This window comes from Drosophila kikkawai, chromosome 2L (genome assembly GCF_030179895.1).
Source record: "Drosophila kikkawai strain 14028-0561.14 chromosome 2L, DkikHiC1v2, whole genome shotgun sequence".
NCBI classification, from domain to species: domain Eukaryota; kingdom Metazoa; phylum Arthropoda; class Insecta; order Diptera; family Drosophilidae; genus Drosophila; species Drosophila kikkawai.
The window spans coordinates 17,726,967-17,944,319 of NC_091728.1; the positions used below are offsets into that span (position 1 = coordinate 17,726,967).

At 39.1% G+C, this 217,353-nt stretch overlaps 12 protein-coding genes and 1 long non-coding RNA gene across 17 annotated transcripts; 2 read left to right on the forward strand and 11 right to left on the reverse strand.

The window, feature by feature from the left end:
• Positions 1–1,069: 1,069 nt before the first annotated feature.
• On the forward strand, positions 1,070–77,112 carry beat-IIIc (beaten path IIIc). 2 transcript variants are annotated; one of them, XM_041775923.2, is made up of 7 exons: positions 1,070–1,729; positions 11,981–12,098; positions 67,274–67,485; positions 70,922–71,057; positions 73,491–73,756; positions 74,329–74,464; positions 74,531–77,112. In XM_041775923.2, the coding sequence occupies exons 2-7, from the start codon at positions 12,044–12,046 to the stop codon at positions 74,797–74,799; spliced, it is 1,074 nt and encodes a 357-aa protein (XP_041631857.1). In that variant the 5' UTR covers positions 1,070–1,729; positions 11,981–12,043; the 3' UTR covers positions 74,800–77,112. The 2 variants fall into 2 exon arrangements, with proteins under 2 accessions (XP_041631857.1, XP_017025946.1); XM_017170457.3 differs by having other exon boundaries at positions 74,329–77,112.
• A 4,171-nt stretch (positions 77,113–81,283) lies between these two features.
• Grl36a (Gustatory receptor-like 36a) lies at positions 81,284–82,798 on the reverse strand. The gene is made up of 3 exons (XM_017169879.2): positions 82,121–82,798; positions 81,656–82,054; positions 81,284–81,588 (listed from the first exon to the last, which is right to left on the reverse strand). The coding sequence occupies exons 1-3, from the start codon at positions 82,796–82,798 to the stop codon at positions 81,415–81,417; spliced, it is 1,251 nt and encodes a 416-aa protein (XP_017025368.1). The 3' UTR covers positions 81,284–81,414.
• Positions 82,799–83,267: 469 nt separating this feature from the next.
• On the reverse strand, positions 83,268–83,924 carry LOC108076848 (gustatory receptor-like 36a). Its single transcript, XM_017169877.1, has 2 exons — positions 83,526–83,924; positions 83,268–83,444 (listed from the first exon to the last, which is right to left on the reverse strand). Exons 1-2 carry the CDS (start codon positions 83,922–83,924, stop codon positions 83,268–83,270), a joined length of 576 nt encoding a protein of 191 aa, XP_017025366.1.
• A 1,656-nt stretch (positions 83,925–85,580) lies between these two features.
• Positions 85,581–86,243, reverse strand: LOC108076847 (gustatory receptor-like 36a). Its single transcript, XM_017169876.1, has 2 exons — positions 85,845–86,243; positions 85,581–85,763 (listed from the first exon to the last, which is right to left on the reverse strand). Exons 1-2 carry the CDS (start codon positions 86,241–86,243, stop codon positions 85,581–85,583), a joined length of 582 nt encoding a protein of 193 aa, XP_017025365.1.
• Positions 86,244–87,355: 1,112 nt separating this feature from the next.
• LOC108076996 (putative gustatory receptor 36a) lies at positions 87,356–88,756 on the reverse strand. Its single transcript, XM_017170066.1, has 3 exons — positions 88,489–88,756; positions 87,577–88,331; positions 87,356–87,508 (listed from the first exon to the last, which is right to left on the reverse strand). Exons 1-3 carry the CDS (start codon positions 88,754–88,756, stop codon positions 87,356–87,358), a joined length of 1,176 nt encoding a protein of 391 aa, XP_017025555.1.
• Positions 88,757–88,946: 190 nt separating this feature from the next.
• Positions 88,947–90,278, reverse strand: LOC108076846 (putative gustatory receptor 36c). Its single transcript, XM_017169875.1, has 3 exons — positions 90,020–90,278; positions 89,160–89,914; positions 88,947–89,099 (listed from the first exon to the last, which is right to left on the reverse strand). The coding sequence occupies exons 1-3, from the start codon at positions 90,276–90,278 to the stop codon at positions 88,947–88,949; spliced, it is 1,167 nt and encodes a 388-aa protein (XP_017025364.1).
• A 397-nt stretch (positions 90,279–90,675) lies between these two features.
• On the reverse strand, positions 90,676–91,960 carry LOC108076845 (putative gustatory receptor 36c). Its single transcript, XM_017169874.1, has 3 exons — positions 91,693–91,960; positions 90,885–91,639; positions 90,676–90,828 (listed from the first exon to the last, which is right to left on the reverse strand). The coding sequence occupies exons 1-3, from the start codon at positions 91,958–91,960 to the stop codon at positions 90,676–90,678; spliced, it is 1,176 nt and encodes a 391-aa protein (XP_017025363.1).
• Positions 91,961–93,684: 1,724 nt separating this feature from the next.
• LOC108076988 (uncharacterized) lies at positions 93,685–94,348 on the reverse strand. Its single transcript, XR_011445588.1, has 2 exons — positions 94,197–94,348; positions 93,685–94,136 (listed from the first exon to the last, which is right to left on the reverse strand). It is a non-coding gene; the product is annotated as an uncharacterized lncRNA (long non-coding RNA).
• Positions 94,349–95,378: 1,030 nt separating this feature from the next.
• Positions 95,379–96,040, reverse strand: LOC108076946 (uncharacterized). The gene has a single exon (XM_017169994.3). The coding sequence runs from the start codon at positions 95,914–95,916 to the stop codon at positions 95,539–95,541; it is 378 nt and encodes a 125-aa protein (XP_017025483.1). The 5' UTR covers positions 95,917–96,040; the 3' UTR covers positions 95,379–95,538.
• Positions 96,041–96,909: 869 nt separating this feature from the next.
• beat-IIIa (beaten path IIIa) lies at positions 96,910–129,550 on the reverse strand. Its single transcript, XM_017169959.3, has 6 exons — positions 129,340–129,550; positions 109,392–109,600; positions 106,279–106,414; positions 97,373–97,635; positions 97,169–97,292; positions 96,910–97,097 (listed from the first exon to the last, which is right to left on the reverse strand). The coding sequence occupies exons 1-6, from the start codon at positions 129,548–129,550 to the stop codon at positions 96,997–96,999; spliced, it is 1,044 nt and encodes a 347-aa protein (XP_017025448.1). The 3' UTR covers positions 96,910–96,996.
• Positions 127,521–128,953, reverse strand: LOC108076914 (G2/mitotic-specific cyclin-B-like). Its single transcript, XM_017169958.3, has one exon. The coding sequence runs from the start codon at positions 128,795–128,797 to the stop codon at positions 127,643–127,645; it is 1,155 nt and encodes a 384-aa protein (XP_017025447.1). The 5' UTR covers positions 128,798–128,953; the 3' UTR covers positions 127,521–127,642.
• An 8,969-nt stretch (positions 129,551–138,519) lies between the features above and the next one.
• LOC108076844 (paramyosin) lies at positions 138,520–141,119 on the forward strand. Of its 4 annotated transcripts, XM_070288577.1 has the most exons (4): positions 138,526–138,822; positions 138,878–140,450; positions 140,504–140,594; positions 140,655–141,119. In XM_070288577.1, exons 2-4 carry the CDS (start codon positions 139,005–139,007, stop codon positions 141,056–141,058), a joined length of 1,941 nt encoding a protein of 646 aa, XP_070144678.1. In that variant the 5' UTR covers positions 138,526–138,822; positions 138,878–139,004; the 3' UTR covers positions 141,059–141,119. The 4 variants fall into 4 exon arrangements, 3 of the variants coding, with proteins under 3 accessions (XP_070144683.1, XP_070144678.1, XP_041632049.1); XR_011445655.1 differs by lacking the exon at positions 140,655–141,119 and having other exon boundaries at positions 138,523–140,300; positions 140,366–140,450; XM_041776115.2 differs by having other exon boundaries at positions 138,526–140,450.
• Positions 141,120–175,392: 34,273 nt separating this feature from the next.
• On the reverse strand, positions 175,393–176,229 carry LOC108076843 (uncharacterized). The gene has a single exon (XM_017169872.1). The coding sequence runs from the start codon at positions 176,227–176,229 to the stop codon at positions 175,393–175,395; it is 837 nt and encodes a 278-aa protein (XP_017025361.1).
• Positions 176,230–217,353: the final 41,124 nt, after the last annotated feature.

Consider the following 217,353-nt stretch of genomic DNA (forward strand, 5'->3'; position numbering starts at 1 on the left):
TTGAATTATTAGTTGTAATTTTAAAATATATTAAATTTTCAAATACAGTATTAGTAGAAGCTAGCACTTATCAGTGTAAATATGGGAGTTTTACAACGGAAAGGATGAGAGCTATAAATAACAAATAAGGTATCTATCTCATTATTTTTTGGGAAACAACTAGTACTATCTTTTGTATCGATATGTCAGGTAACTACCTGTAGGTGACTACCTGACGGTGAGCTAAAATTCACGGCACCTTCTTATCAGTCAGAGGTCATAAAACCGCAGGACATTTTCTACGAATTTTTGACATGTTTAAACATTATTCGACAAGTTTAAAAATAAATTTAGAAAGAAAATTTAAGTGATAAATGCATTGTTCTTATTTTAAATTTGCAAATATTTATTGCATTAATATTGATAAATTGATAAAGATTATTCTTCAAAGTAACATATAACAAAGTAAGGTATTAAATATCAATAAATTCTTGTTTTACAATTTCAAAAATCTACTGAAAAAAACGTATACAGGCTTTTGAAGTTTTACAGATGTTTTCCCTGCAATTGGTATACATTTCCCCTATTTTCCCTGACCTACACCAATCCTACTCTTACTCAGTTTTCCCGCCAACCGCCAATCCGCTTGAGTCTCTTAAAACTGCAGCCATTTTGCCATCATATTAGCAATCCATCATTCGTCAGGATTTTTTGTTTTTGTCCAAGGTATCCGTATCCTGTTTAGCATTATTCGAGGCAAAAAAAAAGGAAATAAAATAAAACTGAAGTTGCAGGGAAACGCTTCGAACCTACCATGCAACTCGAACCGTTTCTCCTCTTTGAACCGATAGTACAAGTGAGTATAAGAGTTCATGTGAGTTTCCAACGAATTCAGCCAGATGGCGCCTGCTGTTCATGCTCGTGGGTGGACTTCGTGCTACTTCGTTTGCCCTTCGTTTACCCGTCGTTTATGCGTTCGTTTATTTCTATGCTGCTAAATCGGGTTTCGGCTCTTCGGCAGTTCAGTTTCGTGCTTGGGGAAACGCATGAAATTTTAGTAATTTTCAGTCAAACTCGAGATGTTCAAGGGGCAAGAAGGCCGATTCCTCGCCTTATTCGATAGTATCGGTAGCGCCAAAATCAAAAGCCACCCCAGTTCGTTTATTTCAGTTTATTTCGGGAAATCGTGCGGATCGGACGTCTGGAGCTCTGCTGGGCAACCAAGTGACTAGTGAATGGCCAGTACCAGTGACCAAAAGGTGACTAGTGAACATTGAAAAGGTTTTTACGTGAAAACTGGAGTTTTGAATCAACATCCCGAATGCTACATCCCTATATTTGTGAATTTTAAAGGATCATAGGTCACGGAAGCTAGGATTAACGGTACTTCTGACAGAGTGTGTGTGTGTGTGTGCGTTGCTGGGCGCGAGTGTGTGTGCATTGTGACCGGTCAACATAAATTAAATAAAAATCTAAATAAATAAATAAAGTGCATTGGTGCGACATACAAACATGGCATTTTTCGAAACACTTTCGTAATGCTTCAACTAATCTTAAACGAAAGATGATCGAAAACAGCTGATAAACAGCCCTCGAGAATACTAAAACAAAACAAACAGTGCTCTAGTGTTTTCTTAACAATTAATTAGCCTCTGAATCGCTCATTTATCCAGGAGCCTAAGTAAACATCGTTAATAAGAGCGGATCTTAATAGGGGACCTTAGACCCCGAAAAAGTCACAGTATCCAAAGTAAGTGTAAGCAAGCCCTGATTAATTAAACAATAAAAGCACTTTGTACAGTGAAATTTATGCTGTGACAATTAAAATTAAATAAATTTATTTAAAATAAGATTTCGGAAACATTTTTAAAATAAATAGAGAATGCTTTCTTATATGTAAATATTAATATATGGGTTAACTGAAGATCACTGGGAATAAAATAAATAAAAATAAACAAAATTCTATCTAAATTAATATATAATTTGTAAACCTTTATATTACAAAATAGATGGTCAAAAATTATGACAATATAAAAACACATTTCAAATCTCTTGATACCTTTAAAGAATTTAAGCACAGTGATAATTTTTCCTGCCAAATTGACCACCATTATTAGGGTGCACTGTTCCAAGAATTTCAGACTGGGCAAATATTTATGGCTGAAATATTTATGCACAAAGTACGAAAAAAAGTGCGCTAAAAAACGCCTGGATAAATAAACAAATATTTGTACTAAGATAAACACGAATACCTACAATAAGGCAAGCCGCCACGCCCCCACATGCTGCAGCCCACCTCGGGGAGCTATCCTTTTTTCGCCCCTTTTTTTTGGGGTCAGCAAATGGATCTGATTCTTTTTTCCCCATTTTCCTTTGTTTGCGTTTTGTTTTTTTGTTTTGGCCAAAAGAGAGAGAGATAGACAGCGTGAGATTTTCCACACATTTTTTTGCGGTGTGTTGCATTTGGCATATTTGTTTATACGGTGGCAAGTTTTTGCTTTTCGGTTTAAAGTCGCAAAGGGTGAGCGAAAATGGGTTTAAAATTTGCCAAATCCTTGGCGGGAATATATCAAAGGACTGGCAACGGACTTGAATAAATTTACAGCTGTCCAAATGGTTTAATCTCAGCGAGTTCAGCTGTGATTGGAAAATAGTTTGAGTCGATCGGGTTCGAATTTACATTTCCCTGTAGATAAGAAAGTTTTGACAACAGAAAGGTTTTGTTTGAAGTTTTAGTAAAATATTTCAAACTATGATTTTAGAATTTGTATAGCAGAGTAAACACAAATAATTTAATCATCTTTGTGGTAATTGTATATTATTTTAAATATTTTTATATGATGGTCAAGCAAAAAGATCAATATGAACAATGTTCTTGAAATATTTCAGTTCTAAAATGTATAATCAAATGTATTTTGTTGTGTTCAAATATTTTACTAAAATCCTTTTTATTTTGGAAAAAAAAGATGGTGAATTTAAATATTTATTTAAATACTGAAAACTATACTATAATATAAAGTGAGAGTCACCTCTTTACATATTTAATTTATATTTTTATTTTAGTACATCCTTGTCACCCATAAACTCCTGCATATACTCGTAATCTGGATTTGTTTTCCTAAAAAATTAAACAGAAAAATAGAGCTTAATCCTCTGACGTTGATCGCTCTTGAGGGAGGATTCTCCTCCTCTCCTCCCACTTAAAGCTACCTTGTAACACAGAATCTGACCTTTTTGTCAGCAAAACAACTCCAAAAATTTGTTAAACATCGAATAGAGAAGAGCCACCAAAATGGAAATGCATATACACATCCAAAAACTGAGTCCAATTGTCAACGATTTAAGGGACTACGATGTGCGTGCCCTATTAGCTCTCCAATAAAAATTAACTCAGGTTAAAGACGGGCGAAAAATCCCAGCAAAGACATAAATCTTCGAACAGGCCGCAAAGTCAAATGAAAATAGCACAAACAGAAATATTTTCATTAAGAGTGTGGAAAAGATTCAGCAGGGGAAAAAGGGAGCGCGCAGGGAGCATCAACATACATCAATCTGTCAGTGGGGCCTGTCAGCTGTTTTAAGCACCCGCAAAGTGCTGCTTACCCAAAAAAAAAACAGAAAAAAATAATAATAACAGCGAGAAGTAGGAGACTCCGCACAGACGTTCAATAAAGATTGAGCCAGCAACCCGAAGAAGATAAAGCAGAGCAGTGAAAAACCCAAATGTAAATGTGAAATTTTTCAGAATGCATTTTTCGTGAGCCCCCATAAAAAAATGTTTTACTTTTCCTCTCGCTTGTTGTTTGGTTATTGGGTAAACTTTTTATGTTCGAACAAGGTAGGCAAGAAGGGTATATAGGATTTGTGTTTTCTACGCGGATCTGCAGGTTTTACTATTTGAATATAAATATTACAAACAATTATTCTTATATAAAGTTTAGGAAACAATTAACTTCAGAGAACATCTTTATTATTATAAATATATTTTTAAAATTCAAAATAAGTCAGCACCAAGTATCTCCTAGTCGCATCTTTCAATCATTACCATCTGTCTGGTTTTGGTTAGCTTGTTTTTTATGCTTTTTTGCTTAGCCACGCGCAAAACGTGCGCCAATCAATTCCAAACAGAACTCAAGGAGATAAAAAAAAGCGTAGACGAAAACCCTTAACCGTGTGAACATTTTTTCACTCCCACGGCAAACAAATTAAAGCACAACAGCAACAAAAAATGAAGACGAGTCGTGTTAAAATTAGAGACAAAAGCAATTTGTCTTTGTGCAATACTTATACTTTGGAAACACTCGAAAATGTATCTTGCAGATACATTTACATCTGCGACGGAACGAGAGCCGATGGTCTATTAAGCGAACGTGTTGATTGATTTTTATTTTCGGGCATTACACAGAAATCGACACAGGGCTCGAAAATTGTGTGTTCCCATTCCCACTCCAAGTTGCATTCGTTGCGGTTTCTGTTAATGAAAATTCCCCGTCGCTTTCCCTTCCGAAAACGAAAAAATCGGAATGAGCGGCTGCTAAATCATTCAGCACTCGAGAGCTTGCGTCTCTAGTTGATTCTATTAATTAGGAAACCGAACTCAAAAGTGGATTTGTCTGCTCTGGAAATCGATTACTTATTAAGGAGTCTGGGTCTTGAATTTTATGAGCCGCGTTTGAATTCTATGAAAATCGGTTTTTGGGCACATTTTATATACTTTTTCCTACATGATTTTATTGAGTTGCTTACTTCGTTAGATAATTTTTAAATACTAAGCAGTAAAGCCCCTAAACTGTTTAGTTACCTATTCAATCACTAGACTTTAGTGCGTACAACCCCTTAGTACTTGAACCATTTTCCATCCCCTGGCTACACACTTTTTGTCAACACCTCAGCAAATAGATTTCAGTGTCGGACTGGCACTTAGACTGCTGCTTTGGCTGTTGGCTTCCAATGGCACTTTCCAGACCGAAAATTGATTGATTTTATTTGCACAAAATGAAAAAAAAAAGAAAACGAAAACTTCCGTCAACTCTTGCTCGCTCCCTTCCCCGGAAAATACATTTTCGACGCGTTTGTGGTTCGAAAAAAAGGGGGAAAACGGAAAACCGGGCGAGGTATCTGTAACTGACATTTTGTGGCCAACTCATTTGCACGGTTTTTGGGAAACTTTGGGGGTTTCCCGTTCTGTTTTCAATGAGCCAACCTGGCTAGAGTTATGGAAAATACGCATCAAGTTTGGGATGGGAATCCAGAATATTTGTCTGGGTTAATAAAGAAATTCCTCATTCATTTATGGGTTGAAAATTGCTTTACATTTCCTCTAGCCCACTTTTCTTGTGGTTTCTCGCCTGCATTATCGATGAGAGGGCTTTTCATTTGCAGGAAAATTCACCTCAAAGCACTCGGCATAGCTGTGACTCCATTTTCATTTCCAGGCTGCAGCTGCGAGAAGCAAAAATTGTCATGAATAAATGATGGCCAAGAGATGATGATGATGACTACGGCGACGATGACGATGTTTCGGGCCAAAAAATGAAGACAGGCGAAAATATATTTACACACAGCAAAATCGTATTCTTCTTGGCTCCGTTTTCATTTTCCTGCAAATTTATGGCATATTCCCAATTCAGATGGCCTGGACCAAGTTAAATAAAACCATTGTTTCCTGCTCCAGGGGAATTTGTTAAGAAATATTTTCTGCATCTCCTTAGTTGTTTTTTTTGTCGACAATTAATTTGAGCCCTACACTCTCCCTGGGAAATGCGTATAGAATTTATTATAAATATAAGACTCAGAAATTCAATGAAAAATTGATGCATAAAGTGGCCTGGCCGAAATTGATTGAAATTGACGTAAAGTAAATATTTATATTTCTTTTATTACAGTTTTTGGGGGCAACTAGAGAGAGAGAGAAATAACAAAAAATATTTTATAAATTAAATTGCCAAGTCTAACGAAAAACTATTAACACTTTAATTGACTGTGAATACAAATTTAATATATAATCAATAAATATTTGATGTGTAAACAATATATAAAACAAAGTGATTCATTTCATGCAGAGAAACCTGGAATTTATTTTATGTGCGGGAATCCAGGGTCAACTATAAAAAGTGGTAATATTCTCCTCTTAATACCCAATATTTATGCATAAATGAAATCAAACACCGAACGTCAGCAAATTTATATCAAACAAATGGCGAATGTTTGTATTTATATACGTTGAATTTACAAACGGAAAAATATTTATGGATCGCTGAAAAAAACCCATGGCAGTCGTCGATTGATTGACAGTCAAATTAGCGGCAAACAAATGGCGAGAAGCCAAGGCAAATAATTTTAAAATATCTACGCTATATATAAATACAGATATGCGGACGACACATATACGATGCCTTACAAATTGGCTAGATATATATATTGCATATCAATCAAATAAATAATGGCATTGTGTAGGGCAAATTACGGCAAATGGGCAATCATCCACTGGATGCAAATCAATATGTGCAGCAGACAATCATTCAACCAGCTCGCTCGTCAGTCAATCAAACGCTGCACATTACTGGGACAAGGGGAGGGAAAGTGAGGCATTTTCCAACAGCCTCAAGTGGCCGCCGCTACGGGCATAAACAAGTCAGTGGAAACACACTTTTCGCCGCTTTTACTCTTTTCTGTTCAGAATTGGCGCCGGCGTCGCTGCAACCTAATTTCCCATCTATCGAATACTTTTCGGAACGATACTAACTGAACCGGCGCTACGGCAAATATGGCAATCATATGCTCTTGCCATCGAATTCGATGTTTACACGAGGGAGGGCGGACACCGGGGTGGGCCCGAAAGGAGGCGCACACGCATCATCACTCATACGTCACGTTGTCTGACTTGTGTATCAATTTGGGCGCACTGCGAGTGGGGGGTTTTGGGTTGGGGTGCCTAATAAAAAATACAAATGAAAACTCATTGCTGATCGATTCGAACGAATTAGAAATGCTCTGTTGAGGGAGAGGGTTTTTGGAAATTTGGTAGCAATGGAAAATTGGGTCTTTTTAGAAGAGTTTTAAGTAAATTAAGCTATTATCTAGCACTTCAAGGTAGAAATATTAAGTGTTCAAACAAAACTAAATATTAACAATTCATTAAAATACAGCTTTCTGTATTTGCTTAATTTTTAAATGACATAAAAAACCTTTAAACCTGAAATATTTTATTTTGAAACACATCCGTATTGGGTCATAGGAAGAATGTAATGTGCTGACATTTTCGTGGGGCTTCCTTTTATTCATTTACTATTTAACAATTAACACTGTGACCTAAATTGTATCTTTGTTTGAAATGTAATTACATTTTCCTATTTGTTTGGTTATCCAAGCGGATGAATATATCAAAAGTATTGTAAACTCCAAAGGTGAAAAATAGGTTTTATTTGTTTAAATTGCCAAGACTTCCTGTGTTTATATAAATTTAGTTGTGGTTAAAAAATAAATGAGACTTTAAAACACTGATAAGAAATTTATTGACAAAGATTACTTAAATGCTAGATTGTAATCCTTATTTACAAGCATTTATTTTACTATTAAAAACTTAAAGACAAATATTTTAACTTTAATATTCTTTAGCATCTTGTAATATTTGATTCAAAGAACCCTTTCAAATCAAAGGGTATCCTACAAAGATCGCTCTTTTTGGTGGGGCATCTGAAAGTACGTGCCTCATGCCTCATGTTTCATTCCTCATGCGCCATGCCTCGTGGCTCAATTCAATTGCAGACCAATTGACGTTTGCATAAATATTCCGTCTCAGTTTGCCTTTTTTATGGCCGCTTCTCGGCCAGAGTTTGCACAGTTTATAAATTTTGAAAGTTTGCCCCAGCGACTCCCCCTTTTATGCGATATATATACAATACAATATAAAGCCAGACCCTCTGGCCTGCTGCCTGTTGATTTTTTATGGCACTCGATGCGTGTTGCTCTTTAGCACAAAATAAACAAATTAAAGCGCCCAAACTGCTTCGTTTTGTTGTTTATAAATTTCGAATCACTTTGCTGCTGTTTGGTTGGTATTGTTTTTGTTGTTCCCAGTTTATTGGCCGAGCGGAGATTTCTCAAATGCGGACCCGAAGGGGGATTCTCCTCGGGCATTGTTTATGAAGTTTTGAAATCGATTTGGCAACGCGGCAAGTGGCCCTCCCACACGAACGCAATAAATTCTAAAAAAAACACATTCCTCTTTATTTTGTCTTGCAATGGAATTCCCAAATCTATCTCATCTATTTATATATATCTTTTGTTATTTATTGCAAGGGACTTATTAATTAATTCCCATCATCGTAATTTTTCTGGCGGCCTACGAATTTTTATTTGGGCAATTTGATCTGCCTTCAATCAAGTCAAGTAGTTCAGTGGTTCAGTGGGTGAATCGAATTAAGTGGTGGCTGTTATGGGTTAATTTTCATATTTATTTGATGCTGGGCTCCCGGGATGTGGCTTAATAAATGGAAAGTGATTTGTGGTCATTTCTATGAGTGTAATATGGGTGGGAATTTTATTTAAATGCAGAAGCTAGTTTATTTGCTAATTAGGCAATTACAAATTGGTTTTGATATACAAAATTCGTACTTATTTATTTGGGGTTTACCACATTGTTATTTGTTATTTTTTAATCGTGCAATAAATATTAATGAATTTAAAAGGCAAAGAAAATTAGAATAGAAATTAAAAAATAAATTTTTGTTGTCAATATTAAATTCCTTTGATAATATACGTATTTTTTGACTGTTCTTTACATTTTAAACTATAAACTTTCCCCCCTTAATAACCTTGTAAAGGCTCTTGATTTTTTAACCTTAATTGCTTAAATTACTAAATTTAATATCTGAATATCTTCGCATTTTTACGTTTGGTAATTTGAACATTTTTGCGACCTCAGTTATTCAAAACCCCCACACACTCATCAGCTTGGCCAAAAACCAAAATTCAATTACCTCAATACGCTTCGGGCCATGAAAATGTAACCTGAGCTGAGGAAGCTCGGGAAATGGTAGGATGGAGGAGAATGGAGGGAAACTGTGGGCTGTCGAGGGGGGGGCGAAAGAACAAAACATTTTTTGGCATATGCTAGACTTTCATTTGAAATGAGAAAAGGCAGCGTGGAGGGAAAGTCAATCACTCAAAAAGGAGCTGTAATTGATAACTTTTCAATTTTCCATAGCCGAGGGGTAAAGAAGGAACAAGACGGAGTACGAGGGAGACCTTGGCAACATTTCATTTTCTATCGAATTTTCACACATTTCAGCTGGTGAGGGGAGGGAGGGTCATAGAGGAAACAAAAACCCACTGAACCACAATGGAAAAAGTAAAAGTTTTTCGAATATCATTCTCTTATTAGTACTCCACACTTGTGGGGCTTTTCGCTTTGTTTTCCACTGACATTTGACCATAATGACCATTTGTCCAAAAATGGAAGGTACATATTCGGATTTGATATTCCCTTTGTGCGAAAATTTCAATTAAATCCCAATTTTGAAATTGTAAATTCTAATTACTGAAGTGTGCGGCGGGATTTTTTAAAATAAGGACGAAAAAGCGAAGATCCCCTGGGCTCTACTATCTACTCGTTCATTTGATTACACTTTTCCGCCAGTTAACGACAGAATTATGCAAATGAAGCTGCCGAAAAAAAGCACGCGAGTGGCTGTGAGGTAAGATAGCTTTCAGTTTTAGATAGGAGATTTTTTTGAATGCACTGAGAGGAAAGAAAAGGTAAAATATTAGTGAAAATGCAACAGGAAACAAGTTAAATAATTATATATTTTCTCTAGACTGTTGTGTTTTATTTAATTTAAAATAACAAATAATAAAAAATACATTGTTAAATAATACAAACATATTTAGGCAATACAAAATAATGAAATATTCAAAAAACACACACCCAGTACCGAACTTGCTACCAATATTTGAGTTTGAGGAGAAAACCCGGGAACCTGAACCACCGGAGGAAACCCAACAACCGGCTGGGGAGTCCTCGTCTCAGTCACTTGTGACTGTATCGCATTTGCTTTGAAATTAGTTTGCCAACAAGGAAAAAATAAAAGGAGGAGAAACGAAAGGCGAGGGGAAAATGAGACGTGTGTGACGAAGTTAGGGCCCCGTTTTGTGCACCTGTCGCAAGGGGGGGGGGGAGGGGAAACTCAATAAAGGCAAGTGGAATGCGGGAAGTGGGTGTGTTGCCCATGGCAGTCGGCACTGAGTCCCGAGTCCGGAGTCCGTAGTCCTTGTTGACTTGTTTACGGTGCCAGCGAACAGATACAAAGCGAACGAACAGCTACAAGGACCCCAGATACACGGATGTGCAAGTCACATTATAGTCGGGATAGTCGCAATCGCAGTTTGAGTTTAGTTTAGCCTCAGTTTAGCTTCGTTTCGTTGAATTGCCCAAGTTTACATCTGCCTTTGAGCGCAGATTGCATGCGAACAGTTTCTGACAGTCATTCGAGGCACTAATTTATTTGATTCTCTTCCATCCGCACCATAAATGTCTTTTGCATTTGTCAATCAAAATGTTTTGAGTGACCTAAATGTGGAAAATAAATACATATAGCTTTATGTCGGCGAAGCCGGTTGGTAATTGCACGTCACAATTTCTAATTTGAAGTCATTGTTGGATGTGGAATTTTTTAATTTTAATAACATGAATTTAATAAAGAATATTTTTTGAATGAAAATTTCTATCAGAATTGCAATTTGAAAGGATTGTCACCAGCATGGATCAGCAAATCTTAATTGGAAATTATTTAAATAATTTAGAAACTAAAGTGTTTAAATAGAATATGTATTTTATGAGTTGAAAGACTTAATTTTAAAATTTATAGTAATTTGGGGGTGGGTTATTATAAATTATACATACTTTTTTAAGAAAAAAATACAAACGGTTAACTTCAAATCCATGTTATACAATCTCCCCCAAAAGAAGAAACATTTTTTTAATCAAAACTCGAAAGATATCTTCTCTTGCTTTCACTTTTACCCAGAATTTTACGGATGACATCATTCGTCGCAAAAAGGCAAGGAATTTCCATTCATTATCAGTTTTGAGTCCCGTCTTATCCCTCACTCAATCAGGCGCATTCATTCATCATCTGCTGCCTCATCTCCAGCCAATTGATCAATCCACCGGCCCCTTGCCCCTCGGAGGCCCTCAATTATCTATCAATTAGAGACACCGAAGGAGAGGGCTAGATGCGGACACAGAGCCCAACCTTTCCATTTAGAACGGAAATTATTCATGACTTCTATGGAAAACCGAAAAACAAAGAGGCCAGGGGACACATTGAACCAAACAACAGCAATACTACAACAAAAAATTCAATCCGAGAAGAAAGCAGAGAAGATAAATGACCAACAATTAGTCACACCTACGATGACAATCATTGAACGATTTTCGAATTGATGGGGGAAATGGGGGCGAGGTGGCTTGCCCAGGCTTCCCAATCGAATTCAAATCCTCTTTTTGGACAATGGGCCACAGTAATGAAAATTTAGCAGGCCCAAAACACAAAACCGGGCTTAATTGCCTGGAGGGCGGGGCACGAAGGGGGTTTTTCCCCAAAAAGTGCATGTGTAGTTTTGATTAGCGTCAGGTGCCGTGTCAAACAGCAATTTGTGGCTCCCCCCTTTTCGGGAAATGACATTTGAATGATGACAGCAAGCCGGGGACTGGTGACGGACTGGCTGACTGGCGACCGGGTAACAGGTTACCGGTAACAGGTAACAGATCACAGGTGACAGCTGGCGCTCTTCCGTTATTGTTTTCAGGGTCTCATTTTCAGGGTTGGGCCCCCACGCCCTCTCTTCCCGAAAATATCTCTATTATGGTCGGCCAAACAAGCAAACAATTTGCTGCCGTCTGTCCTGTCGCCTAGCGAGTGACTCACCCGGCGTGTCTAATATAATAAATAATTATTTAAATATTTATTTTTATGCTCACACCATTCTTCCATTGCAGATACCCGAAGGGGAGCAGGAGCAAAACGTTGAAATAAAACCGAAACAGAAACCAGCAATCAACATGTTTGGCCATCTCAATTTGCTGGCCGCTCTGTTTTTCATCGGCACACTGAAAGGTGAGTTAAATCAGCTTAAATTGAATGGGGGTTTTCCAGTGCACTATAAGAAAAACTTGGGAAATATGTATCGGAGATGAATAATAAATTTATTGAAAATTTTAACTAAACTTGAACATAATATTAGAACCTATTAAGAGTCCTTGTCTTATAAGTTTCCTTTTTATATTCTTTAGTATCAATTTTATCTTTATTTTTTCCTGCCTGTATTCATATTCACAAAAGCTCTCCATATCCATGACCAAATGTTAGCCAATTATGCAGACTTCATTTGTCAACGTTTTGGCGCGTATTCAAATATGAAATTTCACACTCTGACTGACATTTCCCCTGCCATGTTGGGTTTTGGGGGGCTGTCTGTGACCGCAGCCTGGCGCCGGCTCCATGGCGTGCCTCATAAATTAATTTACACTTGAAACTGGGCAAGCCGAGCAATAACAACAGCAAAAATAAAAGTGTTTTGTTGCCACAACGAAACACAGCAACAGCAACAAGAAGCCGAGGAAATCAACAGTGGCGAAATTGAATGCCCCATGCCACCCACGATGGGTTAACATTGCGAAATTGCAGCTGAGAATTGCCACCGGGAATTGGGTGTCTTGAACAGAGACTTGGCAATTGGCCACAGTGGCAAAGATCGGACTGAAAGGAGGTATTAGGGATATCCCTAAAAATCTTTTACAAAATTAGCTTTCTGATAACCTAAGCATTTCATTGATTGGGGATTTTTAATTTAACAAACAATAACAGGGTAACAATCCCCTCTTAAAGTCTTTATATTTAAAATTTCTGTAATCCCCTTTAACAATCCACTAAAAGCACACATATTACCAGCAACAAACTTCTCTTTTTGTGACATTTTTGCTGCATTTTAACCATTGTGCGTGCATCGCAGCATCCCCAAAGGAAATAAACTTCTTCAACTTCCTGACCGCTGTGGTGGGTAAGTTTCTGGCCCCGTCGGAACCCCCACCCGGAAGCCGCTATATGTACAAACCCTCTTGCCACGCCACTGTGGTCATTATCAGCTCGAGTGGGCAACGGGAGCCACGCGTCTGTTTAATTGAAATCGACGCTCGCTGCGCTAACTTTCTTCGCGCTTGAATTTGTTTATTAACAATTCCCTAAAAAAGCGATAAAGATGGTGGGTCAGGACGGGACGCGGGCAACGATGCTGCCGGAGTGCCCAGCAAATTGCTCTGCGACGGCACTTTGTCGTCTGTCGTAATAATTCCGTTGCAATTGAAATAAATTAAATTGCATGCGGAGCCATTGTCAGCGACGTTGCCTGCTTTCCCCCGTTATTTGTGTCTGCTTTTGTCAACTGGAATTGTCAGTGCGCCACCCAACCACCCAAAAGAGCCCGAATACCCCACATACCCTATCTGTACATCCACAGATATGTGTGTCCGCCACCCAACGCCCAGGCCCCGGTCACGAATGCAGATGCATAAACCGCAGCAGCGGCCCAAACCAAAAACCCCGGCAAAGTCATCACATCTCTCGTGATGTGCACATGTCACTGCGGCATTTGTTTAATTAACAAAAACGCTCCTGCCCTCCTGCCCTCCTGCCGTCCTGGTCCTCTTTCTCCATGGATTGCGGGTGCTAAGTGGTGACCCCCAACTTTCCACCCAGCTCGCCCTTCCGCCCAGCTCGTGAGCCAAAAAAGCCTTGCGGTTGTCAGTCATCGTTTGTCTTTGTAATTTGCGCCCTGATGAGTTATACTTTCGAGTGCGTATTTGTCTGTCTGTCCCACTGCCCTAACTGATTAATGCGATGTATGGGGCTCTGCGGATGATGGGGACTTTGCAGATGGAATTTCCAGAGTTTTGGGTTCGGGAAAACGCAAGTGAATGCAAGATTTTTGTGTCATTAAAGGGAACAGGGAATTGCAAGCTTACTTGTATACCAAAGAAGTAAAAAACTAATAGAAAATTTAAACCTACAAATAAACTTTCATAAAACCATAAGCTTAACTGCCAAAGAAGGACTCTCTATGTTTATTTACCCTCCACAAAACTCTAGAACTTTTTAAGCCAACTTAAAGTTCAATAGTTGTTAAACCAGCCATCAAAACGACACCTACGGTTTGTTTTAATTCCCTGTCTTATTGACACTAAATGCTTGAAAACAATTTGCTCAGCCACAAATCAGCTAGGCATAAAGGTCGCCGCAAACAAAAGTTTCGCAATAAAATGTTGAACGAAACTTAAACCAAACCGACAACCGCAACACGAAAACCATTTGAACTCTCTGAGAAAGAAAATAAAATACGAAAAGTGCTGAAAATGAAAAGCTGTTGTTGGTGACATTTTCCAGGAACGAGAGGAGCGCAGTATGGAGGAAACATGGGGAAACATTAATCATTTAATTTGATAAGCCATAAACGAAGTCGCCGATAATCTGTGTACGTGCGCTGAAAACGGGGAAAATAGTCGTACTCTTTTTGTGGGGGGATTAAGCTGTGACTTGGAGTTGGACTTGGACTTTGAATTGGATTGGGAACTCAACACTGTTGGGGTTAGTTCTGGCAGTGACGCGTTGCATGCAATTTCAATTGATTATGCCACGGTCGAGGGGGCAGCTAAAAAGATGAGAGACAGCCAAGGGCAGCGTGAAAAACTACTTTGGCTTTCACTTCACTCGCAGACAATCGGGGGTTGGCCAAACTTGTCGCATGAAAATGCAATTCAATTGATTTATGTGCTCGATGCAATTACTTGAGAGGAAGCTGAACGAGTTCTGGCTGCGTGCCGGGTGCCAATAAAAATCCAAGTTGCCCCTGCAACTGACAGCCGCATAAATTGCCGCCCCATTCCGACCAAAAACCAGCACCCTTCGCCAGCCAAACAGAAAAGGCACCCCACATCGCCAGTTCCGATTCCAAGAACAATTCCTCGCTAGACACCTTGTCACTAGGTGCGAAAGTGCTCGCTGCCCCGCCCACACCGAAAATAATCAATGGGCGTAACGGCAGCAGGCCAATTAAATTTATTGCCAACTCTTTTGTGCCTGCAAAATTGTTTTTAATTGTCCTTGGCAATTAAAAACACGCCCAGCAGTCTCTGCCTTGGCTTCAGTCGTGTCGTGTGCCTAGACAATACACAAATTTAAGGCAGATAATTTCCGTGGGGTGAAATTTGTGGTTTCTTGGCTTGTGTGTGTGTGTGTTGTGGAGAGTGGGGGGGTAGGCAAGGTTAGCCTTGGCAAATTCAACAGCAAATATTCTGGTTAAGGTTAAGATGTTTTCAGCTTAATCCTGGGATTTAGTCAAGATTTCTTACTTTACAAACTGCAGCCATCAAAACTTTGAATCGAATGAAATTCTACTTAATCTTGTACAGTTTCAATTAATAATTACTTCCTTTTAGATTAGAGCCATGTCAGAGGTGCGGTAGTAAAAAATTCTATAATCTTCTGACACAATTCATCAACTTCAAAAGACTTGTTCGACATAATTATAGCATTTTTATTGGGCAACAGATCAAAAAGCCATAAACCAGGGAAAATAAACTATTTTGAAAATCAATAAAACTGAAATGGAAATTATACAGATCTTTGGACATACATATTTATGTGAAAATAGTCCAAGCTACGGATGATATTTTTCTGGTTTTCCAGACTATCTTCTAATTAAAAAAAAAATTTAATAATACTGAAGATAGCTAAGAAGAAAATATAAACTCATAAAAATGCCTTATCAGTTCGTTTTAGCTCTTCGCTGCCCGTTTTGCGATTTGGCTTTTTGCAAATGAATGATTTTTATGAGCCCGGCTGAAAAGGATGAAGGATACCTGGAGCTGCTTCAGCTTCATCAGCCTGCAGCCGAAACCAATGAAAACTTCTTTATCCCCTTATTTTCCATTATTCCGCTGGCTTCGGGTTTTTTTTTTTGTATTTTTTGTTCATCTCTGTGTCCCGTCCAAGGACCTGTGCTTAAAGGATGCAAAGTAACTTCTGGTCGGGACCAGTGTTGCCACATCTTGAGGCATTTTTTGAGCCACTTGCAGCCAGTTGAGCTTCCTCCTTTTCCCCCTTTTTTTTCGTCATTTTTTTTTCGCCTGAATTTTCTTCTCTTTGCATAGGAAAATCCACAAAATCGACATAATGCAATTTCATCTTGGTTGTGTTTTTTTTTTCCTATTACGCTACTCTGCTGCTGGTCTTTTTTTATTATCTTTATTAGAGTGCACTTTTTTTAGTGGTTGTAGCGAACTTGGTTTTTTAAAAATCAGTGGAAAAGTTTAATAGATTCTGAAGTCTACGTATTTTAAATATACCTTGCTAAATACATAAAATTGTTGCCTAAATTGAATCACTTTGTTAAAGAACATTTTCCGACAGTATTTTCTATCACAATCTGAGCTCGTATTTTGTGTGTGCGACTGATTTCGATTTCGGCTTGTGCGGCGCATCTACAAATCTCCGAATCGAAATCATAAATCAAACTTTGTTCTATATTTTTTTTCAGTCGCTATCTCCCTGACTTCCTCTCTCTGCCGCTTATCACAGAACCCCCCCATCCCACTCGTATTTCCCTTGCACATTTTATTCAAATGCTACGTGTTGCATTTTTTCAACCTGCCCATCGCTCATAACTTTTCCCCCTTCATGTGTTTGGGCTTCTGTTTCTGTTCTGGTCTAGAAAAAGCAAACAGCAGTAGACGAGTTATGCAAAAAAATAACCAAGAACCAAAAGCAAATTCGCATTTTGTAAAATTTATTTTTTCTATTTAAATTCCTGGTTAGACCTGAAGGCATTTAGGAGGTAACTAAGAAGAAGTGGGTGTTAATAAGTGTAAATATTTAGTAAACTAATATTTTACCTTATAATTATGGCTAAAATTTTTGTTTTACTAGCTTTAAAATACGTTTTAATATTTTTGTTCGAAGTATAAGTCACTTTAAAATGTTGAAAAACTATTTACAATATCAAATAGTGTCTTTAGTACCTCAGTTTCCTTTCGTAAGGTATGCCACCATCGACTACTAATTTTCCTTTTGTACGTTTACTTTTCATATTTATTTCCCTAGCCTGTGATTATTATTTCATTTGGCTTCTGCTTGTGGCCCTAAGCTGATTTCGCTGCCTTTTCATAATTCTTGGCAACTTTGTTTGTTTGAATTGTATGCAGTTGGTGGTGGGTGGGTACATTTGGCCTCACATGTGGGGCACATTGCCACGTTGCAAGCGGAGCGTGAAACGCGGCAAATTGATTAGCATTTAAATTGCTTGCGAAATGTGTGGCACAAACAGCGACAGCAACAACAAGAGCAGCAAAAATTAAGCCATAAAGCCGAAAGCGGACCATGAACGGTGTGTCCCTGTCTCCTTTGCCCAGCTTCCACCTCTTTGGCCATTGGTTCATCTGTCGCCTGGCCGGCTCCATCTGTTTTTCATCCCCAACCCCTTATGGAAAATTACACTAAGGAAAATTGTATTAAAATAAATATAAAATACAATTTGCAAGTTCTATTTCTTTTCTCAAAAGGGTATAAATGTAGCCAGTAATCTTGGAAATTGGAAATTATGAACACATAATTATCAATTTTTCTCTCGGTGCACCTCCTCCCACAATCCTGCCTTTTCCCATTTGGATTCCCATGGCTGCAATGAATTGCAAATAACGCATTGACCGCACTGCACCTTTGCCGCCACCTTTTGCGGACAATTCTGGGTGAACCTCAATCCCATTCCAGGTGCATATATATGTGCGATATCTGTCCAACTTCACCCCCTTCGATCCTTGTCCCTGCGCTTTGCGTTGCATGTTGCTGGCACAACAGCAACATAAATGGCAGCAGCAGCAGCAACATTCGTTGCGTTTACCGCCAAAAACAGAAACCTAAAAAAAAGGAAAAACAGCAAATGCCAAAGGAAACCTGAAAAGCGAAAAAAAAGAGTTCACAACACGAGCATAAAATTTTTCATGAATTTGTAATTTATGTGCTAAAATGTTATCGTTGTTATCGCTGCCTTTGTCTGTGTGCGCTGCCGTTGTTAAAAGTGGCTGGCCAGCGAATTGTTGTGCACTTACGGCTGCCGTCGATGGATTGAGTGGGTGGTGGCAGGGTTGAGGGGGTGGCCACTGGCCAGGATGCAGGGCTGCTGGGGTGCCAGGGGGTGGCGTACATTTTGAGTGCTTGTTAAGCGGTTAAAAGTGCGCCAATAGAACAAAAAGGTAATAAAATTTAGCACACGATTTATCAGAGCTTGTTTTATTACAAAATATTTACAATTATAAAGATGCAAGAGATAAAATAAAAAATAGCAAACTAAATGAAATTGTGGTTTACATGTCATAGAAAATACAATGTTGCTTTTGGCTTTTTAACAAAATGTAAAACAATTTAAAAAAACTTTTTCAAGAGATTCCTATGATAGTATATATGTATTTATTTTATAAATACTAAAAGCTATTTTTTGTAAAGCATATCTCCAATATATCAATATCTTCATTGATTTTTAAAGAACTGAACCTCAACTCTGTATTTTCTTTACCTTTTATCTCTCTGCCTGAACTTTATTGCAGTCTTTTAATAATTTACCAGCCTGATTTATCAATATTTTATTATTTTTCAATTGAATAATTAAATGTTTGCATATACATATCTCTGCTTTATTGTTTTCACAATCATTCCGAACTTTTCCTTTCATCTCTTGGGGGTCTTTTCCTTCCTCAAACTTCCATTTAAAAAATATCATAATATCGATGACAACGGCAGCGTAGTGGCAACAACAATTAACCTTCTTCGCCAGCTGCATGGCGTTCTTAATGTGAAAATAACAACAAAAATAACAATGCAAGCAGCTACAACAACAAACAACTCAATTTGCCACTGTGCAAGTCGCATTTTCTGCTGTTATTTTTGACAATGTGGTGTTGTTGTTGCGGTTGCTGCTGTTTTTGTTATTGCCTCATATGTTCAGCCATCGTTAAATCGTTGGCATTCTCACCCCCTTCCACCCACATCCAATCCCTTGTGTATTCCACCCTGCGCCTCTGGAGAAAAAAGGATGATGACGTGGCATTGATGAGTCGCCAGTTGTCGTCGTTGTCCAGCCGCAAACATTCAATTGAATCAGCCAACAACAAGCAACTGAAACAACAACGAAAACGCTCTAAAAGGCGCTTCACATATGTATAATGCGGGCTGCAGGAGGGGTAGAGGTATGGGTGGTGGTATCTCCTCGAAAGGTCGCGAGACCTTTGCCTCAATGTTTTTATTCTCGTCTGACCGAGCGCTAAGTAAGCCCCTGGGTATTAAACTTGATAATGAAATTGAAAAATATATATAGAAGAAGGAAAAATCATTCGGGCTTAAAAAGGGTAAATATAGAGTTGTACAGGCAGATTTAATTCACTATATAAGATTTTATTCAATGCAAAATTTCTAGATTTAAAATGAAACAATTTAAATGAATTGCCTTCAAATTTCAAATATATTTTCTAAGCGATTCACTCGATTATTTCACTAGATTATTTTCTAGCTTGCAATATAAATAAAATAGTAGCAATATTTTAATTTATTTCGTTTGCTTTCATTTCAAAGTGCCAACCAGAAAGATATTTAAATACAATATATGTATGCTGCTATATTTTTCCATTGAATGCATTAGGCATATGCAATATTTATGAAGTCATTTTTGCATAACCAAAGCCCCCAGTGTATTTATGGCTTTTACATGCATACATGCGAGCTGTATTTATTAAATTTTTTTCCAGTTTACGAATTTAAAATGTCCAGAAAGCAGGGTTTTAGCTCACAAATGGCTTAGGGTATTATTATTTAGATGAGAGTGCATTGGGTTATTTATTTATATTCTAAAAGATAGTTAGCCATTGAGCCCTTATTTTAGAAGAATTTTGTAAAACAACGATATTAAATTCACTAGAAATTCTATATTTTTATAACTAGGCTTCAATCCCTGCTTTAATTTAATTCAAACATAAATTTAAAATATTGTTTAGCTCAGTGTATACCCTTCCAATTTGTATTTTATAGTGTAGAACACAGCTCATAGCTCTTGGGTTAATTTTTAGCTGGCAGATCCACATGGAACACAGATCCATATACAACATATCCATATCCATTAAGCTGCCGCCGTCAGCGATTCATGTTCGCGCTCATGTCCAGACGTCGTTCCTCTGTTCTCCGTTCTCTGTTCTCCTTCGCCATCCACATTCTCCACGGTTCTCCACTATTCCCTGCAAAGTTCTCCTTCCCTTTTCCTGAGATCCAGTGTAAGAAATTATAACGCAGAATTATTTTTAAATAATCAAAAAATATTCTTTTCTTAAAGGATTCTATATACTCCTTTCCATTTTTATATTTACATTATTTATAGGTATATTTATTTTTATCTTAAGAAAGTACATTTATTTGTTTCAAGTGTATAAGACCCCCACTTTTCAGCTGCGCTGTCATCGGCTTTGTTTTTTTGGTTTCGCTTAATGCAGCGCGCGACATGCAAAGCGGTCAATCCACTGGGCCCCTTGCTCTTTGGCCTCTGTCCCCACCCTTCCTTTTCCCACTCCCCCTCAGCCCCACAGCCCCTCCCCCCGAACTGACCTTATCTCGCGTACGCTGGACGACATAATAAAACTCGCGCTCTGCATCGGTTTCTCAGCATTTATTCCGTTGCTTTGTTTTTCTCCACTCTCGTTTCGGGTTGAGCATCGTAAAACATTTTTATAATGCGTTCACGTTGTTTGCCCAAAGATCGTTTAGAGGTTTTTCCTGAGCATTCAAGGGACTTTGCTATTCCGGGGAGGAGTCTGTCCTACATTGTAGTTAAAATACAAACAGTGCGTTTCGGCTTGGCAATATATATTTTTTTTAAATTAAAAAAAGGCTTAGAAAAACTATCATTGTTGAGTCAGAAATCCTGGACAATCTCAGAAGAGAGACAAATTCTAGAAAAGATTATAAAATTTTAATATATGAATAAAAAATTGATTGAAATTATATATTATTTAAAAAATATATTTTCTTAAGAATTATTATTTCAGTTATAAAAACTCATGAACAAAGAATTGTTATTGAAAGAAAATAAAATATAAAAATAAATGCAACAAGGCAGTTAAAAATTCCTATGCAGGTTCTTTAAAGTTCCCGTTTGTGTTACCGGTTTTACTGTAATGTCACGACCTATATACCACTGCATATATCTTTTTCATTTGCATTGCGGAGGTGGCTCAATTTTGTCTTCGGGCCATCAAATATTGAGCGCGTTTTAAGTGACACTTTACATCAGCAATGCCACTCGCAGTGTGTCCCTGTCCCCGTCTCTTTCCCCACTCTGTATTGGCCTCTCTTTTTGTCTCCCACAGCCCGATGCTATCTCTGTGCCCGGGTTTAGGTATAGTGTAGTTTGCGTGAGGATCGTAAAATGTATTTTTTATGGTTGAAGGCTTTTTAGGAATTGTTCCTCGCCGCTCTCGGTTGCACCATTGATGATGAAAAACTTGTGACTCCGTTTATCGATTGACTAAATTTTATGGCTTTTCTTTTGCATAATGTTTATGCTGGTGCTTTTTCGTTTTTCCCTTTCTGGATCGTTTGATCTTTCCCTAATTGGAATTCTTTGGGAATTTTTGTTCCGGTTTCGACATCGCGTTTGAAGAGCAACGGAAGCCATGGCTTCCAACGCTTTTCTTGTTTCTCCTCTGGCCATTGTGGGTGGTGCAGGTGGTTGCGGTGGGTTGGCCCGTCGGGTGGGTTGTATATTCATAGTGGTTTGTTAAACTTCCTTCAAGTGCTGCTGCTGGCGCCTGTCAACTTGCATCGATAAAAATCTGCAGCTTCCTGCAATTTCCGCTTTTGACAATATGCAGCCCGCATACAAAGTTTTTTACCCTTCCTCAGGCTTGATTTACCTCCCGTCCGGCAGTTATCCTTACTTTTACTCACTTTTCCCAGCTGCCAGGTAAATTTGTATTTAGATAAGTGTCACTTATCTAGCCCATTCAGCTGAGAATTCCCATTCTTTGCCGGTTTTTCTCCTTACGGAGACACTTGAACTGCCGACTGCCGGCTGCCGTGCACGCAATTAATTCTCTTAATTGAAATTGCAACCGCCTCCTGCCCACCTAATTGGTAGTTACAGTGGGCGTGGCACAAAGGGGCGAGCGGCGAGAGGTCAGGGGGCATATCACTTGCATCGGAAAGTGGCGCCCCAGATGAATGCAACCAGCCAGCCAACCAGCCAACCAGCAGCTGCAGAGGAGAAGATCGAGTTGCGAAAGATGAGAATCCCCCAGTGAATGAATGAATGAACGGCTGAATGGTTGAGTCTCTGAATGCACTGTGGAAATATATAAAAAATAGAACTTAACTTATCGCAAATTAAAGTTCCATCTCTCTCATGCTGGAATTTCTACTCACCTCTTTTACGTTTCTTCTAAGGAATGTCGTATTCCAATTAAACATAAACTGCTATCTATAAAGATTAGATAGCCGCATTCCAAGAAGCTGTGCATAAAATTAAACCCTCTCTCTGTGGATGCCATAAAAATATGGTAAAATATTATGGTTGTTTTATGAGCTGCTCAGATTTAAATAAATCCAAAGATATTTTATTATTGGGAAATTTAGAACAATTTAAAGATCTCGCTTATGGGATGGGGTTCAGAGATTTTATGAAATATAGTCTTGCATTTTTGTGCCACATTTTCTGCTTTTCAACCCACTGTTCAAGTTGGACAAATGAATGAATACATGGATTCCTTGGCAATTTTAAGGAGGGCGCAAGGCAAGTGTGAGAAGTGAGATGTGCGGGCGCAAGCGACAAATGCAGTAACTGGAAAATTGCGCGACAATTAAAGATTTTGCGCGACAGAGACCAGGCTGGAGCCGGAGGGGCTATGAAGGGTGAAAAATGGGTGCAAAAAAAAGGAAGGAAAAGCAAGCAAAAGCAAGGCGGAGGCGTCGTCATCACTCGTTGTCGTCGTCACTGGCCCAAATGTAAGTCAAGTGAGGCGTAAAGTGCATGCGGGATAGGGGTGAAAGTGTATAAAGGAATCCATTGCACCGTAAGTCTCCTCAGCCCCAGTCTTGGTCTCCTCCACCCACCTGCCTCCCATCCAATTTTTACCCTTTTCCATCCGTTTTTCACTCTTTCCCCTGGTTATTGTCAACTTGTTGCCGGCAAAGAAAAAAAGTGAAGATCTTTCGCTGAAGCGAATGTGACAACTTGGCTGACAAAATGCTAACAAGATGATGTGGCGCAAACTTTTTTTTTGTTAGCCCCGTCTGCCCGGTTTTTCCGCACTTTTTCTCGCGCAACAAGCTGTGCCAACAAATGACCAAATGTCTGCCAAGTGTCGCCACCAAAAGCGGCGGCAGGCAACGCCGGCGACCACCCAAAGTGCCAGAGTTCTTCATGTAGGCTGAGTTTAATTCTAAACAACAATATGTCTTCCTTTTTTTACCCGTGCTCCTTGTTTTGCCTTCAATTATTTTACAACTCCTGAGAAACGTTTTAATTGCTTTTTTGCATGAACATAAATAAATATGAGTAACTTCTGCCTGGTTTAGTATTGCGGCTACCTTTGAAATGAATAAATTATGAAAAATTTTGAAACTCAGGTGGGTTTTATTTCTGCTGGGATAAAGTAGTTTCCTTTTTAATACAAATAACTTTTAAATTATAAAATTTGGACGTTTTCTATAAATGTACTTTATTTTTTATAGGTTTACTATAAATTAAGATAAATTTCTTCAATAATTAACTTCCTCGGGAAAAGATTAAACTCCCTGCTAAAGGGTATTTCAGGCCTCGACTTCTGCTCCAGCCGTCAGCACTCGTTTACATTAAAATACTTTTCCTGTGTACGATTTATGAGCTACGCAGCAGCAACAGCAGCAGTGGAGAACAGCGGAAAAAATGGGCAAACAAATTCTTCGCGGCGGCCACGCGTCGTATGCGCAATTTTCCCCCAATGCGAGGCCGTAAATCATGACGGCCAATGCTTGACATCTATGAGAAAGTCTCTCTGTGTGCTATCAATGTTAGTGTGTGTGTGGGTGCCAACGCCCTCTTCTGTGGGCGTGGCAGATGGGAGTGAGTGTTCGTGTGCGTTTGCGTTAATCTTAACTGCGACTGCAGTCGCCGCTCGTCTTCAGTTTTTCTGCCTTTGACAGCGTCGGCCGGCATTTAGTTTTAATTTATGGCACATTTGCTCACTTTATGTTCATTTTCATTTCCCTTCCCCCAGGCTGAAGGCAACACCCACCCATCTAGGCCTCATTTAGGCTCCCCCTTTCACCTCGTGCGGGTTACGCCCCCAATTTGATTGCTTTAGGAAAGTGCAAAAATTATAAGACAATGGGGAGAAAATGTGCGTGGAAAGCCTTTGAAGATGGTTCTCTGGGTGTTAATCTATTCTATAAGAGATAGATTCTTCAAAGATTTTTTTTTTGCAAATTAAAAATAATATAGCTCATTCCACTAAAGGCTAAAGAAAAGATCGGTCATAATTTAATGTCTGTTAATTGGTCAACAATTTGGTTTTTCAAGATTATCTCCTTTGCAATTATTTCGATTCTGTAAAGCCATCAAGTTATCACCCGTAGCAGAATCTTATTCAAGGAGCCTCCTCCACTTTGTGGCTGCCATTTAATCCATTGACCATCTGAAACTCAAAGCTACGCGGATAACAACCATGAAGCATGGGTATTAATTTGGACTATTCAATGTGCCACTTAATACCAAAGACGTGTCAATTTCACGGCTGACAGAATCGCCCGAGATGATGATGCGCTGCTGCTACTCCACATCGTTGACATCCTCCGCCAGCCAAAGATGGCTAGGGCGGGGGCTGATGGATGGCGACACAGGGGCAGTTCGCCACTGGGGATTAATTACAGCCATCAAAAGTTATTAGAGACAATTATCGCAATGTTGGCAACGTGACTACGATTTGAGGCCACTTCAAGTTGGCTGAGTTGAGTGAATAACTGCACGGCAAATGTTCTCGGTACAGTAGGTTATGAAAACATATGAACTCTGGTTATACATATATAGTGGAAAAATGAACTAAGAGATGATATCTTATTTGAAAATATTATATAAATCTGCCACAAATGTCTGACTTGCCAATTACCCCAAAGTATTAGGAATTAAACACTTGACTTTGTTTCCTTGGTGTTGCAATAAATTTCAGCTAATCTAAGGACGTTGTACTAAAGCAGCTGCAACATTGGCAAATACATCAGTGGCAGACGTCTAACCCCCCGGCATTAACAATGGGCACCGCAGCAACAGTTGCAACACCAGAGGCATTAGCACACTAGCAACAAGCTCATCAACATCTCCATCAGCAGCAGCAATTAAATTGCTCAGTCAAGAGCAGAGCGAACATTTCCACTGCTTCCTCATTGGGGGCTATTTTCACCCCATTTACCCCACTATTTTAGCCTTTCTGAACCCCTTTCTCCGGCCTGTTTCTCTCGATTTTCCTGCTCATGTCCGCTCCATATTAGTCAAACGCGGCTGGTCTCCTGTGGGGAAAGCCACAGCCTTTGGACTTTAACTACCTCCCCCTGAAGCCAACATGGTCATTGCACAAAATCTCCTATTTTCCCTTTTTTCCCTATTTCCCCCATCACTTTCCTCCCCCCAAAACAAATGATTTGTCAGCTGGCATTGGTGAAATCTTTCAAAATTTGTCGCTGGCTGGTGTAATTAACAGTTTACCGAAAAATTGAACTTGCCCTGCCGCAGACGAGGAAAATATCCATTAACAATGGCTGCTGCTCCCCCGAATTTCCCTACCATTTTCCCGCTTTTCCAGCCAGGCGAAGTGCTAAAACAATTAGAAACAGCCGCGCTCCGTCGCTTGTCATTAACGCAGAATGCGACAAAAATGATCAGCACCGAAAAAACACATACACAACGTGCGAAGGAGGCAAGTGTGCAATTTTAAGTGCACAGAGAAAAATATAAGAATTATTATAATAAGAAAAATATAATTATGATAAATAATATTAGAACATAAGCAAGGGATTGGTAAGCAGAAAATGTAGACAAGGTCTTGTAACCAAGAGACCTTTTACATTATTTTAAGCATTTTAAAAGAATTCATTAATAATAATTTGTATGTAGTAAAAACACAGAAATTTAAAAACAAATTTATATTTAATTTCTATGTTTATTTGACCAACATTTTCTCTCCCTGCTGGAATATTAAAAAACACTTTTTGTGAAGTTTGTCGCCGGCGTAAATATGAAAACTTTTGTTGATTGAAGCAATTAGCAATTGGCCTCGCTCTTGGCCCGACCAAATGTTTGTCTAATTACACTCGGCACACACTTTACACAGCTTTCAGCAGGCTGCCATTTGTCTTCATTTTGTGGCAGCAGCAACTCGCTTTATTTGCCTTTGTCACGGCGGCAACATGCAGCATGCAACGTGCAGCATGCAGCATGCGCAGCAGCAGCGCAACATTGACAGACTCCGTCAGCGAGGAGTATTTTTTCTGGCTGAAATTAATGTGGCAAAAGTTTTTGCTAACGCATGGCAACTGCAGCGTATACATTCTCCTCTCTGCTAGACTTTTGACATTTCTTTATTTTTTCCCGTTTGGTTCGGGGCGCCTGCGGTTTTCACTGCCATAAAATTATACTTTATAGCATATTCCGGCTGCTGCTCCCGGCACTGCTATAAATAAGTTAATGGCCGCCTGGCCGCAGTGCCAAATGTTTAATTATATTTAGGGCGTGGTCCAGACCCTGCTGCCTAAATAATTGTCAAAAGCAAACAAGACTGTCAGAGACTGGGGCGGGGGGACTTCCCCGGTGAGCCTGACAAATTGATTGATGATCTGCTATAAAATGTCTCGTTTGTTGTAAATGTAACGCAACATAAATTCGCAAAAAGGGAAAAATTATGGCACAGCGAGCCGGAGAAAGAGTGAAAAGTAGAACAAAGCCTCGGGCGCAGAACCCATAAAAAAGAGTGAGCCCAACAAGGAGAATTCTGCAATGTCTGAGTCCGGATCGAAGGGGGGAGCGAGTGCAGAAGTTATAATTAAAAACATATGTGCCATGACCCAAGGCAGTCGCGGGTGAAAAAAGGAGAAATGGAACCGAGAAAATTGTGGGGGCAGACAAAAACACAGTTGGGAAAACGGGGGGACTGTGAAGTTGACTTACCCCGAACGGGTTAATTAGACGCCCGTGGTGAATGGCAACTGAAATGAGACCAGTCAAGGTCAACTAAATGCTGAAAATATGCAAGTAAATAAAAAAAATAAAGGGGGTTGAAATACCAAAAAATTATATAGAAAATAAAATATTCCTTAAATGATAAGCGAAACCTCATCTTTAAGTTTTACGACGCCATCTCAACTATCGAAATATGTTATCTTGTACTCCAAACTTTGGCAACTCCAACAATCTCAGCTTTATGGCGGCCATTTCTCCCCCAAACTGGCAACTCTTTAAGCCAAACTATTCGAGTCTCGGAAAACATTCTCTGCGATCCCCAATAGCATCATTTCTCTTCAATCACCCGGAGGAAGTTGTGCCATTTCTTTCGACTAACAAGAACTCACACCCTTCCGTTAGCAGGCAGGACTGTACTTTTACCTGTACCAAAAAGTCGCTGAATCGTCACAAAATCACTTTTACGATTTTGGTTTATATGCACACAGACACACACACACACATATATATAAATAAGAATGTATGGCAATAAAGAGAGAAAAATAATATGGGGAAACTAGCCCAATACAACTGAGAAATCTCGGCCCCAAACCGACTGAGATTCCCCAGCTTCTTTTGCCGGCATTGCAAACTTTCGCCAGCCACTGTTCGGGGCTCAATAAAATTGCACGACGAAGGAGCTGGCAAACAAAGTAATTTTTATAGCAGCCAGCGTCTTCCAGCACACATGAAGGTGAGCCTTACATATATGGCAAATACTTTACCCATATTCTTTGCTGCTTTTCCCACCCACCCAGGGGGTTTTCCAGCTCCCATGATTTCCTTTCTTTTTTTTTTTGACTCCCTTTTTTTTTGCCTTTCCGCAACGTCACAAAGTTGCCGCAATCTGTTGAGGCTGCTCTGGAATCCGAAACGCGAAAAAGGTGGAGTTGTCTGGTAGTTCAATTCGTTAGCTCAGGGGTGGCCCCCGCAAAAAAAAAGTGCGACGGGTATGTTGGATATTCATAGCCGACTGCGAACAATTTTCGCCTTGCGTTTCACAAACTTTTTTCGGCGGGTTATATAGTGAAAGTCAGCATGACTCTTCTCCCTGCTCTCGTACGTATTTACATCTATACAAAAAAAAAAAAAAATTATATATTGCCTTACACACATGTGCATCAGTGTTCTTGGAGCTCCCCTAATTCGAAGCTGCAACTTATTGAAAACGAATGGCGTGTGAAAAATTTCGGGTGGAGTTGGTGTCTTTTTTTCGGTTGTGAGTTGCCATTAAATTGGAGCAAGTCATAACGAAAACATATATCAAAATAAATGAATAATATGTGCAAAAATGAATACAGGACATGTGTCAGTCGATGGAGGATAAATGGAAAAGTATTTCAAGGGTAACCGAAAGGCAGAGAACATATTTGTTATGCTTGGTATTTAAAACGAATAATAAGTATTGAATATTTTGAAACATAATCTACATTATCTTATGCAAATATCTGATAAACTAAAATACTCTTTTAAATAACTCAATTGGTTAAATTTTGTGGTGAAAAACTAACCGGAATAATATACAACTTTTCACATATTCCACTTATCCCTTTTTGATACTTCCCACTAGATAGGATAATTACTTTCTTCCTCAACTGGTTTTCATTTCCATTTCCACCCACACACACACACAATGGCGAATTATCCCCTGGCTAACCACATGAGACAAAAATCCACTCAACCAGGCGGAGCAGGCTGCAATGTACAGCCGAGCAAAGGGTAAAGCCTGCGAGCAGGAGGTAGGGATAGTGAACTTTTCCAAACAGGATGACACAAATTAGGTCTCAAAATTAGTCAGCTTTACGAAAGGGAGAGAGTTTTTCAACAGCAACAGGATGGCAGCAGGATAAGCCCAAAAAACGAGAGGGATATAGTGGGAGTGTGCGAGATAGTAGCAGCTTTTCCGGAAATCTTTTAGTTGGAAAATATTTAGGCACAAAATGCCAGCAAACTGTTGCTCGGGCACAGAACTTGGCACAGCCGGAATCCGTTTCCGGATTTTCGCCTAGTAAACACACTTTTTCCTCTAACCGTTTTTCTCTATTTTTCCAAGCAAACTGTTGCACTTTTCTTTTTTTGTTGTTGATGCACATTTTTTAGTGTAAATATTATTGGCAACAAACGCTGAAAATGGCAGAGCGCGGAAATGGAAAATGGGAAAGGGGGGCGTGGCAGGCTGACAATGGGCGGCTCAAGTGGGTGTCTGGGCTTAACAGCTCAGGGAGGGACGGTGTAGGAAAAGTCGGAAAAGCCGGGGGAGTGGCTCGGAGAGTGCTGAAGTAGCTGCTGTTGCTGTTTGTGCCTCACTTTAAATGCACTTGAAAGTGTTTGCTGATGGCACTCCACACTCGCACACGCTGCCTGGCCAGAAGCCGCACACTTGGGGGGGGGAAAGTATATAATGTATATGTATAACACTTGAGTTTAGTTTTGGCCGCCTTCAGGTTGAAGTTTTTTAAGTAATTTATTTTTTTCCTATAGATTAGTAAAATAATTTTTGGTTTCTGTGTTCAATCTTGAAGATGCACAGCCAAAGAATCTATATAACAAATATTGTTTATATTATATTTATACAGTTATAAAAAAGAAGCGTAAAATATAATATTATATTTATAAATATAATATAATTTCCCTATAATTATAATATTTTTACCAAACTTGGTGGCTATTCCTTGTGTTAAACTTAAGATGATGTAAAGTATATCTTCCTTTTGCTGTTATTTATTTTTATTTTTTTGTACTTACTTTTGCCTTGTTGCCTTTATTTTCCAGTGGATGCTGCTTTCTCGTTTGTTGTTGTTATGTTGGGGAGTGTAGTTGTTGCTCTTGCATTTTCCCTGCTTCTTATTCTGCTTTTCTGCATTGCATTTTAAGTGCATTTCGGCCATGTCCGCATCCGTGTCCCTGTGTGGGTTCACCTTTTGCTGAGCCATTTTTAAGTGACTTGCCGTCGACATTTCCCTGAAAGCTGCACTTGGAAAAACTTGAAATATTTCAAATAAATAAACAAAAAAATTTAACATTTAAAAATATGTATTATTCAAGAAGATTTTGTTAAGAATTTAATTTTCTAAGACATTGATTGTTTGATCATTTTATTAAAACATTTTTTCTTAGTGCACACCCCCTTTTCTGCCATACTTTCACCCACTTATAACTTATTTTTTCAGCATGTTGCATACTTTTGCGAGTTGCCGTTCTCTTTTGCCTTTCTTGTTCTCGCGTTTGCCGACCATAAATCATCTTGTTGAGTGCCACACTGTGGCAAAAGGCTTAAAGTGTTAAATCAGCACAAAACGCCGGCTGCAAGGGGTTAAGGGGGTGTGAGCAAAGAAAAAATGTGCCAAGCATACGGCGGCAAATTCAAATCACATTATTGTATATTTCATGCTTTTGTTGTGGGGGAAATGCAAAATAAAGCGCGATGCTGAGCAGGGTCAAATTTAAGGACATGCCAGGGAAATTCATTTAGCTTAAAACTTAATTTAAGTTTAAGAAATAAGAATCCATATTTGCCTAAAGTTTCGTTTTACAGGTGCTATGGAACTGTAATTATGTGTAATCAATGCCTTGTTCGTATTCGTAAAATATTAAGTTTCACTGTCATTTACAATTCTCCAACCCATATGCCACATTCCTCTGATAATTACTGCTCATACCTGTTACTCGTTATCTGAACGAGAACAATAAGCCAATAATCATTATGCCGACCCCCAGGCCTGTATTTCAATCCCAATCCCTTTAGCCATAATGAGTTCAATTCTCCTTGCAGGAGGTCGGGTTCTTGAAGGCAATCCCGGCTCTTTCGCTCCGATTTAATCCTCTAGCAGCCAGAATCAAACCGCACAACTTCCGAGACCGCAGTAACCAAATGGCCCAAACCGAGAGGGGCTATCTAAGCCAAGGCACACGCAGGCCCAGCAAGGGGTCCTGGACCTTTGGCCTGGGTCCTGGCCATAGCCCTGATCCTGCGTTGAGTTGCAAATTTTAATCCCAGAGTGAAGCTTAAACAAATTTTGTGCCTCAACCAACATATGTGGGCATAATTGAAGTCGGAATAGGATGCCTGTACACTGTTGGAAAATTTTATAGTTGATAAACTAATTTATTTAAATTTATAAAAATTAAAATAATAATGTTTCCTTACTCTCAGATTTACTCAGATTTAAAACAGAGTTTTAAAATATTTTTTGATAGTGCAATATCCCACCCATTTCTCTCACAGTTCTATTGTATTTGCATTAGTGTAGTAAATGCAAAGTGTTATAAGCTTTATTATGGTTGCCATAGCAGCTGCCTGTCCCCAATTTCCTTCCGTCTCTTCTGCATTCACACCCCCCAAATATATATCGCACATATAGAAAGAAAGGTCGGTCCCAAGCACGAGCCCGAGCTTACTTTTGGGAGTTTTGTGTAACGATGTGCCCAAATCCCACACACGCAGAGGCGAACTATAATCCGAATTCCATCTGCCAGGATGATGGGAGGGTTGGGGGTTCGGAGTGCAAGTGAAACAAAGAAATTGGATAAACCTATACAAGGTTTAACGATCAGCAAATGCTCTAACAATAAGTAATAAAATATACAAACTATTGAACGTTATTACAATTAACTAAAAGCTCTTTCAATCATAAAAAACCTTACATAATTATAAAACAAATTAAAGAGACTTCAACCATTTAAGGTAAAGATATCCTATGACATCTTAAGCTAACTAAAATCCCCTCATTCTAAGCACCAATTCAATCTCATTTTAGCTTATGCCCTTGTTGTCTGAGGGTAGTGAAAAACGTTTTGGTAAAACCCAAAAATGGATTGATAATGTCCCGCAAATGATTAACTTGTCTGAAAGTTTTTTGTCAGCGCCTTGGGGGGTCGTCCTCAGTAGCATAATGTGAGCAAGGGGCTGGGTTTATTGGGCTCCGGGCTTCGCTCACATATGTAAGCCCCCGTATGCTAATAGTTTTCCGAGCTTCCAACAGATTTGTCAAGCTGTCTTGTGCTTCTGTTCCCTCTCTCCCGCTCCCTCCATTATTTAAATCAATCTTCGGAATATAGAGGGGGGATAACTGATTGTGGGTTTCTCATCAAATTAGAGGCAAATGGCATCGTTGATTGGCCTCCGCAACTGACAGCTCATAATGAGATTGAATTTTTCTCTCCCCCCGTAATTGATAAAGGGTTGTGCTGGATGCGGACCCCTCTCTGGGCCCTGGGTTAGGCAACTGTGTCAATGTCAAATGCCGGCCATAACTCTTTGGCCAGCCCTCGCAGCACATAAATATTGTATCACATGGCGTCATAAAAGAAATAATGATAAATAACCAAATCAGCAGCAGCCGAAACAGAAGTGTCTCGGAATGACTTCATTGCAGTGGATGCGACGCAAGATATTCATAAACAAGGAGACAAGTCCCCGAGTCGGATATATATCTTATCCCCCCGATCCGAGCTCCGTCCGCCTTTGCACTCCTCTTATCCGCAACGAGGCGGTAATAAATCTCTTGGCAAAAGGCGAAAAGGCAAATCGTACAGATTATTAGGCCTTTCTGTCTCTCTTTCTCCATTGCGTCAGGAAAACATCTGGCAGCTTTTCGAGGATTTTATGGATTTTCGGGAAGGGGACAGGGTATAGAGATTCCAATAGAAATACTTATGTTTATGCGATGAGCCAAGTTCTGACGCTGGATTAGACATTTGCATAAGTATTGAAAACATTTTGAATAGCTAAATCATCAAGTGGAAGAAAACAAAGTTATTAAAGGGAAAGGTGATGCTGGTAACACCTGGTTATTGCTTAAACTTTTGAAATACATTTAAAATGTATGACTTACGCTGATTTGGCTATTGTTTTACTGACCAAACATCCTTGAAATTAAATTCAAATCGTAATGGGAATAAAATTACATTTATTTTCCAACAAAAATTATAAAATCTTCTTAAAATATCCCAAAAATCCTTTTACTTTTTCGCAATGCACAATGACACCAACTTTGGGCGCCTAAATAGCTAATTGCTGGCCATCTGTCAGCTAACCGCCAACGGCAATCAAAAAGTTAAGAGCCCGAAGAGCGACAATTCGACCGCAAACTAATTTATTAATCCCCTTCCACTTCACCTAACGGCAAAAAACTAAAAGTTTTAAAGCTTTTGGCCTCGTCCTTTTGTGGGCCATGCCAACCGCTTTTGGACATGGCTAAAATATGCAAAACTAACATAAATCTCAATTTGGAGATTTATGAAAAAATACACACACACACACACTTTCTCTAGTGCAAACCAGTGACCAGCAGCAAATAAAAAAGAAAAAAGAGTTGCCCGCAAAGTAATAAAAAATTTGTAATTCCAATTCAGCACAAAAAATAGAGATAGAGAGTGCACGAAAAACGACGGAAAATAGTTGCACCACAGCAAATATCACCAAAAAAAATACCACAAACAGCGTAGCAATATAACAAAAACCTTAGAAAAAATAAAGGGAAAGCCAACGAAAAAAACTGTGAGCTTTGGGAAAAAATAGTGCGATGTTGAAATGGCCAAAACTGAAATTCTATATGTGGAATCAACAAAATATAAAAATTTTAACAAATATTTGTACAATAACTTCTTATAAGTCTATAATTAAAATAATTAATTAAGGAAGGAAATTAAAACCTTTAGTGTGTATTAAAAACAACTCTTAAAATCTCTCTGATAATTATTTTATATAATTATTACTTGCTTTTACAAAAGAAAATATATAATTGACGAATTCTTCATTTTTATTATTTCTTCTCAGACCATTTCTAGGCAACAGAATCGGGTTCAATTTTCTGCCTTTTCTTTCCTTTTTATTGTCATTTATTGTTGGGCAGGAAATTGTATACTAATTAGGGAGGAGAAAGTCGTTGCTAACCAAATTCTATAAATATAATTCAGTTGCTTATTGATGTACTTATTGCCTTTAAGGGCTACCCAAGAACAAATGTTTAAATCCTTATAAAAATACTCTTAACTAAACTAAAATCTATAACAGAAAACAAGTCGAGAATCAAAGGAATTAAAATTAAATTAAATTCTGCGTAGAACAGATTCACACACAAAAGCCACTGTCAAGATAAATTACTTACCGTAAGTTCTCCCACAAAACTTGGCGAAGGACAAATTGAAAAAAAAATGGCAGAATTTCGCGAATAAAAAAATTCTCTGGGGACAAAACTAGTGGGGAAAAGAGGGGGCAAAAATGGCGGACATGACAAAAAAGGGTTTTGCCTTTGCCCTAATATTTTATTTGGCACCCCAACCCCACCCCCCATGCCACCCAGGATTCCTCCAACAGTCGTGTGCGTGTGTAAAATCTGTCGCTGCTTCGGCTTCAATTATTTTTTACACAATTCCGCTGTCTCTTTTGGCGTTGAACTCGCTTTTTTTTAGTTGTGTGCGGGTCTGCTAGTGTGGGTGCACAGGGAGAAATATTTAATGTTAGAAATATAAATAAATAATTTTATAAAATTATTTTAATGTACATATATGGGGTTTTTTGTCCCCGAAATCTTTCTGGAAAACGTTTTTCTTACCTAGACTCTTGTAGATTTATGTTATTTTTCCAGTTACGGCATTATCCTTTTTAATTTAAAATTTTCTTATCATTTTTATCAGTGCCCTGCTTAGGCTTTGCACACTTTTCCGCGTTGTCGCCATCGTCGTTGTTGTTTCTGCTCCTTGCATATTTTCTTTTTCGGCGCTGCTCATAAATTTGGGGCTGTCCGTCGGCGGTAAAGAATCACTGCTGGTGCTGCCTCTGTCGGCGTCTCTGCTGCCGGCTGCTGTTATTCTAATTTTATGGAAATTCCTACACTTTTTCTTGCCTTTGCCAGCGCCTTTTCTTTTTCTTTTCTTTTCTTTTCTTTTCGGAGCACAGATTTGTGTTTGAGAAAAATCTGTTTGTCATACGCTTCGTTGCGCCTCATTTTGCCGTGGAGATGGAGAAAAGGCGAGAGAAGCCGAAAAAATTTATTTGCCGGCCTCCCAAAAAAAAAAAGGAAAATAGAACAAAAAAAGAAACTCCATTCAGAGGCTGGACAGTGGGTGCCATAAGTATGCTGTGTCTTATGGCAGCCAACTGCAAGGGAAAAAACTTTTCACAACGCATAAATTTGCCTGCGTTAGTTTCCCTTTTATTATTTTGCGCCACATTATTCTCCCGGAGCGGGCAGCATATGCTCCCAAACTACTACATATATATGTATGTGGCACCACCCCCTCGGAACCCCCTCGTTACGGTTCCAAAAATTTGATTTTAAAGCAGGCGCAAAGTGAATTTTAATGATTAAGTCCTCTGGGCGGACACATCAAGAGTAAAACTTGGAAGCACTTTTTTTTCGATTTCAAGCTTAATTTAATCGATGAAAAATAGTGGGTAAAATATTAAATATTAAAGGGTCTATCCTTAGATGTATTACTTTATTATAAAATATATACAAAATAGGTCAAATACCATTACATAAATTTATTTTCTATAATCCCCCAATAAATAGACGTGTCCTAATTCCAAACCTTTCTATTTTTAGAGCAATCCCCATAATTTATTCAAGCATTTTCCATTTCACTCAAGCCAGCGAGTCCCACAGAAATATCAATTTAATTTTGTTACACCTTCGTATTAAAAAAGAACAACAATCAGGCTCATTTGATTTTCCATTATTAATTAATTCATAGAAACGCCAACAAATTAATTAAGAATCAGGCGAGCAGAAAGGCGAGAAGGAGAATGGCGTTGTAATTTCATAAATTTGATTGTCACGCCAGCGAATTAGTGTCAGGCCTATTCGAACTAATGAGGGGCTATTAAAAGAAATACTATATAAAATTAGGCATGTAACTTGCTCTCTGAGTGAGAGGGAAATCTTCCATTTTCGCACTTTCCCCATGGAACAAATGGGTCGCCTAATATTTGTTGTCATTTGTCTATTTATGATAATTAAGGTTTGACATTTTTACGTTATTAATTCATTTGACACAAAGTCAAGCCCCGCCCACGCCTTTCTAATTTTGTCAACGTTCAACGGATGTCGTCGACCACAAAAAGTTAATAGGCAAGGGCCCAGAAGTGACCCCAAAAAGAAAAAGAAGCGTTGGAAAAACAACAAATAAAATCAAACGAAACGGGAAGGTGAGAAAAGTGCTGTTCCCCTCAGACATTTTCCCGATTTTCCCCATGTCTCCGAGGCATTAACCGTTGATCGGTGAGAGCATTTAAAAACTGCAGCAGAGGCGTCCGACCGGCTTTGCTCATAAAACTGGCACTAAAAACAAGGGGGGCGCTAAGTGGCGGGGCAGGGGCTCGGGAAGTGGGTGTAGAACAGCTCTGATTCATGCACTTACACTCACTCTCTCTCCCTTACATTTCCCAGGGAAAATCCCTCAATGACAGCTATGACTTTAATTAAGAGCAAAATGAATTTGTATGAGAGACAGGAAAAATTCGGAAAATTTAACAGGGAAAAACTAAAAGTGTAAGGATTTTATCTGGAAAAAATTCTAAAAAATATACCACCATTTATTTCTTAATTAATAATGGCCAAAAACTTGGTAATTTTAAAATTAAACCCAATATTTTCAAACTTACTTTCACTTCGGGAAACTCTTCCTGAAAACCCCTGCTAAAAGATTGATCGCTCTGCAAATGCCAAATGTATTGAACCCCCTACCGAAAACACTTCAACTCAATTTTCAACACTTTTTCTCCGATTTTTTCCGAGCAACCACCGTGCTCTTTTCCCGCCATGCATTTTCCCCCCGCTCCCACGAAGCGAAATCGGAGTTTATTTTTATAGATTTGAGGGCAGACAACAAAAAATCAATTGTCTTACACACTTGTGCATCGCAGCCAGCACCGAGCACCCCATCCTTTATTTTCTTACCCCGAGGGCGTAGCAAACACATGACATGTGTCAAAAGCAGACAGAGCGGGGAAATGTAAAATAAAATATATGTACGCACTGGAAAAAAGTGTCATAAGGATGGAAGGCGAAAACCCACTGCTCGGAAAACTCGGATGCTGACAAATAAAACTGTCAGTTTTAATAACAAGCCGACGGCAGCAACCAGGGAAACCCGAAAGATAGAGAGTGCACTGCCACTCCACTTGGCTGCACTTCTTATGGCGACTAAGCCATCCCGAACTCAACTTGGGGCGACCCCAACTGACTCCTCAAATCTGACAGATTACAGCTGCGATAGAGATAGAGTGTATTCCGTACGTCTAAGTATTTCTATTTGTGTTTCGTTTTCAATTGGAAATTATTATTCAAAACGAAAGCTAATGCTGATAAAAGTTCTTCGTTCTTACTTCAACTGGGCCATAAATATATCAAAGTGTTGCATACATTTTCATGAATATTTTGAAGACAGAAATAGAGAGAGCTTAGGGAATAAGACAAGGTATAACTCTTGTCATTTTGGTAGTCCCTGGTAATTGGGCTTAAGGTAAAATGTATCTCCATGTATGGAGACTCTTCTGTGCAGATTTAAATTATTAAAATAACCTACTTTATAACTATGAGTTGAAATTAGAAAAAAAAACCAACTAATTTCTGATTATTTTTTTTCACAATTCGCTTTAGCTACGTTCTCTTCTACACAATATAAAGAAAGTACTCCCCAACTTTCCCTTAAACTTTAAATGTAATTTCTAACTTTGGATTTAGCTGCAACTTTAATCAACATTTCTCTTATTCTTTCCCCATTCTTTGTCTTTCAGGTAAGTCGCTGAGAACTTTTCCGACCGGCAAGCAACCACCCAACTTTTCCGCCCGTCTGCCATCTTCCGAAATAAGGTAAACAAGGAAAACACTCAACTTCTTTGTGCCCTGCGAACAACTGTGTCGTTGTCGTTGGCGTGAAAAAATCCATTAGAAGTGGAACTATGTCAATCGATGGCAGAAAGAGAGAACATTGAGTGGCGAAGAGGAAGAAAGCTTCGGGCGAAACATAAACTGTAAGACTGTAGACGGAAAACAGTAAACATTTTGAAAATTTTAACTAGAAAATTGGGTTTAAATTGTTTGAGTTTGATTTTATTAAAATAAGCGAGGTTTTAACAATATAAAAATACTAACTAAAGCCAAAAACAAATCTATTGATGGAAACCAAATATAATATTAGCAATTATCGTCTAATTTCTTATGCTGCTCTTAGCGGAACCATAAAAGACTTTTGCAGACTTTACCACCAAGAAATGATTGATTGGGCCAGCTAAGTGTCCACCCATGGGAGACCTCACTGTCCCCAGACATACAACATATATGCTAAGCTGACAGCACATATGTATGCTGGCCTGTGGTAGCCATGAATTATTTACATACCAGGCCACCCAAATGCATTTCTAATGTCGCAGACGGCTGCAAAACAGAAAGTGCAAATGAGATTTTGCTTTCACAGCGGAGCCAAATGAATTTGCTGCCGGTCATCGGACATCAACGAATATATAACGTGTTTAACAGTTGGTCAAGCGAAGTCAAGCTGTCTCAGACCTATTGATTTTGGTTGCGGAATCGCCTTTGCCTCGATTCCATATGCGGTCTAAGTTGGGACTTAAGTGGCTCTCGTGGCTTTAGTGAAAATGTGGAAACTGTGGAAATACAGAATGAAATTAATTTCAATTGAACTTAATTGGCGGACAAGCGAAGGTTTTTCCATTAAGAAACTAAAGGCTGTTTCACAACTAATCTAATCTTGATATAACTCGAGATTCCCTGACGTTTTCAAATGTTTACTGCATGCTTTCCAACAGAACTTTAAAATTCTGTTCTCTTTTAAATTGTTAAATTACACAACAGAATGTAAGCACCCCTGTGATTTTTATCCTCTTACTGGGAGACGCTTTTCCTTCTCGAAACATATCTGCCGAATACCTTTCCCTTTTTTATTCGCAAAAACAAAAGTGAATTACATTTTCTCGCTTTTGCATACAACTTTCCCTGCCGAGTCCCATTCCATTCGTATTTTCTCGTGGAATTTCCACAGTCAAAGTCTCACAATCAGTTGGCAAACAATTGAATGCCTCATCAGGAGGCGAAGGACTTCGATTGATATTATGGGACAGCTATTCAGGAGGAGGATCCATATCCATCCTCCTGCTTCCTTCCCCGCAGACAGCTGTTATTATCAAATAACCACGCAGCATATCAAATAACAAGAGACAAACTTTGTCAACACGAGCGCAGAAAAATGCTGAGCCAGAGGAGGAGGCTACATATGTATAAATGGGGTGGAGGGGTTTTAACCCGACTGCAAAAAGACTTGGGTAATGTTTGCTAGAGAGAGCGAGAGGGGAATGTTTGCACATTTGTTGGCATTTGCTAGATATTTGTGTATCCCCTGGATACATTTTCCCCCGAGGCAGGCAAAGTGGAGTGCAATTTGATATTATTGCCAACTGGCAAATACACTCAAACTATTCAAGTTGTATCTGGATCTATGTACGTGTGTGTCTCTGCATCTGGCGCCTGAGGTTTGCACATTTGTTTGCCTTGTTCCTGCCCTGAAATATGATTAAATATTTCGTAATGATACTGCGAAATACCCACTCATATACATAGTCGTCGACATTGTATATATCCATGAAAGGCGAAAGGAGCGGGGTGAGCTAATTGAAACTGTCAAGTTTGCTCTGCTTGTGGCTCAAGTCACTTCCAGGTGCCTCAAAACTTCTTCTCCACGGCATATGTCACGTCATGTGTGTGTGCGAGTATGGCGCAAATAAATATTTGCTCGAAAGGGTTTGAGGTTGGTTCATTAGGAAAATGTGGGAGTTTTCCCAAACGTTGCTCGGCAATTCGAGAGCAATGCTATAGATAAATGGTTAAGCAAAAGTTTGACATTTTCGGAGAATTCGGTTGAACGGTTGTAGGTAGAAATATTTTACCGTAATCATCAAAAAGTTTTCGCAACTTTTACGTTAAACTCCGGAAACGGTTTTGGTCTTCAGAGAGAATTTAAAATTTAAATTTCAACACCAATCTTGTTACAAAAATCCAAATACAATAATACAAATTCGCAGGCATAAAACAAATAGAGTAATAGTTTACCTTTTCACATTCCCCGAATTGAAGAAATCTAGCACAATAAGACGACAAATTCCATCCCATTCCCAGCATCCTACATTTTAATCAAAGATCTCGAGTGTCGGCAACCTCAGCGAAAACACACAGGAGGAACTAGATACCAATCAGAATTGGACCTATCCCAACACTTGGCACCCCCCTCAAGGTCACACACAAGGACTTCAACCAACTTAAAAAGGTTAGAGATGTGGCGGCTGTGGGATTGGGGTTCATATCCAATTTCGGGGCTACATTTTCGGTTGAAATGCTTAAATTGTTTTTCGTATAAATTTCAAATTAACAAGCCCTCGACTCCGGGAAGTTAACTGATTTATTTCGGATTTGTGACAACAACCGGAGCTCGTCAGGACATATGAAACCCTTTTTCAGCCCGTCCCTTTCTTCCTTGGCCTCTTTATGAGCCCTTGGCTTCGGATTGGCTCTGATTTTATTTCGGCGACCTTTTTTGTGGGTGCCCTGCGCCTCATAGGATCAAAGGATTACGCAAAGTTTGGTGATGCGTAAAATGAGTTTGATGTTGATATAAACATGTTGATGATGTTTTAATGTAAATAAACCTGAGCAGGGCCCTGATCCATTCTGAGCCATCGATTCCGTGTAATGATGTGTAATCTGTGGAGAGTCCGGTTGACCCGGTTTAAACAATGCAAATATTGAGAAGAAATGGCAAATCGATAGGATACTAAAAGGTAGACGTACTTAAGGGTTATTTTTAGTAAAATAAATATCGAGATGTATTTATAAAATGTCTGCCAAGCCACACATTAAGTTGTTCACAATATATAAAATTAATAATACATTAAAAAGCAAAGATATTTATTTATAGACTTCTTAAAACACACAAAATAAACATTTTCCTTAGCTCTTTATTAGTGCACAAAAAGTCTTCTGGTCAACAAAAATTCCTGTGAACCTTCGGCACTTGGAAACATTTTCTTAAAAGTCGACCCCACAGAACTTGACACGAAAGATGAACTTTGACCGCTCTTATTGAAACTGGCACAGGGCGAGTTTATTAAATGTGAACTGTCTTCGCAGGATGATGATGGAGCTAGTGGGAAATTGATGCGTGACCACAGCACGTATCCGGGGCTATAAATTCCCCGGCAAGTGTTTTAAAAAATGTTTATAATTTTTGATGCTCGACTAGCGAAGGGTCGAAGGTTGCCTTCGTCTTCGCCTTTGCTTCGAAATGTATCTATTTTCGGTTCAGCCGCACGTCTGCACCTTTGAGCCTTGGAAACTCTCGGCACGCGTCGAGATGAAGTTCCCAAAACTGTGCTGTCAGCTAGGATATTTTATAGCCAAGTCGAGAGTATACAAAATATATTAATCTTGTGAACTATGACACATTTTTTTACATTTTTAAATATTTATTTTTTGTTATTAACTGAAATTCTCTTATAATTCAAATGATATTTGTGATGGATATCTTATCCATTTTTATGTACTTTATTGCTTGGTTCAGTTCATATTCCTAATCTGTATTGAACAACACTAGCGATGAAGAATCCTGGCAGGGGAATGGTCATGAGGAGGGTTCAATGTCCCCGAGGTATCGTCTCAATGACAGCTACAACTGAGACCTGCGAGAATCCTCGGGTCTCCTTCATCTACATCCTTTTCGTTTTGCCTTTTGCCAAGTTGGACGTGCGTAGTTTTCCATATGACTGCTCTGGGAATTTTGTGACGTGTGCGCCTGCTAATATATATAATATATATCCTTAAATGCACACACAATATTCCCTTTGCCTTTTGGTAATGCGCTTATTATGATGATGCCACATAAAATAACAATTTAGTTGGGCATTACACAATTTGAGTGCATGGCATATGTCGGCCAGAAGTCATCTGTTCCTTCTATGGACGTCCTGCATCGAACCTGTTCCTGCGTCCTGCTCATTAATCCCTAATGAATTAATCAGCACGTGGCCTAGGGTCCCTCTGCCTGTTCGACTGTCTTGCCCTGCCCAGCAGGATATGCATGAAAATGGACAGGAGTACCTAGTTTATTGATACTCGTTCGCTTCTACCTGGCCGAACTCTCCAGGTGTCTGTTCGGGGTCTAGAGAAAACAAACAGCTGCCCGATGTTTGACTCCGGATTGAGCAATTATACATGCAGATATCTCTAATATTGGCCTACCTCTGCCTGTGTTTGTTCAGTTCGGTTTGTTTTGCTTCTCGGGGATAACGGGTTGGGTTTAATTAGGTATATTTATGAAACTCCGCCCAGGACTGCTAATTAAATTTCTCGTCCGCTTGGGCTGCTGTTTGACGAAGCAAGTAGCAAATACTCCCAATCAGAGACGCACAAATTTAATGCAAAGGAACTATATTTATTAGAATTATTTTCTGTGACTATTTGAGGAAATATAGTATACATTGAATAATTAAGTATCTTCGAATTTATTTGAGTTTTTTCTTATTACAAATCCAATTATAGAATACATATGGTAGATCTAACTTAAAACCTTACCGAGAAAATAAATAATAACTTTCAAAGGAAATGTCAACTCATCTCTCAGTTTTAGTTGTATTCTCCAAATATAGACGTTAACCTTTCGGATAAAGTTATTTGCTCTTAATTTCCCAACATTTTCCATTGAAAATATCATCCGATTGCCAACCCTCCCACATCTGCTGATGCGGCACAAGAACAAAAGGCAGGCATCGAATTCGAATTGAAAACATCTGTTCCAAGGGCATTAAAGGCTCTGTCGAGGGGTCAGGGGTCACAGGTCAGGGGTGGGGCCGAGGGTGGGTGAAATGACCATAACCGAAACATATTTGAAGTCCGACTAAATAAAGCAAACACGTGACCCTGATGAAGAAGATGACACTGGTCGGAAAAAGAGGAAATTGGTGATATGAAAATGCGGAGGCAGATCGAATTCCCCTCGGCCCCTAGGATTCTCTTAATTGCTGGCTGACCTTCCGACCAGATTTGGACCTGTGCCCTTTTTTTTTTTGGCTTTTGTGTTTCAATTATAAATTCCTCATGGTCAATACGCTTTAATTGCTCTCTTTATTTGGGCGCCCCGTCACTCCCCTTTGAATGACCCTTCATCCACTTTGAATGATGTCCAGCCGAGCGTGAAATACATTAGCGTTTGGACCTTGTTAGCCCACACACACACACACGCACAGGCCACCGCCCACACCCTCCTGCAAATCCACACACAAGCCAGACGCACGCAAACTCATTTAAGGCCCAAAATGGGAATCCCCCAAAGAGCTTTTCTGGCCCAAAGGATGTCAACTGAACGGAGCGCCAGGGTGGCAACGAAAAACATGGAAATACCCTTCCGAAAAAAATAAATCGACATAGGATTAAAAGAAGTGACTTATGTACATATAGATAGAAACATAATTTGTATATATACCATATATTAGCAATTTAATCCTTAGATAATTAGCAAATCCTTTCTAAGTAGTGCTCGAAATAAATACAATTAAAACAACTTGAAGTTTAAATGTGAAATGCCAACTATTTATCTTTAAACTTTACTCAGTGTTTAATTAAACCTTTCTTAAACAATATTTAGTCCTTTTAAATAAATTCAGTTAGGGTATTTCCGCTTAGTAACTAAGCCCTTTAGTAAACTACATGTTTCTCAGTTGTCTCATGCAACGGACATTTCTATTTACCGCCACTATTTGCCATCCCCATGGCGAACCCCCTGCAAATGAAGTTGAAAGTCCTGTTTGTCCATATATTTCTGCTGTCTGTTGTCTACAATTCCCAGTTCCCATTTCGAGCTTCGGACTTTGGCTATTAAATCGAAAAACGATTACAAACTATAATGCAGTGTTTGTTTTCGATCGCCCACAACTCGTAGCAACCCCCCGTTGTCCAGCGCCCTTTTCCATTTTGGAATTTAGCGTAAATGTCAATTCTATTCCATTTCCACCCCACTTTCGCTCGTCCCTTCTGCGGTCATTTCATTGTTTCATTTTCACACGCAACAATAATTCCAATCTCTAGGATTGCTTCCCCTACTTCACTTGCTTCCCGTCACCTCCTTTCCCCGCTTCGATTTCCTCTGGGACTTTCATTTTGGGCCATAAAATTGCATCAAATTTTATGTGCAATTTCGATTTTTATTTGCTTTTGATTGTGATTTGATCAATATGTTCCACTTGTTTTCCCTGGCCTCCCTTGTTTCATTTGTTCCTGTTAATTGAAATGTCCATTGAACTGGTTTGCGCCGGTCATGTAACTCCCCCATGAATCGCCATTGTGGGTCAGCACCCGAAAACCAATTAATAATAAATTATGAAATTCAATGGAAGAAACTTAGAAAGCAACAGCTAGAGTTTATGGACCAGGAAATGCCCTGTACGAAATTGGAAATATGACAGACCTTAATCATAGTTAAGAGGGGATCTAAATGGGGCTTAATCCTAATGGAGAGTTTCTTAATACTTATTAACTGGTGAAACTAAAGTAAAAGGAATACAATATACAATTCAAGATATAACTTTATTATAATATTTTTGAGATGTTGAGAATATCTCACTGTTCATCATATTTGAGGCACCCAAAGATATTATGAATTATTTCAATAACTCGATTCATTTGAAGAGCTTCGGCTGATTCATGATTAGATTTTGTTCTGAGAACTAACCACCATCGACTAGGGAACCGCATCTGGAGGTGGAGCGAAGCTTTGGGTTAATTTGAAAAAGAATTTCTCAACTATTTTCCTCAATTTCTGTATGTCTCGCGTTCGACGCCCCTTTAATTTATCTCTTGACGTTCCTTTTTCTTCGTATTCTTGGCAATTTTTTCTCCTTTTCAACTTTATTAAGATAGAAATCAATTTGGTGTCTCGGGCTGACTGTTCCGCATATTTGCACGGTCTCAAGTCTGTCAAGATGCCCCGGATTCTCCTCCTCTGGTGAGTCTTCTAATTCAGGAAATTGCCACAAAACACGCCACAAGGCGAAGGCGCAAAAAGTGTCAACTAGTTGACCTCATCTCTGAAGGCAGCTGCATCCCCAAACCGGCGAACTAGCAAGCTGGAAACGAAAAAAAAAAGCAAGCAAAAGAGAAGAAACTGTTGCAGACATCAAAATGACGTGACTGGAGGGGTGGCCTTAGGGGCTTGGGAATGGGAGGTGGCTTAGGAGCGGTGCAAATGAAGTTGCCAAAGCTGCTCCTGGGTATCCCATCCCATCCCATTCCATTCTATTCCATCCGCTTCTGATTCCGAGTCTGTCCTGGGATTGTCCCTTACCATGGGGCAATTACAATGCGACGGAGAGTCCGTGTTCGGGTCATCAAGAGGTTACCCATTTTTTCTTGTTTTTTTCGGTTACGGTTTTTGGGACCTCTGTGCAGTCGCCAGATAAACAAGTTGGCAGTCCTGCGAGTGGCGTGTGGCCAGCCCCCTCTCTTTCCGAGATGCCTCCTTACGCCTCTGACCTGTCATTTCGGAGCTTTACGCTCATTTTCGCTTTTTCCAGCGATTTTACTTTTCCGTCGTTGCGCTAGTTGCCTGTTTAGGGGGTTTATTTGGTACCCTAGATCTGGGATTTGTGATTGATGGGAATCTTGAGATGTTAGAAAGTTCCTAAGAAACTATTTGATTGACTGATTGAAAGTAATAAATATTAAATTAAGACATTGATCATAAAAAAGGGTAGCTTATTACTTAAATAGAAAATTACAAAAATGGTTAAAGAACATATAGTAGACATAAAGAGTACAAAAATGAAACAAATCTTGAAAATATTTTATATAAGGGTATAAAAATCTTCGATCCTTGAATCCTGTAGCGCTTTCCAGTTACCTTTTTTGGAGCTTTGGCTCACGGCAAAAGCCCCAAATGGCTGAGGATGATAGGCAAGTACGTGCAGCTGTATTTGGCTGAGTGTATTTGTGTCTTTAGCTGCTTTGTGTCTGTGTGTAGTACGTTTTGTATCTGTGTTTATCCGTTCCGCTGGAGTGTGTGTGTGTGTGTGTGTGTATGCGTATTCTGTCTTGCGGTTCGACAAGCGTAAGACATTTTCAATTACAGTTGCCCGCATGACCGCTAACCAGCCCTCTTCAGCTGCCCTCCATTTTGCCGGCACCCTTTTCCACTAGTTTTTCCGACATTTCCCAAATCAAGTTGCGTGACAGTGTGTATGTGCACGAGTATCTTGTGGATGCCTGTCAGGCCACGAAATGCGTCAATTAGACGAAATTGCAATGTTGGAAAGTGCAAGAGCTGCAACGCCTTTTCCTAGTCTTCTTTATTTTGTTCGTTTTTCTTTTCTTTTCTTTAGCACAAAAAAGTATTCACATAAACTCTCGTTGTTCCTTGTTGTTTATGTTGGTTTGCAGGCTGGGAAAAACTTTTATGAGTGTTAATTTGTGTTGTCAACAAAGTTAACATGCGACGAAATGTCGGACTGTCTCCCTGTCTCTATGTCTTTGTTTGCCAGTGCCTTCCTTTCTGCTTCGACAATGGCAAGTTATAGAGCCGACTGCCATCAGGGGTTAAGGCAGCCAAGGAAAGGAATAATGCCAGAAGGAGGTGGAAAGTAAGGGCCAGTCAGGAAGATTTTTCTGACTAAGTACAAGGAATTTCTTGGATTTTCCTTCCCTGGCATTTCATAAAGGATTAAATTGTTATTTCTCAAGCTCCTTTTTACGAAGAACGTGTAGTTATGTCACAGGAATAGCAAACTGATTTTCAGAATTTGTATAGTTTAGCACAGCCCAATGAATATAAACAAAAATAAACTTACTCGTTCTTATATTAAATTAATATTTAAAATAAGTTTCTGCATCTTCTCAAAACATTTGATTGATTAAAATCGTATTTAAAGACGAGAATGAGTACCTATCTTAATGGACTCTTTACACTTTTGAACTTGAAGAGATCGATAGAGAGCGATGAGCACTTGAGACCCTGAGAGATATCTGCGGCACTCTCCATATCTTCCTTAGCCACATTATCCCTGGGTCAAGTATCAACACCAGTAATGCTGGAATGCAATTAAGAGGCAACTTTATGCGTCACTAATCTCCCGTAGAAGCCAGCTGTCAGGGCTGTACGAGAAGGGGGTGCTCCAGGGACGGGGGCTTTTCTGGGGTTTTGAGGAAGCGCGTGAATGGGGCAAGTGACCGCGAGACCCCACAGAGAAGCCTGTCAATCAAGGAACCACAGTTGCAGTCTCCGTTGCGGTTTCAAGCACTTGACTCTGACCCAAGTTGAAAAACACTTTAAGCCATAAATCAATTAAAATTGATTTCACAAAACACAAACAAAAAAAGAGATAGAAAAGCGCAGCAAGTTGGTTGGTCCCTCAATATTCTCCAACTGACAAAAGACAGCGCAAAAAGTATATATATTTCTCCCCTTAATGAATGAAGTAGCTGGCAATGATCCGAGCTGAAGTTTTTGCTACTTAGAGAACGCAAAGCAGAGTGTGTGTGCTCGTGTGTATCTGCGTGAGCAGAGTATCTGTGAGTGTGCGGTATCTTATCTGCAGCAGACAGCGAGGCAGTGAAACGAAGCATGAACGGCGGAGCAACGTTGAAGGAGGCTAAATCAGTGGCAGAGTCAGGGTAGCAGTTGCATTGTTAGTGCGCTAAGAAAAATCCCAAACTAAAGATATTTCTTGAATATTCTTTGGGACCGAAATACCGTTTACCATATATGAGCTGACTAAATTAATTTAATGAATAATTTAAACATATTCATTAGAATTTTTGATTGAAATACCCTCTAATCTCGTCTTATGTATATCGCCTTGTCCCAGACCCCGGTCGCATTTAAATATTGACAGCAATTGGCCAATTGCCTCGTCTCTGCAGCGCTCTGCCAAGTGTCCATAATTTTGTTTGGCACTTTTGGCTCATAAATAAAATTGTTTTTTCTTATTTTGTTGTTCCAGCATCTGTGTGGCATGGTATTTCCCATAAATAGAGAGCTGCACATTGCAGTGGATATCTCGATTTGGATTTGGACACATACGGACTCCTCTGCCATCGCTCGACTCCTTGGGTTCCTTTATTTCCTTTCGCCTCCTCCTCTGGCCATTTCCATAAATATTTCATTTAGCGCTATACTCGTCGCTGCTGCACGATTTTCCTGCTTTTCTTCTTGATTTTTCTGGCTTATCGGTAGCTGGGCATCTTCCAAGCCCAGACATTGCATCCTTCCCTATGGAAACGGCCACTCCCCTTCGGAATCCTCCGTGGATTCCGCTACGCTCTGGATTTTTCCTCCAATTGTTGGAGCTTGTTGCTCGTTCGCAACTTGTCATATATTGGCGAAAAAGAGGCGAGATGTTGTTGGGGAATTCCTTTGTGTCACTTTCATAGAGCATCAGACTGTGAGATAATTCTGAACTCACTGAATTTTCAATGTGCATTGGCATTTTGGGGGGAATTCCATTGTGATATTCAACAGATTATTCTATACAAAACGTGTATGCCAATTGAAGGGCATAATTTGATACAAATTTAATAATAATAACTCAGTTTTGTGACATACCTTCATTAGAAATTCCTATGAATATTTTTCTATTGTGTTGTGTTGTTAATATTTGTTTAAAATATAGTAAACAAAGTTCTATTAAAAGTCCTTAAAAAATATCAAAATAGAAATGGGAATGTTTATAGTAAGATTTATTTATTTAAATATAAGCACATTGTTTTTAAGCAATTTTCTAAGTATTTCTAGAGCACAACAGCATTTTTAAACGCAAATTAAAAAAATTCTTGATAAGAAAACATTTCTGCACCTCATTTACTCACTGGGAACATGTAAATTACTGCCTCTCCATTACTTATCTCAATTATATATTAGGTAAATAGTTGTAGGCATTACATAACAAATATTTACCTTATACATTGCTCCAATTTAATATGATGCCGCTGCTTAGCATTTCAATTTGTCGTATCTAGCCGCAAGTCGCATTGTTTCTTGACTTGAGCGACCTAATCAATTGACAATCGACCATCGACAATGGTCGGGTTAATTAGCGGACGCCACGCCCCCCGCCCTGGGAGTACGGTTAAGTCAATTGCCAAGAAGCAATTGCTTTCTATCGAGATGCAGACAGAGAGAAGTACCTGCTAATTGAAAATTATTTATAATCACTGGGCTGGGATTAGAGCTGCTCTCTATTCTAGCGAGTGGATAAGTGGAGAGGCCCATTTCTGGGACTGCAATCTGGGGATCTAACACTGAATCCCAGCTCCTCAGTGACTTAATGCCATTGGATCTGCCAGGGCAATTGTTGTCGAGTTCGGTTAAGTTGAGAGGTGCTGGCGGAGGACATGACAGGATAATGGTCGCATTTAGCATACATTAAAACACTAATTTCCATGAAACGTAGCAAAAACGAAGCTCCAGTGCCCGGTATCCTCCTGCTGCACAGGCGGTGCCTTTTAATAGAGCCACACTAATTACATGCCGTTAGAGTGAATGCCCATCCAAGTGCCGGGGGATGCCTTCATACCCTCACAGCTTTGGAGGCCCCAAGGCTCCCCTCGGCTCTCTGTGTGTGTGTGCGTGGGAGAGATTCCCCATCTTAATGGCGGAGTTTGGGGGTGCAACAGCAGCAGCCAAAGTCAAATTTTGTAATTAAGGCAACGGAATTTATGAAACGTAACATTTTGCATTTCGGCCAGAGCACACTCAGGAATACACAAACGAACAGATGAGCTGGGGTAGGTTATGGATCGCCAGTTCATAAACATTGTTTGCCGATGAGATGCCAGGCAAACAATTAAATGAGCATTAACATACGCTATGTTTCATTATAAAATCTAATTTAATTAACTTTTATAATTCTGATTTCAAAGCATTAAAATAAAATATTTCCGAATTAGTAGATTTCCCTCCAGCTTAAACAAGTTCCTTTTCTAGTTGTTGTTTTTTCTCTTAATTGCCTTATTTATTTTTAAATTTTCTTGTTTTTTTTCTCTTACCGTAATACCCATTTGTTAATTTTTTTGCTCTCTAGTCAACTTTTCTTTTGTGGCAGTTAATTTTGGGCAAGAGAGTCCAAAGGAAATGTGCAAAATTTTATTTTTGCTCGTCAGTTAGCATTTTTTCCACAACGTAGATACACACATGTAGGAGGGAGGAGAAGGAAAACTCTTCAAGTTTTATGGCCACATAAGCGGCATTCCAGTCGAGTCAGCAGGTTCAGGATATATATATATATCCGTGATGGTGGTCAGTGGAACAGCGAGTTAGGGGCCAAATCGAGGATAAGGGAAGCCGGCAATATATAAAATTTATTAGCAGAAATTATGATTATTTCGTTTGCTCTTTGCTGCGTGTACTTTTAATATCCACTTCGGTCTCCATCCAGACTTTTCCTCCGGCCTTTCCTTCTCCTGCATTTTAATGGCGTCTTCGTTTCCTGCTTCTTCTTCGTCTGCTGTCAGCTGCATCAATTTTTCAGCTTGGCAGGAACCAGAAGGAGACGGCTGCAGGAGAGCTCGTTAAGCTCGCCTTTAATTTTTACTCGAGACCATAATTTCTGCTCAGCATTTTTTTGTTTTATGTGTGTGTGTGTGTGCCTCACAATTTGCGTGCGTTTAATTGTGGCCAAAACCCCTCAGGCTCCCTGGCCCCCTCCCAAATCCCCACTCCCGTTCGCACTCACCGTCCATGGATGGTCATTAAGCTTGGCCAAATTGTTTGCGGCTAGGCGGTACAGTTCTGGCATCTAATTGATTTGGCTTCAAAATGCTTTGGCGTGCATTTTACTCTCTGCTTTTTTGCATCCCGAAATAAACTAAATAAAGAGCAACCATGGCAGTCTGCAAAAGGATTAAGTATCGTTCGAAATGTCAATACTCTCGGGGGGCCAATGGAAATTTTTCGCCACGAAAGCTGGTAATGATTTTGCAATTTTATAGCTGAGGGGAAATATTTTAAACACATCTAATTTTTGCCTGTATTAAAATTTTAAATATGATATTATGGCTTCAGTGATTTGTTTAAGAGATATTTATACAAAGGAAAGTCATAATGAAATGTTTAAAATATATATTTGTATTTTTATTTACAATTCCTAATTTTTTGTAATTAATTCAGAGCCTAAAAATATGTTACAAAAATAATATTCACAATGCAAAGTCCGATATGCCCTCGGTGAAGGCCGCAGAAAATCAACCCAAACCACCCCTAATTTTCCACCACCACCTAAATACCCATCCGTAGATCCTATAAAAAAAGACAAATGACCCATTAAGCGCAAAACTTGTGCACTTTCATTGCAAAGGGATGGGATGGGAGCAGCGAAATGAAGATGGAGGCAAGAAATGCAAAAATGGCTGGAAAAATTATTGCCCCGCAGCCAAAGACAACAAACTCTTGATTTTTATACCTGCAGCAGCCGCAGCACAAGTGCCGCGAATGGGAAGGATACAGAGGGGGATTTGGGGTAAAAGGATAGAGCAGGCTGGCTCATAAAACGCCAAGATATGCCAGGAAAAAGGCTCCACGCAGCGTTCGTCTATTTTTCACTTGGTCGGTTTTCTGGGAAAAAATAGAAGAAATGAAAAGGATGACTGAGGCGGGCGGTGGAAATCGGGGGAGCTAGTAGCTTTGCCTAGGGGCTGGGGCAGCGGGGCGGCCTGGCGAGGGGTTTGTTTTAGGATTTGTTGTGCTTATGAAAGCATTAAACTTTCCTCATTTAAGGGCTCCGCACTTGAGTTGCCTTTTTTACTGCAATTTTGCTCTTCATCTGCCCCTCAGTTTCTTAGCCCGCTCTCCAGCTGGTTTCCCCAGTGACTCCCGGTTTTCCCGCACCCCTTTATCCCTTTGGCGGTGTCGCTGCCGTCTGATTATGTCGCACAGCTCGCAGCGGTACTTGTTTTGCTTTCTTCTCCGCCACCCATTGTCAGTTAAAAGCAAGCGGGGTGTATAGGGTTAATTAAAATAATAAAAACTAAAGCAATATTAATATAATAATTTAGAATGTTATAAAAGAAATAAGCAATTTAATATTTTATGCTGACTCCAGGTCTTTTTTGATAAAAAAGATAATAATAAGCCACATTCTAATAGTTTTATCTCAGGTTCTAGCCAAAAAAAAGCATTATAAGCACTTATTTTACCTTTAATAATTATTTATTTTCATTGCTCTTTACAAAAGAGTACTTACTTATATGTTGCTTAGAAGTTCTTAAAAGAATTTCACTTTTTCTAGGGTATCCCGCAGTTCATTTGCCAAGAATTTTGTCAGAAGAGAATTACTTTTCTTAACCCGATAAGCGTCTGGCGACAATAAGGCAGTCAGATCCTTGTCTATCCTTTCGTTTGTTTTTACGAGTGTATGTGAGAGTGTGGGTGGGTGAAAAAATATTATGCAATTTCAACATTTTACACACTTGAACATTTTCATGCCGCCCTGCAGCGTTTTGAGCTTCCAGTTCGCTCTTCTTTTACCATCCACTTCACTCTCCTCAGACACTTGATGAGCTCCACACACACACTAGGACATTGAGTGAATTGTTGTAAAAAAGGACGAGTATTTGAGGCACTGTTTTAGGATATCAAGTGGGCGTGGCAGTCGCTGTCTTTGCGAGGAAGCACTGAGACATTCCTGAGGGATTGGCAGTGTCTCTCTCCCGCCATGTCTTTTGTTTACTTTGCTGTAATGTAAGAGCAAGCAAATGTGTCATACACCCCCCCAAGACAGACTGTTGAACTTTGACTCGTCGCGAGCTGTCAGCTTTCATTTGAATCCCCGGCTGCAAGTTCTCCCGGTAAACCGCTTAGACTTTGCCATTGCCAACAGGATCAGGGAAAAAGGAGCACTAACTAAGGGGGAAAGCTTCCTTTGAAGAAGTCACTAAATAAGGAGTTACAAGAAATAGTGGCAACGGTAAAGTAAGCTGCAGGAACTGCCAGGAAAAAGAACCAACCAGTTAAGATGGAAACCCCTGGCCAAAGCGCAGTCGACTTAAACGCATTTCAATGTTTACCCCGTTGGCACAGTGACTACAGAAAGTTTACCTTAGTAATAATTCACACAAAAAATAAGAACAATGAGACAACAACGAGTATTTTTATAGTTACAACATATTTAGCTCGAGGCGAGACGTACGTATTTACTTCTGTGCGAAAGCTTCGCCAACAATAATAATCATAAAGTAAAGAAGCGAGATAGGAGCAAAACAAAGGAGTAAAAGTATATAAAACAAGGCTGAAAGCATGGCACTGGGAAATAAAATTTGAGAAAGGTAACTTGCTTATTTTCGACACTTTAAAAACATTCATGTATCCTTTTCTGAGTGTAGCCAAGTTCTTAGCGCCCACGAAGGCTCAGGGAGGTGAAAAGGTTGAAGGAAAGCCAGGAAAGGAAAAAAAGTGGGAGGTGAAATGCGCAAATTATATTTCGTTGTAAAGCAAACACAAGGACTGAGAGGGGGTGGAAAGGGCACAGGGGAGGGGCTGGGCTGCATGCGTGTGCTGCTATTACAAATAAACAAACAAAAAATGGAGAAAAAATGTTGGAATATAAATAAAATATCGTAATGTGGGACAGGCACCATGGGAGAGCAGCGTAAATTATGCATTAAAAACCCGCAAAACCCAAATGGATAATTGAAATGGCTTACATTCTGACAGAGGGTGGTAAGAATACCAAATAAATAATAAATATTTCAGGTGCTCTAAATGATGATGATGGGTAAAAATAAAATAGTACAATAAGACAAATGAAAATTGGCTAGAAAAATATTGAATGATTTACTGCAACTATATTTATTTTAAATTTAAAAAATCTGGCATTATCAAGTAAAAATAATATAACAATGAAAATGTTTCTAGTTACATATTAAGGTTTTTAATATCTAATTAATAAATATTAAAATAAAAGTGTAATAATAAAGAAAAACATGTACTCTGCACACATTTACTCTACATCAAAACATCCTTTAGCCATATAATTAAAATGCCATATATTTTAGAATTCTAAACAATGCGTGTTCGCCTTTGGCTAACAATTAAAAACATAAATATTTCAATGGTTAATTAAATGACTGAATATTAAAAATACTTTGCAAAGTAAACAAAGCAAACATTTATTTTTACCGCGAGAATTTTTCGAAATTTAATGCACCAAAAATAGCAACGTTAAACGAATATTTGGGTGAGACAAACATACATAAATTACATTGTGTAATTTTCCTCCACCTACGTTATTTGCATTCGACATTTGTTGCGTTTTTCGGGCTTTTTCATTTTCCACGCGATTTTTCCACGGTGAGCCGCCCACAAAAGTAGGCAACGATTTCTGTTCTGCGTGCGACCACAACCGAGGGCCTGTGGGTTAGGGGGTGTGGCATATCAGCGCGACTCATGCTGTGCACAAAATGCCATAAATGCTCACAAAACACACCCACACACAGGCGCACCCGCACACGCACAGACACAGGCAAGAAAATTCAGTGGGCTTACATGACGTATGAGTGACTTTTATGTTTTAATTGTGGCCCCAAAATGGCGGGCGGATGTTGAATGCCACACAGCTGCGACAGCCGGAAGCCTTGAGACACTCTCTAATTGGCAGTGAAAAGGTTGCACCCCTCACCCCCTACCACCCGGCCCAACCATTCGTTATCCTTCTCCTGATGCTCATTAAAAATCTCCATAATTTATGTGTCTTTTTGCAGTAATATTAGATTAAATTGAATCCCCAACACCGAAACGGCTGGCGATTAACGATAAATGATAAATGCGGGTTGGGAATCACAAATTTGCATGTAATTTTACGACAATATTATTTCATAATTAAAATGTTATCGCATGTGGGAGAATCATAATTGCAAAAACTATGAGAAATAAAAACTTCACTGGGCTGCCAGAGTGGGGACAACAACGAAGGGGAGATTTAAAAGTTGGGACACTGAGAAATGATGGAAGCTTGAATACATTTCGTTTTTGACCCGCAGCAGAGAGCTTTCGGGCCATAGGCCAAAGGGCTTCCGGCCATGTCCAAAGCACACACACACACACACACACACACACACACAAACACACTCAACGCCCACAGAAGCAGACAGTGAAATTAATTAAATAAGAAAAAAGGTAAACCGAGAAGTTAAATATAAAACAGGAAATGACAAAAAACCCAGAACAGAACACCAGCGACATGGGGAGGAGAGAGCAGTAAAGCGAAACTTGAAATTAAATAAAGCCCACAGCCAAGGCGGAAAAGGAGAGGGGGCGTGGCAGAGACAGGGACAGGTGGCGCACGAAAAAAACAGAAAATGGGGTCCAAGACAAAAGGCAAAGCGAATGCAATATAAAACCAAGACAAGCTTAAAACAAAGACCCCACGAGCCATAAAAAACCAAAATGAATTTATTGATACCCCTTAAAATTAAGGCTACAAATCTTGAGCATTCTTCTTTCCAAAAATATTGATTACTATTTGTTCAAGTGAATGAATAATAATGAAATCTCATTCAAATATTTAATTTATGTTTCATTAAAGTCGTTCGCCATTTTAATTGATTTTCCCAGTATACATTTTACCATATCAATGGACTCTAACCAAACATTGCCCATTAAAAGCGTTCATCCACAGATAAGGGAAAAAAATATAGTATATTCAAGGGAAGTCCAGGAAAAAGAGGGGGGATGAGCCCCGAAGACATATAATTTCCAATGCACACGGCAAATGTTCAGCCAAAACACCTCAAAGGAGCAATGTCATTCACTTAGGGGTCCCGGTGCTCTTCTTACTCCACCCGATATATATATCACCTTACCTACATATAACCCCCACTGCACTTGCTTGATGACAGGAATCAGGGGAGTGCAGATGAAAGCCAAGTAAAGGTGGAGGCGTCTACATGATTAAGGTTTCACAATTTATCTAATACAATTAGTCAAAAGGTGAGCAAGTGTCATTTCAAGGGGACACGGAGGAGGTCAGGAGTGCCGTGTTGGGTTGCGGTAATCGTAGACTCTTAGCCTAATGTCCGACACTGTCTCCGCCCTTTGGGGGATTTCTTTTCCACGACTTTTCAACTTTTGATGCAAATTGGGGTGGCACTACATTGGAAATGGGCGGGTGCCTTGGGTGTGACCTTTGTGTTTTATGGCAGAGTGGGTGTGTGTCCATCACAGTGGGTGTTCGTTCTTCTCCGCTCACAATTTACGCAAAACTTCAATTAACTGGGAAAACATTTCAATTGAACCATTTTGAACACTTCACCTGGTGGAAAGCATAGCAAAAAAAGGAGTGCCACTACCGGAAACATTTTCAAATGTTGAAGAGCCTTTCTTTTATTTAGTTTTTTTTATTTGAAGAGAACTTTAAACAGAGAGAGAGAGGTGGTTGAAGTGTTTTGAATAGTAATATTTTCATATGAAAACGATAACTATTTTGTTATAAAAAATGAATAAATATTTATTTAGGTAAAACAAATAATTACTAAATAAATATTTGGAGAAAATAATAATAATTGCAGGAAGTTCATGTCCTATTAAATGATAATTTTAAAGACTTTGGCCTATCGAATTATTATTTATTTGTTTAAGATCCAGCAGGAAATTGAAGCCCTATCAAAGCTATGACTTTTCTACCGGCTCCATTGAAGGTTTCGGCACAGATGTTCAACAGGCAAAAAGCTCTCTTTTCCCTTTAGTTTTCCCGGCTTTCCGTCACTTTCCCAGATTCTCTTTTAGCCCCCCCTTTGAGCCATTTAAACATGGCCCAGTGCAATCTGTTGTCAACATTTTTTCCCACTTTTCTCGATTTCTGGTTTCCTCTATTTTTGCCAGCTTTTGTTTGTTGGCCATATCACAAAACCGCAAAAAGGCAGAAAACTTTTTGGCCAACTGTTGTTTATGGGGTGGGGCGTGGCACGGGGGAAAGACGGGGGTTGGCAACTGTTGGCAACAAACTTCAACAACTCAATGCACTCAATCAATGCACACAAACACAAACAGAAAACAGTCGCCGCCTTTTGTGGCACAAACACTCGAATCAAAAGCACACACAGATACTCGCACAGATACTCACCCAGATACGCATGCACACATAAAGCACTCATCAGCTGGAAAAAATACAAATTTATAGTGCGGCAGATAAAGTGGGAAAAAAAAAAAAAACCACAAGAGAAGCTAAGCCCGAAATGGAAAAATCAACAAACGATTTTTCAAACTGCGACAAAGCAATCAGAATACAATCAGAAAGTAAGCGAGAGAGTGGAATATACATCTGTATGCATAAACTTTTATGCCTTGTAAACAGATTGATTTCAAAAATGATAATGGGCCCCAAAAGCCGACAAAAGCCGAGAGCCAAAATAAAAAAAAAAAAAACCACAGGCGGAGGAGCGAGAATCGAGGGGAGACGGGGGCCAAGGAGGTTGGGCAGCATTCCAGCATTCACAGACCATTTGGCGGCTTAAGGTTCGCTGTCGGGTTATCGCTTAATCGCATCGGTTGCCAGCCACCCAGCTTCGTGCACTGCGGAAAATTAGTTAAGATATAAATATAAATATAAAAAGAATACAATAAAAGTTGGGAGAACATAATTGCTTAGAAGAAATAAATTGTTTGTCAAATCTTGAAGAATATATCTATTCAATTGTTACTTTTCAAACTTTATTTTATTTGAAAATATCTCTCAAGAAATTAAAAATTTCTTGAATTTTTAATATTAAACACATTTCGTTCACTGTATCGATGGTTTGTTGTTGCTTCGACTCCTGCTACTGTTGCCTTTGTTCTCTGTTTTGGTTTCGGTTTCGGCTTCTTGTCTTTGGCCCTTCCACAAATCCTCCTCCTTGGGAACCCCCTTCCCTAACATTTCGGTATATGTGTCTGTGCGTCTCTCCTTACAATCATTTTTCAATAAACAAACAATTTCATGGGCGGCTTGTCTTTTGGCAAATCGGATCTAAGCCTCAATAAGCAGCCAGCGACAAGACGCACTTCCTCAAGGATGGTCTCCCCCCTTCCCGTTCTGCCCGCTCCTGATGGCTATCGAGGGGCCTTGGGGGTTACCGCAAAATGCCCTCCGCTTACACTGAGCAACAGGAATCTTAATCGCATCAACTTGAATCAACAATTCTGATTGGTTTGCGTTTAATGGAATTCCAATGGGTTTTAAGGGAGCAAACAAGTTTATATCGAGAATGAAACGAAAGCAAGGCAAATTGAATTAAAAGGATGCAAGTCGCATAATGAAATTAAAATTAATAGTATAAAAATTAGTGAGTCCAAGTAAAGTATACATTAGTTTGAAATAAATAATACTTTAGTGAGATTTATTCTTAATTTTATGCTCTAATGCTTATCGATTGCCAACTGCCAGATTAGTTACTCCCAATGGATTAATAATTGTTTTTCGTCTGTCCTCTTCCCCATTTAATTGTATTCCAAACTGAAATTGGGTACAAGTTTTTGTATAAACCCAAAAGAGATAAGAAAAAGGGAAGTGACAGAGAGAAACAAACTTACAGGCAAATATCCAGATAAATTTCAAGTCAAACAAATGGCTTAAACCAGATCCGGAGAGTAATTACCGCAAGAAGCCAGGACGAAAAGGGAGATAAAGCTCCCATGTGTCTGTGAGTCCTCCCCCTTCTCCTTCCTGTGTCGCTGTGTCAGTGAGAGTGGGAAAGTGGAATGAAAAATTCAACAATTTCCCTGGTTCCGGACTGCTGCCGGTTGGCTCCCTCACTCCTCGCTCTCTCTCCTGTATCTGCAACGAATTGCTAAATTTTAACTGAAACATTTATTCTACAAAGCACTAAATTATTCCTGCCCTTATAGAAAAAATTGGATGAGCTCAGTGTCTCCACGGCGCCTTTGTTGTGTTTGTATTCATGTGGCAAATCGTCGACATTATCGTCGGCATCGTCATCAGCATCAACATTGTCATCATTATCATCATCGTTAGCATCAACAGCTGCAGTTCGTGCCAAAAGTCATAAGAAAAATAAAAAAAGAACAAGGGGAAATCAGTAACACTTTTGTATTTTGCTTTTCTTTAAAGAGATAAAAATCTTGTATCCATATTTGAACCTTAATATTCATTATAATTCATTAAAATATTATTTAATTATTAAGACTTTAACTTAAAAATTAATTTTTTGTCAATAGGTTTAAATGTTCCTCTGTAATTTGTATTCAATTGACTTCGCAGCCGAATTATAATGCCATAGCGGGGAATCGATTTTTATTTGCTTGCAGTCGTGGCCATTGCGTACTCTTTGATTAAGGAAATAATGGTGGGAAATGGCAAAGGAAGACAGCATCATTTGCTTTCCGGTGGGGAAATTGGGGCTGGGCATTGGCTACGCACTCATTTCATCTGCTCCTTTGCATCTCTCCTGCTGCTCCTCTTTTTTTGTGTGCCAACGTAAGCGCTTTTAATTTTCAGCTTGCATGCACAAAAGTATGCAATATGTTTTTGCTGGCCCCTCTGCAGCCGCCTCACTGCTCCTGCTCCTCCACTGCACTTATGCATGCATGACATGGACGCTGGGGCGAAAGGGGGCTACAAGTGGGATGCCGGGCTAGAGCCCGACAATAGCTTACATAAATTTTAAGCTCCATTAGCAAAATGTTTCAGCTTTAGCCCAGAGGCGACGTGTGCAACCCACTTCCCTCTCCGCCTGCTCGTTGCCCTTGTTGCCGGCCCTTTTATTCCAACTAAAGTTCAAGTGCAGCAAAAGTTTTTGGGGTGTTGTATTATGTGAATTGCATATTACATGACACAGTCGCTGCAATTTTTGTTCAACAATTTCAAGTGAAAACTTTGGGCTTACCTCAAGGCTCAGAGCTCATTTGTATATAAATTAAAAGAAGTAAGCGGAAAAATACAGAAACTATTTCGAGTTAGGTAGAAAACGGGAGAAAATAGTACAAATTTAACAGAAATACATTTGCATATATATGAATGCTGCTTTTATTCAGGCAGTATATCTACCAGCTTTTTAAACTAAATAAAACATTCTATTCTTTCTTAAATTTTAAATTCTTTTAGAAAAACCAACTGAAACCCACATTTTATAGACCCCATAGTAAACCTTAATAGAAATAAAAATAATTAAGGGTAAAATACCCCATTCCCATTTGTTTATCCCTTTGGTCCTTGCAAAAAATCCTACTAATTGCAAATAAATTAACTTGGCCGGCTAATGGTCAAGCCCAGGCTAAGGCTCCCTTCACCCAGAGAAAACCACCAAAATACACAATTAAATTGGCCAAGGGATAGGCCAGCTGATGGCGGCATAAAAATCAATTCCAGCCAACCAAAGCGGCCAAATGAGTTGCGGAAACTATAACTTACCAAGGCCAACACAGAAGCACATCGTAAACTTGAGGGATACAAGCCACCCCCCTTTGAGCTGCACAATGAATACAAATTGCTCGGTAAATAAACAAACATCTCAATAAGGAGCAAATTACTGACGCCAGTCAGCGAAAATAACACAAGAGCAGCGCCAAAGGAACACGAAAAAAAGGAAAACAGTAAAGCAAACAAACTCTGCCAACAGAGGAAAGGCGGATAGAACTAAAATTCGGATGGGGTGGCCGGCTAGGAAAAGCACCAAAATAAACACAGTCAAAGGAAGGAAAAGCCAGCGCTCACACACATGTGTAAAAATATAATCGCACAGAGGAAGCGACAGCCAAGACGGAAGACAGAGAGTGAAGGATAAATGTGCAGTGCATGACAATAGCAACAATTTGCCTTCCTAGAGGATGATGTCACTGAAAGAAATCGAGCGAAGAAAATAAACTTTAGACTTAGAATAACATGTTTTTAAATACAATAAGCAATAATGGTGTAAAGCTTCGTTTAGGAATTTAAATTTAATTGAACTATGGCTGCTATTTTCTCATTTCATTTTTTTTTATCAGTGTATAAGCTAATGAATATAATGGCTTTACTCAAACGACGGGCCAGCCAGTTTCAGTTCTGTGTAGTGGTTGTTATCCCTGTTGATTCTGTTGCCTCTTCTCATTCAGTTGTTGTTGGCATTGATGTGTGGGAAAATTGCTTAGCAACAATAGTCCTTTGCGTGCGTCTGTTTGTGTGTGTGTAGAGCAAATAATGAGCGTAAATCATGGTTTATCGATAAATATGGACAAAGGCAAGGATATATATGGTGGCTCATGTGTTGGGAAAGGTTTATTGAAATTCATGGAGGAGGATGTGCATAAAAATGATGATGGAAAACTAAGATATCCAAATCGAAAGAGCTTCGGTTAAGGATATAAGGAAAAATAGGATAGGGGCTTCGGAATGGTGATAAAAAATATAGTTACTTTATATAGAATAATATTTAACGCCTTGCGGTAAATAGAGAAAAATATAATACGTGATAAGATTTAGATTATTTACTTCCTTCATAAACTTTATTAAACTTTTATATAGATTTTTGTATGAAAGCAAACACATTTAAATTTAGAAAGTGTAAATAAAAGGAATTAGCTAAGCTCCTCCCAAAACTAATTATGGCTCCCATTCCTTCCCCCTCAATCACAAACAGAAGCCAGGAAAAATGCACACACAAATTTTAAAAGGGGGCTCCCCCCAATCATGGCACGCCCCTTTTCTTTTATTTCCCGGCCCTAATCAAGTCCAGGCCGTGTTCTTATCTTATTGTCTCAGCAATTTAATATTTATGCTGCCGAGGGGTTGGGCGATGGCCTGTAGTTACAGTCATGGTCCAGCTTAACCTCCATTTGAACCGAGACCCTACGGAATCCCAATCCCGGTTCCGGGTCCAGTTCCCTGCCCTCGCCCTCGTCCTCGCCCATCCTAATCATCATTTTGCCTTGTTTTCTTTTCATTTTCCATACAATTTTTCCCTCTGCTTCTCTGCAGCCCCCGCCCCATTTTTTGATGTTGCCCCGGGGAGGGCTGAAGTAATTGTTGCGCTGCCTGCCACGCCCCCGGGGCAGTCGCCGCCGCTCGGCCCCCAGACGCATTAAAGTCAAGCCAAGCGAGAATCGCGAATATTTTCTCATCCCAGTGGATCCTGAAAAAGATAGCATGCCGTAGTGAGAAAGAGACGGGGAGGGTGGCAGGGAATCTAAGCCGGTCAGAAAATATTTTTACAGAAAAAATTGTTGGTTGCTATTCAGCTGAGCTTAACCCTTTCCGTTTATAGTTTGGCTTAGATCAAATTTTTACGTAGCTGGCTTCGAGGTACAGCTAAAGTTCAATTAAAAATATCTCTTAGTTTATAAATTAAATATTTTGTTTAAGGGAAAAGGCATACAATCAAATACTATATTTCTGTGAAACTTTTCTCCAATTTACCTTTATTTATTTATATTTATGTATTTTCTGTTGGTAGCAAATCTCATCCAATATATTCGAAAGATTAAATAAAATTTCATCTCAACTAATAAGAAAAATCGCATAAAAAATGACTTAGCAACTGTGAAGCCTTTACTGTGGTTCTTTCAACGTCCATAGAATGCATAGCCTGCAACGGGTTTTTATTAAATTCCAAAATCGAATTGCAGTCTTCACATCCCGCATCCTTATGAACTTTTACAGAGCCATTATATGCAAATGATGAGAGCGGAGAAAGCAAATATTGCTACCTCGGGCACTGGCCATAGAGGCCAAGTATAAGCTAAGGCAGGACCATGGACACGCACAGCCATTGTTTGTCTTTTGGCAGGATGAGAATGGGGATGCGAATGGTCCGGACTCCGGAGTCTGCAGTCCTGGCTCATGTGCAGACATTTACATAGGCAAACAGCTCTGGCTTCTTCCTCCTTTCATCTGCTGCCTGCGAGATCCTGGCCTGCTATCCTGGCATCCTTGGTGTCCTGGCACGAACTACTAATAAACCAAAGACGACCAACAACAACAGCACTGGCGCTGGCAGCGGATATTAAGCTTGAACCGACCCCGAGGGCTAACAAAAAATGCGAAAAAAAAGAGGATCCTCTGGGCATGGCAGAAATGGCCAGCCTCCTGGGGGAGCCAGTCTGGCAAAATAGAGGAACACTGCAAGGAAGCGGCCAACTCCCTAACGAGTCTAACTTTTTGCCAAAGATTAAAGATGTCCGGCAATAGTGTAGCGATGTACCATAGTGACCTGCCCCAAGCATTCACATTCCTCCATCGCCCATCCAACCCCTAACCATGAAAGGACTCCCCCAAAACCGATGACAGTTTTAACAACCGCTCCCCCAACCGCTGCAGCAACAGATGAGCTAGGACATTTTCGAAAAAATCCCCCCAGGCGGAATGGAAGCGAATCGAATGTGATTTGTCGCCTATTAACATGCACAGTGGGTTAGATAGGCACAAACCATTTCCTGCGGCCAACAAGCGGCTAACAATAGAAGCTAAGACATATTTTCAGAAAGGAAATTAAAGAATAAATGGTTCATTTCCTTTTAAATATAAATTATTAATTACAGCCATCACTTAAAATGAAAACCCCTTTTAGACTAAGCTCTTTCTACAGAGACATTTAATCATCATCATCAAGTAAATGTTTATATTAAAAGTCAACTACAGCCTTGGTCTATCCCGAAGCCACTGCCTGAAATCATATGCCACTGAAAGTTTCAACTTGTTAGCAATTATGCACGTGTGCCATTTCAGGAACCAAGGGGATGAGATCCGCATAAATTTTCATGTCATATGTGCTAAAGTTTCTTTTACTTTCTCCTACGCTCATTCTATTCGCAATTTTCCCTTTACGGCATCCTCTTTCGACTTACTTCGTCGGCGAATATTTCTCGGTATTTTTGTGTCCTTTGCAAATTTAATCACTTAACCCCAATGAAGTATGAAAGAAAACTTTTGTCGCCCACAGAAAAAGTTGACAGAAGAAAAGCAGTAGCGAAAGGAAGAAGGAAATTCACTTTTCTGAGAACAAATGCATGCAGAGAAATTTATGTTGAATGATTAGTAATCATTAATTAATGTATTTAAAGAAAATCGATATGGTTTTTGTAGACATCATCTGCCCTTATTTATGGATATTCAAACTGATAAAACAATTTTTAACAATTAATTCACTTTTGTTTCTCGCTGTGTTGTCGAAGGGGAAATTGATTTTTCACTTGGCAAAGGTCGCAGCCTGAGCATATTAATTCCACTCAAACCCGAACTCCAAGAACTCCGGCAACAAACGAAGATACAAGAACAGCTATTGTGTGTCCTGTTGGCATCCTGCACGAGCCGAGTGTATGTATTAGTGTGCTGGTGAGTGTGTCAAGGAGCCCAAATGACAAAGTTACTGAAATTACCCAAAAGAGAAACTTTCGTTGAAACTGCTGCTGCCTCTATTGATGCTTCAGCTGTAGTGATGCTGTTCCAGGTGTCACAGTGATCTCTCGAAATGTTCCAAAATGATATTTAAACAGCCCAGGATATGCCATAAAAATTAGCACTGCATTTACAGTTTTTAATGATTTCCTAGAAGGTGATACGAAGGTGTATTTTAATCCTGTTTTCTCTTCTCTGATGCTTTCTATTCCTGTTTTATCATTGACCAACATATAAGTACATTGCAATGAGATCACTGTACCTTTTTTTTTTTTGCTATGCTGCTGCTTCTGCGTCACAGTTCCATTTGCAGTTCGACTCTTAAGCAGAATTAATGAGCGCAGCAGACGGAGAATGGGAGCATGTAACCTAAATTCGCTTGAAAACCAAATAAAATGAAAGTTTTTCTGTTTGTTTTCCGTTCTCCTGTATTTGTTTTACCTTTTCTTGTGCGCATTTTTCTTTGTTTTGGATGCCGGCCAGCGGGTTGGCCAAGGGAGTATATGCCGCACACATAGAGCAAGGACATGATTCTTGTGGGTAGAGTCCTTACCGAAAACTTCACCCATGCAGTCTCATTAATGTTCCTCTGCTTGACTCTGCTGCCGCCACCTCGTTCCCATCCTAGGGCACTGTCATTTGACGCAACTTTTCCTGCAAATTGTGGCAAGGTCCTTGCTGCAAGTGGCTCCTTAAAGTACTGCTCACATTCTCACCTGCATGTGTTTATATGTGGTAAGATGGTTTTGGGGGAAAATGCATTTCCATGGCTACAACTGCACGAGCTTTTACATATCTTCAAACATTATACTGTTCAAAGATAGGTCTGAATATCAGGCCAAGTTTATTGGCAATATTGATTTACCGCTTGTCAGCTTTCTTGTTGGAGTAAGCTTAGGGAATTTTGATTGTAAGCTAGTGTAATTCCCAATGAATCCTAAAGCGCAACTTGAGACTGAGGCAAGAATTTGTTGCATGTTCAAAATTAATTCTCCTGCTCTCTGACTAAAAATCTAAATAAATATAATTGCAAATATATATTGAATGTCAATTAGTTGCAGTGAAGAAATCTTTCGCATGGCAAAATCATCAACATACAACTTAAATCTCAAATTTGCCAAGCATCCATGTCAATGCCATAGTAATCTGTAAATGAGTCAGTCTAAGCAAAGCATTACCATAATTAAGTAATCAAGTTAGCAGCATAATGACTCCACACATCCGCCTAAACTAACAAACTTATCGATTGATCACTTGACCTTTAAATTTCCTTTTCATCCTGTTTTGTAATTCTCCCTCCGGCTCACTAACTCAATCAATTCAATTGGCTATTCCATCAGTTAATTGCGAATCAGTGAAAAACTTATTGCTAAAACATCTCTCATTGCCGAAAGTGTTCTGTCTTCGAGCAAACATGACAGTGCACTCGACTGAAGTCAGCTCAACTGGAGCGACAACAATTACAAGTCATATCGATGGATAAGGGCATAGGACACACATGATAAGGGATTCTGGCTTTCCTCCTTGCCTATGTACACAATAGTATCCTTTCACATTTTATTACACTTGTAATGTGCAACGATTGTTGGGAAAAGGCGATGGAGGACAGGCAAGCGAGCAGTCATCCTTGGAGTGACAGCCACTGGCGATGTAATAATGTGGGACACGCCAAAAAAGTGGGTGGGCGTACGTGTATATATAAATTCCCCACACACTGCGTGTGTGTCCTTGTATCATTGTCAATATTGACAATAAACAAGTTTGCCATAAAATGTTACAAGACTAGCAACGAGCCTGGCCAAGTGAGCAAAGTCAGGCTGAAAAGACCCCTCGCCCCAACTCATAGTGGGGGCTCTCAATCATGTAGCCAAAGCAAAACATCATTTCCTGTCAACGCATTGACTTATTAATCTATATAATTTAATATAAAACACACATCCACAACGAAATACAGCACTCTGGCAAATTAAACGCAAAAGAGTTGATGGCCAAATGTTTTTTATAAATTATACCGAATATACATTTAGCATTAAAGGGTTTTTGGGCCAGATCCATCGCTCATTTTGTTCGTGGGTTGACACAGGCTCTAGTGAAAATAAACTTTGGTAATTAATTAAAAATTTCCAGCTACATAAATCAATCAGCCGCCGTCGAGCTCAACCCGCCGCCAATTAAGGTTTTAAAGCACCTGCAAAAAATAAAAATAATATCAACATGCAAAATTGAGTATCAAGATTATCCAGCCCTGCGGGGTGTATACCATAATTGGGATATCAAATATTTGGCTAATAAAGAATTTGTTATTAAATAAAAATAAAAAGAATTTTAAATGAGAAATTACATGATGGAAGTTCATATTAAACTTTTATGGATTACATAAGTTCACTTTTACAGAATTAGTTTTAGTTCTAGAAAGTCACACCGGATTAAAATGATATTATTATATTTATAAATCCAGAATATAAGCTTAATTTCTTCGTGTGCAAACCTATAATATTACAGGAATACAAAATTCCCCAGCTGTTTGACCGATATGCCATTTACACCATAATAAAGTAATTAGTTGTTTAAATACCACTTTAATGCGTTTACTCTTGAATTTCATTGCAGATTTCAACGTTGATGGCCTGAAATTGACCGAGATTCGCATTCCGCAATACGTGGTTAAGGGCTCCGCGACGCAGCTGGAGTGCCTGTACGATCTGGATGGCGAGGCCCTCTACTCGGTGAAATGGTACAAGGATGGCAACGAGTTCTACCGCTATGTGCCCAGGGATATGCCGCCCGCGCAGACCTTCCTGCTGCCAGGTGTTAACGTTGATGTGAGTGCCCGTGCCTTATGTCCTTATGTCCTTACACATTCCTATCTTCGCCCGCAAGCAAAAGTTTGTTGCTGCTGTTGGTGTCGCACTAAAACTAAGCATTAAAAACAACGTTGCATACTTTGCGGTGCCTGCCGAAATAACAATGCAGTATGCCAGTTCCCTTTGTGCTCATACACTGAGGGATAATACTACTAAATTACACATATTTAGGGGTTTCTCAATTTATATATTATTAATTGAGCTTAAAAAAACCTTAGAGTTTGATTTTACTTATAGAAAAAAATTATTCAAACTGCTTTTGTCTTTAAATAATATTTTCTAGATTTTAAAACTAAATTTTTCCGACTGTTTACTTTTTTTCCGCATTTCTTCTTTTACGGTCTGCGTGTGTGTTAGGAAAAAAGGGAGAATTGTTTATCGTAGCCCCAAATGAGGTTGGGGAAAGGTGATTTTGACGGCAGTAAGGGAATGGCCGTGGCAAGGATAGGTGAGTTCTTGTCTCTCTAGACAATGCACTACCTTTTGAGCAGAGACTGCGAGACACAAACTAAAGGACAAAAGAACTTCTAGACTTAGCTGTGCGCCCTCGTACTTGGAAGTTTTGATGGCAAGGCAAGAGACTTGGGTCTGACCTCTTCAGGGGTCTGGGAAAAAATATGAAAAGATGGTTTCAGTTGATTAAAAATAAAGGAAGACTAAGTTTAGCAGAATATAATACAACCCAATTAATACTTGGAGTTTTATACATTTTATATTATAAGTAAAATGAAAAATAAATACTATAACTTTAGGTAAACTTTTAAGGCCCGCAGATGGTTTAAATTACTAAAAAGGAAACTTTCCTATACCTTAAAGAGTTTCCATAACCAAAACTTTACCTTACCTGAGAACTTTTCATTTCATTGCATTGCACTTCACACTAAAAGGACAATAAAAATTCAAAAATACAATTCCTTGCACCCTACAAAGTTTGAAGTTTATAAATACTTGGTCTTAAGCAAATCTAAAGACTTTTGTGCTAAATTTTCTTTTATTTTTTATGAACTTCGCAAGCCTTAAGCCAAATGAGAGTTTTAAGAGTAGATACAGATGGCATGTCAAACATATGCTCAGAAAGATAAAACATTCGCAGATCGAACTGTTTAATCGACCGCAAAACGAGAATGAGTATGGAGCACTTCGACTGGCGTTGCTCCATTATTTTAGCCACTAAAACTTTGGCACGTAACAATGCACTAGACGTTAACCTACCAAAGCCCCCGCAGCCCGGAAAATCGCAAAAGGGATGGCGTTAGATGGTTGTTTTTGGGTCTGGGGGGTTAGGAATGGGGCATGGGAAAAGCGAGTTTTAGATAAGCACGTGAGCAGACAATCGCAGTCGGTTGATGGTTACATTCGACATGCCATGCTCGCTTTTCCGTCCTCATTTCCCCCCCTTAGTTTTCCCCCTAATCTGCTACCGAAAAAGTGAAATCTGCTTTCCAGCTCCGACTCAGTCCATCCCTGTCGCTCGTTAAGTGCAATAAATATTTCAAGTTGCGCTTTTGCGTTTGCCGGCGGCTGTGGGCGTGGCCAGAAAGAGTGTCCATAAGGGCCGTAACGAATTCCACACCCTGCACCCTGCTATCCACGATCCACGCTCCACATTACCGCTAAACGATTTCCGTTTCGGTTGCAGTGGGCTCAAAATATGTCCAGACTACTTGAAATTATAAAATACGGATTAGAATTAGAAGATCTAAAAAGAGAAATATTTTAGAAACCGGATTGAACTTTGGTATTAATTATATATATTTTAACAAGAAATGTAATATAATGTTATCAAAGTACTTATAATTTTACTATTAAGATATATAAAGAAGAATAATATTCCAGTAATTTCTCCAAATTGAATCCCTGACTCAACGTGTCGCAACCACTGTGCGCTGCTCCTTTAGCTGCTTCGCGGCAAACTTTTTGATGTGGGGAGGAGTACGATGGGAGTTACAGAAGATGCCAGTTAGCGATAACCAATTGATGCGGATGTCCGTGTGTGTGTGCTGGCTCCATTGGCTGGATATTGTTTTAGCATAATCGATTTGAGTGACTGAGGAGGGGATGCATACGGCTAGGCGAGGGTTCTGTTGCTGCTTCGGCTTGTTTTATTGCTGTTGGGGAATAGTTGGTCTAGGCAACTTGGACTTAGACGTGCGGTCTACCTGGGCTCACCGTGTGTTTGTGTGGTAAACTATAAATTAGGTTAAAACAACAGCAACGGGCAGGAATGCGCAATAAAAGATAACAAAGTGCACTTTTCTGCTTGGCCAGATAACTAAGTGCGGGGAGCTTTGAGGGGTTAAACAACAAGCCGGCGATCTCCTTAACCCCGCGCCGAATCCCCACACCCCCACTTAGACCCGGATTTAATGGCTTAAAGTTCAAGTGAAATATTTGCCTAACCCTTTTTTTGGTCAGCAGACATCCCAGCGTTGACCCTTCGAGTTTTTATTTTTTGTTGAACATCTCGGACATTTAAAAGGCATTTACGAAAAAACAAAAAAAATTACAAAAAACATGAAAAACACGAAAAGTGAGTAAAGGAAGGCGGCAGCATGAAAAACAAGCGAAGCAGCGGCAGTTTTCAAAAGCAATTACGTTACATTAACGTCCAAAGTGGCTGCAGGACCCAGGGCCCCACGGCTCCTGCGAATCCCCCCTTTCGCCGGCACTGGTTGATGGTATTGAAACTGCCAATGACAACGTCAGGGAGTTAAGCAGCAGAGGGGATGCTGAGGGGGCCCTGCAACTTTTCCCCCACTTTTCGTTACATTAATTTTAACCATCTTCCATCTTCTGCGTCGCCATCATTCAACAATTTCACTTTGCACAGGGTCGCTTTCTGGTTTAATACCCTAATTAGGGGAATTATTCCTTGTAGTAAACGTATTTTAGCAAGGTTTACAAATGCTGGAAATTGGTTTAAGTTTTTTTTTTTTATAGATTAAGATACTTAAAAGTTTATTATAATAAATAAATTGCTTAAAAATAGACTACATGGTATACTTAAAGTACCATAACTAAAAAAATTCTTGAAATTTTAATGGATAAAAATTACCTATAGTAATTTAATTTTGAAAATCTTTTTAGTTAATATCAACTTATCTAAAAAATATTTAATTGAATTGAATTATTATATGATTTTCTTCCTAAAGGCCAATGTTTTCTGTGTTAAATTAAATAAATATTATGTTCATAAACTAGTTTATAAAATCTAAGATCATTAATTATCTTAACTTTTAAAAGATTTGTATTTTAAATGTTCAAAAATCAATTTTTTATATCTTATATCCTTATATTTTTTAGGACATTAATTTCTTCGATCCGTGAAATAATTTTCCATACCGATTTTCCCCCAATGCTGACCGTTCCCTTCTGTTCTCATTTTTAATTGCAGTTGCACAACTCGAGCGACGCGATTGTTACTCTGCGCAACGTCAATCTGCTGTCGACGGGCCGCTTCCGGTGCGAGGTTTCTGGCGAGGCGCCCTCCTTCCAGACGGTCACTGAACATGGCGACATGGTTGTTGTGTGTAAGTACCATATATATTTCCAACCAGCACAGACCTCCAGTTTGTATGTGTACGCAGCCAACTGAAAGTCGTGGCGAAAACTTATAACTCTAATTAGAAATTGTGGCCATTTGGCGCTGACTGCTGGTGGCCCAGATGCTGCGGCAGAGGGGAGGTACATAGTTACTCCCTTTGGCTGGGCAACTGATGCTGACTTTGACTTTTATTCTTGAAACTTGTCACGGGCGATGGGGTTAACCCTAAAGTGGGCAGCACCGTTGAACTTAAATCTGAAAATGTATATAATTTATATAAAACTTGATACAGTATCAGAGTTGCTGTAAATTATTCTTTGTGTGCATAAACTTATGTATTTAAAAATAATAAAGGGAAAATTTCACTAAACAAATTAGATTACTGGCACTTAACGTCTTAAAACATCTTTAATAATTTGTCCATATAAGGAAACATACATTCTGAAGAAAAGTTTTTTCCCTCTAAGCAATTCTTAGCTAAATTTAAATCGTCTTTAATAATTTCATTATCTAAAATTGTCAACTGAAATAGAAGTACAAAAGAAAATGCTAACGTTTCGTTTTAAGCAAAGAAACTAATCAGGTAAACACACAAACTCCGTTAATCTCCGCCGCCTGATTTCCCTGCTCTGGCATTGATTTAACTATGGCCTTGGCTGGCGTTAGCTTACTTTTGCCTGACACTGTTAGGTGGTAGCTTCACCTGAATTCAAACAGCCTGAACCAATCAGCTTTATTGAATCGGAACTGTGTTTACTTAGTCAAAAAGCATTTGCACTGCATTTGACAGGCTTCATTTGATTCTATGCTCCTAATGCCAAACAAGCTTAGTGAACTTGCCAAGATTTCCCCGAACTTGAGCCCCTGGCAAAACTTGCCCGGCTTAACAGTTTAACTCAATTTTGGAACTTGGCTGTCCCGGGTTCCGTCGCTGGACTCTTGTTCCGTCCAAATTTCCTGCAGGGCAATGCCAAAAATTTTCAAGACGCCGCCGCAAAACTGAAAACGCACACAAATCAACAACTAAAAGATTGGGCAGCAGCTTTAAAGTGTGGGTAAATATCCCCACAGCCTTCCACTGCGCCGAAATAATTGAAAACAATTATATATAATTTATAATTAATTTATTTATAACTTAATATTTTTGGAATGAAATATTGTAATCAAAATTTAATATTTTAATATTTATTTGTAAAAAGTTCCTTGCTATTTCCTTTTTTTTTTTGTAAGAACTGTATACATAGATATCCCAATTCTGCTAAAAACAGTGTACCTTCTCCTCACTCCTCTTGCCAACCTTACCAAACAAATACACGTGCTGTGTGGAGCGCTTTGAACTGGCGTTGACATTTCGTTTGTTCAATTATAAAACTTTAGAGTGGGCGTGCCAACACTCCCCCTTTACCACCACTCTCCTCCCTACCACAGCCTCTGCTGATTCCCATTTTTGTTTTTTTTTTTTTTTTTTTGTCATTGTTTAGCTGTGGACTGTGTCTTTGTTCTAACCGGGGGCTTTTGTTGTGCTTTTGTTTTCTGGCTCTCAGTTGTTATGCTGCCGCTCATACTGCTCATACTGCGGTCCCGACTGTTTCTGTTTGGCTTTCAATCAAAGTTTTTAAAAGCTTCGGCAACAGAACGAGCCGGGCATATGGCACAGCTCATCCGGCGCCACCCTCGACCATCAGTTTCCACTTTTTTGGGGGCCCCTTTGGCAAACAGCAAGGACAAAAGCACCAACAAGTCGAAACCGTTTCCGTTTCCGCTCACAGAGTCCATATAGATCTAGATAGAAAGTCCTAGGTAGCTTTCGTAATGGTCCAGATTAGATGGTCTAAGGCTAGTGCCTAAATAAGATAACATTTTCTTTAAACGAACTTATTGACACTCAGTTTTCTCAATGTTCAGGTTGTTTCCATAATGACATTTAAACTCATTTTTCAAAATCTCAAGTACACTCCCATATATTTTTTATGACTTTTCCAATGGAAATTGGTATATGTAAAATAAAAAAAAAAATAAAGCCCTTGGTAAGAGTGTTGACACTTCAGCTAGACAGCCTTTAGTGTCCCTTAATTTTATTGCATTTTCTTTTATTTTTTTTTTTGCCGTTTGCCACTCACCCATTGCCCGTCAGTGCATCAGCGGCTGGAACTTTTATTGAATTTCCGGCTGCGCTTCGCTGACTTGGCGTTGTTGTCCCTTTGGAGCATTGCTGCCTGGTTCGGTACCCTTGTTGCTCCTGCGGTGGCTTGGGTTTATTACGAAATTCAGTTAGCCCCCGGCTACCAGAGGAGTCGCCGCCAAATGTCTGCGGCCGTAAATGAAATTTCCCATTTCCCTTTTCCCGTTTTCCCGATTCTCGATTCTGTTGGCAACCTCATAACTGATGATTTTGGTATTCTTTGTATGCGATTTGCAGCTTTGCCGGACCAAGGACCCCCGAAAATCAGTGGTGGTCGTCCGCGTTACCAGATTGGGGATTATGTGCGTATCAATTGCACTGCCGGACGCTCGAAGCCTGCCGTGGAGTTGAGTTGGAAGGTGAACGAGGAGCCCGTAGATCCGCAGACCCTGCGCAAGTATGACACCATTGTATCGGGACGGGACGGTCTGGAGACCTCTGTCCTGGGACTCCAGTTTCGGGTGGAGCAGAGGCACTTTCGCAACGGCGACATGAAACTGAAGGTAAGTCCTGTCCTGATTAAAACACACTGTCGAACTTTGGCTCAAATCGCACACTAAAGAAAATAAAACCAAAATTGTAATATTTTTTAATAACTTATTTACAAAATAATTATTACTTTATTCTATTTTAAATTATTTATAATTTCTATTAATATTATTATTATTTTGTACTTTAATATTGTGGGAAAAAATGTACTTGAGCTTTATTTAAAGTTTAATTTTAAGACAAATGCTGTATTTAATTTAAGAAATCCTTTTACTTATGTTGTTTTACTGAGAGAAATATTTCATGGACTTTGTTTAAAGTATTATCTTTTAAAATATCTTGTATTTCATTGTATATATTTCTCCCACATGAGTAGATTTTTGATTTACTCTTCTACGACAAAGGAATCATTTTCGTTTTCATTATTTAGTATTATATAGGGACTTGAATACATTTATGCTTTTTACCTTTTGTTCGATACAACACCCCCCACTTAACCGGTTTTTCGAGTCAAAAAAGTTCGACTGTGTGCCAATGCCATAGCCTTTTTGCTAGCTAACCCCCGAATCTGTTGGATCTATTGTAGTGCATCGCCTCGTTGTCGACGTTATACTGGCGGAGCAACGAGGAGTCCGTGGAGGGCGACCGCCCGCAGAAGGCGCCGGTGCTCGAGTCGAGGGAAACGGTCTATGCCAGCAACTCACGCGCCGATCCCGTCCAAGGTACGTCCTATCGGGAAATTTTTGTGACCAAAATCTTATCGTTTTTGTTCGTCCATCCCAATGCAGCCAGCTCCGCGGCCCCGCCATTTGCGGTTCCGGCGCCGCTTGTCCTGCCCCTGGTTCTGCTGGCGGTGGCGGTGGCAACCCTGGCGAGCAGAACGGATATACACGAGCTATCGATAGATGGGAGGGCAGGGTCGAGTGAGTTGCTGGCCGGCCGGCAGGAAGAGAAGGAGGAGGAGAAGGAGGAAATCGGGATGGAGGAGAAGAGCTGCCCAATAGCTCACGGAAAATCCGCGACGCAGCAGGGAAAAATCACAATGGCTGCGCGGTAGCTGCATTAAGCCGCACGTGGCACTTTCCCTCCACAGTACACACTTTTCACCGATTTTTCCGTCTTCGCTTTGCATACAAAAACACATCAAAACCAACACACTGGAAATCAAAAACAGGAAACAACAAAATTAAAAAAAAAAAACAAGTTATGCAAAACAAAACAAACGCCGCAAATTTATTTATGCCGTTAACAAAAGCTTTCATGAATTTAATTTGTAAAGAAAAAAAGTGAGATCAGTAGAAAACAAAATGTTTAGATTATAAATTACAATTATATGAAACTTAACTGTATTCGTACGCGATGGAAAAGCGTGAAAATGTTTTAGCTCACTGCGAATCGAAAGAAAGATCTGTAAATAGTTAATATTTAATATATATATATTTATGTAACTGTATTGTATGTTATTAACTTTTAAGCTAACTGTCACACATGCGAAAACAGAGTGAATATCACAAAATGGTTGGGGAACTGATTTAAAATCCCTCAACAAATGTCGTTCAAGGCAAATAACGAGTTTAACAAAAGATAAACATAAATACAAATTAATAAATAGGAGAAAATATGTAAGAGTATGTTAGCTTTGCGAAGTTAAACAAAGAAATTCAAGCAAACACTCTGGTTGAATTGTGCGAGAGATGTACAGTCCGTAACGAAAGTGTAACTAGTGTAGGATTTAATTATTCGTGTATGTGTCTCAATTTAAGCCGAAATTATTGTTGAATCTATGGTAAAATCAGATATATATATAGTTGTAGTTATAGTTTCGTTACTTACTGTACAACCGTGTCACAAGTTTACCCAAAAAACCTACAAAAAAGTCGTTTTCCATGGTTGATTTCGAAGCAACTTTCGTTTTCTCGCATTAAATAATGTAAGATTGTAATAATTTAAACTAGAATAATGCTTGGAAACCACACGAAAAACAAACCAAAAATGCACTTAATTTTAAATTAAAAGAAAAACAAAACGAGGAGGAGAAAATAACTAATCAAAGCTAGAAATTAAAACTCGGTGACTGTTGGAAAAGTCTTAAAACTAACAAAAACATATCGTACATTTATATGAATTGCCAAAGTCTTAATGGGTATTAACTAAAGCGAGTGAGTGCGTGTCTCTGTGTGTGTTTGATTCTCCCAAATAAACTAATAACATTCCGTGTTCAACTTCGCCATCATCCAGAGAAAACGTAAACAGTTTAGTTAGCCAAATGTTAGAAACAATAGCAAAAGGTCAAAAGAGCAATTCGGTGTTAATGACAAACAAATTTTAACAATAGAAAAATGATTGTGATGAAGCCTTAATAACAAAGCAGAAATCAGTTCTGAAATTGACCGAATTGAAACGAAATCAAACGGAATGAAATTAATTTTATTGTGTAAATAGAAGGAAGCTTTGTCCATGCATTCTGTACTGTTTTCCCCATAATGATGTCCATAAATTCTGTGTGTAAATAATATTATGAGCTAACTAAATTAGTGTTAAGATTGTCAGCAGCAGAACAACAAAATCACTGAAATGAAAATAAAAACAATACAAAAAGTATGCAAAAAACGAGAGCCAATTTTAATAATAAGCGAAAAAAACAGAGCATAAAATATAAATTATACATTTAAATATCGACGAGCGGACATTCAAATGCTAATTGAGTGCAATCGAGTGCGAGTGAGCGAGTGAATGGGTGCGAGTGAATGCGAATTTTAGCAATGATCTATACATAAACACACACATACATATAAATCTGCATTGTTGTCAACTGTAACGGTTTTTTAAGTCTTATTTAATATCGATGCCATTAACTGCAATTAACATGAAAATTACTAAGAACGTAAAACCTAAAGATAATGCAACAGAACTAAAACAAAAACGAGAACTATGAATTGCATAAAAGTTAATTCGAAAAACAAAACATAAATGTGTGGTAATTGTAAGTGTAAATTATTTGTGTATTTAAATAACAACTTTTAGGTGTATAAAAAGCCAAGAGAAAAGCAAAAAGCGAAATAAAACCAAGAATGCATTCGAATCTATACGATAAACTCTATGTGAACCCGTAAACAATTCAAACCTTACAAGCTGCGTCGTAGGCGAATAAGAATAATTTACAACTCAACTAAAATCAAATGCCATAAAGTAACTTCAACTGAATTTAACTGCCAGCCAGTGGGTCAGACGAAGGGGAGAACTCTCTGTAAATATCTTTAAGCGTCATTCTATGTGCGATCCTCATTCGCAGCCGATCTGAAACCGGACAAAGAATTGTGAAGTAAACGAGTGGAAATTCATTAATAAAACATATTTGTTTCAAAATCCATTCTAGAATCTGACTATTTTAATTCCTGGGTGTATGTTTGTTATCATTTCTCTTAAATTATCTGTATTTTCTACCCGAAGAAAATTAAATTCGTGTTCCTCCCCCCTTTCAAGCCAACTTCAATTATATTGCAAAGCCAGGACAAGTTAACCTCTCCAGCTGCAAGAAGATACTTTTCCGGTGTATTCCTCTTTTATATTTGCTAGATGCAACGCAAAGAAAATTGGGTAATTTTAAGAAAATATTTCAAATACGTGAAAATGTTCTCGGCGAACGTGACAACAACCTTCGGCGACAAATAAAAAAATAATCGAGACAGAGACGGGGGCAGCACCCGAAACGTTTAGCAGTAAAAAAGAAGCAGTTACCCAAAAATAGGAAAGACCAAAAAGGAGAAGGATAGCAATGCAGGAAGTTCTATGCGTACATGAAATTTATATAAAAGGGTGTGAAAATTCATAGAGAATAGACCTGAAATAGACAGGAAAAACCAAAAACGGAAGAGAGATAATTTAAAGAATTAAGGTTACATAATTTCTTTAGGTTTGGAAACAATTTTAAGCTACAGAAATTACTGTCTATTTCTAATTAAATAAAACATACTCAATTCAACAATCAATTTTCGAACGAATGAAATCCGTAGCAATTACTGAATTTTAGCCTTCAGGCTATGAATATGTAGCAACATTTCTTACCCAATACCAACTAAGACAGGAGAGCCATCCCCACAAAGCCAGAAAATAAATAGAAAATATCTGTGGACTTATCCCTAAGTCGCACCTTAGCTTCTGTGCGAAATAGGACCTGGCTGGACCTCGCTAATAAGCTGCCAGCGAAATAAGAACATTTGATAAATACCGAGGACAAAGCCAAACAAATTATAACAAGGATATGAGGATGCCAGGAGATGACTCCGCAGATTTATTAGCTGGCCGACAAATGGCCACAAATGAGCAGACGGAAGGCAGTTCCCACCTGCTATCTGGGACATCAAATGTCACATAAATCAGATTTGTCATCTAATGAAAACAACGGCCAGATTTCCTGGGGATTTTTGGTTGTCGTTTCTTTCGGGACAAGAGCTAATAGAGGAGCTAATTCGCCGTTTTGGTTGCCATAATTCCAGCTCCACTTAATCTGTAGTTCGGGATGTCATCGCCCGGCATCCGCATCTTTATCTGTATCCGAGAGATACTCTCGGCATATTAAGCTCAATTGTCTGGGGCTTAAAAGTTTCATGTTTGATTTCGCACAGATAAGACGGCATCAATTTGCGGCACAGGTAAACTTTTGGATTGCCCCCCGCCATCCATTCCCCCGGCCAATGTCACGTTAAGCTGCTCATCCAAATTAAGGGGGCCTGGTCTGAAAGTTACTGAAGTGGGCAGGGAAAGCTGTTAAAAACTGATGGCGATATGCCCGAAAGTTTAATTGAGCTCGTTCAATCGGAAGGAATATGCATTTTGGTCTGGGAACTTGAGAGACATTTTGTTTCGGCCAGGTAATCACTTGATTGGGAGGAGGGAGTGCTGTGCTTTAAGATTTAGCAGATTTAGAATACAGAAGATTACATCGATTTGGATTAGTATAATCCAGAGCATTTATAAAGAAGCCTGTTCTAAACTAATTGAAATAAAAAGGAAATTTCAAGACGACACCTTAAATTATCAGCAATCTTTTCCATAGCTGTCCACTTGGTTTATCCATTACCCAAGTCCATCCGAGACAGACAGACGGGATGATTGCACCTTAAATCGATTTTCCTACGACAAGCAGAAAGCGGGAAAAGAGGGAAAGCTCTGGGAGAAGGTTCTCGTATGTACCAGGATTTCCATCCACACAATGTCATGTTGCCGGCTGTCATTCTTTGTTGCCACTCGTTGTTGCCGCCGTTGTCGTCGTTGTATTGTTATGTTGTTATCATTTGCAGCATTTGAAATGATTTGCAATAAAAGTGTCTGCCACTGTCCATTGGCCACGCCCCATTGGCAGATTACGTGCCACTTCAGCTCCTGTCCATCCTACCCGCTGCTGTTGTTGGGATTGCTTATCCTGCCCTTGTTGGGCGAGTTGGCATTGTCCTTGCCGCTGTCACGTAATTGCCTTTTGTTTACTCTGGTTTCTTCTCCCAGCACTGCTCCTCACGCTTTTTTTCACGCATTTTTCAGGTGCGCAGCCTAGGAAAGAGGGGATCCAAAATGGGCGAGGACTACGTATTGTGCTCACTATATAAACTGAATAAATAACAATGTAAAAAGTTTTTATACTTTCTTTTTTTATTTCAAAGAAAAATATTACTTAATAATTTTAACTAAAAACAAGACGATTTATTTATCCACAGCTAAAGGTCCAAGTCCAACAGTGTTTCTTAAAGACTTGAGAACACTGAGCGCCATAGAAATCCGCTCCTGGCGGAACGGAAAATGTCAGAGACTTAGCACAAACAAACATAGACGGTCGACAGTACGATGTCTACAATCATATTTCTTGCATTGCAATAAAAATGCGTGGCAACGAAACAAAATTACTCATAAAAATAAATAAAAAATTGCCGCCTTCCTTGGGGTTTGGGCCTGCAATTTCTGGCACATCATTCGGCATTGCCAGGACCGTAAATTATATGTATTCTGGATGCCATTCCTAGACTTTTGGCTATGCAGGCAGCAGCAGGACATACAATAGATGGTGTCGGCTCGTTCCATTAAAAGGCATTTTGTCCGGGAAAATGGAAATGATTTCATGTCATTGCAGTTACGTGTTTGTGAGAATATCGTCGCAACTGTAGGGTTTATTTTTTGGCTTACTAAAGACACATATATTAAAGATATAGAATTGTAATATAACGACTTTAACGATGGTTTTTATTAAATAAACGAACTTTATACTTCATACTCTTTACTTTAATCTCATAAACTCAATTTTAAAGTACTTTTTATAGCACATTTCAGGCCATTTTAAAGACTCCAATACCTGATATCAAATTCTAGCAAGGACCCAAAAGTAGGCAACACATAAAATCAGTTGCGTGGTGAATCCTTTCCCCAATTTACATTTTATCGAGCTGCCAGTTGTTCGGCTCATTATGTTGGCCATTTTTATTGGCTTCCAAAGATTTGCAACTCGGACCCAACTCTCGGATGCGGCCGTTGAAACAGGGACCCAAGCACGCATCCTCATCTCGAGCAGATTTCATCAGAAAATACATTTCGTTACCTGGAATTTTTTATGTTCCTCTGCGGGGGGAAGGCCATGTGTTGTGGCAATTTTCATATATCTAAACAAAGGAAAGTTTTCCTTTCCCCGCTTATCTGGCCACAAAATGCCATCTTAAGCCGGAGCCAACTCACCGATATTTGATTTTTTTTACGACTCCCACCCACTGAAGCACTTGCACTCAATCCTTTTCCAGCGATTTACTTTCGCTTAAAATAACAATTTCAAATTGGTTTTACTGCCCCGAGGTCGGGATTCTCTCCTCCAGCTCCCTCGCCTTGTGTTTATGTCGCCTCGCATTTTGATCGCTTTGCATAAGCGCCTTTCAGCAATTTGCTTTGCCTCTGACCATTTGCTATATGCGGCTTAAAGTGCCAGGCCTTCACCCGAGTCAAGTGCATTAGATTTGTCGGAAAAGCTGCACTCGAGGGGGGGTGAAAAATGGCGGAAGGGTGCTTCGTTCCGAAAACAAACTTTTCCACAGCAGACAATAATTGAAAATGCTCTTAGTGTGTGTGCATGTGGGGCCAACTTTGTCTGCCGGCATTAAATTTATGTTAATTGAAATTTATGTGAGCTGACCAAACCAGCTCAAGCTCAAACAAGCAACATTTTTGAGAAAATGACCAATGGAAAATAGTGGCAAACTTTTCCTGACACTCGCATCGAGTCTAAAATGGCCAAAAAATGATAATAATTAATTTAGTTTGCTATTTTCTCCCCTTTCCCATTACACAATTGGATTATTATTTAAATCGAAATACAAATCAAAATCAAATTAAATTCGGTCTGTTTCGGCCAATGGCAATTTGTGTGCAAATAAAGTTGGCTGTTCTTACAAAGTGAGTGTGCAATTTAAATGTTCGCAATTCAATATATAAAGTTATATATTTTTTGGGACAAAGAGATTGCAAATTTATTAAAAATTAAACTGAATATGTAACATAATTGGGGCTGACTAAATTTATTCTGAAGAACGAAGGAAAGAAGTTTGGTGTCATGGGTTCACCGTTTTTCTTAATGTTTCTTAAAGTTTTTCCAGATCATATATTTTTAATACGAGCATTCCGGCTTAGAACTAATAGAAACTTAAAAATTTTTGATGTTTATTCCATTGGCTACTGCATATTGAACACAATTTAGGGCATTCAGGAAGGTACAAAAGAAGAATTCCAGCACGAAAGGGCAGCCACATACGTGCTGCATGCTCATTATTTGATTCCTGATCGGTTGAGCTCTTAATTGTATATCAAAGCAGGTTTGCTGCATTTATATAAAAATTTTAACATTAAATTTAAAAAATAAATAAATCAAATTTACTAACCTTGACTTCCAAGTCCTTCCCTTTCCGGACTTCTGGACATCCCGAATAGCGCAAATCGATAAACAATAGCTGCAGGCTCAAGAATCTCTCCAGCTTGGCCAAGCGATCGTTGCACAAACCGATGAGAAGAATCCTCAGCAAGGGCGTCAGACTACCGCCCAGCTGTTCCCGGAGAAAGTCTTGCCACTTTTCGACCGCATTCATACTGTCAATAAAGAGGACGCAGTAGATGACGATTGACCAGTGGGCCACCAGGACCACGATGTTGGAAAAGAGCATGGTGGCCACTGGAAGCCACAGCACCATAATGTTCTGATGCCCGTTGCTGACCCTTGAGTAAAGGCAAAACAAGTGTTGGAGCTGCTGACGTTCCTGCCAAGTCGGTGTTCCCTTCTGGTGGTAGCCCTGCGGGGTTTTTAGTTTTATTCAAAGTAACATATTATTAATTTTACTAATTAATGTAGAGCTCACCTTCGAAAAGCGATTGAATGTTGCCATCCAGGATAAAAGTAACAACTGGTATGCGATATACGCGTTGTAGAACAGAGCTAGCAGTATCGTATGAAGCGCCAAGACAAACATCTTTCCGTAAAGATACTCGGCGATCTGCAGAACAGTCAGATCAAACTGCACCACAAATATGATTAGCAGGACAGGTCCATCTATTGGAAGGGGTCCAAACGTCTCCTCAATTAAGGACATCACGCAGATAACCTCATTGACTGAAAGCACAAGGGACCTGTTCCAGGACAGGCTACGCAGCCAGTAATACAAACGGCCGATATTCCAAAAAGCAATCTGGAAAATTACGGCCTCCACCAGGTCCTCAAAAAGGCGTTTTGGATGGTTCAAATCACCCGACGATATGAAAAGCAATGGAAAACACGCTATAGTGAGATATACCAAGCCAAAATTGTCGACGCACATTGCCGATATCTTCAGGACCAGAGCAATCCTCTTGATCCACATATTGCGGGGACGAATAATCATCTTTCCGGTAAGTGCGTCGTACTTTATCTGTCCAACTACGAAGCTGCGATACACGATATAGGTGCTCCATCCGATGCCCAAGACAGACCACCGCAGCAGACGCGATCTCCATTTCCCACATGAAGCTCTGCGAGTCGACCCATACTTCTCTTCAGGCATTCTCAAACCAACTAAAAATGGTATATGTGGGAAAATGGGGTGAGAGTACGATGGAAATGGCAACTAATGGCCTGTTATGTAGCATTATCAGCAACATGGAAACTTGACATTAGTCCAAATTATCTATTAAAATGGAAGGAGAAATGAAGTTTAGTTCGGCACCCAATTTGTTGTTATTTGTCATTATTATAGGTTACAGACCTACATGTCCTATGTCTTATACATCCAGTAATGCTTAGCAGGGTCAGGGACTATAAACTAAATTAATACACAAGGTTAGTTCTGTTGTTCTTTCCTTTCCTAAGCCTGAATATAGAAACAGTTTATAGACAAAAAAAATAGAAACTTTAAAGGGAACGCTGATAAACCATTTATTTTGTTAAATATATATAAATATACCAAGACAACGTCGAAGCTGCGTTAAAGTCTAGGAAATTCCCAACCAAAATACTTTACATTTACTATTCATTTATTCTGGCAGTAAACTAAGTTTATGTTGAAAGTCTATGTTTTTTCCAACGGAAATCCCATACTGCACATAGCTTAGAGCATTCACCAGTACGCAGAAAACGAATTCCAAGACGAAAGGGCTATCGCATATCTGGTGTTTGCACATTATTGGATTCCTGAGAGGTTGGGCTCTCAGCTGTAGATCGAAACAAGTTTGCTGGGGGACGATTCAAATTTAGAAAATTTGTAATCAAATCGTTTTGTGTTGAGTAAATACCAGAATCGTGAGCTCCTTGGCGAAAGTATGCGATCTGTCACCATCACCTAAGAGCCTCAAATCGATGAGCAGGAGCTGCAGACTTAGGCGTCTATCTAGCTGGGCCAATCGGTCGTTGCACAAACCAATGAGAAGAATCTTTAAAAGCGGGCCTAACGCACCGCCCAAGTGTCGCTGGTGAACCCAATTCCACTTCCCGGCCGTGTCTAAGTCGTGGTTATACAGAACGACGTTGATGATAGAGGCCCAGTGGCCCATCATCATTACCACGTTAGAGAAGAGCACATTGGCCACTGGCAGCCAAAGGACAATGATGTCCTGGTGCCCATTGATGATCCTTGAATACAAGTGAAGTATCTGGCGGATTTTCTGGCGTTGCTGGAGGACATGTAATGCCATCATGCAGTGGCTCTGGAAACAGAAAGGCGCTTCTTGTATAAGCAAAGCGTATTTTGTTACTGTAGTTACCCACCTCAAGAAAGCGATGAAATGAGGCGATAGACGACAGCAACAGAAAAAGGTAAGCAACGTAGGCGTTATACAGCATTTCTTGCAGAAGAATATCGACGACCAATAAGTGCTGAATTCGGCGGATGAGGTTGATAATATGCAGCAGTGTAAATTCTAATGTAACTACGTAAATAATAAGTAGGGCGTATCCTTCCAAACGAAAAGGCCCCGAAGTGCCCTCCACCGCAGATACTAAATGAATAACTTTATTCACCAAACGCACAAAGGACCGATTCCAGTCCAGGCTACGTAACCAGTTATATAAACGGTAGATGTTCCAACATGTTATATAAAGGGCAACCGCTTCAATCAATGTGTTCAGGAACTCCCAGGAGCGGTCTTGAGAAAATGCCATTAATGGAGATATCCCTACCATAAAGTATTGTATCCCCAAATATTCACAAATAAACAACAACACTTTTAGGAACAAAGCAATTCGTATCGTCAAGGTATTTCGAGGTCGGATAACCATTGCTCCGCTCTTCCGATCGTACTTTATCTGTCCGACGACAAAGCTGCGATAAAGGATATATGTTGACCAGCAAACGCACAACAGAAACCATCGCAGGAGTCGCGTTTGCCATTTACTGCACAATTTGCCGCCAAAGTCCATGCTTCTCTTTCGGCGTTTGGAGTGTCACTAAAGCTAAAACCTGAGCTAATAATGGTTGGTCATGTAATTACTGTTGAGCATATTCACATTAACTAAATGACACTGAAACATAACCAAACGAAAGCTGAGCTATGACCGGGTGCTCAGCTTATAACCGTGACAAGTTTGTGAGTTGACAGCCAGTTGCCAACCTAGGAGATTGAAATATTCAGTCGTAGGTGTATTATATAAGAAAAAATGTTAATTAAAAAAAAGGGTTAATAAATATCGACGCATTTTCGCGAATGTATCGTATGTTTAAAATTTTACAGGAGAAGCTTTTTTTTGGTTTGATTTTTTAGGAAGCACTGAACAAACGATAAAATTTAAACTTAATTTTTATCGGAACTATAGGGTTTTCAGTTATAATATTTCACAGGGTAGTGAGACATTAGGTGCCTAACAATTTCGCATTAAAATATCAATTTCGAAAAAAAGCGACGTACGATACTGTCGCGGAAATGCGTCGATATGCATACTTTTAAGAAAAATTTAAGACTATTCCGAAAACTTAAAACAGCACAAAAAAATTAAATAAATATAAATCAACATTTGCTAATGATGAGATCAAAACTAGTTATGCATCGATTCAATTTACTTCAATAATTTCCGATAAAGCATATAATAAATAAATACTTAAAAATTCTCCATATCATATTGAATTAAAATTATAGAATGTATAACAAGAGATCCAAACATGGCCAGAGTTTAGCTGTGAGATATAATGAATATTTTCAATATTTTCATTTTTTTGGGGTTCCTAACTAGTTGCAGCTGGAGGCAGCAAGCAGTTTGTATACATATCTCCTACCAGACGTGAGTTAAGACTTATTTTAAAATATGTTCCATATTAAGCTTTGGATACTAAAAAGCACCATCAAAATACTCTACATTTAGTATTTAATTGCCATTAATCTAATACTGGATTGAAAGTCCAGGGTTATTGCCATGGACATCCCATACTGCACATAGCTTAGAGCATTCACCAGTACGCAGAAAACGAATTCCAAGACGAAAGGGCTATCGCATATCTGGTGTTTGCACATTATTGGATTCCTGAGAGGTTGGGCTCTCAGCTGTAGATCGAAACAAGTTTGCTGGGGGATGATTCAAATTTAGAAAATTTGTAATCAAATCGTTTTGTGTTGAGTAAATACCAGAATTGTGAGCTCCTTGGCGAAAGTATGCGATCTGTCACCATCACCTAAGAGCCTCAAATCGATGAGCAGGAGCTGCAGGCTCAGGCGTCTATCTAGCTGGGCCAATCGGTCGTTGCACAAACCAATGAGAAGAATCTTTAAAAGCGGGCCTAACGCACCGCCCAAGTGTCGCTTGAGAACCCAATTCCACTTCCCGGCCGTGTCTAAGTCGTGGTTATACAGAACGACGTTGATGATAGAGGCCCAGTGGCCCATCATCATTACCACGTTAGAGAAGAGCACATTGGCCACTGGCAGCCAGAGGACAATAATGTCTTGGTGCGCATTGCTGATCCTTGAATACAAGTGAAGTATCTGTCGGATTTTCTGGCATTGCTGGAGGACAGGTAATGCCATCATCCGGTAGCTCTGGAAACAGAAAGGTGCTTCTTGTATAAGCAAAGGGTATATTGTTACATTAATTACCCACCTCAAGGAAGTTATTGAATAAGGCTATCCAGGATAGCACTAGAAAAAGGTATGCTACGTACGCGTTATAAAACATTTCTTGCAGAAGAATATTGACGACCAAAAAGAACGTACTTTTGCGCATAAGGTTGGTAATATGTAGCAGTGTCAACTGTAATGCAAACACGTAAACAAATAATAGGATGATTCCCTCCAAGCGGGGAGCTCCCGAAGTTTCCTCAACAGAAGTTTCTAAATGAATAACTACATTCACCAAACGCACAAAGGTCCGATTCCAGGACAGGCTACGTAGCCAAGTATATAAACGCCAGATGTTCCTAAGTGCTATATACATGGCAACCGCTTCTATTAGAAATTCCAGGAAATGATCTTGCAGGGTGATGTCCATAATTTTTGTAAGCCATGGTATTAGCCCTACCATTACGTATTGTACTCCACAATTTCCAAAAATAAATATAGATACTTTCAGGAGTAGAGCAATTCGTATCGTCAAGGTATTTCGAGGTCGGATAACCATTGCTCCGCTCTTCCGATCGTACTTTATCTGTCCGACGACAAAGCTGCGATAAAGGATATATGTTGACCAGCAGATGCACAACAGAAACCATCGCAGGAGGCGCGTTTGCCATTTACTGTACAATTTTCCACCAAAGTCCATGCTTCTCTCACGACGTTTGTAGTGCCACTAAAGCTAAATCCTCACCTTTTAATGTAAAAATGTAATGTAATTAATTTTAGGAATAGGCAATAACTACGCCCATTGCCTTTGATAGGCCCATAAACTAATGACACTGGTATTTGTGGTTAACCACAATTTCATGACGAACCAACTGACTCGGAACTCACAAAGTTGCTTCAGTTATCACCTGATAGCGTATATAAGAGATTGAAATGTTGACATTCGTAGGTATATTATATAAAAACTTGTTTCATTTACATAAAGGGATTAAAAGTTATGTGTGATGTCTAGGAAAAATGTAAGACTGTTCCCAATAAATAACTAAAAAACAAAGTCAATTTTTTTAAATAACCAATTCACTTTAAAAGAATTGAATGTCATATTGAATAAGAAATATTGAATGTGTTATTAAAGATCCAAACATTGCTGACGTGGAGTCCCGATTTATGCTGAATATTTTCAGCACCTCAATTTTAAGAGGGTTCCGTATTAGCTGCAGTTGGAGGCTTTCGAACTGAATGAATAAATCAAATATTAACCAAGTTTGTATTAATCATTAAGTTTGATTAAATATGAACTCACAGACTCCTCCAGACGAACGTCCAGTCCAGACGCGAATAAAGTTCGCTTCTCTAAAAGATGAATCATCTCCTTGTGATCATCCTGCACGTACAGCATAATAAAGAGATTCAGAATTGCATCCCAATAGTAAAAGATGCACCAGGTGAAAACTAGGACTGTAGACCTGTAGGTCATTCCTAAGTTCTCGGGACCATTCTTGACGATACTGTAGGTCATGTAACTGGCAGCCACCGATGATATGTAGTATCCACCATACACCATTATTCCCTGGATGCCGAAGACCTCTCCCAACTGGGTTACTATCGTCTGCAGCTGGCTTTGGAGCTTGGCTACATCCTCCAGCCGATCCGCTAGGTTGCAACATCTGGTCATAAATGCTGCCTTCCGTGGGGCATGGTAGCTCAATTCCGTGCTCTCATCGATCACCTTTCGCAGCTCTATGTTAAGCAGCTGATACTGCGCCCGAACAAACAGCATCACGAGAAAATGTTGCGATATGGCCAGATTAAGAATACCCGACACCCATAACTGTAAGCCCATTCCTAGAAAAAACGTCGAGTCGCCACGACCAATGGCATCCAGGGTGATTGCTACCTGGAGAATGTCAGTCACAGTAATTGGGAGGAACTTGATGAGAAGTCCCCAGCGTGACATCCTTTTCACCTGCGGCCTGGCCAAGAAAAGGCGTAGAATTCTTTTGACCAAGTCCTTCATCTGGCTTCGCTGGCGCCAACGGTTGAGAACAGTAGAAAGCCCTTGAAAGTTTTATAATTATTATTATTAAGGTTCGGTACTATATATATTACTAAATAGTTTTCATTATACATTATAAAATATCGAATGAAAGATTTTCTTTTTCGTATCTCTTCGAACTAAGTCTTTCAATAAAACGTAAAAGATGTGCCGTCTTACCTGCAGTGAGCCGTAATGAGGTCATAGTAATGATAACCAACTCGTGCAGTCTATTCGAGTTCCCAAAGATCAGACTAAAATTAATTGGCCTGGTGAGCAGGAAACCCAGGAGAATTACTATAATGGCGTTAGCCACAATGGCGAAAAGAGTGCTTCTGGCAGCCGTAAAAACGCGACCAGTTCTCCAATCGAATTCGAAGTTACTGAGTCCTATTAAGTGGCCATAGTAGTAAATAGCCTTCAGCACCAAACCGGCCCAGTCGAGCATTTTGGAGAACTGAACAAATAATAGTTTTGTTTGGGAATATAAATCGATTTATGACTTGCGCTGATCTCAGACGGAGGGTTCTTGATTAGATATAAGATTATGCATTAATAAATCAACTACTCATATACAAATGTTAGTGGTGACATTGGAACTTTAATCCTTTTCGATAAAGCATTTATTTAGTTAATACTTAAAAGTTCTCCATATCATATTGAATTAAAATTATGGAATGTGTAACAAGGGATCCAAACATGGCCAAAGTTCCGCTATGACTTATGGTGCACATTTTCATTATTTGCATTCTTAATGGGTTCCTTGCCAGTTGTAGCTGAAGGCTCTCAAACTAGAAAACATAAATATTAAAATGTAGTTTCCATATGAATATTAACGATTGATAACTTACAGACTGTTCTAGTCGAATATCCAAGCCAATCGCAAACAAAGTTCGGTCCTCCATCAGACGAACCAATTCCTTGTGGCCATCCAGGACACTTAGAGTCGTGAAAAAATTGAGGATGGCGTCCAGGTAATAAAAGAAGCACCAAGTCAGGGCTAAGAAGACAGATCTATGGGTCAACCCCATGTCAGTGTAGCCATATTTGAAAACACTGTAGGTCAGGTAGGTTGTGGACACTACAGATATGTAATAGCCAACATACACCATTAGCCCCTGAATCCCAAAGATCTCATGCAACTGATCCACAATCGAATTGAGCTCGTTCTGGCGTCTGGCGATATCCTCCACCTGGTCCGCCAGGTCGCAACACCTGGTCATAAAGGCTCCCTTTCGCTGTTGGTGGTAGCTCAAACCCTTGGATTCCCCGATCACCTGTCGCAGCTCCCTGATGAGCAGCTGATAATCCGTCCGAACGAAGAGCATCACAAGAAAATGCTGCGCTATTGCCAGGTTGAGTATAGCGGACAAATAGAACTGCAGGCCCATCCCCAAGAACAGCGTGGAGTCAACACGGCCAATAGCTTCCAAGGAGATTGCAATTTGAAGAAAGTCGGTCAGAGAAGCCACAAGGAACTTGCCGAGAATGGCCCATCGAGATATCCTGAGAGCCTCCGGCCTGGACAGAAAGAGGCGGATAAACCTACTGGTCAGCTTCATCAGTTGACACCGCTGTCGCCATCGGTTGAGCAGTGTGATGAGTCCTGACAATAGGTTAAAAACGAGAATTAATTTTATTGTTTACAAACTTTAATAGGTCTTTTAAAATAACACTATGACTATTTAAAATACACGTAATGTATTCAAACCTGCAATAATCCTCAGTACGGTCAAAACAATGATGACATACTCGTGTAGCTTGCTGACGTTCCCGAAGAGTCTAGAACTCCCAGTAAATTGGTAGCCCAGAAGAGTCACAACAATAAAGTTAACGACAGTGGCATATAGCGTAGATAAAGAAGTCGTGAACACGCGTCCTGAACTCCAGTCGAACTCGAAATTAGTAACTCCAATAGCTTTGCTATAAAGCAGGACAGTCCTCAATAACAAACCGACCCAGTCAAGCATTTCGGAGAACTACCAACAGTCTCGGGCTCGCAATGAAAGGTAATTGTTCTAATTCAATAGGCACTGAATGGGGAGATCACGATAAGATACATAGATTGATAAGACAAACAAGCTAGAGTAGTGGGTATTCAACTAAGGGATGTTCGGTTTCTAAAGATAAATGTGCTTGTAATTTTGGTAAAAATACTTCCGAACTTAGTATATTGAGAAGTAAATTAAATTAAGCCAATAAAAGATTAAAAACACTTTTCCTAATACTAATATACTGGGCAATATTTTCGAAAGCCATAATGCCTCGGTTTAATATACATACATACCTAAAAATATTTTTATAAAGAAAGCATATTAGGTTCTTTGATAAAGCAGCTTTTTAGTTTTAATAATTATTTTTTTCAGGCTAAAAATATTCCATGTCATATTGAATCAAAAATATTGAGTGAGTTATTAGAGATCCGCACATGGCCGTGGTCATGCTCCGAGTTACGGAAAACAATTTCATGACTTCCATTTTGAGAGGATTTCTTATAAGCTGCAGCTGTAGGCTTTCAAACTATAGAGGAGAATAATTACTTTTATATTTTGGTAAGGTATAAAAAGGCGTCTTACAGTCTCTTCCAGACGGACATCCAAGCCAGATGCAAACAGAGTTCGCTCCTCCAACAGTCGCATCATCTTCTTATGATCATCCTGGACATTTAGGACAATGAAGAGATTGATTATAGCGTCCAGGTAATAGAAGAAGCACCATATAAACGACAGAATGATATTTGTTTGAGTAAGTCCAATTTTCTCGATACCATTTGTGATGATACTGTAGGTCAGATAGCAGCCACCCACCGAGGTTATGTAGTACCCGGCATAAACCATTATACCCTGAAAGGCAAATATCTCTCCCAATTGGCTAATAATCGCCTGCAGCTTACTCTGGACTTTTCCCATATCCTCCAACTTATCTGCAAGGTGGCAACACCTGGACATAAGGGTGCCATTTCGTGGGCGATGGTTGCTCAGGTGCCTGCTCTCATCGATCACCTGTCGCAGCTCCGTGTTGACCATATTATATTGTGCTCGAGCGAGAAGCAGCACTAGAAAGTGCTGCGAAAGTGCCAAATTCAAAAGGGCTGCCATCCAGAACTGAAGACATAAGCCCACGAAAAGCCTGGATTCTACAACACTGATTTGATCGAAAGTAATGGCCATATGCAGCAGGTCTGTCACAGAGCCCGTAAAGATTTTGATGAGAATACCCCATCGGGACATTTGGAGCAACTGCGGCTTGGCCTGCACCAGGCTAATCACATTTCTGACAAGTTTCTTTAGCTCGCACCGCTGGCTCCACCGGCTGAAAACCGTGAGGGCTCCTGAAGAAATAAAAGGAGAGTAAGCAATGTAATTTCAGAAAACAAAATTCCACCTGCAGCGATCCTCAGTCCAGTCATGATTATGACAACATATTCGTTCAATTTATTTGCCTTAAAAAGGCGAGCAGCGAAATCGGAACCCCCATGCATATAGACGACCAGGAGCAGCACAATGATGCCGTTGTTTACGATCGCATACAGGGTGCTCCTGGCGGTTGTGAAGATGCGTCCTGTCCGCCAGTCGAACTCAAAGTTGGAAACTCCAATGACAAGGCCGTAGAAGTAGGAAGATTTTAGCAGCAAATGGACCCAGTGAACCATTTCGGAGTACTGACTCGGCTATCCATGTTTTTCCTTCAGCTAAGTAAATTAGTTTGTGGCGATGAAGCGTTAAAGTCAGGCACCCCAATTCAGTAATGAAATCTCCTGATAAGATGGAAGATAAAACTATGGTGCCCAGGGAAACTAAAGGCTATTAATACTTTTAGAATCGATGGAATAAGGGAAACATTTTACTCCTACCTTAAATAAGAGAGTAATTTAAATTAAAATATAACTGCCACATCAGTGAAAGGTGTATTTCCAAACTCGAAACGTCGAAGCCTTTACTACAACAGACCCCCGAACATGGCGGATGCGTCATGGCAGCTTTCCCTTTTGCCGTCATAAATCAAAATGTCACCGCAATTAAACTTCACACGTATTTACCCCACAAGCACCACACACACACACACAGTGAATCATCAATTTGCGGGTAAAAGGGTGCATTTTGCGGGTGAGCGAGGAGTGGTACCACAGTTCGTGTTGCATTTCCGTAAGTTATTCATGGTCAATAAGCGTGGCTCAGACGGGGCGAAAAACAACAAACACACCGAAATGGTTGTTATTGCATTAACCAATGTGTTTATGCTGCAATTTCACGCGGTTTCCACACTAATACAGTAAAGGCAGGGCTTCCTTTCCTTCGCACGACCATTGAATAATTTATGCATTTGTTCCGGCCTCACATTATGGCGCTTTATCTGGCCGATTGTAATATAGTTCATCAATTTAATTTCATTTGCAGTAATAGGTCGCCGAATATACACTTTACAAAAATATTTATATTTAATTAAATAAATTCTAACCTAATTAAATATCATGTTTAGTACTTTAAATAATAATTCAAGTCGCTGTCCTAACTAGTTACAACCCAATTGTTGTAATTTTATAAAGTAACAATGCAATATAATGATAAAATACTATTTATATTAATAATATATATATTATATCTTTTCTTAAACTATTTCCAGCAAATGTAAATTGTTTTTAAGAGTATAACTATAAACTAATTATAATATTTAGGTGCATTGGTTTAAAACTGCTGACGTTGTGGAAAGGGGAGCTGAAATGGGAGTGGCACGAAATTAACGCCACCGGGTAAGCATGTGCATGGCACTTTTATCAAATTTACGCTTATTGCATTTTAATTAATTATAAACAGGTAATTATGGTAAACAGACTGGGCCACCGCCGTCCCATAAAACGGGGCTTACAAACATTACCAATTTACGAGCCAAGGGCTCGACAGTACCGCCAAAGTGCCGCCCTGGGACGGGTAATATGTATATACAAAATTAATTTCAAACACGCCACAAACCCTTCGCGCCAGCTCCCCGTCCCGAAAAGCCATTTCCATGGTTTACTGCAGTTTTTAGTGTCTCTTTGTAGTCGCTCAATGCCTAAATGCTTCCGCCATAAATTTCTGCATAATGCGCACAAGTGTTGATAATGAGTGTGTGTGCAACTGTGTGTCAAAGAGGGGTAAATCGAGGAATAATCGCTTTCTGAATCATTTGAAAAAAGCGCTGGAAAATCCCATATTACTAAGCCTGGAAATCTGATTACTAGAGGGGCACATTGAAGTAAGTCCAAACCAGAATATAAATAACCAAAAAATGATCTATGCTATGAATAAAATTGACATAGATCAATTTAAACAACTAAAAACCAATTTGTTTTCACTGTAAAAATCTGAATTCATCTTATAAAACCGTATAAAAATGTTTGCATTTGCATTCCCTGTGAATATTTATTTGAATATATATAATACGAAGACATTTAAAAAATCAATTAGGTTCCTCCATACATAAGAATAATTTAGATGGGCGAATACTTCCATATACCCCGTTGGTCGTCCTTGGAAACTTGTAGGCCGCCAAATGGTCCATGGAAATTTCCACCTGTCGATTTTCCTTCTGAATATCAGCCATAGTTCTCTGAATGTATTTCTCGTGAAGGCGATTCCTTTTCGCGTAGAGCCCGAATATTTCCGCTCCGTATTTATCGAAGCAGTCGGCATATATCTCGGAGATTCGGGAGTACTGTTCCCACTGGGAACGTGGAAACCAAGAGCTCCGCCTATCATAGTTAAATAGGGTATTCTCGATCTGACTGGACACCGCACGGTGGTGCAGGAGCTGATCCATAAATACGATCTCGGGATCTGTCATGATTACTAAAAAATAAGGATGTAATTGCATTAAAGCGAAGTGCGAAGTGAATTAAAAATACCAACATGTTTTGTATATATTAATGGTGCTGTTGTATTCTTCCTGTTTTTTTTTTATTTTGCACGTATAGTTGAAGTGTATTTCAGTGACTGATAACTTTACAATCTGCCTGCTATGCCCCCAAAGGTTTATTAAATTTTTTAAAAGACGAACTCTCTTTTGCTTGTCTCGTTTTGACTTAGTTTATTTCTCATTTTCATGTTTAGTTTTACAAACTAACTTGTTTTTATTTCATTGTTAAACATTAAATGTTAATAATACTTACAAAAAAATGGGTAAATTAAGGGTTAACAAAGTTCACTAATGAAGGTAAATGGAGGAAGGTTTAGTTCTCTGACTTAGCTACAATCAACCACCAGGCAGTTTTAGTTACCACCTTTTGTTGAATTGGTTTCCGTTTCCGTCATAGTTTTCATTGTATTTTTATTATTTTTAAATTTACAACACGCACAAGATTCGCTTAGACTTAAGTGGAGACTATGCTTAGAGAGTTGCCGAGGACTTTTCTGCTTAGATCCTAGGTAAATTTGAGTTCAAACACCGCTGGCTATGTACAAGAAACACTCGTTTTGGCTTAGTTTGAGGGGGCTCATCCCCCGGTCAGTCGTCCATCAATGCCAAGCTGGGCGTCTAAATTGTCTAAAATGTGTGCAAATTAAGCCACGACCTGCAGCTGTTTTGTTGGCCTTTTGTAAACAGTTTTCGACCCACAATCGAACGGCTTTGTATGCAAATGATTGCCTTTCTCACGCCCATTTGAGTTTGCCAGGCATGCGATATTAACCCTTTCTTTCATGACTCATGAACTGTAGCCACTTTGTTTGGACTCGAGTGCATTCGAATGCGGTTTGTTGCGCATTTTTGCCATTTTTGCATGTCTGACAATTTCCACCTCCTTGGACCTCAAAGGGTCTGACTCAGTTGTAGCCGAATTAGCATAAGCCAAGGGATTAGTATCATGCACGGGGATAATTTCTCATGGCGAAAATTAAGGGCTCTGTTTTTAAAATGGGTGACTCAACAGACACGAAAGTTTAAGCTGCTGAAACTTGGTCAACCATAAAGATATTGATATTTAAAGAATAATTTGTGAAATGTAAGGTAAAATTTCTCATAAGTATTACTTGTTTTAAATTCAACTAGGAGTTTCATAAAAATAAAACTGAAGAAAACATAAAAGGATATCATTAACTTTTCCTTGAACCCATTCAAATTTATTAAATATACTATTTGATTTTAGGGCAGGCTTGCACTATGAAGATTTCACAGATTTTAATTAAAATCATTTTTCTTTCTTCTCTGAAACGCCATTGATTGAATTGAAACAGCAACACAATGAAATACAGTTTAGGGAAAACAGTAAAAAAGACGCATGGGCTGAATCCTTCCATATTCCCCGTTTGTGGTGGGGGATGCCCGGCAGCGCTTGATATGATCCATTGAGATCTCCGTCTCCCGGCGGTTTTGTGCTCTTGCCGCCCGGGTATTGACCAAGTACTCGTCCCTCAGGCGATTCCTCCTGGCGTAGTATTCATAGGTATCGTTCCCGTACTTCTCCAGACTCTCCGTGTAGATTTCGGCATAGCGATCATAGAATTGCTTCTGCGCTTCTGGATACCAGGAGGCGGTACGGTTCCAGGAGTCGCGTGTCTTTTCGATCTGACTGGAGACACACCGGTGGTGCAGCAGCTGGTCTGTGTATATTACCTCCTCGTTCATCTTCATTGTTTTTTTTTTAATATTTTAAAAAATTTTTAATGTTTTTTTTTGGCGTTTTTAAAACGTGTTAACAGTTAGAGAAATTCATTTGAATGGGTTTCAGTTTGGAAATGATTATTAAAGCAAAGGAATTATCTGATTCCCTGTAACATAAACCTTCTAGTAATACCAGCAATATAGATCTGGCAGCTTGGCATTGATCTGGCAGCTGATTACATTCAGTTAATACAAACACACACATTTAAATAGAGACCTTTGCCAAAATTTCGCAGTTTTAAACTTATTCAATCCTTGGCCTTATCTCTGTATATTTACAGCTTTCAAATTTCCTTATTTGTAATATTTCTCTTTGGGGATTTTGTTGGAATGCAAACGTGTGTCTTGCTTATTATTAGTTTAACTTACACTAAGAATGGTATTACATTAAGGGTATTTTCCTATTTTCTCTCAGTTTTTTGTTTTTACGTTTAGACTTTTGCTTTACAATTTTCTTACATTTACTTACGTACTTAACTTAGACGCCTTTTAAATGGTTTCAAAGTTTGCGTAGGTTAGGTTTTAGCTGTGATTTCGAGTCTAGATTAAGGTGCAAATATGTATTTTTACAATTGAAATGCTTTGTTGCGTTTGATATGCCCAAAAATGGTTGACAAAATGCGAGAAAGGAAGGAACATTCAAAACAAAATTCTACCTTGCCCTGCTTCCCTTCGTTTTCAAAATGAAGAAAATATCACAAAAGGTCAACCAAGGTTCTGCCTAGACAACGAGTTCCTTTTATCAATAATATCCTTAAGGCTACTAATAAATATTTACACTGACTTAGCCTCTGCTTAAATGCTCGCATTGAGTAGTTACGATTCCGATATTTCGCTACAATATCTGGCGTTTAATTGGGGATTTTTCCCATATTTCATGCACACACACACACACATCGATTGAATTTTTAAATTTAACCAAAGTTTAGGTTTTTAAGTCATTAATATGATTTCTGTCTCGAAGATTTTGGCATAGGATATGTCTGCTATTTCGAACTGCTCTGCCGGCCTATGGGTCTTAGTCCGTGCGATCCTTATTCTTGGGGGTAGTTAACTGTCACGGGGCCAGGTCCAGTTTTGAAAGATCAGCAGCAGGAATAACGGAGGCAGTAGTGAAACGACGTGGGAAGGCACCTGGGAGGAGGCTCCACCTTTAAAGAAAAATAGGTTGATTAGATTTTGTTTCTTCTGGAAATTATATATATCTGTTTCAGGGCTATACCAATCGTGCTGGACTTGGCGGCCACCGTCTCCCGAGACTCCAGGGCCGGTGCCCTCTGCTGGCGATCGCTCTCCACACTCTCCTCGTTGCTCTGCAGATAAAGCGAGCTGATCTTGGCCACGCACTGTGGGAAAGAAATTAAAATAATTATTTCAAGATTTAAAATTTAAAAAAAATGTTTGTCTTTTTTGAGTTTATATCCACCTTGAGCTTCATATCGCCATGCTTGAAGTGGTAGGCTCTCACTCGGAACTCTAATCCGAGCCTGGCCATCTCCAGCCCATCGCGGTTCACCACAACTTTGTCGTACTGGCGCAGGTGTGCCTTCTGCACCGGCTCTCCGTTGATTAGCCAGCTCAGGTGACAGACGGGCTTGGACGGCGACGAGGTGCAGTTCACGCGGACGGTGTCACCGATTTGGTAGCGCGGCTGTCCGCCGGTTATCTTCGGTCCGTGGTTGGGAGTCACTGAAAACCAAAGGGAAAAAATAATTTAACGAAGTTATAACAAAGGGATTTTGAATAAAATACGGAATGGTGAGAAGCTTAAATTATTATAAATAATGCCAATCGAGTTATATATTCTCCATTTTGTGTCTCTTTATTTCTTAAATATTAAAACGTAAGAAAGCTGGTTGTATTTTTAATATGAAAAATGCATATCTTTGTTTCAATGCATTTTTCTGCCGTAGCAAGGAGAGCTTTCCTTTTCGCATTTTCCATTATTTTTCAACAAAAGCTCTTGACGGTTTGCGGCAGGAATGAAAAGCTAAGAGAGCTTTTTCTTCAATTCATTTCTTTGAATTTATCACAGGATCATGTGCAGCACATTATAATTAAAATAAAATAAATTACATCTATTTTAATAATAACTAAAATGAGAAGTATTAATTATTGTGATTTTATTTTAGATTTTACACCCTTATTACATTTTATAAAGTTTATTAAAAAGTACAAATATTTATTTCTTTCAAATCGTTTTTACAAACATTCCACATCTATGTACGTCATTAATAAACCACACAGCTTTTACTATTTGGCTCAATTAAGTTTTCTTGCACTTCAATTAAATTTCCCTCGACTCCACCCCTCCTCCTTCTCATATAGTAGTACTACCACGGCTATACCTTGATCTCCTCCTTGGCAGGCTCGCCTGAGCTTAGTTATTTAATTTTAATGAGCCGGGGAAATTGAATATTTCCTAGACGAGAACTAGTTGGCCATTTCGTGCCACGTTCAGTGTGTTCCCCTCTGTTTTCTCCCCTTCCCTAGTTTTTTTTTTTTATTATTTTATACACAGCTACGCTTACTTGCCCCACTGCCCCATAAGTGTAATGGTAAAGATGAGGCGGGGAAAAGGCTGTTTTCCTCCTGGAGGCTGGCCAAACATTCTGAAGATTTATGTGGAGATTTTCGCCAGAAATGCGATGCGGAGGTGGTGGCCAGAATTACAAGGAATCGGGGGGAAAGGCCTCTCGTTTTGGGGCACATGAAATGCTTATTCAAAGTTTATTTGGCCATGTGTGTGAGCCTGACCTGCAGGGTTTCCCACTTTCGTGTGGGTGTGTTTGCTTTCTCACATGTAAGTGTATCTGTGAATGTGTTTGGAAATGGGGATGGAGGGGGGCATCTGGCCACTACCCGTGCCCAACGCCTGTGGCCCATATTTCCTAAACATAAATGAGTTAACAAAACAATACACAGTCGGAATTTAAGCTGATGTCTAGACACCCTAAAAATATAAGATAGCTTTCTTCCTTTCCCTTTAAAAGCAGCTCCTTCATCAAAATTATAAAACTTTAATTTATTATCAAAGACACAAAGTTATAGGAAGTTTTTAAATCTGTTTTGTAACTTCAAGCTTTAAAATGTTCTACTTTAAAAGGAAAATTTTCCCAAAAATGTTTATGATTTAAATACAGAAGTTAACTCTACTTGAGCCACAAAGTGAACTTTCTGCATTGTCTTTCACAGCGTCCTCTTGATTCTTCTCCATATAAATTGTTCATGCATGTACAGAAATAAAAACCAAGTCAAGTGGGAACAGGACCAGAATCAGGACTCTCCTTCTCTAAAGCTGCCCATCTCCACTTTATCCCTGCATTCCCTTCTCCTCTAAGTCGAGTGTTTTCTGTATGCATTAAAAATATTCCCTCATACCAAAAGCGACCAAAAAAAAGAAATCGAGATGAGATATTTTCATCCTCATAACATTTCTTGCTGCTGTAGTATTTGTGTGGATGCCATAAAATAAAATTAATTTTTAATGGTTTTCAAAAAATTAATTTTCCTTAGAAAGCGCTGAGTGTTTTTGTTGGGTTTGCTTTTGTTTTGTTGTTGGTTTTTGGTCAGTTTGTACCTGGATTTTGTGAGGTCCAATCCGTACACTAAAAGAATATTATTGCACTAGCTAGAAAGGCTAAAGAAAAGAAGTCGGAGCCTGCTCTAATTTTCATGCATTTACACTCATAGATTTATAAATTTATATATGATTTCCTAAAATAAATGAAATTTCAAACATATTTTTCTTGAGTGCCAAAATCCTGTACAGATTGGCCCTTACTCGGGATTGGATTTCTCTGTTCCGTTTGCTTATTTGTAATTTATAAAGTAAAGCTTGGCTCTGCTTTGGTTCTCCTCTCTGCCATGTAAACTTAATTTTCTCAGGGAACTCAGTTTTTGGGTGAAGAACAGGGCAGAGGAACTCGGCACAAAGGCAACTGGGAGCAATCAAAAAATTTGGCTTAGAGAAATGCATTTTTGATAAACGCATTTCGCTTTGTTGGCATTCTTTTTCAAAATAAGCTGTAGTTAAATAATTCAATTATCTTCAATCATTCAACATTTTTAGGTTAAATATTAAAGAAAAATCTACGCTAAAATTAGTTGTAATTGCTGATTTCTATATTTGTTTTAACTAATATTTTACTTTACGTGTATTTAACTGCAAATAGAAAACAGAAAACGTAATACATGTCTTTATTATTTATTACTATAAAAAATAAACTTTAAAGTTTAAACCCCTTCTCCTGACCTAATAAATTTCAGCTTCTGCTCACCTGCTCTGTTTGGGATCATGTTTAGATAATTGTTTATATATATTTTGCAAGCTTTTTCAGTCATCGCCATATTGTCGCACTTAAATTTTATTTTGTGGCATAAATCTACGGAGACAAAGCCAGCGGGAGTGAAAGAGTGTGACGGCGGAGGCAAAAGGACATGTATGTCTGTATGAGTTGGCAATTTATTTTGACCAGACTTAGCACGCAACGATAAAGGACACACAGTGTACGAGGGGAAAATATAGGGAAAATCAGAGCAGATGGGGAGGAAATTGCGGGGATGGGAGAAAAGCCGCAGGGCACAGCCCCTGCAATAAGCCGAAAACTAAAAGCTAAGAGGGAAATGGCCGAATGTCGAATGGCCACATGCTTCAAGTATACTTTCGGCATTTTCCCATGACTAAGCAGTTTCTGTAGGCGAAGAGAGTGGGTAAAAATGGTAAGGTTGGTAAAATTGGAAGGGGTATACACCTTTTGTGCAGTAGCCAGAAAAATAAAAATAAGTACAAAATGTCTGGAGCACTTCACAGCAACAACATGCACAAGAATAGGAAAACAAAAATAGCAGTAGTTACAACCAACAGATACAATATTTAAATTTTAGTCTGGAAGCTAGAGATACCCTAGAATTCTATTTCATTTAAGAAACCCTAAATGTTTCAGCAAGTATTATTTCTATAATATTATATTAAAAGCAAGCTAGCAAACATTTTTGCTAGATGTTTTTTATAATGATATATTTCATTTTTGTTATAAATAAAATACAGAACATTGTTTAAAATTATGAAAAATTATCTAAATGTGTTGAACTGTTTTTTTATTAACTGCTGTAGTAAAGCCAAGCTTTGAATATACTCATTTAATTTTCTTATGTGTGTAAATCATCTTCAAAATTAGTATTATCTGTATGTTCAAGCTAATATACCCCAATGACAATTGGAGCAACCAGAACGAGGACAACTACAGTGAGCACTGTAAGTGGGCGTCATTCCATGTTTTTTTTTTCGTAACTTTCCTGCTCAGCGTGTGGTCTTCTTTTAATATGCTGCGGTATATTTTTTGTTACCTGTCAAACCTCCCCTTTTCGCTTGAAGCGCACTTTGCAGCTTCTTCTTAGCAGGTGATAAGCCAGGTCAGGTGGTTGGGATTTTGGCAATGAGGGCTGCTGCGGCAAAGGACTCGGCTTTTGGTAGATTGGGCCACCCCCCAGGCATTCACCTGTTCTATTTGCAGAAGAACTGTGGACGACTCCCCTCTGGAGTGGGTAAGTGTGGATTATGCACATGTTGAGCCTTCGTCGCTAAAGTGGTTCTCTGCTCTATGCGTCTTCCCCTCTGTCATTCTCTTTATCTTGTATTCTTTTTAATTTTCCGTCTTTATCTGTGTCTAAAAAAAAGTTTTAATAAACATTTTCCGAAATGATTTACACTTCGTTATATGAAATTTATTCAAGGCAATAGCATATGCCCGTGGTGTTAGAGAAAGGAAAATGTTAATGGGTATAATAAAATTATGTAAAAGAGCTTTTTAAACACAAAGAGATAATGCATAGCTGACACTATGTGGCTTTTAGCTATTGGCATACCTGCATTTTTATATTTTTAAATTATTTAATAATAAATAAATTATAATATTTAAATAATAAAAAATATAAGTAATAAAACCAATCGAAGGGAACTCTATTAAGAAAATAAAGTTAACATATTAATTTAGGAAAATGAATTAAAAACAGAAACAAACAACTGAACAAAAATATTTAATGAAAAGTTAACTATATTAAACTATATGAAAAGTAATTAAAATTAAAGAAATTATCAGCTTTTGAAAAGAAATGATAATGTATGAAACTGCGACAGTTTCCCTCTGCTATGAAGCACTTCAGAAATACTTCAGTCGCCACTCTACTTTTACGTTTCACTTCCCGTTTTTCTCCATGTTTCACTTGTCCCCAGCCTGCTTTTCAGTTCGCACTCCGTTTCATTTCCCCCATCGACACTTGGTCCCCCCGACATTCCTCGTTTGTTATCTTTAATTTTACATATGGCAACGATTTTTAATGCCCGATACCGAGCGCCGAGTCCTTTGCCTGGCCGCGTGGATCCTTCGCATGAGTTGCGGCATGTTTGAGTTAAGACAACATTACAGTAACCGTTACTTCCGCGGCTCTTCCGTATCCTCATCTGCATCGAACTCTCCACTGTCCCATTGTGTGTGTTTATGTTCACAGAGAGAGAAAAAACTAACAAATGTATTAAATATTCTATGTTACTAATTATATAGCATTTAAAATGGTCTTTGACTGCTGTAATAAAAGGGCAGAGTATGATAAGTTTAATAATAAAACTAAATTAAAAGATTGAATATAGAAAATTCTAAAGGAAAAAGTCTTTAGCAAAATTTAGTCTAACCAAAGAAATAAAAAACAATTTATAGATTGAATAGGTCAAAACTTGTTTGTTTCTTCTAATAAAATTATTTAAAATTCATAAAAAATATTATAATTATTATCTAATTGATGTTTTTACATTATTCCCTGTGTATCTGTTGCGTTTCGCGCGTTGTTTTATAATTAATGAGCAAGGCTCTCAACTCTCGGCACATGTCCTGTTCTCCACTCTGTACCTCTCCCCTTCTGCCTGCCCGATTTTCTGGGTGTCTCTCTGGATTCTCATCCTGGTCCTGAATTTATGGTTAAGTGCACTTTAAGGGACAAACACATATATAACTCACTTTTCCCGCTGAGTTTCTTTGCTCCTCGACCTATCTCTCTTTTTTCCGTGCCCTCTCCATCTCGGACACACACATATAATGTGATCGCTTATCGATTTTACAATATAAAAAAGCAATTGCCTGCATAAAGGACCCCTTGCTTACCATTCCCAGCCGCCTCCCACTGGCAAGCAAAGTTAAATGTGATTTTTATGAGCTATGAGGGTGGCCTGGCGGGAGAGTAAGGATTCGGGGGATATTTATTGTAGCTCCCCGGCCTGGCCACACTAATGAGCTGTAAATTATCCAAAGGAGGTCAAAGGCAAAGCATTTACTAAAGTTTAAAGCATGGAATTGTGAAAACAATAACTGACCTAGAAAGCTTAGAAATACAATAAGTAAAATAATTTAAATTAAAATATTTATAATCTACTGTAAAATATAGAATAAATATTCACTATAGTGGATTTATTTACAGCTCTCAATCAACTTTTCTTAAAAAAAACTAATAATATAAATCATAATTTAAGCCCGCGAAAATCCCTTCTGCTGGGAATTTCTCGTCATCGCAAATGTTGTCGCTGACACTTTACGATCGCTAAATTAACATTGGCAACTGCCTTTGGGGACAGTCGGCTTTCACTGGAGCATATTTTATGGTTCACTTGCATTAGCAGAACGAGAAACCCTCGTCAACCTCTTTCCCCGATGGTGCTGACACAGTTGTTGATGATTATGCTTCATCCTACTCAACTCTCTGTCTTTTTCTCCCCTTATTTTGTACGAGTTGCAATGCCCACAATGGGTACATGTACAGTGAACACACCTAAAGACTGTCATATTAAAAATATACTTTAAAAAAAAATAATGTACAGCAAAAATATAAGAGTAAATTAGACATTTAGTTATTAACATAATCCGCTTTTAGCTCTTTTAGTCAACTTTTTCAAGTCAACATAATGACATTTCAAAGGCAGGCCTCACTGTATCCTTTTATTTCTATTACTACCCACTCTCTTTTATTCTTGCCACATTTTTTTCTGCCTTTTGTTTGCGACTTTGGTTCGAATATCGTTCAATTTGGCTGCCCAGACACATTGTTTAATATGCAAAACCATTTCCCATTTCCCCGGCATACCGATGCGCCTTCGAGGGGTGGGCGAGCGCTAAGGGAATGGCCAAAAGAAAAATCAGCATGAAATGTGCTTAGTGCGTGGGCGAGGGCGTGGCAGTGGCAAAGGCAGTCCTTCTGTGCGACGTCCTGCTCCTTGTTGCCATAAGTTAATGCAGGTTTCTGCCCTCGGGGCTGCGGCTTCCATTGATGATGCTGGTGGTTCGGATCGGATCGGTTGTGCTTTCACAGTGTGTCCCCAGGGGGATTCCCCTGCCTAGCTGCTGCTCGTGCACATATTGATAACCGTTTGATTCTTTTATGAGTTTATAAATTTCTGATTAACTTGAGGCGCAGTTGGATAACTTGATTGGGTTGCTTGAAAAGTTCGGTGCTGGAGAAGTAGAAACATCAAGATGGCCTGTAGCTCTATACATGCCAAGAAGGGCTTATCGAAACTAAGCTTAAATTCTTTACACAAACTCTTCAGTCTATTAAATTACTGAAAATATTTTTATGTTAAATGAAACATAATTAGATTTCAATTGCATGTAATAATTTAAGTTCTTTTAGTGAAAGTTTTTGTTATGCCTTGAAAGAAACACTTTTATTGTCAAAAGTTATGCTCTTTCAGTGCATTCGTTATCCTTCACATTCTATGTATGGTAAAAGGATCCAGTTTTTCTTTTTTTACCAGTCAGCCAGCCTCTGCCAGATGGCTCCTTTGTCTTAGCCCAGTTTTTTACCACTTGAAAGTCGGACATGAAAACATAATTTTACTTCAAAATTGCAATGACAGTGGCAGCCAAGTCCCGCCCACTGCCGCCCACGACCACGCCCCTTCACTGTACCCACATGTGCGCCTTTTGTTGGCGCTGCGCCGACTTCGGACTCCGGACTGTGGACTACCGACAGCGACGTCGACTGCAAAAATTCCATTTCAATTGTTTGCTTAGATTATGCAGTTGTATTAAGAGCAGTGGGGTGGCGCAAAAAATGAAGCGGAGATGGGAACACAGTACAGTCTAGGGTTGCCAAGGCGAAACGCAAAGAAAGGCAGCAAAAAATGCGAGAGAAGTCCTTTAAAAAGCAGCGAACAAGGGGAAAGCTAGTGAGTTTACAAGGAGCCTGGGAGTTGAGACGACTCGACAATGCCATTTGCAACGCATTGCCATGTTGCATGAATTCCATTTACGGACTGCAACTGCGACTGAAACTGGAGAACGTATAGTGGAGAATGGCGACCGGAGATTGGGGGACTGGAGACAAGAGACCGGAGACCGGAGAGTGGAGAACGGGGACCGGGGACCGGGAACCGGAGACCTCGGAGGCCAGGTGAAACACCTTCGCCGCCAGGTGCACTTTAAGTTGTCACCCGTCCTCGGTAGCAGTTTCGAGTTGAATGGGGACAACCCGAGGAATTTAATTTCATTAAGATGATTAATGTGGTTTTAAGGGTAAGAGATTTCCAAGTTGGAATTTTGCAAGACATCTAAGGTTTCAAAATGAATATTTTAAAACTTACAGAAATAATACATTTAATTTACTTAAAGATATTTGTACAATAAGTTTTAAGTGTACTAAAATATATAATAATAACTCAAAATTAACCCCTTCACCTTGTCTTTTATAAAAGTGTATAAGTTTAAGTTTAAGCCGAAATCCTCCTCATAGATCACCACATTTTTTGTATCCACTTAAAGATATCTCGGTCTTGTCACTCTGCAAAACACCCCTTAATATTCCATCCCGCATATGCAAGGGGAATCCTTGTGCAGGCCATGTGCCATCAAAGACTCCTTGACAGGGTGCTGACAACCTGCATGCAATTTACATTCAGCAGCCTCAGATTTCCGATGCTTCGCATGCGTTTTTAAATGGTTTTTTCCCTCATTCTGGCTTTTCGGTCCGGTGACAGGAGTCTCGCCGTCGTCCTCTGCACTTTTCCTTCAACTTGCCGCCGTCAAGTTGCCTCGGCTGCCATTTGGCCCCACTCTTTATCCACTCCCAACAATTATGTTGCACATTCCGGATGCTGAGCACCCGGGTTCCTGCAGCTTCGCATGCCGCATCACTTGCCACTGTCATTCACAACATTGTCGGCTGCCCGGCACTATTAGCATTTTAATTAAATTTTCTGCTGTCGCCCGCTGTCCAAGTGCCTCACTTTTTTATTTTGCCCAGATCTGGCCCACTTTTCTTCCGCCTTATTCCTTATGTTAAACTCACCCACAACGGTCATGGTCTCCGACTCGGATACGGTGTTGAATGCGGGCGCCTCGCCGGACACCTCGCACCGATACAGTCCGGAACTTTGTAGTGTAACGCGTCGCAGGAGAATCTGGGTGTCCGAGGAGTTACGCAGCTGTGGGGCGAAGATAAAAATGTAAGAATTTATTGAGCAGCGATAAAGATATTTCTTGTAATTTGTGTATATTTTTTAAAATCAGTTTTAAGGTAGAGATAATTATTTCTTGAGCTTTTTGTGACTATTTTAAGGGATTAACAACGTTATAAATGCAGAGAGGCTCGTATATTCCTTAAAACTTATTTTTCCAGTGCAAAAACTTGGTGAGATAAATTGCCCAGAGATGAATCGACACAAAATCAAACGCAATTAGAGTTGAAGATTTTTCTATGGATGATTTTTAACATTCACAAATTCGCCGCAAAATGAAGATTGATGATGGGGCAGACCCGAAGGCAGTTTATTATTAGTTTAGCTGGACACGCCTCCCACTCCTCGACCGGCAGTAGGCGAAAAATGTAATTTTCTCAAGGACCAGGGATAAGAAATCCTTGAAAAAACGAAAACAAAAGTCACAAAGCCAGAAGTCGGAAGAGCGGTGCCCGAAAGGCCAAATAAGCGAATGAAAATGAAAGATCTAGAAACAATCGCACAGGAGCCGGAATAAAAGATGCGAGATACGCATGTGAGGGCGGAATGTGGTAAAAGTCACTCCAACAGTTTTCTTTTTTCGTTTTCCCTGGGCAACAATTGCAGTCAAGTCAAGTTCTTTAAGTTGCAGTTTTATTATCGCACACACAATCACACAGGCACACATGCAGCAGAAAGTTTCATTTGATTCGAGCAAATTTTTATGAAAATTCTTTGCTTTCCCTTGCTTTATGCTCTTCCTCGGCCCTTTCCCTCCGCCCCTCTCAGGCGTAAACAATCACAAAAGTCACGTTCAACATTATTTTTGGTTTGTTGCTTGTTTTCCGTTGTCGTTGCCACAGCACACTCCCCCAGCCCCCACTGTCCCTTACAATGATTGTGGACTGGCTTTTGTTTGTTGGCTTCTTGGCAGTACTTAAGCCGATTCTTCTCTAGCTGCGTCTTCGTCTTTTTGCCAATTCTTTCGGCACGCTCAACTTGTCAGCACCCCCTTGAAAATATCTCTCCGTTGGGTGGCAAGAAAAGGGAGGGGGGGACTCGCTCGCCAAAAAACCAAATCTAGCCACAATTCAAATTGCAGTCTCCCTTTATTGCTTTCTCGTTGCCGGTCTTAGCTTCCTTGGCTGGAACATGCGCGGCCATTTTGCCCATGACCGCAGATTGAAGTTGTTATTTGTAATTCCAAATTTGGTTTTGCCAAACGGAATCTGGGCTCTAACCTTGTTTATCTTGCCCTGATTGCAGTGGCTAACAACCAAAAAGGAAGCCTGATTCCGAAATAGACTGAAGCTGAAGGTTTCAATAAAGTAATTTCATTTCATAGACAATATACATCTGTATTAAGGCTAGACTATTGCAAGAAGATGTTACCATCATGCAACTGAATTCTCTTTAAAGAAAATAAGATAATTTACCACCTGCTCGGACCCTCACATCGATTAAGCCAAACAATTTTCAAGTATTAGTCTGGATGCAAGTGTATTACACAATCCCTATCCCAGCCTAATCCCTCAATTATATAAAGTAATTCCTTCGTTGAGTGCCAGCTCAGAGAGTCCTTATGGAAATTTTCCCACTTTATCATGCTTTTCCCATAGTCAGCGCAAACTAACGTAACGTCCCTTCCCTTTGGGGCTCCCTCTCTTTTGTTCTAATCATTTCCCTCCACTCAACTCGGCCTTCAACCCTTTTCGAAATGGCAGAGACCAAATGCAGACATTGAAACCAAACGAAAATTATGCCGCATTACGCATTATGCTTCCACTGAAGGACTCCCCTTTAGCCGACGCTTTTTCCTCTCCTCTCTCGCCCACACATAATTTTTCCTTGCCTTTCTCGCTTTTCCCTTTCCAACCGCTTGGCCACACGCACACAGGCCATAAAATACGCTGGCACATTGCTCATACGCCACGTTAGCCCCGACAATTGACGGGATTTACTTTTCCTGGCACGGAGGGAAAAAAGTGCGATATTAGTGGGTCTTTTGATAAGATTTGTAAATATTTAAAAAATTAGTAAAATCAAATATGTGGATGTACATGTAATCTCTTAATGAGTTTCTTTTACTCCTTTTATTTATTAACTTTTAAAGGAAAATGCCGACCATAGGTTGGACTAAATGTATCGTCGGAACCTATTTTTCACGGTGTATTCGCGGTCCTTTTTTAGCCTCGCTTTGCTTTGACTGGCCATCCAACAAAGTAGACGCACTTAAGTGCTTTTGGCAAATTATTATTATGCGAGAGGCTAGAAGTGAAGGGGAAAGCACAGAGAATATCAACTTTGTCTGGGATATTGACAGCTTTAAGTGATTTCCGTTAACCTTTTCAATCGCCAGGAAAGCAGACCAACACGTGACCTTAGCTAAGGCAGAAGGGGAGGCGGTTGGGGTTGGCGGTGCAAAAACAACCCACACGGACACACAATTTTATGGGCAACAAAGAAAGGTTACATCCACATTAAATTAAAGTTAAATGGCAAAACTACGTGGCAGCAATTTTCATTCCAGCGACGACGTAATCAGCAACAAGCATAGAAAGCAACTTGGGGGAAAATCGGGCGAAAAAGTGGCTCGAGGAGCTCCGGAGGGTTGCGCTTCTCCATTGCGGCAATTACATGTTTTAAAATAATCATTATGATCGGGGTCGTAACACTAAATCCTAAAGAACCTCCCTTAGCAACCCTGAAATCAGTACCGTAAATTGTAATAAAATTTTAAATTAAATTTTTCCGCTTCCTTTTTTTTTTTAGTAAGCAACACCTGTTGCCGTGTTTACTGAGCACTGATAAAAAATAGGTGGGTTATAATAAGTTCTAAGAACTATAATATAAAATAGTATTTGATTTTTAGCCCCCAATGGCAACTTTTTAATGTATTATTCAGATCAAATTAAAAACATACAGTATAAGAAATTGAATTATTTCTTTGTTTCAGTGTACTTACATCGATGTTAACTCCGGGTAGAGGGAACGCTTGTCCGGGGGGCTTATCGCGCGGTACATAGCGGTAGATCTCGTTGCCATCCTTATACCATTTCACGGAGTACAAGGACTCCCCGTCGAGGGCGTAACGACAGCCCAGAGTGGCGCTCTTCAGGCGCATTATGTGATTAGGTATCTTCACCTCGGTCATTGTCAGCGAGCTGGTAATGTCTGCAATTAGCGGGGAAAGAGCATTCGGAAAGGATGTTATTGTGGCGAAATTATTTTTAATGGCATCGCTTTGGCAATGCCATTTCCATTTCCATATCCATTGCAACTGCAGTCCAACTTATCCCCTTGGTTCTTATGCGCTAACCCACATTCATATTTCAGCAGTTATGATTCCAGTTGGCCATATCTTCTTCCTAAACTGGCCCGAAAGCAAACACAAAAAACCTCTTGCGGGCCCTGTCACATGAATTTTGACTTGTCCTGCAGGACTCGGGCACTTAGATTCGGGCAAATCCAGTGCACGTCACTGCAGTCCACAATTCACGTGTAAGGCTAAACGAAAATACGGGCGCAAAAACTCGACATTTTGCAAAAAAAAGATAACAAAGAGCAAGTAGGAGTGCGAAATTACGAATACCCTATAAAAATATTGTTCAGGAATAATTAAAAGAAATATATTAAGACTGTTGATTAAATATCTAAAGGAAATCTTAATGAATTAGCTTAAGGTACCAATAAATAAATTAAATTAAATAATTATTTCTCTTCAAGAGACCTAATTTAATTTTTATATAAAGCTTTATGAAACATACTAATATATTTCTTAATATTTTATGTTTTTTAAATAACAAATCCACCCCTTGAAAGGGAATCAAAGCCGAACCCAGCTGAAAGCTTTTAAATCACAAACAGCGAGACCCGGCAAATATCCCCTTATTTGCCTTTCGCGACATTTTGGCGGGTTTTCGGTCAGTCCCGGGAGACTAACGGTACCCGTAACAGGACCCGCAACAGAAGCCGTTGTATTTGTACTGGCTTGTGGGTGGCAATACGCCCACTTATTTAATATACCGCTACACTTTTCATTTTTCCAAACGTCAAACGTGAAAAACTGAGTTCGTTTCGGTGGGAAAAAGAGAGAGAGCGAAAAAAAAAACAAATATTCACGCACACCACCGCAGAATCACACTCACACACAGCAAACCAGACGCATATGCATGTGTGTGTGGTGTAACGTGCAGCGCCGCCATTGAATTTATCACATTCACATGCAAATTGCGCCAAACGACCTTATTATGCAAATTGCCAACTGCAAATGGAGAACGAAATTGATTTTCCTGCATTTGCGAATAAGGAAGGCGAAAGAAAGGCAAAGGAAAGGGACTCATGCACAAGGAACTAGTGGGCACAGTGGTTACCCGATAAGGAAAATGAATTACTACACGGAAATGTGTAACTTACACGATCAGTTAAAATGGCGAATTTAAGAGCAGTAAATGCGAAAATAAAAAGGCCAAATTGGAAGTGTTTAGAGAATGGATTTTGACTTCATTTACGTGTGCCTGAGACTTGGTCACCTACCACTTAATTATTCAATAAATATTAGTAAACTTATGGAAGAGTTTATATTTTAAAGTGCCTGGCTGGCATAATGACTTATTTTATTGGATTTATCCATGTTCTTTATATCATTTTCCCTTAAAATTTAATTTAGATCATTTTTATTTCTCTTCGTTTTTAAGGATTTCATCTCTAGTGAAACCAAGGTGCCATATTGCCCTCATATGACTATCTACCTGCTTCTCTCCTTCACTTTTTCCCTAGTACTAGGAGTGCGGACTGGGAGGTGCGAAGAGGAGAGGATCTGGTGTTGTCTATAGCATCGTTCAACAGTTTTGCGACATTCGGCAAGCCACATTTATATGACAACTAGCGGCTGAGGATAAGGCAGGCAGACCCACACCTTAAGTGGGGCAAAAGCGAGAGGGAGTGTGGTTTATACAGCGACAAATGGCGAATATATTGAGCTGTCACAGGGCCCACTCAAAAACCCAAGCCGGAGGTTATGCAGACAAACAGACACACACAGAGGCACTGTGACACAGTGGCATCTGTAATATTGAACAATGTGCACACAAATCGGTGGTCGAGGATACTTGAAAAAATATCTATTAACTCTCTCTTTCTCCTGTGACTTCAAAAATAAATATATTTGTAATTTAAATAAATATAAAAAAATAAAATCAGCTCGGCAAACTAGGCGTATGTGTAATATTATGACTTGAGATATTACACATACGCCCTGTAAGCAATAAGGTTGTGAAGTAATGTAAGTAAATCACTTTTTCTGTTCTACATTAATAAAAATATTTATTCTTATCCCAATTCTGACACAATTACTGCAATATTTTTTCGAGTGCTTTATCCAGTCACAAAAAGGGACAGTTGTAAGGAGAGCGGGAAAAAGAAGTGGAAAATCGCAATCGGAATCAAAATCGCAGTCGCGCCTTCAATAAAAAATACGTTGAATACTTTCAGCGTGTTTGCCGGCACGTGTGTTGGTGTTCTCGTGTGTGTCCTTCTGCCTCTGTATGTGTGTGTTTTGGTGGCAGACAATTGGCATAAAAAATGAAGAAGAGACGGCGTTGGCAACCACAAAATGAGTTAGTTGTTTGCCTTTTTGCTGCCCCACACACACAATCACAAAGAAATATACACATGCAGGCCGCCATTTGGGCTCGAATATTTTATAGCCCCGAATGCGAAACAGCAAAAAACAACAATAGTCATGAATTATAAATTCATTTCCGTGTCGGCATATTTTTGTTAACCCAACAGAAGAGAAAGGTATATAAATGGAGTAGATGATGCCATAAAATGTGCTAATAAGCTATGGATTTGTGCCACTCGGCGCCCGATAAGGTGAAGCCAAGAAGAAGTCGTCACAGTTTCTTTATATTTTAAAAACAAACAATTGCGATTTAACAATAGACATATATTCAAGAAAAATATTCGTATTTCTTTCAAGAAAAAATACATTCGAAATACATACATTCGTTTTTACTACATATTTAACTATTAAATATTTAATAAAAAATGTCTAAAACATTGTAAGATTCTAGTAGTTAAAGGGGATCATCCTGATGTCCTGCCAGGGGAAAACGCCCATCCGTTTTTAGCGCCTTAATTGCAGTTGACTGGCATTTGACTTCGCAAATTGGCCTGGGACATTACTCCCTGCCTTCCATTTTTCTCTTCCTTTTTCCCAGTGCAACCCTGCCTGCGTAAATGGTGTGTGTCCTTTTTTCTGCAGCAGACTACAGTAACAGCAACTGACTGCACATTAAAAATTAAAAAAGGGAACTTGAGACAGCCGGCAAGAGAGTGGCAGCAGTGGGGCGCAATGAGTGTATGAAAGGGGTTTTTCCTTTTAGTAAAAATGTAAGCTTATATTTAGAATATCTTAAATTCTGTTTTATGATATATATTTAATTTTTTATATTTTATAATACATGAAAACTTAAAGGAATCTGAACTATATAACTTTACCTCTCACAAATAACTTAGTGATATACATACATATTTTTTGGTTTAAATAAATGTATAGTATTGTAAACATATTTACAATATAATTACATGTAATTTTTACTAGTTACAATCTAAAAGCCTGAGGGACTTTTTAAACTCCGTACGCTCCTGACTTTGCGAAAAGGAAGGGCTGAGCTGGCCTTACTCAAAGGCAAAAGCCAAAAGCTAAAGCCAAAGTCGGAGAAGGAGAAGGAGCCGGAACGGAGGCATGGAAAATATGGAAAGGGTATGGGGTCTAGAATGTAAAAGAACTTTGCCTACAACAGCCAACAGCAGCGAGGAGAAAAGTTAAAAAAAAAGAAGCAAAGTAATTTCATGCATCGTTTAATTTTCATTCGGGTTTAATTTGTGCAACGCCCACCCCGTACCTAACCCTCTCCATTCCGTAACTCCCGCCATTCTCACCATATCACCATAAAGAGTTCCTTGATGGCACTTCTTCCCCTTTTGCCGGAATGTTTGTAATTCGCCATTTAGACCTAATACTCAACAGCCACTTCCAGCTGAACTGACAATTGAAAGAGCAAATGAAATGGGGGTAAAAGGGGTAAAACAAATGTTAAGGAACAAAAGAAAAACAGAACGCACGCAGCTGAAATTGAAACCAACGGAATTGGCAGACAAATAAAAATATATGAAGCGCAACTTCCAAAGTATTTGTATTTTATGTAGGCTTCTTTAGACCCCCTATAGAAAAAACCAATTTAAAATATAATTAAATATATAATAATTTAATAAAAATATTTGTTAAATTTATATCAAAGTTCTTTATAAAATTCAAATAGTTAAAATATTCCATTTCTTTTCCACAACCCCTCAAATATTTCTTTGTCATTTTCACACGTCCAAATAGACAACTTGTCCGGACGCCAAAAATTGTTTCTACTTTAATGAAGTCAATTTTGGAAGTTGCTCCTGCCTTTCCCCTTCTGCCTTCCAAATTTAGTAGCCACCCTTTCGCAACCCCTCTACCTCCTTTTTGTAATTGAAATTTTTATAGTTGTCGCACAGTTTGCTATCTCCAAGAAAAGAGAACGTGCGGGATTGGGGGAGAAAACTCGGCTGAGACAAACTTTTATCAGCGTCAGGCGCATTCTTTAAAACAATTTTCAGGGGTTGCCATCCCCCACCCACACATCCTGCATCCCTTCTCCTCGAGAGCCGCAACAAATTAATCCCTTTATTTGCATAATTGAAAAACATCAACTGAAGCAGTCGAAAAATATCAAGAACTCCAAGTCGAATGGCCGGCGGGTAAATGTCCTTACAGCAAAGGGGCACACTGAAGAAAATTTTATAAATATTGGTTGCCAAGAATATAGAAAGAATAAGTAAACGAATCTGCATACAATATTTAAAATTATAAGAAATCAAAATATCATTCAATTTTGTGGTAGATTTTTATCAAATTTTTGAAAAAAAAGAGCTAAAATCTGCCAAAACATGTATAGATTGACTCTGCTGTTGAAGCTAATCAGAAATACAAATACTTTATAGGGTCGGAAATGACTTTTTCACTGCTTTTCCAACATCTAAAATAGTAATATCCTTCAGCAGTATAAATAACTCCTATAGGAATATAAATAGATATCTAAATTGAATCTCCATAACATTATAACCTCATCTCATTTTGTATTTTCTTATACCTTGCTCTAAATAAAGTCACTGGGATTTTTTCTTAGAGTGCCAAGGGACAAAATGTCGCCACATTTTAATGTTGTTGGCGGCATCACAGCCCTGGGGAGCTATTTAACATTTTTCCAACACTTTGATAATCGCACTTTGCGGGCAGATTAATTATTTACGAGCGCCGTGTCCTCTTCTACCTGAGTTCACTCGCATCGTTTAACCCGCAGACAGACGGAAGACAAGCGACGGAAGACAGCCGACGACAAAAGCCCAAAAGTTGTTGTTAAATCTTGGTAATGCCTAAAGCCCAGACCCCACCCCAAATCCTGATTCTCGAACGAACGCCGGGCCAAGTATATTTGTCGCCGGTCTTAAGAGATTGCGGCGCACAATTTCCGCGCCGGGTCAGGCGCCCCTCTGCCCACCCTCCCATGAGATTTTCCGGGGCGGAAAAGCCACCGCAAGACATCAAAGCGCGCACACTGAGGGCCAAAAGTCAACGCGAATCAGGTGAGGAATGAGAAATAAAGCAAGGCATGGGCCATGGAATGCCACACTTGAAAAAAAATATATATCGAAATGGAAAAGTGATTTAAAATCTGTTATTTTGCTTACTTACCCAATAACCTCTTTATTTAAATTTAAACTTAAGAAATATTCAAATACCATGTAAACCTTTTAAATAGAATATCATAAAGCAATCGAATTTTGTCTAAGTGTAGTTACTGGGCTGGCGGAAGCCACAATTGGTGACCCCGACGCATCCCCGGAGTTTACTTAGCTATCAAATGGTAATATTTCAATTGTGTACTCGTCGCTTGGAAATTGAAAAGAAACATTGTGCCGGAATAGGCCCCTAGATCATCTTGCCGTATAATTAAGAAGGTGGTGGGTTAACCGCCTCCCTCGGGCCCTGAATCCACTGGTGGCGCGGTAAAGGCGTCAAATTAATGCGTTAAATGCAATTTGCGGCGCTGAAAAGACGGCTTAAGGCGATGCCAAGTACTGGGCCCTTTGAGCCAACTTGCAGGCGGGCCAACTTTTACTTTGGACCCGGCCCTTTGCCATATGAATTATGCAGTCAAGACGGATAAGGAATGTGGGAGTTACATAAAATGAAAAGCGGTTTAATTTCTTAAAGAGGTGTATAGTATTAGAGAAATTATTTGAGATTTTCAAGGAAAATTGAAGAATGTAAAAGAAGAAATTTATATATTTCTAAGAAGGGAACATTAACAGAATATACCCACAAATAATTAAGGTTTTAAATAAGCTGCCTTTACTTTTATTAATTGAGTATTTTATATATTTCACTTGTGATGACTTATTCACAGAATTCCCCCATTATGGTTGCACTAGCTTATATCGCATTCATTTCATTCTCTTCTCCTATGTTCTTAAGACCAGCATTAATATTTGAGTACCATTCCCAATTCAGAGTTCTTTCGAATAGTAGCACATCATGGTCCCAAAAAAATTTGCCTATTGCCTCGAGGCCGAGACCAAAAGTTAAGCTAAAATATTGGCTGACTCTAGTTGGCCGTGGAGAATGAGCCTAAATACATAGCACAGAATTTGAAATAAAAGGCCAAAAGCAAGCTTCCTACCGACCAATTTTCTTAGCTTTTCCTTCCATGACTTTTTTTTCTTCTTGTTGTATTTTTGACTGCTTCTGGCATAATTTGAAGAACTTCCTATTCAACTTTTTCTGACCAGCCCCAGGGGATGGGCACACACCTTAGAAGAGAGACTTATATATATATATATATATACTGAAAAAGACAACTTGGCCCTGGCACATTACCATGCTGAGGGATATGCGATGTCTTGGACTGAGCGAGAGTATTATAAATAATTCAGTGGCCCGGTTCGGACCGCAGGCGCTTTAATGAGGCCAAAACGGACTTTGGCCATCAGGAGTTTAAGCAATTTTCGTAGCCCAGGCAAAGGTAGAGATATTTATGAAAATTTAACTCTCAGCTAAACTTTTTTTTACTTGTTTTTATATCATTTTTATTTATAACGGATTACACTTGGACAAAAGAGGGTATACTTGTGGGCAATGTCATAGATAGAGGGATATGTACACACATGGGAAAAAATGTATAAATAATTTGGTGTATTTTTGGTGCTTGTTTCGGCTGTATGTATGAAATATATTTAAACGAAATCATATATTCTATTAATATATATTCATGAATAAACGCGCAAAATTTAAAAACTGCATTTTTCCTTAGTGCAAGTGGAAAAGTGAAATTCAGATGGCTCGGGAAAATGCCAGGTAGCCGATAAAGGTAAATATACATGACATATCCAAATGTGGGCGGTGACCGTCTTGGGCGGAAGTTCTATGGCGAAGGAGGAAAAGAAGGTAAGCAGCCGCAATGCGTTGGGGAAAATCAATTTCGCATAAAAAATTCAAGCAAAAATTGTATGCCAACCTTTTTTTTTCTCAGAGAGCTCCTGTTTTTGCTGGAACTCAAGTAAAAGTTATTGCTAATATGTGTGTGTGTGTGTGTGTGTGAGTGTGCGCGCGTGTGTAAGGTAAGCATCTGTGTGTGTTTGTGCGGTGGCATGTGAACTTAATGATTATGCAAATTGGCCTATAAATCGATTGGCAATCGTCGGCATTGCCACAAATTGCCGTTAGTTTCCTCCAAGGGAATGGTGACAAAAGCTGAAAAAAGTAGGTCTATTATATTGGTCATATCCGATTATAGGCATTCCCTTTATATATATTTTTAAACAATATTTGAAAGAACCATTTTATTTATATTTAATTAAATGAAAATAATAATTATCAAACGATTTTAAAGCAATTTAAACTAAAGAATGGTTAGAAATATTTTTATGTGGCCAGGTCCTGTTAATTTTTAATATTAAATTATATTTTAAATATTATTAAAATATACATTTTCTTCACACAATTCAAGTCCCAGTCCTTATATTCAATATCTCCCCCGCTTGATGCCTTACGAGCTCGTCAACGCACTATAAAAATATCATTATCAGTGCAAAAGTTTGCTTATCAAAGATGACTTCGACAACAGCAACAGGACCAACAAAAAAAAACAAGAAAGGTTGAAAAAATGTGGCAAGAAATTTGCATATTCCACAAGACACAGTATAGAAGCCAAAGACACGCGGCTGCCACTGTCGTTGAAGTTGAAAAATGGCCAGGAAAGGCCAGGAAAATTGAATTGCCAACTGGTCGTCTGGGTCCCTGCACCCTCTCACTCCTCACCAAACTTTTCAGCTTCAGGGTGGGCTTATCATTAAATTCAAATATCAATCAATTTATCATAAAAAGGAACGAAAGCGTCAACAAAGAAGCCAGTCAGAGGAAGAAAAAGTGAACTGCAGCTGCTCGCAGGTTGAAGTTTCTCTGTCTGGAATCTAAAGTGCAATTGAAAGCGGATGTGCAGTAAATCATTAGTCTTATGATTTCAAGTTTCATAAATTCAGAATTTTCTTTAAATAATTATATATCTATATAATAAATTTCATCACAAAATGGTCTATCTCGAACCAAAAGACCTTTGAGGGCTTCATTGTGTGTGCGCAATATAATCACGCATTCTAAATACTAATTTATAGTTTATTTGATGTAAAAATACTCTATAAAGTATGTTCGGATAAACTTAAGGCTAACTAACCAAGTATCACAAAATCGATCCTTCCAACATTACAACTTTAAATGCAAAACCCGTCTCAGTGCCATAAGACAACTCCTGATGATAAACCGCAAAGAAAAGTCTGACCCCAAAGGGCGTCTATTTACCAGCTGACACTTGTGTCTCCGATTCCCTTTAAGCCTTTAAGTAAATTATTGCTAATGGCCTCCACACAATGTCTGGCATTGGGATCGGGAGTCGCTCGCCAGCAAAGTAATCACAACATTTGATTGATTGAAATCAATTTCCCGTCAAAGACATCTGTGGGTTGTGTGTGTGTGTGTTTCTAGGGTGGCTTGTGTTTATGCATATATTTGCTCTAGCTTGGTTACTCTTGTGGCCTCTAGCACTGACACAAATCAGTGTCAGAAAGCTTTGAAATAAATATTATAAATTATAATAAAAACCTTTTTAAATAAAGTTAAAACAATTTATACAATTTAATCTTACTGATACAAAAAATATATTATTTTCAGTGTATGGTAGGTGTTAGTATCTTCGACTTTGCGAGTACCATTAGATACGCTTGAAGTTAAGCGAGACGACTAACTGCTTCGTTTTCTCGGCTTCTCTAAGCGATTCTCCACGGCAGTTGCCATAGATGCCAGGAGCAGACAAGCGCCATGAGACGCATCGTTATCCCTTATCCCGAATTTTCCACCTTATTTTTATTTTCATCACCCACTCTGCGATTTTCTAATAATTTATCTCGTACATCTTTGAGTTGCTGCTTTATTCCGCGAAATTAATTTCAAACGAGTGGCTGACTGTCATTATCTAGACTCATATATGAATAATAAATGAAAATGCATTTGTCTGGAAACCTTAGCTCCACTCCGAGGCCAGGCAATATTTGCCCACATTGTTGGGCCAAAAGGAAAACAGAGCAGAGTACGTGGCTGGGATTTTTATAACCAAATCAGGGCACAGACCTCCCGCCCAGCCCTGAGATACAGCTGCTTTTTTGGCATTGCTTTTTATTGTTTTTTATGATCATTTGTATTCATCAATTTTGTATTGATTTGGCTGGGAGGGGGGGGAGGTAGGGAGAGCGGCAGAAGGAGAAGCGTTTATATGCCAAGGCAGCGAAAGGATAAACAAAACTTGGCTGAAGCCAATGAATTCTGATGTTTTGTTGCCTTCATAGCCCCCTTTCACCGATTTTCCGATTCCCCGATTCTCCGCTTCTTGGCAATTCCGCACAGCATCTTACGAATTTATGAGCTATAAAAACATCTGCCCGAAACGGACTTTGCCATCTCCTTGGGGCCACCCTCAACCCGCTATCTCCTGCTTTATTTCCCCCTGTGCGGTAAAGGCAAACAAAAGTAAAGTGCTCCACTTTTTGATTACTTTTTGTTATTGTTTTTATGATTTTTGTTTCTCCTACTTGGCTTTTATTTTACATTTTTATATTACTTCTTCCGGAGTTTGTGTCCCCCTTAACTTGCGTTATTTTAATTAGGCGCCAAATGCATAATAAAATAGATATTTGCTTTTTGAGTTGGGGCAGAAAGCATGTGTGGAAGAGAAAACGTAGGTTTCACAAAGATATCTTGCAACTGAATGAAAATATTTATTATTTTTGCTGAAGGATTAAAGGGATAACTCACAAAATTAAAAGAACATGGAGTAAACATGCTTAAATAGATTTAAAATCAAGTTTTAATGGTATGTTTTGCATATTTTTTGACCGGTTCATGTCTCTCTGCTTCATTTTCTTATTTGTGTTCAAATGAACAGTCAAAGATTAAATTTAAATTTTACATACTCTCTGTGGAAGGCACAAGTAAAGGAAATTTTGCATTGCATTTTATTGAATTTATTAAGAGCAGTGCAAATATAGTTGGTAATTAACTTTTAACCAGCAATGAGAGAGAAATATTAAATATTTAATAAAGCTGCGCGCGCATATTAAAATTGCATTAAAAATGTCATTGAAATGTTTTTTTCTTCGTATACCCACAGAGCCGAATTAATCCGGGAAAAACCCCAGGGGGGTGGTGAAATGGACAGGGGTTGGGGCTGGTGCAGAGATGCTGCGGTGGGAGAGCGTATAAAAAATTGAATATGCAGCCAACAGAATAACTGAATTCATAAAACGCATCGCCGTCAGAGTGAAATGCGGCAAAAATGAAATGTTAACAACGCCCAAAGCCGAAAAGTAGTTCTCCCATTTTCATGGAAAATAACGAAAAGAGGCGCATAAATAAATAAAAAAAGGGGGGACAGCCAGCGGGAGACTTTCGGCGACATCAAAGTTATTGACAGCTGTAAAGTTGGTGTAATCTCTACTTCCATTCCCACATGGTAAAATGTCAGAATTCAATTAAAATTTTATGATACATGTGCACAAGGCAGCAAAAAGCAACGACTCGAAGGGGGCGTAAAAAGTAGAAAAGGAAAGTTAAGCAGGCGGGGCTCAAAGTGGGAACTTTCGCTGTCATAATGAAAGGAGCCGAATGCACATACACGCGCACACAGGCTCTCAAAGGCTCATTGAGGCCATTGGCAGTTTTCCACACCCTTGCCTCGCCCCTCTGCACTTTTCCCAGATTTTCTCTTTACTTTGTGGCCGCGACAACTGCACACAAGTGCTGCGCATTTTTATTTAAAATCGGAGGATACCCTACCAAGAAGCTTAAGCTACATTAAGTGTCGGTAAACAGAGGAATTTAGTTAATGAAAATAAGAATTCTAATAATACTTTGATATCTTAAGTGGAAAACATTTTTGTATTCATGAAGCTCTAGGAAAACCTTAAATTAATTTTAAACACAAAATAAAGGTTTGTTTTTCTTACTTTCAAAGGATTGTTTTAATTCAAAACTTAATTATACGAAAATATTGAGAACAAAATATAAAAAGAATAGAACATTTAAATGCCGCCCAAGCTGGTGCCCAAAAATATTTTCCATGACAATCTGAAATTTTTTTTTGTTTTGCCATCATGGCTATTGCCCATCTTGAGCATCATTTGCGTGGCGATTTTTGCGCTGAGCTTTTGGTTTTTGCGCAAACAGCAAAATAAAACGAAAGTAACCATTAAAATGATGGTTATAATTTAGCTAACAATTTGGCTGGCATTGTTTTGTAGCAGGGCCAGCTGCTAATGCGGTTTTATTGTTATGGATGTGGCAGTATTTTTACCATTTTTATTTTTTGTTCTTTTCTTTTTTTTAGGAAACAGAACCGGGCAGAAGCCATTGAATGGGCTCTTGTGCAAGAGGATATGCAAATGGGTATGTTAACAGGATGTTGCAGCATGTTCGTCATAAATCCTGTGTGAGTTGCGTGGCCAAAGGCATGGGGGTGGGTAGAGGGAGTGAGGGCCACAAATCGACCATCTGCAGTGACCTTTCAACTGGCGGCCATAAAACTGTCCCGCATTCAGCTCGCTCCCTTCTGGGCCACTTTACTGGAACGAAAAGCGGATGCGATAAGCTTAACCCATCCGCACACTCACTGGAGGCATTGATTACCAGCGGCGGCCCAAATAAATTACGGGAACTCAGTGCCCTGGTCCAGTCAAATGGCAAACTTTCGCCGGCAACTTTCACTTTGGTAGCAAGAGTAGAAAAACCAAAAGCTGCCGCTGGAGGCGGAATTTTTACGCTCTATTTGCGGCGAACAGTCAGTGCCAAAAATCCACTGCATCTAACAAGGGAAAGGAGACTACCAGAGATAAACTTGAACAGGATACCCTGGAATTAAATTGATCAAAATTTCCGGAATATCCAATAGTTGAGTATTTTTAGGTTTTAGTTACCTTATTCTTAAAATATTACTAAATATTAAGTAATACTTTCCAAAAATTTATCTAGCAAATATATATTTTAGTAAGTTAGTATCTGCACTTCCTTTTCTCCCCATAGCGTACCCTTGAGGTATCCGTTAAATGGGCTTAAAAAAATAGTGAAGAAAACCAACATTGAGCTGGCATTTGCCATTTTCCAGGGCCGCTCTCGAGTGCGTCTCGATGGGCGCGTGACGGGCGGGGGCGTGGCAAATGACGCGTGAATAAATCAGCTCGAGCTGCAGGCACAGAGAGAGAGGAGAGAACGAGGCACATGTAAGTAATGTTTCCTTGGCCAGACAGGAGCCCATCCCTGAACAGAACTTCCGAGCCGTTTTCCGTGGGAATGTGTCCGAGGAAATGACACAAGTGAAAATATTTCAAACACTTTGGCCCGAAGTGAGCAAGGAACTTGGCCCGAGTGTGTGTGTGTGGCATCGATTGAATTGTCTTTACGCTTTGGTGAGCGGCTTACAGGACTCAGCCAGGCTCTGATTGCAAGTGTGGGTATCTTATTTACCCACACACACTCTCCTCCATCCGGTCGTCCTTCGAGGGTCTCAAGCCTTTACTTTCGCTTGCCTGCGCTTTCTCCTAATCAAGTGCTCTCTTCCGCAGAGTGCATAAAACTGTAAAAATAGCTCTGCTGTGAGTTTGAATAGGCGTAAGTTGGCCAAAAGACTTAAAGTAAGCATTACTTAACTTGCATAATTTTATAATATAACAATATTTATGAAAAACTTAAAGAGGTCAACGTTTAAAAGTGTTTTAACTAAAACACTAGTCACTTTCCATACTAATATTCCTGCACAATTTTAGATCATGTAACCCCATTAATCTTCTCTCTCTTATATGGGATCTCATCAGGAGATTCCTCAGCTCGATTTGCACATTTGATAATTTCTGACTGTGAATCCAAATCAATTTGCTGGCCATCAACGCCCTTGAGGTTGTGGGTTTGCCTGGCCAAGTCTGACCTGGAAAGGCTTTTAGCCCAACATTTGCCTTTTCCCCCCACCCACGGGCCTGGGTATCCTTGACTGTGCTGATTATTTTATGCCTGGACGAGCGGTCAGACGGTGTCATGTTGCTGCCGGCCCCTTGGATTTTTTGATAAATTTTCCATATCGTTAGCAGCAGCAGTAGCAGCTGATGGGGGAAAGCGGGGCGAATGAGAGACCCTTTTCAGGGCTCTCCATTTTAAAGGGTGTTTCGCCCCCGATTTCCTTTGCTCTTTTTCTTCGGGGTAGCTGCACAATTTGTTGTAATACAATATTTTCGCCATTAGGAGCCAGAAGTTCGGGGCAGGCAAATGGCCAAGTGGCAGCCAGTGGCCACTGACTTTGTTTGCTGCGCAATGTTTGCGCTTCTCTGTTTCTGCCAGCTCCATCTCCGCTTCGTCCTTTGGCTCCTTCGCTTACACTTTGAACCCTCGCGCATGCCGCAAGTGGTGGGTGCTGTGAAAATTGAGAGGGACGCCTTGCAGGATATTGAGTTTGAAAAACAAATTGAAAACATTCCATTTAATATCGATCGTTTAAGCATTTTGGAAAGCCACAGAAATTAGTTACACATTTTGGATTAAGTTAAACCAGACTTTAAGTTATATTTGAAATTCTGAAAATAGGTATCAACATATCATTAAAAATATATAATGCTTAAACAGAATCCAGGGTATCCTTTAACTGACCTTAACCTTGCTGATTTGTTCAGTTTATTTAGGCATGAACCAAACTTGACCCAATCGTAATCCGACCAAGTTGAGGAATTATGTTTCAAACATTCTTGGGTATATGTACTCACACATCTTCTTTATCCGTTTTTCTTTCAGTTTTCCCCCTCCCTTCCTCTCACTCGTTGACTGCCTAATGGAACGTAAAGTCTGCATGATTAATAGGCGTCAGTCGGTCGTTCGTTCGTTCGTCTGAGCCTCGTCAGACATTAATGCTACCAAGGCCCGAATATACACTTTTTTGGCTTCCTCCACGCTCTAATGATTTCAATAAAGCTATGCGAAAAAGAAAAGCCAAAAGAAGTCAGCACACGGGGAGCGTTTTATTTTGTTTCAATTTGCTTAGGGGCGTTTTCTGACCGGATCGGTCTGAATTGAACCCCAGTGAACCGAACAACAGGGTCCTGTTTGTCATGTCCTGCGACTTTGTTTGTTTTTGTCTCTTTTCCCTGGGCTTTTAGCTATTCCAGCTAATTGAAATGCTAGAATTTCCCTTGCATGCAAATATAACAGAAGGTATTTAGGATTTTATTAAATTTGTTTTATAAACCATTTTTCTATAGGATTATTTTCTTGAATAAGTAAATAAAAATTGAACTCTATATTTTATTTATAAATTCATAACTAAAACATAATCGGTTTAGCTTAAAAAACAAGAGAAAATGCCAAAAATGAATGCATTTAATAACATAAAATTAACTTTGCCAAATTAAATCGGTTTATTTTAACGTGTGTCAAATGCACACTAATACTTGTGCCATCAAATTGTTATATTTATATTTAATGCACACGTAATTTGGACACCAAATACATTTTATACAATTTGTTACGTCAAACTGCTGTCACCGAAAAGTGCCATGAAATATGTACGAATGTTTTGGATTACAGTTGCTGCTGATGAACATTTCCCCGCCCCTTCACACCGATTTCCCTATGATTTATTTGTGTTTGAGACACCTTTACTACCTGCTGCTTATGTCAACGACAATAAATTCAAGTGCAAAGTGAAACAAAAAATAAAATAAAGAAAATAGAAACAATCGAGGAGATTCCATCAATTGGCCGAGTGTGGAGATAAACTTCAACAAAAGCTTAGTGGCTCAAAATGTTTTTGTCTGGCAAACACACTCACAGGACATTGATACGACCGTGTGGTTCTATCTAATGTTGCAATCCGTGTGTCCATGTGTGTGTTTATGTGTGTTTGTGTGGTGGATAATCAAAACAAACACACAACAGGGGGAAAAAAGACTCACCCACACACCCACACACAGATCCACAGTTGCTCTTGGCCATTGTGGCGACACAGTTTTATTTAAACAAAAGCCTACTTGAGCTTTTGCTCAGTTTTGTCAGCAACAATTTAATGGCAATGTTTGTATATCTGTGTGGGTGATAACTAAATACATAGTATGGTTATTAGTAAAAACAATGTACATATATGTACATAGTCTCCTGGGTAGTTTCTACCCCAAATAAATAACAAGCCTGAATATTGCTACCAATAAGTAAAAGTGTTGGGATCTTGATTTAATTATATATATTTTTAAAGTTAGTTAATATTATTATCAAGTTTTCTTGAAAAATTTGAGAATATATAGTATAAGTTGAAGGGCTTTTATTAATTTAAATAATATTGTTTCTAGAATATTGTGAGATAAAATAGAACTTTTCAAATTAGTATTAGTAAAGTAGTAATTAAATTATTAATTTTAAACATATTCAAATGTTAATAAAGCCATTCTATCTAGCACTATGAACCGCACAAAATAAAATGCAAATCAATTACCAAGAAATTTAAATCTATAAAAAGAGGGCAGACCGCATTTTACATGATTATTTTCACCCCCTGCCGCTTGGCTTTCCCTTGTAAAGTGAGTCAAGGGCACTTTCCACTGTGGGACCGACTTGATTAATGGGAAATTGTGTTACCAGCTAATGCGAGGGGTCAGGGCTCACCGCCAAATGGGGGATATGGATATATATATCATGTTATATATATAGACGAAAAGTCAGAGCAGGTGGAGCTATTTTATTTGCGTTCTGGCTCTGAGCTTAAGCATTATTTTTGCTAAAATTCAATGAGAACGAACTGAATTTCCAATGAAATTTTAACGAATTTCATATTTACAGTTAGCCTGGGGAGAGAAATAGCAGGGGGGCGGTGAAAAAACAGGGGGGGGGGGGGTTGATGTGGAGACGCTGTCAGAAGCAATCAGGCTGCAGGCGCTGCTCGGCAATATCAAAGAGCGTATTAACATGCAAAGCAGGGCCCACAACCAGAGCCAAAGTCAAAGCGCAAAAAATGAAAAGTGGAGGAGTTCGGTATGCAAAAAAAAAAAGCCAAAATGAAGAAGAAATCTTTGGAAAAAAAAGAAAAGCCAACTTGACTTGCCACAGAAGGCGCAACAAAATTGAAAACCATTAGGATTAATGTTTAGTTGAAAGATTTGCGCGTTAAGCCATTTTTACATGGCTGCCTTCGGCTGCCTCCAATTGCTAATGTAGTTTATGTGTAGGAGGGGCTCCCGGGGGTGGTTCTAGGGGATACTACCAGGGGGGGTCCTGCCAAAGCAGTATCCTTAACGTTAACTGACGTTGGCTTCTGCTGCGGATGCTGTTACTGCTGTTAGGCTTAAGGCGAGACGCACAAACGACATGTAAAATGTGACATTTTAATGTATGCAAATGAGACGTTGAATTAAGCCAACGCACACACACACACACACACCCACAGTGAGATAGACAGAGCAAAGAGGGAAGGATAACAGTGGGAGCGGGGCAGGACTCCTGCTGGTGTGCAAACATTCACTCGGTTCCATATCCGCTTCCGCCGCTAAGCATTCTCTATCTCCTTTGCTTCTCTGCGCTGCCTTTTGTGATATGATTTGAAAATAATGAAAAGACAGTAACAGTCTTCCTCCGCACTTTTCCGGGCTTTTCCCCCACGATTTTCCGACACCACCACCACCATTAGCAGGACCCTCACGTGTCGCTCTTGGCGGAAATGTCAACTTAACTTGCCTGAACCCCAAAAACTGTGTCAAAAACAACATGAAAATGTTGCAAAAATAGAAAAACATATACTAATAATACCCTACTAAAACATTTTTAAGTTTTTTCTCACAAAAAATTAATTATTTAATTGTGGAAAATGCTTAAAAAATAAAACTATTATTTATAAATATTAATCTCAAATACGATAATTTTAGAAAACCTTCGACTATATTCGTATATACCTTTCAATGTTATAAAATAAAAGAGTATGTCAAATCATAGGAATCCCAAAAGTGGAGTCCTCTTGTCCAATTTATTAATTTCTATTCCGTTTGCGTCTTGCAATTTGTCCTTATCGGCTCCTTTGTCTCTGGCCATTGGACTTGTTCGATTGTTTTCCTCTTTGGTCTTCAATTTGTTGATTGTTTTTCTTGGGATTTTCCCAAGAATTCGATTTGGTGGGGCGCTGGATTTTGCTTTCCCAACAAGCTTTGTTGTAAAAATGTTTGATTATGAAGTGTGTAAACTTTTAGCTTGGCTTCAGATTCCTGGGAATCCCTGGCAAACATTAAAAATATTTGTTTTACTTGTACATTCCTTGGCATAAATCTTTGATGGCGATAGTAGCTCAGTTTTTATTTATACAAATATTTTGTATTTATTCTTAGAACTTAGAATAAGCATTTTTCCATTGAAATTAAAAACTAAAAAAAAAAATTCATGTTGTTTGGAAGATAAAATATGCACAATTGTTAATCAAATGAATTGAACAGAATACAGAATACAAATTTGACAACAAAATAAATCAGGAGAAAGTTAAATTTGGGTGTTTACTGGCTCTCAGTCTACTTTCTAAAGTTCTGACCAATGATATAGTCAATCAGCGGGCTGCTCAGCTCCCGTCGCTGAGCAATCTTGTGGAAATTGCTACCCTGGTATTTTATGTAAACGGCCTTCAGCTTGGCTTGTGGTGCATTCCGGGCAAGCTTCGCAATTTTCCTTGAGATTGGACGCAAATCGGAGGCCGAGTACCGCGAGTAGAAGGACAGAGTGGCCGACCAGTGCTGGTCGTTGAAACCCGTGGCTTCCCGGTGGTTTCCATTCAGCAAGTTTAGCGACAAGAACATCGAGGCAGCGGCAATCTCCGAGGGTCTGTAGCTAGCCAGATCGTAGGTCAAGGCAGCCAACTCGATAAAGTACTTGGCCATGACATGCTGTTCATTCGTAGCGCCGGCAGCCTTAGAGTACCGACGCAAGAAGTGAATCGGCAACGGTCGCGACAGGCTAAAGTCGATGGCCTTGAGGATCTGCAGCTCCATCTGGCGAATCTGGCGGGCCGTGTAGGTGTCATCGCTGACATAAACAAAAGTTTCTATTCCAACCGGGCACAGCCTCTCGTACTTGGTGGCTATAAAGAGGGCTGTGACGCCAACCAACTGAAAATAGTTGCGTTTAGTGTCCTTGACCACTTGCAGGTAGCGATCGATGATGGCCACTGCTAGCTGGAAGCTGTCTGCAGTCAGGTGAAACTGCAGGTTGACCGCGTTGATCCAGTCGATCAGCACAGCTCGCATTTTGGGCGATACTGACCTTTGGCCTGCCAGGTGATCCTTGAAGATGGGCTGCTGCTTCTCCACCTGATACAGATAGTCATAGATCTCGTTTACATATTCAGAGACCAGAAACAGATTTCTCTTGTCGTTTGCGTCGATATCCTGAAAACCTTCAAATTTCTTGCTCAAAGAACCATTGGCTGTGGTGCCCAGTGGCTCCTTCTTAACGTGAGTGTCCACCCGAGACTTGGCCTTAAGATCCTTGATATCTTTCTGGGCTGCATCCTTGGCGGCAATGTCGCGGGTTAAACAACGATTTTGTAGAACACCTAGGGCGACTCGTTTTGTCTTTACCTCTTGGGAAGCCTCTCTCAATTTCTGTTTTTTAATTTGGTTTAAATTGTCCGTGGCATTCTTGCCCTGCATTTCGAGAGTTCTGCCTCCCATTATGATTGTCTGTTCCTTATCTATATGGTATTTAATCAGTTACACAAAGGAGCAGATGTTAGATCGCTCTTTTCTTTTGTTTTTTACGGAGTTTTTATTATACTATGAATAGCTGAATCAATGTTAAAAATATTCAATTTAAAACTCAAATGTTACTGAGATTGGATACTGCTTATTCTGAGATTTACTTATTCTGTACGTTATTAGTTTATTTCCATTTTTTATTAAACTTTAATTTCGTTTGTAGAACCTTTTATCACGAATGAAAATCATTTTTTGAACTTAATCCCCTGGGTGCACTTTCCACTATTATAACCCCTCTTTAAATTAATTGCTACACACTTGACTCTTACCAAGATACGCACATGTTTGCCATTAAAGTTTAGACATACCCACAAAAAAAAATACATTAAAAATAAAGAGAAAGTAAAAATAGAGGCCAGCAAACCCTTTCATTAATTACGAGCCATTTAGGATGCATTCGGTAGAAAAAAGGGTATCCTTTTTGTATATTTAGAGAAAGAGAAAGATTTATAACTCACCGATTAGGACTAGTATCACATGTAGAATATACCAAATCTGCAGACTGGTGGCGGCTGTCCTTCGACCGGCTCCGCATCCTGTGGCCGATTTCCTCGTCCCTAGAGCCTGTTGCTCATCGGCAACCGTTCGCTGCTGGTGGCATTGGTGGTTCTCGGTTTTATTATGGCGTTGCGGCAGCTGGTGCTGAATAAATGGATCCTGGGCACACATTTTGGCCGCTTTTGCCAACGTTAAATGCCCCAAACGAGCCACGCCCACACGCACTAATGTCTTTATTAATTTCGGTGTGAAAATTTCACTTATTTCATTTGGACATTAAGTTGTTTTGGGGGTTCCCCTTTTAGTGCTGCCTCTGTGCGGTAATAAAATGTTGGCTATTAATCACTTTTAATCGCGACGCGAACGAAAACAACGGCAAAGTTAAAGGCAAAAACTATTAAACGTCCTTCCGATCCCGTCTCCCCCTCGCTTCTATCATACGAAGCGGCACTGCAGTCAAGTTAAAGACATAAATTTTCAAGCATTTTGGGCAAAGATTAATTACACAGCAGCCTTTTCTCGGTTTCTCGGGAAAGGAAAAGCGTGAAAAAGCGGAAAAACAACGAAACGGAGACCTTGCCACATAAATTCGAAATCCCTGGCCCTTTCCCCTCAAACTCCTTAACCCCTTGGTTGATTTAGAGCGTCAGGAAAACGCTTGCTGGGCAATTGAGTTGGTGACTTAAAGTCCAAGTTGGAAAGGAAACAGTTTTAAAACTTTTCTTAAGCTAAAAAGGATAAAAGGAAGCCTTATATTTAACGCCTAGACCAAAATGTGTGTCACAAAAATCGATTTAATTCCACAAATACAAATTATTTTCAAGAATGCAGTAAATTCCGAAAGCCACAACAAATACCATAACTCCTGAAAAACATTCAGGCAAATCACATAACAAAATATGACCCATAAACGGAAGGATTAAATAAAAAATATGTGCTCGAAATAATGGCAAAAGCAATCCGGATCGCCCAGATAGGCAATTAAAAATATTTGTTTATTGTGGCTTATACTTTTCCGGAATTTCGGTTTTAGTCCAAGCAATATTCATACATCAAATTGCTAAAATAACGGCCTCATCTAAGGATTCGAGCTAGGGGGAAATTTGTATGGAAATTTAGAAAGTTATTTCATATTATAATTATTCAATCTAGGCCCGAAATTAAACACAAGCAACATTAGTCAGATAATTGGAGTTATAAATTGGCAACGAAAATGATTAATATCATATGATGAAAATTAATTTTAAAATCTAAACTAATTGTATAGTTTCGACATAAATTTATTTTGTTTAACCTTAAATTAAATATAATCAAGAACTTTTAGTTATTTAAATTAAATATTTGATGCTATTCAAAAACACACTTGCACATGCCACATGCCAGCCCATGCAACTGTCCTTAAACCAACAAAAAAACATTATATATACATGTTTTTATTGTCTGCCATCGTTGGGCATTATTTATGGCCATTCACAAATCTAGCGACAACAAGAGCAATTAACAAATATTTATAAATATTTATAAATATAAATATATTGTCATAGCCTGACAGCTAACAATAATATTCAACTTTTTCCGCTGGTCATGTCATTTTTTTTTAACTTTCCTTTTTGTTTAAAACCAACAACAATGGCGGAAAAGGCACACATAAATAGCCAGCAAGTCAGGTGCAGATAATAAAGGCAACAACAACAACAAAAAAAGCTGTTAATATAATTACAACAACAATGAAAGCGCGAACAACAATAGTCGGCGGAGCGCCTAGAAATATGCACCACGAAATAAATGGCCAAGACCCGTCCCGTCCCTATATAGACTGTGTATACTGTGTATATCTACTCCAACCCACCCAGGCAACATAATTAGCCTAAATTGAAGCAGAAGCTAGTAAGAGGGAGAGAGAGGAGCAAGAGGGGCGAGGGCGGGACAAGAAAAAATGACAAAATATAATTAAAGATTAAAATGTTCTCCGGCTGAAAGTGGAATTTATGATGGCAAATTTTCTGCTCGGAATTTGCTAGCGCAGTCAAGCTGTGCTCCAGATTTTGTTCTAAGTAAAACTTAATTTCTTTGCAGCTTAAAATATTGCAAGTAAAAAATCTATGGCTTCAAATATTAAAATAAAACTGGCAAATATTTAACTAAAACTTGAATGTTTTTGACTACATTTTATACTTTTAATAATCGAAATTTTAGGATAATGCAATAATTAGATTTTTTCCGGGCTAAATAATTTACACTTCAAAATATTTTATGTGATAGGACAAGAAATATGTTATATATGTTATATGTTCCAAGAATAACCAATTTCAATAGCTTTATATTCTTTACTTTACTGATTTTTTTATTCCTTATTTAGCTTTTAAAACAAATTGTTAAGAAAGTAATCACATTATAAAGTGTTAAATTAGCTGTCACTATAATTTAGTATTTAATTTTTACTTTATGCGCTTTTTTAATTCATTATCCAAATACTGTAAAATTTGTCTTCTTTTTTTGACTTGGTGGCCGCCTTTTAATTATTTCTTGTGTTCCACTTTCGCGCCTTAATTAACCGCAACAGTTTCGTCAGTTTTCCCCCACTTTTCCGAACAATAATAACAGCAAATGCCTGACAAATGCTCTTGGCACGCAACAAATGCCGCATTTTCCCGAAGAAAAAAGGCTCAAAAAGATTTCATATTTTTGTAACTGCATATTTTCCCCCCTCACCGCAGATTTTCTTCGATTTTTTTTTTCTATGTTACTTTTTTTGTTATTATTTTTCCCGACACACTTGCACTTTTCGTTTCTATTTTGGCTTTGTTTTTTTGGTTTTTCCTTTTTTGTAAACACGGAATTACTTTTAGTGGCCACTCACTCCCACACACACACACCGGTCGGTCGGGTGTGCGCTGTGTGCCTGCGTGTGTGTGTGTGCCTGCGTGCTTCAGTTTTGTGTTTCGTCTGAGTTTTCGGGTTGCTTCGAAAAGGAGGGCTTCGAATTCCGCGCGCGCGACAAAAACGACGTGCGTTCTTCTCAAAGTGGAAATTGCGACTAAAAAAAACTCAAGTTCGCAGCGCCAAGTGCGCGACTGGCGCCATCGCACGGCCAACGGCGGAACCCCCATAGATTGGGCGTCCTTCGTGGCCTGAGAGGGCGGAAAGCTTTAGCCTTGGCCACAAAGAGCAAGGCGAAATAGGTGAAGAGAGTAGGCAGAAATTTCTCTTTAGATTTGTTTCATTGCCAAAGCGTTTCGTGATGTTAATAGTGCTGAATAGGTCAGTTAACAGGGTTGGAGGATATAGTAATGTTACGAATAGTGCCCTTAAAATAACATTTACTAAGATAAAAGTTACAAATAACATTAACAATATGCAGAGTGTTTTTATGTACTTTATATATCCCACAAGCCATACACTTTAAGATTTTATTAAGATATATAACAGCATGCTAATGGCGCATTTAAAGTAATTTAATGGTGAAAATTACGATTTTTTACATTTATTTATACAAAATTATAGGTTTATTTATTAACAGTCATTTGCTTGAGTAGGTTAGTTAACAGCTTAAGCCATTTAACATGCCAGGTCGCTGTTACACTTCGCTTAATGATTTCAAAATAAGGGGATATTTTCTAGCATTCGCGCTATGTTATCAGCATCGCCTAAAATGTTAACTTTTAAAATTTCTCAGAGAAGAAAACAAAAGTTTGCATAAAGTATATTTAATTATAATATAACAAGCCCTGCAAATATCAAATATTACATAAACATATTAATAAAATGCCATCAAATTTTAATAAAATAAACATTGATATGCTAATAAAATGCTTTTAAATAAAAATAAAAATAAATAAATAAAAATAAAATCCTTTAAATATTTGCCAAACATATTGCTAATAATTCCAATTCAGATTGGACCTCGTCAACTTTCCCATCAATCATACGCACAGTTGACCCAACAAAGTTTCAAGGCAACAACCCACTCATTGCAAAACAAAAATAAATTGTAATTATTTTTACAATACTTTTTGCACAATTAAGCGGCATTAAACGCGAGGACAAAATAAAAATGCATTCGGCAAATACATAAATGCATGCCCAAACACATGCAAATGAACAAGTACAAATGACTGCAGATACGAAAATCAAATATAAATGGACGCTTAATGAAATAAAATGTAAATTTAACTGTCACTGTAAACCACTTAAAAATAAATATGAAAAATTATCACAATATTTAATGAACCAACAGACCAGAAAGCCAAACTCAAACTGATGACGTCAGGGAATCGGGTGGCGGGGGGCGGGAGAAAGAGGGCTGCAAGGGCATTTAAAATTATCCCTGATATATGACTTTATCTATGCGATGCACACAGTTGAAAAAGTGGCGGGGGTTAAGTGAGCGACTTTTGTTTGCCCAACAGCAATGACAATGAGTTAAAATGGAAATTAAATTGAAATTGAAATTAAATGCAAATAAGGCGTATTAATTTCCTTAAAGTTTTGTAATTATTCGAGAAAATGTCATTAGCACGATATAAAAATAAAGAAGTAATAAGGGTAATGATCTTCAAGTCCTGTTTCATATATTCTACTGCAGAGGGAAAATTAATGTTTATTATATAAACAAAAAAAAAGTATTATTGAATTTTAATAAATATATTTATAGAGGGTTACTTATAAATTATGGATAATAATATAAACTTAAAATGATATTTTAAAGCGAATAACTGCGACGACTTATTTCTCAACTTACTGCTGCAACTTCTCACGATCGACGACTTAGGCCGCGCGCACACTACGGCCGCGCGCACACTACGAGCTGAAAGCGGAGCTGACGGCTGAGAGCTTATCCGCGGAAAGCTTATCAGCGATCGGAGCTTTTTGCAGCCGCGCACACTGCGAGCTGAAGCTGATGTTGATTTGTAATTGTTTTTCAAGCAATACGTTTAAAAAAAAACATTTTTTAATTCTTTAATGTTTTTAAAATATCCTTGTTAATGCGATGACATATTTATTTAGATCATCATTGCATTTAAATTTTCGAAATCGGACCACCCAGCTCTCCAGAATATGGTTGACAAAGTAGGTTTTTTTAGTGTACTTTGGCACACTGTATCTCGGAAAGTTGACAATATTTTTATTTTAATAAATATTAAAAAAATTCTTCATACTTTTTTATGTAACTGGACAGAAATTTAAATTTCTCTTACTTAAGCGCTAATTAGGGCAATTTTTTAAAGAATAGTCTAAAAAATCAGCTCGCGTCAGCTGCTGCAAAAATCAAACATGTTTGTTGATCAAACAGAGCGGAGCGGAGCTGACCTTATCAGCTTTCAGCTCCGCTCTCAGTGTGCGCGCTCTCATACAAGTAGTGTGTTTGTTTCAGAGAGCTGATAAGCCGTCAGCCGTCAGCTCCGCTTTCAGCTCGTAGTGTGCGCGCGGCCTAAGAGTGTGACCAACTTCCTTCTTACGCTGACATCTCATCTCGCTCTTGTCGTTTTAGGCTTCTTTCAATTCTGGCCACACTGCAAGTGTATGCCTGCCGCTGTCCAGTGTTACCAGTCTTTACATAAATATTTATTTAAATTAATCACTTTAAATTACTTTTTCTCTCGACACTCTCGTAGTTCCTGCTCCTCGTTCTCATTTGCAAATATCCTGTGTGTGGTCAGTGGCGTTGCACTTAAATCCTGTGCCGGATTGAAATCGGTGAAGGACTTGACATTTTTAAGCTTACGTGGTTCCCAACAGTGGACAAGGGGTATGTTAGAGGCGCCTGCAGGAAGGATAGAGCTCTTCACTTTGTGTGCTCAGCTAATGGTTCAGTCTGGCTTAGGTGGCTCTTCAGCAGATGCCTTGCCTGCCAGAAGCATTTGCGCCAGAAATAAAGAAATCGTATGAAAATAAAATATTTAAAATTCAAACGAAATTAAAAGTGCTCCTTGAGTGCTAAGCAATACAAGAATGGATTAATTTATGGCATAACGCAGACAATTTAAGAATATTTGTATACCTAGGAGGGTTAGCTAAATAGATAAAGATACAAGACAATACTTAAGTATAATCTCCAAGCTCGATTGGCTTATTTATACTCATAAAACGCACTGTACAATATCTCACATATTGACGGGGTTAAAAGTAGATCCCATTCCCAAGAAGTCGCACTCCCTTGCCCATTTGGCAAAAGTCAACTTTCACTTCCATAACTTTACCCGCAGCTGTCATAAAAAATACGCGCAACAGAAAGAAAAACGTTAAGAGCGTATTTTTTCGACCAGGCCCAAAGGGAGCGGATGTCGCGAGGGTGTGGGTAGGGTTAAGGCGCACACATAAATTAATACGAAATACACTTAAACAAGAGGGCGGCAACAGAACAAAAGTAAAATATAACGAAAAACTTTTGTGCTCATTGATTTATTGCGTTAATATTTCTGCTTTAATGCATCAAATAAATTAAATTGTCTTACGCACCTTTCAGCAGTCGAAGAAGGGAAAACTTTGATGCCACTTCGAGGGGCGGAAAATCAGAAAGAGGGGCCGCGTCTAACAGAGCATTATTTCCAGCGAGCAGCAAATGCATAACTTCGATTTCGTAAAAAAACAAATAAATATTCATAAAAAATTATTCTTTCTTTCCCACGCATTTCCCACAGTTGGTCGGTCGCCTGCTTCCTCCCACTGTCAAGGAAAGCACTTTGCAGGATCTTCAGGCGCCGCCACTGCTTTGCATACTGAAGGAAAAAGCAAAGGCTGGCGGTAAGGGGAAAAGGCGTTTGAATTATAAATATTCATTTATGCTAAGCAAGCTGTGGAAAGCTAAGGGGTCCGGGGGACAAGGGCAGCGTGAATTTTTCCAGGTGTATGCGGGGGTGTTACCTTCCGTCGCGCCACCTTTTCGGCTGCTCCTTTCGCTCCTGCTTCTGTCTTGGTCTCCTTACCAACAGGTCGTATGATTGATTTAATTACGGTGTAAGGCGTGTTTTTTGTCAGTCTTCGGAGCATTAAACTTTCTCTCTTTTCTTCGGTGCGCCACTCAGACAGTGGCAAATGGAACCTATTTTTGGGTATTACAAGGATCCACTAACAGGTTGTTGATATATTTACCTTACTGAATGGGTATAAGCCTAAATTATTACCTGGCACCTCAATTGTAGGAAATATTCACGATTTTAGGTTGAGTTATTATAGGTTAGGTTAATAGTTGACTTAACAATTGAATAATTAATTCTTTTGCATAAAATTCATATTGTTAAATCAGCTATTTAAATGTAAAATTATATCAAAATTGTATTACTTTTAACAGTATAAATATTTTTCTCAATTTTTTTTTTTTTTTTTGCTTCTGTGTCCTAAAAATATTATTTACTTAATTATGCATTCCTTTGGGGAGTATTGTGGTTATTTTCGGACCTTTTGTGCGACTGTTTTTTGTTTTGAACATCGCTTGATTCGGCTTTAATTCGGTGGGAAGTCATTAAACTTGCTCCGCATCTCATCCCCCCTAGTCTCTCCATCGGAGTGCTTATCGCAATCCGACCAAATGTTTGCAATTTATGTGTTTCGCTCATTGTTGCTGCTGCTCTGTGCTGAATGAAAGGCTCGGCTAAGCGCCAACGCCCGCATCTACACATAATTTCCGCTTTCCTTTGTAGCGCCCACAGCATCGGATGGGGAGCCGGGGCGTGGCCAAAAGGGAAACAAACAAGCGGCAGTCGTACTTCATGTAATCAACATTTTAATTGCGGAAACGGAACTAACACACATCCAAGCGCACACACAAGAGTACAACGTGGCGTATGTGGAGTATCTGTTACACATTACGCATACGCAGTGTATGCTTCACTCGGTTACAGTCCCCAATGCGTTTTTTTTTCTGGTTCTCTGCAGACCAGCAGCACCACCTCGCTCTATCTCAAATCTCTTTTCCATCCCATTCTCGCAGGAATTCATTACATCACATATAAAGAAAGTTTTAGGCAATTGGCCAAAAATCCCAGGGAAAGAGAAAAACCCTTTGGCCTCCCGCACCACCGAAAGTGACTTTACATATATATTTATCTATATAAACCCACTCAAACGCTTCAGCTGCAGCAGAGCTGCATGCAGGTAGCCCAAATCTACTTAGCTGATGGCGTGGTCGCCCGCGGGGGAATGCGGCGCCGCTGCTAGGTGGCTAGGTAAACGTAAACGAATTTGCGAATATGCAGCAGCCGTGGCAACAACATCAAACGAAACTTAATGCTTACAAAGGGGTCTCGCATTGGGGGTACTCTGTATAAATCAATCTTCTGCATTCAGGTTCAATAAGAAAGGATTATTCTACGGGAAATTCAGGGAGTTTTAATCCCAAAATATCTCTAATTGAAATATGTATCAAAGGTAATTAAAAAATGCTGGAATAAATGAAGTCTCTTCTTATCCATCACCGGCATTCTGTCATGATCTGCTGACAAGTTGCTACCCCTTCTTCTATAAGGCTAGATATCCTTCTATCCACTCCCCCTTTTGCACCTCCGTCGTGCCCTGTTTTTTTCGCCAACACTTTCCTTATAGATGGCAAGCCAGTTTGCCGAAACACTTGAGCGACAATGGCAGGCGCCACAGCTCGGGGCTAAGCAATGCAGACGAAAGCCCAAAAGCCTCGAACCCGAAACCTCCAGCCCTCCAGTTCGAGTCTCCTCTCCCCGACTTGCACTATTTTTTATAGCTGCATCAACAGCAGCAGCAGCAGCAGCTACAGACATGATAAATTCTCTTTAGTATGCGGCATACATGAGTGATGATATTAACCAACAACAGGCAGCTTCCTTGGGGGGAAAGGCGCTTAAAAGGGGGGCGACACTGACAAGTTAGTCAGCCAAAATAGGAGGAATTGGGTGGAGAGAGATTTCTTCTTTCTTTTCCTCGTCTTCTTCCTTTTCAGCAGGTGAATGTTCGGCTGTCTATGGGTGGTGTTGGGATTGATGGTTGCAGTGCAAAGTAGAGAAAAGTGCAGAAAAGTGAAAGCTAAATGTAGAAAGAACGATCTTTTTTCCCTAATTTTTATAATTTAAACAAATTTATATTTAATCAATAACTATTCCTAAGATTTTCCTTTAGAAACTTTGTGACAGTTTAGTTTTATGTCAGTTACACATTTGCTTTTATTTAAATTCCATTCTCGTTTGTTGCTTACATTTATGTTCTATAGTTCTTTGTTTCCTTTGAGTTTTTTTTTTTTGCTGACTCCGCAATGAGTGCAACCACCATAAAGGTGCCATCTCAGTCATCTAATGCCGCCAGTCATCTGTCTTCAGGCTTGGAACTTCAGGCATCGAAATCGCAACACGGTTCGGCCACAAATGCTCTACAAACGAAGAAAAGTGTTGCAGAGATACTAGCATCGGAGTGTAATAAGCCCCCAAAAGAAGGTACCAAACCTTATCCGAGAAACACATTCATACTCCTTAAAACTGGTAAAAAGAATGGCATCGCAAGAAAAGAAACCGAAAAAGAAATAAAACCTATTAGCACTCGAACAAGAACAAGTTCTCCAAAGACATCGGCAAGAATAGAAAAGAGGACCCCGAACCAGGTTACAAAGTCAACCAGGAGCAGAACAAGCAGCCCCAAGAGTCTTGTGGAAAAGCCACGATCAATGAGAAATCCATTAAAAAAACTGGGTGATAGTATGCAACTCTTAAGAAGCAAGTCCCTACTGTCGGTAATATCTAAAGTTTCATCTCGGAAAGCTAATCAACGGAGCTTCTTCCGTGATGGTGCCTTTAAAAATTACCCTTTCGGTACGAGTTTCATGTCCCAAGGGTCTGCACCGTCGAACTTTTCTAATAAAACCCAAATATCCATAAGTCCGAACGGAGGCAGAAAGTCGACGAAAAAGTCCAAGGGTATTTGGGGTCCCAACAAAATTGGCAAACTAAAAGCCAAGCCAATGGAGTATGAAGTTCTGTTAGTGAAAACCCAACTAAACGAAAGAGCTGGTGTTCAGCCGAAAAAAACATTGAAAGCGTCCAATGCCAAAGCAGATGAGTTGATCCTTTCATCGGACTCCGAGGAAGATGCCTTGCTCGAAGCCAAGAGCCCTGTCAGTGAGCCCGAGGAGCCGACGAAAGATGAACCAGCCGAACGAAATGCTTTTCTAGAAATTTTCGGTAGTCTGCCCAATATCAGTGCCATGTCGAGCACAGAAACTCTGGACAAAGTGGAATTACCCGACCCAGAAGCCGAGTTCCTGTATGTAAATCCCGTCGATGTGGAGCGCTCTGAATCAGATAAATCAGAGACACCGATTGGTTCTTTAGAGGAGCTTGAATTATTATCAGCATCTGATCGCAGAAGCCATGCTAGTACAGATATCAGCTTGGATTTTCAAATTGAAAGTGAAGATGAATCGGTAAGAGATCCTACTCTTGTAGAAGAGCCTCAAGTTGAGGATATCTCCGTACTAATGAAGAACATGGACACCAGGTCAACATATGTGGGCTTTAAGACCCCCTCTACGAGTGCCAACGAAAAATACCCAGTGCCATCAATCGATAAAATCGAAGCATTCCTTGATGACTTACTCAAGGAGGCGGCGAACTTAGCCCTTAGGCCTCGAATGCAGCGAATTCTGGACCCTTATAAACTAAGAGATCAGCTGGGACAACTCCTAATTCAATATCAAGACACTTTGAAACAGAATCACACGCTTGACAATATCATCTCTGAGTATTTTATTAGGCGAAAGGAGTTGGTATTCGTCGTTGAAGACGAGGGAATCGGAAGTATACACAGACCGCGGCTCATGGAAGCGATTAAGGCACTGGACCATCATTTGGAGCGGGAAAGGGAGACCAAGATACTAACCGATAATCTGGTGGGAAAACTAAAGACCCATGAGAGAGTTGTCAAGAACTTCGAAGTCCAAAAGGTCAATGAATTCGAGGCCAAGGTAAGGGAAACTCTGCTGAAGGACAGCTACATTCGCCTGCCATTGGTAATAAACGATCTGTTCAGGATGATGAACGAGGTCCGCAATGAAGTATCTAAATCCCGACAGAAGTTATCTTCAGTTCAACATCAGCTGGCGACCATGGAGATGGTGGGTTCCCTTACTTACTGTAATTAATACGTATTCATAATTGCATCTACTAGAAATATGCGAAAATGAATGCCGCGGGCAACAGCGTCAGTGAATATTTGGCCGAACAGGCGGAATCCCAAACTCTGAACATAAAGCTTTGTGGTAATTTACTCCATATATTTTTTATTTACTATATAATTTCTAATCCTTGCATAACCACAGAAAGGGAGGTTGAGCTGAAGCGCCTGAAAGATCGTGTCACCTATGACCTCCATACAATGGCGGAACTGAGGGAAAAGGAGAAATTGAACCGGGCTTTGCTGCAGGAGATGAAGGACAAACTAAAGTCGAAAAGGCTTAGGCAGAAGCAACTCAGAGACCTTCTCTACGATAAAATGCTGCAGCGCAAATGTCTGAAGAAGGAGACTGAAAATATCCGGCGCGGATGCTTGATGCTCCACCCGGACCTGCTGAGAGATTACGATGCGACCGAGGAGCATCTGCAGGCCAAGCAAGAGGTGATCCGAAAACTCAGGTCGGAGTATAACTGCCTGGAACAAAAACTATCGCAGGTCGAATCGGGCGACAGCAGGAAAAAAAGCATATTAAGAACTTCAATCAAATGACTTTTGAAATGTTTATATCCATGATTTGTATTATATTAGTTTCAATCGAACTAGGATTAGAACATATTTTAAGCCACCTTCTTTTAGCTTAGACTTTGCTGTATAAGGATGTTCTATATAGAAGCCATGTTTTGCATATATTGGCAGCTGCCATATATCTTAGTTTCTGAACAAGACTACGAAAACATTGGATACATAGACAACGCATACCTGCTTACATGTACATGCCACTGGGAGTGTATTAGTCTGCGGTGGAGTGGCTGGAGGATCTAAGGATGTGTATGGAGGGAGGAGGACAAAGTCAGGGGGAAGCCCTGAGTCTGTCCAGGCTCGTGTCCGTGTCTAGTTTGGCCTGCTCCTTGGTATGCACATTTCATGTTGCACTTAAAAACAAAAAACGAACAGGTGAGCTCAGGTATGTTCCAGGGCAGCTTGTTCAGCAGGACGAGGAGGTGCGGCTGCGGAGGAGCACACAAACATGTGGCGAAAACTAATAGCAAAAAAGAAGAAGCAGCAGTAGCAGCAGCCAGCAAAAACCGAACCAAAACGAACCGAGTTAGGTTAATGGCAAAGGTGCTGATGCTGCTGCTGCTGGTGCTGGTGCTGCTCCAGCTGAATTTGCAGCACCCTTTGGCCCCGAACTAAACAGCTTCTTCCCACGGTCACCCCAACATCACCCTTCCCTGGGTGTATTTTTTATGGTCTTTTTTTTCGGTCTTGTGACGAACATTAGAGGAAAGACTGGTGCACGCCTGCACTGGCATAAAATATGGAACGTATTGCTCTATCAAATAATGCATATCTAAAACATTGATCAAAACAGAATATTATGTAAATAGGTAACTAAATTTGTGTAGAATTCATGTCAAAAACAAATTATGGTAATTATTGAAATTTACTTACAGTGTATGATAGTCCTTGGATGCCCCTATATGTGTTTTTAGCACGCATGTTCCAAGCGCTTATCGCCATCGTCGCATCGTCGGCTGCTGCTAAAAGAGGTTAGAGAAGATTTTTTCCTTTTTTTTCGTCGGTAGGGAAGAGTTTGGGCTATAGAGTTAAAGGTACTCTTGCCGGCAAAGGGGGTGTTGGTGGAAAAGGTATGGAGCGGGATTCTTGGCAAGCAAGACGAAATTCCGTTAGCTAAATTCGATTTTGCACTTGAGCCGCTTGCAAGCCAGCTAATGCAGAAGAGCGACCTTCTACCATCTCTCTGGTCCTCCCTCTCTATATATACCATGTTCTGCACCTTTATTTCCCTCAACTAAAAGCTACTTTGGGCTCGCTGGCCAAGTGGAAGTTGGGGTAAAAAAATGCTAAAACTAAAGGTAATGCGCTTAGTCAAATGGTTGGAAAACAGAAGAGGCAGATTGAGAATATCTAATAATGGGTTTCGTTTAATTGAAAAACTGGTTTACTAAAATAATTAAAGGTATAAAAGAGACTAAGGAGGAGAACTCACTTTAAAATCCTTAACAGTCAAGTATTTTAAGACAACTAAATAATTTTTAAAAATATAAGTGCCAGCATTTCCTCTTATAATTTACCATTTCCTTGAGTACCTCTCTTCAATTTTTGATCTACCCTATACCAGAAGTCACATTTTTTGCGATGGCGGCATACCTTTCGACACTGAAAGCAATTTGAGCTACTCGACAGCACACCAGCACACACCTTTGAATGGAACATATGCAATGCACGTCCGAATTTGCATCTTCAATCTGCAATTTGGTCGAACGGAAGGCGAGGCTGACTATCTATGGCCTGGCATCTATAAGCCAATTTCCGCTGCGCTTTCCTGCCGTTAGCTGTTGCAATGACCTGGCATTACATAGCATTATGTAATTCAACGTTGTTTCAGCTGCTGTCGCGCTCAATTAACGCAGTTTGGCGTTTTTGGAGCATTTCCCTTGCCAGTGCATTTCCCCTTCCTGCAAAACCGAATGCAGAGGATCATGATGAAGCTGCTGTAAGTGTTTCCGCCATATTACGAATATCATGACAAAAAGCCAGGAAAAAGGGATACAGTGCGAGCCAAAGCTGTAATCGTTTTAGAACGGAAATTGTTTCGCTTAGGCATTAAAACCAATGGTGGTAGTTAGAGTTTTGAATGCAAAGGTTAGAATATTCTCAAATATTTCTTATCTTTAGTTTTAAAATCGAAATTTAAAAAAATTCTAAGCCTATCTTAAGTTCTTATCCTGGCCATATACTTTCGCCCCTCACTGTCTGCTACAAATTTGATTAAGCTGCACAGCGATTTATGCTTGGAAATTATTTATAAATAAATCTAGTTAACTATTTGCCTGCAGCGGAGAAGGACGTCAGCCCTTTCCTGTTTTCCTGCCACGCCCATTTGAGCTCCCTTGCCGCCCCTCACATGGTGCATTCCACTTAAAGCGTGCCACACACATCCACACACACACATTTTGAGTAATAAACTCATTTCATATGCTGACTGCTTTTTCATTTCAAAACTTTTTTTTCGCCCTCTTTTGGTTTTCCTGTTGTTTGCCTCTTGTTAGCTGGAAAAAGGGAAGAGGGCTCCTAGCAGGGTCAAATGATATACGAGTATGAGCTGTGTTCACTTTTTGTTTTGCTACTCCAGTTTGGAACCCTTTTTTCTCCTTTACCCGTGGAGTTTCTGAAGTTTTAGTTGTTGTTCTGGTTGCAACTTGCCGGGGAAAAATATTAAATATGCATACGCTAAATGCAGCCCAAGTCGACTTGCTGCTTATGTAGCTATTTTACCTTTTTTTTTGTGGAAGATTGTATTATATTTCAATGATTAAAATGGATATGTGGGTATTAAATTACTAATTGGTGCCTTTGTTAAGGAAATACGTATTGAGAATGGAAAATTAATGCTCTAAAGACTTTGACTAGTGGGTTAAGTTTGAAATGTAAATTACTGCAAGAACTCTAAGAATAGCGAGTTTTCAACACCCTTTGTTTGCTAGGGTTAAATGTAGGTGAAAACTGCTGTCAAAATGCCTGACATAGCTGTAATGAAATTTGCACAGACCACGTCGCCGGCAATTCTCTGGCTGCATCACCCTCGGAATAGCCACCACCTCATTTTACCTGGAACAGCACTGTATCGTTCTAAACACTGTTGAGTGACATTTTAATAAAGTGCTCACTTGTTCAATTAAATGCCTGAGGCTTAGGGAAAAAGAATAGCTCGAGTATAAAAAAGTAAAGTGCAAAAGCAGACAAACAGTCAGTCAGTCAGTCAGTCAGTGAGTCAGATGGGCCACGTAGCGAATACGTATACGTAATATTCCAACTGCATTCTACCGATGTCTTTTGTCTGACATTCGATTGTGTTTAGCTAACAAGAGATGGATGGCACGGATGGATGCATGGATGAATGGGCGGAATGATGGGTCGATGGATGGATGGATGGATGGATGGTCCTTTTGGCCGGATGGTTGGTTATGTCAGTGCATTAGCTTCTAGGTGCTGAACAATGACAGTTCTTGGGGTCACGACACATCTGCAAGTGTTCCATTGAGTTGAGGTTGAGATACTATGGTTTCTGTTCAATTACTTGGCTGATTGCAAATGAGCAGCTTATCAAGCGACAATGCCAATAACTGTACTTTGTGGTGCCATATTATAATGTAGATGACATATTTGCCGCTTAGAAATTACAATTTCCACTGAAATTAAATACTTTGCAATTGTCCAAGGTAATTATTAAATTATGATATTAAATTATGGATTGAAATAGCATTGAAAAATACTTAAGTCATTCTATTACTTGAATTTCTTGTTGAACAAACTAAATTAGCCCAAGAAGTTAATGCTTTCTTCCTAGGTCCGTGTTAAAGTGAAAACCTTGCTATGATAACCGAGTGCAAATTGAAAACTGCACAAACTTTTACCGTACAACAGTGTCAGCGTCTTAAGGCAATTTTCACAGGCTCCCGGAACAGGGCCACCAAGGAGTGTGGCATCAACCATGAAAATTGGCACATCAGGGGCTTTAAGCGACAATCGTTTATCTACGGCCCAGGTAGGAGCTCCTCCCGGATATACACAGATATATAGATGTGCCTGCATTATCCCGGCGACACGATACGACAAGCAAAGCGAATCGAATTACAAGCCAAATAAATTTCATGGCGGAAAGCGGGAACAAGTGCAGATGTTCCCCAGAGTCACACAGACATTCGAGGCGAAATCAATCTGGGGAAAGCTTGAATGCTTACCTATATTCTAAGGCTAAACTTTAAAAATAAGAAAATAAACAAAATATTCTAAAAGAGTCACCAAAACTTAAAGGTTTTACTCTCGTTTGGACCGAATAAAATTAATTGCACACACTAATTCCACTGGCAATTTTATTGCGCAGCCATGAAAAACTAAGCATAATAAGATTGAATGCCAAATGGGGGCTCGAAAGAGACAGCCCGAGGGTCGCAGAGAGAGACGGCGACAGAGGGAAAGGAGCTTGGGAGGCGCATATTCTAATCACCCAAGTCACGCAAATGTCAATGCTGCTGTCAAAGTGTCAATGAAATGTTCAATGGAAATAAAATGCGCAAATAATAGGCGAACCAAGGCGAACGGCAAAAAGCCAGTGGGTGAAGGATAGGAAAAATAGGGAAAAGAGGGGAGAAAGTGGTCGGGAAGAGTGAAAGAAAGTTGGGAAAAGCGCAGGAAACTTTGTCAGTTTAGTGCTGCCTTTTGCTCGGCTCTCGGTTATTGAAAATATGGCTTATATGGAAATGCCATGGACGCAATAAGCTTTTCTAATTTTGCCTCTCTTTTGTACGGTTTCACTTTCACAAAATTTTCTTTTGGATATTTCTTTTCAGTGAGTAATGAATACTGATCGTTTCTATTAAAATAAATTAATATAATAATTCTCAAATATTATTTGAAATTATTATATATTTTTAAAACTTTTCAAAATAATTTTATTATTATTTTCGGTATTTATTGGCATTTAAGAGTATACTTATTTTCATTCCTTAAACGCTAGACTATTTTCCATTTCTTTCTGGTATTTGTTTTATTAATAAGACACCATCGCGTCTGTGTGTGTGCGTGCGGAAGTGGTCTAGCATGCCTCACTTTATTTCCATTCCTCATCCTCTACTTCCGACTGCTCCTTTTCCTCTCCCCTCTCTCTTTCTTCTTGTCACCATTCTCAATTAAATTTTACAGGCTTTAAGGCTTTAGCCCGAGGCCTCCACTAGTTAGAGGCAACAAAAATTAATAGAGCAAAAAATGGCAACTCATTTTTACTACCACTACGCAATCGAAAGTCCTTGGGAGGCAAGGAGGAGTTGGCTCGCATTAGAGTGGCTTTATATCGATAGCGTGGCTTCAGCTTTCGTTGGTTGAATGCTATAATATGTTAAGAAAGGAGGTTTGCTTAAATAAATTTGAGTCTTGGAATTCTTATTTAGAAGTCTTTAAATTTTCCTCTGAAATATTGAATTTTACCTTAATAGGGTTATAAATTAAAGAGAAATGCTGGTGCATTTGGTGTATTTATGTTTAAGCACAAGTGAATTAGAATAATTATTGAAATCATAAATTCAGTGAACTTGATAATCTTCTGATTCAGACTTACATATCAAAATCAGTTATGGAAACACAATATCAATTCCAATTGATTTCCAGAACCAGTGCTAATTGCTTGAAAGACTGAGGACGATGGCAAATCCTGCTGAGTGAAGCCCTTCCTGCCACTCCGATGGCTAAATTCTCAGCACCCACAGGCACTGGATTGTGAGGAGAGACCAAACTATGAAAATTTGCCACAATTTGTGTGTGCAACCGAATCTGGACATAGACTCACAGCCCCAAATTTGACGCCTGATCAATAATATTGACTGTGCCGTAGAAACTCTTGCAGCCACATCCAGGCAGACAGACAGACCGAGGGAAAACCTGTGGGAAGGTGTGGAAAATTTGCATGCATTTGAGGCACGAGTTGGTATGATGATGAAATTAAAGCAATACAACCGGCTGGGTGGGAAATAATGGAATAAAGCTACCGAAATTTACACAGAAAACAAAGTTTGCACTATTGATTTATACACAAATTTCATGTTTGGACATACATTTTCATAAAAATATAATAATAAATACAACTTAATATTACTATATATTAAAAACACAAGTGTTCTGAAACTGGTGCTGCTTGTAAATTTTCCTAGAGTGCATTCTGTGGGGTCTTACATCCAGGGTGAGCAAACGACTGAGTCTGGTAATCGAATGGGAATTGACGCCGGCTGACTGCATCCATCGATGGTACATTTCGGGGGCGAAATCTATATTCCATGCACACGTAGCAAATTGCAAACGGACGTAAATACATCAATTCCAATTGGAGAGCAGTCAGTGGTCTAAGTGTGCGTTCCCCTTGGCAATTGTCCCGTGACAAACAGTTCAATAAACCTCAACAAACAATTTTAATATGCGTGGACAGTGAGCTGACAACTCTCCACAACTTGGCCAGAGCTGGTCGCCGCACCTGTGTGGATCAACTGCAACTACAACTAATTGGCCAACATTAACACATGCTAATCAAATAAAATTTGCAGTAATTTTGGACTAGCTTTTTGACAATCAGACCTCTTTTTACAAAGTTATTTGTAATTGAAACTTTTGGCGAACTTGCAGTAAACTTGATTATTGATAATAATAACCGGAGATATGTTAAAAATATCTTTAAATATAAAATATATATTTCTTATTTAAATGTTTATTTAAATGAAATTTGTTTCAATAAATGTTCCAAGAATGGTTGTGCATTACGACGTAGTTGCATTTTCTTAGCAGGCTTCCGTTTGCCTCCCTTCTTCTCCTCGAGTTTTTTTTTTCCAGCCAAGGTCCTGTGGTGCATAATGCTTATTAAGGAGTGAGCCAACCCACTTGCACTATTTTCCTTATTTTAGTTTTCCCACCTACCCTCGCGAATTTCCTGCACTCGCCCCTTTTCGACCGCTCGGTTCTCCAACTGTTTTGCCATGACGCTTGAGTCAACATTAATTTAAATGAGTTGCCACTTAACTTTTAATTAAAAATTCACTTTTTATTTATTTAGTTGAAAATGGAATGGACTGCTTCCGACCCTAACTACCCCACCCTCTCTTCGTCGCCCCTCGGTTCTTGTGTCGCGTTTCGCGTTCGCTCACTTTGATTTAAAAAAGTGGCGCCAACTAAAATAAAAAATTGCTACACAAAAAATAAACAAAACACGCTAAAAAAAAAGGAGGAGGACGCAGTTTGGCATGCGCTCAGTTTCGTATAAATTAGAGTTTGTATTATTTTATTCTGCTTGAAATGCGCGCAAATGGTTTTCATTTAATTTGCGCCGCGCGACTTTAATTGCCATCGACTAAATAAATATGCAAGAGCCAAGAAACAAATGGGAGCAAATATGGAGGAGAGCGAGAAGCTCATTTAAACTCCTTCCCTTGTAAACATATTTTTTCGCAGCTTTTGCCACTTTTGCAACTTGATCTTTTTCTTGCTCTTTCCACACGACGAGACTCGCACTCATGTTTTCCTATGCCCTAATTGGATTTTTGCGCATTGAAGTCTTGGCTCTGAGAGGGTGTATTGTTGAAAGATTATCTTCAGGGGATTTACAGGGATTTATTTTAATTTCTTTATGGGAGGTAAAATTTATTCAATTGATAAAGTCGCTTGAGCTCAAGGGAGCTCCTCACGTCCTTGTATTGGTATCCTGCGAAACATTTTCAGCCATCAACTGCTTCAAATTCAAATTGTTTCAACTGGCCAAAGCTGATTATCTGGCAATTTCCGTTCGGTGGTCCTCTGTCTGGCCACTGACCCACCACCACTGATCCTTAGCTCCTCATAAACACAAAGCCCATCAGAATGGAAACTGGCAAAAGAGCTGCCGAGGATGAGGTTCGAAGTTTCCCCAATGCAATCGCAACTTCACTTCACCGGAGAATGCAGCTCTGGCAAAGTTTCGCTGTAAATCTCTCGCCAAGGAGAAACTAGAGGATGGAACACTTACATAATTGAATGGGTTGCGATTGGGAAAAGCGCGGCTCGCCATGAACTTTATCATTATTTTGTGTTAATTATGCAGCTTTCGACATGGATATCCGAAAAAAGGGGGGTGGCAGGGGTTTTAGGGGCTGTCTTCCCAGTGCCCAATTATCATTTTTGGGGCTGGGAACTTCTGCGGCACTTAATAACCAGAGATCCCAGACAGCACACAAAACTTTATCCGCTAGAGAAGTCCTGGGGGATACGGGGTAGAGAGATTATCAATTTTCCGTTCGCTTTTCATTATAGTAACCTTTGAACTTTGCACAATAAGCTGGCTAGCAAGACTTGCATTTTCCGGAGGCTCCGCAAGCCGCTTCTTAATTTTTTCTTCTTGGGGCTGTCAATTAGCTCAAGTCTCAGACCAAACAACAGCCAAATAATTCAAGAAAATTACAGTTTAATTCGTTCATTCGGGATAAGCACAAAACACGCCAATCTTCTGTCTAAACGCCTGGATAAACTCAGAGCACTCAAGCCAACGACTAGAAAGAAGTACAGTCATCGCATACACGGTAGGATTTTTCCCAGAGTTGCACTAAAGCTTACTAGAGGTTTTCCTTTGCAAACTTTTTCTCATCAGCGTTGGTTTTTCTGCTCGAAAATTGAGTTTGTTTTCCATTAAGTTAAATAATTACAAAATTATTCGCCAAAGGAGTGACTACTCATTTCCCCTTTCTTTTAATTTCTTGTTAGTGTTTTTTTTTACGAGAAAGTGGGAGGTATGGGCTTCAAGGACATGGCAGGAAAGCAGCTGCGTTGTACTCATCTTGTGACTGCCAACTATTTGACTATTTGACCAGGGATGGATTTGGCAGCAAGTAGTCATTATATAAATTGAAATTGGGACTTTGTAGTTTTTAGAATTTTTAGGAATTATCCTAACTGTCTATAAACATTTTTTATAAATATTTGTTTGTCAAAAGTTAAGTCTAATTCATTTAGTTTTCATTACTATACAAATGAAAGAGTTAAATAAATAAATAATAATAATGTAAGAGTATCCTTTTACTCGAAAGCCCGTCCCTGGATTCCCACCAACTGCCGTTAGTTCAGCTTGAGTTCAACGGAAAAACTGGTAGGCGAAAAGTTTCCCTTAAACGACGCCTCAACACTGGCTCATTATCTTTGGCCCTCCGCCACAGTCCTCCTCCAGTCCCTTTTTTCCTTTCGGGGCCGTGTCTTTTCCTTTAACGCTCCGCTAATCAAATTCAACATTTTCTGTTTTAATTTGACAATTCGAAAACAGGCAGTCGGGAAAGGCTGGGGCAACAGCTGGGGGCCGTCAATTGGAAAATGATCAAGTAATGCGTAGATGGGAATTGGCAGGCCGAAAAGGACCAAATGTGCAGGAGGGCAGGAGGAAGTTTTCCCAAGTCTGAGTCTGACATCTCTGGGACTATCTCAACGGACACTTTTGCGAGTGTTTCGCTGCCCCAACCCCCAAGGTGACCTTCGAGTGCATCTTCGGAAAATGCATTACAATTAGCGACCAATTAGGCGAATGTCCTGTCCGAAAGCTTGGCAACAATTGTCACTAGCTTGTGTCATGGCAAATTGATTGAATTTACTTGCCAGGAACGTGACCACCGCTCGCCACTCCTTTCGACGCGTGTTTGGCATATCTGAGATGCTCCAAGCTACATGATAGGGTTGCTAAGTCCGAGGAAGTACTTCCCAAGGACTTTGCCCCACCCCAACAAAATGAGTTTGCTAATTGAGCAGCAAAGTGTCTCAAAACCCTTTATACCAATTTAGATGTAAGTTGAATTGCGTTTTCAGCTGCGAATTCAGTCTTTGCTAAAAAGATTTTTTATTTTCTTTACTAATATGTTTAAAACAATAATTTTATGTCTCCCAAAAATGTATAAAATACTTGTTAATAAAATATAAAAGCCCATTACTCTTGGTTTCAAGTACACACTATACTTCAAGGGTTTCTTTTTTTGATATTTTTCAGTACCAATAACTTTCTCCTTATAAGTTTTTTAATTCTTATAATTCTTCTAACTATCTCTGCTTTTTAAATGCTTTTTAATTTTAATATTTATTCATTTATATATGAATGTGAGGATGCGTGCACCATATATAGTCGGCAAGTGGTGCGCTCTCTATCTTTGTCATAATTTATGCATTACGGTCTCGGCTTCGCTTTCATGAGCCATCCCCTTCTCTCTCGGCCCCACCATACCCGGCTCTTTCTGCTCCGGCCGTATATGTGTCCGCTTGGCTGATTCTCTAAGCGCTGACTTTTTGATGGCCTTCTCCATGGGTTTTGCTCACTTATCAGGAGTCTTGCAGCCGTATCCTTGCACGGCGACCGACGCGTCGGATGTCAATATAATTTAGGCAAATGTATGCAGCTCTCACGGACATATACGTATACTTTCGGCATATAGTATAGTATAATACGGCTCTGATGAAATTTTTAATCAGGCCAAACTTCGCTCTAGACACAACGTCTGCGATTTGCATATTTCTAATTTCAAAGTTGTAATTAGTATAATTTTACAGTTCTAATTGAATGATGATTGGGCCAACTTCATTTAGGCCGTATGTGTGTTGGCCCCATGAATATGCATGAATACAAACGGGATGCCGGCTAATGGGAGTAATGGGGGGAAGGCCAGAGCATAACCTTCATTCGGCTTTGGCAACAGTGAAAGTCATTAACGTGAGTTTCCGATTTCAGACTGCTGCAGCCTTTGGCAAACCTGATAACCCTGTTATGTCTGGAACAACAAATGAATAATTATTTTCAGACGCCTTTTAAACTTTGAAAATGTGTTCTTAGGAAAGGAAGAAATATTTAGCTTACTTTTTACTTTACATAAGAATAACTATTATTTTCCTACCAAAAATATCTCACACATTAAAGCAACCTCCTTTCAAATAAAGCCCGCAACCGGAAGTGAAAACCCTCGAAAATAAATACGAGCGGAAAAACGTTAAGCAAACATGTCCGACGACTGCATCTCGATGGGAATGCGAATGGAAACGCATACTCGTCCTTGGATGCACATTGAGCTGAGTTTTGAAGTCATTTTCAATGTTTTTGATTTCAGTGATTTGTTTATTTATGCATAAAGCATGCGATTCGTAGCCTGGCTTTTGTGCGAGCATCAGCAGGAATCCACTGAGCCAGAAGCCGGAGCTCTAGTGTGCAACTGGAACTGGGAACGCAGAAGCTTAGATATTCCAAGCGAATGCACTCTCTCCCGCTCTACGGCGAGTTTTCTGCAAACAAATCAAAATCAAAATCGTGTGCGAATGCGATCGAATCGTAAACATGGCTGCCTTTCCACGGAAACGCAATTGGCACATATACAGAATCGGTTAAAATAATAATATTAAATGTGAAAAAATAGTTTACAAATATCATAAATAATGGAAAAGTAATGTAATTAAAATCGAGTTCTTTTATTCAATTATAAATATCTTAAATTATTATTTATTCTTGTTAAGTAATATAAAAGCCATTATTTTAAAAAGTTAAACCGAGTATCTATAAGTTCTATAAATTCCAAATACTCTAGGAAATGCTTGTCCTATCATCTTGAACTTAGCTGTCTGCACATACACACACACAAAAACGATTTCATTTTGCCCCCAAAATAACCATTGATATGTCCGCTCTCTGTTCGACGCTTCCTGTTATCCTGTCCCTAGCCCCGCCCCCATTCCCGCCCACTTTCCGGCCACGTCCCGCTCTGTGTTATCCACTGCATTGTTTGCATTGACACGGAGCGGCTATCAAACTGGCAGAAGTTGACTTGCCTTTGGCAGGCTTTGTGCGCCAGTCGCCGTCAACTTGCGGTCATAAAAAATGAGAGGTGGTGAATAAATATTGCGCAGCACATCCGTCCGCACATGTACATCCAACTATGTATTTATATTCGTGCAATCTGTGTAAGTGTTATCTATAAGTCCGGAACGGAGCACTCTTTCTAGGGATATTCAGTAGTTATGGATAACATTTGTAACCCTATTTAAAATGAGATCTATAATATTTCTTAATTTATTCGTGGTTGGAGCAACTTAAATTATTTCAGTAGTAAATCAATATTTTTTCAAGATATAATCAAGGAAATTTTCTAATAAGTCCACTCTTCAATCCCATTATATCTTGGTAAATACTTCAAAGAGCTCTTCTTCAATGGGGAAATAGTTATATTTTTATAGATTAGGTCTCATTAAATTGTTACCTTTATAAATGGGCCTGATCTAGTCTCAGCCATTCAATTCACCTTTCCGACATCTTTGCCAATTTCATGTTTTTTCAACATATTCGCTTTTCAAGTAATGCGGCCAAGCAGGAATGCAGGAAAACCAGCCAGCAAACATCGGTCTCAATCTTTTTGGCCCACTACCTTACAGTTTCTCCCCTTATTTCTCTCCACGATGTCGCCGGCGTCGGTGGTGGTCGTTGGGATTCTCGTAAGAATTGCTAATAACCAATTTCGATTCAATTCAAGTGTCAGCACAAGACGACAGAGATGACGACGGCAGCCAACGCAGTAGAGTGTCCCACAGAATAGATAGAGGGAGAAAGTGCCGGAGATTGGGGGCAGCTGGCGGAAGGGGGATGAGGGTTGCAGCCACGACCACAATCCACACGGGAAGCACAGCCAATTGAGTATTAATGGTCAGACTTCTGCTGGCTATTCTGCTGCCGGTGCAGTGGGAAAAAATAAGGCATACTTTATGAAATTATTATAATAAAATATATTATTTCTTTTTTTGTTGATTAAAACCCAAAAGTAATTATAATATTTAAACTAGAAATTAGGGGTAAATTAATTAAAAAAATGTTTTTTTTTATTTTTTTATGATTAAATCATATCTTAACTAACACTTATTTTAGGTAATAAATTTTAATGAAATTATTAAGAATACATTTTTTTTTTTTCTCTGTTTTATTGCTCCTCCTGCTGATGCCAGCAAGTTTCCTGGCAGAATTATGGCTGGCCACGGGGATTGTTGGCCAGAGATGGCAACAGCAGAGTTCGCCCATTTGAAAGTAAAATCAAACATATTAGAAAAATTGCTCGACGAGCCAGAGAGATAGAGGGTGGGAGAGAGAGGGGAGGAGGAGGAGCGAGTCAGGGGTCAGGTCTTCCATGGTTCAGCTCGGGTCGGTGTGGTTCGGTTCGGTTTCCTGTCATTCGTTAGCAGATCCCAGCGATGATGATATATGAGATTAGCTCAAGTGCCATGCGATGGCAGCACGCCAAGGCGACACTTCGCCGCATTCCCCCCTCGATCGCCGCTTTTGTCGGATTTTATATTAATGATAAATTAAATTGTTCATTGACTTGAATAATTTTGTGCGTCGCCGCTGTTTGGGGGAATTTTGCGGATAGTTTCCACGCCTCTATCCCTAGCTCTCCCCTTTTTCCGCATGATAAATTGATGGATTCTCTGTGGCATTTGGGGATTAGAGGGGGAAATAACAGCGAAAAGTGTTGGCAGTTCGTGTCACAATTATACAACTATATTATGCGCGCATTAAAGAATAATTGATGATGAAAAGTATTCAGGATATTCAGGATATTGACTTTAATGCAAATACCGAAGGTCCAAAGTATATTCTTATAGTTGCCAAAATATTATCAATATTTTTCACTCATCTTTTATTTCTTTCTCTAATCAAAAGAAGTTAAAATTTTATTTAGCTTTAATATTCTTAATTAATGTCGCAGAAATAACCTATTGAATTTATACCCTTTTTAAATTTTTAAAATATTGTAAGCAAAGTTAATGATTTCAGTAATAAAAAGGTTATAAAACATTTCCTTTAATGGCTCCATTTCCTTAAATTTGGTCCTTCAACCCTATGAAATACTTGAACAATTTCCATAGTTGGCCGTAATTATTTTGTGTGTTGTCAAAACTATTTTTTGGGTAACGAAAACGGAAAAGTATAGCGGCGGGGGGAAAGAGATGAGCAAACGAAACGAACCAAAAACAATTTACAGATTTTGCACAAAAATTTTAATTAAACAAATTTTGTGTGTGGAAAGGAAGTTGAGTGTAAAAGCAGAAAAGTTTTCGTTCGCACGGTCTGCGACTTCCTCGTTTCCCGCTTTTGCAGCTCGTAGTAGGAAGTTGGCACGAGAAACTCCGGTTGGGCCCTGTTTCTGTTCCTGTTCCTGTTCCAGCTCCTGGGCCTCTGGCTCAGTACCCAATTCAATTCAATTTTTGCACCATAAGTTGTGCTCAAAATACCAGAAAACTTGCTCAATAATCTGGCCAAAAGAAATATATATAAATATATAACGCAAGACAGCAAAATTTTGCTGTGTAGGAAATGTTGGCCAAAAGTTTGCCGAAAAACTATGCAGCCCCAGAAATGCTTGACCCTGGATGGGGATTGAGAATGCGATTCCTTTTTTTTTTTTATTTTCTTCTCGTAGAAACTGCCAACCCGCATAAATCTCGGCAGCTGGCTGGAAATTTAACTCGGCATTTGAATGTCACCCGAACGCTCACCCAACTCCACATCTCGTCTAGACTTATAAAGTCGTCTTATCCCGGGGACAAAATAAGCAGGGGAATGGGGTCCTAAAACCAATGTCTGACTACCACTTAAGCGGGCTGGAACATATAAATCTAGCAATGGTTGGAATTTCCACAGCAGCAACAGCACAGGAACCAGCAACAACAAGTCCAAGGACAACAATGTGCAATTTTATTGCCAAACCTCAGACGTTGCGTATACGTAACGTAAGCTGATGTTACTGCATCAGCAACGGAATGCCACAAAATGCTTCCACCATACGTTGCCGTACACATTTTGAGGAATGTGCGGGGAGCTCTCGGGGTGTTTGCTGGGAGAAAGGCAGTAAAGCCTTTAAATGTTGCGGGGCAACTCTTCAAACGAAGTTTGACAACGACCAGAGATTTATTTTTTATTCGCACGACTTTCAAGTAACAATTTCGGGGCGGGACAACAAAAATATAACTTTAAGCTTAGGGCAGAGCTAAATCGGAATTGGTAAAAGGCGTAAGGGTGACACATGTCGAATAAAGTATCAAAAAAATGGAACGGGGGTAAAGATATTCTAAAGTCTTAAAATTTATTGAAGGCTTAAACAAAAATATTGTACAACTTACAATCCTTTGAAGCTATATTTCACCATCAGCTGACCAAGAACTAGCAGCACTGCGTGTTTTGATAGCTTAAAATACATTTTAAGGAAACAGTTTAACATTAAAGATATAATAGGATTAAATGGTTGCTCTCTTTGTATAAAGTTTACTTTGCAAACCCGGCAAATAAAATGTAATCATTGTTTAAATTAAGCCTTTTTTAAATAAACCTTTAATAAACTTCAAACGAAATATTCACAATCTGAAATATATAAAAGGCTTTACCAAATGGTGAATGGAATAATGTTGAGTACTTTTAACATTTCACAAAGAACCTCATTTAGTAATTATTTTCATAAATAAGCTTTTATATAATAAATATCCCTTTCCCGACCTCTCATTGAAGACTTTTACCAAGCCCCATTCAAACTGTTTACAATTTAACCACAATTTAAATTGCTGACCCCCAAAACACAAGGACTATCAAGAGTAATTATCGTAAATATGTATCTATTTCACAAATTTAACGCACCTTTCACTCTGTGGCCGCACAACAACAAATGCAGAGTATAAAACATTTTGTTTGTGGCATTTGGGGCATGTCCCCGGCGTCATAATTAGAAATGAAAGTGAAAAATATATTTCCACTCTTCAGCAGCGCCAACAAAGAGAATAACGAGAACAACGACAGCAAGCGACCACTTGGCAATTATTTATGATAATTGTAACGAAGCTGAGGCGACGTTCATCACGCTGTCTGTTGTCCCTGTCTGTCTCCCTCTGTCAACTTTGCCCGCCCCCACCAACCATTTCCTCTTGTTGCAACTATTGTGGTAGTGTTGCAGCCACTGCTGCTGTTGTTGTTGTGGCCGAGCTGCACACGTGACAGCAGCTGAGAAACAATGGTGAGGTCGGTAGGAAGGGTGGTCTGGTCATGTCAACTCGGCTCATATATCGCACTGTGTCATAACCGCTTCGATATTTTGATGCAAATAAAAGGGAGTAAGATTTTTGGTGATTCAAATTGTACCTTAACAATTTCACAATCATATATTAAATATAAAACCCATTGATAAGATTACAAATTAAATATTTTATATTTTTGCAATCTCTAATTCGTGGACCATAAATAAAATAATAATAAAAAATAGATTAAATAATTAAAATTAATTTAATAAATGTATAATAATTCCTATTTGTCAAGTTTTGGTTTTATTGTAATTTGCCATTCTTTTCGCCCACACCACTGTGAATCTCGCATATGTATTTGTGGGAGTCATCTGCATGCGTGTGTGCTGGTGTGCGTGGGCGTGCGTCTGCATGTGTGTTGGTGCATGGCGTTATTAGGCTAATGGCTGCCCCGTGGGCATTCAAAGCTTTTGTGTCTGGGCAAAACGCTTTTGTCCGCCACTGTCCCTCCTGCTTAGCCCTCGCTTACAAACCCTTGCTCTCGATGCCTGTGCACTGAAAACTAAGTCTTTTGAATGAGAACTTATGAATAATTATAACTTATCATTAATAAATAATTAATAATATAACAAAAATTCAAAAGTAATTGTCAGAACTTAAAACCGCAGTTAATGGTTTCAAATTCCAAAAATGTATGTAATTGTATTCCATTTTTAATATATTTTAGCATCAATAAGGCATAAGGAACTTCATTTATTGATTACAAAATTATTTAGAATATTTATATACTTTCTCTCTGTGTATTTTTGCACTCTGTCCCGGACTGGCGCTGAAAATATGCAACAGCAGGCTCCCAGACTAACTGCCAAAGCCACGCACAAAACGCATTGAGACGCCATAATTGCAGCCAGTTGCTGCTGGTTGGAGATGAATATGAGGAGGCTGTCCCCCACTTTCGCCCCGCCCTGCTCTCCACCACTCTCTGCCGCCCCTGAATGGGCGCAAGTGCGTTAAGTGCAATGACAGCAATTGCGCTGACAGCGAGGCAAAATGGAACGCACCCACAGATGCAGACACAGATGGAGGCTGAAGTTGCCCCATCATTTGAAGTGCAGTTTATATTTAGTCTGCCACACAATGACAGACTGGATGTCGTCGCACTCTGAGGCAAACATCTACCTACGAACTTGCACTCGTATTTTTCTTTCAATTTTGATGCGTGTTTCTAAGAAAGGAAAATATTTATATTATAAGAAAGGAAAGTATGGGAAGCAGAGGCTTTTATTGTCGAATAGTTATAAAGCCCTATTTAGAATAGAAATAAATCCTTACATTTTTAAAGATCTCTAAAGATCTTTATTTAATAATTATAAAGAAAATCATCAAAGTTCTCTAGCATTCAAGGATATAAACACTCTTTTATTTTTTTTTATATGTTTCTAAATTTATTTCAATGTAGTAATGTTGTGTCAAATTTATACCCATCTATCTTAGGTAATGATACAATATGAGTAATGATATTATAAGAGTGTTGCATTGTCATGTGTATATTTTCCTCGGCTGTAGGAAATACATTTTAGCTTAAGCTTGAGTTTCACTGAGCAGAGTCGAGGCGAGTTGACATGCTGCCAATTGGCCGAGTGCGTGTTGCATATACAATTGCGAATCGGGTCAATTTGTCGTCGAGCATGGGAGCCGTTATGATGTGAAGGACCTCTGGGACGAGAGGAGCATCCTTCAAGTGCTGAGATTGTTAGGGATATGCAGCGAAAGTAAAACGGGATTGCTAAGAGTACTGGCATAGCAAAAGTAAGATGCAATGAAATACCAACTATCAAATGTTTGTTTAATATATTTCTAAGGCTTTTAGAAACGAATAGCTCGAGAAATAACACAATTTATCCAATAAAAAACTGATTAAGAACCAGCAAAAATAACTAGGAGAAAAACTGAGAGCATTAGCAGAAATCTTCCCCCGACGATCATTTTTATTTCTCTGTAAAGTTTTCATAGCCTACTTTTCCGCTGAGCAGAGACTGTTATCATTTCCCTGAATAAACCCAAGACAAAATGATAAGTTTAATGGTACACTTTTAGCCTGCACCCCTTCCCCCTCTGGGAAATCTCTTTTCCCCTCAGCAGACCCTGCTAATTTTGCTTTAGCTTTATTTATATGAGCCCAAATGAGTGCCCTTTCAGCACTGCGAATTTTTCATTAGCCGAAAAAAGACATGGACGAGGGCTGAGGAAATTATGAAATATAGAGCAGAACTGCTTAAGCAGAAGAATAAGCAGGCAGTGAACCCGAGAGTTCCGTGATTTATGCGGCCTCGACTTAACACCGCAAAATCTGAGCCTTTGTGTCAATTTGTTTTGCGTGCCAGGACGCAACCCAAGACGGAAACTGACTCACGCACCGCCCAGAACAAGGCAAAAGTATGAAAACGAGCTCTTGGTGGGTGGTGGTGGAAATCTTGAAGGGGGGGGGGGGGGGTATGAAGAAGGGTGGGTGTAAAAAGGCCAAGTGAATAATTAAGCGGTTTATAAACATTTGTCTCAGACAGAGTTAAGTGGGAGAAGTACACTAGGAGTTACAGAAATGTCCTTGTTTACTTATTATCGTCAAAAATAAAACATTTATTTTGTTATATAAATTTTAAAATTTAATTTAAGTCCAATTTGATTATATTATAAAATAAAAAGACTAGAAAATATATTATTTGATTTGGAGAAATCTGAAACTAAATATAATTATCATTCTTCCTTTATAAATTGTGAGCTTTGCATAAGAACTACTCCAGTTTTTCCTCCAGTGTGCACAGCATTCTCAAGACACAAAATAGGGCCTACCCAACATTATTTATGTCAGCTGGCCAAGTGGCAGGGAAAAGGCCGGGAGAAGGCCAAGAGACAGCAAAAGATATGGCCAGTTAAAGTTGGGGCTAATTTGCAAAGGGGCCCTTAAAGTTGGTCCGGACTGGACTGCAACTATTTATATTTAATCGCATGCTCCAATTGCAAAAACAATTTAAAATCAACTTGCTCGTTAAGTGAAGCGGCACACAAGTACCTCCCTTCCGCCCGCTCTCTTCCTACTGTTTTGCCCCGTTTTCCTCCTGTTTTCGTCCGTTTTTCTCCTGCCGTTCACCCGTTTTTCCTCCCCTTTTCCTGTTAACCAAACCGGGCTGCAGTTGTTGGTCCTACTGCTGAGGCTACTACGGCTGGCATCGTTACTGCTGCATTTTCGACAAGTGCTTTTAACATTAAATATTCATTTACAGCATTAAGGGCACTCGAAGTCACGCGTTAACGGTACCGTCAGAGCACATACATACACACACAAACACGCTGCACTGAAAAAAAAAAAAGAAATATAGTTTGGTCGGGGGGCCTTGCGGGGCAGCCAACTGAGAACGTGGCGCATCAAGCAAAACGGACACGGGCGTGCATTAAGTGAATATATTTCTGAGCCCCTTAAAAAAACACACACACACACACACACAAAACTTGGTCACCTGCCGGGCCACAATACACAGAGAAAAATGAATTCAGATGGGAATATTCAACAATAATATATGAAATTTATTAAACAAAGAAAAAAGAACAAAGAAAGTAAAGGAATTATTTGAAGAGAATTAAAATGTAATTACATTTTATTTAAATTTGCTTTAAAATATTTTAAATGTTTGTCGTTACTTTAAAAATCCTCGAAATTAATTTCTCTGCTATATATTTTTTTTATAAAATGAGAGAAATTGCTTCTTAATTATTATATTTAAAGAACCTAAATAGTTTAGATATATTTTTCTGTGCAGAAAACGAGAAGTAAGGCAAGTTGATATTTGCGGTAACGCCATAATTCAAGAAAAGCCGCGATAATTTGAACCAAGCTGCGTTTCAATGCCGCTTGTCTCAACTCGCCGCTGTTTCAATACCAAAAAGCTTTGCTGAAAGCAATAAGAGAGCGAGTTTGAGAGAAAAGTCCAGCTCTCTTTTTGATTTTCGGCTTTGCTCTCGTTTCGCTGGGCTTCTCTCATTTAGACGACTGGTTTCGGCTCCTGAACTTCGACCTGTCTTCAGTCCCGATTTCAGTGTCGTTTGAGCCAATTCGAGACTGGTTCAAATGGAGTTTATGGAGAGCAAACAATTTAAACAAACCGGGCCAATTAAGCGTCTCCATTTGGTATATTTGGACATGCAAACTAAGCACATACATATGTATTATATTTTAGAAAAAGAATTTTGGTATTAACAAATATCATAGCCTTACTAGACTTTGCGGATTTAATAGTAAATTAATTTCAATAAAATTAACTATAAATCTAGGCATATAGAAAAAATATTTATTTTGCAATAAACATTATTTTTAATCCTTTCCTTAATTGCTGTTAATCTTCTATAGCAAAACTATAACAAATATTAGGTATTTTCTATCATTGAAGTTATTCCTCATTTAATTGGTACCCTTTTTTAGTTCATTTACAAATGCGTGACATATAAATCGCAAAGTCAACTCACGAAGGTAGCTCATTTCTTTGGAAACTCCAACGTAATCTCAACCCAAATGGGTCACTGCCCTCATCAAAAACTAACATCACACACACAAGCACACATAATAAAAGTATTTATGCGCTATTGAACACGAAATGAAATATAATTATTTCGTCCTGTCTTCTTTCTTAGATACTTATGCCGCATGCATGACAATTATATGAAACAAAATTTGTTCGCGCAGAGGCAACGACGAAAACATTTCCCAGCTTTTGGTAATGATTAATGAACGTGTGTGTGTGGGTGGCTCAGTAGGTTTACCGAGTGGGTGGTGGGAGCAGTACGTATGTCTCTGTTGACTCCAAAGTTGACATCATAATTCGGGCATTTGCCGGTCAGAATGCGTTGACATTTCTGAGGTATTATTCGGGCGGGCAGGTCATAATCATAATCATTCGAGCGAGATCAAAGCCTGCGACCGTACTTAATTAATTTAATTACATCCACTTTAAGGCAAAATCAATGCAGACCAAATTGGGCGAAAAGAAAAGAAAATCAAAATAAATTGAAGAAGTGGCCAAAGAAGTTTAAGAATTTAAAGGGGAATATTTGTCAGGCGGCGGCTGGCTTGGAATTTATATGCAAGGCGCACATTGCCGCATGCCACATGGTGCCGAGCATTTGCCTAGACAACAACACTAGCACACACTCTTTCGGAGGCGCGCATTTATGCCAAACACATTGGCAAACATAAAATTTTAAACATGCATAGGCCAAAAATACAACATAGAGTACAATACACCAAACAGAAGCCAAAAAAAGCAGCTAACACATCAACCAGCCAGCTAAGCAAGAAGTACAAGGCGGGTCAGGGTTATTAGAAGTCTTAGCAATAGGGAATACCCTTTAAAAATTGAAAAAAATATTAATTTGTTTCCTAAAACAAGTATCTTTAGGGCAATAGATAACATACAAAAAAATACAAGCAGACTAAATAATATGTAAAAAGTTATACATTTTATTTCTAAGATATTGTTTTACTCAGCAATCTAAACCCCCTTTGTCAGCCTTCGAATTACAGGGTATACAGCGAGTAGTCGATGCTTGTTGTTTGCTTAGCCCCTTGGCGGCCTTCTAAGCGGCTTAAGGAGCAGCAGAAGCGGAACCAGAAAAACACAGAAGAAGCACAAGTATTCCACTAAATTTATATCCCCGCACACACACACACACTGCCACACTCCGAACTCCAGGACTCACACACATGAATGTGGCACATATATTTGCATATTTGCGTGTTCTCTACTCCGCTCTCTTTTTCTCTCTTCGTTTTTCGTTCCTTCTTTTTCTCGCTGCGCCTGATTATGGCGCTTAAGGAAAACACTTTAAAAAAAAGGGAGGGGGCCAAAAGGGAAGGGAAAACAGCTTGAGGCAGGCCGACAAGTGCCAAGCGCAATTGGGGTTAATATCCTAGCACGAAAATACTCAGGCACACACCCATAGAGCCGCGCTCACTCCGCTCAAGTTTATTTTGAATTATTTATGGTTAAGTTTATGGCAGAATTTTTGACTTGAATTTATTTGGCTTTAGCTTTGGCTTTGGCTTTGGCTGCCTGCGAAATTTCCCATGAAAAATACGCAAAAATTAATAAAGCGAACGAGGAACGAGCGGAGAATAAGCGAGAAGTGCCAAAAGAAATAGAAAAGTTTTGTTGCATAATAAGCCGTTACCTTTTGTTGCCTTTGCGTGCTGGCCAAATTAAAAGCCAACAATGTCTGCAAAATGAACCGAAAATAAAGCACAAGAAAAAAAGCAAAACAGAAAACAGTGCGGCGCTACGAAAACTGGAAAAAAAATCCACAACGTGTTGTTATTTGTGCCTGCTTGGCGAAAGATTTTTGTCGCCATGCTCGAGGACTATAAATTCGCTCAGTTGTCGCAGAGTTCAGAGCAGGTTTTCAAGGGTATATAGGGTATTTTGAAATTATAGAAAAAATTAAGGTGAGCCATCCAGATATAAATCAAACTAAAAATATAAACAAGTTTTGATTTATTTGAATGGAAAAAGTTGAAAAAACAAAATATATTTATGAAGAGTTAAGAGTTAATTTTTTAGAATAAAATTAAATAAAATCCTTGCCTTATTATCCACTCTTTTCTACGGAATCGCCCATTCGTTGCCATTTTCCTCGCATTCTTCCTTCCATCGGCATGTGGATCGTCCTTCGGCCGTAGTTGTGTGTGTTTTTCTGCATTGACATTTACAAAGTGAGAATTTAATTAAACTTAATGAAAGTGCATGAGTGTCTAGGGGTAATAAAGGGGACGGGGCAGGGGTGCCGGTAATGGCAGGCGCCCAAGCCGGCAAAAGGTGAGAATAAAAAGAAGTTTGGCTTTACTGGACACTTGGCAGGCCATTTCGAAATGTTGCCTGTTTACGGTTTGGGCCATTAAAGACCAGATCGGTGGGGTGAGAGAGGTCGGCGAGGAGTGAGCTAGTCGTGGGCGTGGTGGCGCATGATGAGCAGGTCAGCTTCAATTGCAGCCGCACCACATTGCGTATGCTTAACGCAGCCAAATCGAAATCGAAAACAGCAGCGAAAACAACAAACAAAACTCTGCGAGGGGGAAAGCGGAGAAGACAGAAAACCAAAAACGGAAAAACGAAAAGCGCCAAAACGAAATCGAAGCTGAACCGAAGAAGGAAACTGACCCAAATTTCAGCTGCAATGCGTTCGTACCCCACTGCGTATGATTAATTTAAGAGAGTATGCCCCGCAAAGGGGTAGGTAGAAATTCCGTGGCAGTTCGGCCGAGCTCACTGGGCTGCTGTGGCATTTTCTGGTCGATAAATTTAATTTACACAAATTAGTCGCGCATTGTCGTAAAAACGCAATCGAAGTTGCGGAAATGAGACAGAAAATGCCAGAGGAGAAGCTACAGCAAGAAAGTGGAAGCGTAAAAACAAAAAGCTAATTAATTAAAACACCTTTGGCACACACACACAAATACATTTTGCCCACTCCTGAGTAATTGAAATAAGCTAGGAAAATAGATGGCTTTTCCGAAGGGGGAAATTAAAAGCCAGCTTTTACGGCGAAGGTTGGTTTCCTTTTTTTTAAGGAAAACTATATTCAGCAATGAAGCTTTACTGTTTACTTACAATGAGTAAGATATGGCATGAATTAATAAATAAATAATTAGAATAACAAGAATAACAATTTAAGGTCTTGCCTTAAAGCCTGAAAATATTTTTGTTATGCTTCTTGAGCAGCTTCTTCAGTGCCAAAATAATTTCATTGCAGGCCTGGTCAGAAAAACCATGGGAAAAGTCCTGGGAAGGGCCTTTTCCGGCGCTGATTGAAATGGGGAATGGGGATGCTGACCAAATAAAATATGCAAGCGCACGATCAATTCAAAGCGCAAATTTGTGAGCATTTCCTTGGGCGCGGCCACGCACGTCTGACCAATCCTTGGTTAAACCATCCCCACCTCAAGGACCAGGCACCAAGGACTTGTCCCATCCTTATCCCCAGCCCCATCCACGTCCTGTCAGGCATGAGGCATTTTCATTACATATCTGCCTTTGTAGTGCAAGTTTTTGCTCTCAAGATTCATTCGGGCATCTCGCTGAGTGGTAATTTATGGCTACGCATTTGGTTTACTAATAATATGGCCCCTTCTTGCGCCTTCCCTGAGCCCCCAGTGGTCTCCAATTTCGATTCTGGTGCCGCCTTTTGTTTACCTAAGCAATAACAATAAATTAATCGCCATCGACAGCCATTAGCCGGACGCTTCCTCTCTCGCCTCTCACTTTATGCTTTTGTATTTTTAATTATGTGTCCAAATTTTTGGTATTTGTTTTTGCCTACCTTTCTCTATCCGCTGCTTATTGATGCACTGGGAAAAAATATTGTTATGTGGATTAAAAAAAATTAATATATTTGCACAAAAATAATTATTATTCTTATTTTAGAATGCTAGAATGTTTTTAATTCAATTGATTTGAATTGACTTGGAATTTTTCTTATTGTAAAAATATTATTTATAATAAAGCTAGCTACATTTATTTCTCTCAGTCTATTTCCTCTTTCATGTGTGGAATAAATATTCCTATTCATATATAGGAAATATGGCGTGTTGAGCTGTTAATTGCCTCTATCAATGCCGCTTCCTGTCCGAATTTTACATGTGTTTAGACACCGCTATCTAACCACCCAAAATGCCTCTTTTAGTTTCACCTAATTGTGTATAATGTGTTTGGTTTATATTTTGTCTAGTTTTTGGCCAAATGCGTGGCAAATAGTTTGATATTTGCTGCTGTTCGTTTTATATGTCAAACTTTCTGTAGCTTTGTTTTTATAGCTATTTAAACGAGTGTGTGTGGACTTGCGTGTTTAGATTTCTATTGGGTTAAATGGTGGATAAGTATCTAAATTGCTATATGCATATGAGTTTTTAGACTAGCAGCAGCACGGTGTGCCTTTAATATGGCCAATTAATTTGTTTATATTAGAGTAATTTTATTGTTATATTTTCTTTAAACGATTCAAGGTATTAAATTGTTTATAAGGTAGCAGGATGACTATTCATAATAAGTCCTTATTCCAAATATAATCTTTTTACTATTAATTGACTAAAAAATAACTAGAATGTCAGTCAATGTATACGAATGCACATCGTCATTCAATGGCATCTTACACTCGAATGATAGTGTTCAGTGTGCTCATGAAAACCCAACCAAAGGACTATTTTACAACACCTTCACCAAACATAGACACAGACGGACTGAGGCTTGTATAATGCATAGAAAATGGAAGCCACAGCCCAAAATGCAGGATGTCAACAATGGAGGAAAACGGAAAATCTTGTTATTATGCGAGTGTGTTTGGGGCTGTAACAAGGCAGCTAATTAGTTTTTGGAATATGCCGCAGGATATTTCGAATGGTAAAACGCAAAACATGTGTTAAATTACACGCAGCTGAAGGAAGATCAGCAAAGTGAAATAATTTCGAAGGGAAAAATACCCTACAAAATACGAATCCAAAAGAAAAAAAGTTAGATTAAAATTTGTATAATTTGAAATACAAATTTTTCAAATTCTATGCAAGATAGTAGGAATAATAGGGACTAAAACATATAATACAATCATGTAAATGTTTAATTTTAATTAAATTACTTACAAAATTATATTATATTTAAGCTTCATCTTTAAATCATTCATTTTATCCTTTTAAATTATTAATTGTATCATTTATTATTATCCCCAATATTGCATATTTATAATTTGTGAATAAACTGAACTTCCCTCTACTCCTTTCAAGGGTATCAGAACTGAAGGTTTTGCGTCTATCGCAAGTGATGTGAAATGCATTTATGCTAAATAATTGAAAATATTATATTACCAAAAGTAAATGTGTCACATTTCCTGTTGACTTTAATTGTTGTCAGAAGCCTGCTGGGCACACAGAATAACACAAAGCAGGACAAAACGCACCAACGGAAGTGTGCGAGTGTGCTCGTGTCTGTGCAGGCGCACAGTGCGTATGCGTAACTTATCTTACCGTTGACATAAATGACATTTTAAGGGCAATAAGTTATTTCACATTATGCTGCTTTAACCCCAAACTCACCCGCTGCCAAAGGGTGCGGGACGAGGCCTTTTCGGGCTGCTCTCCAGGAGGGACAGGATCCTGCCCGACAAGCCCAGCTACAAGCGGTGGGAAGGACACAAGGACATCCACAGACTGGCTGGAGTTGTTAACAACTATGGGAGCAACTTTATGAATGCAACGGGCACGGCCAAGGGGGGCGGCGAGGGCACAGTATGCGTAAGTGTTTGCACCGCATGCGGAAGTCACATGTTTGCATTATGTGCGAGTGTGTGTCCTTTGGCATGTCCTTGTCCTAAGCCCCGGCCCGCCTCCTGTTTACACTGCACTACTCGCTGCAGTTTCCCCTCAGAAACTCCCCCTTCCACACCCACTCGCAACGTCGCATAAATTTTCCATATACATTTACCCAGTGTTTGCGTCTAGCTGGCAACATAAATTTTAACTGCTGTGAAAATATTTGTTTAATGAGAAACTTTTAGCCAACATCCGCTCTCAGTTGGGAGCAGTCATTCAGCCGGGCCAGCATTATAATTTATTAATTATTTAAATTAAAGCCTTGTGGCTAGCCGTGTGTAAATAGACAGATAAAACGAGAAATGCCAAATGTTGCAAGGCACCAAATTAGATGTACATCAATTCTTGGTGGAGATTCTCGGTTTCCAAGGATAGTTGCCATCTTTACCTAACAGAATTTTATTTTATTTTTAGGAACCCAATATAATTTACTATTTTTCTTAACTAAGCAACATTATTTGAACTAATTTATGGCTTTAAGTCTATATTTCCATATGTGTATAGTACTTAAACTTGGTTACTAACAACTCTGCTTCTCTTTCAACCACCAATTTATTCCCAGCACAAAATTTATAAAAACCATAAATGGAAAAATTTTCAATTAGACCGCCAACGAGAAGGATATTTCCATTTTTGGTTAGCCACATTTAGTCAGAGTTGCCGGCACTTAACCTGCCACGACCCACACACATTCGCTCCCTCACGAACACACACACACACACGCAGACACACTCTTCCCTCTTCCTCTTTGGAGCGAGATGGAGCGCCGCACACATACAGATACAAATTACCAAAGATTTATCGCTTGTGCACTTGGAATTGATGACCAGGGCCTAATTGTCATCCGATATGAGTCCACCGCATGACTCGCATTGTCGAAGGAGCGGTGGAGCAGTCAACGGCTGGCGAAGAGGGGCCGTGTGTGGAAGGGGGGGCGTGGCAGGAGCAGGATGGCAAGGGACCGACCGTTCGCCACCAGCACATTTATACACTTCAGCCGAGCACGTGCATAGTTTTGCATGCTGCGCATAACTCGCACACGCACACACCGAAAGAAACACAGACAAATGCACTGAAAATAAAATGTGTATTTGTTGATTAAAATAAATATTTTGAATTAGTTGAATTGAACTTAAGTGACTACTTATTTAGTCTTAAAATTAATTTAAAAATTCTTAATTATTCATTACTTGATTTAAATTATGCAAGTAATTAAAGTTTTTTCTCTGCATTTACACACAAAGCAATAATTTTTACAAAGAGAGACGGCAGAGGAGGAGTAAAAGAAGGAATGGGAATGGTGGAGCGATTTATGTTTGACTTTCGTGTGCGGCCAGCGGTTAAGAGCAAGGGTGGGTAGATTTAAAAGTTCCCTCAGGCTATCATTGTCCCCCTCGGTTCCCAGGAGGGTCTGATATCTAGCCTGGATCGCTTGCCAAGCCCAGTAGCGGTGTAATGGGAATCCGAGGTGGATCTAAAAGGACTCGAACTGATCACGTAGAAAAACAATTCATAAATTAATTAATTATTAATATTTTATAATATAAAAATGATATTATTTAAAGCATACAACATTTTTTAATAAACAAAAATATATAATTAAGAAGTAAGTCTTAGTTAAGTAATTGTTTCTATTTAAAACCGATTTTACTTGCTTTAGTGAACTCAGTTTTCAGGTACTTTTCCCTTCGAATTCAAGTAACCTTTGCTGCTATCTCCATAGGGGTTTCCCTCCGTTTTCCCTTCAGTTTTCCCTAGTAACTTAAGACCTTAGCCAATGTGGGTTTATTTGTTGCTGGATACAGTAACTTCTGCTCTTACTGCTGCCGCAGTTGCTGGTGTTTTTGTTGCATTGACTGATAAATCGCCAGCAATTTATAATTGATAACACATTGGAACATTGATTGTGTATTAACTGAAACTGTTTGCCAAAGTAAAGTGACATTGATATATGGCATGTACATGAAATATCGCTTGTTACGACTCTTTCTCTCTTTTGGCCCCGGCTGTGGGTGTACTGTGGCCATATAGTCGGCATATAGTGGGAGTGGATCTGAATCCTAGGCTCCCGAATGCCCATTGTGGCAATCAACACCAGACGCTGACGCAAGATTTGTGGCCCACCAGTCAGTCAGCCAGTCAGTCCCAGTCGAGGGATTTGGGTTCGGTTAAAAACTTAATGCGCAACATTTGACATGCCATCAAAAATGATGATGGCATTTCATTTTAATTTGGCACATACGAAATGCAATTATTTATATCAAATATTCATGTATTTCTGATGTATTTATTGCAATGCTTTCGTCTCTGAAGTGGCTGGGGGGATGGATAACTGTCCAGAACTGTTAATTAATATGCAGTTGCTGAAGCTAAAAATTATTTGATTTTGGCAGAAAAACATCATTAGAACTTGGGAATTCACTTGATCAAAACTTAATTCAATCAATTCATTTTCCAAGCATATAAATCGAATAAGACTTAATTACTGCATAATTTAATGGTTTCATTTTATATTTAATCACAACTTTAAAAGTCAACGTAAAATATTGATGTTTTCATTCAACTGTAACATTTCCAAAGGACTATAATATTTATATATGCAAACATACTTACATTCGTATGTGGCAACGTCCGCCTGCATGTGGAATAAAAAATTCGGAGGACGAGGAAGTCAACGGTCTCGTTGTGCAGGACCAACATGCAAATGCAGACAGATGTGGCAAATGAACAACACTCTACTACCAACAACTAGAGCAACAACAGCCGGAAAAACAATGGAGCCGAGTAACTTGTGCAGGAACAAGAGACAAGTGACAAGCAACGCCAAAACACGAAAGTGTAATCAACGCTTAAACACTCGCGACGAGCGAGGATTCTAACATGTCCCTGTCTCCTATCTGCTCTGCTAGCTCCATCTGTATTTCGGAGTGTGTTCCTGCTTTCACATATTTCAGGAGATTTCGGAAATAAATAAACCTAAATTTTTACTTTTATTTAAATAGCTAAACCAGATTAAAGACAGCTAGAGCCTAACAAATATTTTTAGAATATAAATAAGGTTAACTAGAGAATTAAAAATGAAAGCATCCCGCATGTTTTTTGCCATTTCCTGGCTTTCTAGATGTCGTTGCTGACAGGGGAAGAAAAAGACATTGGGACAAACATTGCGACACATTACTGTCAAAACTCATGAAAATATTTCAACCCAGACCGGGGGATCACACACACCCATATGCAGCAAGGATAACAGCGAAAGAAGCAACACAACAAAGACAACAACGGCAGGAACAGCTCCGAGAAAAACTCACTAACAAGCATCATATGCCAGCTGAAACGTCAACAACAATGCAACAAACACACACACACACACACACACAGCTCATTAGAGCCATGACATGGCGGCGGGCGGTGGGCGGCAGGGCTAGTGGGTGGTGGTTTAAGGATTTAGCATGCCGGCTTAGCAGAAGCAGCAGCCGGAAATGCAGCAACAGCGGCAGTGGAAGCGCCAAAAGAAGGCATAGAAATTTGGGACAACAGGGTAGTGGTCCTGCCATAGTACAATGATCTGAAAACTAATTTTATATATTTTTTATCATAAACATAAATAAACAAATAAAATAATTACCTTTCTGTAACTAGTTAAGAAGTATTTTTAAACAAAAAACTGAACATAAATCGAAATAATTGTTTGCTTGGCTTAAGGTATAAAATGTTAAAAAATTTTCGAGATTTTTTCATGGGAGGGTTCACTTTAGTCCTAGCTAGAACAGGATATGTGTACTCTACTCTTCTTGCTTTCGTTGTTTTATTCAGCATTCATTTGTTTCCGTGTTCTTCTTTTTTTACAAGTTCTTGTTCTTCTTTTTGTCTGCCTATTTTTATACCCTTGCAGGGTATTTTAATTTCAGTCAGAAGTTTGCAACGCAGTGAAGGCGACGTTTCCGACCCTATAAAGTATATACATATATTCTTGATCAGCATCAACAGGGGAATCTTTCTAGATATGTCAGGAAGAAATCGATTTTTTGGCCATTTTTGCAAAATTTTATAAGGGGTTACATCATTAAAATTTTTGATTCTGATAAAAAATTGAATTTTCAAAATTTAAAATTTAAATGAAGTATGCAGATTTATTAACTGTAGAAAATCTAGCACAGAACAGTTTTCCTATTTAAAATTAATGCTCTTTTGGCCGAGTTATGATATTTTTAATTTTAAAAAAATCAAGAAGTTTTTTAATATAAAAAATCCGATTTTATAATACAAAATAATATTTTTCTAAGTCAAGGAATCATTTCCGACCCCATAAACCATATATATTCTTGATCAGCATTAACAGGCAAATCTTTCTAGACATGTCCGGAAGAAAACGATTTTTTGGCCATTTTTGCGAAATTTGATAAGGGGTAACATCATTAAAATTAGCAAAAATGGCCAAAAATTTTGATTTCTTAAAATTTTAAATTTGGTATGCAGTTTTTTTAAATTAATAAAAACTAACCCAAAACTGCTTTACGAATCGAAATTAATGCATTTTTGGCTTAGTTATGATATATTTTAATTGTTACCTGCAAGGGTATACAAATTTTGGCTGGTCAAAGTTAGCTTTCTTTCTTGTTTAATGCCCACTTCATGCTCTATAAGGATATTGTTTATCCAAAAAGGAGCATTCTTAAGTTTACGATTATTTTAGATTTAAGGAAACTATTTCTAACTAATCACCAGGTAGGATTCCTGAAGAATAATTAAAAAAACCTTTGGGTATAACTTGAACAATTTATTTAAATAATGCACTTGAAAAGCATTGAAAAAAATGATAGTTTTTCAAAAAATTAAAATGTTTTGATTTTGACTTTCAGAAAAATGTTAAAGGGTATTCAAGCATCTCAGAGAGGGACGTATGTGAGTCAGTTTCTGTTTGCTGTTCCTGGCATTTTATGACAGTTGCAAAAAGTTACCTGATGATGTAATGTTTATGTGTCGCTGACACTGCCACACACTCGCATATATACCCACTGTCTGTCATTTTTCCACCCCAAACGCCAGCCCATTTTCCGTGAGAGACACCGATGCGATGGCGCCGTCATAATTGCACCTGCAAGGCTAACAGTCGCAGACAGCGAGCGGGGAGCTGAGCGAGGAGCTTGCCAGCTCAGCGAGGAGGTGGGCCTGCTGCTGCAAAAAAGACGCACGAGAAACAATGACACGACAGAAATATGCCAAGTAGCTGACTCGCCTACACCCCCGCCCACCCGAAAATGACAGCGAAAAATAAGAGCTGGGCGAGGTTGGAGGGGAGGTACAGAGTGGGAGACATATGATGCATATCGCAAATGTCGTTTGCTGTCAGTTTCCGGTTGTTGCAGCAGCCATTTTGTTTATGCATGAACACGAATGCCACTGCAACTGCAACTGCAGCAAAAAGAAGGCAAACGGAGTGGGTGAAAAATATGGGGAAAATGGGGGAAAAGGCAGTGCAAGTAAGGGGGGGCGAGCAGGCGAGGTGCTGGCACGTCAGGACACGTGGCCCAGGGTTCAAGTGTAAACTAATTTCGCGCTTTGCACTTGGTTAGCTCGACATTGAGTTATGATTTTCGGTTTCCTCCTGGGGTCAACACTCATGGCACGTGACCCCCGATTAAAGTCATATTTTATGGATACCTTTTAGTTCCATCTCCAATTTCGGCGACAGACCACGTTTTGACAGCTTCACGCTCGATGGCGGTTGGTCAAAAGGGTAAACTGTCTCATAGGTGTCACCAAATGGCAGAAATCAATCAATCAATCGGTCTAGCATACTTTGGAGTTTTAGAATTTAATTGTTGGATTTTTAATCGATATAAGGATTGCTTACGTTTTGGATGATATCTTGATTAACGATTACCAATCGCTAGAAATTTCGATTGCCTATGATAATTATGCTGCTCTCGATGTACAACCCCTTCAAGTCCCTTTAAACCACGCAGAATGCACTGGACAGTGGACTTGTCATTCTCAAACACCCATACAAACAAACACAAGGCGAACAAGGACACACTTGATAGGGTTGACATAAGTCACGATGACTGGCCACAATGTTTGGATGATGATTAGGACGAGGCACTTGCAAGCCACTCGCCCTGATTCGTCGGCATGACAAGCCACTTTGTGTGCCACCGAAAAAAATAACGCACATTAAATGGAGAAAAGTTAATGGATGCGCTAAGAGATACTCTTGATTAAATTAATTTAAGGACAATAACAATCAGGTGGTGGAATTTTTAGATAAATATACATTAACATATCTATCAAGCTAAGTAATGAAAAATACAATTTAATGAAAATTTGAATTCAAGTTATAGTCAACAAATTTCAAATGAAGATATCTATAAGCTTATATATTTAAGCAAGCAAGTTTCTTGTATATTTGCTTTCTACAGTCCTTTAAATAAATATTAAATTTACTTAAGTTCCCCTTCCTTTCAATCCTGCCCAAGGTCTCTGCTTAGGATTGCCCGAAGTCCTTATAGTATGGTATGTGGACTAAAAGCAAACGGCAATTAAATGTCATAAAAGTACCCGCAATGTGCTAAAGTACGGATTGAAATCTCTCCGCTCTGACTTTGAACTTGAGACGCCTGGCAGCTGAGACTGCAACCACAAGTCGGGGTTCAAGCAACCAAGAATGTCTAGACAAATTCTGGAACGGCTTTATCCTGCTCAGACAACAAAGTCTTCATTAGCCAGGCGGGGATTTTCAATGCAGATCGTATGACGTGATATTTATTTCCATTTCATGGCCGAGAGGAACATTAAATTAGCAAGACTCGACGCTGTCTCAGCTGCGCTCTGTGGCACTTTTGCCATTGGAAATTGAATATGTCAAAAGGAGTCAAATGTAAATGTTGTCCTTTTAATTGCAATGGCAATTCATGTGAAGAAAGTAAATACAAGTTGACCCTTAAAGTGAACGGTTATTGATTAGTGAAAATATGTATAAATGGAGCAAATTAAAATTTAAATTTATATAGTTACCCATCTTTGTTGGTCAATTTGTTATACAAATAAAGAGCAATTAGGTTCATTTGTTTTAAATTTCATTAATAGTTTTATTTATCCTGGCTGCGAATTGGTCAAGTTCGAAAGAGTCCCTATGTTCTTGCTTAAGCAATTTTATGTTAGCATCTAAAAATCCAAATAATTGAGCTTAAAAACTATATAAAATACTTAAGTCGCCACTCACGTCGTTCTCTATTTTCTTCTTCACTTTGAGGGTAGCGAAGGAACCCACTATGTGTCATTATCCTTGCTGCACACTTAGTTACCCTTCTGAATGTCCACACACACACACACACATACACACTCTTAAGTTAACATGAGCAAGAGCTTGTGTGTATGGGTTGGGTCTTTTATGGCTCCAAATAATTGTGCGGTCTTTGGGTTGGAAAACTATTTTTTAAGCTGGGCCAAAAACGCTTAGATGGAGTCATTTTGAGATCAGAGGTGATTACGGTTATTTGGTGTTTAAATTAGTTGGGATGCTTTGATAGTGGGGATTAAAATGAGCTAGATTGTGCTAAGAACATAAAAACAAACTACTTTGGATAAACATCAATGATTTTAACCATCTTTAACGACATATTTCTCTAAAACTACTAAGAAATGAAAAAGTTGCTGACCAGACCTATAAATTGTTCAGAGAATCTGCTTAAAAAAATTATTTCGTATTTAATGTGAGTTATCAAAACAAGTTCAATGGCTGGCACATTTGTTTGTTTATTAAACTGATACCATAACAATATTCTTAAATTGGTATTAAACAAAACTCTTTCATAAGCAGCAAATGCATACCGACCGATACAAGGCATTTGTATTTGTATATATTCTTGTCTGAAGTATCTCAGCACTACATAGATCGATTTCCGGACGATTTCCCCGATTTATCATATTGCATGTTGGTGTGAAGACGGGAACTTTTCGAAGATTGCTGCGACAACGTTAACTGGTGTGGATGTGACTGTTGTAGATCCCACTTCTCGCCCTTGTCTAGGACCCGGGTATGCCTCTCCATTGACTCATGCAAGTCAGTGTTGATATCTGCCAACGACACTTTCGACAGCAGCTTAGAGGCTCCTGGAGTAGTGGTTCCCGTTGTGGCCGAACCTAATTGCCCTACCAGCTTTCGGTAGCAGGGATGGCTCGGATCGAAGCCGGGCTCTGGATCCTCCCTGAGAGCGCTTTCGCTGGAGCCCGGCGACAAGGTTGTGTTTCGCTCGTACTGCAAGTATGGGAAGGATTCAAGCGAATTCATCCAGCACGGTGAACATTCCTCCCCTATTTCCTCTGGCTGGAAGGCAATGTCTTCGCTCTTCACACTGCTGGTTTCCGAGGCAAACTCCTCGCAGACCAGCCGCCGGGCCAATTCCACGGTAGCGAACTCAGTGTAATGCAATCTCCGTTGCTTGGCGAAGGACAAGCGGCGCACCTGCTCATATATTGTCTCCGGAAAGGCAGAGTCATCCGAATCATCCGAACTTGATGGATCCCTCAGAAAGAAATCTGAACCTATGTTCTTGACTTCCTCGTCCAGCCTCTGTCTAAGCAACTTATCGGACAGTAATACATCGGGATTAAAAGTTCCTCTAAACGACTCCTGGCTGGATGGGCGCTCCACCTCGAGGGGGTCCGTGTGTACTGGGAATCCCAGGTTCATCAGGTCGAATGTTACCCTTTTCGAGGTCATAATTGGTAGTATTATTTTGTGAACCTCTAAATATGTGTTGGAATTTATTAGCACTAGCTTTTAATTTGTCTCAGCGTCGATTGACTTTTTCCAAATTTTCCACAAATATTTTTGTTTCGGTGAAAACACTATTATGTTGTCCGGTGTAAGTCTCGGTATACAATGAGACTTTCTATTCAAGCTTTGAAAATGATTTTGCTTATTGAAGTCTCAAAACTCAAGGCAACTAGATTCGAGACTGAAAGGGACATAAGTATTAATATTATTAATAATTAATAAATAATAATTTACACAAATTTTCATTAAGATTTCTAACTAGATAGGGAGCTAAAGTTTTGTGTCACTTTAATTAATTTAATTTAATAAATTCTTTAAGAATTGTTGATAATTATTCATGTGCTAATTTCACTTAGATTGGTCAATAAAGTTCGCCTTATCATACCATATAAGTATCTTAGGAAGTTCAATTTACATTTTCTGCCTCAGCTTTCGATTATGGCAAAGATTTCCATGCATTCCATAATTTGATGTCAGTTCTTTTCGCCACAACGCGGGTTAAGTGTTTGACCTTTGCCGCGACTTGACTCCAAAATAACGAGGAGAAGTTCGACCTTATCTCGGCCAACGAAATTTGTTTGCCAGCCAATTTCGATTGTGTCAGAGGGGAGAGTTATTTATTGGGCCGCAGGCGTCATTGTCTAGCCTTCGATGCGAATAAATATGCGACCGATGTCTCACAAGGATGCATAAATTGTCAAATCGAGATTTCGGCTTTCGGGAAATTTAATTGGATCCGGATACTTTCCATCGGGTATCGCGAAAACCGAAAATTGAGCTCTTGAAACGTGACATTTCCACCGACTTGAGTGGAACCGCATCCGATATATATGTATACAATTAAACTGTATTTGCGGCATCTGGCTTTGGGATAGAAGCGCCTTTGTTGGACACCATTTGACCCACATTCTGGGAAGGAATTTCGCCAGGGCAAACCGGCATTGAAATAAAATGTTTATTTTGCATTTTATGCCAAGAGAGAGAGCGAGCGCTAAAATTATTTACGCAGCATCAGGCGTGTCATTTGCATGTGCCACGCCTCCCACAAGCTCAGACCCACAAAATAATATGAGACGAGCTGCCACCCATTGAAATCCACCAAAATACGCTAAAAGTATTTACATTTGACTCGGAAAAATTATACATTTCCGTGCAAATAAAAACCAAAGCAAGAGCATCCCAGTAGGTGGGTGGTAGGGAGGAAGGCGAAAATCGAGGAGCATCGAGGAGATGCTCGGAAATAAAACCAGAATTCAAGGCAGAAACCAGATTAGGGTTTACTTGAAAACCTAACGAATTTTAAATTCTCTAAACTAAGAATTTTAGCTACAACAAGAAATTTATAACATTTAATTTGAATATTTTAAACACTTAAAATAGTGAAAGTAGTAAATATATTTTAGATTCTATATCCTTATATTCAGATTCCTTATATCCTGGACGAACCCGTCGAAAGGGAATAGGGGGAGGCGTGGTAAAGAAGCCCGTTGCCAAAGAGGAAAAGCTCCAAATCCGCAAACAAACACTGTGACAGCTACAATGCTGGGAGTGAAAAGTGGGTGTGGGAAAAGCGGGAAAAGCATCACCCGACTGAATGAAATGTACTCTCTATTGACATTTGATTCGGAGCACGGTGGTAGGGGGGCTTGGGAAATAAAAAAAATATATATATGTTCGTATCTCGATGTTCAAGAGTGCAGAGCGATCCCGGTTAGCCCCCATTTGAGGGGTAAATGGGCGAAAAGAGGGTAGTCCGGGTGCCTCACTTTGTTGCACAAAGCCTTGCTCAGATTTCGCTGAAGGAAAACTCCTCGCTTTTCACTCTTCGAGGAAGCCGTTTTCGTTTCATTGTTTGTTTGTTTGTTTGTTGGTCGGTTTTCGTTTCGTTTCGTTCCGTTTTCGCTTTTGTTTGTTTGCCTGTGGATTGCGTTTCCTGTTACACGAATCCACCTCCCCGGGAAAAACAAGGCTCCCAGCCCATCTCGAGTCCCCCATCCCTCCGCCCTGTCCTGTCGTCTTGACGCATAAATTTGCCTTAATTTGTTGCAAAATAATTTCATTCATTTACGTGCTGCCATTTATATGGGCCTTCGTTCTCGCTGATAACTTATTTAAGCGCCGTCCCCCAGCGAAGAGGGAAAAACAAAATTTGAACAAAATAAATTATCAAACTGTCACATTGACGTATCGCCCTGGCCAAGTGAGACAATCCGGGAAAACCAGGGGGGAAAAGTCGGGCCAATCTCTTGGCCATAATCTAGAGCATCATGTTGCTCGTTTAAAGGATGTCAAAGGTTGGCCATATATCAGCAAAAGGCATCAAACGCAGTCGAGTCGAGGCATCGGCTTCAGCCAGTTAACAATTTCATGTAACAAATTCTTTGTGTCTTCTGCCGGACATGGATACATGGTCAGGAGCGGCTGCCACTGGAGTGGGCGGGAAAATTGCACTCGAATAAAGTGTGAGTAATAATAATAACTATTAATGGTATGATATATTGGTAAACTTTTTATGTTGGTAATTTTGGGAAATACATTTAGCTTTCCATATTTTGATTTACAAAAGTAAATTTTGAATAAAGTTTTGCTATGGTAAAACATTACTTTTTCTGTATACATACTGATGTTATTGTCAAGTCTTCGAAAATTTTCTCAAGTGTGGTCATTCGAGCTGTTTCAGATTTCCAATAAATATGCCTAGGGTGGTCGTGGTCCTGCTCCTGATCCTGATACGGCTGCCGGTCCTGCTGCTGGTCCTGGTCGTGTTCAGTCCTGGACACGAACCCTGCGCACTTCCTGCTGTCCGCCACCCACTGTCGCTTATTTGACATCCTGACAGTTTCGACAGTTTGCCTCTGGTTCTCCGCCCTCCTCTCTCCTCGCTCTGCAACAAAGTGCGTAGGGACACAGGATGCAGGACGTAGGTCTGCCGGAGCTTTGTTTATTTATATGGTTTTGGTTTGCTCGGCATGTGGGATGTGTCGATGTTACCTTGTGCCTGGCACTGCGGTGGCTGCCGTAAACGTTGCTTTGTTGCCAAGTGCGGGAGACGCGGGAAATCCCGCAGAAAAATATCCATCGAACGCGGGTTCAAGGTGTAGCCCAGCGTGTGACAAGGTTTCGATGCTAACCCAGCTCTCTCGGCACCGCGGCTTGTGTGTATTTATGAACGTTACTGTTGGCCACTAACAAGCGGCTAAAATCTGTCGCCAACAATGCCGGCAATTGGTATTGGAGCCCGGAGGAAGATGTCAATCTGGCGGTGGTTTCAGATATGCTCCTTTGATGTGGGTATGAAGGCCTCCTCTTAAACGAAGAAGAGCATATCTCCAAGGGTTAAGTCAACCTTTCTATGTTATCGTTTCTGTTACCATTAGGCACTAATTTGTTTACGGAATCTATTTATGCATTTCATCTACACTTAAATTGGAGTTGAACATAAATATATTGGACAGAAACCTTTTTATGAAGTGCACATGTACAGTTTTTCTATAAAAATTACACTTTTCTAAGCTATCAAGTATATAAAGCTGATGTTTTTTATTTTAACAGAATTTAAGTGAATTTACCTCTTATTCGGATGATACATTTTGAAGGATGAAGCTCTTGAAATCCGATAGCTCAGCGCACAGCTCGAATTTCAGCTTAGATTGAGCTACGGACTTCGATTCGAGTCAAATTCCGACCCATTGGCACACATATTTTCAGTTTTAGTTTGCAATTATGCGGCAGATGTGTCCCGGACGGGCGGGTTCGGACTCGGTCTCTTGTTGATTTTGCCGATTTCGCTGCGGGCCAACGGATGCCATGGACAACGCACAAGACGAACGAACGAACGAACGAACGGATGGACAGCAGGTTGTTTGCTTCATTGGCTGCCACAAAATATCAACAAGCATTTTGTTTATTTTCTCAACAACACAGAGAGCCATTACGGGGGACCGAGTGATGTATCTGGCTTTTTTAAGTGCATGTTGTTTTAGCGTTTGTGACATGCAATGCAACTGCTGTGGGGGGAAGTCGAACAAAAACGTTCCGAACCGAACCAAACCCATTCGAATCGAATGAAATTTATGCAGCTCCATTGGCTGGATCCATTGTTTAACCACTGAAGTGTTTGGTCCTGTCCCGTCGTCCAACTGTCCTCCGGCTGAAGTGCACTTTTGCCAAGCAAACGGATTTGGTTGAGTAGAAAACTGGCCAGCCCATGACATATGTATGTATTTGTATTTGCTTGTTGATTATCCGATTGGCTTTTCATTTGCATTTACATTGAATTAATTTTCCAAAGTAACAAGGGGAAAACGGTGTAAACAAATAAATACTCGAGGTAAGTCGCACTCTCTTATAGTAATTTGTTTGCTGTTCATGATTTTCACTCTGCATAAGGGTTTATTCATTAAATAGTAGTAAATATAAGAATTAAATTTATAGTAATTTGTCAATATAAAATATTTATATTAAGTTTAATTCGCATTCTTTGTTCGATTTGGTCCTTAAATAAATAATGCCAGCTCTTCAGTGAGCCAAGACACACATCTCTACTGCGTTTAGCCGCAAGGCAAACTTCTTGTTTTGAGGGAATCGAATACAGATGACATTTTCCGTGCACTTTTACAGCTTGTGCATCCTGTCCCCTTATGATAAATGCAAAGTTGTTGGTAAATTTATGCAGTTGTGACTTTGCATAGCTGCAGCAGTGCGGGACTCCGGCTATGGTTCTGTTCCCAGCCACTGCCACTGCCACTGGGACTGGTCTCCTGCTCCGATCAATGCCAGGGCCGTGGGCCATGTCAACTAGTGGGGGGAACGAGACCAGTTCGAGTTCGGGTGGCAGATACCCGATACCCAGGTCGAGATACGGTTATGGATATGGATATGGAGTGGCTACGGCCCTGGCTGCAATTTAAATATTGCATGTCCTTCGATAGGAGAAGCCGTGACCAGAAGGAACGAGAAACGACGAGCGGAAAGAGGGACACCAGCAGCATTGATGTGGACATGAATGCACTTAGGAAAAAATTGCGAAAGAAACTTAAAGGGATTCATTACTTTAAATGCTATGTGACATCTTTGGTGTATTACATTTTCGTACCACAACTTTTTAAAAATATTTCTAAGTTTTTCTGAAACTATAATTTAAGGTAACGATTATTATTTCCTGTGTGAAGCCCCATATGCGAGTGCCGCCGACACATATTAAGCATAAAATTGTGTGCCAAACAAAGTAACGATAAATTGGACTATGTAAAAGTAAGCAGAGCCTGCAGATGGAGCCGAGGCTGGAGAATGTGAAGGCGATGGCGATGGCGATGGGGCAAACAATCCCATTCGGAAAAGAGGGGCGTATTTGGCAGGAAGCGTCGCATTATAATTTATGCACATGCAAGCCACGGAGTCTGGCCGGGGTCGTCTGGTCGGTTTTCTGGTGAGGTTTTCGGTGAGGTTTCGCCGTAGTTCCGGGTCCGGGTCCGCCACTTAATCCGCGTTTAATAACACGAAGCCGGAGTTGCACAGCCCCTGATCCCGATGGCCGATACGAGTGTCGGAGGGGGGATTGCCGGAAACTCTCCATGCAGAAGCTCCGTGTCGATAAAAATTGCTTAAAGAGCCTTATATGTGTAGCTCTGGGCTGTGCACACTCTATTTTTTTGGGGGCAATACTTTATATTTAAAGTTTTTAAGTAAAGAGGAATAAATGTTTAATACATTTTATATAGGAGTTGAGACAGCAGGGTTTTTAACTAAACGAATTGCTGTTTAGTCTTTTAATAATATATTTTTTTCAAATTATATATATTTGAAACCAACAAAAAATTTGAAACAAATTAATATGTTTTAAAAAATATCTGTGTGCATTAAAAAAGATGTTAGGGGGTCATTTTAAAGTGGTAGTCACTGCTCTCACACTCAAGCATTTCAATTTGGTTTCAAATTCAGTACATTTCATATTTTAATGATTTTATTTTAATAATTTTTTAAACAAATTTCATAAATATCCAAAATATAAGGACATTCATGTTTTAATAGCACAACACTATTTGCCTTAATGGAGATGTTAAACAGGCTTTAAGACTGACCAAGCAATCAGTGGCCATTGCCACCTCTTAACCCCATTAAATGTGGCAAAATCTTTTGAAAATCTTTAACGCTCGAGTGCCCAAACCGAACAGGGAAATATTTCGCTGCTGTTGGGATAGGGTTTATTTTTATTTTTATTATTTTTTTTTTTGTTCGGGATCGTATGGTATGCATGCCTACCCCAAGGGGTCAAAGGGTGAGAATGTTTAACCAAAGGCATTTTTATCAGCTGAGGTCTTAACACGCACACACAAATATGCCAGACACACATACACACACTCACACAGATGCACACTGAGAGACATAAACAAGTCAAGGCTTCACTGTGTGTGCGGGGTGAATTCGGGGCTGGGGGACCGTCTGCGGGTTAAAAGCGAAACCTTATCGAAAACGTTTAAACGCACGCAAATTCCACGTGGGCAAGATAAAACATGCATAAGCCAGGTGGGCTGCGAGGTGGGCGTGGCTGGGGGAAGGTGTTTTTTCTCTGTAGTGGATGGGGGGGGGCTGTAGGCCTTTTGTCCATGCTTGTGTGTGTGTGTGTGAGAAATATGCCAATGTTAAATATTTGTCGCATGCTCTTGCTGCTTTTGTACGGCGTCTCTGGTTTTTGGCACCCCTCAGATAAACCGTTAACTACACACATACAGCACACACACACGGATACTCACGCAGACGCACACACAGGTGCCCTGGTATGTGTAATCTTTTGCGTGCTTTACGCATTATGCTCGACGCAGGACAACGTTGCAGGACACTTTGAATTATTCATTTACACGTCGTCGTACTCAGATCTTTGCTTGCTTTTGATACCATGTAATTTTGGAAAAGCAAAAAAAAACTAAGACTTTTTATAAATAAGTCTAATTTGTGGTGGATATTCCTTTAAAAATATTTACAAACATGCAACTAATCATTTAAAATATATTCTTAAAAAGGATTTCTTAGATATATGCATCTACAAGTATATAGATTAATAGTTATAGGGTATTCTAAGGCTGTAACATTCTCGTAAATTATTTTCCCATGTTTTATATGCACAATCCAAGGGACAGTTGACCCAATAGGGAAAGCCTGCGGGGAATAAGGGTGCCGGGTGCGTGGCGGATGGGGCCTTAGGGAGGGTAGGGCTATGTGGATACTAGGTAAGGACGCCGCCTCCCAATAGGCGTGTTTGTAACAACAACTGTATTTACTTTTATCGCTGATAAAGCGCATAATTTATGGCTGCTTCACAAAATTTAAATGCCCACGAGAATGTCCAATGGGAGACAAAGAGCGCTAAAGAATTCCACCCCAACTCTCGATCTCTCTAAATCCTGCGTATCCTGCGTGTGTTTGTTCTGGTCACTTCATCTCCTCGGCACGCTTTCGAGGTATTCCAATTATTTCTGACAGATTGAGCTTGAAACGATTACAATTTAATATGCAGACAATTAATTGTTAATTTTCATAATTAAGTTACTTTTTTTAGGCTACAGATATAGGGAGATGTAAATTAATTAAATGAACATAGAGAGTAGAAAAAAATACGAATTTAAAATGTAAAAAGGGAAAATGGATGTGAGCTAAAAAGTGACCTAATTAAGGTCGTACATGAATATGTTTTATGGACAAAAAGTAAAAATACTCTATATTCAACTATAAAATGTTATTTATATGCCTTTGTCTAAGAAGCTTAAGCTATAAGCTTCTATATTAAATATATATTTTTCAGTATTTATTACAGCATAAACATGCTTCACATTTATTGCTCAAGAATTAGCCTTGTCAATAACAAATACAAATTCAAACCACTGCAGCCAGACATTTATAAACGAATTATTTGCTGGGCAAATTACGGCTGTTGTAAAACCATATTGTTCAATATTTAAGCGAGGCCAACTATTCCAATTGAAAACTTGTTGAACTTGCTTTGAACCAGAGTGGGCGGTGACCATAACTTCGGGCGAGGGCGTGGTCATTCAAAATCAATTACACACGCCCCGGAGGTCAGAACGCAGTGATTTAATTTATAGCCAACACGGCCAACTATGTGTGTGTTTTCCCTCCGCCCTCCGCTTTGCCAACGCTTCGTTGTACTAAATAATTGTAGTTTAATGGCTGATTAGAATGTAGAGGCAAAAAGTGTTGCCTACATTTTGGGGCTGCTCTCTAATAACGATTTTCCCTTTGTACACACGTGAAAGAGGAATAGAGGAGAGAGAGAGAGAGAGAGGGACAGAGGCATATAAAAATGCAAATAAAATACGAAGCAATGTGATGAATGTTGATGTGTAAAATATGTGGCGCTAAATTGTTGTCGTGGGTAAACCAAAGTAAATAAAAATTAGCATATGGCAACGCTAGAATAATATTCCTAACAGGGTAGAAGATACCCTGAATTAGTATGTTTAAAAAAAAAAAGTTTGAATATGAATACTTTTATCATCTTTTAGGATTGAAGAAAAGCTAATTCCATGCTCAATCTTCTTGAATCCTTAAGAAAAAAGTCGTAAAGAAGCTGTCATAAAAAACGGATTCTATTTGTAAACCCATATGTAGAAAAAGCTAAATTTGCACATACTCTTCCTCAAGGCAATAAATGTAAAACTACTAATCTGTCATTAAAAATAATATTCGACTAAGCCCCACTTGAAAATATCCATACAAAAGCGTGACGTGACGTTTTTTTAAACTGACCTACCCCCTTTCAAGAGGAGAATCTAAGGCCAAGCTAGGAAGTATTCCTGCATTTTCCGGGAGAAGGAATAGCTACCGCCCTAAGGAAAAGTCACAAGAAATGGCACAAGGAAAATTTATGACTTCTAAACCAAAAGTATATGGCATTTGTTTGCTATTTTTGTGGCTTCTCCGAAAGTTATGTCACCGAAATAGCGCTAAAATATGCAAAGGCAAATCGCGCAAAAATGTCAGGCTCCGCTCTCGCGAGTCCTTCATTCCACGGACCCTGCTATCAAAATAGATGAATCAAATTAGACGGGGAAAAAATAAAAATAAAAAATGCACCGAGCGCTGGGCTTAATTGAAAAACAGACTGATGGGAGGAGGGACAAAGTGTCGGGTACTTGGACGCAAAGCAATCAACCTAATTTGTCGTATGCAATGCGTCGAAACCTGTGTCGTGCCTGCAGTTCATTCCCTCCGCCAGTCTGTCAGTCCGTCAGTCGGTCAATATTTATAATGATAGCTAATCTGCAGAAAGCCAGCCACGTTTCCTGTCATAGGCCGAGGTCACCAAAGTGCCCTGAACTTTTGTCTGCGCTCTGTTTGCCCGCCGTCGGACCGGCGAGTGGAAGCGCTTTAAAATGTTGGCGGAAAATAAATTGAAAGTACTTGTCCATTGTTTGATTAATGTGTCAATAATGGCAAACGGACCGCGACCCGGACCCGGAATGTTTCTGATAAAGAAGTGAGGGATAAAAAGTCCACTTCAATTGAATGCGGGACAAAGTGCTTTGGCAGATTAAAGCGTCTTGTGCTGTTTTCGACATCTTTAAAGTTTTAAAAGTTGTGCAGATTTTAAAATTACATTTCTCATTTATAAGTATTTATTTTAAACCTAAAGTCTGGTTTTAATAACTGTGAGCTATATTAATTAAAATATTAAACTAAAAAATGTAATAAAATGTTATAAAATATTTGGGTCCATGTCCCAATAAATAAAACCTTAATTTATCAGAAACTTACCAGATCAACTGGATGTCTGGCCCTGTCAAAGATTTACCCCATCGATAAAAACTCAAAGTCCTTCGCCATAAAACTCCGCCAAGAACCCAAGTTGCAACTTTCCCGACTGCCTTAACTGACAATTTCAACTAATTTGCTCCACTGACGCCCAATAAATCTCCGTGCCCAAATCAACTTGGCCACGCCCCGACTCTCCTCTTAAGTCCACACCCCCTGCATTGCCTTAAACTCATTTACACAGGGGAAAGAAAGGACGGGGAAGGACGATTGAGGGGCAACTACAATGGCAGCGCCGACATCGTCACTGCAAAGAAACGTAATTTTATGTAATTGAAACCATTTTCGTGTTAATTAAACTCTTTTTTTGTTTGCCCCCAAAGAACGCTTCACATTGGTCTGCTTTGCTCCTCCGCTTCTTTCGACTCTGATGAAGGTCCTGGCTGGTCCTTGGCTTAAAGCATTTTACACTTGCCATTAACGTGGCTCTGCGTCCAAAGTGACAGCCGCAATGAAAACAAAGACGCGGACTTTGAATTCTGAATGGGAAAGAGACCTGCACTTGGAAAAATGGTTTTTAATGTTTTAAAAATAAGGAAGAGATATACAGGGGTATATTTAAATTTTAATATTCTAAAGAATACTTGGAATGTTTAGAGGAATTTGAAGAAGCAAATTTCTTGTATGTTCAAAATGTATTGAAGTTAAAATATATTTATAATTTTATATAAATTTAAACACATATATATTTATACATCGATTTTTCTAGTGCACGGACAGTGCCACAAGTCATCGCCCCATGGTTGTCCATCCATTGAGTTGGGTTCCTCGAGATTCCGCCGGGACTGCTTCACAGTCATTAAATTGGATTTCTTTTCGAGCATCTTTGTCTCAGTTTTGAAGGGTTTTCGAACGAGACGAGGTTGAGCCTGTAACTGCGTATTTTGAATAATAAATACTTTGCTTTTAGCGACTGCGTTTACATAAGTTTGATTTCGACTTTGTCTGAGCAGCATGTGTCAGAATTTTAAATCAGTTTTTGTCTACTAATTGCTGATTCGATTTAAATTTGTATTTAAGTGTTTATAAATATATAATTGACCTGTTGCTTTAGAGTCAATAAACAGACAATGAATTCCGAAAATAATCCTAATCCTAATCTGTTGCTATTTTTGGAAATATCCATGAACCTGTCACGCACATCAGCAGACTCATTTAAATTGCCACAAGAAAGCCCAACCGAAAATCTTTTTAATTAAATTTACTTTATTTTTTTCTTAACTTGAAAAATGTTTGCCGTTCATTTGAGCGTATGCAAATAATGTCATAAATAAAATGGCTGTACGCCATGACCTTTTCGGCATTATACCTGACACTAATACCCTGTTGAATAATCGCTGAGGATATCAATCTATACTGTAATATAATTATTCTTAAATGCAGCATGAGAAATTTTTGATTTTTTAAAATGTAAGTATTTAAAATAAGACTTAAATTGAAAACTCTGGTAACTTTTTATTTAAAAGTGCGTCCTCAAAAAGAAAAACATTTAAATTTATTAACAATTATTATCTTTTCAAAATGTTTTCAATTGTAATATATTTTTTAAAATTTAATATAACATTTCGGCTTAAAAAATTTAATAATTTTAATTTGTTTTAAAAACTCTTTATAATTTAAAAGCTGATGTAGGGTATGCATTGTGTCCATTTTATTTTAATTGGTTGCCTTCTTTTTTCGGCACTGTTGCTCTGTGGTTTGTGTCATTCATTTGGCTTTTGTTCCACTTGGCAGCCACACGACCCCTTCGTCCTTTTGCCCCCCCCTTGTATCCGCTGTCGCTGCCATTGTGCCGAGCCTCATTTATTTTACTTACACGCATGCGATGGCAATGGCGATGGCGATGCCGCCAACGTCGCGTCATTTATGACACCTTGACAGAAAAATGAGCACACACCACAGCGACGGTAGGTGCCAGAGGGTGTCGCAAGGTGGGTGGAAGGCGGCTGCATAGGGTGGATAGGGGCGCCAGGTGAGGTAGGTCTACGTGGGTGTCTGGGGTGCGGTTGTTGGCAAACACACATTCATAATTTCATTTTCCTCAGAGACGACGGCACTCGCTATGCCAGCATACCTTCTCTTCTTACCTTTCCCCCTCTTTTGGTCATTATACCCTTAAAAAAGTCTATCAGCTTTAAGAATATTTTAGAGAAAAACAATTAAAGAAATTATATAAAAAATATTACTATTAAAAAAAGTTAATTTATTTCTTGGCAAAGAATATATGGTATTCATATATTTTTAAATATTTTTATTTGTAGTTTCTTACCTTTGTAATCTTCATTTTTGGCTTGTGTCATAAATCAGTTTTACTTGAATATGATATATTTTATAGAAAGTTAAATAAACCTTATAATAATACAATAATAATAATATATTTTATTTTTTAGATTTCTGTAGACTGTAGAGCATTTGAAGTGAAGATCTACTAAGTATATATACTTTTTCGCCGGCTTTTTTCCTACTCTTCTCCACTTTTGGCGTGCCCTTTCCCCCGCCATGTCTCTTTGTGTCCCCTTATTATGCGTCTGAAATTGAAAAACTTTGTTTGCCGGCACGCTGGGGTTAACAAATAGGCTGCCTTGGCTTGGCCTTCCCATTACCCTGGCCCCGTTCCATTTCCTTATCCGCTTGTGGCAACACCCAGGAGTGCGTCACATAATTTGATGCCTTTTATGGCTTTTAATTTGTTGCCGTCGCTTCTGTGTCACTTGCCTTTTGCCCTTCCTCTGCCACATCTTCTTTTTTATTATTATTATTTGAATCTGCCAGTTGTCAGGATGGTTTCTATGATTTCTCTTGGCTAATGAGAGCGACGAAAGGCGAACAAATCACGCAGGCTGAGGAAAGTGAAAATAGCAACAAGTGATTCCGCCACTAACAGTTTATCCTATGTTCTTAAAAAAGTCGTTGAATATCAAAACATGAGAGATATTTAGATATAGATTGAAAAGTAAGAACACCATGGTTTAATTTTATATTTGAAATGAAAGGGGGTGTGTTTCTGTCGCGTGATCTCGTTGCTTTGATTGCCTGCTCTAGTAACGAAAATTGATTTTGCTTGTTTATTGCGAAATATTGTTTGTTATTTTTTTACCCTCTCCAACGACATCTTCCACCACATTTTGTTGTTACTTTCCAAAGTTTTTCGTCCGCTCACGTCCGCTTAAAATCGCGTTTTGTTGGTGTTGACAACGGCACTGGGTTCCTTTTACTACGTTGTGGTCTTTGGAAAATTGATTGTTTTTATAGGTACACCGTAGTGCAGTGTAGTTTCAATTTAAATCAAAAAACATTGAAGATGAAGACGAGAGTTTTAGTTAAATTGGGAATTTATAAGCATTCTAATTATAGTTATTGTTAAACAAGAAAAAAACTACTATTTAAAATAGAAAATAGCACTTGCAACTAACAAAACTGGTAAACAATCCAAGGATAACAACTGAAATAAATACTAGAAAGACTCACGGGGGCTGCCATTCCTCTTCTAAACCTTCTGCTAACAAGTTTCTCAATATTTACATATTCTTGTGCCATCTCCCTCTGCATATATCTTAACATCCTGATGCGTCGCCTTACTTCCAGCCATCCATCAGCTATGGAGCACATTTATAAATTATGCAGCTTGCACTAAAAAGTAACAAAACTATTCTGGCTCTGCCTTTTGTTGCTCGCTTGGAGAGCCTTTTGTTTATACTTTTAATAAACAACCTACAGATGGAGAGGGAAAAGGATACTCCCCAACTCATGTGCACTATATGCATTATGGAAGCCTTCCTGTTGCACCTGTGGACACTAGGAAAAAAAGTTAAGCTTTGTTTTAAATACAAGTCAATAAATTTATAAAGAGTTATCTGTTATGAAGCATAAGTAAACTATTATTTTTATTTTTATTTACTATTTTTTATGTATATCCTAAGATAATTTAAGTAAAATATTTCCAATTTTTTATGTTTTGTTTACTTTTTTTAGATTTTTCGTAAACAAAGCTCTTTAATATCATAAATTTCTCTCAATGCAGTTTTGCATATTCTACCATGCTATTTGCCATTTGCTTTTTGTTAAATTGCTTCTTTGTGTTCACGTGCAAATTTCGACGGTTTTTACCTTTCGTTCTTAACTTTTTTTTATACTCCCCACCGTTTTATTTGAGTCTTTTTTTTCTGTTTGTTTTTGCATTTTTTCAGTCGCGTTTTTGTTGGCCAACCTTTTGTGCCATGTGCGGCTGCTTTATTCAGTGCATTTTGTTTGCATATCAAAATGCGTGAAATGTGTGCAGGAGCGATGGGAAAGGTATATGGATGGGGTGGTTAACTATATGAGAGGAATAGTTTTGGACGGGGCTTTGTTCCCGTTCTGGGCCAACTTATTAGCGACGTTTCGGCCCCGGCATTTTCCCATGCATAAAAATGTAAGCTCTGCCAGGGCCAGCGAAATTTATGTGCGTATAAATATACATGTGAGTGAGAGGGAAAAATAAGCTAAATTTTTACAACCGCATTTCTTTTGGTGGGACTACTCCCATTTCCGAGGCAAGAAATATTCTAGGCATTTTTTGGCTTAGCAAAAACCACAAATTAACTTGCTCAAACAGAGAAACTGCGAATATAAAAACTTGTGGGATACTTAGCACTGAAACGGACTCTTAAGCCTCGAACGAAAAATACCCTCTACAGCAGGGGATTTATTTAAATAAATCTTTAAATTCCTTTGATTAATCCCTGAAGTAAAACTTAAAGTTGATTTGACAACTGCCAACACCTGTACTACCCCTTCTCCAGTTAAACCTTTGTAAATCCTCAAATCTTTCAGCATACATAACTCATTAAACTCCCTTTCATGTTCACGGATGGGTTTCGGTCAGTTTGGTACATTCAACAATCCCGATCGTTGCCCTGACAACACTGATCCCTGCAAAGGACCCCAAACAAAGCGGAAGCCCTGTGGCCGGAATGGCAACTATTGTGGTGACATTTGCCGGGGCCAAAAACACTTCGTTCTACATCACACAAAATGCCAATGGTTATGCTAATGCCAAGGTGGAATATCCAGCAGGAGCATCACCAGATTCAGTACTCGCGTTCAGGACCACGAGATAGAGCTAGAGCTGGAGTCGGAGCAGCCGCAGCCAGTCAACTTTTATTTCAACTTTATGCCATTTGGCCACCATTGGACCTTAAGTGGGGTCTGTCAGCATGTGTGCGGGTCCTAAACCTTCTCAACGGGCCCCTGGATCCCATCCCCCTGTGTGTGGCTACACTGGCAAAAATGTGTGTTTTACAAAATCATCCAATGAAATCGAAGCTTAAGAAAAACTTAGCTGTGGCGTTATTAAATATATAAAAATGTAAGGTTGAACAAAAATATTATAATTTTTTTTATTTTTAATAGACAAACCACTTTCTAAATTTGAAGGACATTGTTTATATAGTTTAAACAACCACCAGCGTGTTGGGATAATATTCTTAATTTAAGGGCAACAACTTTGAGAATATTTCCCAAAGTGTCCATTTGAGGGGATTATGCGGCATAAGGTGGACGTGGACAGACGGGGTCGGCGAAAGGACAGGGAAATGACAGGACAGGAAAGTCAGGCGGGGAAGGACTGGGAGGCAGGATCAAGCGGTCAGCGGGTAGTTCCTGTTAAATTCAGGTGTGTTTCCCCCCACCTTGGGCACCAACTGCATGAGCTCATGTCGATGTGTGTGCCTCGCCGTGTGTTTGTCCAAGCTAATACCTTTTTATGACCGTCATATGTTAATGCGGCTTCATTAACATTTTAATGTCGCCGGTCCCAATAAAATAACACCAAAAACGAAAAAATAAAATCAAGAAGAGCGAGCTCAGAAGAGACGCTAATTAAAAAATTTAATTTAACAAAAGCAAATAAGGAGAGAATGGAGAAGCGAGAAATTCAAATAACATAATTATGTATAAAATCCTGGGTCCAACATTTGCATTTTAGCTTTGAGAGCAAAAAGGAAAATAATGAACAAGAAGGAACATCTGAATTAGTATCTTATGAGAGTCGCTTCAAATGGTTGTATTGGAAAGTATACCAATATCATGGTAAATAAATAAAAATAACAATTTAAAAGCCCTCTAAAGGATGTGTCAGTTAAAAGGACTTTGATGACAATTTAGAGATATTTGATAATGATTTTCTTCATTTATAAACTCACCACTGCTGTTTACTTAAATTTCTTTATTATTTTATGGCAAAGAAGGTTTTGGCAGAATGCAAAGTTGGGAAAGGAACCCGTACTTCCCACTCAAAAATCCACCAACGCGTAAAGAGTTTGACGAAAAAGTAATTTTAAGCATCGTTTAATTTTCATTTTGTGTAACTTTTTGCCGAGACCCCGTTCAATGTGGCCCGCCCCCCTCATTATCCTCCTTTGCTGAAGTGTTTTTTCCATAAACCTTTTTGCTGGACGTTGTCCAATGGACACTTGAGCACAAAAATTTGCTCACTTTTTTAACAAAGTTAATTTTTATACTCTGCTCTCTGATTTTACGCAGTGCCTTGGGTTTCTTGGTTTTTATGGAGTTTTGAGGCAATCAAACAGTAGAAATTGTTTAACAAGTATCAAGGGTTTTGTTTTCATTCTTTCAGTATTTTTTTTTAAAGGCCGCCGACATGGCCAAGAGAAGGTCAAGTGACCCGTTTGACTGAGCAAGCAGAAAGAATTCGTGAAAATGGTGGGATAAAATGGTAAAGTGTTGATGAATTCTTGCAGATAAATTTGTCTGAGCCACCATAACTCTTTTCCATAAATTAAATTATGAAGAATAATATTTAGAAATATTTATATTGATATATGTACTTTTGATTTACCAATTAACTTTAATACCTTGTGGTCTTCTTGATTTTCAATTCATTCCGCAAAGCCTTTGCCGAAAGTCATCGTGGCTAACACTAGCTGACATCCTTTTCGCAAGACGTTTACCCATTTCTAGGTGGCTTTTTGGCCTACGTTTCTGCATACATGTGGGAGTAGCTGGGGTTGACCGAGATAGTAGGGAAAAACCGGGCCACGTGTCCTTGCACTTGCACTGATCAAGTCGGGTCCACCTTTGCCTCAATCTCGGTTGCCGTTTGGACAGCAGCAAACTGCGTTGAGGATGGGGAGAGCCTGAGTGCCGAGCAAATGCAATTTGCATATGCATGAAGCTCTGTGGCCGACATTTTTGCAAGTGTAAAGTGTAAGAGGTGCAAATGACAGTGAGCAGGGGGCTAAGGTGGCAGAAGGACGTTGCCAGCAATGATTGTGCAACAGCAACAAGCAAAGAAAGAGGAGTCGAGAGCAGAAATACAAGGTGCAAAATGGTTGCTTAAAGGGATCAAAATGCTTCAAGTTTTCAATGAATTTGGTTTCAATTAGGAATAAGTGATAATTAACTCCGGATAAACATAGTTCAAAGAAAATAAATAAGAGTAAAAATAGAATCCCGTTTTTGGAAATAGAATGTTGTAAAGTTTTTCCCCGACTGCATCATCCTTGGTACGGTTCCAGCCTGTTTTATGTTTCTGCTGACTAACTGCCACGCCCCCAACCGTTTTTAATTAGTCATTTGCCTTGAATCTATATGCAAAACCGGCACCTGTTTCTGCTCCTCCTGTAATTTCCCAGCGCTGCCACAGTCACTGCGATTTGTATTCGTATTTGTGCGAGCGGTTGTTCGGTGTACTCCCATTTGTGTTATTGTTTTTAATTTGAGAATTCTCGAGAAGTTGTAAATTCATTACTTATTCACTTGACGGGAAAAAGAATCAGGGGAAAAAGCTAGCGAAGGAAAAGCTGAGCGCAAAAATAAATTAAAAATGTAAATTAAATTAGTAACTTCAGTGCGTCTGTCAAGAGCTTGGCTGATTTATTTGGCAGGCCAGCCAAATGGCCAGTCAGCCTCCGTTGCCCGCACTCGAGTCCTTGGCCGGCATAATTAAGGAATTTGAGGACTTTTCTTCGGCTCTCACGCTCAACTTGACCTTCAGCAAAGTTGTCCATGGCAAAGTGTGGAAAATCTTTCGCCCCGAAAGTCTAAAAAGTATTCGCACACATGCCGGACAAACTTTATTGCATAAATTTTTAAATGCCAGCGAGGCAGCACCGGGCGGTGGAGCTGAGCGGGTGAGATATAAATGTCACTGAAAATATTGCAAGACTTTGCCATTCGTTGGCTGCTCCCCGTCCTCCACCACACACTCGTATATCTTAACCCTCGGCAGCCCCCCGGGATGGCATTGTCCCGCTGCGAAATGCTCGGTGGCTGCAATCAGCCAGCCAAACTTGGATGCTCTGGCGCCCGGCGTCAAGATAAATGCACAAGTTCATTTTCAGTTTTAGTCAAATACCCTGCCAAGTTGGTGAGGTCTTCAGGGGTGTCTTGGGAAACATATCACGTACAAATAATAATTAAATTAATAGCAAAAGAAACCGAAAAAGAATTGTAAGCATGCCTCTAGTTAGTAATTTCTTTAATCTGCCTCAACTTGATTGGTATTTTCAAATTTAAAGTATTCTTTTCATAATTTTCTTTATAAATTGTAAGCACGTTTATATTTTTGGAAAACTCCGATGCTCCTCTAAGCATCAGCCTAAATCTGACAAAAAAAAAAACCAAGAGGAAAAAAAAAGCAGACCCAATAAATTCAGTTAAGCTGTTCCATAGTGCATCTGAATTTTCTGCTGCCTAATTTCCATTTTCATTCGCCAGTGTTTTTTGCTGTCGGGGATATTGTTTTTTTTTTTTTCGCTATGCATGGAAAGCGAGAAAATTCTGTTGATGTTTGCCGCATGCCACGAAGCTTGGCTTTCTTTGGCGAGCGCATTGCATATTTGCTTTAAACTTTTGTGTCAGCATTGAAAGTGAGCCGAACGTGCTGGGGAAAAGCGGGAAAGTGAGCGGGAAAGCCCTGTGAGATGGACGTACCGTCGCATTCGCAGTCACAGTTGCAATCGCAGTTGAAGTCGCAGTTTTGACTCAGACATGAGAAAGTTGTGACATTTACGCAAATAAACAAACTCCCTCCCGCACACCTTTTGACAATTGTAGCTGTTGCAAAAGTTTTATATATTTTTTCAGAGCATCCTTCTGGCGTTTTCTTTCCAGAGCCACAGAAAAGTTTCTAGCCGGAAAGAGATTCATTTCGGTTGAGGCCAGGCAAAAATATTTGCACGAATTTCCCGCCTCAAAGAAAAATACGCAGAGAAAGCGACCAAAATCAGCCAAACATGTTCCCTTTTAATTAACACAGTCTTCACACAATTTATGGCCCATCAAGGAGTCCACTGAGTGGCACTCAGGGAGAGAAAGAGGGACTATTTATATTTCAAGACCTTTCAGAGATATTTTGGGACATCATATAAAGGGTTTTTTTTAATACAATTTCACAAAATGTATCTATAATGGAAATATCTATTGGAAATAATATTTAAGTAGATGAAATTTCATAAGTAATATTTTCACATAGGTATACGTTTTTCTCTGTGTCAGGCTGCTCATTATTAATGTAGACCTGACCTGACCCGCGTCCATCCACGGGTTGTCCACGTCTGAAAGCAGGGGAAATACTGAAAATTGTGTGTACGTATACACAAATAAGCGGCAGACTTGTCCAAATATTTACAGTGCGTATGCGTAATTTTTAATTGATTTGGCCACAGTTGGCAAACAAAAGGCAGTAACAACATGGGTCACGTTGAATAATCTCATTGTTGCCAGCCAGCGGATGAAAATTGTGGAAAGGTGCAAATTATAGAGATGGGTATTCACATAATAAGCCGAAAATATTGTGTGTTTAATTGCAAATATTAAGGTCCACTTAGACTGACATATTTTGTTTATTTGGTACTCGCCAGGTTAAAAGGAAGCAGGACGATGACGATGGTAGTGTTAACAATACATAGATTTCCTATTAGTTAGGGTTTCAAGTTTCTCTTTTAAATAGTTTACAATTGGCTTCCTTAATAAATTAAATACGAAACACTTTCAGTTTTACTTAGCTTCAATTGGTCTTTTAACTACAGGTGTAAATAGCATCCAATTAGTTCGAATACACACTTACCTAATCTTCGAAATTTATCTTCCTGTCCGGCTAATACCCAATTAGCTCAGATCACACGTCATGGATTATAATAAAAATGAAATACAAACAATTTTGGTTGAAGCAAGGCAAATAAGTGAACGAAGAAGTGTAAATAAATCCAATGGAGATTTTATATTGTTTTCGCTTTATAAACAATTAAAATATTCAATTGCTGGCATGTACAAACTAAATTTCCCTCTGAAGACACCTTAAGAACGCTGTTGAAAAGTTGCCAAAAATGTTAAAAACCTCTGCTCTATAAATTTTGATTTGGGTTGCCGTGAAGTTCATTGGCCGTAAACTACAAATCCTGGGTGACTGCTTTTGCCATATTCTTTGGAAGTGTGTGTATTTAGGACATCTGTTGGCTGCCCTTTTGAGACTAATTAATTTATATCAACATTTCAATGTTAAGCCAAACAAAACAATCAGCTTAATGTCCTTCAAGCCTGCCCGAACTTAGAGCCGAGAGTGTGTGTATGCATCTCTCGAAGGGGTGTGTGTGTGTGTGTGTCTAACCTTAGATGGTGTGTGAGTCAAAATGAGAGGGCCGTTTTCAGGCTGCTGATGAAGGTACAAGATTTATTATAGTCTGTATTTGTCAAGAAATATATTAAATCACTGCCAAAGATCACAGAAAAACTTCTTGGATAAAATATATCGATTTAAGCCACAATGACAAATTGAAAACCTTTTGGCTGTACTTAAGAAACGGGTTCAAAGATTTATTACCGTCAAGTCGTAATACTCAAGATTTTCCCACACTATATAATAAAGAAGTTTTATAATATTGGGTTAACTCTACATTATTTGTAATTGGATTTGTTTTAATCAACGAAAATCGTAAGAAATATATTTTTAATGATATTCATTATATTCCATTTTACTTTGTTTATATTTATATTTTATATATATTTTATATTTATATTTTTCTTGATTTATTTTGTAGCTACCCTCGCTGGGCTTGTCCCCCGATTGTATTCAAAGGATTAACAGCCTCAAAGCTGCGGCTTTTCCCATTTCCACACGGCGGCCGCCTTGAGCTGTGTCTCCTGCCGCCTCTTTCCCGCTTCCCGATTCTTCTCACTCTTCTTCTATGCTCTCTCTTCTGGTGTTTATCTTAGCCAAGAGACGAAGTCCCCATCCTCAAAGTGTGGGCTTTGGTCCTGGGTCTTGTACCAAGTTGTTGTTCTTGCAGAGCATCTCCTATCACGTTGGGCTGTGTCAGTGTTTGTGTGTTCTGGCTGCCTGTTTGCTTGGCCAACTGTTTAACTTGGCTCTTTTGCCCCCTCCGTGGGCCGCAAAAACTTACAATCGCACACAATCCGTCCCCATAACCAGCTCTCTCCCGTTCTTAAGCATTTTAAAGTGCTGGCAAATTGAATTATGGTTTTATGTGTGAACACAAATCGATCATAAAACACTAATTACGCTTCCCGAACTAAGAGCGTTAACACGCTCTTCCGAGAGCCCGAAGCCCCGAATTAGCCACCCACGAACACCGCTGCAGACACGGCGATTAAAAGCTTAATTATCCCATTGCGACACTTCATTAGTTTCGGCCAAGTCGTCCTGCTGGCAAAGCGGCTTCTCGTGTTCCATTCCAGAGGCAGGAGCTCGTAGCTCCTACCCGTTCAACGAAAACTTCTTCGCCACGTTTATTGCAATTAATTTCCTTGAGTTCAGTTTTAGTTTTAAGTGCTTCCTGAGTGTATGTGAATGGGAATGGGTATGGATCCTGGCAAGCGGTGGAGAATGGGTTTTGTCCGGGCGGTTGAATGGTATTTTTGTGTCTTTTGGTCAGCTGTCTAACCCAAATTAAAAGCTACAAAGCTGCCAAAGAATGTTGCTTTAAAAATTTGTGATTTGATTTATCTTAAGTATTTTTTAAGACTTATTCTTATTGATTCGTTTAAAAAAAAAACCCACATTTCTTAAGTGTTCGAATTGGTTGGTATGCCTTCAAATACCTTTAATTGCGTTGTCTTCGCTTGCAAATTCGATAACTTTATGATAAAAAGACATTTAAATTCACAAACAATTGGATGATTTTATAGCAAAATACAAGACGGAAAATAAAAATAAAAAGCTTCATCGAACATACGTCTCTACTTTGCCATTACCGGGGGAATGAAGAATGAAATATATTTCCTGTCCCCTGCTCAATTAAATCAAATGCCCGGGGGCAAAGTAGAAGTCCGACCTGCACCTGTCTTCCATCTCGGGCTTTTGCTTTTGGCTTTTGTGATATTTTTGCTTTTTCTCGGCTAATGGAAATTTCCGTTAGTCGGTCGTGGAGCTTATTTTTCTTTGCGCAGCTTTTCACAGATTCAATTTGAAACGGTACATTGAATTAAATTACATAAGCGAAGATGGGCGAAAGATGGCGAAGGAAAGGGGATGCGAAGGACGAGGCAGGATGCTAGGGCAACCCGTCAAGCGGCAACCGTAACAATAATATGGCCCACAAAATCGCATAACAATGGAAATGGTTAAATAAAAAGCCAACAACAATAGTAGAAAATCGCATCAAAAAAAGAATTTAACCGCCACAAAGTGAGAACGAATGCGAAATGAACATCAGCAGAAGAATCTGCAATGCTCTAATGGAAAAGGTGGTTAATAAGTACTTACATTATAAATAAGGAAACATAGAATAATACTAAAGCAAAGTTTTATAATGCGTAAATAAAATAAAAATTGTTTTTTTGACTTTGGAGTATAAATTTAATACACAAAAATAAAAAAATTAAAAATATAATAAAATTTCGAATCAATTATATATTCCGTCTTGTTATTGTTATCATTCCAAGTTGTTTTTCATTTTGACTTTTATTATTTTTTCTTTCTCAACAAACGTTGTTATTGCCCAGCAACCTTCATATGTTTAGAGTATAACCAAAAGATGGACCCAATCAAAGTAAAGTCATCGCCTTTTGTAATAATAATTCCGGGGACATAGGCTAATGCACTTAAATTTTCCCAAAAAAGAAAACCAACAAAAAGGGAAGCAGAATAACAGTGAAAAAACCGAGTCAATTAGGCACATTTCCAGTCAATTCACTTCATGCCTGTTTTGGGTCCAACAATTGAATTGCCCAGGATCATGGATGGACAAGGGGCGGGATAAAACTGCGGAAACGAAAGAAGTTCCCCGACTGAGAGAGCCAACACCCCATCGAAGCACTCAACTCCTAAGCGCATGGAAAGCCATCAGTGAAACGACATAAATTATGTTCTTTATGGCCACACCAGGCCAAGCAAAAGTTGACTTTTTGCATTGAACTCCGCTGCATAAATCAAAACTACAAATGCGTTGGGTACGGTGGATGCACTGAGAACATTTTTTTTAAGTAAACGGATATCAATAAAATAATACTATATCTATTATAAACACTTCTTGAATGAATAAATATTAATTAAAATATTTAAAAATTGTTCAAAGAACTCGACAAAGATCTCCTTATCGTTAATTACTTAAATTTCAAACTACACACAGTTCACTTACAATTTTTAAATGTAAATTTGTAGAAATGAATATTAATATTAAGCCATTTGCCTCCATCATGTTTTTGTTTAATTAAAACAAAAGTTTTAAATGTTTTTCCTCCAGTGTCCGGTTTTGGCGGCCACTCGTTTCGTAGTTTTAGCTCACGTAGACCGATGCACGTTTGCCGGTTCTGGCTGATTCCGCTCCTGCTTTTTCTGCTCCTGCTGCTCCTGTCGCCGCAGGAGGTGGCCGCACAATTTGGCACGTGTGATAAACTCAAAATTGTTGCTGGCAGCCATCGCTGGACTGCAAGTGTCAGCGTTTTTCAAACGCAAAAAAAGAAAAAAAAAAAAACAAATTAAAAAATTGAGGATGGGGTTTTTTGCGAAATTTTTGCAGGGGTTATCTGCCACATGTAGTTGACCTTGTGGGTGGCACAAAGTTGCCGCCATTAGGGAACTATTAGCTGCGGGCCTCGCAAAAATATTTTAAATTTCAAGCCCATTTTCCAGGTCGGCTTCTGTCTTTATCGTTTCCATTCTCACTCTCTGCGTTTTTCATTGGCCTTTTTAAAGCTTCCAGCTTCCGACGGAATGCTTGAACTATTTTACCCAACTCTGTCAGCCTTTTGAAACATTCTTCACATTTCTCGGAACTATATTTAAATAACGGCTTGGAATATTTGCAAAAATGGCAGATTAAAAAGTTTGCAGACGGTCGGCTGAACTATGAGCTATTACTAAAAAGAAAATTTACAAGGATAAAATTTATGTATTTTAAACCGCAAACCATTTTGTCATCATTTACGTTTACTGTACAATTTGAAGGTTTTTAATTTTAAGCACATTTTATTTTCAATTTCGATAATCAAGGTTTTCTTATGGCTAAAACCTAATTTAATGTTTTGATTTATAGAATATATCTAGTTCAAGTCCTAGTAAAAGCGGGGAACTGGGTCAGAAACGAAGCCATTTCCTAGTTCGACCTACTCAAACTTCATCTAGTTTAAGCCCAGCATCGATTGTCCGACATTCCCTCCATTTGGATGCCAATGAAGTGAGCATTTGGCTTAATGGACGGTCGATGGACGACCCTTCGATGGAAGCTGCAATGCATAAAGAAAACATGGCGCCAATAACGTAGCTACAATGGCCGCCGGTTAGATGTCATGTGCGTGTGTCTGCAGGAGTTTCTGAGCCGCACAGCTTACGCGGCCCTTAGGTGCATGCTCCGAATGCTCGGTGGCAGCCTTCTTGCGCCAATTACACGTAACAGGAGATGCACTAAAAAAAAATTGCTATAAACTCAAAACTGTGTTGTTTTTACTCGAAACTAGGTTTACTTATTAGAAAAATGTTTTCGTTTCTTAGAATAAAAATAATATTGTATTTCGTAGGTATTTTCGAGCCCGGCCGAATTTGCAAAGTCAAAATAGTTTTCTTTAAGTGCAAAAGAGGGGACAGTTATAGGGAACCAAATCTAAAGCCTAGGGCGATGTGATAACCAGAGTCCTTTGAAGTACTCAACTCTCATGCGCCATGCATTCAACCGGAATCTCGTCCTTTTTTGGGGTTATGAATAGAGAAGCCTGGACTCGATGTTCCCTGCCTTCCGTACTTCTGTGTCCCGTCTAATTAAAGGCGTCGCACGTTTAGATTTCATTTTTGGCGGACGGCTAATGGGCGCACTTTGACCGCAGATGCCACACAATGCAGCAGCAATGGCTCACTCGGCAGGCAGCTTTGACATCAACTTACACGTTCACTCAACTGTAATTACCAGCTCAAAACAGTTGACCAACTGCAGTTCGAAGCTCTGAAGCGTCGATGTCATGCTGAGAGCCGCTAGCCATCGAATGAAAGCAGCAAACACTTAGGCAAAATTACAAGAAAACATATTGGAGTTTTAGAAAATTATTAAGTTTTATTAAAACAATTGTGTAAAACAAATTAAATTTATTAATCTAAATTTCTTTTTAATCAAATCAAAAATTCTTTGAATGAAAATCCATATCTGTTTTGAGATTTACAAACTTTGGCCCGAAATTGGAACCACCCCTCTGAGGGAATATAAATGGGCATGCGAAATGAGTCATTACAGATATGATATGTGTATGCAATCAGGCGGGCATCCGCCCCAGCAACCCCAAAAAAGCAGCCCCAAAACCCTCAGCCCCAAAACCAAAACCCGGGGGCGACCGCATCGAGTCATTTGTTAACAATCCAGAGCGGTGGCGGTTTTCAGGGCCAGCGCCAAATGCGCGGAAGTGTGTAGTCGGATGTGGTTAAGCATACGCCATGTGGGCCATCAAAATTTTGTTTTTGTTGTCGCTGCGCTCGTTCGCTGGCGCGCTTTTGATTTACACTTTTTTTTTGTGGACTTTGGTGTTTTTTTTTTTTTGTGTTGGTTCTGGTGTGGATTTTGGGCGGCGTCAGGACTGGCGGCGGTCTGGGTTTTATTAAGCAAATGTGCATGAAAATCTATGCACGGATACGCGCGCAATAATGCGAAATTTATGGCTCGCAAACGTGACACTCCTTGCCGAAGCTACAACTACAGTTCCCGCTGTCCAGCACTTGAAGAAATATATTTTTATTTCTTCTTTCTTAGATTAAAAAAAAATAACAAAATATATAAATATAAATATATAAAAATAAAAGCTTAATCAAAATATATTTAAAAACTTACTAACTACTAATTTAAATGGACAATAAAAATGAAAGTTTCAAGTGCATCCTTCCCTTATATGTATTACCACGCCCCCTGCCCAGCGGAAACTGCTCATTTCGCCCTCGGCTGAGGGATGAAGGGGCATCTCCCTCTCGCCGTTCGCTCAGCATGCAGTTTTAATTGTTTTGTCGCTAAAATATGTTGCTAGCCCTCTCAATGTCTGTGCCCCTCCCCTCCAACCTCCTCCCAGCTCGTCTGCTGCATTTTATGGCATTTAATTTTGTGCGCACCGAGTGACATACCAGAACCAGAATATTTATAAAAGTTTTCGCTTTAATACTGTATCGTAAAATAAACAGAACATGGCTATGGCTTCCAGCTCGCTTTTCTGCTTATTTTAGTTGACCGCATTGTACATTTATTTGTCCGGCATTTTTTTTTTTTTTTTAATTTTGACTGCAAATTTTTGCCATTTCATTTAGAATGCAATTGATGTTGACTATGTCGTTGCCATGAGGATAACTATTAGTTACAAGTGAAGGGGAAAATCATCAATAAATGATAGTCACAAATGGCCAATGTAAACACGAAATAGTTTGATGGTTTCATGTTTCGAAAAAAAGGGACATAAATTTAACTTAATATTTTCAATTGCTCTATTTTTCATATCGTAATGTGGGAGAAAGTCTTTTACAATGGGCGTGGGTTTTGTGTTGACATGAACAAGGGTGCTACATAACTAATATTGTAGACAGAGATACTCTAGCTGGGGATATGGTAAATAATATGAATCAGACGAAGGAAGTGTACCTATTGAAGATGAGGCTCCGATGTTATTGGCCTCAATCTAAACCCTCCCAACCTGTGAAGTCCATTCAGGCTCCACCCTTATACAACCAATGATTCTTATACAAAAGCACTTAATAACTAATTTTAAAGACTGCCTAATATTCTTTTTAATTTATATTCTAATATTCTTGTTTTTTAATAGCTATTCTAAGAGTCTTAACAGAGCCCGCCAAATCCCAATGCAATGCCTTCATAAAAATGTTCCGTCTAAAATCGCAATTCGCTTTAATTTGAGTATGATATCAAACCAAATTGATTCCTTTATCCCGCTGTCGAAATAGTCGTTGGCTGCCTTTTACGCCGATTGCTGCTGGCCACGCCCAGCACCGCGGCGTGGGCGTTTTTATGGCGAGCTTCTTGTTCTCCCTCTCCCGAATATACATACTCCATATATGTATGTACGTATATATATTTTTGGTTTTTTCCCACATCGAGTTTTTCGCAGTTTTCTTTATTTTTTGTGCAATCGAATCGGTCTCCATCGGCGGTGGGTAGTTTTCTATTAGTTCGGTTGGAGCTCTTCTTTTATTTCCGTGGCTTTGGCTTTCATTTGATTTGTATGGGATGTTTGCATATTTCAGCTTTGATTTATTGTTGCGGTCGGAGAGGAAAGTGCCGTCCCCTCTGCTCTATGAGAACTTTTCCTAATGGTCGTTGCCATTTCATTTCAGCAACAAGTTTTCCCGTTCACAGCTAATGCAGTACATATTGCAGTAGAGGTGCATGTCGAGCAGTAAAATTAGCAGAATATTGCAAATAAAATATCAAATATTTTATAAATATATTCTTCTTATATTCGATTAATTATTATATGGGAAACCACACCTGATTTCTCAGAAATTTGTTTCCTATATTATAGCGTTCTATATTCCGTTTAAAAGCTTTTTGCTTTACTTAAGAAAGTCTATTTCATAAACGATATATCGATATATTATAAACCATTTCTAGCTTGCAGCTTGTCGCTGTCAGATGCAGCTATCGCCGACACTTTGGGTTAATCCCCTGCATTTTTTTCGCCCCGCTTTCCCAGCTTCCCGCCCCATTTTCCAGCTGCTGTGACAGGCGTTGGCAAAACTTTTTAATCTCGTTAGCTTGGACGGCATAATAAAATTAAAGGCCGGTGCCAGGAGTGCCAGGAGTGGAACTTTGTGCTGGAATTTCAATACGCCATTTAAACTGATAATTGTTTCGTATAAATCATTTTGGTCCGAGCCCAAACAGGAGCAGAAATTACCTTTCGGCCTCGCAGAAAGTTAATTAAAAAATTGTGGCCAGAGCTTTTGTCCAAGTAGCTTCCAGGCTCTCGGGCTCAAATAAACTGCAATTCAATTAGGGACGCGGCCATAAATAAAGCCACGCACAGGGGGATGGAGGAAGCGTGGGGGAAACCATCCCATTGTAGGCATATTTAGTTAAATATTATTATAATTTCTCTTTCTTATTTTTTTAGTCGTCGACTTTTGCGGTTAGGAAGCACATGAAACAGATAAAATGATTCGACACACTGAGAAAATATTTGCTAAAAATTAAAAGTGTTGTGAATGTCTGATGTTAATGTCTGTTTAATAAATAAATGAAATAGATCATTAAACTTATATTAAGTTATAAACCAAACAACTAAACAATTTTATTTTGTCTTCATAAATAAAGTCTAATCGTAAGAACAAGTAATTAAGATATCTAAATAAAAAATAAAAAAATGAGTTAAATTAATGATAAATTTAAATTTAGTTTTTCTCCCAGTGCAGCTTTCTTTCGTCCCCTTCTGCGTTTCCCCTCTCTCTTTTACCACCGCCATCCCTTTGGTTTTTCTGCGGTTTAATCTTTTATAAATAACAAATGGCGTAAGTTGCCTTCCTTTCCACCGGAGGGGGCGTGGCTCTTTTCGGTGGATCTGAATTGGGATAGAGGGGGTGTGGCCGAGGGGCTGGCTGTGCTTTTACGTATTTTGTATTATGAATGCCACTCGTTTTGGGCCGTTTTTATCTGTTTTAGAAAAAAACGAACCGCAAAAGCTTAAATTTGTAAATAAAAACAGAAACAAAAACAGCATAGAAATACAACTAATTATTCTATTCATATATATAACAAACCTTGCTAGAAAAATTTACAAATAATATAATAAATATATACTAATTATGAAATTTATTACTATAAATCTACACCTAAAAATCGTATTATTTATATTATCGTAGCCTTTTATTAGTAAATTTGTTTTCTTTTATAATATCTTGGTAACTTCTATTGTCTTAAAAAAGTGTTATCCTAGAAATATATGCTTATTTGGTTGCCAGATTTACTAGTTTAACTAAAACTTAATACTAAAAAATTAAAATAGCATTTCCTGCATGTTTCCTATCCGAAAACAAGCTCAACACACTCCAGACCTCGATGGGGAAAAAGTAACGAAACAAAAAAAATATAAAGATGTACACAAATACGAAAATTTCGTTGTGAAAACTTGGGCTAAAGTAATTATTTTTAATAATTGACTTGGTGTTTGCTTTATTTTTTTGTTCAGGCAGCTTGGCGCTGCCACCCGCCTTCTCTTTGGCCTGGAAAATTGTTGAACTTTGAACTAATTTGGCAAAGTTTTGGCGCTGTGTCCGTGTATGCATGTGGCTTCTATGTGGCCCCGAACACTGGCAGCTGTTCTGGCCAAAAGCCTGCCGCTGACCTCTAGACCGCAGTGAGCGTGGCTCAAACTAATTAAATTTATGGGTCTGGGCCATTTTTTAGCGAGCGCAAAGTCAAAATTTGAGTTTAAACTTAAACAAATGGTAATTAGATGGGTGCAGTTCAAAGTGCTCAAGTTAAGAAAGTGAGTAATCAATTGATAAATAAATAAATCAGCAAAATATAAAACATGTACAAAAAATTGCTTTTTAATTCGGTTAAGTATCCAACAATATAACCAAAAATATGAATATTTGCAGTATATTAAATTAAATGAGTGTAACCCTATATATATATTCGAATTCCAATGATGGCAAACAATTGAAAATGCATTGCATTTGAGTCCAATTAGATAACCTAAACAAATACGTGGGCAGCATAATTAATTTGCATTTCCCAGATATTTCCCCCATTATTTGCTTCACCCAGACATTCAATTTTTTCATTGTCCTCACTTAATATATAACAAATTATCTACACAGGCGGCAAATATTTGGCAATTAAAAAACAGAATGAAATTATAAATTGGAATTTAACTTTCGATTTGGAATTTATGAAAGAATTACTTAATTTATTTACAATTTATCTAGTTAGCATATGGCTATATTTTACAGTTTTTATACTTTGTTTGAACTTTGAAACTGCCGGCCCCAGTTGTATCGCCGCCTCCTCCATGGCCATAATTAGCACAGAAGCTTCTAAATCCTTTGGTGCTTCGGTCCTTTACCATTTATGCGAGTTTTGCCGTCCCAGGGGTTCTCAAATGCACACGCGACGAAAATAAATTAACGCCTCGACACGAACGAAGGTAAAGGCATTAAACCGATCGCCTGGCATAAGCGGCAGTCCCCAAAGAAAAACAACGTCAGGTGGGAAAACTTGTGGGGGTGTTACTTTGGAAATTTATTTATTTAGGGTTTACGTATGCACATCAGGTATTTGAGCATAAGAATAGCTAGTTCTCAGTACAAAATTAGTCAATATAATTATGAATAATTTTATAATATTTTCTAAAACTCTCATAGTTTCATTCGGGTTTACTGAATTTTAATATAAATACAAAAATATAATATCTTTAAATTTTAAAGGCTTTTTCTTAAAGATTTTTGAAAGTGTCCTTAAACAGAAAACATTCTTAAAGAAAAAAGAGTGCAAGTGCCAAGGCTTACACCCCTTACTAGACTTTAGTTATATCTTCCCCTAACAACATCCTTTCATATTCCTTTTTCGTTTTTTTCTTCCCCCATCTAGCGTTTTAGTGTAATTTCCGCAATCATTTCCGACAACATTTTATGTCGCTCCGCTTATTGATATCCCTTGACACTCTCGCTTTTGCTGATTTTCCGCCTCTCGTTCAGCTATTAGCTAACAGTTTGACTTTTTAAAGAGTGTCCTTGACATTTATAAATTTTCCAACAAATTTATTTATTTTGCAGTTGCTAGCCTAAACAAAATAAAAACGTTTGAAAAACTCATGTTTACTTGAAAATTCCCTGAATATTTTCCCGTCTGTGATTTCAGTCTATTTTTCGTTTCGACTCTCCTCCTTCTGCCAGCTTGGTTTATTCGGTCAAATGGTTTGTTGCATTAAATTTATAGCGCACAATAAACTTTTGCGGTTGCTGGCAAGGATTCAGCGCTGGAAATGCCGCAGGGCAATTACAACCGAGGCGCAGGGAAAGGGGTTAGCCAAAAAATCAGCATTCTGAAATATGAAAGGAGCGCGGAAGGAAAGTGCTTTAAAAAAAAAGGGGGAGAGAGATCCGTTATAATAGCCATGCATCAGCTATGTTTTTTATTCTGACCAATTTGTTACTTGGTTTGTCCATTTTTTAAGCATATGTGCACCTCTTACCCGTCGTCGCCCCGCATGTCTCTCTCTCTCTCTCCCAATCCAGCTTCACATACACGAGGTTTATGAATAATATCCTAAAGGCATTAATTTTCAAATTGGATATTTTTGCCCATTTTTGCCGGCGGTGCGCAACTGTAAACAAGAGTAAATATTTCCAGCATGTACGAACGAAGCCCCCTCTTAACCCCCCAGAAACCCAGGGGCCATATTGGGGTAACAGACCGTAAAGAGCGAAATATGTGTAATATGATTAAATTTTATCAACAGGCAACTGCCAGCGCCAGAAAACAACAAAAGCAATGCTTGCCATTCGGGGGGTGTGGGAAAATGCGAGGGAGTGAAAGGGAAAAGAAAGCCCCGAGAAGAAAAACAAAGCAAAATAGATGCAGAAACCGAAAATACAACAAGGCTCCTAGCACGTTCCAGCCAGCTTCGTCATCCATAAATGTATGGGTCCTGGTCATAAGTACCGATATAAGCAATACCTATTTGTATAAAATTGGTAAGGGTATGCTGGAGTCTGAAAATGACTTTAAAAATACTAACAATAATAATAAAATAATAAGAAAAATTATGAAATATACGAGGTTTAGTTTTATGTTTTTTAACTTGATAAATGTTATTATAAAACAATAAAAAGGCTAATTATGAAAGTGTTAAGGAACTTAATTTGTAAAATACGTTTGATTTAAGTGACTATAAGTTTTATATTATTAAAACTCGTATTATATTTTAGGGTAAAGACAAAACTACTATTTTCCCGAATATACAACAGCCTTTTGCTGACAACATATCCTCTGTTTGTTCTGTATTTGTTTATGTGTTTGGGTGGCAATGTGTTATTTATGGCTCATTTATGATTTGGACGCGTGATATTTGTGAGATATTGTAAAACGCCAAGCAGATCAATCGGTTTTCGGGCAGGGGAAGAGGCGACATTTGGTTGGGAGCCTTTTGCATTTTGATTGCAGATGTGCGTAATGGAGTATAGGAAGCGAATGCCTTTCCGTCCTCCATTTATTGATGTGCCGTCGAATCCGATTAGAGAAATGCCAATTCTACCAATTTCTGCATTCATTTAATATCAAACTCATCCTTTGTCCCTTTGTTTTTCACTTATTACTGTTCATGTGGGAATGTCATGTTAATACTGCAATCAGCGTACAAAACTGTTGAACACTTGGCAAAATTGGTTAATGATGGTTTATAGTTTTTAAAAATAATCTAAATATCTATAAATACCTTTTAAGTATGTACGTTTTTGTTGTATTTTTTAAGCTTTAATTTTTATCAACTTCATAAACATATTTATACAATTTGTAAACTGTTTGCTCTGAGTGCACATAACGCATACGCCGTGGGTTTCGCCATCAGCCACAAGGCAGTGACAACTGTTGCTGCCACAAGTGGTGGCAACTGTTGCGGTGTCGCTGTCTGATTGAATTTTGATTGTTGCACTGGATTTTTGCATAAAGTCCTGCCACTTCTCCGCCCTTCACCCAGGCTCGCTGCACACTGTCATGTGCAACTCGACTGGCTGATAAATCTAATCAGTGTCGCAGCAACATTAAGCCGCCACGCCCCCTGCCACCTCCTGTTGACTACCTTTAAGGTTAACGTTAAGTAAAACTTTCTGCCAACTTATCAGCGAGTGTGAAAGGGGCAAAGGGAGGATAAAAAGTTTATACTTAAATTTTTTACATTATTTGCGCTCGGTTTCCCTTACTCTCTCTCTCTCTCTCTTTCTGAGTCTCTTTCTGGCATTTTGCAACACTGCACGTAGTAACTTTTTATTATTGTATTAGGAAAAGTTTAGTTTTTCCCGCCCCTCCTGGGGCGGCCACCACCCCATGGGCATCTTTGACTTGGCTACAGCTGCGCCTCAAGACCTGGCAATCGATAGTTGTCTGCCGGCACAACTGTACACACTCGGGCACACGGGTAGTTCGAGCCATCTGGCTTAGAGTCTTCACTCCCGTTAGCCAGACCCGTTTCACTAAGATGTTGCGCTTTTGTGGCCGATGGTTTAGATTTAATTTGGCAAACAGCAAAAGGGACGGGGCAACATTTTGACAAAGTGCCCATCGCCAATGTCGTCGTTGGGCAAGTCGGTCCTTGCATAGTGGTTGTAAATCTATCAGATTTTATATTTAATCTTAAGGGGCAATAAATCGAGGCTTGGCCTTATATAATTACTGAAAACGTTTTGATCCAAAAAACTATATACTTAATAGTATTGATTTGTTTGTAAATATTTAATCTTAATGTTACATTAATAAATTCATTTCCTTTTATTTCCATCCAGCTATTAAATATTTTTTTAGGACGAGAAAAGCCCTTCAGCTGACACCTTCAAGGGCCACTCAAGGTCACCAGTTAAAGTTCTTCAGCAAGCAACTCAACTCGAATTTGTTACCACTGTCGTCGCTGTTTGTTGCAAAGGCAACTTTGTTGCAGTCTCTGTGGCTCGGAGCAAGTGCACTTATGTGTGGAGTTGAAGGCTGCTGCCACCGAAAAAGGGATGAAAAGTGGGTGGGAGAGTTCGGTGCAGAGTAGGGGGAAACTAGGGGATGGAGCCACTTGACGGCCACAAAGGCGCTCGGCTTGTCACCCGCTACTTGGTCAAAGCATTGCATCAGTCAAGTGGTCCTCGGAACAGTTAAGCAGCGATTCTGGCGCCATAAATGTTGCTCCTCCCACATCCCGCTGCTCCTTTGGAGTTTGTGCAACTTGAGTTGCACCAACAACTAACGAAAAAAAAGAGGAGGCCAAAGAAAAATGGCAAACGTTTTCCCGGGCAGGCGGAGGAAAAGTGTGTGGAGCTCGCATCTTGGCGCAGACAATTTCCCAGCAATTTAAGTCTTAGCTTTTGTTTAAGCAACACTTCAATTACAACGCCTTCAAAACTATGTCAACTATCTCTGGGAGAAAGCGCTCATCAGGGGAGAGAAGTACAGTGGAAACAATAATTATATTTATTATTATAGATTTAAAATATTTAATAGTTACTTGGCAACAATAACATTATTATAAAATATATTTTTTAAAAGGATTCATTATATATTTTTGAAATTATACAACATATTCATGGAGCCTTCACTGTCCATTCTGATTTCTCTGGTTTGCTCACAACTTTCAGCAAGGTGATTAAACTCATTTGGCACACACATGAGTGCCCCAGCCCCGGCGCCACTATTTTTGCCACCCACTCGCATCCTCTTTCCCCTTGGCTACACTTTCGTTATATGTATTTTTTGGGCGAGCATAATAGTTTACAGAGGAGGGAGCATGAGGCACGTAGCAAATTGTTGCCAGCTGCTGTTCACAAACTCACCCGTAACCGTACATGCCGACAGACACTACCGTACAGGTGCACTTTATGCCTTGCCTCTTTTAGTTTCCAATGATTTATTATTTTTCAATCTGTTCTGTGGGGTCAACTATCACACACCACGTTTATTTATTTTGTCACAGTTTTATTAACTGATGGATCGGCGGGTGTCTGAAGAAAGAAGTGTGGAAACATTTTCAGACATATATGAAATGGTTTTTTTTATGTAATTCGGTTACAGTTACTGTAAAAAGTACGGGCAATAAAGTATTTTGAAGACTTAGAACTATATTTTTTAGTTCAAACTAATAGATTTAATTACCAATTAAATATTCAAGAGAAAACCCCCTTAGTTAATTTTAAATCATTTAATATTTATATGTGTAAGTCGCTTCACGAATTTAAAAGTTCTTTGTGCTTTTTTTTAACCTTTAATCACACTTTATTTAGAGCTCATGAAACATTAAAGCTAAACAAAACAAATATCTATAGCAGTTACTTTTCTCTGGTTTTTCTGACCACATTTTGTTGATTTAATCCAGGCAGGTGCTTTGTCACCCAGACACATTAAACATTCATGGCTCGAAAACTTTTGGCCTTCTTACTAAACAGTAGAAATTTATAAAATGAACCTCTTTATATTTTAAACCTTTTCTTAACGAATGCATTTGAAACATTTTGTAGAAGAGAAACCAAATTATATTAAAACAAGAAAGAAAGCTAACTTTGGCCAGCCAAAGTTTGTATACCCTTAAAATATATCATAACTAAGCCAAAAATGCATTAATTTCGATTCGGAAAGCAGTTTTGTGTTAGTTTTTATTAATTTAAAAAAACTGCATACCAAATTTAAAATTTTAGGAAATCCAAATTTTTGGTCATTTTTGCTAATTTTAATGATGTAACCCCTTATCAAATTTCGCAAAAATGGCCAAAAAATCGATTTCTTCCGGACATGTCTAGAAAGATTCCCCTGTTGATGCTGATCAAGAATATATATGGTTTATGGGGTCGAAAATGATTCCTTCACTTAGCAAAATATTATTTTGTATTATAAAATCTGATTTTTTATATTAAAAAACTTCTTGATTTTTTTTTTTTTAATTAAAAATATCAAAACTCGGCCAAAAGAGCATTAATTTTAAATCGGAAAACTGTTCTGTGCAAGATTTTCTACAGTTAATAAATCTGCATACTTCATTTAAACATTTTGAAAATTCATTTTTTTTCATCAAAATCAAACATTTTAATGATGTAACCCCTTATAAAATTTTGCAAAAATGGCCAAAAAATCTATTTTTCCTGACACATCTTGAATGATTCCCCTGTTGATGCTGTTCAAGAATATATATCCTTTATAGGGTCGGAAACGTCTCCTTCACAGCGTTGCAAACTTCTGACTGAAATTATAATACCCTGCAAGGGTATAACAAACTCCGGATGTATGTGATAGAATTCCCATTACTCAAAGTATTCACTGTACTTCGATTGGGGACAGTCTGGCTCGCTAGACGCTTGTATGATGGTTTATATACCATAGTTTGGTCAAGTTTTGTGTATTTAATTATAATTTATTACTCTTAAGAAACTTTGACACATTTAATTATTTATTATCGTACTAATACGGTCGTCCTAATGAGTGGCCCCAGCCTGATTCCATTACGGCTTGGAAAAATATCCCTTTCAGCTGCTAATTGATTCTTTCCTACTCCCCAAAAGTGTTTGTCTAAAGGATCCCAAGGCGATAATCCTACTTTCTCTTGAGATAAAATTCCTTTGGACTTTTATCCATTTAATTGTTGCCGCAAACTTAAAGCCAAGAACTAAAGAATTACGCAGTTTACGAAGCTTTGAGGGATTGCAAGTGGAGAGCCGGAGTTGCAACCGGATTTTCATTTCGTTTTCCTTCATAAAACTTCTGTGTACTTTTCCGCAGCCAAATCGAAATGCAAGTGCAATGGCAGTGGCCAAAATGCTTGCCCCGATTGCTCGGTAAATCCGTTTTCGCCGGCCCGAACGCAAAATGAAAAGCGTTTTGCAGTTTGTGTAACTATTTAAAAACTTTTGGCATCCCATCCCACCCCCTAAACACATTTAGCCCAGCCCAATTCGAACACAAATTGAAGTTGCCTCCTTTCCGCACACACAGAGATCAAACTGGAGGGAGATTTCAGGAGTTTTACCACTACAAAAATTGTAAATTTAATTTAACTTTTGGATTTACTTAATTTTGAGCTATAATTAATTGTATTAAACCAGGAAGTTTAAATGAATTAATATATTTATAGAAATAAGTCAAGTGTGTCAGTTTCCATTCTTACTTTAATAAAGTGCTTTAAATTTCCTCTTTTTATAGTCTAAAAGCTTTTTCTTATATTTTCTTTTGAATCCACCCTCGTCTATAAATATGCACTTATGCCAGTACACATTTGAAGACCCAATCTCGGTTCCCTTGCCCATCTCCCCCTCTCATCTTTTAGCTTTACCCGAACTTTGCAACAAATTAAATTCATGCCAAAACTTTTTGCAGCATTCCCTTTTCGGATGATTTCAGAGAGTCTGAAATTTTGTGGGTCCAACGAAAGCTAAGGGCTAAGGTGAATCGATACATTGCTTGCTTTGTATCGCATTAAATTTACTTGCCACATGCAAGTGACACTCCGGTTCAGTGGCAGCTGTGGCTTACGAAATGCATTAACAAGGGCGCCTCTCCACTCCCCTCCTTCAAGTTAAAATAACAGAAAAAAATGGCAACGAAAATTCTTGGTAGCGAGGTAGATGATCTGCATTTTTAACAGCATATTTTAATGCCCGATTTTTAACGTCAACTCGACGCACTTATTGACAGCTGCGACAGGCATGTGACACGCCCCCTTGGCAGCACCGCCCCCAGCTCCACTTTGATGCATATGTCATGCGATACAGAAATTTATTTCGCTGGAAGCACCCCGGGACTCCCCGTCACATCGAAGGCATAAAAAATGTTTAATTTAATTTTCGTCGCACCAAAGCAAAAATAAAGAAATATGCGCGGACCGCGCCTTAACTTTTTGTCCATATCCATCCACACACGGCTGCATATATTTTGTCATGGCAACTGCTGTGCAAACATAAAATGCTTAAACAATTTTTATAGGTAAATATTTACGGTTGACTGTTTTTCCCTTTTGGCAGATTTTTTACCGACACGACTGGTGCAAAGTTAAGCCTGACGCCGAGTCTGACGCTAATCGTCAGACGTCAAATTTGATTGAGTTTTAACAGCATTCGGTTTTCAACCCATCGAAGTAATTGATAATCTCTCACCGATAGAAGGACGCAGTCAACGAATTCAAAAGTGAACTTAATACATTTTAAATTCACAAATTGTCTGATGTTTTTAAATAAATGTGGGAAAAGGAAGAAGATTTCTTTTACTCAAAGTAAATAAATATAATATACAATAAACCATAAATTATTGTTATTTTTATACCCTTGCAGGGTATTATAATTTCAGTCAGAAGTTTGCAACGCAGTGAAGGAGACGTTTCCGACCCTATAAAGTATATATATTCTTGATCAGCATCAACAGCCGAGTCGATCTAGCCATGTCCGTCTGTCCGTCTGTCCGTCTGTCCGTCTGTCCGTTTCTACGCAAACTAGTCCCTCAGTTTTAAAGCTATCTGAATGAAACTTTACATATAGTCTTCTATATACTCTCACTGCTATATATGTCGGAACGGGACGGATCGGACGACTATATCATATAGCTGCCATACAAATGTTCGATAAATTTTTAGAAAAAAAATTATAACTTGGCTGTTTTTCAACATTTTTGCACAATTTTTTAGATTTGGCCATTATATATTATTTCTGAATTTTGGTAAAAATTTTATGAAAATCGGACTACTATATCTTATAGCTGCCATAGGAACGATAGGGAAAGTAAAAGAAAAAATTATACCTTCGTTGTTTTTCAACGTATTTTCATCTAATTTGAAACATGAGCTTCTGGAATTATTTTAAAATTTTGGTATAAATTTAATGAAAATCGGACTACTATATCTTATAGCTGCCATAGGAACGATAGGGAAAACGATAGAAAAAATTATAACTTCGTTGTTTTTCAACGTATTTTCATCTACTTTGAGACATGAGCATTTAGTATTATTTCAGAATTTTGGTAACGATATTATGAAAATCGGAGAACTATATCATATAGCTGCCATAGAAGTGATCCGTAGATGTAGAGAAAATGTAAAACTGGGAATGTAAACTGTAACTGTCAAACTGTAAACATAATAAGTATAGGTAAAATGTTATGAAACTCCGTTTAGTGTCTGTTTTCGGCATTATAATTTATAATATAAATATGAAAACCAATCTGCAAGGGTATACAAACTTCGGCGTGCCGAAGTTAGCTTCCTTTCTTGTTTATTCTTAGTATGTATTTGAATTATCGTATATTAACATAAATCTTTTCATATTAATGTGAGAGTTTACATTTTTTATATTACAAATACAAATGACAAAGGAAAAGGTTGCGAGATAGCTTGTTATTCTGTTTAATAATTTAAATAATGGCTTACATTTTCTCATAAATTTAATCTAAATTAGCTTATCTAACTATATTTCTCTGACCCTTAATTAGCACTCTAAAATTCCTTTATATCCTTGGGTGTTCTTTATAATCAATTTGAAGCCATTGAACTGTCTCATGCTCGTTTTTCCCATACATTTCGTAGTCCAGATTGTGGGCTATGGCTAGGAGAAACTTACTGGGATTTCGGTATATATATTCCCGTGTATGAACTGAAGGAATGAGGAAGCAGTGCATGCAAATTGGACACTGCACTGATGAGCGATGTCCTCTGCCGGCGCAGGACCTTTCTCTCTGTGCGGTGCACTGGCTTGTTTAATTGCAACTAAAAGCGGAAGCCAACAACAGAGCTGGGTACCGAATGGCAAAAAAAAACGAAGAGAAAATCACGAAAATAACGTTGGCTGCTCCCCTGAACTGTGTCAAAAACAAGGGCCAACAGATGCGAAAAAAGTACAGGAACGAAGCGAAACTAAAGATTCACACACGAGTTTGTTGTTTAGCTCTGTTTGTTTATTTGTTTGTTCGTTTGTCCTCTCTGTTTGTTTGCTGCCCGTTGCTTCCTGCAATTTGTGCACTGCCAAAGCTTCCTCTTAAAGCGCCCGGCGATGCAGTTCAGCTGCAGGTGTTGGGCAGGTGAGAGACAGTGGCCGGAGAAGAGCTTAGCCAGTCAGAGAATTTTCATAAATAATTTAATAAATTAAAATTCTATATTATTAAAAAATTCTTAATATTTTATTGCGACTAAGCTTCTATTCATTTTGTTTATTATTTGACCTTTAGACTGGGCTGCAAACATTAAGATCGCCGTTTTAGAGAATTGTTCTCACAAAATTCACCTCTCTCGGAGATGATCTCCTGCTTACCCAAGATTCGAACCACTGTTCTCACATGGAGACAAGGACGACATCCTTTTCCCATCTACTTGCTGCAGGTGGAGTGGCAATGGGAGGCCAAGGGGGCGGCAGGATGATGAGAAGTACTGGGGGCAAACTGAAACCGAGGCGGCTTTCCTTTCTGACACACCATTTTGCATGTTGCATGAGCTGTCTCTCGCGTTGGCTTCCTGCCCCCACCACCCTGCCAAAGCCCACCTGGGCCAGGCGCATATGTCACTCCTCTAAATAGCAGCGACAACGCTCACCTGAACTGGCCAAGCGATGGCTGTTGAGTGGGGGGACAGGTGAAATTTGCAGACGACTGGCCATGCATGCAAATGCAACATTTGCAACTGTTTGTGCAGTCCGCTGAGTTGTTGCCGTTTTCTCCTCTTATACTCTTAAAAGGGGTATTATTATGGAGTAATTACTGTACTAAGGAATGAGATGAAAAGGATTTTCAGTTTTTTTAAAGAGAAACTTAATTCTCTGCATACCATACTAAATGTTTTCTTATATATTTTCATTAAAGATGATCAGCAAAGGGTATCTTAGTTGTCGGTGTTCAAAACTATACTTTTTTTTTAGGTTCTCTGTTGCTCTTGCCGACAAGGTGGCAACACTGACACCAAGCAACGACACCAACAAACCTGCAACACCAACAACCGGCAGTAATTTGGACACCTTGTCTATGTGTGTTTGCTTAGGCGGGTGATAGAACGGGATCAAAAAGGGCCAAGGGATAGGGAGAAAGTGGTAAACAGAAAGCCAAAGGAACAGAACATGAGATGTACAATGGAGTAAAGAAGAGTAGAGAAGGT

What these genes read in the sequence shown, in the direction of transcription:
- beat-IIIc (XM_017170457.3), top strand. Translation starts at nt 12,044, where the DNA reads ATGTTTGGCCATCTCAATTTGCTGGCCGCTCTGTTTTTCATCGGCACA. An exon ending in TGCCAGGTGTTAACGTTGAT is followed by an intron (nt 67,486 to 70,921) that starts GTGAGTGCCCGT and finishes TTTTAATTGCAG; the next exon opens with TTGCACAACTCGAGCGACGC. An exon ending in ACGGCGACATGAAACTGAAG is followed by an intron (nt 73,757 to 74,328) that starts GTAAGTCCTGTC and finishes GATCTATTGTAG; the next exon opens with TGCATCGCCTCGTTGTCGAC.
- Grl36a (XM_017169879.2), bottom strand. Translation starts at nt 82,798, where the DNA reads ATGCCTGAAGAGAAGTATGGGTCGACTCGCAGAGCTTCATGTGGGAAA. An exon ending in CATTCAATCGCTTTTCGAAG is followed by an intron (nt 82,055 to 82,120) that starts GTGAGCTCTACA and finishes AAAACCCCGCAG; the next exon opens with GGCTACCACCAGAAGGGAAC. An exon ending in GGAAAGGGAAGGACTTGGAA is followed by an intron (nt 81,589 to 81,655) that starts GTCAAGGTTAGT and finishes ATATAAATGCAG; the next exon opens with CAAACCTGCTTTGATATACA.
- LOC108076848 (XM_017169877.1), bottom strand. Translation starts at nt 83,924, where the DNA reads ATGGCATTACATGTCCTCCAGCAACGCCAGAAAATCCGCCAGATACTT. An exon ending in CCAAGGAGCTCACGATTCTG is followed by an intron (nt 83,445 to 83,525) that starts GTATTTACTCAA and finishes TTCGATCTACAG; the next exon opens with CTGAGAGCCCAACCTCTCAG.
- LOC108076847 (XM_017169876.1), bottom strand. Translation starts at nt 86,243, where the DNA reads ATGGCATTACCTGTCCTCCAGCAATGCCAGAAAATCCGACAGATACTT. An exon ending in CCAAGGAGCTCACAATTCTG is followed by an intron (nt 85,764 to 85,844) that starts GTATTTACTCAA and finishes TTCGATCTACAG; the next exon opens with CTGAGAGCCCAACCTCTCAG.
- LOC108076996 (XM_017170066.1), bottom strand. Translation starts at nt 88,756, where the DNA reads ATGCTCGACTGGGCCGGTTTGGTGCTGAAGGCTATTTACTACTATGGC. An exon ending in CTCATTACGGCTCACTGCAG is followed by an intron (nt 88,332 to 88,488) that starts GTAAGACGGCAC and finishes AAAACTTTCAAG; the next exon opens with GGCTTTCTACTGTTCTCAAC. An exon ending in ACGTTCGTCTGGAGGAGTCT is followed by an intron (nt 87,509 to 87,576) that starts GTGAGTTCATAT and finishes TTATTCATTCAG; the next exon opens with TTCGAAAGCCTCCAACTGCA.
- LOC108076846 (XM_017169875.1), bottom strand. Translation starts at nt 90,278, where the DNA reads ATGCTTGACTGGGTCGGTTTGTTATTGAGGACTGTCCTGCTTTATAGC. An exon ending in CGTACTGAGGATTATTGCAG is followed by an intron (nt 89,915 to 90,019) that starts GTTTGAATACAT and finishes ACCTATTGTCAG; the next exon opens with GACTCATCACACTGCTCAAC. An exon ending in ATATTCGACTAGAACAGTCT is followed by an intron (nt 89,100 to 89,159) that starts GTAAGTTATCAA and finishes TATGTTTTCTAG; the next exon opens with TTTGAGAGCCTTCAGCTACA.
- LOC108076845 (XM_017169874.1), bottom strand. Translation starts at nt 91,960, where the DNA reads ATGGTTCACTGGGTCCATTTGCTGCTAAAATCTTCCTACTTCTACGGC. An exon ending in TGGACTGAGGATCGCTGCAG is followed by an intron (nt 91,640 to 91,692) that starts GTGGAATTTTGT and finishes TTATTTCTTCAG; the next exon opens with GAGCCCTCACGGTTTTCAGC. An exon ending in ATGTCCGTCTGGAAGAGACT is followed by an intron (nt 90,829 to 90,884) that starts GTAAGACGCCTT and finishes TCTCCTCTATAG; the next exon opens with TTTGAAAGCCTACAGCTGCA.
- LOC108076946 (XM_017169994.3), bottom strand. Translation starts at nt 95,916, where the DNA reads ATGAAGATGAACGAGGAGGTAATATACACAGACCAGCTGCTGCACCAC.
- LOC108076914 (XM_017169958.3), bottom strand. Translation starts at nt 128,797, where the DNA reads ATGGGAGGCAGAACTCTCGAAATGCAGGGCAAGAATGCCACGGACAAT.
- beat-IIIa (XM_017169959.3), bottom strand. Translation starts at nt 129,550, where the DNA reads ATGTGTGCCCAGGATCCATTTATTCAGCACCAGCTGCCGCAACGCCAT. An exon ending in GGAGACCATGACCGTTGTGG is followed by an intron (nt 97,636 to 106,278) that starts GTGAGTTTAACA and finishes TTTGGTTTTCAG; the next exon opens with TGACTCCCAACCACGGACCG. An exon ending in CGCCAAGTCCAGCACGATTG is followed by an intron (nt 97,098 to 97,168) that starts GTATAGCCCTGA and finishes TTTTCTTTAAAG; the next exon opens with GTGGAGCCTCCTCCCAGGTG.
- LOC108076844 (XM_041776115.2), top strand. Translation starts at nt 138,600, where the DNA reads ATGAGTGCAACCACCATAAAGGTGCCATCTCAGTCATCTAATGCCGCC. An exon ending in AGCTGGCGACCATGGAGATG is followed by an intron (nt 140,451 to 140,503) that starts GTGGGTTCCCTT and finishes TGCATCTACTAG; the next exon opens with AAATATGCGAAAATGAATGC. An exon ending in TCTGAACATAAAGCTTTGTG is followed by an intron (nt 140,595 to 140,654) that starts GTAATTTACTCC and finishes GCATAACCACAG; the next exon opens with AAAGGGAGGTTGAGCTGAAG.
- LOC108076843 (XM_017169872.1), bottom strand. Translation starts at nt 176,229, where the DNA reads ATGACCTCGAAAAGGGTAACATTCGACCTGATGAACCTGGGATTCCCA.